Here is a 221,401-nt window from a genome sequence, read left to right as displayed (position 1 = left end):
AATGCATGTGGGTTTCTTCCTGCCTCTAATAAAAATAAAAACAAAACAAAAAAATGTGTTTGCATGTTACAATCAAATAAGCTGAGCATTGTTGGTGCTGGTGAGAGACATCCAGAAGCTGAACTTAGAAGAGGCTAATGGTTCGGGGCTGGCCAGTGACATGTCCAGACAGGAGGTCAGAGGGGGAGGAAAAATGGGGCCCAGACAACTATCCCCTCCCTCGTAGTCACGTGAGGCTGGCTATGTCTCTTAACAGAAGAAAACTTGAGTCAACTCTTGAGTTAACTCTCTCTTTCCTAGTTCCACTAACCATCCCCTCTTGCTGCCCTTCAGGGCCCTATCCTGCATCTTGGGGATACCAAGGGAGTTACTAATAACCTTTCGGTACCACAGGTCATAAGGGGTCTCATCTTCAGGTCACTTTAGCCAGAATCCCCCTTATCTCATGTTTCCTCTTAGTCATATTCCATCCACTGTCTCTCTCCCCCACCCCCACCCCCTAGCCCCACTTGGCTTTTTAGCTAGAAATTCCCACTTGTCCAAGCTGTGATTGAAGTTGAGCCCAATCTCCCTCCCTTGGTGCAAAGTTTCACCACCCCTTTATCTATGCAAGGGTCCTCAAACTTTTTACAGTGGGGGCCAGATCACGGTCCCTCAGAGAGCTGGAGGGCCGGACTATATGAACTACTAATTCCTACTGTAACACCTCGGCTGTGCTCACTACCCAAAAAACCTGGCGGGCAGGATCAGACTCCCCTGGGGGCTGCATGTAGTTTGAAGACCCCTGAATTATGGTGACAATAAAGTCTTCCTTACTGTGCTTAAAAAAAAATCCACAAGGGGTCAATCTTGAGAAATCCAAGACCATGGTTTCAAAAGAGGAAAACAACCACAGGGGGTGGTAAAGCTTCATAAAATGAGCATTGAAAATGGACACTTAGAAACATTAATGTTAAGGCCATTTACAGAAGATACAACTTAAAACAACCAGACTTACTAGTAAAACAATCTAAGGATATTTGAGAGAGGGCAATTCTGGTTTTTGCTCTACCTCTGATTCCTGCCTGACAGGATAAATCAATTAATTTCCCCATTGGAGATATGGATTTTAAATTAAAACATCATTTAAGCCCTAGCATCGGCCTATGAACTAAAGGGTCCCGGGTTTTAATTTCGGTTAAGGGCGCATGCCCAGGTTGTGGGCTCATTCCCAGTAGGGGCATGCAAGAGGCAGCTGAACAATGATTCTGTTTCATCATTGATGTTTCTATCTCTCCCTCTCCTTTCCTCTCTGAAATCAATAAAAATATAGTTTTTTAAAAATCACTTAAAATTTAAGTATCCCCAAACAAAACACTTCTTTTGAAGGTTAATTGTTGCAATCATAACTGCATCCCTCCCCTTACTGCCATTAAAGGGCCATAACTAGATGCAAGACGAATGTGGCCACTGGTGGTAATGGATTGGCACACACACATACTCAGGCCACACCATTTGTAAATGCTTTGCATTTTAAAAAGTGACTTCACAACTACAATCTAATGTGATTCTCATAATGGTGTGAGGTAGCTGCTATTATGAACTACACTTCTGTGGACCCTGAGAAAGAAGATACCTACTAAACCGAAACCGGTTTGGCTCAGTGGATAGAGCGTCAGCCTGTGGCCTAAAGGGCCCGGGTTCAATTCCAGTCAAGGGCATGTACCTTGGTTGCAGGCACATCCCCAGTAGGGGGGTGTGCAAGAGGCAGCTGATCGATGATTCTCTCTCATAGATGTTTCTAGCTCTCTATCCCTCTCTCTTCCTCTCTGTAAAAAACAAACAAACAAACAAACAAAACACAATAAAATATATAATAATAATAAAAAAGAATATACCTACTAAAAAGGGCTCCTGGTGGCTAAAATTAAAAGCAACAGTAACTCAGAGCCTAGCAGCCATTTCTACAAAAGGGCCTCTTATGGAAACTGCAATTCAGGGAGAAGCCTGTACTGAATTGCCTGCCTGCACTGTTCCTGGCCTTTCAGCCAACCCTTATATATACCCTAGAGGCGCCGTGTATGAAATCGCGCAGCCCCACCCACCTGCCCGCTGCACTCACAGCCGTGCCTGCCTCCCTGCACGGCCCGCTCTCCGGCCTTGCTGTGATCAGAGACTGTGGGCCACGGGGGAGGGCCCAAGAGGTGCACCTCATGGTGACTGGTCGTTTGGTCATTTCAGTCATGATGCCTCTTGGCCTTTTATTACTATGATAATATTTTTTAATCTTCACCCAAGGATATGTTTTTATGGATTTTTTTTTTTTTTTTTTTTGAGAGAGAGAGAGAGGGGTAAGGAGAAAGAGAGAGAGAAACATTGATAGGAGAGAAACATTTATCTATTGCCTCCCATACCCTGACCAGGGATTAAACCCAAAACCTAAGCATATGCCCTGAGCAGGAATCAAATCAGCAAACTTTTTTAGGCATATGTGACCATGTTCTAACCAACTGAACCATCTGGCCAGAGCATGAGCCAGCCATTATAAAGGAGTTCCTGGAATCCTATTTCAACCAATGGGATTGAGGCTTTCCCCATCCAATCAGAGCTGCACAGCTATATCCCATCAACATTTCCACCAACCAATCAGGGCAGCTCCATTCTGACTAATTAGGATGGTGCCTTTGGACCAGGGGTCCTCAAACTTTTTAAAGTGGGGGCCAGATCACAGTCCCTCAGAGAGCTGGAGGGCCGGACTATATGAACTACTAATTCCTACTGTAACACCTCGGCTGTGCTCACTGCCCAAAAAACCTGGCGGGCAGGATCAGACTCCTCTGCGGGCCGCATGTAGCCTGCGGGCCATAGTTTGAAGACCCCTGCTTTGGACCAATCAAACTGTGAGGATTTGGAACCCTCATTTGCATGAGGACAGACCAATCGGGGATCAGAGGAGAGGTCTTCTGTCTATGTAAGTCAGCTCCCTTCTGACACTGAACATGCATCTAAGACATGCAGCTCCTGTCAGAATCCGAAACACCAAAGATATCTCACCAGAGAGAGCAGACCAGCACAGCTGGCGGGGCCTGGCCCCAGGGCTGCCTCACAGCCATGCTGTGTCACAGTTGAGCTGTTCCACAGCTGTGATGTATCACAATTGAGCTGTTTTGCACTGAATAAAGTTTCCTCTGTACCACACCCCAAGTTGGGGATTCCTGTTGGTGTTGAATTGGCATCCACAACCACCTCTTGATACCTACCTCACAGGTGAGAAAAGTAAAGCCCAGAACACCTTCGCCTGAGCTTTGGGCAGTTGGTAGGTAATTCTCGAAATCCAGAGGTCAGTAGGCAGTGCCATCTGGGCCTCTTCTCAGAGGGGTAGTCCACAGCATGTCTGTTCCTGTCAGCCGTCAACACCGACCCTTTTGGTTGCAGACTCAGCCCAGTCTAATTGATAGGCCAGGGGGCCCAGGCTGCTTCCAGACTGAATTCTTTCACACACCTGTGTAAGCAGAGCAGACAACTGCCACCAGGTGGCGCCACATTGCCACCGGGACTTGAATGGATTGAATTTACATCTCCTATCCCCATAGCTGAGCAAGCTAACGCCAGGAATTTTAACTCTAGAGTAACACTATCCCACCACAGTTGACTATTTGGCGCCCCACTTATCAGTCTATAGTGGAATTTTACCGTTTTCACTGGCCAATTCCATAAACTTTACAGGGCTTTTTTTATTTATTTAATTTTTTAAAATTTTTATTGAGCTTTTACAGAGCACAGTCCAGAGCTTTTATCTCCTTCCCGCTAGGCACTCGGCCGCCACTCCTCTCCGGCTCCGTCCTCTCCCCACGTGCGCACCGTGTCTCCATACATTAGGCTTTTACAGCTCCTCTGATTTTCCTTCTGGTTTTCTCTTTTTAGTTGTAGAATTTCCAGTCAGTCAACTTTCCTGTAGTTCTGGATGATGTTCACTTTATATTTTAGTTGTATTTTTTGAAATTGTTGTGTGAGGCTGCAGTTAGGCACTTACCTATGCCGCCATCTTGGTTTCCTCCGCCAGAAGATACAAATTTTTATTATTAACTAGCTTCATATATATATATATATATATATATATATATATATATATATATATATATATATATTCATTGATTTTGAGAGAGAGAAGAAGGGAGAGGGTTAGAGAGAAAAAAATCACATCAATCAGGTGCCTCCTGCACACCCACTACTGGGAATCCAGCCTGTAATCCAGGCATGTGCCCTGACCGAGAATCCAGCATGTGACCTCTCGGTTCCTGGGCCCACTCTCAACCACTGAGCAGCACAGCTGGGCTTCACTAGCTTTCTTTCTCCATTATTAGGCCATACCCAGACTTTTGGTTCTCTTGCCACCACTTAATCTCTTTTTTTGTTAGTTTGCCACTAGGTGAATTTTTGCTGTTAGTAAGATTATTCTCTCTTCCACAGGAGGCCTACACACAGCTTTGGGGTTGCTGGCATGGTAAGACTCCAATCCGTCTGGGGATCCAGGAACATCGGAACAAGCACAGGGAAGATCAGTTCTCAGGGAGATGAAAACACCCTGCTTGAGAGCCTGCAACTTTCTTTTTTCTTTTTTAAATATATTTTTATTGACTCCAGAGAGGAATGGAAAAGGAGAGAGAGAGAGAGAGAGAGAGAAAGAGAGAGAGAGAGAGAGAGAGAAACATCAATGACGAGAGAGTCATTGATGGGCTGCCTCCTGCAAGCTCCATGCTGGGGATCAAGCCCACCACCTGGGCATGTGCCCAGACTGGGACTTAAACTGTGACCTCCTCGTTCATAGATCAATGCTGAGCAAGGTCTGCAACTTTCTGTGTGGAAGCTGGGATGGCGCTCCTGGGAAGAAAGGACTAGACATCCTTTTCCGGGGAGTGGGGCCAGAGGAATAGTCAGCCCCGGGGCAGAAGCAGCAGAAAGCTGTATGGGGGCCTCTGGTCTGCCACGCAGAGTGCACTTTTGGAAACAGAAAGGAGGTTTGTCCTCTCCCAGAGATTGCATTGTCCCCAAGCCGGAGCCCTTCATGTCCCTACAGGGCTAGGGGGACCGTTGCTCCCTGTGTGACGAGTTTAGTGTTCCCGCCTGAGCTTATGATTTGACAGCAGTTCATGGTGTCTGCTTTCTCCCCCAATCTCTTGCAGTCTCTAGTGACTCCTGAGAAGTCCCAGCATGTCTGCGGGTACTCAACACCAATCAATATGGGTGGGCAGTGGAAAATAGCCTTTGCCAGCACTCCAATTACGGTAAAGAGTGGAGAATATAAATGAAACTTAGGTTAAGACTTAAGGCAATAAGTGAGACAAGGTTGAGGAAACCTAAATCCCAACCAGAACACCTCAGCCACTGGGTGATCCCCTTAAGCCCTTACCACATTTACTTCAAAAGGTAAGGAAAGCAAGAATAGTTGCAGGGTAAGCCAAAGTATACACCTGTGGGATGGGGAGTGGGTTTGGTTGTCTACCTGAACTCACTAGAATTTTCCTGGACCATCAGTCATCATCTGGAGATCATTCTGTGTTTGGTTTCTGCCCCTTGCCTCAGTGCATGATAACAGCAACCTAACCCGTGACTTTTAAATGCCCCGTAAATTGGATAACTGTGCATCTTTAAAAAAAAAAAAAAAAGTTTTTATTGCCCAGCCGGCATGGTTATGGAGTTGAGCGTCAACCTATGAACCAGGAGGTCATGGTTTGATTCCCAGTCAGGGCACATGCCCGGGTTGTGAGCTTAATCTCCAATAGGGGGTGTGCAGGACGCAGCCGATCAATGATTCTCTCTCGCTGTTGATGTTTTTCTCTCTCTACCTTTCACTTCTTCTCTGAAGTCAATAAAAATATATCAAAACTAAAAATTGTTTTTATTTATTTTAAAGGGAGAGAGATAGAGACATAGGAACATCCCTCTCTCTTCTACTCTCCTTAAAAATCAATGGAAAATATCCCCGGGTGAGGATTAGCAAAACAAACAAGCAAAAGAACAATTTAAAAAAGAAGAAGAAAAGAGGTTGGTGAAGGGAGATAGCCAAGTTTACTATATCTACTGTGGAAGCCTGAGGGAGTAATTCTATACAGGGTCTCTTCACAGAGGTTGCTGATTATCCACTGATATTCTTCATTCTTAAATAATCAATAATAGAACTCCTCGGTGCAAGATGGGCTCATGGTCACCCAGCTTCCCTTGTAACTGGGTGTGGTCATGTGACTGAATTCCAACCAATAGGATATGAGCAAAGTGGTTATACCACTTCCAGGCCATGCCCTTAAAAGGAATGAGTGTTCCCTTCCCTTCCCTTTCCCCTTTCTCACTGGCCAGGATATAAACAGGATGGCAGGAGCTGGAACAGCCACCTTGGAACCCAGAGATGGAAGCCACATGTTGAGAATGACAGACACATTACCAGCTCTGGACTGCTTACCTTTGGACTGCTGTGTAAGAGCGAACCAAACTTCTGTTTTGTTTAAGTCACAGTATTTCAGGCCTTCTGACCACCTGGACTATCTACTTCAAGGAATATGGCTTCAAGCCATACCTACACCCAGGAACCTATACTTCCTTGTTGTTTGTACTTGTGTTTCCTTATTTCAAATTTTATGTTTTCCTTTTCAAAAATTAAACTATTCGCTAGTGCTATGTCTAACTTTTCTTTTTCAAAGAACCAGCTTATAGATTTACTTATTTTAGTGTACTTAGAGTTTTAAGATTATTTTTGCTGCTTTCATCCTTGAATAAATCTCTGGCCATTTATGGAATTATTGGGTCACATCCTTTCCTCTGCAACATTCTTTCTACATTGTTCCATTGTCTTATGCCATCTAAAACTGCTGAAAAGAAGTCTGAGGCCAGTCTCATCTCATTCCCCTGGTAGATTATCTGCTTCCTCTGTCTGGATGTTGGTCGTAAGGTGCTTTAGTTATCTCTAAGACTTAGGAACTTTACAAGACTTATTCTGGTCTCAATGGTTTCTTTGTTCAGTTTACCTGGAATAGAGTAAATTCTATTCATTTGCCAAATTGAGTCTTTTTATTTCAGAAAGTGCTTTTTCTTTTATGTGTTTGACTACTTTTCCATTCTATTTGTTTCCTCTACATCAGGGACTCCACCTGTCTTTTGGATCAACAGAAATGTCTTACAGATTTACCGTTATCCTTCCAGCAACGCCACCTCCTTGTCCTTCTTTACTGGGTTCTATGTCCTGGTCCCAAGCCTGTTATCTGTGTCACTGATTCTGTTTTCTGTCATGTCCACTCTACCTCTTGTGGATTCTAATGTGACTATTTAATCGGTTTTTCTTCTGTTTCTTTCTGTATATTCCCTTTTTATCTGATTTTGATATCTCTGATTTTCTATTGTTTCATAAGGCCTCATGTTGTATTTAATTTCCTTGAGGGCACAGAAAAGATGCTTTTCAAAGACTTTGTTATACTTCTTGAAATCATTTTTCTTCTGAAATGTATTCTTTATAAGTATTTTCCTGCTGATATTCTTTGGGACCCCATCGTAGCACCCTACTAAGAAATCTTGATGATTTTCATGAAAGAAAAGCAATATCTGAATCCACCAGCCCTTTACATATAACTTCTATTTCACAGGAAATATAGTTGCTAAAGAATCAAGATAAATACCACCAGGAAGTAGCCAGACAAATCCAGAAGGTGGGTCGTTCTCTAGGACAACAGACTCAATTGCTTCCACTAGTAAGGGTCCTAAAAAGGGACTGTACTAGATCACAATTAACAGAGGGTCCTCCATTGGATACTGATTTGGATAAAGCAAGTATAAGAATAATTGGAGTTAATTTGACAAATTTTATATGGCCTGGAAATCACATGAGATGAAAATACACCAAAATACAAATGTAGAAAGTGTTGACTGAAAAAAACAGATTGTCAAACTTTTTTAAGAGTATGATCTCATTTTGGTACATACACGTAGGCAGTTATTACAGTCATGCTTTCTGGGAGGTAGGAATATGATGTTTGTTTTTTGAACTTGGCTGTATTTTCTAATGTTCTACAAAGCACATGTTCTGCTTATGTAACAAAGTTATGTAAATAGTGACACAGATTTAAATAGGACAGCTTTACCATGAAGATCATAAAACTTAAGTTTCAGGGTCCCATATTCACATGGCTCCTTTCCAAGGGCCAATTTTTTGTCCTATGTCGTGGGATTTTTAAATTTTGATTTTTTTTTTTTATGTTCCACCATTTGTTATTGTGGTAAAATACACATCATGTAAAGTATACTATTTTAATCATTTTTAGGTTTACACTTCAGTGGCATTACATACTAGTACATTCACATTGTTGTGCAAACATCATTACCACCCATTTCCAGGACTTGGCCATCTTTCCAAACTGAAACTCTGTACCCATTAAACAACTCTGAGAACTCCCCTCCCTCCAGTCTTTTATTTGTATTATCTTTTTTTAAATACTCACCTGAGGATATCTTTTTATTGATTTTTAGAGAGAGAGGAAGTGAGAGAGAGAGAGAAACATTGGTTGGTTGCCTCCAATACGCACCCCAACTAGGGAGTAAACCCACAACCTAGATATGTGTCCTGACCAGGAAGCAAACTTGCAACCTTTTGTTGTATGGGACAACACTTCAACCAACTGACCCACCAGGGCCAGTCTTTTCATTTTTAATAGTATCCAAAATTGCATAAGCTTTAAACACAAAACCTAGGTCTAGTCCCAACTGACAAACAGATATTCTGGTCATTCCTGAGCAATTGAAATGATACCTGAGACTGCCCAAGTGACTTTAGCTTCAAACCAAAATATAGTCACCAAAGTGCTCATCACCAAAATGTGTAAAAAGCAAGAGTTGTGGTAGCAACAATATCACAGAATACACAGGAAGAGGAAAGCAATGAGTTTCTCATATTGGAAAATATAGTTATACAACTTTCTCCAGAAGCTATCTCAGTCATTCTTAAGGTCCTAATTTCTCATAAATTAACCATAATTTCTTCATTGTTTGGAATTATTGATAAATAATGCCATCATTTCCTGTAAAATTGGTCCAGAAGAGTAGATAGTAGTTTTATGTAGTTGTATCAGCTGGTTTGAAGTCTGGTTCAATATCACAGAAAATCCCAATTTATCTCATTCAGACTAGTATCATAGTTTTATGATCATCAAAGAACTGGAGCCCTTGTTTGAAGTCTGGTTCAATATCACAGAAAATCCTAATTTATCTCATTCAGACTAGTATCATAGTTTTATGATCATCAAAGAACTGGCTACTTCCTGGTACCCTCCTTAGCATGCTGCTTCATGACCCAAAGGGCTGCTCAAGCTCCAGCCCTCAAGTGTGCATTCCAGCCAAAAGGAAAAGACAAGGCGTGAATAAGATCACGTCCCCTTCCTACAATGATTCCTTACATAAACTGCACCTGACACTGGAGCTTGGATCTCTTTTGCCAGAACATAGTCATATGGTCTTACCTCGCTGGAAGAGAGACCCGGAATAATGGCCTTTATTCTAAAAAAGTTGTGCACATCTGCCCGGCTAGCTCAGTCGGTAGAGCATGGGACTCTTAAAAAAATTGTGCACAGTCAGAAATTCTATTAGTAAAGGAATGGAGACAATGAAATTAAGTATTTTTCAAATGTTTTCTTTTTAAAAGATACAGTGCCAGTTTTTGAGGTTTGGTGGAGTAGGTAGAAGGGGCAGACACCTTAAAGCACTGTTTTTATCACTGCTTAGTATTTTGTTTAGAGTGAAGAGCCCACCTCCCCACCTTAGCTTTCTAGACTTGGTGCTAAATAAAGCCTTCCTCCACACACTGCAAAGCGGGTTTGATAGGATTGTATGGAAAAGAAAGAGAGGCATTTCCCCAATGGCAGAGGACTTTTGAATGTTCAATGGCCACATACGTCTAAATCACATATCTGCGCCAATAAGCTTTACTTTTGTGGGAAAGCTTTAACTGTGAAAAGCATCCTATCAGTGTGTTAACTGCCATCACTTTTTGTACTGTGTGTTTCTAGGGAAATGTAAACCACAGGACGTAGTCTCTGCCCCATCCTTAGTGAACATTACCATGGAGGACATTTCCCCACATGGTCAACAAAAGAAAGTGAGGAACAGGTGCAGAAGTGGCTTTACCCACCAAGGAGCTAGTACAGGTGCTTGAGCAGGAGCACAATAGAAATGACTGCCCTAGCCCGTTTGGCTCAGTGGATAAAGCATCAGCCTGCAGACTGAAGGGTTCTGGGTTTGATTCTGGTCAAGGGCACATGCTTGGGTTGTGGGCATGATCCCCAGGAGGAGATGTGCAGGAGGCAGCCAATCAATGATTCTCTCTCATCATTGATGTTTTTATCTCTCCCTTCCTTTCTGAAATCAATAAAAATATTTTTTTTTAAAAAAAGAAATGACCAAGTGAGGGGCTGATAGAATCAGATGGCTTAATAATGAAATACAAAATAAATCTTAAAGCTTGTACATTGCATCTATTGGTTGTCAAATTGCTTTTCTGAATTGATCACATTTGACCTTGATGGTCAATGCATTATTTAATACATCCTGAAATTTTGTCCAAATTGGAGTACCATTTCTCCCTGGGATAGACTTGAATAGTGAGTGGTCGGTCAGCTTGCTTCTTCGCCCCTGATCTAGCCACCCCAGGACTTGGGCCCTTTCTTCCTCTGGCCCAGGACTGAGGAACACTCACTCTGAGAAGGGGAATGGCTTCTTGATCCCGCAGAGCTGCTCATCGGGGTTCTAGTCCTCCCAGCTGGCACCCTCACAGAGCCAGCCTCTGGGTAAGAAACCAATGACTTCTGCTCCTTCAGTTTGACCTCCTGAGGGACCTAGGCCTGCAGAAGTAACCAGCCAGCCTTAGCAGAGCACAGAGCACAACTCCCTCCATAACCAGCAAAGGCTTCTGCAGATACACCAGGCATGTGGGGCCCACGGCATGTAAAGCATGGGAAGGCTGGGTTTTACAGAAACGGCCCTTGACACACTTTGGCAGGTGGGTTGCATTAAGAGTGAGGGAGGACTGAAAGGCAGGGAAAGTATTTTCCTCTGAGCAGTGGAAGGAGCTTTTTAACTTCAGCCTAGCTCACTTCCTTCTCAGCTCCCCACTACCTCCCTCACTTCCGCCTGGCTCACTTCCTTCTCAGCTCCTCACTTACTCCCTCACTTCCGCCTGGTTCACTTCCTTCTCAGCTCCCCACTTCCTCCCTCACTTCCGCCTGGTTCACTTCCTTCTCAGCTCCCCACTACCTCCCTCACTTCCACCTGGCTCACTTCCTTCTCAGCTCCCCACTTCCTCCCTCACTTCCACCTGGCTCACTTCCTTCTCAGCTCACTTCCTCCCTCACTTTCACTTGGCCCACTTCCTTCTCAGCTCCTCACTACCTCCCTCACTTCCACCTGGCTCACTTCCTTCTCAGCTCACTGCCTCCCTCACTTCCACCTGGCTCACTTCCTTCTCAGCTCACTGCCTCCTTCACTTCCACCTGGCTCACTTCCTTCTCAGCAAACTCTGGGGAAGCCATGTCCTCAGGTTCCGAGAAGGGCTGGAGAATGTCAGGGCATAAACCAGCCAGCAAAGCACTCTGGAGGAAGAGGGCGGCTCCTCCCCATTTCCCCTTCCTGCAGGCTTGCCCTGGTTTTTCATGACGTCATCCATTCATCATTGTGAGCTGAGTGGCGGTCCCAGGCCTTGGCCTGCTGCCCAAGGCCAGAAGGGCAGAGAGAGGTCCCAGGACAAATGTGCAGCAAGCCCCTGAGCATGTGCAGAAATGTTGTCATCAGTTCCACCTAGAAAGACGTGGTGGAAATCAAAAGCAGTAAAAGTCACAAGATCCTATCCAACTTTCTCTTCCCTCAACGCCTGGGAAGAATTCAGGGGCCTCTCGCCTGTGGATGGAGAACCAACCCCTGGAGTGGGCCTGGGTGTGGAGGAGGGACTGCTCTGCCAGATGGTTCACTCTCCAGAATTCAACCTGTTTCCTGACTCCGTGGTGTTTGAAAGCAACTTTGTGCAGGTACTCCGGAGTCACTCAGAGGGCACTCCTCCGTCCTCCTAACCTGTTCCCGAGCGGTGGCCAGGAGGGTCTGTCGCAGGAACTGGAGTGGAGTGAGAGCTGGGGCAAGGAGCGGTCAGTGGGCCTGGAATACAAGGCCACGCCCACTTGACCCTGACTTTGCAGAGCCCCAGACAGGGCTTCTCCTGCAGTCAGTTGTCATCCCGGGGGTGAGAGGCAGGCGTTCTGTGCGCTGAGTGGAGGATCTGGTATCTGAACCCCCCAATTTACTTCCTCCTCCAGGAAGCTCAAAGCAGATGATCAAACAGGCAGAGAAACAAGACGCCCTTTGAGGGTATGGAACAGAAATGCTGATTGAGGAGAGAACCAAAGCTGGGCCCCAGAGAGACCTGGGCTCAGAGTGCAGTCCAGGAGGCATTACTGTGCCAATGACCTGCAACCCTGAATCCCAGGGTCCTCTAATGTCAAAGGGGTCCAGGAGGCCCAGGCCTCGGTACAAGGAGCACTCGGTGCATTTCTGTTTCCGGCCTGGGCTCTGCTCTCAGCGCCTGGGAATTACCAGGAACTTACAGAGCAGGGAAGGTGCCGGGGACTCCAGGGCCCCTCAAAGAAGGGCCAAAGGATGTTTTCCAAGGAAAAGCCAGGAAACAGCCTAGGGAGGATTCACAGAAATGTGGCACATGCCAGGGAACTCCTCCTGGGTTATAGTTCTTGTGGGCAGATGCTAACAGTAGGTAGTGTAAGTACAATTACAGTTGTGTATCCAATACAGGTTTAAAACAGTGGTTCCCACCTAGCGATGATTTGCCTTCTAACACCAGGGGACGTTTGGCTGCGTCTGGGGACATTTTTGGTTATCACTACTTGGGCAGGAGTGGGGGGCTGTGCACCTGGCATCTAGTAAGTGGAGGCTGAGGAGGCTGCTAACACCCGCAGTCCACAGGGCAGCCCCTCCCCCAGGCAGGGAATTCCCCTGCCTGCAATGTGAGTGTTGCCCAAGTTGAGAAACTCTCAGCTGAAACGTGCTGCTCCTTCTGCCAAACCTCAGGCTGTGCCCATGGGGCTGCTTTGCAGGTCAAAAAGGACGGGAACTGGATCGACATCTACAAAGCCTCCTACACCATGGCCCTCGGGGTGACCTCCTCCGTGCCCTGCCTGCCCCTTCCCAACATCCTCCTCATGGCCCGCGTCAAATGGCACCGGGGGCAGAGCCAGACCTGGAACAGACCTTCTACAGCCCCAAACATCATCCTGAAGAGGTAAGCAGCGCCCATGGGAGGGAGGGACAAGCGGGGGCAAGGGGTGGACTCAGAGCAAAGGCTGCTTTGACACTAAACTCAAGGGGGGAGAAAGCAGAGACGCCAGCAGCAGCGACATTAATTTTTTCGGACAGCAGCGACCTAAGACGGTGGGTGCACTACCAGCATCTTGGTCCGATGGGCTAGCAGGGGTCTTCAAACTACGGCCCGCGGGCCACATGCGGCCCGCAGAGGAGTCTGATCCGGCCCGCCAGGTTTTTTGGGCAGTGAGCGCAGCCGAGGTGTTACAGTAGGAATTAGTAGTTCATATAGTCCGGCCCCTCCAGCTCTCTGAGGGACCGTGATCTGGCCCCCACTTTAAAAAGTTTGAGGACCCCTGGAGGGAGACATTGTGTGAAGAGGAATGAGGGGCCAATCTACATGCTCACGTTCCTCCTCACTGCACTCACCCCACAGAATTCTTAGGCAATCTCTCTGCCAAGGGGCAGGAAAGCAGGGAGATCCGGCTGATGGAGCACAGGTTGGGAGCTGCAGGTTCTCGTCCTTGGCATGCAATTAAAGAGACTCATACACTGTTTGAATCATAAGTTACTTGATGCATCTTCGTTTTCCTTCCAGTAAAATGAATGGAACTAAGGGTCATGAGAACTGTAATATATACTCACATCATGCTTGTCTAGGATGAAACAGCCCTGTAAAAATTTTTTTAAAAATTGATTTCAGAGAGAGGAAGGGAGAGAGAGAAACAACAATGATGAGTGAATCATTGATCAGCTCCTCCTGCTGGCCCCACACCAGGGATCAAGCCAGCAACCCAGGCATGTGCCCTGAGCAAGAATCGATGCTCAACCCCTGAGCCACACCGGCTTGGAAGAAACAGTCCTTTTTAATGTTTGACCCTCTTCAAGTAATCTGTAGGATATTCAAGAATTTCTAGCCCTAGCCAGTTTGGCTCAGTGCAGTGGTCGGCAAACTGTGGCTCACGAGCTACATGTGAGCCCCTTGAGTGTGGCTCTTCCACAAAATACCACAGCCTGGATGAGTCTATTTTGAAGAAGTGGCGTTAGAAGAAGTTTTAAGTTTAAAAAATTTGGCTCTCAAAAGAAATTTCAATCATTGTACTGTTGATATTTGGCTCTGTTGACTAACAAGTTTGCTGACCACTGGCTCAGTGGATAGAGCATCAGCCTGTGGACCAAAGGGTCCTGAGTTCGATTCCAGTCAAGGGCATGTACCTTGGTTGCAGGCTCCTTCCCAGTCTGGGCAGGAGGTAACCAATCCATGTGTTTCTCTCACATTGATATTTTTTTCTGTCTTTCCCTCTCCTTTCCACTCTCTCTAAAAATCAAAGAAAAAAATATCTACAAGTGAGGGTTAACAATAACAACGGAAGAGTCTCTAAATACTCTCAGAAATCCAGATAAATCCTTCATTTCTCCATGTTGCCTCAGTGATAAACACCTCCATTATGTTTTAGTGTTCCTATAGCAAGCACAGCCCCGCCCTGTCTGACCACTATTCAACCCACAGCCAGCTCCCAGAACCTTAGTACCTTTGGGAAGGGTAATTGAGACAATAGGGTCAATGACTGGATAAGCTACTCAACTCTGTGGCAGAGGAGAGTAGCTCCCTTTGTGTGGTCAAGAAGGAAATGAAAAACCCTGTGACCCAGTTACTCCAGGGCTGTCTCTCTCAAGCAGGTTCCTGGGCACCAGCATGAAAATCATGGCAGGATGGGTGGAGGTTAAGATGCAGATTCCAGCCGAAACCGGTTTGGCTCAGTGGATAGAGCGTCAGCCTGCAGACTGAAAGATCCCAGGTTCGATTCCGGTCAAGGGCATGTACCTTGGTTGCAGGCACATCCTCAGTGGGGGGTGTGCAGGAGGCAGCTGATGATGATTCTTTCTCATCGAGTTTCTAACTTTCTATCCCTCTCTCTTCCTCTCTGTAAAATATCAATAAAATATATATTTTAAAAATGCAGATTCCAAGGACACACCCAGACCTACTGAATCTGAGGGGTATCTTTAGGTGTCTGCATGTTAAACAAGCTCTCGAGGTGAACATGACCTCCCCAAAGTTTGACCCCTATTCCCACCCCAAAAGCCTGAGTCCTGAAGGAGATACTCCTCATTTAAAAAAAAAAAAAAAATGTTTGTTTATTTCAGAGAGGAAGAGAGAGGGAGAGGTAGAAACATTAATGATGAGAGAGAATCATTGATTGGCTGTCTCCTGCGTGCCCTCCCCCCCCTAATTGGGGATCGAGCTCACAACCCAGGCATGTGCCCCAACTAGGAATCGAGCTGTGACCTCCGGGTTCATTTAGGTTGATGTTCAGCCACTGAGCCACACCAGCCCAGTGACACCCCTCATTTTAATAAAGACAGGGTTGGATCAAAAGCAATAGGGTTGTCAATGTGTGTCTTCCTTCCTGCCTTCAGGATACTCCCATTGAAGTTCGTGGAGCTACAAGTCTGTGACCAGCTTCAACGCATCCTGAGGTTGAGGACAGTCACAGAGAAGATCTACTATCTAAGACTCCACTCTGACCATCCTGAGACTGTCTTCCACTTCTGGATCCGACTAGTTCAGATTCTGCAGAAGGGCCTGTCCATCACCACCAAAGACCCTAGGATTCTTATCACTCATTGTCTGGTGCCCAAGAGCAGCAGTCTCTCAGGAGACTCCAAGGTCAGTGGGCACCATTGCCACCTCCAGCCAAGGCCAGAGCTGAGGGGTAGAGCTTAGGTGAGCTGGGATGTGAGTAAACATCCTGTGAAGGCAATACCTGCCTTTATTGAGGTATAATGTAAGATTTACCCATTGTAAGTGTACAGTTCAACACTTTCAATTAGTGCATAGGATTGTGCAACCATCACCACAACCCAGTTTTAAAATATTTCCATCACCATAAAAAATTCCCTTGTGCCCATTTAAAGTCACTCTCTGTTCCTATTTCCTGTCCTAGGCAAACATTGATCTGTTTTGAGTCTATAAATTTGTATTTGTTAGACATTTCATATAAACAAAACCCTACAACAGTCTTTTGTGTCTGGCTTCTTTCACTCAGCATAATTTTTTCAGGTTCATCCACATAAGAATCACAGGTGATGAGTAATTCATTTCTTTTTTAAATAAATTGATCTTTGAGAGAAGAAGGGAGGGAGAAAGAGAGAAAAAGAGAGAGGGAGAGAGCACATCGATGTGAGAGACATCAATTTATTGTGTGCCGGGAATCGAATCCACCACTTTTTATTGTACAAGACTCCAACCAACTGAGCCACACAGCCAGAACTAATCCGTTCTTTCCAATTGCTGAATAGTATTCCATTGCATAGATTTGCCACATTTTGTTTATCCATTCACCAGGTGATGGATGTTTGGATTGTTTCCAGTTTGAGGCTGTTATGAATAATGTTACTATGAACATTTATGTACAAGTTTCTCTATAGACATAGTTTTCATTTGTTATGGTTCAACTCCAAGGGATGAAATTGCTGGGTCATATGTTAACTTTACCTTTAAAAAATAAAAATAAAAAAACTCTGGCAAACTGTTTTCCAGAGTGGCTGTACCATTTTATATTCCTACCAGCAATGCACGAGGGTTTCAGTTTCTCCAAATTCTCACCAACACTAGTATTTTGTCTGTCTTTTTTGCTAAAGCCATTCTACGGATATGTAATGGTTTCACTTTGGATTTCCTCGATGGTTGATGATGTTGAGTAACTTTTCGTGGGCTTCTTAGTTACTTGGTGAAATGTCTATTCAAATTTTCTTTTTTAAGTCTCATTTATTACTGAACCAACCTACTACTGAAGAAAAAAATCAACAGAGAAATATCATTGTTCCAATAAATTCCCAATTAAAATGTCCAACTGTCCAGACAGTATCTATCTGTTCAGTTATTTAAAGGTGCAGGTAACCTGGATGCCACATAAATATGTGAGCCAGCTCTCATGTGCGATTTCTTATAGACCCAGTTTGATTTTTCTCCAATGTCTCCTCTTGGAGTTGTACCTGACTTTATTACCAGTTTTCATCCAAACACATTGGGAAATGGGCTGACTCTGCTGGTTTCTTGGCCAGGAACCTCTCGATCCTGAAAGTCCTGTGAGAAGACATGGCGAAGGAGAATCAACGGAACCCACCAGGATGGCGGAGGAGGAGCTCAAGGCTTCTTTGGTGAAATGTCTATTCAAGTCTTTTGTTGAAAACCCTGTTTCCAAATTAAGTTTTATCTTCTTGAATTGTTATAATTTTTGTATATTCTGAATATACATCCTTTATTTGATATATGGTTTGCAAATATTTTCTCCCAGTGTGTGAATTGTCTTTTTTTCTTTCTTTTTTTCTTTTTTAATCCTCACTCAAGGATATTTTTCCATCAATTTTAGAGAGAGTGGAAGAGAGAGGGAAAGATATAGTATTTTTGTGGTTTGCTATGATTATATATATATATATATATATATATATATATATATCATCTGCAAATAGATAATTTTACTTCATTTCCAATTCATACGCATTTGTTCTTTTATTACTTATGGCCTTAGCTAAAACTTTCAGTATAGTGTTTAGTAGAAATAGCAAAAGCAAACATATTTATGCCCAATCCTAGGGGGGAAACATTCAGTCTTTCATTAAGTTTGATGCTAACTGTGGGATCTTTGTAGATGCCCTTTATCAGGTTGAGGGAATTCCCTTTTATTCCTTGTTTATTGAGAGTTTTTATCATAAATGGTATTAAATTTTTTCAAATGTCTTTTTCTGCATCTATTGAGATAGTCATGTGGTTTTCCCTTTATTCTATTAGAATAGTGGATTATATTCATTGATTTTTAAGTGTTAAATCAACTTGGTGTTCCTGCAGTAAATTCTACTTAGTCATGGTGTGTATGTATACTCCCTTTTATATGTTCCATGATTCGTTTTGCTAGCATTTTGTTAAGGATTTTGCATCTACATTCATTAGAAATATTGGTCTATAGCTTTCTTGTGATATCCTGGCTTTGATATTAGGATAATACTAGCCTCATTGAATGATTTGGGAAGTGTTTCCTCCTCTTCTATTTTCAGAGCTTATGAAGACTTGGTATTATTAGTCCTTTAAGTATTTAATAAAATTCACCAGTGAAGCTATGAGGGCCTTTTGGCTCCAGGCCTTAGAGTGTGATGTAAGACTGACTTGAGCTACAACATAAACTCCATGAATGCAGGGATTTTTATCTGTCTTCTTCACGGCTTTATCCCCGGTGCCTGGCACCTAGCTGGCACTCAGTGAAGAATGAATGAATGACTGTGAGCAGCTTGTACTTCTGGAACACCATTGGTATCGCAGCAACAGAAAAGAAGGCAATTTTAGTCAGTTGTAAAAATGCAGCTCAATCTCTGACTTTTCTTAGAGAAGTGGGTTTTTAAAACATTCATTAAATCCCTGTAATGAATACTTTATTCCTCTACATTTAAATATAAGGCCAAGTAGCATAAGCTTTATTAAAGCTTATCTGAATAGGCTATTGATAACATTAAGGTATATTAATGAGAATAGGTGATCTACTAAATTAAGTCCAAAGTATTCAATGACAATATTAGCCTTTGTACACCAAAGGATCTTTATAACAATACAGGGGGTGTAAGCAGATATGGCCTCTGAATTGCCTCTTTGAACCCCTGGCATGACCACCCAATCGGTTAGGACCGTTTGAGTTCTAACACTTTCGGGTTTGGATCATGATATTAGGAAAATACCATGATATTAGGAAAATACAGACTCTCAGGTCATAACCATCTGGCTTTGCTTCCTCGCCCCCCCTCCCTCATCCAGTTAGTAGAGAAGAAACCTCAAGCCTCCCAGCCCAGCGAGAGCCTCATGAAGCTGATGGCCAAGGCGGAGAGTGAGGCCCTCTCTCAGATTTTTGCTGACTTGCACCAGCACAACCGGTTCAGGTACATGACTTAAATCAGGCTGGCTGGACATCCCTTCCTGCAGCCCAGATGGCCTGGGCTCTGAGGCCCAAAAACCAAGCAACTTGGTTAATGAGCTCAGGGAGGGGCATGAAATACAGCCACTCAGGACCCAGTGTTGTCCCTACCATATTCTCTTTCTCCACGTGGCACAGTAGGCTTGACTCCAGAGGAGGAATCTTATAAAAAAATGAAAAGTGCCCTAGCCAGGCAGTTCATTTGGTTGGAGTGTCATCCCGCACATCAAAAGGTTGCAGGTTTGATCCCTAGTCAGGGTGCATACAAGAGGCAACTGATGAATATTCCTCTCTTTCTCTCCCCGCTCCTTCCCCTCTCTCTAAAAATCAATAAACATATCCCCAGGTGAGGATTAAAAAAGAAAAGAACAGTAACTTTCCAAGAATAAGAATAAGTTAGTAACACCTGTAAAAAATAAAAAAATAAATAAATAAAACCTAATTTCTAATCCAGTTCCTAGTCCTACAGAGAAATTAAACAAAACATCGTTTAAAACACTGTCTGCTCCTTGGGTTCCTTGACCTTCTCACCTGGCCTCCGATTGGACTTTACGAATCTTCTAGGGCCACTTTTTCAATGTATAGTCTGTCCTGGAAAGCTCCATTGTACAGGCCTATTTTTTCCATGCTTGAGGAAATGTCCATGGATGTATAAATGATATAAGGTTTGAGTCTTAAGACTGGATGGTATGAGAGAGACAGGAGTTGAGCATACTTACTCCACTGGGCACTACAAGCAGAGATCAAAGATTAAGTGGGATCTAGGGCCCTAGTGAACTTGATTTGTGGTGGGTTGTTTTTTTTTTTTTTTTTAAAAAAAGAGAGGACAGAAATAAATTGTAACAATCACCAGAAGAGAAAAACAAAGTTATCGAAGAAGAGATTTTTGTCACAACAGGGACCAACAGTTCAGATACAGAATAACAAAAAGAGTTTTCTTTCAGAGTGTCCTTAGTAAACTGAAAACTAACAGAGCCGGAGAAGATAATCTCTCAGTGGGTAAGAGCTCACACAGGGCTGGGCCCAAGTCACTGCTCTGACCGTGAGCCCGTGGGCATACTGCTTAACTCTCCGGGGCCAGTTTTCTGACCTGCACGATGGAAATTATGATAGTTCCAACCGCATCCAGATATTGTCAGGATCAAGTGATGCCCAAAGCACCAAGTGCTTGACACACTCCTCAGCAGATTTGCAGGCAGATTTAAATAAACTTTCAACAAATATTACATTGTATTATTAAGGCTGCCTTGGGCTAGAAGTAGAAAAATATTAACACAAAGAAAAATTGTTAGTTGCCCACTGATAAAGAATTTCTACTGGATCACCACTCAGCATATCATATAGAAATCTATAATTAAGAAATTTCTGGATCAAGTGTCATCTAAATAAATTAAAAAAAATTTTTTTTTTAATTTCTGAATAAGATGTCATACTGCTGAGCTAGGGAGTGCCTGACTCTAATAGAACAAGATACATTAATGTAACTTTTTGTCTCAAAATGTTTTTTAAAAATTAAATTTTAAAATTACTACTTGAAGGACGGCTTTTGTTTATATTCATAGGCCACACTTCAGTCACATGACCACACTCAGCTGCAAGGGAGGATGGGGAATGCATTCTCTATTCTGCCTGTACCCAATACAGAATTAGATGCTTGCCCCCCGGGGAGAAGGGAAGAAGAAATCCTGGAGGCCTATTGGCAATCTCTAGCACAGAGAGCTTTGAGTATTTCCAGAAGGCCAGAGGAGATTAAAACCTTGATTTGGGCACTAGCCAGATAACGGTGGAAAACGTTGTACAGGTCAAGGGAACCAATGAGCGTAAGACTGACACTTCATCCTGAGGAAGAAGACTGATGAGTTTAGAGGAAGGGAAGGAAGCCCAGTGTGGGAAGAGGAGAGGCAGTAGAAGGACATTAGTAAAAGCGGGCAGGGACCAGACCAGGCAGGACCTGGGAAGCCATGCAAATGAATTTAGACTTTGAGAGTAAGGAGAGCCTTAGCACCATTTTTAACTGGGAGGTAACATGACCCAATTTACATGTTGAAAGGTCATGCTGGCTGTTGCAGTGACAGCTGATATGAAGAGAGGGAGAATAGGTGTAGAGAGAGACCAGCCAGGAAGCTATGGCAACCCAGTCTGGGCGGTCATGTAAAAACAGATCAAAGGGGTGTGAGAAGCAGGGGGAGGTTAATTTTTGCTCTGCTGTTATCTCAGTAATGGCTTTATACAGTCGTTTAGTTTCTTCTCCTTAATTCCCCAGAAGGAAGCCCTGGGGGATGACTTTTCTCCTCCAGGCAGACTCTCTAGTCTGGTTGCAATTATATCAGTTTTTATATGTTGGCAACAATATGCAGCTCACAGCAAATGAAATAAATGGCCGAGACACAGCACCCAACAGATGGGGCCACACCCACTCCTCCTCAGCCAAATCAGCAGCATGGGCCTGCTCCACACCCACCCCACCCCATCCCAGCCCACCTCCCCTTCCCTAGTTTTCCTTCTGGTATTTTAATATGTGTCACACTCACACAACAGAGCGACAGCTTAGATTTGCCTCTAAAGCTTTTGCATCAGGAAAAATATAACCAGAAACAAGATTTAAAGTGAGAATTTCATCTCTGTTTTTTCCCCTTCTGCCCTTCATTTCCTTGATCCTGAAATGGCTGGAGTTCCAGGAGAAGCAAAAAGACCAAGACAAAAAAGGACAGCTCAGGTAAACAGAGGGTACAGGGCACCGTGTCTCAGAAAACCTTTTGCTCTGCAGATGCAGAAATGAAATCGTCTCCGATCCCAGTCCCAACGTTTCTCAATGTCAGGATGTCCTTTCATTCCTAAATTTGAGTTCCTCTAGACCAGTGGCCGGCAAACTCATTAGTCAACAGAGCCAAATATCAACAGTGCAACAATTGAAATTTCTTTTGAGAGCCAAATTTTTAAAATTTCTTCTAACGCCACTTCTTCAAAATAGACCCGCCCAGGCCGTGGCATTTTGTGGAAGAGCCACACTCAAGGGGCCAAAGAGCCGCATGTGGCTTGCGAGCCATGGTTTGCCGACCATGGCTCTAGACTCTTTGGCCACCAGCCAACTTGGCACCAAATTCTACCAATTTCTTTCCTTGAAATGTTTACCATACTGACAGATCCTCCGTTTGTCCACCTTATCACCTCTTGCTTGAACTATGACAGCAATGCCCTAGTTCATTCATCCATTTGCTCATTCAGAAACATGCTGTGATTATTTGATAAGTGCCAAACACTGCTGACGGCTGTGGAGTCCCAGTGGAGAAAGACGCAGTAACCCCTTCCAGGGCTTTATACTTGGGTGGGGTCAGGCGGGTAAATCCCCAAATTACAAAACCTCTTCTCCCAGGCAGCACTCAGAGCTCATGCCTGGGGTGCCCCAGGGGCACACAGGCAGGGTGCCTCACTCCTCCCAGGAAGCTGTCCCAGAGGCCTGGGGTCTGAGCCAAGTCACAGAGGATGAGGACAAGTAGGCTGGCCAAAGCATTAGAGTCAGGACATTCTGGGAAGAGACACAGTCAGTGTGACTGGAATAGCAGTTGATTCCCTGTTTATTTCCAGGTTCTGATTTACCCCAAATCCACTCATTAAAATATATATATTTCAGAGAGGAAGAGAAAGGGAGACAGATATAGAAACATCAATGATGAGCCCTAGCCGGTTTGGCTCAGTGGATAAAGCGTCAGACCTGGGGTCCCAGGTTCAATTCCAATCAGGGGCATAAGCCTGCTTGAGGGCTCAGCCCCAATAGGGGGCGTGCAGGAGGCAGCCGATCAATGATTCTCTTGTCATTGATGTTTCTATCTCTCTTTTCCTCTCTGAATCAATAAAAATATATTTTTAAAGAAAGAAACATCAATGATGAGAGAGAATCATTGATCAGCTGCCTCCTGCACACTCCACAAAGGGGATCGAGCCCACAACCCGGGCATGTACTCTGACCGGAAATCGAACTATGACCTCCTGATTCCTAGGTTGATGCTCAACCACTGGGCCGTGCCAGCTGGGCAAATGCACTCATTTTGGCGTGCATGACTCTTCATTAACTTCCCCTGTCTTACCCATCTTACCGGTCACTTTCTCCTCCTCAATTAGGTTTCTCTGCCTCATCTCCTTCTCCAGCCCAAATTTCCCACTCTAGCCACACTTGGGCTGTCCTTGTACACGCCTTAGACATCCTCCCTCCCCCCTCTCCCTGATGCTGCACTCTAAATCCTACCTATTCTTCCAGGGACACCTCACCTCACAACACCTCTCTGCCCAGACAAAACTTTCCCCGGTCATAACCTCTGTCACATTATTCCCTAGTTGTTCCATAGGTTTCAATCTTGTTTCTTCAACCAATACTACAGTTTCTTCCATGCCTCTGAATTATCCACAGTGGCAAGCACCAGGCCGGGAACACAAGAGGAGCTCAGTAAATACCCGTGCACCACACCAGTGATAAATTATTCCTCCACGTTGGCTCAGGAAGCAGCCAGAATTTCATGTTATATTTAGAAATTTTAGAAGAGTGTGTAGATCCCACGGGAGCTCTGCCAACTTTCATTCAAGCCAGGGATTACACACTCCACTGTCCTCAGATGGTATAAGCGGGTGAAGAGTCCACATGTCATGGAGCTAAGAAATGGTTGGCTTTCCTCTCAGCTCTATTATAAGTAAAACAGCAGCTGGGCTGACACATGGTTTCAGCATCGAGCAGACAATAGGGAGTGTCAGGGTCAGTGGCAATGAGAAAGTAGAGGTTCAATTACGGTTTCCATTCATTGTTTCCATGCTAGAACACAGGCCTGGTGTTGCTAGATACTCTGGTTTTTCAAGAGCCAAAAAATCTGGATTTTTATGTGTCATATTCCCCACCCATAAAAAAATATTAAAGCACAGTACAGGCCAACACTTAGTGGGCATACAAAACATATCTACAGGCCGCATCCAGCCTGGAGGCCGCCAGTTCCCAGCCCCCATTCTAAATGGTGAGTGGAGCTGATGCTGGCCCACACTGTTTGCAAGTCTGTGAGTGCCTTCTCATGTTTTGTGACTATAATAAAATGGTGATTCATTTCTGTTTTTGCACATACATCTGATCACACATGCACATTCACGCATGCACGCATGCACACACACCGTACCCTTTGAGGCTAAGGCTGAGAAAACAGAAATAGACAATATTTAAAATATATTCTAGGACTTCAAAGAATAGCTGGAATTTCAGAGTCATAGGCTATCTGGTGTCACAGGAACTGCCACTCCTGAGATGTCCCTGGGCTGATTTCAAATAATCATCCTGGGTCGCTCTCGGGACCCTTCTCTTTCCTTAGAGCTGAAGAAACTCGTTTTCTCTTTGGACCAAGTAGGGTACCCTCTCAGTCAGAAGGACAGTCACACCCCAGCCTCTTGGAACTTTGGGAGGCAGAAAGGGAGGGAGGGGAGAAAGGAGGGAGGAAGGGAGAGAGAGAGAGAGAGAGAGAGAGAGAGAGAGAGAGAGAGAGAGAGAGAGAGAGAGAGAGAAAACTACATTATGAAAAACCAGTATCTGGGTTGCTACACCTTTCAACTCTGCATCAACAGGTGGTGTGACCTATTGAAGTGCTTCCCAAACCTGAATGCGCAGACTGGGGTCTTGTTAAAATGCAGAATCTGATTCAGCTGCTCTGGGTGAACCTGAAACTGTGCATTTCTTCATCTCTTTACATTTTTTATTACATTTTGCATTCGACACCAATTTGTATTAGTTTCAGGTGCATAGCACAGCAAATAGAGACATTCATATATAGGTTACAGAGTGTTCCCTTGGAACTGCGTTTCTAACGTGATCCCTGGTGATGCCAAAGCTGCTGGGCTGTGAGCCATCCTTTGAGAGGAGCTGAGGCCAAGCAGACCGAGAACAGAATCTGGTTTAAGGCCATCTGGGTTCAAGCCCATTGCTAGTGCAGCTTGCTGGATCTCCTGGGCAAATTCACTCAGTTCACCGCCCAGCCACCTTGGTTGCTCCCTTTCACTGGCATTGCCTTGTTCCCACGATAGAGTGTTAAAATCATGGGCTCCAGAGCCAGGCTGGCTGGCTTTGAATCCTGGCTCTGCCTCACTATGTGACCCTAGGTAAGTAACTTAACCTTGCTGGGCCTCAGATTCCGCATGTGGCAGTGCTGACCTCTTGGGGTCTTTGTGAGGATTAAATGAGTAGTAATGCACATAATTGTTTGGAATAGTACCTGACCCATAATAAACACCCCACGGATGTTGGCCGTACTCTGTGAGCATGCTCTGTGAATTAAAGTGCAAACCAATGCCTCCTCTTTCTGACCTAGAGCAAGATAATTCCAGTGAAGACAGCATCCCGTGCACCCGCGACCTCAGCTGGAGGGATTCCCTCACTTGCGGAGAGTGGGAAAGAGAGAACCCCTCTGGGCCGCAGCCCCTCTCGCTCCTCAGCACGTTGGCAGCCTCCACGAGGCCACAGCTGGCCCTGTTCTTAGGTATGGTCATGGCATTCCTCTGGCTGCCTCCAGGGGGCAGACCTGGAGTTTGGCCTCAGGCAGGGGTTTAGATTCTAGGATCCTGAGGGTACTTCCTGGAGGCTGTGGGGTGAGAGCTGGGGGTGCCAGCCACAAGCACTGCAGCATTTTCTCCTGCCCTGTTCTCCTTTACCTCCACCTGGGCTGAGGGAAACCCTGAGTGTGGCACCTTGGGAGCCCCCAGAGGCCTTTGTGAGGTCCTACAAAGTGGCTCTGAGGGGATGGAGACTAGGATGGCACTGTTGTCACTAGAGCTGCTTTCTCTCTGCGGGTGGAGACACGAGGGCTGCCATAGCAATTCCGTGGGCTCTTCCTTTGAGGAGGTGAGAAGCTGGCTCTCCCTGTTCCTTTTCAGAACTCTTGGGGGAGCCCCTACTATCTGCTGCAGAAAGTGAGAAGGAGCTTGGCCAGGAAGGGTAGAAAGTGGGGCAACTTCCCTGGGCCCAGCCCTTATCTTTCCTTGCTTCAAGGCTCATCCATCCATATATTCATTTAATACACATTCATTAACTACTTTCTATGTGCCTCTGTCTAACCCAGTGGTTCCCAACCTTTTTTGGCCATGCCTCATCTAAACATCTCTAAAATCCTGATGCCCCCTGCCCCTGTGACATGTAATTCCCATTATTCAAAAAGTGAACTCCTATTCATGTGGAGGAAGCCTAAAAGGCCATTAACTTGGTCTAAACAAGCTCCCAAAGAACATTGCATCCATGAAAGAAAAAAATAAAAGAATGAAAGGACAGTTGAAGTACTGAGAAAGAAATCTCTAAGAAATTGTTAAAAAAAAAAAAAAGTAATTCTATCTAATAAAGAGGGAATATGCTAATTGATTCTCATGCCATCACAAAGATTGCAGCACCCACAGCCAATAAGGAGGGGGTATGCTAATTGATTGCCACACCCTCAAAGATGGTAATGCCCAGTCCCCTCAGCGAGACTGCCTCCAGAGTCCTTGAGTCTCCAAGTCCCCTCAGTTCCCCAAGGTGCCCAGGACTGGCCTGAGGTGCAGGCAAGCCTTGGCTGGTGGCTGCCCAGCTGCTCAGGGCTGCCTGAGGTTCAGGTAACTAGGGGGAATTTTCATGCACTGGGCCTCTAGTAATAATATGAAGTGATATTAAAAAATAGCAAATAAAGTTTCAAAACATAGAAAACTGAAACGCATAAATATGTCACAATATGTATTTCTATACTGTATCTGAGGCCCTTAGAACCATAAGAAATGCAAAAAATTCACTGTTAACTCCTTCTCAAAATGCCTCCCTTAAAAGTCAAATTGCCCCCCTGTGGGGCATGTGCCCCACGTTGGGAACCACTGGTGTAAATGGAGATAGGTAGAGTGGTTTCTGTTTTCTAAAGTCAAATATTATTAATAAGCCACTGACTCTTATAAAGTACCTGTTATTAATAGTTGACAATTTAAAAAATTAACACAACTATCTATGTGCCCACAGAAGAGCTTTTTAGGGGAGTTAGGTCTTATTGAATTTGTTCTCTCTTAAATTAACAGGAAATTCTATTTGAGCCACCCTTTCACACTGGGGAGAATGGACGCATCCCTCACCAACACCACTCTGCAGCATTCAACTTTCTGAGGGACTCTGTCTGGATGGAGAGAAGGAGAAAGCTGCAACCAAGGAAAAACTAGCGTCATCTCATGCTGATAGCAGAGCCTTTCCTTGGAGACTCATTTGGGGGCAAGGCTTCCAGATGAAAAGCATTATCCAGCACATAACTCTGTGACCTCCTCACCTCCTTTCCGCAGCTAGGCAGGCACAGGAAGCCATGCTCTCGGAAGGGCCAGGACTGAGAGAAAGAGAAATGGAAGGAAAGGGAGGCAAGATCAGAGGAGAGGTGGAAGAGAACAAAATGGAGGTGAAGAGAAAGGTGGGGGAGAGGAGGAGAGGTGGAAAGAAAAGAAAACAGGAGAGACTTGGGAGAAAAGCTGAAGAACAAGAGAAGAAATATACCTCTGAGAGATGCCTCACCAAGCTTCTATTTATCTAATGTAAAACTTGAAAGCAAGGACATATACCCAAAAAAGGTGTTTTCTTCTCTGCTTAAGCTACTCTGGACGAGTAAAAGGGGGCAGATATAAATTCTAGCCAAGGGCCTCTCCATTTCCCTGTTGGCCAGTTTTTCTTTTTCTCTTTTTATGTTTCTTCATTTCCAAAAGTTGGGGTGGTTTTCCCCATCGCCATTTATCTCTCCCTGCCCCCACCCCCTTACCCTCTACCACCTCCTCCATCCCCTCAGGTTTTCTTGCTAGTCCCGCTCTTCTGATTTAAGTTTGGGACCTTCTTTCTTAGCCCATCCCTAACTTGGACTTGCTAGCCTGGCCCTGTTGTTCCAAATGGGGGCTTGGATGTGAGACTACACACGATTCCTGCAGGAGGTGGTCAGGCGAGGTGTATGAGATAGAGGGGATTTCTCTTTTGTGTTCAAACTTGCTAACTTTGCTAATGCTCAGCCCTACACTCGCTCGATTTATTTAGTATATGACACCCCCTTGAAATGTCAACACACCTTGTTAGTGCTTATTAGATGATCGATTCCAAAAAGAGGACATACCGGCCCCAAGCACAGGTCAAGTCAGGGGTTCATCCATTATAGACTGAGAGAATTATTAATGAGTGTCTGTCAGATGGCCATGGACCAGCCTCTTTCTAAAACGTGCAGTATTTCACCTTCAATAAAAACCTGACTATGAGTATTTCAGAAAGGCTGCCCACCCTTCCAATTGCAAAGTGTTTTGGGAGATCTTGCTTTGAATCAAGATTTCCTAGGAGGGTCTTTTTCTTCACTGAAGTGGTTTTCAGACTGAAATTGTTGGAGGGCTACAAAGTAAGCTCCTGGATGAAAGCTTCAAGGAAGCGTCAGGTTCTAATTCTTAGTGATTTCGTCAGCCACACAGGTGATCCTTCCCGTGATCACTGTTCTTTGAACTGCTGCCCAATGGTCACATCCTCCACCCTCCTCAGCCACTGACTCCCCTGATTTTACCCTCGAGTTTGTCAACAATCCACTAATCCCATTCTTCAGCTTTACGACCTCCTATCTTTCCCCAAGTCCAATATCCTTCCACCCTGCCAACCCTGCAATCTAGTGCTCCTTCTGGGTTTTCACTGTCCCTCATTTTCCTCATGCTCCAGGAGACCCCATCATGGAGGTAGTGCTAAAGGGAAAGAAGTGGGGGTTGTTCAATACAGTTAGAGATTGATACTTCTGGCATAAGAAATGTTCAAACCTGTAAACAATTTTTATGAATTTATTTGAGCCACTGATAACAAATTGCCAGGAAACAAAATCTAAATGGATCGAGAAAATGCTCTGGAGAATGGCAGTTTTGTAGCTTATTTATTCTATTAAATATATTTTATTGATTTCAGAGAAGAGGAAAGAGGGAGAAAGAGATGGAAACATCAATGATGGGAGAGAATCGTTGATCAACTGTCTCCTGCACGCCCCACACTGGGGATTGAGCCCATAACCTGGGCATGTGCCCTTGACTGGAATCAAACCCAAGACCCTTCAGTCTGCTGGCCAATACTCTTGAGTCAAATCAGCTAGGGCTGTAGCTTATTTTATACATGAGAATAAAAGGAGGAGATGAAAGGAGGATTACATGAAATTCCTTGGTGGTAGATTAGGGGAGTGGGAGAGAATAAAACTGGGGAATCTCTGAGATTGGCTAAAAAGCAAGGAGAAAAACATACAATTTTACATTGGTGCGTTCAGGATAGTTAATAATTAAATTTACAGCACACAGAGATGATATGAGGGGAACAAGAAAACAATGAGGAGTTCTGTGGTCTCGGGCTCTGGTACCCACATTTGTGCATTGAGGGGGTCTGGAAAAGATTACTTGGACATTTCAGAGGTATGTGATGTTCTATGCAAAAAGACAATAGAGACCCTGGCCTGGTAGCACAGTTGGTAAGAGCATCATCGGATACATGAAGGTTTCTGGTTTGATCCCTGCTCAGGGTACATACAAGAATCACCCAGTAAATACATAAATAAGTGGAAAAACAAATCGATGTTTCTCCCTCTTTCTCCCTTCCTCTCTCTCTGAAAACAAACAAACAAAAATTTTTAAGGCAATAGGCTCAGTTAAGGTAGATTGACCATTGTTGCCAGGCAGAGTGGCTCAGTGGTTGAGCATTGACCTATGAACCAGGAGGTCAGGGTTCTATATATAACCCACCAAGGCACACGCAGGGGTTGCGGGCTCCATCCCCAATAGGGGGCATGGAGGCAGCGGATCAATTCATCATTGCTATATCTCTCTCCCTCTCCCTTCCTCTCTGAAATCAATAAAAATATTTTAAAAAATAAAAAAGATGGACCTTTGTCAAGGAAGCTATCACCCACCATGACCCGCTTTTAGGTTTTTTTTTAATATATATTTTATTGATTTTTCACAGAGAGGAAGAGAGAGGGACAGAGAGCTAGAAACATCGATGAGAGAGAATCATCAATCAGCTGCCTCTTGCACACCCCCTTACTGGGGATGTGCCCGCAACCAAGGTACATGTCCTTGACCGGAATTGAACCCGGGACCCCCAGTCCCCAAGCCAACGCTCTATCCACTGAGCCAAACCGGTCCCAGCTGCTTTTAGATTTTTTTTAATGTTCAGACTATCCCTTGTGGTTGCTTTTGGCCTCTGAGTCTGTAAGGCCCGCTATGGAGGCCTTCCCAGAGCTGCTCAGGTTCAGCATGTGACCCCTTTTTCATTCACAACCCAGTGGGATTCATTCACCCCCAGGTGCTCGGGACAGAGGATAACCAGCTGGCTAACCCAAGAGCCCGGCCGAGATCCGGTCAGGCGCAGTGAGCAGGACGCGGAGGCCGGCGGCCGCGCCCACACGTCGCCCGGAGCAGGGGCTGGGGCCGGTCGTCCCCGCAGGGCTCGGGACCAGTGCTGGCCGGGAATTCGGTCCACGCAGCTAGGCGCGCTGGCGGGGACGTGGCGCTTTCCAGCCAATCCCGGCTACTCTATGGTGGGGCCAATGCCTACCCGAGGAAGCCCTGCGTCAGCTGCGGGCTTGTTGTTGATTGGTCGGGAGGCCGCTGCCCAGGCGGCAGGGGCGGGGCGAGGGGCCGCTTCCGGTTAGGCGGTGCTGGCGCGCGCGAGCTGAGCCGGTGGGTGAGTGGCGGCTGCAGCAACCTCGGGCTCTGGTGCGAGGAGGAAAGGTGAGTCCCGGGGAGCGCCCCCCTTTCTCAGCGGCCTCGTGCTTCTTCGCTTTCTTCTTGTTCTCAGGCTTCGCTCCCGGCGCCGCAGGGCTCTCCCTCGCCCCTGGCCTGTGTTTCTGCCAGTTGGGGGCGGTGGGGCCTGAGCCGGCGCGGACCCCGTGGCCCTGGGCGCGGAGGCCGCCGCTCCCCTCCAGCGCGCTCTGGAACCCGGGGCTTTCCCGGCGAACTGCGGCTCGCTGCCCTAGGGCCTGGGGGGTGCTGCTTTGTGCCTGGCTTGCCACGTCCTCGTCCCCGTCCTCTGGGGCCCGCGGCTCCCCGAGCCCTCGGACTAGAGGGCCACTCTGGTTGGTCTGAAGGTCAGAGGGCAGCCGGGCAGTGCCATGGCCACCGCTCCCTGCCACCTTCCCCTGCAGCCCGCTGGTGCCTGCCAACCTCTCCCCAAGGCCACATCCCGAGCGTGCGGCGCAGCTGCCAGGAAAGTCGTGTTCGCTGACTTGGAAGGTGTAGAAACAAGTGGGGAGAAGAAAGCATGAAGACAGTATGTGATTTAAAAAACAAAACAAAAGAGAGTCCTGAAGTTTTAAAGAAAAGCCGATTGTTTCGAACTCCCATGTTTAGCTGCATACTTCGATCAGCCACGGAGAAAGAAGGGGTTTTGAAAGCTTTAATTTTTTTTTAAATATATTTCTTTATTGATTTCAGAGAGGAAGGAGAGAGAGAGAGAGAGAGAGAGAGAGAGAGAGAGAGAGAGAGAGAGAGAGAGAGAGAGAAACATCAATGATGAGAGAGAATCATTGATGGGCTGTCTCCTGCTCACACACACACACCCCCCACCACCACCACCCCACTGAGGATCAAGCCGGAAACCTAGGCATGTGCCCTTGGCTGGAATCGAACCTGGGACTCTTGAGTCCTCAGGCTGACGCTCTATCCACTGAGCCAAACCGGTTAGGGCAGTTTGCAGTTTTGAAAGCTTGGGTCTCTTGATAAAACTTGTGGGTTTTCTGTCTCAATTCCTACGTGTCTTAAACTGGCAGGATAGTGTCTTTGAGAATTGAATTTCATTTACTCCCTGGCATGGACCATACAGTCAACTTTAATAAATCGTTAATAAGGTTGCTGGGAGGTAGAAAACTGTCATCTCTGATAAATTAGTCTTTGTTGTAGGATGATACTTGACCTGGGATGAAACTTGACATAAGACAAATACATGTTAGACCTCATTCAGTAGATTTTGTTAATTAAACACCGAACGGTGCCATCACTGAAGAGTTTGTGTAGTACTGTAGAGTGTGCACATGCCAGGGGCCATTTTGACATATGTGCACCCCTTCTATAATTTTTATAACGCTGAGTACCCCTCGTACTCATGAGAACGTAGAATTAGGCGCAGCTAAGCACGGTGCAGTGCATATCCCCACCAAACTCCGGTGCAACGCGTAACCCCCTAGGAGTACGCATACCACACTTTGGGAAACACTAATTTATAACATCATTGACGAGCCATACAAAACTATCAGCTTAAAAATTAGCCTGCTCTATTTGGTCAAATATTTAGTTAGCTCACCTCTAATGCCGTGCCAGGGCCAGACCAAATGATTTCCCACCCCTCGTCCGAATAGATAACCTGTATATTGCATTTGTGTGTAGAGAGGATGTTTGCTTAGGCATAATCTGAGTTTTGCAGTGACTCAGGGGTCTTCAGCAGGGTCCTTTTGAAAATCACGACTGATAGAACCATGAATTGACACAGATGAACTGAGTGTGTCTGACTGGATGGTACTCATAGACAACTTTGAAATAAATTCATCGTCACTCTCGATATGATGTTTGCTTCCATTCATCCAGTGATGTGTCAAAAGATACTTATTGGTGGTATTTTACATACATTGCACTGATTGTACAATAATCAGTACATTGATATTAACAGGTTTTTCTATACCATGGGTCTGCCAGGAATGTTGGAATGACAGAGGGGTAGCCAAGAGATAGCCATTGGAAATGCTTGCTAGGCCATAACATCCTAGATCCTCTATGGACTCTTAAACATAGCTGTTGCTGATGATGTAATTTATGTATTACAGTGCAGGCCAGCTCTTTGCCTGTTGCTGGCTGATGGCCACATCCGGTAAGGGGAATTGGGGGTTGGGGAGCATCAACAAGGAGGAACAGCATTGCTGCCGAGTAGCTACTGTCCAACTAATCCAGTAAAATGTATTTGTATAAAAGGTACAGATATTATAGTAGAGATTGTAAAAGGATCTTAATTTTTATTAGCTGAGCTCCCTGCCTTCCAAGAAGGTAGAATCTGTAGGGGAGTTAAAGAGACGCTTAAAGTAGCCGCTGGTCACTGTGGTACATGCAAGTTTTGTAAAAGTTCTTAGGACTTGGTACTGATCACTTCCAGTTGGAGTGATAATATGAGATAGGTCTTTTTAATCTAAGACTAAAAATTGTTTATAGCCGAAAGGGGTTTGGCTCAGTGGATAGAGCGTCGGCCTGCGTTCGATTCCGGTCAAGGGCATGTACCTTGGTTGTGGGCACATCCTCAGTAGGGGGTGTGCAAGAGGCAGCTGATCGATGATTCTCTCTCATTGATGTTTCTAACTCTCCCTCTCTCTTCCTCTCTATAAAAAAAATCAATAAAATATATTTAAAAATTATTTATAGACGTTTGGCACTGAAGGGAGGTTGAACTATAATATAAACTACCAAAATCTTAAGGACTTTATTCATGCTACACATGCATGCAAAATTACAAGTAGAAACCAAGGCTCTTGGCCCTACACTTTGCATAGCTGTCCTATGGGAATTAATGATGTATTGAAGTTTTATCATCCAAAAGGAAACTATTTCCCCACAGAATTTCTAGAGCTTTTGTTATTAAAGAAATTTTTTAATTCTGTAGCCAGAAAAATTTAGTTTGTACTTAGTTGCTTTAGTTATAGAACTGTTGAAGCCTGATAATAATATTTTGTCATTCTCTAAAGCTTTTCTTCCACAGCCAAGTTTGCACTTTTATGTACTTAACTGTCTTATAAATGTACTAGTAGCCTTGCGCACAAATCTGTGTGCCAGTAGCTCTCTGCCGCCCTCCTGTAGCTCTCTGCCCACTGCCCTCCCTCATAGCTTGCTGCCCTGCCCCCTCCTGTAGCTCCCCCCTCTCCCCCTCCCATAGCTTGCTGTCCCGCCCACTTGTAGTTCGCTGCCCCACCCTCCTGCAGATCTGTGATCCCGTTACATGGTTGGTCACTACACTTCACAGCGTAACGGATAATTAACATATTTATCTTATTATATAGGATGCCCTCACACAAATAATTAATTAGAATATACTAATGAACCAATGTAAGTTTGTTCTATCAAGGGAGAAACATTGAATAAATGGTTTGTCATTATCATTATCAAATCATGAAGGATAACATTACTACTTTAATGTGGTAATTCATTGGTGGTACTTGTCCCAAAGTTTATAAATAATGTCAGGTTGGTTGGAGCATCATCCTGTACACTGAAAAGTCTCAGGTTTGATTTCCAGTCAGGGCACATACCCAGGTTGTGGGTTCGATTTTCAGTTGTGGACCCATGTAGGAGGTAACTGTTAGATGTTTCTCTCTCTCTCCCTCTCCCTTCCTCTCTAAAATTAAAAAAAAAAAAGAAGAAGAAGAAGAAGAAGAAGAAGATAACCAAATAGCTTTAATTTCTAGATTTCATAACCTGAGCCTTAGTATAGTTAGCAAATTGCTATCAGGATGTTCTTTTCTCCCTCCCTTCTCCCAACCTCCAATCCACAATTGAAGTAGACACGTAAGCAGTGAGATTCTGCTTTTCCTGCATTATAGAGGAATGCAGTTTTTCCCTGAATATCCAGCTCAGAGAACTGGAATTTTATCACCACACCCATTTCTCCCACTTGTTAACATTGAGCAATGGGTCTTTGGTCAACCAGAATAACTGTGCGATCACTCAGTGCTAATGTTCTTGAGAAACTGAATTTAATCCAGGGATCTAAATTTCCCTGAAACAATTTAAGTGTTCTATGACCAACAGATTTTTACAAAAAGTGACTTAGAAGAAGGAGAAATTACAAGATTTTAGAACTTTTAAGGAAATTTTTGAATGGATAAAGTAAACTGATTCGTAAGGTTCATTGTTGTTATTGAAAGAAAATCAAGCTTATGTCATTAATCTTATAAATTTACTGGAACAATTCATGAAAATAACTTTCAGAAGAAAATTATTGGTGGCATACTGTAAAAGGATGACAGTTATATATTTTCTAGCCCTTTTGTTTGTGTCTTATCACAGCATTATCCAGTAGAAATCCTATCTAATAAAGAGTAATATGCAAATTGACTGTCACTCCAATGCACAAGATAGCTACCCCCATGTGGTCAAAGATCCTGCCTCCATGTTGACATAAGATGGCTGCCACAAGGTGGCCAGCAGGGGCAGGCAGTTGGGAGGTACCAGGCCTGCAAGGGAGGGCAGTTCGGGGCAATCAAGCCTATAGGGAAGGGCAGTTGGGGGGGGGGGGGGGCGCGACGACCCAGGCCTGCAGGAGAGGGCAGTTAGGTGTGACCAGGCCTGCAAGGGAGGGCAGTTGGACATCCTTTGATGGGTCCCAGATTGGAGAGGGTACAGGCTGGACTGAGGGACACCCCCGCCCCATGCACAAATTTTGTATAATATAAACCACATGTTTAGTTTTAAATTTTTATGTGAAAATTTAAAACATGAGATTAATTTAATAAATAAATACAAAATAACATTTATTAAAAAATAAAGTACAGTATAACACTTATACCACATCTTAAATCACACTAGCCATGTTTTTTATATATTTTTATTGACTTCAGAGAGGAGGGAGAGGGATAGAGAGATAGAAACATCAATGATGAAAGAGAATCATTGATCAGTTATCTTCTACACCTCCACCCCCCAACCAGGGACTGAGTCTGAAGCCTGGACATATGCCATAACTTCCTGGTTCCCATAGTTGGACCCTCAACCATGGAGCCACACTGGCTGGACTGCACTAGCTACATTTTAAATGCTTAGTAGCCACATATGGCTAGAAGCTACTGTTCTGGGCAGTGCAAGCCTAGAATTTTTTTTTAATTTTTTTTTTTTTTTTTTTTTAGTATTTTATTGATTTTTTTACAGAGAGGAAGGGAGAGGTATAGAGAGCTAGAAACATCGATGAGAGAGAAACATTGACCAGCCACTTCCCGCACACCCCCCACCGGGGATATGCCCGCAACCAAGGTACATGCCCTTGACCGGAATCGAACCTGGGACCTTTCAGTCCGCAGACCGATGCTCTATCGACTGACCCAAACCGGTTTCGGCGAATTTTTTTTTTTTTTTAAGAGAAAATATTAAACTTTACCCTTGGTGAGGGAGGAACAGAATTTTAGAGAGAACAACATAAGTCATTTGAGAAATGGGAGATGGGAAGATGCATTTTTCACAATCATTGAATTACCTACTAGATCATGTGGTAAAAGCTTATAAAGCAAGGCCTTCATTTATGTATGTCATGTTTTCCTAATATCCTGCTATCCATTGATGTGTAGCTGTGATGATGGGAGAAGGAGCTTTCTATCATTTGGTTTCAGTTTGGTTGAAAAGAGAAAGATGCTTCAGAAATAACTGTAGTTCTTCAGATGCCTGTGTGAAAAGTGATTTTGTACTCTTCTTACATCTTCCCACAAAAATATCTTGTCTTGGGAGATATACTTTGTCTCTGCTTGAACATTTTTATATGTATACTAGAGGGCAGTGCATGAAAATTCATGCATTGGAAGTGGGGGGGTTCCCCTCAGCCTGGCCTGCCCTCTCTCACAGTCTGGGAGTTCTCAGGGGTGGGAGACAACCTGGCTATCAGGGGAAGGTGACGCCCCATCACACCTCTGCTGCTTCCACTGCTGGCAGTACAAGCCTCGGCCAGCCCTGGTTACCTGAGCCTTGGGCAGCTCTCAGCGGCTGGGCAGCCACCATCGAGGCCTTCTTGCACCTGGGGCTGGCCCTGCGGGGCTGGGAGGTTGAAGGGACTAAGGAAACTCTGGAGACAGGTGTGTGGAGTGGCCAGGCTTGCCTGGGGGTGGGCCAGGCCTTGCCACACCTACCACCCCAGCGGGGGCTAAGGAGACTGAGCACACCATCTTGTGGCTGAGTGCTGCCATCTTTGAGGGTATGGCAGTCAATTAGCATATTCCCTCCTTATTGGCTGTGGGCGCTTCCATCTTTGCGATGGCATGAGGGTCAATTAGCATATTCACTCTTTATTAAGATAGGGTATATTTAGATATATCTAGCACAGGGTTTTGTGGTGGTGTTTTGTTTTTTTAGTGTCTATAATCATAAAACAAGGGGCCTTTTGTTGAAGTTTCTAATAAGTAGCCAAAACCAGTTTGGCTCAGTGGATGGAGCTTCAGTCTGCAGACTGGGGGGGGGGAGGGGGGTGTCCCGGGTTCAATTCGGTCAAGGGCATGTGCATTGGTTGCGGGCACATCCTCGGTGGGGAGGCAGCTGGTCAATGTTTCTCTCTCATCGACGTTTCTAGCTCTCTGTCCCTCTCCCTTCCTCTCTGTGGAAAATCAATAAAGTATACTTTAAAAAAATAAAGTTTCTAATAAGTAGGAGTTGGTATATTTATATGTGGGCACAAAGAGTGGGGATTATATGTGTGTATATATGTAAATTATATATAATGTATATAATTATTATATGTAAGATGTATATATATATTAAGTGTATGTTTTTCATTGCCTGCAGGAAAGATGAAGATAGGGTCATGGGCTTTGTCAATCAAATGGTCCTTGATGACCCTTGTAGGCAATTTTATCAATGGTAGGTGACAGATTTCAGGGTGACAGTAGGTGGTGAGGAAGCAGAGACAGCAACATAGACTACTCCTAGAGACGTGATAAAGGAAAGGGAAGAGCAAGCAGGGTCTGGAAAGGAATGATTTTGGATTGTGGAGACCTGAGAAGTATTGATTGATTGGAGGAGCCTATAGAAGGGTGGGATTGAAAGTTTAAGAGAGAGGGCAAGGAAAGAGATGGATAAAGGATAAAACCAGGTCACTTAGCTTTTACTCTGGAATTCTTCTCTTATCCTGTATCAAGATGTTAAGCCTCAAATTTAAATGTAGCCTCCCCTCTAAATCACAGTGCATCAATCTGTTACATTTCTGTATGTCATGTATATCAAAATTTTGTACAGTATCTTTTTCCAGGCCTTGATAATAGTGGGCTGAAGCGCTTACTCATAATGCAACATTTGGAGCTTGCAAGAGTTGTTATAGTATTTTATTTTGGGGATATAATTAATCATTTATAAGATGTTCCTAAAAGTTAAGTCCCTTTATTAATAGGTATAAGGAAAACCCTCTGTTGCAATGACTTGATTTTACTTCATTCTGTAAACCTGTAATATTATAGATATTGTTTGGATATATCACAAAATAGCAACAACATATGTATAATTTTTTACTTGTCTCTAAAGAGGTTTATTTTTCTAAGGAATTATAGTAGTTTAAGATGGAAGTTTTATTTTGCCCTTAAATAAAGACATACTTAATGTTTAAGAGAGTCATTAAATCTCTTAATTTCCTCTTAATTGTTCTACTGATTTGATTGATCAGTTGAATTATTGAAGGTAGGCTGGAGTGTTATTATGAAGGAGTGTGTTTTACTTTAAAAATAGGGTTTTTGTCTTAAGAATAGGTAGATATTTCCTTCAGCTTGCTTTCTATAATCTGGAAAAATGGCTTGAAAATGTTTGCTTGCTACCTAATATTGAAGAGTTTTTATTATATTCTTTAAAAAGTAATACACATAAAAAGGTAATATACATTGAGTGGCCAGATTATTATGATCTCTGAACGTATAATAATCTGGCCACTTAGTGTATGTATGTGTGTGTGTGTGTGTGTGTGTGTGTGTGAATTCATGCACGGGTGGGGGCCAGCCAGCCTGGTCAGGGGGAGGGGACATGGGCGGTTGGCTGGCTGGCCTGCTGGTTGAACTCCTGGTCAAGGGGACAATTTGCAAATTAGCCTTTTATTATATAGGATATACACTGAGTGGCCAGATTATTATGTGGTCAGAGATCATAATAATCTGGCCACTCATTGTATATGAGTGTGTGCTCATTTGGAAAAAATAAACAACACAACAGAATACAGTATTAAAGTTCACTCCAGCCCTGGCCGAGTAGCTCAGTTGGTTAGAGCATCGATCTTGTATGTCAAGGTTGGGGGTTTGATCTTCGGTAGGGCACATACAAGAATCAACCAATGAATGCATAAATAAGTGGAACAGCAAATTGATATTTCTCTCTTCTTCTTTCCTCCCCCCCCCCCTCTCTCTAAAAATCAATTAAAAATAAAAAAGCCTTACAACCTCACCCCATCTCTTCTCCCTTGAGTGTAGGGGATATCATTGTTTACAGATAGATTATTCTTCCACACCATTTTTTGTGCATATATGTTATATTTTTTACAAAATACTAGAGACCCAATGCATGAAATTCGTGCAAGAGTAGGTCCTCGCAGCCCCGGCTACCTTGTGGCCCTGAGGGGACCGCGCCCCCCCCCCCCCCCCCCCCCCCGTCATTCTTCTGTCTGGTCTAATTAGCATATTAGGTCTTCATTATATAGGATAAATAACCTGGTGAGGTTGTTTGGTTTTGCTTTTTATATAAATGAGACCTTAACATTGTTTTGTAACTCATGTTTGTTATTGTTGCTGCTGTTTATTTAACAGGTCTTGGTGAGTTCTCAAATTCAGTGCTGATCTACCTCATTTTTTTAACCACTGTGTAGTGTCCCATAATATAGATATTAGTTTCAGGTGTACAGCATAATGATTAGACATTATTATAACTTATGAAGTAAACCCCCCCCCCCTCCGTCTAGTCTAGTACACACTAGACACCATACATAGTTATGACAGTATTATTGACTATATTCCCTATGGTATACTTTACATCCCATGACTATTTTGTAACTGCCAGTTTGCAACTGCCAGTTTGCACTTTTTATCATTATAAACTATCATTGAACACCTGTGTACCAGTATGTTTATATACAAATTTGGATGTTTTGATCAGATAGCATGAAACAAAATGTTGATAAAATTTTTCAAGCTTATCTCACTTTTAACATTGGTGGGAACAGCTTAGGAAAACTACCACCTTCTTCCCCTATCTCAGGGGTCACCGGTCTTGCTTTCACATTACTTTCAGTTTTATCAGTCTTAATATTCATTTTGAGAATGGTACTTGGGAAATGACTGCCTCTCATTATTTCCTTCTCTACATTTCTTTTTGTCTTATTAGCAATGTCTTATTTGCTTTCCTTTCACTTTTAAGGAATTTTTATATAATGTACTCATCATTAACTGTGCTTAGCATTTTTTGGTTTATTAAATCCAAAGCAAATAAATCTATAAATCCAAGTTAATACAATGTAACTACCTTTAGCTACTATTTGGGGGTCATAAGAAAAATGGAGGAGAACCAAGATGGCAGTGTAGGTACACACCAATACTTGCCACCTCTAAACTACATCAAAATTACAACTAAAATGCAGAACCACCTGAAATCTGGCTGAGTAGAAGTCCTACAACTAGAGGAGTAAAGAAAAAAGCACACTGCCCAGCCAACTTGGCTCTGTGGTTGAACATTGACCTATGAACCAGGAGGTCACAGTTGTATTCCCAGTCAGGGCACATGCCCGGGTTGTGGGCTTGATCCCCAGTAGGGGGTGTACAGGAAGCAGCTGATGATTCTCTCTCATCGTTGATGTTTCTCTCTCTTCCTCTCTGAAATCAATAAAAAAATGTTGGCATGCTTAAAGTTATCCCAGAAGCTCCTTACACTATCTTCATATTTTTTTTCCTTTTTGCTGTTTTGATTGGTTATTTTTTTCTTCTTTATATTCCAAACCATTGATTTGATTCTCAGAATCCTCTACTCTACTGCTGAATCCCTCTAAATCATTCTTTTTTTTTTTTAATATACTTTATTGATTTCTTAGAGGAAGAGGGAGGGATAGAGTGTTAGAAACATCGAGGAGATAGAATCATCTGTCAGCTGCCTCTTACACACCCCCTACTGGGGATGTGCCTGCAACCAAGGTGCATGCCCTTGACTGGAATTGAACCTGGGACCTTTCAGTCCGCAGGCCGATGCTCTATCCACTGAGCCAAACCGGTTTCGGCTAAATCATTCTTTATTTCACTTAAAGTATGCTAATTTCTGACTGGTCCTTCTTCATTTCTTTGAAATTCAAATATCCTTGAAATTCTCACTTGAAGCTCAACCACCGAGCCACACCAGCCAAGCCTGTTGTCATTTGTTTATTTGTTTTAATTTTTATTGTTGAAATTATTACATGTTTTCCCTTTTTTCTCCCATGGACCTAGACCCCCTTGGCGGCAGGGGGGAGGGAGGGCGATCTTGCTAGCGGTTTTCAACCTGTGGTCGCCACCCACAGGTTGAGAACTGCTGCTGCTGTAGAGCCTAAGACCATCAGAAAACACAGATATTTACATTATGATTCATTAACAGTAGCAAAATTACAGTTATGAAGTAGCAACGAAAATAATTTTATGGGTGGGGTCACCACAACATGAAGAACTGTATTAAAGAGTCGCGGCATTAGAAAGGTTGAGAACCACTGTTCTAGAGGTGTTAGTAACCAAGGTGTTGGCTCTAGGGGAGGATCCTTCCTTTCCTCTTTCTAGCTTCTAGTTTCTTGACTTGTAGATGCATCACTCCAATCTGTGTCTCTTTTTATAACATGGTATTCTCTTTGTGTATCTTTGTTAGATCAATCATTGGATTAGAGCCCATCCTAATCCAATATGACCTCATCTTAACTTGATTACATCTGCAAAGATCCTATTTCCAAATAAGGTCACATTTGTATGTACCAGGGATTAGGACTTCAGCATATTTTAGGGAAATGCAATTCACCACAATAAGCCTCATGCTTAATAATCACCTATCCATCTAGGAAGGGAGCCATTGGCCATAAAGGGAAATGAGTAAGACATAATGTGAAATTGCAAAAATTTATTCTCATTGCAGGAGAAAAGCATTCAGAATTTGTGTTCTGATGAAGATTTAGTTAAAATAGGAAAGCCTGGGAAAATCTCCCCCTTGATTTTTAATTTTACAGTTTTTTTCTCAAATTTTACAGTTTAAAATCTCTGGACAGTTGTGTGGGGTATCTATAGAGTGTGCCAAACAGGTTTCCTGAAGTTTCTCTGCAATTTTTTGGTCACATTTTTCAATAAGGTGTTCAGCCTGGTGCTTTTGGTATCACCCGTGACTGAAGAGATTTTGATGGTATGGAGAAGGGCCTTGGAATTGGTAACTTTGAACAGTATTTCAGGTGGTCCTTATGCCTGGGAACTTTTGGGAACGCAATATATACGGTGATAAAGCAGTTATTCATCACTGTACCATCTGAATGGTTTGATCTTTGAAGGGGATTTAAGATTAAGTCTGGATATGGGAGATGGCTTGGTGCTATAGGCCAAGGACACTGCAAATATTTCATTGGCTCCTTATCTGATGATGATCAGAATCATCTGAAAAATCTTTAAAACTACAATGCCTGGATTCAATTTCAGAGGTTCTAATTCAATAGGGAAAATTTTTTCAAAACTCTCTAGGTGATTCTAATAACCAGCCTGGTTTGAAGACCAGACCATTAATATAATACAAAAAGTAAAGTATTGGAGTCATTATGTCTAAATTTAAATCTTGGTTCTTTCACTTTTAAATTTTATGAACTTGGGCAAAATGATTAATGTTCTTTGGTGTTTTTAATTTTTACTTAGTTTTTTTTTTAATTGATTTAAATTTTTATTTTTTAATGTGTTTTATTAATTTTAGAGAGAGACAGAAACATCAGTGATGAGAGAGAATCATCGATCAGCTGCCTCCTGATTGATGCCACCCACTAGAGAACGAGCCACACTGACCAGGGCACTTGGGTGTTTTTTAAAGGGAGACTACTTACAAGGTATAATTCCTTGTAAGTCTACAAATTAGATGAAGGAAATTGGTGAAAATTTCTCATCCTAAAACAGGAAAGTCTAATATTCTATTGTACTTATTTTATGGATAAATGGTAATATTTGAGGTTATAGCAAATCAGTAATAACTAGGTGTGAGCTTTTTAATTAAGCATACCACCTTTTGCCCTAACCGGTTTGGCTCAGTGGATGAAGCATCGACCTGCAGACTCAAGGGTCCCAGGTTCGATTCCGGTCAAGGGCATGTACTTTGGATGCGGGCACATCCCCAGTAGGAGGTGTGCAGGAGGCAGCTGTTTCTCCCATCGATATTTCTAACTCTATCCCTCTCCCTTCCTATCTATAAAAAATCAATAATATATATATATTTGTTAAAAAGGCATACCACCTCTTGAATTAACCACCTTTCTTTCTCTTTAAGATCTGATTACCATGGACCTGCGACAGTTTCTTATGTGCCTGTTCCTGTGCACAGTCTTTGCCTTGAGCAAACCCACAGAAAAGAAGGATCGTGTGCATCATGAACCTCAGCTCAGCGACAAGGTTCACAATGATGCTCAGAGTTTTGATTATGACCATGATGCCTTCTTGGGTGCTGAAGAAGCAAAGACCTTTGATCAGCTGACACCAGAAGAGAGCAAGGAAAGACTTGGGTAAGGTGTCAGTCCTCAGGGGGCTGGTTTGGATATTGACATTTCTTTATAAATCAATTCATTCTTTTTTTCTCACTGACTCATTCACCCAGTAAAGCTTTGTTGAACTACATTTTATGAAAGCTAATCACAGACTTGCTACCACTAAAATGTAATTAACATTTGCTCTTATACATTTCTCCATTGAATAGCTATTTTTACCTCATCTGTAAAACAAAGGCATTTTTGCGTAAAAGTACCAAATATTAAAGGGCTCAGCTTGATCCCAAAGGAACATTACCTGATAGGGAGAGAAGTGGGTGGCTTCTCATCCTTACCTTTTTTAATTTTTTTTTTTTAAATATATTTTATTGATTTTGTACAGAGAGGAAGGGAGAGAGATAGAGAGTTAGAAACATCGATGAGAGAGAGTCATCGATCAGCCGCCTCTTGCACACCCCCCACTGGGGACACGCCCGCAACCAAGGCACATGCCCTTGACCGGAATCGAACCCGGGACCCTTCTGTCCCCAAGCCGACGCTCTATCCACTGAGCCAAACCGGTTTTGGCACCTTTTTTAATTTTTAAAACCTTTCCTGACCTATTGCACAAGCCAAGTGTTTTGAGTGGCTAATAAAATGCAAATTAAACCTCTGGACTAATTGCTCTAAAATTTATTATTTCCTAGAGTGTCCCTTGCCCTCTTTGTTTTCAATCTCAGATATTAGCTTAATTAAAAACAAAAACTTTTTAGAAGATTGTAAAGGTAATGGTCTTAATGTCAGATATGGTTGCTGTTTCAGTAACAGCGGGCCATGGCTCTCTCAGCCAGTGTCTTTGTACTTAAACCCTTGATTTTGGTAGAGTCCCAGTGGATTATTTCTAACTGAGGATCTGAGAATGTCTTTTGGCTCTTCCAAAGCCTTACTTTTTAATGAAATGCAGGTTAATTTAATGAGCATTTGCTCCTTAATGATCATAGTGGTGTTACTTTCTGAATTACATTCAAGAGATTTGTTGGAAAGTTGTACCACATAGAAACTTCCAAAAATAGTTTGTTGTCATGGCTAGTGCCATGATTAGGAGACATTATATGGTTTGTTTTGAGTGATACTTCAGGATAAACTTATTTTATTCTTTCTACAATATTTCTTTTTATTGAGAGAGAGAGAGAGAGAGAGAGAGAAGCATCAATGAAAGAGAAACATCATCATCTGCCTCCTGCACACCCCCTACAGGGGATGGAGCCTGCAACCCCAGGCATGTGCCCTAACTGGGAACCATGACTTCTTGGTTCCTGAGTCACACTAGCTGGGCTACAATATTTTATTCTTTTTTTCCCCTCTCTTTTTCAACAATATTTTATTCTTAAACACTAAGAGAAAGCAAAAGATTGTTCTATGTAGAATGAGAAACTGTCCTAAAACACTTGAAAGTAGATAAAGAACACAAATAATATTAAAGAGTCAGTTTCCTATTGGGTTGCTTTTCTAGCTTTGAGAGACCATGGTCACTTTTAATTTTCATCTTATAAATGTGCTAACATTTCCGGCTGAAAATAGAGCTGCATGAGGGAATTCTCATTCTTCATGTCTTGCCTACTAATGTGCATGCCCAACCCACATTTCGTCTGCACATATTTCTCTGCAGAATTACTCTTAAATAATGAAAGGCCCTTCGGTTAGTGTCAGTCAGGCTCTATGAAGGGAGTAGAATAGCTCTATTAGCAGCTTTCAGTAGAGAGAACAATTTTTTTTTGTCATCAGTGAATATCATAAGTGCAACACATGAGCAGACTCCATTTTTGTTTGAATAAGATCATACTTTTTATGGAATGTATAAATGAGTCAAGTACTGTTTGCTTTTCCCAAATTTTGGAAATAATGACAAATATCCCCAGTTCATAAGGTAACATACTATTAGAAGCAATAATTCCTGGTGAGCTTTTTTTATTTTTTAACTTATTCACTGTGGCATTTCTAAACATTGTTTTGGTAGGTGACTATACACCAGACGTTGGAAACAACAGATTCCCCTCTTCCATCTATTATAGAAGGCAAGTAATTATTAGGAGACAAGATTATTGTTCATACCTGTAGTTATAAAAATTCACTTTTTTTTTTTTAATCCTCACCTGAGGATATGGTTTTATTAATTTTTTAAGATTGTTTTTATCTTTTTCTTTCTTTTTTTTTTTTTTTTTTCCCTTTTAGCGAGAGAGTGAAACATCAATAGGTTGCTCCTATACATGCCCCAAAGGGGGATCATATCTGCAACCTACGTATGTGCCGATTGGGAATTGAACCCCAACCTTTTAGTTTTGGGAACAATGCTCTAACCAACTGAGCCACCTGGCCAGGGCAAAAGTCACAACTACTATTTGTAGTTAATCTTCACCTGAGAGATTTTTTCCCGTTGGACTTTTTTTTTTTTTTTTTTTTTGAGAGTGGAAGGGAGTTATGGGGGAGGGGGAAAGAGAGAAAAACATCGATGTGAGAGAGTCACATCAATTGGTTGCCTCTTGCACTCGGGGGATCAAACCCACAACCCTTCCTTCAGTTTGAGGGCTGATGCTCTAACCACTAAGAAAAACCGGCCCTGTCAAAACCGGTTTGGCTCAGTGGATAGACTCAAGGATCCCAGGTTCAATTCCGATCAAGGGCATGTACCTTGGTTGTGGGCACATCCCCAGTAGAGGGTGTGCAGGAGGCAGCTGATCGATGTTTCTCTCTCATTGATGTTTCTAACTATTTATTCCTCTCTGTAAAAAATTAATAAAATATATTAAAGAAAGAAAAAGAAAAACCGGCCAGGGCTTCACTACTATTTTTAAATCTTTAGTAGTAATAGCTACTAAAGAATTTTAAAACAAAGTTTTAAATTCCTTTTTTTATTAAGAATGCTGACAAATAGTACACTTTTTCTGTATGTGTTATATTTTCAACCTCACTCCCCCACCCCAAGAAGTCTAAATTTTCATTTAAGTGTCCTTCAGATGAAGATTTATTTGTTTTGTGTGTGTATTTTAAACATTTTATTTTACTTTTAAGATTTTTATTTTTTAATATATTTTATTGATTTCAGAGAGAGAGGGAGGGAGAGATAGAAACATCAATTTTGAAAGAGAATTATTGATTGGCTGCCTCCTGCACACCTCACACTGAGGATTGAGCCTATAACCCAAGCATGTGCCCTGACTGGGAATTGAATAGTGACCTCCTGATTCATAGGTCAACGAAGAACTTCCTGGTTCATAGGTCAATGAAGAACCACTGAGCCACCATGGCCCAACTATTGTTAATACTTCTATAGCCTCTTGGAACAGTAGACTGAAGCCAATAAAATTAGCTGGCCCAAATGGGTCAAGGATGGAGCTGGGGAGCTTGACATTTATTCATTTATTTGTTTGTTTGTTTGTTCGTTCATTCATTCATTCATTCATTCCATCATCACCTACCCCCTTCAGAAAACGTTTGTCAACTACTGTATTAAACACTGGGGTAGTTCTGTTGAAATAACTAGAATGACATTCAGCCAACTTCAATGAGAAAAGCCCATCTTGAATAGTTACATATTTTTTAAATCTTAGTGGTTCTTCTTTTTAGGCCTACTTATTATAACTTATAATGGCTTAAAATCTTTTGGGAGCCCTGGCTGGAGTTTCTTAGTGATTCGAGTATTAGCCCATGCACTGAAGGGTCTCAGGTTCAATTTCTGGTCAAGAGTACATATCTGGGTTGCAGATTTGATCCCAGGCCCAAGTGGGGGCAAGTGCAGGAGGCAACCAATCAATGTCTCTCTCCTCCTTCCTCCCTCTCTCCCACTCTAAAAATCAGTGGGCCCTAGCTGGTTTGGCTCAGTGGATAGAGCAGCGACCTGTGAACTGAAGGGTCCCAGGTTTGATTCCAGTCAAGGGCACATGCCTGGATTACCCACTCGATCCCCAGTAGGGGGTGTGCAGGAGGCAGCCAATCAGTGATTCTCTCTCATCATTGATGTTCCTGTCTCTCCTCCCTTCCTCTCTGAAATAAATAAAAATGTGTTTAAAAAAGAAAAATCGATGGAGCCCAGCTGGCATGGCTCAGTGGCTGGGCTTCCCAAGCAGGGCACAGGCCGGATTGCAGGCTCAATCCCCAGAGTGGGGTATGCAGGAGGCAGACAATGATTCTCTCTCATTGATGTTTCTGTTGCTCCCTTCCTCTCTGAAATCAACTTAAAAATTTTTTTATAAATAAAAATCAATGGAAAAATATGCTCAGGTGAGGATTAATAAAACAAAAATAAATTTCTTTTGGGAATAGAAGGGGCAACGTTGCAAATAATTTTTTTTGTCCTATGCCCATGTAGATAAAGGAAAGTATTTAAGAGATGGCTTCTTACTGCTTTACCTTTTGCTGATTTAACATTTTAAATTAGGGGTGTCGAACTCAATCAGAGAAGGGGCCAAAATCTAAAATCCAGCCTAAATCGCAGGCCGAATGGTTTACTGAACAGTCATAAACTGACAATGTCATAAACTGACAGCGGAGTGCAGTGATGACAGCGCGGTGCGGGCCACATTGCAAGGCCTGGCGGGCTGGATTTGGCCCGCGGGCCTTGTGTTTGACACATGTGTTTTAAATCAAAAGCTACAAGATTACACATTCTATGAAGGAAAATGCTTATTAATTATAGGATGTAAGTTATGCCTGACACCATATCAGTATCAGTATGAGTCTTCTCAGTGACACTCATACTTTGATTCTAATCACTTTCCAGTGTATTCATGAAATGGGAAAAGACATTATTTGCTACCAAGTGACAGTCTTTTTCAATCCTGCATTTAATAGAGCATAAGAATATGCCATGGTTTCAAATCTGTTAAGAGTTTTGATTTAAAGTTCCTATTCTAGCCCTGGCCAGTGTGGCTCAGTTGGTTGGAGCATTGACTTGTACAACAAAAAGGTTATGGGTTCAATTCCAATCAGGGCATATATCCAGGTTGCAGATTCAAACTCCAGTCAGAGTGTATATGGAAGGCAACTGGTTGATGTTTCTCACTTTCTCCCTCTCCTTTCCTCTCTTTCTGAAATCAGTAAGAACATATAATCAGGTGAGGATTAAAAACAAAAAGTGTAAAGTTCCTTTTCCAAACTGGACCACTTACTTGTGTGACTTTACATGTTATTTTAGCTTCTATGAATAGTTGCTTGTATCTTTAAACTGAAGTTTTCATATGCACATGTTTTGAAATCCTTAAGATAACAGATCTAGTGAGAAGAAGTTCAGGAAGGGCAAAGTATATTGATTTTTTTTTAAATAAATCTTTAGTGCTCAGATTTTTACAATTGTTTCTCCTTTTCCCCCTCATAGCTCCCTTCCACCGTATATTGATTTTTGAGCTTTGTAATTTTGCTTTATCATGTGCATGCTAACCCTCTCAGCTTATTAACATTCTCATAATCATATGCATTCTTTCCACGTTATTCCTTGTGTTATCTGTTTTTGTGGTTATATATAGAAATCCAGCATGACATCTACATATATAAAGAGGTAATGTGCACATTAGGCTGGGACTCCGTAACGGGTCACGACCAGACAGGAGGAGGTTGCACACGCAGGTGAGGCCCAGAGCGGAGACAGAGGCAGGGGGGCCTGCCCAAGCAGGCCTGGTAGCTCGGGCAGCCCTGGAGCAGACACCGGTAGGGGGACCAGGGGATCCTGCGAGCCAGGCAAGGGTCCCAACCCCCCCATGGGGTGCCTCCTCACATGGCAGGAGGCGGGATGCCTCCTCGCATAATTTCAATTGTGTGCTGGGCCTTTAGCAGCATATAATAAGCTGCTGGCCATTTTTTAGAATAAGCTTGCTTCTGTCTTTGTGTACCTGTTTTTTGTTTTTTTCAATAATTTGTAAAATATATATTTTTATTTATTTCAGAAAAGACTGGAGAGGGAGAAAGATAGAAACATCAGTGATGACAGAATAATTCATCAGCTGCCTCCTGCATGGCCCCACATTGGGGATTGGGCACACAACCCAGGCATGTGCCCTAACCGGCAATCAAACCATGACCTCCCGGTTCATAGGTTGACACTCAACCACTGAGCCATGCCAGACGGGATTAAACAATTTTGATTGAGGTATAAGTGATCTCAGAACTATTCTTGATAGCATTAATTTTTTAACAAGTGTTTTTTTTTAAGGAGCTGAATGTTTTTGTTTTGTTTTTTTAAGTATATTTTATTGATCTTTTACAGAGAGTAAGGGAGAGGGAGATGGAGAGAGAGTTAGAAACATCGATGAGAGAGAAACATTGAGCAGTTGCCTCCTGCACACCTCCTACTGGGGATGTGCCTGAAACCAAGGTACATGCCCTTGACCAGAATCGAACCTGGGACCCTTCAGTCCATAGGCTGACACCCACCCACTGAGCCAAACCAGTTTTGGCAGGAGTCGAATGTTTTAAAGCCTGGTTTAAAGTTTTGAAGTTTTAGAAAACCATGCCAAGAAATTGTTGTGATTATATACCAAGAAATTGTGATTCTCCTAAAAGCAATAAAAAATATTTGCATGTTGCTTGATACAAAGAGTAAAGATGGTAATGGATATTCACTCCTGAATCCTGACCATCATCTGAGACCTATCTCTAGAGAGAGAGATGAGGTTTGCTTTTGGATCCAAGCGAACCAGCCATGGACTGTACTTGGCTTTATCCAGGTGGCTCATTACAAACCAGTAATGGGTCACTTAAAAGAAAGATTTCAGTTGCCTATTGGCAGTTTTGAGGACAATTTTTATTTCCATGCTTTAATCTTGGGCACCAACATCTGTTGTCACAGCACACATCTGGCTAAGTAAACCCAGAGCCTTGTGTCCTTTTAACCTCTTGCTGGATTTCTCTACGTTTTCTACAGAAAGATTGTAAGTAAAATAGATGGCGACAAGGACGGGTTTGTCACTGTGGATGAGCTCAAAGACTGGATTAAGTTTGCACAAAAGCGCTGGATTTACGAGGATGTAGAGCGACAGTGGAAGGGGCATGACCTCAATGAGGACGGCCTCGTTTCCTGGGAGGAATATAAAAATGCCACCTACGGCTACGTCTTAGGTAGGTCCCTGCCACCTGGGGGAAAAGCTTGTGGAACTGGCACCTTGAAACGTAACTGTTTTGTCTTGTAGAATGATTGTAGATAAAATAGACGTGGATAAAGATGGGTTTGTGACGGAGGGGGAGCTGAAATCCTGGATTAAGCATGCCCAGAAGAAATACATATATGACAATGTTGAAAACCAATGGCAGGAGTTTGATTTGAGTCAAGACGGCTTAATCTCCTGGGATGAGTACAGGAACGTGACTTATGGCACTTACCTGGGTAAGGGGCAAGATGTCAGCCTGGCAGAACCCATGGTCTTGAGTCAAAAAAAACAAATGGGTCACGCAGTGCAGGGAAGGGAGGAACTGTTTACCTTCACTAGCTCACTGCTGAGCTGATTTCCCTTTATTTTATTAATTTTAAATTTGTATACTGTGTGTTTTTTAAAATTTGTTTAATTTTGGTTTTTGAAGGTCTGGAGTCTTCTACATCTTTAGCATTTTATTTATTTACTTATTTTTAAATTTTTTTTTACAGAAAGGAAGGGAGAGGGAGAGAGAGTTAGAAACATCAATGAGAGAGAAACATCGATCAGCTGCCTCCTGCACTCTCCTACTGGGGATGTGCCTGCAACCAAGGTACATGCCCTTGACCGGAATCGAACCTGGGGACCTTTCAGTCTGCAGGCCGGTGCTCTGTCCACGGAGCCTAACCGGTTTGGGCTATCTTTAGCTTTTTAGATATACATGTACCGTGTTTTCTTTCTGTCATCCCTCAAAGAAACCATGTTAGATCTTGTTTAAAAGGCTGCATTGTTCCAACAATAAAAAAAAAAAAAAAAAGGCTTTGATATTTCTCTTCACATGGTCACATTAAGGTGTTGGACCTGAAACTCAAACCAAATTAGATTCCTTTATAACTGGTGAAAATAGGAGGAAAATGAGTCTTTCCTTAATAAGATCAACCACAGCTTTCCTTGATAAAATTCAACTATTTCAGTATGCCTGCTTACTGAAGTTTAGAAATAAAAAATTCCCATTTGTTTTCTCTGGCACATGAGTTTATCAGCCTGCTTTGCAAATGCTTCAAGGCAAATAAATGATTTTGATTGCTTTCTGATGATTTGGTAGCTTGTGTGCTTGTCCACCTGTTAGTAACTTTCTTATAATTAATACACTTTCCTGCTACTGAATGCTAGGTGGCGATCTTACTGAGTTGATGAGGGTGTTTCTGTTACTGAGATTCCCCTATTGTACATGGTTACAATTGAGACAGGAATGTATAAATATTCCTTCTTGCATTTTTATCTCAAAAACTAGACACATTTCTGCATTGAAGCAGGTGTTTTCCACCTCTGACATTGAGTGTTTAACGGTCTGTTTCCCCCGCTAGATAGCCAGCTGTCCGTGTTAATTACCGGACCTGCATGCATTTCTAGTGAAGAGATTTTTATTTCTGTGTTGGCTTGTTCTCATTCCTGAGACTAAAGTGGCAGTCTCTTTCCAAGCTTGACACTTCGCCAAGAACCAAACATAGACTTCACCCAATTAAGAACACGTGTATTAAAAAGTCAGGGCAGATGGAGAGGCATTCGTGCTTCTTTCTTTCTGGCTGGCACCCAACATGCTCCTGGTTTATTTGGAATTAATTATAAATACAAAACAAAGGGCAGGCTGTTGGTGATCTAAACAGAATGGTGTGTTAATAAATCTCAGCTCAGACCTAGGCACTCAGTGGCTGCCCAGAATTATCTTAAACTCTTTGTATGATTATGTGCATAAAAATCTGTTGAGAGCTCTGTTAGCTCACAGGGCAAATGATTCGATGTAATGGGCATTTCTCCTGACTGAGGCTGCATAAGCTGAAGCACTGGCTGGAGAAGCAATGTCTTTATAAGGCATCTTTTCCAGGAGGCAAGCGGGTGGGCAGTACCCAGGGGATAATGAGTTGTCTTACAGAAGTGCTGAGGAGTGTTTCGTCAGTATGTTCTTGATTTCGTTTAGAGTTTGGGTAAAATCATCTTAGCTTTTAATTAAAAACTGTCTAAATGAATCTTCTTTCCACCAAAGGACCAGGAACACTATCTCTGCCACAAGTATAATAAAATATGAAAAACAAAGATCCGCCATGCCTATAACAAAATTAGATCAAGAGCCTACCCAAAGCTGTGAGCAGGCTGGTACTTAGGACAGATACAGCACCCCGAGTGTGGTACTTAGGCACAGGAGTTTAGTCTTTGGAGAAGAAAAAAAAAAAAAAAAAACAACGTCAAAAAACAGGAAGTTTATGTCTTCCTTTTTCATACTTATGTATGTGCACATTTACAGCCTTCTTGATTACAATCACCATGTTTTTTTACCCTATGGAGAAGGACTCTAGCTGAGAATCTAGTCTTAATGTATAAGTTGTCTTGTTTATGCTACGTAGTTGATAGTAAAACATTACTAAATGTTTAGTATATGAGAAAAGTAATATTTTTCTTTAAGCCTATTCATAGCTTTGAATATACACATATATGGTCCCCAAAATCTCACGATTCAATAAACTCTTACTGAGTTTTGACACTCAACAAAGAATAAAGCTTCAAGCTGCTCTCTCAAAATAGAGCAATAGTCTTTTTTTTTTTTTTTTTTTTAACATTTCTTAAAGTATAGATAGGTTAAACTACAGTGTTAAAAGTTAGCAGTGTGATATTAAAGGGGCCCCATGTGTCTTTTTATAAAACTAGTACCATATCTTTTTTATTTGGTCAGTATGTTACAGGAATAATCATTCCTCACATTTTAATGTAGTATCTTACTTTCAAAGAGGTGATGTTCTATTGCTTGAATCCAAGTGGCCTATAATGGGAAAGAAGACCTTTGATATCTAGCTTCTTAGTGGGGGCCTGCCTACTGTTTAATAAAAATAGCAATAGCTAACATTTATTGGAGGCCAACTATCTGCCAGGCATCTATATTTATTTGCTCATTTAAACTTCAATAGTCCTATGGGGCTGGAACCATTATCATCTTCATTTTACAGATGAGTAGATTGAAGCACAGTTAGGTTACTTGCCCAAGGTCACACAGCTGGGAAGTGTGGATTCAAGTTTGGATCCAAACCCAGACTGTATGACTTTAGAATCATCACTGCACCTCAGACATAACTAGAAAACTCAAGTCCCCAAACAGCCTCAACCCCCAATAACTGAAGAATTATGTAGTGGGTTATGTAGCCCAGGAGCCAGGGCTCCATGTTGAATGGCAAATATTTGATTTGGACCTGACTCTGATTACCAAAACTGAATGAATGTCTCTCCTGCTGCAATTGATCTGTGTAATCAAGAGGTATTTCTTCATTATTTGGTCTATCTTTCTTGGAAATTGATTTCCTAGCCCACACATTTTCACACTTTTTGGAAGTCTTTTAAGATTTAACCTAAATTTTTGTTTTTTAGATGACCCAGACCCTGATGATGGATTTAACTATAAACAGATGATGGTTAGAGATGAACGGAGGTTTAAAATGGCAGACAAGGATGGAGACCTCATTGCCACAAAGGAGGAATTCACAGCTTTCCTGCACCCTGAAGAGTATGATTACATGAAAGATATAGTAGTACAGGTGGGTGACAGCAAAGATTCTCAATAGAAATGTGGTTTCTGTTTGCTACTTACAAGTCTTTCCCCTTTCCTCTGTGTTTAGAAGAATGACTTGCTATACAAGTGTTGGCCAGCTTGAGTCCAGGCTCTGTCACTGTTTTTCTAAGATCAAGTCATTTTCTTAAGTGCCTTAGCCTTTCTCTTTAGTATGACAGTATTTATCATCAGATAATGTATTTTGCCATTTCATTGTTGGTTTTATAAGCATGAGAAAAAATCCTATATTTTAAAATATCCCATAACCAGTAATCAGGTTCTGAGTAATAACAATATTGAATAGTTCTCACTGAAAGCAGTTACCAGTAAAACATAGGTTGTAGCTATAGATATACTCAATGATCACATCTCCTGTTAGTATGACTTCTGTATGACTAGGACCAACAGATCATCATGGGCTTGGTGGATAGTTCATTATTAAGCAATGCCAGTGTTCCTTCAAGAAGACTCATAGTTCTTTAGGTTGAAACATAAAACATTGATAATATTTTATCATTTTCCTATGAGAAAAACAGCAATTTTATATGGTTTAGCCAAATTCATACATTTACATATAAGCATAAACATACATGTATGTGTGTGTGTGTTTATGGATGATGAATAATTGCCTAAACAAATTGACTCTTATACTACTTTAATAGTCTTTTCCTAATCTCTCCTATCTAGGAAACAATGGAGGATATAGATAAGAATGCTGATGGTTTCATTGATCTAGAAGAATATATTGGTAAGTTTCTCTTAAGAAGCTTTGGAAGATATATGTTCACCCATAGAGACAATTTACCCCATTGGTCAACTTTTAGCACATTAAGCCAGACCAGTGGGAGGAATAGGGGTATGGTAAAGTATTTGTAACAGTACTGTCCATTCAAAATGTAAATGTGAGCCACATACGTAATTTTAGCTTTTTCATAGCCATATGAAAAGAGCCCTGGCCCCTTGAGCTCACTTGGTTGAGCAATGTCCCATGCACTGAGAGGCTGCTGGTTCAATTCCCGGTGAGGGCACATGCCCTTGTTGCGGACTCATCCCCAGTCAGGCGAGCAGGATGCAGCCAATAAATGTTTTTCTCATATCAATGTTCTTCTTTCCTTCCCTGCCCCTCCCGCGTCCCCCTCACACACACACACACACACACACACACACACACACCCACACACACACACACCTCTCAAATCAGTAAAAAAAGCCGTGGCTCATTTGGCTCAGTGGATAGAGCATTGGCCTGTGGACTGAAGTGTCCCAGGTTCGATATGGTCAAGGGTATATACCAGGTTGCAGGCTCGGTCCTGGGATGGAGGGAGGCGGGGGCGCATATGCAGGAGGCAGCCGGCCAGTCAGTGATTCTCTCTCATCATTGATGTTTCTATTTCTCCCTCCTTTCCATTCTGAAATCAGTAAAAGTATATTTTAAGAAACAAAAGCATATTTAAAAAAAATAAACATAAAATTAATTTCAATAATATTTTATGTAACCAAATATTATAATCTCAATATTATAAACTATTGAGGGTTTTTGTTTTTCATACTAAGTCTTTAAAAGTGTATTTCACACAGCACATCTCAGTTAGGACCAGCCACATTTCAAGTCCTCGATAGTCACATGTAGCCAGTGGCTACCATACAGGCCAGCACTGAGATAGTAATCCCGGATGCCCTGTCTAAGTGACACTGAAGAGTTGAGGGAACCTAGATTGGCATAAGGAAACCCAAGAGAAGAAGATAGGAAATAGAATAAAAGAGAGGTGGATGAATAAGGGGCCAGGATTCCTGGTTTCTCTTTAGAGCCTTTTGTTTTCACTGTTCAATTCAGATTTTCCATTTAGGTTCTCTTTTTAATCCTCACTCGATATTTTTCCATTGGTTTCTTAGAGTAGAAGAGAGAGGGAAAGACAGAGAGAAATATCAATGTGAGAAAAACACATTGATTGGTTGCCTCCTGCATGCTCCCTGATGGGCCTGGACTGGGAGGATCCTGTAACCGAAGTACATGCCCTTGACCAGAATTGAACCTGGCACCATTCAATCCACATGCCAACTTTCTATCTATTGAGCCAAACCAGCTAGGGCTATTTGTGCCCTTTTTTTAAAAATACATGTTTTTATTGCTTTCAGAGAGGAAGGGAAAAGAGTAAGAGAGAGAGAGAGAGAAAGAGAGAGAGAGAGAGAGAAACATCAGCACAGTGGAAATAAATGCCTCTGTGCATTTACTGAGCTCATTTCCCCACTGGGGAATTGAGCCCACAACCCAGGCATGCGCCTTGACCGGGAATGGAACCATGACCTAGTTCATAGATCAGTGCTCAACTACTGAGCCATACGACTAGGCCAGTGGTCGGCAAACTGCGGCTCGTGAGCCACATGGGCTCTTTGGCCCCTTGAGTGTGGCTCTTCCACAAAATACCACGTGCGGGCGTGCACGTACAGTGCAATTGAAACTTCATGGCACATGCGCAGAAGTCGTTTTTCAGCTCTCAAAAGAAATTTCAGTCGTTGTACTGTTGATATTTGGCTCTGCTAACTAATGAGTTTGCCAACCACTGGGCTAGGCAATGTTTTTTTGTTTATTTTGTTTTTAAGATAAGGACTCTCTTTGCTTTCATATCACTTAATAATTGGAAATATTCTTGTTGCAAAGTCACTTAAGATTCAGGAAAATACCTTGTTTTCTGAGTTCTCTAAAATACTGCTGTTAGCTTCCACATTAGCATGGAGCAGTTGTGGGAAAAAGGCAAACCCATCTTTTCTATGTATGTCTGTGCACATAGGTGACATGTACAGCCATGATGGAAATGCTGATGAACCAGAATGGGTGAAGACAGAGAGAGAACAATTTGTTGAGTTTCGAGATAAGAACCGAGATGGAAAGATGGACAAGGAAGAGACCAAAGACTGGATTCTCCCTTCAGATTATGATCATGCAGAAGCAGAAGCCAGGCACCTAGTCTATGAGTCAGACCAAAATAAGGTAAGTCTGGCCAGGCCCCAACAATCTAGCAGTGATGGAAGTCTATTTATAGGGGATTGACTAAAAAATCCCGATTAAGGTACATAAAGCATTTGCAGTCTTAATTAATCTGAGTTGGTAATTAAAAGCTTACAGGGCAGCACTAGCTATCTGATCTCATTTTAGAAATCCCTTTGCCCAGTGTACATAGCATTGGAGGCGTTTAGCTTCAGAAGAGAACCTCTGTGTATAGCCTCTGCCAGCTGTATCATCTGTTCTCTGTGGGTCCCCAGGAATCTTTCCTTTTCACTTTGTTCTTTTACCAGTTACAGATTCATTTTGCCTACTCAAAGCTGGTTATTTCCTTCTTAAATCAAAGATGCTTTTTAGAATTAAGTCCTTAGTAGTAAGTTGTAAGTAAACTTTTTCTGGAGCCTGTTAATATTGTCCTTAATTATCTGAGGTATTTGGTTCATTAAAAGAGTGGTGCTACTTATCTAAATTTAGGGATTTTTAGTATCTGAACATTCTTTTTATCTAGGCTAATCTTCAGTTTCAAAAGCAGTTTCTTGTCATGAAGCATTTTTAAGGGTCAGTCTGTTTTGAGGTCTTACTTAGTCACTTCAGTAGCCAGGTGCTGTGACCTGTGAGGTTTTTAAGAAAAAGGAACTCATGCAATCATCCCTTGGGAATGTGACCTAGATAATTTTTTAGATGGTATCTGAGCCTTCATTTGGGGTTGTGTCTGGAATCTGATTGGTAGCTGGAACATAATGGAGGTGCGGACTGCTTGAAGTATTTCACCCAGTTCTTTACTGTCTACCCTTATCTAGGAGGTGTCCACTTTTTGCTCCAAAGGGGGACATTCTCTCCTAAAGAAACCTGTATCTCTAGCGTTGAGTTATTGAGCTATATTATTTCTAGCCTTCCACTTTTAACTTTCTTGATAAGAAAGAGGTATTGTTCGTGTGTGTGTGTGTGTGTGTGTGTGTGTGTGTACACAGGTCGGGGTGAAGGGTATAGTTCACATATCATTCACTGGGAATTAGAATCTTAAATCTTGCCAAACCACTATTGATTCTTCTAGAGTAGTGTTTCTAAATTTAGGATGGGAAATATATCTGCCTCAATTCACTGTTCTCTGATTTCAGGATGGCAAGCTCACCAAGGAGGAGATTGTTGACAAGTACGATTTGTTTGTGGGCAGCCAGGCCACAGATTTTGGTGAAGCCTTAGTCCGGCACGATGAGTTCTGAGCTGCAGGCAGAGGAACCCACGTTTCTTCAAAAAATAATTTATTTTTACAGCTTCTGGTTTCACATGAAATTGTTTGCGCTACTGAGACTGTTATTACAAACTTTTTAAGACATGAGAAAACATAACGAAAACCATCCCGTCCCCATTCCTTCTCCTCTCTAAGGGACAGGAGGAAAACTGTGCTTCTGAGGAACAACTAATTAGTACACTTGTGTTTGTAGATTTACACTTTGTATTATGTATAACATGGTGTTTTATTTTTGTATTTGTTCCTTGATTGGGAGTATGATATGCAGGATTAAGATCCTCAACTCATAGGCAAAAATTAGCCCTTCACTCTTTCTCAACTCTTACCATGTAATTTTTATAATTCTGACTTAACTAATTTTTTAAGCCTGAGATCATTAAGAAATGTTTGGAAGAGAGGAAAAAGAAAAAATATACCCCACTCTTTATATCTGGAAAGATGATAATCTTCCCTATTGGAAGGTATATTTCATCAATAGAAGGGGCCATATGTTTTATTCAGTTGCTACAGGTCCAGCAACTGATTGTGGCATTATCTGGGCAAGGACAGATCCCTGTGCTGTAAGAAAACTTGGCTCAACTTGATTTTATTCATCCTTTTTTTTTTTTTTCTCCTTTCCTGTATGACTAGCTGTTTGCTAATTTTGTCAAGCACAGGTGTGGTAGGAAGAGTTAGGGCCAGTGTCCTGAAAATCAAGTACGAATGTGATCTTTTTGCAGAGCTATAAATAGGAACAACTGGAAAACTAAAGGACAAATACAAGTGTTTTCAGGGCACACGATTTCGTCTGGGAGTGCATCTGTCGAAGAGCTCAAGACTGTCTTGCCTATTGCATCACTGTAAGTGCCCCATTTGGCTCCTATTTCCCCAGATGTTCCCAGGAGTTAATTTTGCTTTCACTGCAGTTAAATGTGCTGCTTTCCAATCATGTCATTGAAAGTGCCTTTAACAAGAGAAAAGATCACTGAATGAGGACTTTCTTCAGAAACCCTAAGATAAAGAGAAGATTGTTTGGGCCACCTTATATGAAAGCTTAGAGCCCCCCAATGTAGTGGGGATTTTTTTCTTCTTCTTCTCTTTCAGACAGTGGTTAAATAGCAGTATTAGTGTTGCAGTGTTTTTATTTTGTGGGCCGGTTTCTAAAAACCACATGCTGCTGAATTTACCAGAGATCCTCATACCTCAGAATGCTAACCACTTACCACCAGGCCGTGTCTGTGTCAACTAGAGAGCTTGAGTCAGACTCGAAGCTGAGAGGCCTGCAGAGAGGGCTCTTGGGTTTGAGGACCGTTGCTTACCCTTCCTGCCTCTCACCAATCACTCCCTATTCCCCCACCACCCGCTGCCAAACGAAAAGCTTATCTTGGATCAACAGATTGCCATTCCTTATCAGAGAGACCTTGTAGAAAGAGCTGAAGAAGCTGGCCCTGTTCCCCACTCACTCTGCCCTGTTTTACATAACACAAACTGTCCTTTTGGTCCCTTCTAGCAGGTGGACCTCTTGAGAGAATTTATTGTATTCCAAGTTGTTAGCCCTCAGGTTACTAAGATAAATATATATATCTAACCTTTATTATTTCATATATCTTTCTGGATAATATTTGGGTGGTGCTGGGTGATTATTATAACCTGAACTTAGGTGTATCCTTTGGTCTTCCATGATCATGTTGAGGTGGGCTACTTGGCCTGGTGAAAAGCCAGATATCCTGTAACTTCACCCCAGCCTTTGCATTGAGCTCTTGAGAGTAGATATACTCTTTTAAGTTTAATCCCCATATAAGGGGCATGGAAATTCTCTGCCTTCCAGATCCCCCATTTTTCTTGTTAAGACCAGAGATAACTAATAGTGCCACCAATCCTGGCTTCGTTAGAGCACACCAGGACTGGCAGGAGAGCCTCGCAGCTCACAGGGCAGAGAACTCGGGCCTATGTTACAGTCACACAGAAAGCAAACCTTCAGCTGCTGAGACAGCAACTGCTGGCTGCTCAGCAGCAAGCATTGTACTCAAATCTCGAATGATCCCCTTGGATTGTTTTTTGTTTGTTTGTTTGTTTAAATCAAGCCTGGGGCTGGTGGACAGTCGCTGCACACCCATATTGTATGTCCTGTGAGTGCTAGCTCTCTTGAATTTGAATGTTGGTTATTTTTTATAGAGTGTAAACCAAGTTTTATATTCTATAATGCAAACAGGTACCTATCTGTTTCTAAATAAAACTGTTTACATTCGTTGTGGAGTATGTGTCGCCTTTATTCACTTAAAAAATAGAATGCTTGCTCAGAATTGTGAGTACTCTAAAATGTCAGAGAAGGAGCTCTCCTGGAAGGTTTATGTACCCTCCTCAACCAAAGAAGTCACTGACTTCTTCCCAATTGGCTACTCTTTCCTTCTGTTCCTGAAATCTGGTGTCCTTGCTGCAGTTGTAATCCTCTCTTCCCTTTGGCTGTATAACTGCTCATTGCCTATGTATCTGACTCCAAACAAGCCACACCTGAATACACACATTTATCTTGATTTTTATTTCAAAAAGAATCTTTTTTCAAAAAGGAAGTATAAAATATAAGGTAAAACAGTTTTTTGAACATTTTGGTGTGGTTTATAAATGATACCAAGATGTGCAATTTTATTTTGAGAACATAAAGTGAATTAAACTGTTAACTTTAGTAAAATACACCTCTTAAGATAAATATATATGTTTAGCCAAATAAGTGGGGAGAGGGAAAGGAAACACGAGTAAGCCATGCTAGCATATACCATGTAACAAAGAAATTTGTTCAGCCGAAACCGGTTTGGCTCAGTGGATAGAGCATCGGACTGCGGATTGAAACGTCCCGGGTTCGATTCCGGTCAAGGGCATGTGCCTTGGTTGTGGGCATGTCCCCAGTGGGGGATGTGCAAGAGGCAGCTGGTCGATGTTTCTCTCTCATCAACGTTTCTAACTCTCTATCCCTCTCAATTCCTTTCTATTTAAAATCAATAAAAAATATATTTAGAAAAAAAATTTTTGTTCAAACTCATATTTGGGACCTACTAAAGGTTTTATTTGTCTTTTAAGCCTCTCTTATTTCTAAGGTGTTTTCTCAGAATGTATCGTCTCAGAACAGAACCCCAGGAGGGAAATAATGTTACTGAAAAGGGAGATAATTTATAGATGCCTTGTAGTATTTAGAGATGAGTCTGCAAGTGCTGTGAATCTTGCCACTTAGTAGAAACATGATTGCTGCAAAGGCCTTTGATGTGTTCTGAGATGGACCCAGCTGGAACAGTTGCTTTGTAGGTAAGAAGGGAAATAATAGGAAAATGGAAAATCGATCCCCCAAAATGGTCACCACTCCCCTTCCCATCTGTTTCCAGCAAGGTTAGTAGTTTGGGTTTTAGCAGAGAAAGTAGAAATTCCCTTAAATGTAAAATCCTAATTGCTGCAAATAGTCCAATATGGCGCCCTAGCTGGGGCCCACTTGGCTAGGAGAGAGAGTGGAAACTTCTGTTTTCTGGGAGCCGGACATGTCAGACTCATCTGTCATGGACTTCCTACACACCATCTCCATCATGCAAGCCCGGAACTGGAGAGAGAGGGCAGAATTGGAGATAGCCCCCTTGGCAGACCAGCACAGAGGAGATAACATCAGGAACTATGGGAAGAAATTTCTCTTAAATCCCCAAATAATGCCTTGAATAATGTCTAATGCCCAGGATCTCCTCTGGTGGCTTTGAGTATATCTTCCCAGACCTGAGACTGCTTAGACTCCAGTCCAAGACTTCTTGCTGCTTGTCTACATAATCCTACACATTCTGGCTAACTCACTGTTGGGAAAAAAAAAAAAAAAAAAAAAAAAAAAACTAGCCTGCCTCCTGGGAGCACTGTCAGAAGCAGCCCTAGAGCAGGTCCACCCACCCACCCTCCCCCACTCCTACAAGGTCCTTCCGATGGGGAAAGGATTGCCAATTGTCCCCATCCAGATTTCACATTCGTTTTGAATCCATCTCAGGAATTGAAGAAATAAAATAACTTAATTCTCAAGACAGGAACTCTCCTAGATTTGTCTTAATTTTTTATTGTTGCTTTTTTTTTTTTTTTTTTTTTTTTTTAAGCTTAGATTTAGGAATTGAGGGATAGGCCACCTGGGACCTTCAGCTGATAAGCTGCTTTAGATTTTTATGCACATGATTTCTGTGCTCCCCACATGCTCCTGCGGGCTAGAAGTTGGACAAGAAAGGATTAAGAATTCAATTGGACGGACTAGAATGTAAGGGAACTATCAGTTTTCCAATAAAACAGAAAACCTTTTCACGTATCCTGTCCTTTGGAGCAACTCAATTCTTACGGCTCAGGTTCTGTCTTCCCAGGGTCCTATGATACTGTCTCCATGACCACACCTTCCCTGTGCTCACAACGGCCTTCCTAGGCCACTGAGGGTGTCTGTGGCTTCCCTTGTTCACCTCTGAGTGCAGTCGAAGGTACTCCGACTTAAAAGTCGTTGGTGACAAGAACCAGGTCCTATGCACTAGGGTCTCCCAGGAATGTAAATGAGGAGCTTTACCTGCTTATTCATGAAGCAGTAGATGATGGGGTTGTAGACGCATGCACTCTTGGAGAAGAAGGCAGGGATGGTGACAAGCCGCAAGTCTAGCCCGTGGTTACGGTTGTTGACCATGTACATGGCCAGCGCAGCATAGGGCACATAACAGAGACAAAAGGACCCCACCATCACCACCACCATGCGGCTCACCTCCCGCTCAGCCTTCTGGGTGGAAGCCGACTCCTGCTGCTGGGCTGCAACCTGGGGGGAGCACAGAGAACACCACACCCTCAACCCCCAGGTCTTCGGAAGGTTTTGTTTTCTACCAGGGGCGGCACCTGCTCCAATGGCCTCTCTTCTGCCCGTTTCTGGCCTAGTCCCCATGGCGCTCCTGATCCTTGAGGAAGGAGGAAGGAGGCTCTGTAACACTGGGAGGGTCACATGCATGTCCTGACACCTATATTTGAGCAGAGGTGACTCCACCTTAGTCTCCATTCCTTTTCATCATTCTGCCTCTCCCCACTTCCTTCTTTGCTTTTATTTTATTATTATTTTTTCAATTCTCACCCGAGGATATTTTTCCATTGATTTTTAGAGAGAGGGAGAGACAGAAATATCGATGTGAGAGAAACACATCGATTGGTTGCCTCCTGCATGAGCCCCAACCAGGGCCTGGTCTGGGGAGGAGCCTGCAACTGAGGTTCGTGTCCTTGACCAGAATTGAACCCAGGACCCTTCAGTCTGCAGGCCAATGCTCTAACCACGGAGCAAAACTGGCTAGGGATTTTTTTTTCTCCTTTTAGAAATCCCTTCTACCTGGCTATGGCATTTCCAGATATGTTCTAGAACACTCCCCCACTCTTCCCTCTCACCTGGAGCCCCCTGACCCTCACAAAAGCCACTCACAGCTCTAAGGGCCCCCAGCAACTGAGCGTAGGAGAAGCAGATGAGGGAGAGAGGCACGATGAAGCAGAAGATGAAGAGGAACCAGGTGTAGTACTCGCTGCGGTATTTGGTGCCCACGGTGTACCAGTCGGGGCCACAGGAACACTGCAGGCCCTCGGGGATGAACCTGTAGGGATCACACACTCACCCACTGGCCAGCACTGGCTCCCTGCGGGGGCCGCCACAAGAACATGGAGTGGGAGCCGAGATTCCTGGAGTGGGTGCTCCATGTAGAACCCAGAGGATGCCCAGTGCCTGGGCAGGAAGGGTCTTCTGCCCTCACCAGCGAAGGACATAGCAATTTGAACTGAAGAGTAAACTTTAGGACTTATCTCCCACAGCCCTTCCTTTCACCTGCTCCACCAGTTCTTTAAAAATTAGAGATAAAAAAGGCTTATACACAACTCTTTCCACCCACACCAGCCTCAGCTCCTAGCTATGTCAGCATCACTGCCCCGGCTCTCACCGGCTCCAGCCGAAGAAAGGTGGGATGGAGACGCCAATGCCAATGGTCCAGGTGGCCAGGACCACCATCAGGGCGTGCCTGGAGCTGAAGCGGAAGCTGCCGAAGGGCTTACAGACGACAATGTAGCGTTCAAAGGCCAGGAAGGCCAGCGACCAGCCCGTGACCAGACCTGTAGTAAGACACGAAAGTAATGGGGCGGACAGCCCACCCAGCCTGGCAGGTGGAGGGGATTACAGAGTGGGGCAAGCGCGGGGAGACAGGGTTGGACTAAGGGTTGGGGTAGAATTTGGGATGCAGTGGGTCAGATTTCTAGTCTAGGCTTTGTATTCCAATATGCAGAAGAGCACCAGACTCCCCTAGATGCCTCTTTTGGGATGCACTCTGGGTGGGCGGGCCGGTCCCTGGTTCCAATCCAAGCTCGGTGTCCTCTGCCTCCCCCATCCCCCTTCCCCTGCAGTACCTGCTGTAGAGCCCAGGAAGGCCTCCAGAGCACAAACATGGCGGCCGAAGACGAAGTATCCCTGGCAGCTGGCAATGAAGACGGTGAAGACGGAGAAGATGCAGAAGAGGAAGCCGCCCAGGGACACGTTGACCAGAATATAGTTGAGGGGCTGCCTCAGCTTCTTGTAGCGCAGGGTGGCCACCAGCACCGTGGCATTGAGTGGGGTCCCTGCGAAGAACACAAAGCCCATGAAAGCTGCCTGGAGGTGGAAGGCCCAGACCGGGGCGATGTGGTACTGAGGCCCGTCCCACGGTCCCACCGGGGAGATGTTCTTGAACAGATAAAACTCCTCCTCCCCTGACATTTTGCTTATGGATGTCCCCCACCCCCTCTCACTCCTCTTATAAATTATCCTTCCCACAACTCGCCAAAGAACCCATCCGTCAAAGCCACTCGTGGGTTCCCTGAATGGTCAGTGCTGATCCTAAGCCTCCTAAGGACCAAGTTTGGGATTAGAGACCCCCCAAACCCCCACCTAAGCCTCCTTTGGCAGCCCCAAAGCCGATTGTGTATCCTTCAGAGGATAAAAGATTGGGCTCAAAGAATCTGGACATGCAATCCTGGGGACTGGGATGAACAAGAGTCAGCTCACGGAGCCTAGGAGATGCTGGCCCATATTTAGTAAAGATGCTTACGTCACTTTTTAAAAATATATTTTTTATTGATTTTTAGAGAGAGAGGGGAAGGGGAAGAGAGAGAATTATTTATGGGAGAGTGAAACATCCATTGGCTGCCTCCTGCACGCTCTCCACTGGCAATTGAGCCTGAAACCCTGGCAACCTTTCGGTGCCCAGGACAATGCCCAATCAACTGAGCCCACTGGCCAGGGCTTCCACCACTCTTTCATTTTCCCTTTGACTGGCCCTCTCAAGGGCACCCACTTGGTTTAGCTTCTGGCACCACCCCGTCCTTTTAGGTGTCTGCATCCCATCTGCCCCTTGATGGAAGTTGCCCCTAAGTCTCCCTCTCCAGAGACCTGGGGCTCTGGACCAGCCTGGATCCAGCCTCGGCTGCAGGGAGGGACGGGGAATGGGGAATGTCCTGGGAGCACCTTAGTGCACAGCCTTCGTGGAAGGGTACCGTCGAAAGCATCCGCTGCCTCTGTTTCTCCACATTGAGTCTGCCGGGAGAGTCTACCTTTCCTGATCAGACCCCCACCCCTTACCCCCCACCCCCCCAACAGCCAGGCTGAAGTTGGTTGGAGCACTGTCCCTCTCATATCACGTTTATGCCTGTCTCTGCCCTTAGCCCAGCAGTGCCCAAGCTGCCACAGTCTTTACTCCCGTCTGCTCACCCACGTCCCGCCCAGCCTTCCCAGCCTATCTGGTCAAGACCCCTCTGTGAAGCCCACCCCAGGATGCCAGTGTGCTACGCTCCACCTCCACTTACACTCGACACGACACTTCAGCCCTGATGGCGGCATCCTCTTCCCCACCTCAGCAAGCGATAGATGCATGGATAAAAGTGACACACGTTGCATCTAGGTAAGTTAAAAGTGAGAGGATAGTCCGTAATGGCAGAGCAGGAGATCTTTGATGAATCCCCCAAGGGCAAGAATTATAAACTCTGGACAAAACAAACAAAACAACGACTTGAAAGCACTGCAAAGTGCCCAAAGCAGCAGAAACCGAAAAGACACCACACGTGAATGAAAGGAGCCAACTGCATTGAAATGGGTTTTTCCCAGGGCACTCCTCTGTCTAAAGGACAAGGGACAGCCTTTGTTGGCTTGAAGAGTCCAAGGACAGAGTCTGGGGCTCCAGAGCCACAGAAAGTGGGAGGTGGGCTTCCTGCACGGAAGGAGCCACAGAGAGGGAAGCCTTCAAATCCACATACTAACTCCCCTCAAACCCCTAGGCCAGTGGTAGGCAAACTCATTAGTCATCAGAGCCAAATGTCAACAGTACAACGACTGAAATTTCTTTTGAGAGCCAAATTTTTTAAACTTAAACTTCTTCTAACGCCACTTCTTCAAAATAGACTCGCCCAGGCCATGGTATTTTGTGCAAGAGCCACACTCAAGGGGCCAAAGAGCCACATGTGGCTCTCAAGCCGCAGTTTGCCAACCACTTACTGCTGAGCTCTTCATGGAGCATCTCCAAGGACCCCAGCAAAAGGGAGAGCTGGGTGAAAACTGAGCAGAGATTTGAGCTTGAGCTTGACTCCCGCCAAGCTAAAGCAGCTGGACCAACACCAGCCTTTCCATCCGAAACTCCCACGGTGCCACACCTTACGACTAAAATCCATGTCCCTGGAATGCTGAGCTGGAAAAGCTAGCTGGAGACTTGTCAGCCGCTTCTGAAAGACTGACATTTCTCCACACACTCCCCTCAGACACTCCCCGCAGGTGGGGCTCTGCCAGAGACCCAGCTAAGTAAGGGCCTGGGGACTGCAAAGTCCCTCCACTAGATTGTCTGAGTCAGCACAGCCCTTCCCCTGGCAGGCCTTTGGGACCTGGGCCAGACAGAGGCCAGCCCTTACGGCAGGGTTTGGACAGGACACATGGCCCTGGCTGAGTGCAGTGAGTCAGCCTCAGCGGTCTATCTGCTGGGCTCTGCGGAGCTGCCCGCCTCTGCAAACGGTTCTGACAGGAGCCTGCCAGGGCAGCCCCTGGGCTTAGGTTCTGCCCAAAGTGATGTGGTGGGAAGACCCAGGCCTTCTTACCCCCAGTCCAGGGCCTGTGGCTGCGCTTTGGCCTCCCCCTGTTCCGTCACCTTCCAGACAGTCCCTTCTCACCCTGTTCCACGCACTTCAGAGTGAGGACAGGCCCTGGCAGGGTGGCCCAGTTGGTTAGAGTGTCAACCCAATACACCATCTCTGAATGGGTTCCATCTCTGGCCTGGGCACATACAAGAAGCAACCAATGAATGCATAACTAAGTGGGACTACAGATCTCTCTCTCTCTCTCTCTCTCTCTCTCTCTCTCTCTCTCTCTCTCTCTCTGTCTCATTAATATAAATAGAGGTAAAGTGTCCAAGTTAAGGGCAACTTAGCCCCAGCTAAGAGGGGCAGATAAGCAGAGTCTCACTAGCACCTAAGCAAGGGACAAAAAATCTCCAGAGTCATTGAAGTCATGGAGTAGGGGAGGGAAGCATGGGGTAAAAAAGGAGGATAGTGATATAAAAGCAGGACACATTTTAAGTTTATTTAAAATACATAGTGTCCTTTTCAGATTTAAAGTCACATTGTTAAGTTAGGAACATTAAAACACACTAATGCTTCACAGAAGGTCATATGAAGTATGGCTAGACCAGGGTTCCCAACCACAGCCTTGCTGGGTCAGACAGCTCTTTGTCGCGGGGCTGTCTGCTCACTGCAGGATGTTTCACAGCCTCCCTGGCCTCCACCCATTCCATCTGACAGTAACCAAACATGTCTCCAGACACAGAAGTCCTCTGAGAGGCAAAATCACTCCTGCTCCCTCCCTGCTGGCTGAGGACCACTGGTTTACAAATGCCCAGAACTGAATGGAAAAGTCGTTTTTCCCTTCATTTTGTAAGAAAGAAAGGAAGGAAGGAAGGAAGGAAGGAAGGGAGGAAGGAAGGAAGGAAGGGAGGGAGGGAGGGAGAGAGAGAGAGAGAGAGAGAGAGAGAGAGAGAGAGAGAGAGAGAGAGAGAGAGAGAAAAGAAAAGAAAAGAAAAGAAAAGAAAAGAAAGGAAAGGAAAGGAAAGGAAAGGAAAGGAAAGGAAAGAAAGAAAGAACGAACGAACGAACGAACGAACGAAAGAACGAAAGAAAGAAAGAAAGAAAGAAAGAAAGAAAGAAAGAAAGAAAGAAAGAAAGAAAGGAAAGTCCTAGAAAAAGAGCTTATTTTCTGAAGAGTTTCAGAGTTCTCTCTATTTTTTAGGAGCTTACTATTCCAGGAATAGTTTATTTCCAGTAATAGTTTAAGAGAGGTTGCAGGAATATAGGGGACACAACAGGAAATCATGCATCCAACATCAGAGCAAAAGAAGAGGAACAACGATGGAGAGTTGAAGAGAAGGGAATGAAACTGAAAGTGACCACCCTGGGAGGCCCCTGCGGATGGACCACATTAGTGCTTCCCAGCAGCTGCTCATTTCCATAATGCAGTGTCCAAAAAGGAAACGCAAACCAACTGTTCTTGGGAGCATGACAGACCATACGCCCCCTCGGGGACTTCACAAAGGAGACGCTGGCGTGATAAAATAAGCCGTGTCCTCAACAGCTTTTCTGAGGAGACACACCAGTTCCACAGGATCGGGTCAGCTACTGACTGTCACCCTCCATGTGGACACAAAGCACCGTGTGGAAGTGGACAGAAGCCGGGACCGTTGGGATGGGGCCCACATGAGCGCTGCCGGGCTGCCCTGATCCAGGGGACATGTCAGCTCTCTGAAATGCATTTCTCCCCATTCTCCCTATTGCCTCTCGCTGCTTAGCTTTGTAATAATTTAATTTCTGTCCTGAGTGAATTATATATATGTCCAGAGCTCAAAATTCAACAAGTACAAAGGAATATACGGTGAACAATAAGTTTATTTCCCAGCCACCCAGTTCCCCTCTCCAGAGGCAACTAGTGTCTACGTTTTGCTGTGTTTCCTTTTTTAGTTATTGATTTGAGAAAGAGAAAGAGAGAGAAGAAGGGAGGGAGAGAGAAACATTGATTTGTTGTTTCACTTATATATGCATTCATTGGTTGCTTCTTGTATGTGCCCTGACCAGAGATCGAACCTACAACCTAGGTGTATTGGGATGACACTTTAACCAACTGAGTTACTCTGCCAGAGCACTTTTGGCTGTGCTTTTTTTTTCTTATTGATTTTTTACAGAGAAGAAGGGAGAGGGAGAGAGAGTTAGAAACATCAATAACAGAGAAACATCAATCAGCTGCCTCCTGCACACCCTCCATTGGGGATGTGCCCACAACCAAGGTACATGCCCTTGACCAGAATCGAACCTGGGACCCTTCAGTCCGCAGGCAGACACTCTATCCACTGAGCTAAACCGGTTAGGGCTTGGCTGTGTTTTTTTTGTTTGTTTTTGTTTTTGTTTTTTAAATGTTTTATTTATTTCAGAGAGAGGAAAGGAAAGGAAGAGAGAGAGACATCAATGATGAGACAGAATCATTGATCAGATGCCTCCTTCAGGCCCCCTACTGTGAATTGAGTATGTGCCCTGATCAAGAATCAAACCATGGCCCTAACAGGTTTGGCTCAGTGGATAGTGTGTCAGCCTGTGGACTGAGGGATCCCAGGTTTGATTTTGGTCAAGGGCATGTACCTTGGTTGCAGGCACATCCCCAGTGGGGAGTGTGCAGGATGCAGCTGATTGATGTTTCTCATCAATATTTCTGACTCTCTATCCCTCTCCCTTCCTCTCTGTAAAAAATCAATAAAATATATATATTTTAAAAAGAATCAAACCATGACCTCCTGAATCATAGGTTGACACTCAACCATTAAGCCACACTGGCTGGGCTTTGCTGTGTGTTTGATGTATGTATTACATGCTGTTGAGTGGCTCCAACTTCTGGAGACCATATGAATGAGCAATGTCCACAATGCCCTGTCCGCAACAGCCCTGTCCACTCCTGCAGACTCATGCCTGTGGCTTCTTTGATAAAGTCGGTCCATCTTGTGTTTGATCTTCCTCTTTCCTGCTGGGTCCTACCAGTATCGTCTTTCCCAAAGAACATGATGTACCGTAAGTGGGACAGCTTTCGTTTTCTCATGTTTGCCTCCAGTGATGCTTCAGGCTGAATTTGCTCTAGACTAACACTTTCTGCAGGTGGGGAGTCTTTATTCTGCCAAGAGCCATGTGGATATTTATAACATCACTCACAGGCCCTACAAAATTACCAACTTAAAAATTAGCCTGTGATATTTGGTCAAACATTTAATTAACGCTAATGCCCTGGCAGGGCCAGACCAAATGACATCTCAGCCTTTGCATGTCCAATGGCTGGACATTCCCCAGCCCTGGTCTAGGGTATCTATGGAGCTCTCCTCCAATCCCATACTTCTTTCTTCTTTTCTTTTATTTATTTATTGTATTTAGTACGGTGATGGATTTTTAAAAAAATATATTTTATTGATTTTACACAGAGAGGAATTGAGAGGGATAGAGAGTTAGAAACGTCAATGAGAGAGAAACATCGACCAGCTGCCTCTTGCACACCCCACACTGGGGATGCACCCGCAACCAAGGTACGTGCCCTTGACTGAAACCCGGGACCTTTCAGTCCACAGGCCGATGCTCTATCCACTGAGCCAAACCGGTTTCGGCTTCTTTCTTCTTTTCTTTTATTTATTTATTGTATTTAATACGGTGATGGATTTAAAAATATATATATATTTTATTGATTTTACACAGAGAGGAACTGAGAGGGATAGAGAGTTAGAAACGTCAATGAGAAACATCGACCAGCTGCCTCTTGCACACCCCGCAGTGGGGATGCACCCGCAACCAAGGTACATGCCCTTGACTGGAATCGAACCCGGGACCTTTCAGTCCACAGGCTGACGCTCTATCCACTGAGCCAAACCCGTTTCAGCTTCTTTTTTCTTTTAATTTATCTTTATTGTTGAAAGTATCACAGATGTCCCCTTTCATCCCCCTATTGACTCCCTCCACTCCATTCCTCTCCCTTCCCCAGGCCTTTCTCCAATCCCATGTGTCAAATGAATCCATTTTTTCCCCATCAGCTATCTTTACTATCCAGCTTTTACATCGATACATAGTAACTGGAATAAGAGGGTGCAGATGATCTTAGCCTGTCTCCAATGACACATCTTTGCTCTGATGACCTTTCTTCCATTCCTAATTCTTCCGTTGCTGCCCTTCTGAGTCTCTGGCCTTCTCTTTGTCTCCTGGCTGCAGCCTCCATTTGAGCTGATGACTGAATGAAGGTAAGCAAAATCTTTAACAATTTCAGTCTCTTCATTGTCTTTGCTAAAGTGCTCCCAGTGGCTTGAGATGATGTGCTGTGACAATGTTGCCTGTTAACCTCTGACCCATAGGGCTCTCCATATAAATGATGAGATAAGAAAAGGGTTGGCATACTCTTATGAAAATGGGGAACCATCCAAGGGTTTGCCTGACGAAGAGCTACCCTATAGATGGGAGGAAAATCTCAGAAGTAGATTCTCTCCAGAGAATTCCATCTGTGGCTTTTTATTTATTTTTATTTTTTATTTTTAAGTATATTTTATTGATTTTTTACAGAGAGGAAGGGAGAGGGATAGAGAAAAACACCAATGAGAGAGAAGCATTGATCAGCTGCCTCTTGCACACCTCCTACTGGGGATGTGCCTACAACCAAGGTACATGCCCTTGACCGGAATTGAACCTGGGACCTTTCAGTCCGCAGGCTGATGCTCTATTCACTGCACCAAATCAGTTTTGGTCATTTGTGGCTTTTTAAATGCAGAGAGAAGTCATTTGGGCCTGAAGTCCCACTGCCCCTAGAGCAAGGCCCCCGTCATTTTAACCTGGAGAGAGAGCATATGGTTGATGGTAAGGGATTTCCACCAGGGCAGCATCTCTCTCCCCAGAAGCCCACACCCGAAAGTGCTCACGTGTGTGCGTGTATGTGTGCATGTGTGTGCGTGTGCGTGTGCGTGTGCGTGTGCGTGTGTGTGTGTGTGTGTGTGTGTGGTGACGGTGGTTGTAGAGGGCCGCCTGAGAAGACACATGGACATTCTTTAAATTGTCAGCTGAGCCCGAGGCACTGGCAGAGTACCTGTGTCCAGGTGTCAGCAGGGGCGGGTCTAGATATGTAAATCCAGTAATGCTAGGGCCTAGTTAAGAATGCAAATAAGCTCCTTTGACCCTATAAATAAACCTGCTGCGTGGCTTGGGGGGTCGCTTGCTGCCTCTCTATCAGAGAGGATGGCGCCCACCTAACGCCCAGCTTGGTGAATCTATTTCTGCCTCTTAGTCTCTTTCTTAATCCCAGCTCCTCCACTCAGGAACCTGACTGTTCCTTTTCCGTGATGGAGATGGATGCGGAAAACAGAAACAGCACCCCCACAGGTGTTGGGAGGGTTATGGCTGACACCATGACAGAGGAATGATTACCGGTATTTAGTGGGCAGAACCTTGCTCCAGACAGGCCACACAAAGAAGGATGCTGCCTCGGATTCCAGCAGCACCCCCAGAGGGAAGCACTGGCCGGGGCCCAGCCCTGGCCTCAGCCCCGAAACATCCCCGGTGAAATCCCCCTCGGAGCCCTTGCCGGGAGCCACCTCACTCCCTGGCACCCCCCCAGGACGAACAATGCGGGGAATGTCTGCTGAGGTAATGGAACAAGCCTTGGGTGTGCTTTTATTTATAAGCCACTTTAAGGCTGGGGAACGGCTACCCAAAAAAGACTCTGGCTTTCGCCTGGATGAGCCGTTGCCTTTTTCTCTGGCCGTGATTAGTCAGCAGAGCCAACTAACTGTCTGGCCCAGACACTCCTGGGGGGAGATAATGAAATTTTACCCCCTGGGTACAAGGAATGTTGGCCAATCCATCCTCTAACACGGGGCCACTCCTCCTGCTTATCTGCTTATCCACCAGAGGGACTGGTTCATAGGGAGCCTGCTTAGATGGGATGGCGAGAGGGAGGTTTCTTCTGCTTCAAGCCAAGGGACGAGTGTTCACCGGAAGATCTGTTGTACTAGAGATTTTTTTTAAAAATATATTTTATTGATTTTTTTACAGAGAGGAAGAGAGAGGGATAGAGAGTTAGAAACATCGATGAGAGAGGATCATCAATCAGCTGCCTCTTGCACAACCCCATGGGGATGTGCTCGTAACCAAGGTTCATTCCCTTGACCGGAATCGAACCCGGGATCTTTCAGTTCGCAGACCGACGCTCTATCCACTGAGCCAAACGGGTTTCGTGCAAACTCCTGACTTTTACTCATTCGTGCATTTCAGACATTTGCTAAGTGGTGTCTACCACAGGTGTGCCGTGAGGTTAAGTGCTTGCACAAGGCTAAGCACACAGAAATGCCTGGAAATCGTTTGTATTGTTAGCACAACTGCCAAGTGCTACACACGGGGCAGGACCCACAGGCCAGCGGGACAGGTCTCTGCCCCCTGAACGCCCAGCCTCAGGGAGGACATTTCTTCTGGCAGCGGGCAAGGGTCCCTGGGGTGTGATGGGTGCAGGCTTCCACAAGGCCCCACGGGAAGGCTGACCTCCCACTCACTCTTTTTTTTTTTTTTAATTATATTTTATTGATTTTTTACAGAGAGGAAGGGAGAGAGATAGAGAGCCAGAAACATCGATGAGAGAGAATCATCGATCAGCTGCCTCCTGCACACTCCCTACTGGGGATGTCCTCACAGCCAAGGTACATGCCCTTGACCAGAATCGAACCTGGGACCTTTTGGTCCGCAGACCGACGCTCTATCCACTGAGCCAAACCAGTTTCGGCTCCCACTCACTCTTGTTTGGGAAACTCTCAGCCCAAAGATCCCCCACCCAGGCCTCCTGAGCCTGTCAGCAGGGCTTCCCTGCAGCCTCCGTGGGCGGGATGGGCCGCGGAAAGAGGGAGGGTATTTGCCGGATGTACGTATGTCCATCCTTGGCTTTCTAGGATGAACTGAGTTTAAAACAGGCTTCCATTCAAAGAAGCGTGCCTCTTCTAAGCTAACTTTAGGCAAGTTTTCTTCTTACAACGGGGATGACACCAGCCTCAGCAGGGTGTTGGGAGATTGAGTGGGATCTGTAAAGCACGGAGCTCACTGCCCAGCCTGAGCATGAAGCTTTCCTATTGTGTACTCCCCCGGCCTCGTGATGCCATCATCATAACCCGTTCCTTTGTCTAGATCTTTACAGTTTGCAGATCCTCAAAACCTTCCGTAAGGCAGACAGGGCAGGTGTTACTTCCCCAGTGGACAGATGAAGAAACTGAATAACTCAGCAAATTCCCACAATGAAGGTGACCTGGGGCAGTGGTCGGCAAACTGCGGCTCGCAAGCCACATGAGGCTCACAAACAGAGGTTTGCCGCTCTGTTGACTAATGAGTTTGCTGACCACTCACCTGGACTCTCCATTCCAATAATTATAGGCTGTTGCTGTTCCTTGTGATTAAGCCCCTATCCCAGTGGGCCGGCAAACTCATTAGTCAACAAAGCGACAAACCCGTGGCTCATAAGCCGCATGTGGCTCGTGAGTCGCAGTTTGCCGACCACTGACCTGGGGCCGCCTCCTGCACCCACACCCAGGAGGCTCTTAGGTTTGGAGGCCTGATCCTGAGGTAAGAAAGAAGCCTGGTTCATCATCGATGCCAAACAGGCTCCCTGAGCCCTGGGTTTCCAGGAGAGTGGAGGCTGCTGGAGGCTGGCTTCTTCCCCCCACTTCCCCAGCAGCACCCCAGGAGCTCCACGTGGGAGGCCTGGGGAGACATCACAGGTAAGAGGGGTTCTGCCTAGAGTCCCAGGTTTCTGTGTAGCCCTGAAGTGCGACCGGGAGGAGCAGGAGAGAGCGAGGCCTGGGGTGTGCGGCCAGCCTGGGCTGGGAGCCAGCCTGGAAAAGAGAAGCCACCTCTGGAAACCACAAACTATGGCTGAAGCTGATGTGGCATGAGAGGCACATCTGGCAGCAGGCAGTTATAACAGGCTCGTTGGTCTAGGGGTATGATTCTCGCTTAGGGTGCGAGAGGTCCCGGGTTCAAATCCCGGACGAGCCCTGCTTTTTCCTGGACTTATTTTTCTTCTGCCCTCCCCACCCCTACCACACATACCTACTGCTTGCCCTTTCTGGAGTAGAAGCACACATGTAGCCTAGGTCCCCGTGTAAAACCCAAGCTATGAAAGGCCCAGGATTCAAAGACCAAAAGCTAAGATTCAAAACTGAGTCTTACACTCCTCTGGATAAGCAAGAAGAAAAGAGAATCCAGAAAGTTGAAAATAGTGTAAGGAGCCTCTGGGACAACTTCAAGCATACCAACATCAGAATTATGGGGGTGCCAGAAGAAGATAGAGTGCAAGATGCTGAAAACCTATTTGAAGAAATAAAGTCAGAAAACTCCCCCACCTGGTGAAACAAATAGACTTACAAGGACAGGTAGCGCACAAACCCCAAACAAGAGGAATCTAAAGAGGACCACACCAAGACACATCATAATTAAAATACCAAAGGCAAAAGACAAAGAGAGAATCTTACAAGCAGCAAGAGAAAAGCAGTTGGTTACCTATAAGGGAGCACCTATATGACTGTCAGCTGATTTCTCAACAGAAACTATGCAGGCCAGACAGGAGTGGCAAGAAATATTCAAAGTGATGAACAGTGAGAACCTACAGGTAAGATTACTCTACCCAGCAAAGCTATCACTCAGAATTGAAGGGGAGATAAAGAGCTTCACAGATAAGAAGCTAAAGGAGTTCATTACCACCAAACCAGTATTATATGAAATGCTGAAAAGTATTCTTTAAGAAAAGGAAGAAGAGAAAAGATAAAAATTATGATCAACAAATACATATATATCAACAAGTGAATCTAAAAATCAAGTGAATTAGCCGAAACCAGTTTGGCTCAGTGGTAGAGCGTCGGTCTGCGGATTGAAGGGTCCCAGGTTCGATTCTGGTCAGGGGCATATACACTGGTTGCGGGCACATCCCCGGTGGGGGATGTGCAGGAGGCAGCTGGTCAATGTTTCTCTCTCATCGACGTTTCTAGCTCTCTATCTCTCTCCCTTCCTCTCTGTAAAAAATCAATAAAATATATTTATAAAAATCAAGTGAATTAAAAATCAGAGGAACAGAATAAACTGGTGAATATAATAGAATCAGGGGCAAAGAAAGGGAGTGGATTGATAATTATCAGGGGGAAAAGGGGTGTGGGGGTGCAGGAAGAGACTGGATTAAAATCATACACCTATGGATGAGGACAATGGGGGGCGGGGAGGTAAGGGCAGAGGGTGGGGCAGAGCTATGGGTGGAAGGGAGCTATGTGGGGGGGAAAGGAGAAACAATTGTAATAATCTTAGCAATAAAGATTTATTTAAAAAAACAACTGAATCTCAGTTTTCCTCTCAGTAATACGGGAACAGTAATACTTATTTCTCAGAGAAAGTATGTGAAAGCTTCTTACACTTTACAGACATACAGATTCTTAGGATTAATAATAACATAGAAAATCCAAAGTGGAACTTGTGGCAGACTGAATTAATATGGCTATCTCCTCACCCAGCACCAAACACACACAAAAATTTGCATAAAATAGAATTTTAAAATTAAAATATGGACAATTACAAAAATTTAGTTAAAAAAACAAACAAACAAGTAATAGACTTAAGGAAGGAAGACAAAACCAAATAAAAGAGAAGAGGCTGTCACAGTGGCCATGGTGGATTTCAGACAGATATATGCCCAGGGACCTGAAGCTGCATTTTAATGCTTGTGGTTATAGACATATACAGCTTCAGCCCACCGTAGATAAGGCGCTGGGGATGGATCCACCAAAGCTCAGAACATCAAAGATCTACCTTCTCCATGGAAATAAAAACTAAAAACTACACACACACACACACACACACACACACACACACACACAAAAAAAAAAAAAAAAAAAAAAAGTTCAAAGAAGCAGAGAAAAGGAAAAGAGACCCTGAGATATTTAAGTCCTAAGTCTGAGCAAATGCTTGTATTGCATCCGGTTTACATTATCTGCTGATTCTCAAGCAGAGAAGTTAAACAGAAATCTTGTTTTGGACCCTTGAAATCCCTAGGAATACCTCACAGCCCCACAGAAGCAAGAAAGAGCTCTGCAAGAATGTTTTCAGAGACCAGAACATATGGGATTCTCTCTCTCTCTCTCTCTCTCTCTCTCTCTCTCTCTCTCTCTCACACACACACACACACACACACACACACACCTCTACCTGCTGTAGAAGAGCTCACAATAAAATATTATAAACTAGACAAGGAAGTAATCAACCATAAGAGAGAGTCAGCAGACACAACAAACAGGAGAATTAACACTCTTAGAACTGTGCTTACTAGAAAAACACTATAAAATAAGTATGCTTAAAAGCACTAAAAATTACACATAAGAAAATAAAGCACAACAAAAATATTGTAATATGAAAAAAGCAGCTTCTTGAGAGGGAAAGATAAAACATTAAGAAATGAAAGGCATATCGTTGAAATTAAAGGCTCAATGATGTAGTAAATAGTAGACTAGAACCAGTTGAAAAGAGAATTAGTGAATTGGAAGGTAGAGCTGATGAAATCATTCACAATTTGGAGGGAAGGTGATGCGATAGAAAATATGAAAGAATAATTAAAAGACATGAGGGAAAAACTGAGATATATATTTATATACATGGCATATCACAACCATATCTATCTATATAAAAGCCTAATATGCACAAAGTGTCTCCTTACAAGTTTGATCGCTCGCTATGACCTGCACTGAACACCAGGGAGTGGCATGGAACAAAGGGAGGCCCTGGCTGGCAGCCAGCAGCCACTAGGGACCCTACCTGTGCACAAATTTTGTGCACTAGGCCTGTAGTATAAAATAGGGGTTCCTGAAAGGGACAGAAAGAATGGGGGGAATGCAATATCCCGAAAGATAATGGTTAATAATTTTCCAGCCCTGGTTGGTTTGGCTCAGTGGATAGAGCATTGGCCTGTGGACTGAGGGGACCCAGGTTCTATTCTGGTCAAAGGCATGTACCTTGGTTGCGGGCACATCCCCATCAGGGAGTGTGCAGGAGGCAGCTGATTAATGTTTCTCTCTCATCAATGTTTCTGGCTCTCTATCCCTGTCCCTTCCTCTCTGTCAAAAAAATCAATTAAAATATATTATAATAAAATAAAAATAAAAAAGAATTTCCAAATGGAAGAAAAGCACAGGTCTCATGTTGAAGAGTCCTGAGCTTATAAACACATTGTGGCAAAACTGCAGAATACTGAGAAAAAGGAAAGAAAAGAAACCTTAAAAGTAACAAGAAAATAAAAGGCCTGTTTGCCTAGAAAGATATTAGTTATATTGGCAGACAAAATATTAGCAACAAAATATTATAGAAAAAAATAAAATTTCTTCAAAAGATCAAGAAAAACCTGACAACCTCAAATTCTAAGCCCACTAAGTTTGCACTTACATGGTGTGAAGTACGGAAGTTTGAAGACAGTGGCTGAGAATGTTTACCACTTGAAAACTTTCACTGAAATGCCAGCAAAGGATACACTTTACAAGAAGGAAGGAGTGGAGTGCAAGAAGGAATGGTGAGCAGAGAAATTTATGTTAGTGAATCTAATCAAGCACTGGAAGCCACTGTTAAGAGTGTAAATTGGTCAAACAGCTTTTTTTTTTTTTAAAATATATATTTTATTGATTTTTTACAGAGAAGAAGGGAGAGAGATAAAGAGCTAGAAATGTCGATGAGAGAGAAACATCGACCAGCTGCCTCTTGCACACCCCCCACCAGGGATGTGCCCGCAACCAATGTACATGCCCTTGACCGGAATCGAACCCTGGACCTTTCAGTCCGCAGACCGACGCTCTACCACTGAGCCAAACCGGTTTCGGCTCAAACAGCTTTTTAGAGTGCTTTAGCAACAACTAGTAACGCTTAGCTCACGAAGTTAAGCGCATATTCTATGACCTAGAAATTCTACGCCTAGGTACCTACCTTAGAGAAGTGCTTACATATATGCCAAGGAGGCATGCGTAGCACTGTTCATGGCAGCAATGTTTATAACCCAGGAAACTGGAAACATTCTAAAAGCCCCTGAGCAGAAAGATGAATACAGGTAAGTAAAGTGTGGTACCAGTATATTCAAACAATGAAATAGTATTCAGAAGTTAAAATTCATGAATAAATGTGAAACATTTTTGAGGAAAAAGAAGTTTGCAGAATACTATATGGTGTATCATACCATTTAGATAGATTTTAAACGCAAGTCAATATTCTGTAGTGTTTGTGAATACATACATAGAGAATCAAACTGTAAAACTATCACTAGAAGGGCCATCTCTGAATCAAATATGGCAAGAAATGAACAGAAATTGGATTTCAGTGGATAGTTACTGTTATTCTCTGTATTTTTCTGCATGTTTAAAAGATTTACATTTCCCCCTTATAATGAATGGATCTATGCATTTAGAAATAAGGGTAACAGGGGATAAATGGCCGAATCAATCCAGAGAGGATGAGCTTTGGGATGGATTAGGAGGGAGGCTGAGCCCTGAGTCCAGGGATTACAAGGATTAATTTAGATCATCTCCCTCAGCTGATCACCGGGCACCCCCACCTCTGCTGGCACTTGGGAGCTGCATCCTTGGGCCCTGGTCCACTCCCCCCCCCCCCATAACTGCTAAGCCCTTTCCTCCTGCCCCCTAATCTCCACCCCTGCCCCAACCCCGTGCCAGGATTTGCCCATGTTTGGGTCCTGAGAATAGATTGGTTCTGATCTCCCTGAATGCCCTCCTAATCAAGGGTGAAAGCTGACCTGCCGCCCAAGAGCCAGGGAGAAACTAGTCTTAATACCCAGGGTCAGAGCTCCGAGGAGCGCTTGGACCCCTGGGTGTCCTAGTTGACACTGTCCTCCCTTGACCTTCCCTCCATCGGCCAAAAGGTCAGCAGCGAACATCAGCTGCTCACTGACCCCACTGGCTGAGCCAGAAGGAGGAGCTGCACTGACAGACCACACAGCCACCGGGCTCCCAGCATTAGGCTGTCAGTCACAGAGCTCTATGCCGCCCACCCTCCCCACGCCATCCCCTTCCTCCATCCCTGACAATTGTCCTGCCCCCGGAGTCTGGGCAGGTCTGAGATCTGCAGCAGACCCTCCGGAAGGGTCTGGGTGAGCTTGATCACAGCCTTTCCCCAACGGGGTCACCTTGACCACAGGATATAGAGTGGAATCCTGACCTCTGGGGAGCAAATGAAACCTCCATCATCTCAGAGCACTTGGCTAGGGGGATGAGAGAGAGAGGGAAGGGGAGCGGAGGGAAAGGGGAGGGGAAGGGGAGGGGAGGGGAGGGGAGGGGAGGGGAGGGGAGGGGAGGGGAAGAAAAAGGGAAGGGAAGGGAAGAAAAGGGAAGGGGAGGGAAGAAAAGGGGAGGGGAGGGGAGGGGAGGGGAGGGGAGGGGAGGGGAGGGGAGGGGAGGGGAGGGGAGGGGAGGGGAGGGGAGGGGAAGAAAAGGAAGGGAGTAGGACTCTTATAGGGCAACATTATCATTATTGAGCAACGTTTAACTCCCTGCCCTAACCGGTTTGGCTCAGTGGATAGAGCTTCAGCTTGGGGACTCAAGGGTTCCACCTTCAATTTCCGTCAGGGGCATGTACCTTGGTTGCAGGCACATCCCCAGTAGGGAGTGTGTAAGAGGCAGCTGATCCGATGTTTGTTTCTCATCAATGTTTCTCTCTATTCCTCTCTCCTTCCTCTGTAAAAAATCAATAAAATATATTTAAATAAAATAACACATTTAAAAACAAACAAACAAAAACACTTAACTCCCTAAGGATGAAATCACACTATGAAGTCTTAGGGATCTCCAGTGCTTTTCTGGATGCGCTGGGCGCTCTGTTCCTGAGTGTGCGCCGCTCTGTCCCCTGAGACCCAGGGAGAGGCGGGAGCTGCCTGGGCGCCTGGGAGACAGACAGGCCTGGGATGAATAACGGCGTCGCTGAAACAAGCCCTTTGGGCTCCCACATCGCCTACCAGAGGGAAAGCCGGCTGTTCCCACTCCAGACGGCTACAGGGCGTGGGGCGCGGGGGCTCGGGGCCCACGGGTTTGGGGGAAGGTGGGGAGGCGGGCGGGGGAGAGAGGAGGTCTTCGGGCAGCGCGGGATGGGGACACGGAGCGGCCCCTGGCTGGATTGGAGGGGGCTCCGGGAAGGCAGAGCCAGGGCCTGGCTTCCTTCCTCCACGCAGCTCCGGGGCGCGAGGAGCCATGCGGGGGGCGGGGGCGGCCCTGCGCGCAGGAGAGAGGTCTGCGCGCTGGAGGGGCAGCAGGGAGGGTCGGTCCATCCCCGTCCTTTCCTCCCTGTCACTGAGCGCACCCAGAGGGCCGGGCCCCTAGGGCGCAGAGGGGTCCCCGGGCGCAGCTGACTCGGTCAGGACCCGCGCCCCCCAAAGCGCCGGGGGGCCCCTCGGGGCGCAGCCTCACGCCCCATTAGCTGCGGCCGCCCGCCCTCCCCGGCGCGGCCAGAGCGTCTCGGGGACCAGCTCCCCCGCCTCCCCGTGGCCCCGCGTCACCCCTGGTCCCAGCCGCGGTGCACGGAGGGCTTCCCGGCGGCGGCGGCGGCGGCGGGGCGGTGTCAGGTGCGGGCCAGGCCCCGCCCCTCCCAGCGCCCCGCCCCCTCCCTGAGCCAGGCCCCGCCCCCTCTCCGCGCCCGGCCGCGGGTCCGGCCTCGCTGCTGCGGCGTCTGCTCCGGGGACGGCGGCGGCGGAGCAGCCATGGAGGCGGCTGCCGGGGCCGGCGCGGGCGCCGCGAGCTGGAGCTGCCCGGGCCCAGGTCAGAGCCGCCCCTCCCTCACTCTCCACCGCCTTCCCACTCTGCCCCCTGCGGACCCAGGTCCTCCCTCTCCCCGTCCCTCCGAAGTCTTCCTCCTCCATCCCACCCCACCCCGCCCCACCCCACCTGGCGCGGTCTCCATCTTCCCGGGCTGGCCCTTCCGTCCTCCATCCCACCCCACCGCCCCGCCTGCCCCGGCCCCCTCCCCGCTCCCTCTCCGTCTCCCAGGGCAGCCGCTGGTGCTTCCAGCCCTGGGGGCTCCCCACCCTGCACCCCTATGGCCCGGAGGCTCAGGAGCGCGGAGGGGGCAGGTCAGGTCCCGCGGAAGAAAGGGGGGCGGCGGGGGGCAGCTCTATCCTAGACCCCTTCCCACAGCCCCGCCCCCCGCCCCTGCCTCCCTGCACGCACCATCCCTGTCTGCACCATCCCTCCCATCCTTGCCTCTCTCTCTCCTCCAGTCCCCTTTGGGCTAGAGAGACACACACCCTTCACGTCTGTGCCAGGGAGAGGAGGCAGACTGGGGGTGCTGGGGGGGAGGGGGGTGCAGGGCGGGGTCCCCGCTGGCGCAGCTGGAGGGGCTGCTGAGGCCGAGTAGACCGAGCCCTTCCTCCAGAATTCAAAGCCCAGGCTCCGGAGGGCTGGAGGCACGTCCCAATCTGGGCCCTGCACCCCAGCCCGCAGCCGCCCCGGCATCAGACAGCCCCCCTCTGTCCCCGCCGCAGGTTCCACGGTGACCACTGTGGGCGCCTACGAGGCGTCTGAGGGATGTGAGAGGAAGAAAGGCCAGCGCTGGGGCTCCCTGGAGCGGCGGGGGCTGCAGGCTATGGAGGGTGAGTTTTCCCAGAAAGCTTCTTCCTTCCTCCCTCTGACCCCAAAGGAGTCAGGCCAGAGCTCGTTCCTCGGTTCCCCTTAGCCCCCTCCTGCCCTCCTCGGGGCTCTGCTCGGAGGGAGGTGCCAGGTGCATGCCTGTGGGCCCCAGTCCCCACTTCACCAGGCTGTGCCTCCCGAGGGAGCTGCCTGACGGGCGGACAGGCCTCCGCTGGGCAGAGCTTTGCTGCAGGGGGGTTGTGCTTGCTGCCTCTCAGCCCAGATCCCAAGCTGTCGCTCATTTTGAAAAGCTGGGAAGGGAGCGTGTGGATTATTTTTCTTGTGCCATCACCACGAACGTCACATGCCAGCCTGGTGGCTGTGGTTCTCCAGGCTCGCTCGCTGCCGGAGAGAGACCGCCTGGGAGGGGCAGGTCGGGGGACCAGCCTCCTAACACCCCAACACCGGGCCCCTGAAGGGGTGCCGGTCCCTTTTCCAGGACCTTCTGTGCACACTCAGTGCGGGCAGCCCTGCTTCCCCAGGGGGGACCGATGACTCAGGGGACCCCAGGTGGCCCTTAGGCTGCTGATATTGGAGAAAATAAGATCAGGGATTCAGATTTTAAAACAGAACAAACCATCACAATCGGGATAAGATTTCTGCTATTTAGAGGAGCTGCATTGCAGCAAAAGGAGAGGTGCTCACCAACCAGAGGCTGGGGCACAAGCACACCCCAGTTTCCAATGCGAGGAAGGCTTTCTCTTACGCTCCACACCCTGAAAAACAGAGCTGTGGTCACCGGGGGAGGAGGGGCCGCCTGACACCCAGGAAACGGAGCAGAAGGACCCCCACCCCACCCCGCAAACACTCCGCAGGGGAGAGGAGGGTGGACCTGGTAGAAGATTTCAAGAAGAGCACATTTGAAAGGGCCCCCATGCTTGTCCAGTAAAACGTTCAGAATCGCTTCATTGAAGCGGTTTCTTTCTCTGCCTGCTGACTGACAATGCCTTTTTATTATGGAAAGGCTAATTTCTCACCAGCCACCAGGATAATGTCTAACTTTCTACAACCCCCCAAACCGTAACCCTTGCCCTGTTTGGCCTGATATGCCCAGGGTCTGAATCCTTTCTTGACTACTTGTCCCATTACCCAGGGACCAGGACCGGGAGACCTGGGTATCCTTATGCAAGCGTCACGTGGCTGAGCCAGCAGGCTGCTCAGTCAGTCCAAAGGCAGTAACGGGAGGCCCCAAGTGCAATAGGGCCTGGAAGGGGAATGGGCTACCTCCAAATGTGACCCTCACAACTGAAGACCCATGAGTGCAGGTCCTGCCCAGGGGGTCCTGGGGGGACACCAGGTGGCAGTATTATAACATCTCTGCCCTGAGCCAGTGAGCTTGAGCGCCCGCCCTAAAGGACCCTTGAGAGGAAGCTGTCTCTGACTCCCGGGCGGGATGGTGTCTTCCCCAGGGGAAGTGTTACTCCCAGCGCTCTATGAGGAGGAAGAGGAGGAGGAGGAAGAAGAGGTGGAAGAGGTGGAAGAAGAGGAAGAGCAAGTGCAGAAAGGTGGCGGCATCGGCTCCCTGTCGTTGGGCAAGCACCGGGGCCTGAGCCTCACGGAGACGGAGCTTGAGGAGCTGAGGGCTCAGGTGCTGCAGCTGGTGGCAGAGCTGGAAGAGACCCGGGAGCTGGCAGGGCAGCACGAGGACGACTCCCTGGAGCTGCAGGGTGAGTGTCTGACCGAGGGCCTGGCCCACAGGCTCTGTGCTCACTGGATCCCAGGCCGATGCTGGATCCCAGGCCCGATGCTGGATCCCAGGCCTGATGCTGGATTCCAGTCCGATGCTGGATCCCAGTCCGATGCTGGATCCCAGTCCGATGCTGGATCCCAGGCCTGATGCTGGATCCCAGTCTGATGCTGGATCCCAGTCCGATGCTGGCCCTTATCTCATTGCAGGGCTCCTGGAGGATGAACGGCTGGCCAGTGCCCAGCAGGCAGAGGTGTTCACCAAGCAGATCCAGCAGCTCCAAGGTAATTCTCAGAACTCAGGCTGGAGAGGTGCAGGTCTTCCAGCGACTTGTGTCCGGAGGGTTTGGTCGAAGCATAGCAGACAAACATAACCTAATTCAGCACTTATTCCTTTTTCCCCCCCTCTACTAATCTCATCCTTTCTTCTCATCTCTTCATTTCCGTCACCCAATTTTCTTTCCTTTCTCTATTTTTTTAATTTTAAAAATTGATTTCGGAGAGGAAGGGAGGAGGAGAGATGGAAACATCAATGATGAGAGAGGATCATCGATTGGCTGCCTCCTGCACGTCCTTTACTGGGGACTGAGTCTGTATCGCAGACATGTGCCCTGACCGGGAATTGAACCAGTGACCTCCTGGTTCCTGGTTCGATGCTCAACCACTGAGCCACACCCAGCTGGGCAATTTTCTTTCTTTTTGTATCTCTGCCTGGTACTTCTGTCTTCCTTTTCTCGCCCTCCCATTTCACCCTTTCTTTCTGTGGTTAACTCTTCCCTTTTCCTCTTCTTCAGCCCCCTCCCTTCACACCTTCATCTCTTTTCCCTGGTCCTCCTGGTCAGTGCCAGGGGTAGGCGATCAGGACTGAATTCCGAACCAGATTGCTTTTTCCTGGCCCTCAAAGGGCACCCTGGGGAAAGCAGTGAGCCAGAGAGATGTGACCGGAGGGGACTCTATACATAATCTCTTTCTTTTAAGTGAAGCGGATGAGAAGGATGAGAACGCTTCTTTTGCTCCCTAGGACCAAGCTGTGGCCCCAAAATCCCTTTCTTCTAACACCCACATTCCCTTCGTCTCTGGGAAGCAGCGAGGCAGGCGTCCCGCATTCCACTGTACCACCAAACAAAGAGGCAGCTTTTGTTATCCTGCGAGCTTCCGGAAGGTGTAGGGGAGCTGCCCTAGAAAACAGCAGGAGCTCTCCCAGGAGAAGGGAGATCAAGCCAAAAGAGGAGTATAAATGGAGGAAAAAGGACGTCCAGGAAGCAGGCCTGGAGAGGACAAAGAAAAGGTGGAAGAGGGGGAGGAAAGAAGACGTAACAAAGGTGGATGCGGGAGAAGTGGACAGTTGACGGGGGAGGAGAGAAATGGAGATGTGTTGCACAGGCAAAGAGTGTGAGCAGTGGTCTCAGAGCACCTAGATTCTAGGGCTCAGCTCTGCCACGAAACAAGCTTGGTGTTCTGGGGCAAGTCACTTTTTAAAAAATATATATATTTTTTATTGAATTTTTACAGAGAGGAAGGGTGAGGGATAGAGAGTTAGAAACATCAATGAGAGAGAATCATCGATCAGCTGCCTCCTGCACACCCCCTACTGGGGATGTGCCTGCAACCAAGGCACATGCCCTTGATTGGAATCGAACCTGGTACCTTTCAGTCCGCAGGATGACGCTCTAGCCACTGAGCCATACTGGTTAGGGTGGGCAAGTCATTTTATCTTTCTGACACTTGGCTCTTTATTTGTAAAAAGGAGCTAATTTATTTGTTTACCAACCATTTATGGACTTGGAGGACCAGCTATGAACAGGACAGAGTAGATCGTTGCCCTAATGCAGAGTGCATTCTGTAAGGAGAGGCAGAAAATAAACAGCACATGTTCAAGTGGCAGTATGCTGTGAATACAGTGTACCAATATGGTAGAGATGGGGTGAAAAGGGAGTTTGTTTTCGATAGGGTAGTTAGAAAAATCCTCTTTGGGAAGGTGACATTTGTATTAAGACCTGAATAATGGGAAGGATCTGAGGGAAAAGCAGTTGGGCAGAAGGAATAGCAACTGCAGAAGCTTAGAACGAGCTTCATGTGTTTGGAAGACAGTACAAAGGCTATTGTGGCTGTAACAGGGCGCGTGGAGGACCCTGGCAGGAGAGTTCTGAGAGGCAGGCAGAGGCCAGCTTACAAAGGGCCTTGTAGGCCAGCTGAGAGGTTTGGTATAACCTCTAAGTATAACAGAAAGGTGTGGGAGGCTCTTAGCCAGGCTGGGGTGACATTTTTAAAAAAGCACTTTAGCCCTGGCTGGTGTGGTTCAGTTGTTTGTGCATTGTCCCGGTGCACCTAAAGGTTGCAGGTTTGATGCCTGGTCAGGGCACATGCCCAGGTTGCCGTTTGAATCCTTTGTTGGGGTGTGTGGGAGAGGTAACCAATTGATGTTTTTCTTTCATATTGATCTTTTTCTCTCCTCCTCTCCTTTCCTCTCTCTCTCAAAATCAATAAAAGATAAAATAAATAAATAATTACCTTTAAAAAAAAAAAAGAGAACACTTTGGCAACTGTGTGGAAATTGGATGGAGGGAACAGAGTCAAAACAGTGAGTCTGGTCAGCAAGTTATTGCAATAGTCCAGTCAGGAGGTGGCGATTCCTGCGATTGAGTAATAGAAATGAAGATGACTCACAATAGATTTTGAAGGTCAAGCCCTCAGGGTCTGTGGTGAGTTGGAAGGGGAATAAGAGATGGCTGTCTCAAACTGGTTGGTTGGTGGTGTCATTTATTGGGAGGGGAGGATGCAGGGATTGTTAGGGGAGCATTTAAGACATGTTTTCTACATGTTGAGTTTGAAATGGGTAATGGCATCCAGGTAAATATGTTGAATTGGATATGTGAACCTAGAGCCAGGAGAGAAATCAGAGATATAAATTTGGGAGTCACAGATGACATTCAAATCTATGGCAGAGCACCAAGAAATCCCCTGGAGATCTTGGAAGAGAAGAAAAAGGGCCCAGTCCCAGGGTTAGTTACTCCAGTATTTAAAGGTCCAGTATAGAAGGAGAAATGAACAAGAAGAGATGGAGGAACCACTGGAGCTTTTCATAACCTAGAAGCCAAGAGCAGAAAGTGCTTCAGAGGGAGATAACAACGGTGTCAAAAAGTTGCTTAGCCAAGTCAGATGGCCATTTGGTTTGGCCAGATGGAGGGCTCTGAGATAGTTTAGCGAAGATGGAACCTGATTGGGTTGGGACTGAAGAGGGAAGGGGGGTTGAGTGCAGATAATTCCAGCAGTCCTATTTTGAAGAGAGGCAGAGAAATAAAGGAATGAGAAATAAAATCAAGGGAGAGTGTTTGGGGATTTTTTTAAATTTTTATTTCTTAGCTAGGGCACACGAGGTCATGTTTTTATGATGAAGGAAATGATCCAGCACAGCACGAAAAGGCCTTTGCTTAGGTAAGGGACATTCCTTTCAAATAAGGAAGTCAGAATCTCCGTAGAGTGGCGGGTAGGCAACAAGGTGGGAAAATGAAGTTCTAGAGCAGTTTTGCTCAGCGGGGCTGTTTCTGGTGTTAGAGCTCGTCCGAGGGGTGTGGGGGAGAGTGGAGGGTGGGGTGGGGAGACCCGGGGGAGCCAGGGGCTGGAGGTCTGGTGCAGGCGCCCTGGTCTCCGCCAGCGGGAACCAACAGACCACCGTCCCTGCGCACGCGCGCTGCCCGTTTCCGCCGGGAGGGGGCGCGCGCGGGCTCAGAGGTAGCTGGTGTTGGGAGGCCGTTCGGCCGCCACAGCCCCTCGGGGGCCGGGACCGGCCGGAGTCGGGAGGCCCCCCAGAGAGACCGCTTAAAGGGGGGCCGGCGAGATGGAGGCCATAACTAGTAAGTGACAACCGACATCTCTATCCGGCTGCCGGGACTCCCGGGCCCTTGGCCTCGACCCCAAAAGCCCCGGCCCCAATGCCGGCCTTCCAACCGCTGTGGCCTCCCACTGCGGCCTGGGCCGCCCCAGCCCCAGCCCCAGCCAGGCCGCCCCGCCCCGCGCTGGAGAAGTCCCGCCCTCCGGCCCGCAAGCCCCGCCCCTCGGGCTGCAGCGGTCCTGCCCCGGTGTCCCTAAGCAAGAGCTTTTTTAGGCCTGGGGAGACCTTCCTCGGTTCCTCCTGGCCTTGAGCATGTCATTCTGGTGGGGCTACACTCCAGAAGAGAACCTAAGGGAGATTTGAACCCAAGCCTCCAGGGCACAGTAGGGAAGTGGAGGTTGGTCAGTTCTCCCAGGCCGTAGGGCCTTTCTCCTAATGGCCAGTTGACATGTATGTCTCCCCCACTAGAGTCTAAGCTTCTGGGTAAGCGCCTCCCTCGGGCCTGCAAGCCCCGCCCCTGAGCTTTTAGCAGTGGACTGAGCAGGGACTCGGTTCCTTTGAAATTGGAAGGAAGCCAGGGAATCTCAGTGGAGAGCTGCTTGGGTGTGGCGCAGAGGTGATGCCCAATTCATACTTGAATAGACCAGGAAGAGGAGACAGCTGGGGCCATCCTAGGGAAGGAAGGACTGGCAAAAGATGTGCCTGGAGCTGCGTGTGCGTGCTTGGGAGGGTCAGAATAGGGCAGGAGACGGTTCCTCCTGCCCCTGAGACGCCCTGCCCGTTCAGCATTTATATCTGCAGTATGTCTCCCACTTTTCTTCTCCTAGTACTCAGTAAACATTTGTTCAGTAGATGATCCTCTTGCCTCATTTGTGCACAAATACAGCAAATACTTATTAGGCTGCATTACGCCAGGTGCTATGACAAATCCTGGAGCTATAATGATGAGCCCAACAGACATGTTCCCTACCTTCATGAAGCTTATAGTCAAGGAAGTAGGAGAGCAAGGTTTTACGCACACACGCACACACACACACTGCAAAACTTCAAGGTGCTTTGAGAGCATCTAGTAGAGGACTTGCTTAGTTTTTTTGAGGAGGTGGGGGAGAGGCTAGGGAAAATTGAAATCTGAATGGTGAATAGAATGAGCAGAGGACAGGGCAAGGGATACGGACGGTGTAACCTGCAGTGTTTGTGGGAAGGTCCTGACCCTCCCAACCCAATCCTCATTAATTCCATAATCCTGGCTCCCAAAATGTTTTGTTGGTGTCAGTGCTTTTTACTCTCTCTCCACATTCAGGTTCTCCGAATCCCAGATTATCCATGTCCAAAAGCCCTGAGATGTTCCCCAGATACTGAGAGCTCTGACACGTTTCTTTTGTAAATTAAAAGCTGTTATAAAATAGAGGCCTGTTGTGAAAATTCACACGGCACCAGCTTATACAATGTGGAGAGTGAAAGTTCCCATCAGGTGCTATCTCATCCTTCAGAACGGACTGCTCTCTGTGGCTGGCCCTCAGATCTTTCCGACCTCTTCCTATGTCTTTGTATATTTGCATTCTATATTGTACATTAATTGTTTTTTGCTAAAATAAGATAGTACAGTATGTCTTATGGCTGATTTTTCTTTCTAGTTAGTATGTATGAAAACCTTTTCATGCTTCTTTTTTTTATTTTTATAAATCTGCCATTTTCTTTTTAATGGCTGTGATGTTCTATTTAACCATCTCTAAATTGAGCAATCTCTTATCAATCGACATGTAGGTTATTTTCCCATGTTCGGTTGCCATGTGATGAACCTGCATTAGAATTTCAGCTGTGAACTCTAAATAGATATTATTTTAGGGCCAGTACTCACCACAGGCAGTTCATGGGCATTCTGAAGCTCTAATTTCTACGCTCCCAGACTGAAGACATGAGAATAGTCTGTGTAAAAAAACTTTTAGCCAGGGAATTTTATATGTGTGTATGCGTGTGTGTGTGTGTGTGTGTGTATTTCAGAGAGGAAGGGGAGGGAGGGAGGGAGAGAGAGAAACATCAGCACAGTGGAAATAAATGCCTCTGTGCATTTACTGAGCCCGTTTCCCCACTGGGGAATTGAGCCCACAACCCAGGCATGTGCCCTGACTGTTAATGGAACTGTGACCTCCTGGTTCATAGGTCAGTGTTCAACCACTGAGCCACACTGGCTGGGCTAGCCAGGGAGTTTTTAAAAAGACTCAGGACATAAGAAAAATATTTTAAGTTAGATTTGGCCTTTAATTCTTAGGCAATTCCTTAGAAACACTAATAATACTTTCTTTTTTTTTTCATCCTTACCCAAGGAGTGAGGATATTTTTTTCTATTGAGTTTTAGAGAGACTGGAAGGGAGAGGGGAGGAGGAGGAGAAGGAGAAAGAGAGAAACAATGATAGGAGAGACACACATCAATTAGTTTTGCTCCCAATGACTGTTGTAGGGATCGTACATGCCCTTGACTACGGCGCTCTGGTGCACAGGCCAATGTTCTAACCACTTAGAACACTGGCCAGGGCACTAATAACACCTTCCGTTTTCAATAGTCTTAAGTTGTTGCTTTTGATGCCACTCCTCAAAAATCTACTTTTCCACTACCTTACTGCATAGATTCACTCTCTGCTCCCTTCTTCGGTATTCTCTTTATTTCATACCAGCTGAAACTGTACCTCTCTGATGGGGTAGACAATAGGTTGTCAGGGGTTTCCAGATAAGAAATTGCCTCCCTTTACCTTTGTGCCCCTAGAACATGGTAGATTTATTCACTTACCCTCTTGACTATCCTAACCTTCGGCCTTTGCAGGTGAGTTGCGGAATCTACGGGAGGAGATTTCCATGCTAGAGCGTGAGAAAGAATGTGAACTTAAGGAAATAGAACGGGAGTTGCATTTGGCCCAGGCGGAGATCCGGAATCTGCGACAAGCCGCAGATGATTCTGCGACTGAACATGAGAGTGACATAGCGTCCCTGCAGGGGGACATCTGCCGGATGCAAAGTGAACTTGATGACTTGGAGCGCATTCGGAACGAGTATGAGGTGGAGATCAACTCCCTCCGTGCGGAAATGGAAATGAGGACCTCGGACTCATCCAACAGTTACACTCCCTCAGATTTCTCTGAGCTGCAAGGTATGAGAGTGCAAGCCCTTCCCCTGGTCTGTCCGTCAAGTCAAGCAGAGGGAGATAGTGTGCCAGAAGATGGTGGAAGGTGGTCTTAGATAATGAATTGGGAACCTCTAGAAAAAAAAAAAAAAAAAACCCTCCAGGTTGAATTCAAGACTATAAGGGAGAAAAACTTACCCAGAGTCACACAACCAGTCCATCGTGGAGAGAGATGACCCCGGAGAACTCTGAGGTGGGAGCCCCGGGGCCGCCACCCTGGGAGACGCTTCCTGCGGCTGCGGCGTCGAGCGCTCTGCCTGGACTGCACGCCCCGCCCCCAGACCCTGGGGTGCTGATTGTTAGGCTCCGTTAGCCCTCCCCAAAGGAGAAGCTTTGGGGACAAAAAATGAGAGCACAAGACAGCTGGAGAGGAAGGGAGGTTATTTCTAAAAATACACGAGGCACTCAAAAGCTCAGAGTTTTCAAAGGTTTCAGACAGTGAGTCTCCCAGCTAGTTGCTAGGATGCATGACATCAGAGAGTTTGCTTTTATTCTGAGGCTGGATTGATGATCTGGGTATAAGGGAGGCCTTATATTAGGCCAGGTCAGGCAGAGGCAAATCAACAAGGAATCAAAGAAGTACCAGGTTTCCCGGCTGTGACAAGCCTCTCGGAAGAGCCTTTGGGTTGGTGATGCCAGGAGAGGCAGGCAGCCCAGCGGGAAGGCTGGGGCTGGACTTACCCAGACTTCAGTTCAGCATCTCAGCTCCACTGAGCAACAGAGTGAACTCAGTCTCACAATTATCTCCCTGAACCTCTGTTTCCATACCTATAAAAACTGGTTAATAAAAAGAGGAACTATTCAATCATGAGATCCTGAAACAGGAAAAGGACTTGAGGGAAAATGTAGATAAATATGAATAAAGTATAGAGTTTAGTTAATATACCAACCTTGGTTTCTTAGTCATGACAAATGGACCCATTGTCAGATATGAACAGTAGGGAAACTAGATGAGAACTCTTCCAGGGAATTCTGCATTCTTTGCAACTTTTCTATAAATCTAAAACTATCCTAAAATTAAAGATTTATTTAGAAAAGAAAATATACAGGGCTTTTCTGGGGATTAAATGAAATGCCTAGCTTGTTGAAAGCACTCACACTCTAAAACCAAAGCTGAAACCATCAAGTCTATTGTTTAACACGTGGTTGATTTTCATTAAATATTAGTTTCCTTCCTCCTTCCTTCTGTGGTAATCTGCAATATTTCAAGGATTTTGCTACATAGATCAGGACTTCTGATTGGAATAAACATTAGAAGTAAATTTCAGCCAAAACCGGTTTGGCTTAGTGGTAGAGCATCGGCCTGTGGACTGAAAGGTCCCAGGTTCGATTCCGGTCAAGGGCATGTACATTGGTTGCAGGCACATCCCCGGTAGGGGGTATGCAAGAGGCAGCTGGTTGATGTTTCTCTCTCATCTACATTTCTAGCTCTCTATCTTTCTCCATTCCTCTCTGTAAAAAAATCAATAAAATATATTTAAAAAAAAAAAAAGAAGAAGAAGTAAATTTCAGGGTGTTGAAGCTGATGATAGTTAAGAGACTTCTTTTTTAAAAAAAAATTTTTTTTTTTATTGATTTCAGAGAGGAAGGGAGAGATAGAGAGAAATAGAAATCGAAACATCGATGATGAGAGAGAATCATTGATTGGCTGCCTCCTGCACGCCCCCTACTGAGGATCGACCCCGGCATGTGCCCTTGACCGGAATCGAATCCAGGACCCCTCAGTCCTCGGGCCAACGCTCTTATCTACTGAGCCAAACCAGCTAGGGCTTAAGACACTTCTTTAAATATCAGTAGAAAATAATATTCTAAGAGAAATTTTTTTTTTTTTTTTTTTTTTTTTTTTAGTCCTCACCTGAGGATATCTTCCCATTGATTTTTAGAGAGCATGTAAGGGAAAGGGAAAGGGAAAGAGAGAAATGTCGATGTGAGAGAAACATCAATTGGTTGCCTCCTGCAAATCTGGGAAGATGAGAAGAAGGGCAGCTCTTGAAAGCGCATGAAGAGCCTTTGCAGGGTGGAATTTTCTGGGCCCTGTGCTCGAAGCCTCTGCATGTGGTATCTCTTCTGTCTCCAGAAAAAGAGGAGCCAATCAGCCTTCTGCTACCAGGTTTCCAGGCAGGAAAATGGGCTGGTCGTCAGTGCTTCCTCCCGAGGGCCTCACTTCTCTCTCATCTTGTCCTCTGCAGAGGAGTTGCAACAACTGCGGGAACGCTACCGCTTCCTGAATGAGGAGTACCGGGTCCTGCAGGAGAGCAACAGCAGCCTCACAGCGCAGCTTGCAGATCTGGAGAGTGAGAGGTACAGCCAGGAGGCCAGCGGCACCCTGTAGGACCGAGCAGACTGCTGCTAAAGGCAGATGCCAGGCTCACGCACGTCCCTCTCCTCCGGGAGACCTGGTCTTTCCCGAGGTGGCCAGAGGATATGGACACCGCCTGGGAGAGGCATGGGGACCCGACGCAGTGTCTAGGACTAGAGTTGATTGACTTCAGAAGTTTCGTTTTCTTCTATTCTGGGCATTAGGGGTTTGTTTGCTGGGCCCTAGAGTAGCTCAGAAGTGGTTCCTTTGTTGTCCACATGGACTTGATTCAGTCTGATGTCCTCTGTCTTGGAGCTGACTTGACATCAGAGCCAGCCTCAGGCCCAACTGGACTGGCACGCTTAGGGTCTCCCAGAGCCAAACAGTGCCTTGCAGATTGAGGTGCTGGGGGCATTGTGCCCTTCTGAGCGTTTTTTTTTTGTTTGTTTGTTTTTTCTTTTAATATATTTTATTGATTTTCTTTACAGAGAAGAAGGGAGAGAGATAGCGAGTCAGAAACATCGATGAGAGAGAAGCATCAATCAGCTGCCTCCTGCATACCCCCTACTGTGGATGTGCCTGCAACCAAGGTACATGCCCTTAACCGGAATCTAACCTGGGACCTTTCAGTCTGCAGGCTGATGCTCTATCCACTGAGCCAAACCGGTTTCGGCCTGAGCGTGTTTTTTTTTTTTTTTTTTGAGAGATAAATCACAATAAGAGGCTCCTTACCAGTTTTGCCTAAAACAAATACATCAGGAACAAGCACAATTGCCAGGTGATTCTAGTCAGAATTCTCTCCCAAACATGGCTCTGGGGTTCTGGATTGCAGGACACGAAGAGCAACAGGGAAGTGGCTGGACAACCAAACGCTAAAGAGTTTGATGTCAACAGAATGTCAGACTGTAGAAATGGATTTCCTAGAACCTCATCCGGAAACTCATTCGTTGCGACAGAAGCTGATGGGAGCTGAGGAACAGATATGTGACATGCAGAGCAAGGTAGGGCAGTGCAGGCCCTTTCTGTAGTCCCTCTTGTACCTTCTCCTGCCTGTGTGAGAAACATCTCCTTAGACACAGGACGAAGCTGACGGAGGAGGGTGCACCATGGCAGGGGAGGGTACTCTGGGGTCTTGCTCGTTTGCCTGAAGTAAATATACTTCCAGGTCTGCCCTAGGAGTGCACTTGTAGTAAGCCACCCTCCTGTTTCGTTTCTCACAGTGTAAGGACTTGTGCTGTGAGTTGCAAGAGCTGCATCATCATCGCCAGACCAGCGAGGAGGAGCAGAGGCGGCTGCAGAGGGAGCTCAAGTGCGCACAGAATGAGGTGCTTCGGTGTCAGACTTCCCAGCACGCCGTCCAGGTAAACATTGCCAGGAAGGGAGTTTGGGGAGGGCAGAGGGCCTCCATGGAGTCGCCGCTTCCTTCCATGGGGAATGAACGCAGAGTAAGGCTATGCTCTGCTGACTCCTGCCCTGCCACCAGGAGCAGAGTCTACCCGAGACCGACTGGAGAAGTCGCCTAGCCTTGCATTCTAGAAATGGCAGCCATTCCCGAGGGTCTACCTCAGAGAAGAAACCGGACAGGAGACCTGCGGGGGCTCCTCGGGATGACCGCGCCGGGAAAAGCGCCGGCTGGTCTGGGGAGGGGCCTGCTGCTTCTTGAGAATAACAGTTCCACCCGCTCCTTCCCACCACAGAACGAGGAGCTGAAGACCAGACTCTGTGCCCTGCAGCACAAGTACGATGTTAGCCAGGATGAGCAGACTGAGCTCTTGAAGGTGCAACTCCAACTTCAGTCTGAGCTCCGGCAGCTCAAACACACGAAACCCACAGTCCTAGAAACCCAAAGTGAGAAGGTAACAGCAGCCAGAGGTGAGGGGCAGTGTCGGTGCTGAGAGGTTTTGGGGAAGGCGGATACGAGTAGGGAGTTAAAATAACTCCAGCCGCCACCTGGGCAGCATCGCAGGTGAACTCGGCCGCCCCCAGTACCGTGTTGGATGAGAGGACAACCAGTGAGTGGAGGGTAGGGAGGACTCTGGGAGTGACTCGGGCAGAAGAGTGAGTGGGTTGAGGGTCCCGGAGGTACTGCCCAAAGGCCCCTCCTCCGTAGGAGTTACTGTGCCGGCTGCATAAGCTGCAGCTCCAGTACGAGAACCTCTCGTGTGAGAAGGATAAGCTGCTAGATGTGCAGCAGCGGCTGCGGGAGGACCTGCGGTACCAGGAGGCCGAGGTGCAGCGCCTCAGAGACATCGAGTGCTATTTCCAAGAGAGCAATGAGAAGGTAAAAGAAGCTCCAGGTGAGGGAGCAGGTGGCCAGGCCGGGCCGCTGAGCGATGACCGGTGCCGAGGAGGAGCAGGGACGGCAGGAGGGCTATGGAGGAGCTGTTGGTGAGGGAGGTAAAGCATCACTTAGTAGAAAAGTGCTCTCAGAGCACCACGGTGCTCTCAGCTTCCTTTTATTTTGAATCAGGAAATCAGCCTATAAAAATGAACCCCTTTACTTTCACCACGCCCCAAATGGAAGCCCAGGGTCTCTGTGTAGGGCCTCTTAGGGGCTTGTCCATCTCAGAAGCCTCAGTGGGATGAGACTGGGACTGGAGAGGACAGGTAGTCCTCCCCTCGTCACTGCCTGAGAGGAGAGAGGGCAGCACTGCCCTGGGTGATGGCGGGCCGCCTCCCTGCCTCAGAACGCAGCGATGCAGTGCCAGCTTCAGACAGTGAAGCAGCAGTACCAGCACAGCCAGGAGGAGCTGCAGCGGAAGAAGCACATGTACGATCGGCTGGAGCAGGACTTCATGCTCTGCCAGCACGAGCTGACACAGCTCAGGATCGCCCAGTGCATCCCAGACGACAAGCTGGAATGTGCCAATAAGGTAATGGTGAGGAGAGGTGGGAGCCCCCGGGCGCTCCCTCTGGAGAACGGAGGTGAGGGCCAAGAGGGAGCCATCCTGCCCCCCAGGGGCGCGGGCTCTCAAGCCTTCACAGCTGAGGACGGCGAGGCAGGGAGTAGAGGCAGAGCCCCGGGCTGTTAACTTTTAAAACAGTTTTCCTTGACCTGAGCCGGAGCTTAGTAGGATCAGTCTATCTGGATCCAGTCTGAACACTGGAATGCTGGCACATAATTCCATGTGGAGTGATATCTTGTTATTTATGGAGAACACACACATAGGCCCGTATATGTCACTTTTATTGTTAGAACCAGAAAGAGAGGGTCTGATTCGCTGAGGCAGATTGCAAGTGCTCTTGTCAGAGGGCCTGGTCTTGTGCCAGAACACCAATTGGGTATTCAAAGGGCCGAGGCTTCAGAGTAGTTAAGTCCTCTAAACTTGACTCTTCCTCTCTTTGCATTGAACAGAATACTACTCTTACGCACTTCCTTTCAGTAACAAATCCTGTAGTGATACATAAAGCCTTCCTTACTCATTCTCTCCTTTTAGCATAGTGTGTAAAATGCAAGTCATTACCAGTTAGCCTGTGCTGGGCGCTTTCAGGGTCGCTGATAGGAAATGGAAGGGTGTTGAAGCATGATAGAGAACAGGCCCAAGAGTCTCAAAAAGTAGTGGAACAAGTCACATTCGGCCAAAATGCTCATTGGCTCCTGCCACCACCAACAGCAGGCTGTGTCCCCAGGGGGAGGCCTTCAGGGGACACAGGATTGGGGTGGTTATTTGAGTCATCCCAACAGTCCGCCTGCCTTTCGACCCCCAGGCTCCTGCTCCCTCTTTCCCGTTCCCACTGAACTTAGGAGGAAGGGCAGCCGTGTCACCGCCCCGATGGCAGAGGAGCAGCGTGCTGGCATACGGGCCCGCTTTTCCCCTGGCTATAAAACAGCATTGAGATGAGTCCCATATTAGAAGATTTAGATTTCTGGAATCATAGGATGATTTAGTTTTCTTAACCCAAATTCAGCAATTGCACATGCTTTTCTAAAGATTTTAAAAGGTGATTACAAAAACAAAAATGGGGGAGGGGGGATTAGGGAGAAATTAATTATTTATTGGTAAGAAGCATACTTAGGAATAAAAACAGATTTAGGATAAAGGAGTAATAGGGAGTAGAATTCCCAGCAGGGTGAGAAATGGCATATACCAAAGGAAAGGGCCGGGGGAAAGGAAGGCGGCGGGGAAATGCAAAGGGAGGGATACCCACGCAGAATGCTCTCGGAAGGGGCTAATAGAAACACTTAAAGCACAGCCACACGGCCGTCCCTAGCAGCCTGCTGGCGCTCCCCACTCGGCATCTGAAACGGCGCAGTGTGGCTTGGGATGATCAGTTCAGGGAGGGCGATCCTGGTGAATCGCAAAAGGCGGGAGGACACAGAAATGCTCTGCTGGCCACACAGGCGGAGCACTGACTTACAGAGTAACACCCCCCCCCCCCCCCGCCCGCCCACCCGCCCGCCCGCCCGCCTGCCCACAGTGTGATGCACTGCTGTCCAGACTGACAGAATTGCAGGAAAAGTACAAGGCCAGCCAGAAGGAGATGGGGCAGCTGCAAATGGAGCAGTGCGAACTCCTGGAGGACCAGAGGAGGCTGCAGGAGGAGCAGGGCCAGCTGCAAGAAGAACTGCACAGGCTCACGTTCCCGACACCCAAATGTGGCCTCCTGCAGAAGGTAAAGGCAGCCAGCGAATGGCTGCTGACTGTGGAGGAGTGGCTTGGAGAAGCTTCTCAGGTGTGACTATACTTGAGAAAAAGAAAACGTGGAGATTAAGATTTTTCTTTCTTTAACCAACCACTCCTTACTTTCTCACCAAAAAATTTCAAACCAAAAAATTTAATATAGCTGATTAGGGTTTTACTTTTTGTTTTTAATTTTCACCTGAAGATATGGAGAGAGAGAGAGAGAGAGAGAGAGAGAGAGAGAGAGAGACCGACCCATTGGCTGCCTCCTATATGCACCCAAAATGAGGATTAACCCACAAGCTGGGTATGTGTCCTGACCGAGAATCAAACCTGCCACTTTCCAGTGTAAGGGATGATGCGCCAACCAACTGAGCCACACCGGCCAGGGCTTGGGTTTTATATCTTAAAATACATCTACGCTCTGGGATCTGTCCTGCATTTTATATTTAGATATTTAATCTATCTGGAGAGAATATACTTGAAAGTACTTTGTGAACTCCAAATACATCCAAACACAAGAGATCAGTTCTACTCAACTGGCACATCTCCACAGGACTGCCCATCCCAGACGGACTGCAGAGCCAATCCAGGGATTCCTGAGGGGGGAAGGGTCTCCAGCAGGAAGGAGGCAGAGGCTTTCCCTGTGACCACTACAGTCCCTGCCCCTTCCTTCCACTCTACCTCGCAGAGTTACGAGCTACTTGCAAAGTTACAAGACCTGTATGAACTACAGCTGCTCTACCAAGGCATGCAGGAAGAGCAGAAACAACTGATACGCAATCAAGAAAACGTATTAAAAGAACAATCAGAGCTGCACAAATTGCTGCATGTTTACAAAGAGTCTCATTTCCAGGATGTGTTGGAGAATCCAGAATGTCCCAAATCACATAAGTCCTCAAAACATGTCCACGACAAGGTAACCATAGCAAGAGGCAGGGAGGCGGTTCTGGGGACAGCAGGGGAAGGGGCCGCACAGGAGTGTTAGGATGAGCCTGGAGCCCTGACCTGCCCCCGCCATGACGGCCATGGGCTGGCCCCTGGAGACGAGGCGTCAGATACGGCCTGAGGACCCCCAGGTGAATGCCCAGCCGCAGACCGGGGAGCATTTAGAACCGGGACGACCCGGAAGTCTGTAATTGCCTGATGATTTGTCTCAATCCCTTTAGCATCTCGTTTTCCAGATGTATAAAACCATTTTAGTGTTTGGATTGCTTGGGACTGACTAAAGGTGTCATCCTTTTCTCATGAAATGGTTGATAATTGATAAGACCTATAACCTTTTGGTGTTCTACATAAGGCCAGTACGGGGCCATTCCTCTCCAAAGGCAGCGTCCTAGCATGAAGAGTTCTTGATACTGACTATACTGCTTTCATCGCAACATTGACAAGAATAGCAGCCAAGCCAGGGGGATTAGACACCAGCAAAGGGCCACGCCTCTGATGGCTCACTGGGGGAGATCTCCATTTAAGTCTTTCAGGGTTGGGGGTGAATTGGCCTGAGGGCTCAGTGAGAGCAAGGAAGAGCAGGTAGACTCAGTTGGGGCAAAATGAATGAATTCGGATGTTGGCCAGACAAGGAGACCCAGGGGATAGCAGGAGTCCAAACTGAGATTTGGTCAGATTTCGGGGGCATCAGATTTCAGCCTAGATAGCACAGGGACGAGGGACCAGGCATGGAATGTTTCCTGGATCGATCAGACCTTGTCCTGGGCATCCATAGCCAAGAAGCCAGACCCAGAGGGTCTGGGAAACATCCCCAGAGTCCAGATTCGGAATTGGGGCAGGAGGTCAGGGACTCGCAGTGAGACCTTGACTCCCTCCGCTGAGGAACGCTCGTATTCCGGGCCAAGGCTGGGTTCAGAGCTGGAGGCAGGGATGACGGCAGGCCTGACTGAGGAGGGGCAGGCGTTCTCGAGACCCACTCAGCTCCGCTCCAAGGAGAGAGGGCTGAGTGCAGAAACAACAGAATCGGGAACGCGGAAACATTGGAGTATCCTCCCTGGGGAGATTTTCCCCAGGAGCAAGGAACTGACCAGCGCCAGTACCCGTAGGCTAGGCTGATGGCCTAGGCTGTCCTGGGACTGGAGTGAGGGTGTGCAGTCCTCTAAGGTGTGCTCAGACCTCTGCGCCAGGAGGGGCGCAGCTCGGACTGCCGTGTCAGTAACGACGCTGTCTCCCACCCGCTCCCGGCAGTCCAAGACGATCGCCTCCCACATGCAGACCCTGCAGGACCTGTACGAGACCAGCAAGACCGAGCAGGAGCTACAGCAGCAGGAGCACGGCCGGCTCCTGGAGGAGCGGAAGAGGCTGCAGGCTGACTTGCAGCTCTGCCTGGAGGAAATGCAGCTGCTCCAAGCCCGGGCCCCTTCCATAAAAACAAGCTTTGAGTCCTACAGGAAGAGTTACGACAGCAGCGTTGACTGCAGCGAGAGCCTCGGGAGCACCCAGACCAGCGAGGAGAACTTACTCAAGAGCTACGACAGCTGCTCCAGCATCACAGAGACCTGTCTGAAGAGTTACAGCACCACCTGCAGCAGCAGCGTCATCACCATTCAGAACAGCGGCAGTTGCTCTGACACCTGTCTCAGGAGCTATCCCAGCAGCCCCGAGGAGGAGCCTGCTGAGCCTGAAGACGTAGAGGTAAAAGTAGCCAGCTCACACACAGACAGGGAGAGAAGGTTCTGGTCTCCCTGAGGAAGGGCCTCGCAGAGTGGGGCAGAGGGCAGGTGCTCCCCAGGGTGCCGTCACTCCTCCCCGCCCTCCACAGAGCTTCGACGAAACAGTTGCCGAGGTGCTGGTCAAGCTGCAGGGAGTGCAGGCCATGTACCAGGTCAGCCAGGAGGAGCACGTCCGGCTGCAGGAGCGGATGGGGACGCTCCTGGACCAGCAGAAGGAGCTGAAGGAAGAGCTGGATGCCTGTGAAAAGGTGTTCAGGGAGTGCTGCGAGTGCCGAGAGAAGCTTGCAGCCTCCTCCATCTGTGACAAGAATGAGGTAACTGCTCTCAGGGAGGCAGGGTTCTTGAAGGAGTCCTTAGAGCCGAGGAGGTCGGAGCCATTTCGGAGAGGCTGAGGAGAGAGGGTCGGGCTCGCTGCGGCTCTGTATTGTTGCCACCTTCCTGGTCAGACAGACACAACGGGCACTGAGGCCCAGGAGGCCGGCAGCCTGGACGTTTCTCAGGTGCCCACCGTGCTGGACTTACGGATCTTCAAGACTGAGTTCTTTTCCCTCTGCCACTGCTGTTCTCTTGTCTGCACTATCCTCCAGAGCACTTCTGGCCAGTTGTATTTTTCACCTGCCAACTTTCTTTAGTTAGTTTGCATGTGTTTGTCTTGTCTCTTCAACTAGATGGTTGAAGGACAGGGCCCCGCCTCCTCCTGGATCTGTCGTAATGCCAGATCCCTGGCCATGGGACAGAAAGCGTTGTCTCTGAGCAAGAGCAGCACAGTCCAGCAGGGTCCCCTGTGTGCAGGGGAGAGGGTCAGAGAGCAGACCCGTGGGCCTAGGTTGGCTAGTGTAGATGCCTACCACGGAGACCCTGATGTGCTGCCGGAAGTCAGGGAAGCCAGACCAGAGGTTAGGGAGCAGGGTTGGGAATTGCTGCTCTTTCCATGGCGAAGTGCAGGTGCCCAGGCGCACTGTCCGGTGTCCAACACAGTTCCTTTGGTGAAGACAGTTTGGGTGAAGTAGGAGTTCCCAGCAAAAGTCATGATGGAATGAAGTCCTAGGAGTTATTCTTCAGACAGGTCACCGTAAAAATACCATGTAAGCCATCGTTTGGTCATTTTAGATGTAAACCACCAGGTGCCTCAAGTGAGGGAAGAGTTCTTTGTAAAACTGCTTTAGAGGCTCATTTCCCACAGTTTGAGGTTTTCTCTCGGTTTTCATAACCTGTCCAGCGTCATTAAGTGGGGCTGAGACGTGAACCCAGGCAGCCTGGTCCCAGAGTCCACACTCTCAGTCATTACGTTCTGCTGCCGGCCCCCACGTGCTCCAGCGGGGACATTTCCGAGGCAGCGACCCCAGGCAGGGCCAGGTGGGCTGCGCAGGCCAGGCTGTGGGTAACGGGCTCCACTACCCACAGATCAAAGAGCTGCAGGCCAAGCTGCGGGAGCTGCAGCTGCAGTACCAGGCCAGCATGGACGAGCAGGGCCGGCTTTTGGCAGAGCAGGAGCATTTGGAGGGGCAGCTGCAGTGCTGCCAGGAAGAGCTTCGCCAGCTCAAAGAGAAGAGGTCCTGTGCTACCGACGGAAAGAATTCCAATAACAACGTGAATAAGAATGCCAACGGGCTTAAAGATAAAAAGGTGTCCAAGGCAAGCCTGGGGAGTAGTGAGAGCAAGCAGGTGAGTAGTAACCCATATCGCCAGAGGCAGAAAGGTAGCTAAGATCCTGGGAAGAAAGATCATCTCCCACCATCCTGACCAAGGGAAGTATTTGTAGAGAAGTTTCTGGGGTCTCTAAGGTATTTAGAGCAGATCTTTTCCTGGGAAGTGAAGGGGAGAGTAGAGCTCAGACCACTCATGTGGCCCCAAAGGACCACAGCTGCCTCAGTTAACCCAGCCCAACTTCCTGGGCCTCTGTGCTTTTTGGGTCACATGCTCAAGAGAAGGACCAAATGGATGAGAAGAGAGGAATTTATTCAAAATAGTTACAAACACATACGTGGAAGAGGTGTGGGCAAAGCAGGAGTCACTGCAGGCGTAGGAAGAGCAGGCGAGGTGAGAGCTCAAGAACCTTTAGCTCTCAGCTGTCTAATGGCTGAGGGCCAGATAGGCGGACCGACCGGTCTAGAGAGGCTGGGGTGACTGCCCTCCACGCCGGGAGCAGTCCCAGATCACAGTGCTGCCCACGCTCCGTGAGGACATGGGACGATGTGTTCTTGAGACAGTTCACCATTGTGCCCAGGGTAGGGATCTTGGCAGGTAACAGAGTCCCCCGTCCTGCCCCACCTCCGCCCGCAGAATGTGGACATAGTGCAGTACTACGAGGCCAATCCCGATCCACCAAACGAGGAGAAGAAAATGGAGGAGGAAAATAGGGAGGAACCTGAAGAGGAACCAAAGGAGGAGGCCAAGGATGAACCAGTTCCTGAGCCCCCTGCTCCCATAGAAACGAAGCCCACAGAAGATGCAAAGGAGGTATGTGAAGAGTCCCAAGACCAGGAGGGTAAAGATGAGGGCAACAGCCCTCGTCTTGAAACAGCTGAGGAAAACCCCCTCAAAATTTCTGAGAGAAGAAAGGTAACCACAGCCAAAGGCTGGATCGTGTGGGAAATGGGTCCTTGGGCTCAGATGCCCCTGTGTCCAGGGTGATCCAGCCGAGGATGGACTTCTACTGGAGTAGAGGCGGGAAAAGTGGAGATGGAGATGGGACTGGAGAGAGTGGTCTCTCTGTGGGAAATGGCAGATTAAACCAATTTGCCGTGGAACTGTATGGCAAAGGCCACCTTTGCTGGGGACCAGGGTGGGGTTACTGGTTCCCAGAAACGGTGGCCTTTGCCATACAGTTCCACAGCGAATTGGAGTTCCCCCTCTTCCTGTATGTGGTAGCGTGTTACTTATGTCAGGAGGGTGCCCCCCTGCCTTAGTGCATTAGTGCACTAGGGACGCTGACAGAACAAGGCCTCCTGCCAGCAGGACCAGGCATTCAGTCCCCATTTCCCATGGTGCCCTTTAAGTTTGACCTTTGCTGTTGCCGTTAGGAGAGGGTGGAGGGCTGGGGTCACCCACGGGGCTCTGTGTATTACAGGGCATGCGGATGGGGGCCTGGATTGATCAGAAGTGACAGAATATTTTATTCTGGAGACCAAACAGTTCCCTAACCCTTTAGTTGCTGGATCTTAAGAGGTTGGAGTGGGAGTATCCTGAGTCATTTACCAACAAAATATAAAAGTATTTCTGTATGTTAATAACTAGTTCATCTGTACAGGTATGTACCAGCTGAGCTCCTGCCCTGGCTGAGGCCAACTGGGGGCTCTGGCTCCCTAAAGAGATTGAGTACTTCCTGAATGAGTCCGGGTTCTTTCTGTCCCTCTACAGAGGGGGAGAAAGTAAGTCTCTTGTGGTGGGGTGCCCAGTCCACTACAAGGCTCTCTGGGATGTCCTGGCAGGCCCGCCTGCAGCACGGCTGAGGCCCCAGCATGCAGGCCTTGTTACGGGGCAGCCCATCGCTTAGGGTGGGGAGTGGGAGAACCGCAGCCTCTATCCCGGTGTTGGTGTCTAATTTCTTTGAATTCATGGCATTCCACCAGGTGCTGGTTTAGAGCCTCAGAGATTTCCTGGCCTTGGGTGCCATATTGCTCAATGCCAGACCTGATACTTTCTAAGTCAAGCACTTCCTGTGGAGGTGGCCCTTCGGCCCAGGAGGTCCTGTCTCCTTTGCTGGCAGCTCTGCTGGCAGGTGTGTGATCGCCCGCAAGCACAGTTTGTCTCTGGAAGATTGCTGCAGGCAAAGAACTGGCGCTTCTCCATTGTTGACTTGTTTTAATGCATTTTGTCTCACAACCACAGCCTTACACTCCTAGGGACCAGAGCCCAGAACACTCAGAGAGTTGGTGGGAAACAGCCAGAACAAGGGGCTGACAAAGGGACAGGTGACCTGGCAAGAGACGGGCTCTTTCTAGGGTGGCAAAGCATACATCCTTCTCATCCGAAGAGCCCGGCTTCCTCCTTGGCGCTCGCTTTTCCACAGTTACTGACCCTCAGGCAAGGTCTGGGCAGAGCACCCACTTGACCGGTTTGAGGGGAAATGAAGCCGGAAAGCTGGACTCACCACCTGGTTGACGCCTATCCGTGTTGAACCTTCTGGAGGCTGCCAGTGGGGAGAACCAGGCCCGGTAGCAGAGAAGAAACCCTGCTGCTCTCGCTGACCAGTTACTTAATCTCTCGACCTCTCTTTTCCCTTTGTTTTCTCATCTTCATTATCTGTTAAATTCATGTGTTTATGTCCTTTTATGCCACCTTTCTTTCACCTCCTGTCTCTCCTTGCCGCTTCTTTCTCATTTGATATGTTGCAGCCATCCCCTGCCCCCCACCCCCCCATCTTCTCCTTGCCTCTTGTAGGCCTGGTGATCATATCGGCTTTGCTCTGGTGCTGGTGGGCCGAGACGTCGTCCTAACGCAGGTACTGGTATTGTGTCTTCCGAGGGACCGAGGGAGGGTGCCCTGGCCTCCCCTCTTCCTTTTCTCTCAGCTGCTTGCTTCTTGCTTTTGGAAATCTGTGACTTCTTGGAGCATGTCTTTATAACACATAGGGACTTGGAATGCCCACTCTGGACATGGTTGGAGCTTCAGTCTTCTGGCTGGGAAAAGTTGTGATGATCCCAGCACTTTTGCTGCTTCCAAAGCTGCCCAACTACTTCTGATGAGCTGTCTGTCTGTCTGTCTGTCTGTAAGGCTGGCCTGGTGCTCTTTGTGTAGCCCCAGAGCCAAGCACTCACTGTTGTAACTGCCCAGGCTGGCAAAATGAGGCCTCACCACCGCCCCTGTTGGGTGAGAGAGGAGGTCTAAAGAGCTGTGACTCCCATAGGGTCATGGGTATGAGAGTAGCCTCATTTCGTCCTTCAACCCTGGTAAAAATGGGACTGAAACCCCTACCATATTATATACTTTCTACGGAGAAGTTCTCTGATTTGGGGCTTTTGATCTTCAGAAAAGTCAGAACAGGAATGCCAGGGATTTTTTCCTAGTTCTCTCTTTGGGGGCCAATTCTCAGCTGGGCTTCCTGGAGAGAATGTGGAGCTATATTGGTGAAAAGTTTCCACCAACCGGAGATGCCAGTGTCTCAGGGAACCAAGGCTGGTATATTCTGGGCACCTTTCAGTTGGCCAGTCCATGCAATCTGGTACCAACAGGGTACCAAATTCAGGGGGCAGGATGTGGCCTTGTGGCTCAAGGTAAAACCCTAGGGTTCCCCCTGCCTTCGAGAACCATAAACTCTTCTCTCAGCCTGTTTTAGCTCCTTATTGTGCTCCCCCTGCCCTCTCTCACCCTCCTTCTCACTTCCCAGTTAGCGGAATATAGTTGGTTTAATGCATAGGTTCAGAGTGGCAGCTAAAGCATTTGCTGATAGCTTTTATCACCATTTCCCTTTTTCTCTTTCCTCCCCACCCTTTCACTTTCCCCCCTCTTTAGCTCTTCTCCTTTTAGGCATTACACTTACATCCCATAGACAGTCTTCAGCTCCTTTAATGATGGGTCTCTCCCTGTACCCGGTCCGTCCCTATCTGCCCCTTCTTCTAAGTCCCTATGGGATGAGGCCCAGATTATTCAGCTATAACCTTTCTCCAGCTCAAACGCAGCCTGCCCAAGCAGAGGGAGAGGAAGGAACTCCTGGTTTAGGGTCCTCTCAGGGGAGCTGGGTATGCCCAGAGCCTGCTGCACCAACTGTGCAGCTCCCCAACCAGGAAGTGAGGTAGCATAGGTAGAAACTGCCTGACAAGGTGGTCAGAGAACTTGGCTGCGTCTGTCTCTGCTTCTTACAGCTTGGTCCTAGGGGGCAAAATGCATAATCTGAATGTCTGTTTCTTCAAATGTAAGCAAAAGATAAAACCTCTGCCTTCCCCACTGAGGATCAGATGAGTTCATATATGTAAAAGCACTTTATAAATGATAAAACACCACATAAATAAAAAGAACAGACACTTATATAATGTGTACTCTGTGCCATGGCTGTCCTAATCACTTTATCTATAGTTACTCATTTCAATCTTACAACAACCCTATTATTAATTTGGTATGTGATAAAACTAAGGCACAGAGAGGCTTAGTAATAGAGCCAGGAAACTGTGAATCAGATTCCAAGGACTTAACATTATCAACAGCTAAAATTCCAATCCTATTTCCCTATCTCCTCATTTTCAGCCATTTTCCTTGGTTGCTTCCAGGTAATTGGGAAGATACCATACTTCTCTTTATGCAGCCCCCGATCACATTGTTAATCTGTTTCGTGTATTATAAAACCCCTTTGCATGTTGCATCTGCTAAGTGACCCCACCCCATTCTCTACCTGCAGTTGCTTTTGTGGATTCAAGACAGAAATTTTCATTTATCCCCATTAGAGATAATCCACTGATCTAACCTGTGAGATCTAACCTGTTTTCTTTTTCATCTCAACTCTCGTTTCAAAATATTTCCTTTCCCTACCAGCTTGTCATCCTCAGGGGTGACGAGCCCTCCCTCATATCTCATCCACGTCACAGGTGAGGGCCGAGCCTCTCGGATGTCATCTCGCCAGGCTTCTATCCAGCTCATTGGCCACATGACAAATGGTCACGCAACAAACCGTGCTCTCATCCTACTCCTTCCCTCATATTCTCTCCGAAGATATCATGGAAAACCTTGTCAGGCACCTTGATTAAATCCAAAACTTGATTTTCTTGATCTGTGAATTTATTTTATTTTTAAAATTGGATTTATTGGGGTGACGTTGGCTAATAAAATTACACAGGCTTCAGGGGTACGATTCGTCTCTGGATCTGTGAATTTAGTCTGAAACCCAGTCTGAAAGGAAAGCCTGACATGACTTACCTCTTTGTGATACTCGAACAGCCTGGAATCCTGCCTGTGCCTGGTGTAAAGGACGCCGGTTCACATGCATGGGTTCAGCACTTTCCACCCTTAGAACCCCAGACTGGCATGTGTAGCAATCAATACACATTAGGATATGAGCAGCTGAGCATGCCAGTATTTTTCCTAGCTCGCTTTTCAGTTATTTCCTTATATGAATTACTCTGTATACCCAACTCCAACATTGTTTTGCTTCTCACTTCATATCTTATGTTCTTTTTAGTAACTGTTTTTTACAAGTGTAGGAGGTTTTCTTTGCTCTTTATAGATGGCTTAAAATCCTCCTTTTTTGGGTTCGTTATTCTCTGAGCAAATGCATTCTTAGCATTGATGGGCTTTATTCGCCCTTTCCTAAAACTGTGTTTCTGTTATGCCGTAGCTTACGACTTAAAACTCAAATTCTGTCTTTCAAGTAATACAGCAAAAAGGTAATGAAATTAGGAACTACTTCCTCAAGTATGTATTTTCTTGTTCAGGATGTCATGTTCCCTGAATGAATCAGCAGGATTTGCTGTAGTCAGCAGGGTCTGGCAGCCTCCCAGAGCCAGTGACCGGCTTCCTTGAATTTCCTTGAGCCACCATCATTCTCCACAAAGGTTTCTGGCTGCCCAGGACCTCAGATTTGCCTGCATTCCATGGTGTACTTTCTTTATTTCCTCTCAGTCTTAATATCCTCTTGTCTCTGAGTTCATTTTCCAGGAATTAATGAGGTGCAGCTGCTTTTCTTAAAGGCCCTCATGTACCCTCATATTTTTGCCATGGTAGCCAACCTTTCCCATTACAACCATTTGGATACTCTGAAGTCTGGCTCCTGAACTTGCTTCCTCACCCAGGAACTGATATTCTCACCCCATGGGGCGTGCAAACAGGCAGGCACCTCAGGTGGGGCACATAAGATCATTCCAGGTATCTAGTGGTGCCAGGACTCAGGCCATATTGTGTCCAGCAGTTATCCAGGAGGTAAGAAGGAGTGGGCCATGATGGTCCCTGGATGTCTCCAGCACCAGTAGGCAGGGGATGTCTGGCTTGGGGACGGGTTCAGAAGGCTGGGCACTCACCATTTGCCTTTGGTCCCCACAGAACATGTTTGGGATGTGGAAGCCTGTGGTGTTCTTGGCTCTTGCAGCTGTGGCTCTGTATCTGTTACCCAACATGCGACACCGGGAGACAGAGTACTGCCTCATGGAGTGATGGCAGACCTGACCCGGGCCAGCCGCGGGGGCAGATCCCCAATGGCTACTACCCTCAGCGTTGGGCAGGACACACTGTGCCGGAGCCCCATCCATCCACATGTCCCAGTGTCCCCCTGTTCTTAGCCTCAGTCACCCAGGCTGGAAAGGCTTGTGGGGAGCTGCTGGCGCCCATCTCCTGCCTTGTGTAAGATCCTGGGTTCCTTGTAATTAAATGTCAACCTAACTACATGAGATTGTGTGGCTTCTGATTTGTTAAATACCTCACAACACAACCAGAGCTGAACCGTTTCCCTTAAACTGGGCACCTCACATAAGGGTCTGACTCCTAAATATGATTTCTCACCCAAGAAATGACCCCAGAAATGAAGCTGGCTCCTGTGCTGCCAGCCAAATCACAGATGGATTGGTCTGTACCTATTAACACTCTCAGGGAGCTCATCTGAGCACAGAGAAATGGAATGAACTGGGTACTTTGTGTGAGGGGGGCCTTCTAGCCATTGGAGAAGAATGCCCTAGATCTGCGTGGGAGCCTTCGTGGCTCAGTCCTATGACTTCTCAAGGGGTTTGCACCTGGCAGTAAACAGGCCACACACACACACACACACACACACACACACACACACACACACAGTGAGAAAAGCTTTACTGAAAGGTTTAATGACGGGACAATGTACAGAAGGCAAAGTTGAAAACCAGTAAGGAGTAGTGAAGTCCCCAGATACCAGCAACAGTGGAAAGTGGCTGCCATTCCAGGCCTGCAAAGGGGCCCCAGACCCGTGGAGGCCACAGGGAGATGTGGTCCTTGTCAGAGCCACAAATAAAGGGGGCCGTTTATGTATCCCCACCTTCTTCCCACCCCAGGTTTCTGTTGGTACCTCTCATTGGCTGAGCCCTACTGGGAGCCAGAGAGCAGATGTGCCCATGTGATGTCATCTTTGTAGGTCAGCCTCCTAGAGTTCAAAACGGGGCAAAGGATTGAGAATGTGTCTGAGTGAGGACAAGCAGAACATGAGGATAATTTATTATGAGTGTCCTTGTTTAAGGTTAATCCCTGTGGAATGCTTTGTGATTGGTTGTTCTCATCATGAAGTTTCCATGTGAAAACCCTCAAAGTATGTTCATAAGACCCCCATGACCACTGGTTCCCTGAGACCCCTCCTCTCTACTTTCTTCCCACCTGATGCCAGAAGAGACATTCACCCAAATATCCAAAGCAACCTATAAAGCATGTCTGGTGGTGGACACTGCTAAGCACTGAGTGAATTCAGCAGCAAAGCCACTTAGATTTTAAAATTGTGTGCAGCCCAGAGGAGTGACGAGGCTGAACTGGGTGGGAGTCCATCCCAGCAGCCCTGGGGCCAGTGCTGAAAACGAGACCAGCCTTTTATTTATTTTTTTATTTTTATTTTTTAAATACATTTTATTGATTTTTCCACAGAGAGGAAGGGAGAGGTATAGAGAGTTAGAAACATGGATGAAAATCATCGATCAGCTGCCTCTTGCACACCCCCTACTGGGGATGTGCCCACAACCAAGGTACATGCCCTTGACTGGAATCGAACCTGGGACCTTTCAGTCTGCAAGCCAATGCTCTATCCACTGAGCCAAACCGGTTTCGGTAAGACCAGCCTTTTAAGCAGAGCTGCACCTGGGCAGATTGACGGCAGTGCCACACGTCCCCTTTGCCTCCTTCTACATGACTTCAAAGATAGTACTGAGTTAGGGTGGCCTGGCTTCTAGCTACTCAGAGTGTGGCCCACAGGTCAGCATTGTGAGCTTGTTGGAAAGGCAGCCTCTCAGGCCCCCTTCAGACTTGCAGCAGAGAACCTGCATGTAAACAAGATCCCCAGTTGGTCAGTAGGTCCAAGAAAATTTCAGAAGCACTGCCCTCCGTTATATTAGACTGTGTGTCCTCAGTTGGAACCTAATTGAAATTCCTTCATAACTCACAGGTGCCATTGGTCCCAGGCTCCTGGTGGTTTAGTGTAGTGAAACCCTGCTATTTATCGACTTTAGCCACCAGTTGGCTAGAGAACATGCATGGCGGAAAGGACTAGAAGGTTACCTACCACTGTGGATCACTGATTTAACTTGGAATTAATCAGAAGTCAAGATGGAGGTCATGGTCTGGTAGGCAATTGGCCTCAGGACTTTATTGGTCCTTCCCAGGCCCGAATCTAGAGCCTGGGCAATGACAGGAAAATGATCCTGCTTTTCCCCAGCCTTTTTGCTTAGAATACAGAGCTCTTCCTTTAGGACACTTGCCCATTGGCTCATTTTATTTTAAAATATATTTTTATTGATTTCAGAGAGGAAGGAAGAGGGAGAAAGGAATAGAAACAACAATGATGATAGAGAATAATTGACTAGCTGCCTCCTGCATGCCCCCCACTGGGGATCGAGCATGTGCCCTGACCAGAAATCAAACCATGACATCCTGGTTCATAGGTCAACGCTCAACCTTGAGCCACAATGGTCAGGCCCATTGGCTCATCTTAGAAAGCCATTCTCTTCAGCCTTTTGAGCTCTGACTCCTGGTCTTATTGATATACTTCACCAGAGTAAAGAGGCCTCTCTGTGTTGAATGTATTAGTCACTTGAACTAGCTTTAAGTCTACAGGGTGTCTCTTAGAAGCCAGGGGAACATGTACCCAGGCTGAGGTACAGATAGAACCAAGGACTCATCCCACCTTCAAGGACCTTCAATCCCCCCCCCCCACCTCCCCCCTAGCCCTCTGCATAACTGCTTCCTCTCTGCTCTCTCCCTGCACAACACCCCCCTCTGCTTTCCTTTCCTGGGTCACGTGGTACAGTATACCATCTACTACTGTCAAGGATCAGCTGCTATTAAGGGTCAGGGTGGGTAATTCCAAAGATCAGAAGTGCTCTGGTTCTGATGCTGGCAGGTGGAGTGTTAGGATGTAGAGAAGGGAAGAAGGAAGCATGGTGGAGATCCTGGCTGTGGACTCTACCGGGGATAGAGACAGAGCTGGGAGGAAGACCTAGCTCCCCAGAACCCATAGGCTTTCCAAGATACCAGCACAGGAAGCAGACTAACTTATTTCTTGATCACCTACTAGCTGCCAGGCACCATGCTCATCATTTTACGTTGCCTCCTTTCATCTTCACACATAAAAAATCCCCGTGAGACCGCTATTAACTCTATTCTATTTTTTAAAAATATTTTTATTGATTTCATAAAGGAAGAGGGAGAGAGAGAGAGAGAAGCATCAGTGATGAGAGAGAATCATGGATCGGCTGCCTCCTAAACGACCCCACACTTGGGATCAAGTCTGCAACCTAGGCCGTGCCCTGACAGGGAACCGAAACATGACCTCCTGCCTCATAGGTCAACATTCAAACACTGAGCTATGCCAGCTGGGCCATTAACTCCATTTTAGAGGTGAGAAAACAGGCCCAAAAAAGTGACATCACCTGCCCAAGATTACAGAGCCTATAGCTCTTTCCATCTTTTTTAAAAAATATATTTTATTGATATTTTTACAGAGAGGAAGAGAGGGATAGAGAGCTAGAAACATCGATGAGAGAGAAACATTGATTAGCCGCCTCCTACACACTTCTCACTGGAGATGTGCCCATAACCAAGATGCATGCCCTAGACCGGAATCGAACCTGGGACCTTTTAGTTTGCAGGACTACACTCTTTCCACTGAGCCAAACCAGTTAGGGCAGCTCTTTCCATCTTACCACACTGTCGCTGGCACCTGGGTCAGGGCCACAATCAGTATCAAAGGGCCTGCTGTGAGCCTGGCCAGCCTATTATTTCACCAGTGACTGTGAAAATGTCCCTGGCTCCAGAAAAACATGGCGCATTGGGCCTGCTCATTCAGACTGCGCAGACCCAGTTAAATACGGCCACTGTCCGCGGCGGAGGAGCAGCGTCCCTTGATGCGAGAACCGGGGCCCGGTGGAAAGCCAGGCAACCTGCTCCCCAGAGACAGGTCAGCAGGTGGTGAGTCAGGGGGTATAAACGGCCTGTGGCCCAGCCACCACCGCCCCGAATACCCAGCTGATGAAACCCCCTGTAAGCCCCTCTGTGAGCCCCGCCTGGCCCAGGCAGGGACACACGCTGGCCCTCAGGGAGGCCACTCCACTTGGCAGCCCCAGGACCAGCATTGTGCACGGTCTGTTCCAGCCTCATGGCCGGGCCTGGGGCCTGGGCTCATGGGCTATATTGAGGGCTGAGTCACCGGCCTGCCCCTGGGTCAGGCTGCTGTGACTTGACTGGCTGGCTGGGGCCTGAGTCAGGCCCCGATTTATCCTGGAGAGCAACCGGCTCCGGTTTCAGGGGGGTAAGGAGGGTTCCGGGAACCATCCTTGGCACCAGGCTCCTTGCTCTGTTGGACCACTCACTCCTCTGGGGTCTCACAAGGACTTCTCTGGGGGGGGGGGGGGGGGGGAGAGAGAAGCAGGAGAGACACTTCTTTCTCCCCTCGGCGGCTTCCCTCTGAACATGCCACCCTAACAGAGGCCCTCCACCGACTGAGGGGCCTCAGGTAACGCCCACAAAACAGGTCCCTGAGCCGCTAGCATGTGTGCAGGGGCTGTTGGCTCCAAGCAAACCCACTTTACCCTGTTCTCTCCTCCCAGCTGCTCAGAGAGATGCACCCATCCTTTCTCAGATCCGTTCCCCAGTTTCTTCCTCAAGGCTTCAGAGACAACATCACTGAGCCCTCAGCCGGCACCTCGGTGGGGTGTCAGAAGTGTCTTTACACACACACACACACACACACACTCAGTCCCTTGTGAGACCTAGCTATGTGTCATGTGTCCCCGGAGCTGGGCATCTCTCCACGGGAAAACTCAGCCTCTCAAGCAGACAGACAGCTCTGATGCTCGGTGGCTGGTTTGGCCATGGGACAAAGGTGGTATGGGGTATGACAGTGCTGGGGATAGGGAGGGGGTGCCCATAGGAGAGCGGAATTCCTGAGCGCCTCGTCACAGGCAGCCGACAGAACATGAGCCTGAGCCTCTCCGAGCTATTTATACCTCGCCTGTCACTATCAGGGCCCCACAGCTCCCCCCTCCCAAGCCCCACAGGGCAGGCCACTTCTCCACTCCCCCCCCTCCCTCCCTAATGAGAAGGAAAGCAATCATTCATGGACCCCATTCTCAATAAGCACTGCCCCCCAAACCCCTGCACGTCTTCTGAGCTCCTTAACCAACGCGGATTGCCCTCATTCTGTCCTTCAGAGGGAAGACAGCCTTCAAAGCTTCCCATATCCCCTTCCTTTTCACGAGTCTGGGGGGAGAAGAGGAATGAAATAGACTGATTCACTTATAAGGTCCCAGAACCTTCCCAAATTTCAGTCATCACATAGCTTGAGCTGGAGGCTGTCTGACCCAAACATATTTGGTCTTGAAGAATAAGCAAGCTGAGGAAGTCTGGGCCCAAGGGGGTACCTGTATGTTATAGCATGATGGATATGGAATATGTATCCTCTTCACATTTTTTATTTATCAATTCACTTTTAGAGAGAGAGGAAGGGAGAGAGAAACGCTGATTTTTGTTGTTCTTGGAATAATAAATTGGTTGATGCTTGCATGTGCCCTGACCACGACCAATCCACAGGCTTGGTGTATCAGGATGCTCTCTAGCCAACTGGGCTACCTGGCCAGGGAGGGCCACATGTGCTCTTTTATGTAAGTCTGCTCCTCTGTTTCAGTGCCTCGGTTTCCTTGCGGTCACCATTCCCTAGCCTCCAGCCGCCCTCTGCTTACCCTGGGCCCAGTCGTGCCCGGCTTCCTGGCCGGCTTCCTGGGGCTCTCCCTGCCCACCGGCCTCTGTCACGTTTCCCTTGGCTGCTCCGGGCGGTGCTCTCCCTGCTTCCGTCTGGCCAACCCGCCCTTTCACTGAAAGCTCTGCCCTGTAGCCCAAATGGGCACACTGCCCAGGGGGCTCCCTACCGTGTCTCTCCATCCCTCTCATCACCTTGGCTGAGTCAGGCTTGGGGGGAGGGGGAGGGGGGGAACACGGAAGAAGCACATTGTGACTCACTGGGTTCTCTTTTCCTGAGCTCAGCTTCATTCTGAGGGGATGAGGCCAAACGGGCTGGTGACAGGGACACTGAGTCACAGGGGCAGCCCCCCTCTTTCTCCTGGGACCCCGGACTTGGCCTTCCAAGGAGGCTTTTCCAACCTGTAAAGTGGAGCACCCCCAAAGCCGTCTCCCCAATTGCCTCGCAGTGTCCCCACTTCCTCTCAGCCTCTCTCTGCCCAGCACACACGGTTCCCTTCCCCGGCCCTGTCCGCAGGTGGACAATGCCCTGGGCTGGGAGCCAGGGCTCCCTGTCAGCGGCCCTGCCGCCGCCAACTCACCCACAAAAGTCTGTCCACCCAACACGAGTGTGTTCTGCACCAACCACCGGCCTCAGTTTCCCCATTTAGTCCCGGGGCCGCGGAGGGGGGCATATTTCACCTCTGATTGACAATCCTTACTTTTGGGGTGTTGAGTGCCCACCCCCCCCTACATTCCAGCGCAGGGCCCCGGGACCAGCCCCCCTCCCCCTTTGGCAGGGGGCGGGAGGCCCCTCGGGCTGCTGGGCCGGTGGGGGAGGGGAGGGGAGGAGGCGGGGCGGGCGGCCGTGCAGCCCCCACCCGCGGGCCGGGCGGCATTCCTGGGAGGCCGGCGCTCTGACGTGGACCCGGGGGCCGCGAGCGCGGCGGGGGGAGCGCGGCCCGGGGGCTTCTTAAACCCCCCGCCCCGGCCCGGCCGGCACTTCCCGAGCAGCACCGCTCCGCCCCCAGGAGAAAGCCAGAGGAGCGGCCCGGAGCCCAGAGCCGCGAGCCTGCCGATCCCGCCAGCCAGGGCGCCAGACCAGCGGAGAGCCGCGCGGCGCCGACCTGCGAGTCCCGCTGCGCCCCGACAGCGCCCCGACAGCACGCCGACAGCGCCCTACAGCGCCCCGACAGCGCCCCGCGTCCACCCCGACAGCACCCCGACAGCACCAGCCCCAGCCGCAGCCCCGCCGGCCGCCGGCATGATGAACAACAGCGGCTACTCCGAGGCCCCGGGCCTCGGCCTGGGCGACGAGGCGGACGACATGCCGTCCACGGAGAAGGACCTGGCGGAGGACGCGCCCTGGAAGAAGATCCAGCAGAACACCTTCACCCGCTGGTGCAACGAGCACCTCAAGTGCGTGGGCAAGCGCGTGACCGACCTGCAGCGCGACCTGAGCGACGGGCTGCGCCTCATCGCGCTGCTCGAGGTGCTCAGCCAGAAGCGCATGTACCGCAAGTACCACCCGCGCCCCAACTTCCGCCAGATGAAGCTGGAGAACGTGTCCGTGGCCCTCGAGTTCCTCGAGCGGGAGCACATCAAGCTCGTGTCCATCGGTCAGTGTGGGTGGCGAGCGGGGAGCGCTGGGGACAGGGGGCGCAGGTGCCGGCGGGCACGGGGAGCGGAGGGGCGGAGGGCGGGCCCCTGGCACCCCTTCGCGCCCCTCTCTGCACATGGGGAGGGCGATGCTGGAGTTATGGGGGTCCTACGGGCTCTCAGGACCCGCGGCTACTCATCGCCCCTCTCTGCTATGGGGCAGCCTCAGCCACGCTTAGGGGGACAGGGCCAGAGCCCGCTATGATCACTGGGGGCATCCCCTCCCCCCCAAACAAAGCAGCGGCTGCCCGGCCCCCGGCAGCTCCCCGGGAGGAGCAGGCCGAGGGCACGTCCTGAGCTCTGCGGGTCCCGGTTCCGAGGCGAAGGGAGGACCGGGCCCGTGTGTGCCCGGCGGCTGGTTCAGGCCCAGGAGCCGCCGGCAGGGCCCGGCCGCAGGAACCTAAAAAGGCGCTGAGCGAGCGCGGAACTCCCCCCGCCCGCCCCGCGGCCCAGCCCGCTGGGGAGGGGGCTCGCAGGTCCGCGCCGCCGCCCGGCCCCGGCCCCTGCCCACCGCCGAGGCCGGGATTGGCTGCCGCTAACGGTCTGCGCCCCGGGGAGGGAGGGGAAGGCCTCTAGAAGGAAGTCAGGGAGTGTAACCAGATTTGGAAGGTGTGTCTGCGCGGGGTGGGGGCGGGGAGACACTCTGAGCCTGGGAGCCCGAGGCCAAGGTTGGATCCTGCGTGACCCGAGGCTGCCCCTCCCCTCGCAGCCCTGCACTCTTCCTGCCGCCGGGGCCTGAGGGAGACCCGCATTCTGGGGTGTCTCCTAAGAGTCGTGCTGTGATTCACAGGAACGCGTCCCTGGGGCTTCCACTCCGGGCCCCAGGAGCCGATTCTCCCTGGGGGTCAGGTGCCTGCCCGGCCAGGCCGCCGAAGACTGCTCAGATAACGGAGTGTCTGTCCACCCCCACTCCCCTGGGGGCACCTATAGGCCTCCTGAATTAGCAGCTGAGGTCAATCCGGGGCCCTTTGCCCTGTCCAGTCCCCTCTCCAGGCCTTACCTCCTCCTGCCCCAACACTGCCCCCCTACCCCACCCGCTCTGGCCTGGAAATAGCCCTGCCTCCGTGACACAGCAGATGTCTCTGAGCTTTCCAGAAGGACAAGCCTGAGGACAGGGTGGGGGAGGGGCCCGGTGTGTGTGAGAGGAAAGGGGGGGGGGGTATCAGAGAGGAGTCAGCCTGGGGCCGGACGAGCCCCCAGTGCTCTGGGATTTGACAGATGAGCTGCCCCAGGTGGGGTCTCCAGGGAAGAGCCTGGCGCCTTAGCATGACTTTATAGGAAACTGCAGCCCTCCCCTCCTCTCCTCTCCCCTCCCAGCAGCAGGCCGGGCCCCACTCCAGGCCTCATCCTTCCGGAGAGCACCTCTCCCCTCCCCCATGGCGGTGCCTGCTCAGCCCCTCGCCCCACCGAGGAGGGGCCGGCTCAGGGCGGAGGGGGAAGAAGCAAACACTGGTTTCGGGGCGGGAGGCGAGCGCCTTGGTTCCCACTGAGAGGAAGGGAGCCGTTCCCCTTCGAGCCAAGTGGCTCACTCGCGCTGATGAGATAAGCTGTCAGCAATTCAGCTGCTGGGCCTGCGGCTGAGCGTGGAGGGGAGGGGGCGCGGGCGGCAAGGGCTGCCCAGACCTGAATGCAAAGAGGCTCCCGCCAGGGGCCAGGGGCGGCGTCCTGCTCCCTCTGCTCCCTCTGCTCCCTCTGCTCCCTTTCATGGTGGGAAGGAGCTGGCCTGGGGGCCTCCGTTGGGCACTGTCTCAAAACTGAACCGGATCAGCCTCTGGGCACCTGGGAGGAGGGTCAAAGAGACTCCCCACTTCCCCTTTCTAAGAGCTGGGTGGGAGCTGAAAAGCCCACCTGAAGGAGGGGTTATTGAGTCAGGACTGAAAGAGATGTGTGCCCATCTTACCCACTCCCTCTCCCCCTCCCCCCGCCTCTGCCCCACCACCCCCCTCAGCCCCTCGGAACAAAGAGACCTATGAGGCAGCTCTGTCCTGCAGCTGTTCCCCAGTTGCTATTCCTTCTCCCTCCGCCAACAGCCACGGGAGGGGCTGGAGGGGACAGCAGCTGTCCCGGCACCTCCCTCGACCGGCCCTCTCTCCTCCCCCTCCGTTTGGGGCCTGGGGTGGTTTCGGGGACTGGCTGTGGGGTTCCTCCTACCCCTTTGGGGTGTCCGTAGGCAAGCATAGAAGTGGTGGCTCCGTGGGGTGCAAGGGAGGAAGCCTGGCTCGAGCTGAGCCCCCCTCCTGCCTGGCCTCTGAGGAGGAGCGGGAAAGGAGGGTCATTTTTCCCCGAGAAGGACCCACCCCCCTCCTGCAAGGCTCAGTGGACCACTTGCTGTCTGGCCCGCCGCCAGTTGCTGGGGAGAAACCTCTTCCTGCAGCAAATATGAATGATCTTCCCCCAACATACCCCCACCCCCATCCACCCCCTCCTCGTCCCTCTCCGTTCCCCCTGCAGCCTCCAGGCCTCCCTCCCAGGGATCTGGCTCCAGTCCGCCAGAAGCACTCTGTAAGCACCAACTTTGGAGGCTGCCGGGCCAGTGAGAGGCCATGGGGCACTGGCTGTCAAGACCCTGGCGGTGCCTGGGCCTGTGTGTAGAGAAGGGAGTGCACTGAGCACCAGGAGGCCGGGAGGGAGTGTGTCATGGAATCTGAGGGCTGCCAGGCCATTGTGCTGCAGTGGAGCCAGGGGGAGCGGAGCGGGCGGCTGCTGCTGGGGAAGGAAGGATGAATCAGGGAAAGGGTGGGGGAGCCAGGGGGCCAGAGCCCTTGCCAGGAGGACAGAGAGGCAGAGATTCTTCCTCTGGGGGCAGGTGGGGTGGGCTGGGGTGGGGGTCCTGGGACTCCCCAGGCCCTTGATCTCTTAATTAAAGCTGCCCCCCCCCCCCCAAATCTAGAAAGGGGCAGGAAAAGATGTACAAGAGACGCCTCAGCCCCACCCGTCCCCACCTCTCAGGGCCACGCCAGTAAACAAGGCTGAGTGTCCTGCCCTCTCAGTGCTCTTCAGGCTGGGATCATCTTTTACAATTAAGCTGGTTTCCAAAGACCTATCCTCCAGTCCACACCCTCCTCACCCACCCCCCTCCTGGATATTCTTCTGGCTGGTAAAAGGGAGCTAGGCCTCCCAAATCTTGGGGAACCAGTTCTGATCCATCTCACTCCTCAAAGGAGGGGCTGGTGGGGAGTGTCAGCTTCTCAGACCTGCTTCCACATCGGGGGCACTTCCCCCGGCTCTTGTGAAGTCCTACTGGCCCCAGCGTTTGATCACACGATTTCAAGCCTTACCAGGGTCTGCACTGTACCCCTTCCCTCCTCCCAGAACGTTGTTCCAAAAGCCTTTTTACAGTCTTCAGAGGACAGTTTGGTTGGAACCAAGTGGATCCTACTTTCCAACTTCAGTTTTTCAATATTCATTCATTCATCCAGCATGTATTGACACCCTACTATGTATGAGACCCTGAGTATAGAGAGAGAAAATGCAGTGTCCAGAGTGAAAGACGCCAGGCAGAAAAAGAGTGCACCCTGTGTGATTCCATTTGTGTGATACTCTAGGACACATATGTCAAACACAAGGCCCGCGGGCCAAATCCAGCCTGCCAGGCCTTGCAATGTGGCCCGCACCGCGCTGTCATCACTGCACTCCGCTGTCAGTTTATGACAGTGTCAGTTTATGACTGTTCAGTAAACCATTCGGCCCGCGATTTAGGCTGGATTTTAGATTTTGGCCCCTTCTCTGATTGAGTTCGACACCCCTACTCTAGGAAATGCAAACTAGTCTGTAGCCACCGAGGGCAGATTGGCTGTTGCCTGGGAAAGGGGGGGAACAAGGAGGGGCCGGAGGAGGGGTCACAAAGAAAGCTCTGGGGAGGTGTGTCCATCACGGGTATGTACATATTGTCCAAGCTTATCCAGCTGTACTCTCTAATGTGTGCAACGTGTGGTAAGTCAAGCATACCTCTAAAAATGGTCTAAAACATGAAACAAAACAAAACAGTGTCTGCCCCACAAAGACTTACATGCCAGATCATTGCATGGATATCTGCCGCCTGATATGAGACCCATGCAGGTGACAGAGGCGAGATTACCTGCTGTGGGGACACCTTGGGGAGCAGCCTCATTTTGAAGGGAAGGGGGGGGCAGTAAAGGGTAAAGGGGTGGGCTTCTGGAGGGTGAGAATTCGGCAGGAGGCAGGGCACTGGGGGGGCAGAGGGGTCTGGGCAGTGGAGGGCAGAGCCCTCCTGAGCCAAACCTGTCCCCTCGGCTCTGCAGACAGCAAGGCCATCGTGGATGGGAACCTGAAGCTGATCCTGGGGCTGATCTGGACGCTGATCCTGCACTACTCCATCTCCATGCCCATGTGGGAGGATGAGGATGACGAAGATGCCCGGAAGCAGACCCCCAAACAGCGTTTGCTCGGCTGGATCCAGAACAAGGTGCCTCAGCTGCCCATCACCAACTTCAATCGCGACTGGCAGGACGGCAAAGCCCTGGGCGCCCTGGTGGACAACTGTGCCCCCGGTGAGTGGGCCCCGTGGCACGCACGGGTCCCTTAGCCTGGGAGGAGAGCTGGGGGCGCCGGTGGTACTGAGGCCCGGGTGGTCAGGGCGGGGGATCAGGACCCCTGTGGGGCTTGCCCCTTCTCTGGCTGAGACTCTGCTGGAGTCGGGCCTTTCCGGACGGGTACGCCAGATTCTGCAGTGGCAGGAAAAGGCTTAAAGCCCTCCTTTTATAGACAAGGACACGGAGGTCCAGAGAGGGCAGTGACTTGTCCAGGATCACACAGCTTGTCTGTGGCAGAACTGATCTAGCGCCTATAGAGCCTGGGCGTCCTACTTGCCATATGGGCCATTTCTGCCGAGCCGAGACTTGTAGCAAGAAGCCCAGGAGTTCATCCCAGCAAAGGCTCTTCTTCAGGACATCCTGGCACAGCTTGGAGGAGGGGCTGAAGCTGGAGGGGCCAGTGACCCAGCCCTGGCCTGGTCAGGGGGCGCAGCCAGGGCCCGTGAGGAGACTGAGGCACCGCGGCTGGAGCCCTGCAGTGCAGCTCCGTCTCTGAGCTCCTCCCCGGAGAAGATAGGTCTTCTCCCTGAGGAGGCCGCGGTCTCCTGGGGGACGTCTCCCCCGGCTTGGGGTCATCCGGGGAGCAGGGGGTGGGAGGCTGGGCCACCGGCAGCCTGGGAGCCATTCCCAGCTGCTGAGCCATTGCCCACAGTTGGTGCGGCTGCCAGCAGTGAGCTCAACTGTTCCGGCCAGGCACGGATTCCAGCCTCTGAGCGGGCCCCTCCCCGCCAGGGAGCATCCCTCCCCTCCTCTAGGTCCAGCCTAGGCCAGCACCCCCTAACCCCTGTGTCCCCTCACGGGACTGGCAGGGCTGGCAGGACGGCAAAGGGGTGATCTGGGGCTGCCTCAGCATTTCTTTTGTTAGAAAAGCTGGGTTCTGGGTGAACACAGAAGAGCACTCACCCTCTCCCAGCCGGCTCTCCCATGCCTCAGTTTCCCCAAGTGTAAGGTGACCAGATCGTCCAGGTGTTGGCGGGACAGTCCTGATTTCTAACAATTTTTCCCGCGTCCTGCAGCATTTTAAAAAAGTCCCGATTTTTGGAAAGAATCTTTTTTTTTTTTTTAATATATTTTATTGATTTTCACAGAGAGGAAGAGAGAGGGATAGAGAGTTAGAAACATCGATGAGAGAGAATCATTGATCAGCTGCCTCTTGCACACCCCCTACTGGGGATGTGCCCGCAACCAAGGTACATGCCCTTGCCCGGAATCGAACCTGGGACCTTTCAGTCCGCAGGCCGACGCTCTATCCACTGAGCCAAACCGGTCCCGGCTGGAAAGAATCTTTCCAATGTTTCCAACCTTTCCAAAAATCGGGACTTTTTTAAAACGCCGTGGGACTTGGGAAAAATTGTTAGAAATCAGGACTGTCCCGCCAACACCTGGACGATCTGGTCACCTTACCCAAGTGAGCAGTTAGGTAGGAGAGGAGAGAGTCTTACGCCTTCAGGCTGACGTGGGAAGTGCATGGAGACCTAGGCCTCAGGGCAGCTATGAGGGGACCGTTGAGGGCAGGGGTCAGGGGCGCATGTGGGACAGGGACTCTGACCTCCGCTGTCCACCCCGAGGCAGAATGAGGGGGAGGGGCCTGGGCGCGGTGCCCTCACAGGGGCTTGGTGTTCAGGGTCTGCACTGGAGCCTGGGCAGGCAGGAGGCTGGCTGGCTGGCAGGGCTGGTGCCAGGCTGCATCAGCCAGGGCAGAAAGGCCCCATTGTTGGTGCGAGGAGAGACGGCCTGCCTCTACACAGCGATGGGCACCCCAGCCGACGGGCCCTGACGTGGGGTCAGCAGGAACCTGACTGGCGGGAGCGGGTGTGAATCTACAGCCTGTGAGGGTGTTGATGAGCACCTGTTGTGCCTCTGGCTGACCGCGTCCCCTTCGTCACTGTCGCTCTCCACCATCTCCGCAGGCCTGTGTCCCGACTGGGCGGCCTGGGACCCCAACCAGCCGGTGCAGAACGCCCGGGAGGCCATGCAGCAGGCGGACGACTGGCTCGGGGTGCCCCAGGTGCGCTCGCGGTTTGGGTCTGGGAGGCGGAGGGGACAGGGTGCAGGCTGGCTGTGCGGGGAGAGCTGGCCAGGATGGGGGTGAGAGCCAGGCTGCCAGGTAAGGAGGGCACCCTGTAACCCCTTCCTTCCCGTGGCAGGTGATCGCCCCCGAGGAGATTGTGGACCCCAACGTGGACGAGCATTCTGTCATGACCTACCTGTCCCAGTTCCCCAAGGCCAAGCTCAAACCTGGCGCCCCCGTGCGCTCCAAGCAGCTGTACCCCAAGAAGGCCATCGCCTACGGGCCTGGTAGGTGTTGAGCCCCCCGCAGCCCTCCCCGGTCAGCCGGGTGCCTGCTAGGGAGGCTCTCCCTGAGAAACCCGCCTCTGCCTTCCCCCCTCAGGCATCGAGCCCCAGGGCAACACGGTGCTGCAGCCCGCCCACTTCACGGTGCAGACGGTGGACGCCGGCCTGGGCGAGGTGCTGGTCTACATTGAGGATCCCGAGGGCCACACGGAGGAGGTATGGACAGGCCACGGGGAGGAAGGGGCTAGTGCGACATTGGGGCCAGAGCCCACAGGCCAGCGGCGGGAACGGCCTGGAGGTGGCTGCCAGGTGACTGCCAACCTGTTCCCTCCCCCATAGGCCAAGGTGGTTCCCAACAATGACAAGGACCGCACCTATGCCGTCTCCTATGTGCCCAAGGTCGCCGGGTTGCACAAGGTACCTCCCTCCCTCTGGCCCTCCCCTCGCTCCGCATTCCATCCCTATCCTGGGCTCTGGCTCAGTGGACCCCCCTCTCAGCTCACAGCCCACCCAAAGGCACAGCCGCCCTCCTCCCGCCCTCCGTGGCTCTGCTTTTCCCCTTCACCCCCTCTCAGATCTGCTCTTCCCTAGAAGCTAACCTTTGACCCCTGACCCCTAGGTGACCGTGCTCTTCGCTGGCCAGAATATTGAGCACAGCCCCTTTGAGGTGAATGTGGGCATGGCCTTGGGGGACGCCAACAAGGTGTCAGCCCGGGGCCCTGGCCTGGAGCCTGTGGGCAATGTAGCCAACAAACCCACCTACTTTGACATCTACACCGCGGGTAAGGACCGGCCTCGAGGGGGGGTGGGGCGGGTGTTAGGAGGGACCCTGACGGTGGGTGTGGGTGAGGGACTGGGCCAGGGTGCCAGCGGGAGGTAGATGGTCTCGGGGGAGGGGCCTCAGGTTCCGTGTGTGTGCTCCGTGTGGGGCTGACCGCCTTTGTCCGTGGCAGGGGCCGGCACCGGCGATGTCGCCGTGGTGATCGTGGACCCGCAGGGCCGGCGAGACACGGTGGAGGTGGCCCTGGAGGACAAGGGCGACAGCACGTTCCGCTGCACGTACAGGCCCGTGATGGAGGGGCCCCACATGGTGCACGTGGCCTTCGCCGGCGCCCCCATCACCCGCAGTCCCTTCCCCGTCCACTTGGCAGAAGGTACGGGCCCTTCCCCCGCCCCACCGTCACCTCACGGAGGCCAGGAGGAGTGTCGCCAAGCTCTCCGTCCGTCTGAGGATTTATGGGAAACGGAGCGCTCAATGCAGGGGTGGGTGGGGAGCCGGCTGAAGGCTTCAGAGGGCAGGAGGAGCAGCCAGGGGCCAGGCCTCGGAGAGATGGCACCCTGATCACCTCTCCAATCGCCATCCCCGAGGAGGGTCAGGAGACCACGGCGAAAAATTAAGGGGGAAGCAACAGGGTCTACATAGGGGCAAATGTACACCAGGCACTAGGTGGCGACTCCCCTCTTGGCTCTCTCCCTTGCCACCGCTCACCCCCCGCCGTGCCCATTTTCTACCAGGCCCTGAGAGTGGCGCTGTGCTAGTGCTCCGGCGGAGGCGGGGCCAGGCCTGGCCACAGCTGACTGGCCTTGTCTGTGCCATGTGGCATGGCCAGGTGATATGGAACCTTCCCTCCCGTGGCATTCTGGACAGGCCCCAGGTTCCACGCTATTTATTGCCTGTGTTCTGTGGCAGATCTCGTGTCTTTGCCACTTGCCCGATGATTTCTGTGATGGGACCACTCTCGTCACAGGTTCCACGCCATTTTATGTGTTCCGTGGCGGGATCACCATTCTTGAGCTTCCGTGTTCAGTAGCAAGGCCTGGCTCATTGCCGCTGCGTGCTCTGTGGCAGGCTGATTCCCATGCCCTGCTGTGAGCTGTGGCAGGCTTCCCGTTCTGTGGGACGAATTATCTCTGTTCCGTGGTGTTGCTGGGTGTTCTGTGGTGTGACTTTGTTTCTAAAGCTGCTCTGGTGGCTCTCGGTGGATGGCCTTGGAGTAGGTGGAAGGCCCTTCCCCATCTCTCTCTGCCCCACTCTCTGCCCAGGCTCTGCCATGCCTTTGTCCCCAGCAGCACTGACTGCGAGCCAGCAGGAACGGTTTCTTATAATGGGCCTGCGGCTGCTCCTGGCCCAGTGGGGCTCCCAGCAGCCCCAGTTGTGTTGGGGACACCAGGGGGCACTGGGGAAGGTTTGTGAGGGCGTCAGGAGGACTGTAAAGTGAGGGGGGAGTGGTGAGGGGCTGAGTCTCTGTCCAGGACCCCTCAGCACCCCAACCTCCCCACTCCTTCTCCCTAGCTTGTAACCCCAATGCCTGCCGTGCCTCTGGGCGGGGTCTGCAGCCCAAGGGCGTGCGTGTGAAGGAGGTGGCTGACTTCAAGGTGTTCACCAAGGGCGCCGGCAGTGGAGAGCTCAAAGTCACCGTCAAGGGGCCAAGTGAGTGCCAGGGCCCAGGGCTGGAGGCGTGGGGGTGACGGGGCTGGAGGCGTGGGGGTGATGGGGCTGGAGACGTGGGGGTGACGGGGCTGGAGGCGTGGGGGTAACGGGGCTGGAGGCGTGGGGGTGACAGGGCTGGAGGCATGGGGGTGACAGGGCTGGAGGTGGTGGGGTTGGGGGGGCAGGGAGGAATGTGGCCAGTGGCTCTTACTCCCGGAGAGCTTTGAGAGTCAGTACCACACCCCCTGGAGAGACCCTGACCTGAGACACTGGGAGACCTGAAGCACACGGCTCCTCTCTGCCTCAGTTTCCCAGTCTGCCAGCTGGGAATGGTCCTCTCCGCGGTAGATGCCACTGTGGGCCGTGGTACACAGGGATGACATGTGGTTCCTGGCCGACACGGGTACAATGCCCTCCAGCTGGGCCTGGGTCCCAAGGGCTCCTCCAGGGGGTTGAGGGACTGGAAGGCACACACCACCGATTCCCGCTCTCCTCCTGACCGCAGAGGGCACCGAGGAGCCCGTGAAGGTGCGGGAGGCCGGCGATGGCGTGTTCGAGTGCGAGTACTACCCCGTGGTGCCTGGGAAGTACGTGGTGACCATCACGTGGGGCGGCTACGCCATTCCCCGCAGGTAAGCACCGCGCACCCCTGCCTTCCTGTCTGCGTCCTCGCAGATGGAGGAGGGAGGGAAGGGGTTCCTGCCTGGGGCTCTGAGGGGCAGAGGAGGGGGAGCTCTCCAGACACTTCCCCGTATTGACACGGCTCCCCCTTCGCCCAGCCCCTTTGAGGTGCAGGTGAGCCCGGAGGCAGGAGCGCAGAAGGTGCGGGCCTGGGGGCCCGGTTTGGAAACTGGCCAAGTGGGCAAGTCAGCGGACTTTGTGGTGGAAGCCATTGGCACGGAGGTGGGGACATTGGGTAAGTGACTGGCGGCAGAGGGGAATGCTGGGGACACTTGGGGATGGGTGGGACCAGAGGCAGGCGCGCTGGGGAGTGTTGGGATGAGGTAAGGAGGTGGACATGGGGACAGCTGGCGAGGGGTTGCTGAGGGGATGGCAGGGTGTCCACGCTGCCTCCAGTGCCCTCTGACACTCCCCACCTCGCTCGCACCCAGGCTTCTCCATTGAGGGACCCTCGCAGGCCAAAATCGAATGTGACGACAAGGGCGATGGCTCCTGTGACGTGCGGTACTGGCCCACGGAGCCCGGGGAGTACGCTGTGCACGTCATCTGTGATGACGAGGACATCCGAGACTCGCCCTTCATCGCCCACATCCAGCCAGCGCCCCCTGACTGCTTCCCAGACAAGGTTTGGTCTCACCCGTCCGGGATGGGGTGATCGGGGTCCCCTGCCCCCATTCCCCAACCCAACCCTCTTCTCCTCCCGGCCTAGGTGAAGGCCTTTGGCCCCGGCCTGGAGCCCACTGGCTGCATCGTGGACAAGCCCGCAGAGTTCACCATCGATGCCCGCGCAGCTGGCAAGGGCGACCTGAAACTCTATGCCCAGGTGGGTCATCGCCCATTCTCACTGCCCTCACTCTCTGGACAGGGACCCTGGGAGGGCGGGGGCAGGTGAGAGGCAGAGGCATCCAGGAATCACAAGACTGATTCTTCCTGGTGCATTAGAACGATGAAAAATAAAATTTTTAAAAAGATATTTTATTGATTTTTTTTACCGAGAGGAGGGGAGAGGGATAGTTAGAAACATTGATGAGAAAGAATCATCTGTCAGCTGCCTCTTGCACACCCCCTACTGGGGATGTGCCCACAACCAAGGTACATGCCCTTGACCGGAATCAAACCTGGGACCCTTCAGTCTGCAGGCCAATGCTTTATCCACTGAGCCAAACCGGTTTCGGCAACAATGAAAACTTTTAAATGTTGTCTTTTCTATTGATAATCTTTCAAAACATACTTCATAAAAAAAACACATTTTTATACCAATAATTTGCAATTGAAAGGTGATTTAATAGAGCAAGGCATTACTTTCCCAAGTGCATTGACCCCTAGAGGTTAAGGAACATATTCTTGGGTCCAGGAGGAGGATTCTTCTTTAAAAGGTTCATTATTGAATTTTTGGGACATTGATTTAGCCCAGGCTCTCCCCTGCCAATACATTGCAGAGATGTAGGCTGGGCCACCAGGCCACATGGGTGGCCACAAGCCTGTCTCCTGCGTGCACTCTGGCCCCAGAGCATGTGGTGCTAAGTCCTGTGGCCTGAGGACGGTGCTGGGGAAGGAGCCTGTGAGTGTGTTCGCTGTGGGCCAGGAGGACCGCCTGCAGCCAGCAGAGGGCGGCGGCGCTCTGAGGAGGCCCGGGCCCTCTCAACCTTGCTTGGTGATGCCCACAGGACGCGGACGGCTGCCCCATTGACATCAAGGTCATCCCCAATGGCGATGGCACCTTCCGCTGCTCCTATGTGCCCACCAAGCCCATGAAGCACACCATCATCGTCTCCTGGGGAGGCGTCAGCGTGCCCAAGAGCCCCTTCCGGGTACGTCATCGTCCCGCCCTGCCTGCTGCCAGGGCCCCCGAGGGGAGCCCTGCAAAGATGCATTCTGTCCCTGGGCCCTTGTCACTGCCCACCCCCTGCCCCGCCTCCAGTCCCCCTCAAAGACGCTGAGAGGCTGGGGAAAGGGATGGGCCTCGAGGAAGGGCACCGAGCTGAGCTCTCACCCCTCCCTCCAGGTGAATGTGGGGGAGGGCAGCCACCCTGAGCGGGTGAAGGTGTACGGCCCCGGCGTGGAGAAGACGGGTCTCAAGGCCAACGAGCCCACCTACTTCACCGTGGACTGCAGCGAGGCGGGGCAAGGTTCGCCCGGACTGGGAGTGGGCGTGGGGGCGGGCCCGGAAGGGTCTGGGCTGGCAGGGCTAGGGCTCTGGCTGGAGCCCTGGGGGGCCTGTGACGTGGGAAGGTTGTTGAGTGCCTCTCTCGGCCGTGTGCCTGCCTTCCCTCAGGCGACGTGAGCATCGGCATCAAGTGCGCCCCCGGCGTGGTGGGCCCCGCAGAGGCTGACATCGACTTCGACATCATCAAGAACGATAACGACACCTTCACGGTCAAGTACACGCCCCCGGGGGCTGGCCGGTACACCATCATGGTGCTGTTTGCCAACCAGGTACACCGCCCTCGGCCTTTGGCAGGCATCCGCGGCCTGTACCCTGCCCCCAGGTCTCAGCTGGCAGCTTGGGGTGCTGTTGTTGGGGGGATTGTGGGGGGGCAACTCCACAGTCATTGGTTGAGCTTGCCTGTGTATGGGCAGCGTGCCTCAGAGGAGACACAGGGGCCGTGTCAGAGGCTGCTGTTGCCCGTCCTGACCAAGCCTTTCCTTCACCCAGGAGATCCCCGCCAGCCCCTTCCACATCAAGGTGGATCCATCCCATGATGCCAGCAAGGTCAAGGCGGAGGGCCCTGGGCTGAACCGCACCGGTGGGTGTCCGGGCAGGGACCGGGGAAGGCTGGCCGGGGTTGGGTCAAGGGTCCTCCAGGCCCTCACCGCCGTCTTGGGGTGGGCCCTCCAGGTGTGGAAGTTGGGAAGCCCACGCACTTCACGGTGCTGACCAAGGGAGCCGGCAAGGCCAAGCTGGACGTGCACTTTGCTGGGGCCGCCAAGGGTGAGGCCGTGCGGGACTTTGAAATCATTGACAACCATGACTACTCCTACACCGTCAAGTACACGGCCATCCAGCAGGTATGCCCCGCCCTCTCCCATGCCCTGCCCCTCCTGGCTGATGTGGACCTGGGTTCCCCTCCTCTAAACGAATAGGGCCGGTTCTGGATCTCGGCCCCTTTCCTGCTTCCCATCCTTTGTCGCTATGGATCTCTGCACCTCAAGTCCACATCTGCCAAAGGCATGCTGCCAGGCTATGTCTAAGCCACCCAGTTCTGACCCCCTGTTGTACCCAACAGGGCAACATGGCAGTGACAGTGACCTATGGAGGGGACCCTGTCCCCAAGAGCCCCTTTGTGGTGAATGTGGCGCCCCCACTGGACCTAAGCAAAGTCAAAGTTCAAGGCCTCAACAGCAGTAAGTGGGGAGAGAGATGCCCTGGGAGTGAGGGGTAAAGGGCTGGAGGATGGGAGGAGGTGCTGGAGTTTCTGCTTACGGCGACCCTTGCCCTCTGTGCAGAGGTGGCTGTTGGGCAAGAACAGGCGTTCTCCGTGAACACGCGAGGGGCTGGCGGCCAGGGCCAGCTGGACGTAAAGATGACCTCACCCTCCCGACGACCCATCCCCTGCAAGCTGGAGCCCGGGGGTGGGGCTGAAGCCCAGGCTGTGCGCTACATGCCCCCCGAGGAGGGGCCCTACAAGGTGGACATCACCTATGACGGCCACCCCGTGCCTGGCAGCCCCTTTGCTGTGGAGGGGGTCTTGCCCCCTGACCCCTCCAAGGTAAGGAGATAGAGGCCGATTGGAACTGGGAGTTGGGAGCTTGTAGGGAAGACAGACGAATCAGAGGAGCAGAAGCTGGAGGGTCTTATGTCTTGGAGTGGAGGACCCAAGTCAAGGTCATCTCCCACCCCAGGACCTGTCTTTGAGAGAGCTAAGTTATTAGGAGCCTGGCCTTGGGTCAGACCTGGGCTTGAGTTCCAGATCCACTAACTGGGACAAATGATTTCATCTCTCTGCCTGTTTCCTTGCCTGCAAGTCTTATAAGGACTCAGTCTGTAGTGGCTGCTGTAGTTGAAGGTGGGTGGGAGCCGTGAGTTGGAGGCACGGGAGAGCCAGGGAACCCACATGCTTGCTCCTCTCCCTAGGTTTGTGCTTATGGCCCTGGTCTCAAGGGCGGGCTGGTGGGCACCCCAGCGCCATTCTCCATCGACACCAAGGGGGCTGGCACCGGTGGCCTGGGGCTGACCGTGGAGGGCCCCTGCGAGGCCAAGATCGAGTGCCAGGACAACGGCGATGGCTCCTGTGCCGTCAGCTACCTGCCCACGGAGCCGGGCGAGTATACCATCAACATCCTGTTTGCCGAAGCCCACATCCCCGGTTCGCCCTTCAAGGCCACCATCCAGCCGGTGTTCGACCCGAGCAAGGTGCGGGCCAGCGGGCCCGGCCTGGAGCGTGGCAAGGCCGGCGAGGCGGCCACCTTCACTGTGGACTGCTCCGAGGCGGGCGAGGCCGAGCTGACCATTGAGATCTTGTCGGACGCTGGCGTCAAGGCCGAGGTGCTGATCCACAACAATGCCGACGGCACCTACCACATCACCTACAGCCCTGCCTTCCCGGGCACCTACACCATCACCATCAAGTATGGCGGGCACCCCGTCCCCAAGTTCCCCACCCGCGTCCACGTGCAGCCCGCCGTGGACACCAGTGGAGTCAAGGTCTCGGGGCCTGGAGTGGAGCCGCATGGTGAGTGAGACAAGGAGCCAGGAGCTGGTTAAGCCTCTGGTCAGAGAGCCGGGGGAGTCAGGGAAGCAGGGCCGAGGGCTTCAGGGGCCGATGTGGGCTGAAGGGAGGGCTTTGGGTAGACCGGAGTCCTTAGGCCTCAGACACCCCAGAGAAGGAGCCAAGGGCAAGGGCAGGGCAGGGAGCTTTGCCTCTGCTCTTGTGACAAGATTGCATCTGCCTGTGGGCATTTTTCTGGGGAGATCCTCAACTTTCGTCAGCTTACGGGACCCTGATCTGAGAAGGCTAAGCACAAAAGGATGCTTTGGGGCAGAGATGACCAGAGTCAGGAGCTGGTTCAGTGAATGTGTTATCACCTGCTGGGGGCTAACCCTCGGGCTAGGTGTGAGGGTCGGGGTGCAGAGGGATATAAGACAGAGACCTGTTCTTGAGGGGCCCGCAGCCCTGGAGATGGTGGTGGTGGTGGTGGTGGTGGTGGTGACTGATGTGAACAGAATGTCACTGCATGGGGACAGGAGTGGAGGCAGGGGCGATGGGAGGCAGGGCCTGGAGCTCACAGGGCCAGAGGGTTGCTGAGCTCCAGCGGGGAAGGAGCAGTCTGGAGTGGAGGAGGGGTGGGGGTTAGCTGCTATGTGAAGGCTGCCCCCAACTCACCCTGAGCTCTCTCTCCTGGGATCAGGTGTCCTGCGTGAGGTGACCACTGAGTTCACTGTGGACGCAAGATCCCTAACTGCCACGGGTGGGAGCCACGTGACGGCTCGAGTGCTCAACCCCTCGGGGGCTAAGACGGACACCTACGTGACGGACAATGGGGATGGCACCTACCGTGTGCAGTACACGGCCTACGAAGAGGGTGAGAGGCCGGGCCCGTGGGGGTGGCGGGGAGCGGACCCAGCATGCTCCTGGCGGGGCGGGTGGGGCCGCACCCCCTGACCCCCTCCGCGTGGCCCTTGCAGGTGTGCACTTGGTGGAGGTGCTGTACGATGAGGTGGCCGTGCCCAAGAGCCCCTTCCGCGTGGGCGTGACCGAGGGCTGCGACCCAACCCGGGTCCGGGCGTACGGACCAGGCTTGGAGGGCGGCTTGGTCAACAAAGCCAATCTCTTCACTGTGGAAACCAGGTATCCTCCCCACTCCTAACTGTGACCCGGGTGCTGTGGCTGCCCCGATCCTAGCCACTTGTCCCCCTCTTTGCCCTCACCCCCCCATGGAGGGTGACCCAGGAACAAACCTCCCCCAGTGTCCGGGTCAGCTGGGCCCCGCGGCCTGCTCTCCTGGCCCCCCACCCCCCGCCCCCGCCACCGGCTCCTCCACCCCCACTCGCTGGTTCTGGTGGAGCTGACGGGGGTGTCACCTCGCAGGGGAGCCGGCACGGGTGGCCTAGGCCTCGCCATCGAGGGCCCCTCCGAGGCCAAGATGTCCTGCAAGGACAACAAGGACGGGAGCTGCACGGTGGAGTACATCCCCTTCACGCCCGGAGACTACGACGTCAACATCACCTTCGGGGGCCGGCCCATCCCCGGTGCGCGGCCAGGGCGAAGACGGGCGGTGCTCTGGAGGGAGGGAGGCCCGCGCCCTGGGTGGGAACTGGCAGAGGCAACCCCAGAGCAGGATGGCCATGAGCCCGGCACCCGTGGACCGGGCAGGCTCGGCGCTGAGGCCATCACCCCGAGGCGGGGCGGTGGGTGCTGCTGGTGAAACCACCCCTTCGGTTCATTCCCAGGCGCCCCTGGCATCCCGGCCCTTTGCCCGGAGCACCAGGCCTCCTGGGTTCGGTCCCTTAGACACAGTCCGGGCCACCCTCACAGGCTTAGTTCGGACGGCCTGTGTCCGCCCCCTCTGTCTGTCTGTGAAGCCGAGAGTCCCTGTCGTCCTGCGGGCCTGGCTGCTCGAGGGGGTCATGGCGTCAGTGATTGCAGAACGTGGGTGTGCTGAAACTGGACACATTTCCCCCTTATCTAATTTCACAGTAAAAACAAACAAACAAAAAAAAAGGAATGTCTTTTTAAAACATTCCATTTTTAACATTGTATTGATTTAGGAAGGTCTTCTTTCAGGCCTGTGGCCCAAGGGAGTGAGGTTTGTCCATCCTCAGTCTGTAGTCCAGCTTATTTATCCTGGTTTACATTTTTTAAAAATATATATATATTATTGATTTTTTTTACAGAGAGGAAGAGAGAGAGATAGAGAGTTAGAAACATCGATGAGAGAGAATCATTGATCAGCTGCCTCTTGCACACCCCCTACCGGGGATGTGCCCGCAACCAATGTACATGCCCCTGACCGGAATCGAACCTGGGACCTTTCAGTCCACAGGCTGACGCTCTATCCACTGAGCCAAACCGGTTTTGGCGTGTTTAAGCAAGTTCCGAAGTGTTGAAGCTTTGGCACACATGGCTCTGGCTCCCACACCCCCCCCCCCCCCCCCCAGTTCTTCAGTGTAAGAGGCCCTGCCGGCAGGTGGGCAGGGGCTGACGGCCTTCTCCTTGCAGGAAGCCCGTTCCGGGTGCCAGTGAAGGATGTGGTGGACCCTGGGAAGGTGAAGTGCTCGGGGCCAGGACTCGGGGCTGGTGTCAGGGCCCGGGTACCCCAGACCTTCACGGTGGACTGCAGCCAAGCCGGCCGAGCCCCCCTGCAGGTGGCCGTGCTGGGCCCCACAGGTACGGAATGTCTAGGAGGGTGGGGGGGGGACAGGGTGCCAGAGGCTCTGCTGACCCTGCTCCCCGTGCCCAGGCGTGGCTGAGCCTGTGGAGGTGCGTGACAACGGAGATGGTACCCACACCGTCCACTACACCCCTGCCACCGACGGGCCGTACACGGTAGCCGTCAAGTATGCTGACCAGGAGGTCCCACGCAGGTAAGGACCAATTTCCGGCTCCCATGCTGCACTGAGCTCTGGGCAGCTCCTGCCAAGGCCACACCCGCAGGCCGCTGCTGGGCCCTGGGGGTGTCCCTTCCACCGGTCCCAGCCCCACCCCACTCTTCCTCAGGGCTCCCTCCCTGTCTTCCCCACCCTGCGGGCAGCACAGCCTCAGGGGCCCCTCCTTGGGCTCTTTCCCACCACCCAGCCACAGAAGGAGCACCTTGGAGAAAGGTGGGAGGCAGGAGAGGGCAGCCTCTGTACCTTCCTCTTTTTTATTTTTATTTTTTAATATATTTTATTGACTTTTTATTGATTTTTTACAGACAGGATGAGAGAGGGATAGAGAGTTAGAAACATCGATGAGAGAGAAACATCGATATGCTGCCTCTTGCACCACCCCTACTGGGGATGTGCCCGCAACCAAGGTACATGCCCTTGACCGGAATCGAACCCGGGACCTTTCAGTCTGCAGGCCAACACTCTATCCACTGAGCCAAACTGGTCTTGGCTGTACCTCCCTCTTTAAACAAACCACAGCATCTTCCCAGATGGAGAAGTGCTCCGGCTCTGTCAAGGGCATCCCCCAGCGACTCTCCCACAAGACTCAGGATGCAGTCTAGCTCCTGAGAACTGGCCCCCTCCTCCCTGCCTCAGGAAGTCATCCCTCCGGCCCATGTCTGTGGGGAGGACTCCTGCCCTCTGGCCCCCGGCCAACTGTGCATCTCTTCTGCCCCTCAAGCCCCTTCAAGATCAAGGTGCTCCCAGCCCATGATGCCAGCAAGGTGCGGGCCAGCGGCCCCGGCCTCAACGCCTCCGGCATCCCTGCCAGCCTGCCTGTGGAGTTCACCATCGATGCCAGGGATGCGGGGGAGGGCTTGCTCACTGTCCAGATTCTGGTGAGTGCACGCCTCGCCCACCTCCCAGGTCGGGCTCCGGCACAGGCAGGCCTTAACCTCTGCTTCTCCCCAGGACCCCGAGGGCAAGCCCAAGAAGGCCAACATCCGGGACAACGGGGACGGCACCTACACCGTGTCCTACCTGCCCGACATGAGTGGCCGGTACACCATCACCATCAAGTACGGCGGCGACGAGATCCCCTACTCTCCCTTCCGCATCCACGCCCTCCCCACTGGGGATGCCAGCAAGTGCCTCGTCACCGGTGAGCACCCACCTGCTTCCTCCGCCTCTGCTCCCCGTTCAGCCCCCCTCCCAGGTCTTCCAAGTCTCTGGCCCAGCCCCCTGGGGGCTGTTGGTCCAAGACCCCGCCCCTTCCACACCTTCTCCCCCGCCCCCCCTCCTGAGTGCTGCACGGCCTCACACTCTTCTCTCTTTCCAGTGTCCATCGGAGGCCATGGCCTGGGTGAGTGCTCCGTCTCTTCTCCTCCTGCTGTGGGCTGAGGGGGTGGGGGCGGCTGGGAACGGAGGGAGGGCTGGACGCATTCCCCACGGACCCCTGACAGGGCTCTTCCGTGTGGCAGGTGCCTGCCTGGGTCCCCGCATTCAGATCGGGGAGGAGACGGTCATCACCGTGGACGCCAAGGCAGCGGGCAAGGGGAAGGTGACCTGCACGGTGTCCACGCCGGACGGGGCGGAGCTCGACGTGGACGTGGTGGAGAACCACGACGGCACTTTCGATATCTACTACACGGCCCCTGAGCCGGGCAAATACGTCATCACCATCCGCTTCGGAGGCGAGCACATCCCCAACAGCCCCTTCCACGTGCTGGTAAGGCCCCTGCTGCAGCAGGCCAGGTGCTGGGCGGCGGGCTGGGCCCTCGAACAATAGCAGGGAGTCTCAGAACCTGTCCCCGCGCCTGAAGGATTCTGGGCCCGAGTGCTCCAGAGTCAAGCCTTTGGTGTCCCTGCAGGCCCCCCCCCCCCCCCAACTCGGGAGGTGAACACAGCCCTCCCTGGGGCCCCTCTGGCATTGGTCAGTTCTCCCTGGAGGAACTTGCCATGTTCCCCTCTGACCCTTGGGCGCACTGTCCCCATACCTCTCCCCACGGTGGCCCTACAGGATGAGGAAGCCCTCCAGAGGGTAAAGCACCCTACATATCCATCCCGCCTCACGGGCAGCCCAGGATTGCAGGCCCCAGGGCCATTATTCTCTGAGTCAGCTCCCGGTCAGTCCAGCTGGGAGGCTGGCCCGCCGCATCCTGAGCTCTCTGTACCTTGCCTCCCAGGCGTGTGACCCCATGCCCCACGTGGAGGAGCCCTCCGACATGCCGCAGCTGCGCCAGCCTAGCGCCTACCCCGCACGCTGGGTACTGCTGCCTCCCACTCCTCTGCCTTCATTTCTTCCTTCTGTTCCTCAGCAGCAAGGGCTGGGCATGGTTTGGGGCCATTTGGGGAGCAGGTGCAGGGGGTCAGTCTGGGCAGAGGGTTCCCTGAGCTGGGCACGGCACCTCTTCTCTTGCAGCTGATGCACCTCTCCTGCCACTCTGGTTCCACCATTAACCATCTCGTTCTTGCCTCACGTTCTCTGACGTCAGTCATGGCTCAGGCCAAGCTCCTAGGCCTCCTCAGCCAATGACTGCTCCCTCTCCCCTGCCGTAGGCCACCGAGGAGCCAGTGGTGCCCGTGGAGCCATTGGAGTCCATGCTGAGGCCCTTCAACCTGGTCATCCCCTTCACCGTGCAGAAAGGGGAGCTCACAGGTACGGTCCTGGGGTCTGGAGGCACAACGGCTCAGGGGCTGGACACCTTTGTCCAGACCCAGACCCTTGTCTTAAGAGATGAAAACTGGGGCCCGGGGGGCGGGGGGAGGGAGGGAGAGTGAGCTCCCAAGGTCGTGTAGCAAATTGAGCAGAGCTGAAACTCAAATTGAAGGCTTCTGCCTCCCAGTTCAGGGTCCATCCCACTGCTCCAGGCTGGTGCCTAACCTCCAGGGCAGAAGCACAGCCACACAGGAACAGGGACAGCAGGGGGCGGTGGTGGGAGAGGCTGAGGTCCGCTGTGTAACGGGGTCTGCCTGGCAGGGGAGGTGCGGATGCCCTCTGGGAAGACTGCCCGGCCCAACATCACCGACAACAAGGACGGTACCATCACGGTGAGGTACGCGCCCACGGAGAAAGGCCTGCACCAGATGGGGATCAAGTACGACGGCAACCACATCCCCGGTGAGTCCGGCTGGGCTGGACTGGGAGCTCACAGTGGCATCATTCTTGCGTGCCTTCTTTCAACAAACATTTATTAAGTGCCTACTGCATGCAGATACCCTGGGAGGCCCTGGGGAGGCTGACAGCCTGTTGAGAGGCAGACTTGCATCAGTGGCAAAGATGCTCAGTAGGGAGGCTGCTGGCTGGTGCTGGGGCCTGAGGCGGGCTCAGGCAGCCACCGTCCTCGCTACTAACGCAGCCCCCTCCTCTGTCCATCCCAGGGAGCCCCCTGCAGTTCTACGTGGATGCCATCAATAGCCGCCATGTCAGTGCCTATGGGCCTGGCCTGAGCCATGGCATGGTCAACAAGCCGGCCACCTTCACCATCGTCACCAAAGATGCTGGGGAAGGTGAGGGGAGCTGCAGGCCGGGGGCTGGCGGGGGGGGAGAGGAGGGAGCCAGCCAGGTGCAGGGGTGAGGGCAGGACCTCTGATCTCAGCCCCGCCTTCGCCTCCAGGGGGTCTGTCCCTGGCCGTGGAGGGCCCGTCCAAGGCGGAGATCACCTGCAAGGACAACAAGGACGGCACCTGCACCGTGTCCTACCTCCCCACGGCGCCGGGGGACTACAGCATCATCGTGCGCTTCGACGACAAGCACATCCCGGGGAGCCCCTTCACAGCCAAGATCACAGGTGGGGCGTGCGGGCACAGCTGCCTGACACACACCGGACACGCACCAGACACACACCGGAGACATGCAGCTCAGCGTGTTCCGGCACGGGGGCTGGAGGGTAGGGCCCTTCAAGGTGGAAGGGGTCACTTTTGGACAAATACAAGGAACTCTATTCTCTACAGCAAGTAAAAAACAGCCAGCCACCCCCGTGCTTTAAAACACATTTGGCCTTTGCAGTAATGGTTTGAGGTTAGGGTATGGATCATCCCTCCTGATAGATGAGGAAATCAGGAAGCCCAGAGAGGCTAAGCAACTTGATCAGAGCCACAGAGAGAGCAAAGGGTTGGTGTTGTCTGGTCCAGTGTAGGAAACCGCGTGAGTCGGGATAAAGATGCACAAATGAGGGATTTAACCCATTCAGGGCTGTTCGGATGCAGGCCCTGTCCATAGTCTTTGGCTGCTCATGTCTGAATGAAGACTGAGCTCGTCCAGGCCGTGGGCGTCTCCGCATGTGAGGAGTCCCCAGCCTGTGGAGTCCGTGGGGTGTGCCGGGAGGTCTCCTGAGCCCCAGGAGGGCAGGGCCTGTCTGGAGTCACCACTGCCTGACACCCCAACTCCACCGCCAGGCGATGACTCCATGAGGACGTCCCAGCTAAACGTGGGCACCTCCACGGACGTGTCTCTGAAGATCACCGAGAGCGACCTGAGCCAGCTGACCGCCAGCATCCGTGCCCCCTCGGGCAACGAGGAGCCCTGCTTGCTGAAGCGCCTGCCCAACCGGCACATCGGTGAGCGTGCGGCCACGGGAGAGGCTCCGGCGGAGGAAGGCCTGAGTGGGGCCAGGCCCAGGGCTCCATGTCTGACCCGACCCCCACCTCTCCACAGGCATCTCCTTCACCCCCAAGGAGGTCGGGGAGCACGTGGTGAGCGTGCGCAAGAGCGGCAAGCACGTCACCAACAGCCCCTTCAAGATCCTGGTGGGGCCGTCCGAGATCGGGGACGCCAGCAAGGTGCGGGTCTGGGGCAAGGGCCTCTCCGAGGGACACACCTTCCAGGTGGCAGAGTTCATCGTGGACACGCGCAATGCAGGTGCTTCTGGCCCTGGAGCCTTGTCCTTCTTTCCTGCCCCGCGTCCCCTGGCCACCCCCTCCTCCCTGAGCTTCCTGGCCCAGGCGCTGTTGGGATCCATGTTCTGGGACCTAATTAGGGGAGAGTGAATGTCCCCATGTCAGGCCTCTCATGTTTGAGAGGCAGCTCAGCTGTCAGGAGGAGTTTGTCTCCCCCTAGCTTACTGGAACCCAAGCGGCCTCCCTTAGGGAATTTCCCAGACTCTCTGGGTCAGTGCCTGGCTCCCCCTCCCCCACCGGACCATCTTTCCTTAGTGGTTACTACCCACCTCGGGTGCCCATCCCAGACGGAGCCTGCAGCTGGGAGAGGGGAGAGCAGAGCAGCAGTGCGTGGCAGGCCCTGAGGGAGGCGTGCCTCGTCTCCCACCAGGCTATGGGGGCCTGGGGCTGAGCATTGAAGGCCCCAGCAAGGTGGACATCAACTGTGAGGACATGGAGGACGGCACATGCAAAGTCACCTACTGCCCCACGGAGCCTGGCACCTACATCATCAACATCAAGTTCGCAGACAAGCACGTGCCTGGTGAGGCTCTGGGCTGCAGCGGGGGGCGCGAGGCCAGGGGGCCCATGGCGGCTGGTCTGAGCCGCCTGCCCGTCTCCCCCACAGGAAGCCCCTTCACAGTGAAGGTCACCGGGGAGGGCCGCATGAAGGAGAGCATCACCCGGCGCAGGCAGGCACCTTCCATCGCCAGCATCGGCAGCACCTGTGACCTCAACCTCAAGATCCCAGGTGAGTCGAAACCGGTTTGGCTCGGTGGCTAGAGCGTCAGTCTGCGGACAGAAAAGGTCCCAGGTTCGATTCCGGTCAAGGGCATGTACCTGGGTTGCAGGCACATCCCCAGTAGGGGGTGTGCAAGAGGCAACTGATCGATATTTGTCTCTCATCGATGTTTCTAGCTCTCTATCCCTCTCTCTTCCTCTCTGTAAAAAAGATCCCAAGTGAGCCAGGAAGGGCCTGGGCAGGGCCGGGTGGGGTAAAGTGGTGGGGTAAAGCGGTGGGGAGGGCCTTTGGGCCTAGAGCCTGCCCCGAGGGCTCTTTGTCCCGCTTGCTCATTTTCACACCCCTCCCCCTCCCCAATATGTCCCACAGGGAACTGGTTCCAGATGGTGTCTGCCCAGGAGCGCCTGACACGCACCTTCACGCGCAGCAGCCACACGTACACCCGCACGGAGCGCACGGAGATCAGCAAGACGCGGGGTGGGGAGACCAAGCGCGAGGTGCGGGTGGAAGAATCCACCCAAGTCGGCGGAGACCCCTTCCCCGCCGTCTTCGGGGACTTCCTGGGCCGGGAGCGCCTGGGCTCCTTCGGCAGCATCACCAGGCAGCAGGAGGGTGAGCGGCCGGGAGGCCGGGCCTTGTGTCCCTTGGGACCCGAGGGGTGTGGCCAGCCAGCCAGCAGGGGGCTGGTCTGCGGGGAGGAGGGGTTTTACTGAGGAGGGAGGGCAGATCCAGGGCCAGGAGCAGCCCCTGTATCACTGGCAACCCTCCCTCCCGCCCCCCTGCAGGTGAGGCCAGCTCCCAGGACATGACTGCCCAGGTGACCAGCCCGTCGGGGAAGATCGAAGCCGCGGAGATCGTCGAGGGGGAGGACAGCGCGTACAGTGTGCGCTTCGTGCCCCAGGAGATGGGGCCCCACACGGTCACGGTCAAGTACCGCGGCCAGCACGTGCCCGGCAGCCCCTTCCAGTTCACGGTGGGGCCCCTGGGTGAAGGGGGTGCCCACAAGGTGCGAGCCGGAGGCACTGGGCTGGAGCGAGGCGTGGCCAGCGTGCCAGGTGAGGGGCGGGCGGCCAGGAGGGGGGAGGGGGCGGGCAGCCCGCAGGATGGGCGATGGCGCTAAAGGGCCGCTCCTGTCCTGCTCCCGTCTCCAGCGGAGTTCAGCATCTGGACCCGAGAAGCGGGCGCCGGGGGCCTGTCCATTGCGGTGGAAGGTCCCAGCAAGGCCGAGATTGCCTTTGAGGACCGCAAAGATGGCTCCTGCGGAGTCTCCTACGTCGTCCAGGAACCAGGTGGGTGGGGGCTGGGCCTGCCTGACCTCTCAGGAGGATGGTTGGGGCTACAGAACTGGCTCTTTCCCTGCACCCCTGGCTCCTCCTCCACCACCACCCCCAACCTCCCTCCACCCCACACCCCTGGGAATGCGTGTCTGTCTCCAGAGCTGGGCCCTGACCCAAAAGCCTGTCCTGGGATCAGGGTGGGGTGGCTCCTCCTCTGTTGCCGATTCTGGGGCCTGTGCTGACCGGCTTCCCCTCCCCAGGTGACTATGAGGTCTCCATCAAGTTCAACGATGAGCACATCCCAGACAGCCCCTTCGTGGTGCCCGTGGCCTCCCTGTCGGATGACGCTCGGCGCCTCACTGTCACCAGCCTCCAGGTGTGTGTCCGGGGGGAGGCCCCTCTGCCACCTGGGAGACGGGCAGGAGTCCAGTATGGCAGGCCCGCATGGCCAGGGCTTTGGCAGCATAGCACTGACCTTGGCTGAGCCAGTCAGAAAGACGTCCCCTCTCTCCAGGGTCTGTAGAGTAGGGGTCCCAGGCCCTCTTCTCGTTGCCGGGAAGGGTACTCCTTTTGGCTTCAGGTGCCCCTGTGCCTCTCCTCAGGGCTCCCTCTAGGACTGGCCTCCCTGTCCCACGGCTCATCTTCACCTCTCAACTGGCCCACCTCCTCGGGGCGGGACCTCGGGCTAGTCCAGGCCACTCTGTTTTATCATCTGAGCTACTGGGTGCTCGCAGTCCGCACAGCACTGGCTTCTGTGCCATCAGCCCACGTTAGAGGCCAGGACAGGGCACATCACCTCTCCTCCTCCACTGTGCCCAGCCTGGCCAGGTGGCCCCCGCTCCTAGCGGGCGGATCTGAGGACATAGATGCCCCTGCCTCCCATCTCCGTCTGTGGAGAGCCTCCCATCCGGACTAGGGCATAGTGAGAGCGGTGCCAGGCTGCGGAGGAGCACTCCAGGTGCTCCCAGGAGTCTGAGCATCCTCTGTGGCCTCTGCAGGAGACGGGGCTCAAGGTGAACCAGCCGGCGTCCTTTGCGGTGCAGCTGAATGGTGCGCGGGGCGTGATCGACGCCAAGGTGCACACGCCCTCGGGGGCGGTGGAGGAGTGCTACGTCTCTGAGCTGGACAGCGGTGAGCTGGCCCTGCCCTTGCCACTCCTGCCAGGCTAGGCCCTTCTGGGAAGGAGAAGGAAAGGACAAACACTCACCCACTAATCCTCTGCCCCACAGACAAGCACACCATCCGCTTCATCCCCCATGAGAACGGTGTCCACTCCATTGATGTCAAGTTCAACGGTGCACACATCCCCGGCAGTCCCTTCAAGATCCGTGTTGGGGAGCAGAGCCAGGCAGGGGACCCAGGCTTGGTGTCAGCCTATGGGCCTGGGCTCGAAGGAGGCACTACAGGTGAGTCCCTGGGGCTGGGTGGAAGGGTGAATATTGGGGTGCTCAGCCTCTAGTCCCGTATTGCCCTGCCCTGACACGGGGGCAGTGCTCATGAGGTCTGCTCTGGGGAGCCTGGGGTGGGGCCCAGCCCAGCTCTGGGCCCCAGGGCCTCCTGCTTACAGCCTCACTTACCCCGGCCTCCAGGCGTTTCATCGGAGTTCATTGTCAACACCATGAATGCGGGCTCGGGTGCTTTGTCCGTCACCATTGACGGCCCCTCCAAGGTGCAGCTGGACTGTCGGGAGTGTCCTGAGGGCCACGTGGTCACTTACACTCCCATGGCGCCTGGCAACTACCTCATCGCCATCAAATATGGTGGTCCCCAGCACATCGTGGGCAGCCCCTTTAAGGCCAAAGTCACAGGTGAGTGCTCTGGGCAGGATAGGGGAGGTCCCTCCAGCCCAAACTGCAGCCCAGCCCACCCTGGATGGCCATTCACATCAGGGTCATCAAGTGCCCCAAACAGCATGATAAGGTTCCAGGTCTAAGAGAGGCTTGGTTTTACACACCATTCTCCATATTCTCCATGTGGAGTCCTATAAGATCTTTGTTAAAAATCAAATGCTTCCTCTTTATTGCTGCCCATCACTGGTTTAATCTCTTTCCTGGGTGGCTTCCCCACACATTAACTTTCTTCCCTCCTGGCTTCAAAAAACATAAGAGCCCAGCCAGTGTGGCTCAGTGGTTGAGTGCCCACCTATGAACCAGGAGGTCATGGTTTGATTCCGGGTCAGGGCACATGTCTGGGTTGCAAACTAGATCCCCAGTAGGGGGCGTGCAGGAGGCAGCAGATCAATGATTCTCTCTCATCATTGATGTTTCTGTCTCTCTGAAATCCATAAAAACATATATTAAAAAATAAAAATAAAAAACATAGAGCTCAGCAAATATTTAGCAAGCTCTCCTTTTGGAAGCTTTTTAGAGCAAGACTCTTACCCTGTGACTTGAGTCCCCAGACAAAGCCTAGAAGGGCAAGGCATGGAGCCATCAGAGGCCCAGACCTCGGGGTACCCCTGCCATGGCAACCATAACGCAGCTCCCCTGTAATGGGCTGTGGCTTCTGGGGAAGGGGTGTGGCCGTGACCCTGAGTCCCACTGGCGGTCAGTGCGGCCAAGGGCCTGCTTTTCTCCAGGCTCTGACCCTCTCACACTACCCCGCTCTGCCCTCAGGCCCCCGGCTGTCTGGAGGCCACAGCCTTCACGAAACATCCACGGTTCTGGTGGAGACGGTGACCAAGTCGTCCTCCAGCCGGGGCTCCAGCTACAGCTCCATCCCCAAGTTCTCCTCGGACGCCAGCAAGGTGGTGACCCGGGGCCCTGGGCTGTCCCAGGCCTTTGTGGGCCAGAAGAACTCCTTCACCGTGGACTGCAGCAAAGCAGGCATGCTGAGGGGGCACGGGGGCCTGCCGGCGCGGGCGACGGGCAGGAATGGGGGGGAGCGGGGCTGCTGTGGACAAGGGTCCCCGGGTGACCCCGCCCTTCCCGCCTCCCTCTCCAGGCACCAACATGATGATGGTGGGCGTGCACGGGCCCAAGACGCCCTGTGAGGAGGTCTACGTGAAGCACATGGGCAACCGGGTGTACAACGTCACCTACACCGTCAAGGAGAAAGGGGACTACATCCTCATTGTCAAGTGGGGCGACGAGAGTGTCCCCGGGAGCCCCTTCAAAGTCAACGTGCCCTGAATCACCGACGTGCCTCCCCCAGCCTGCGCCCTCACCTCTCAGCCCTCACCTCTGGCCAGACACACACACACACACACACACACACACACACACACACAGGGGTCACACCCAGATGCACACGTGCACAATCAGACACCACCCACGCCTCCCCCGAGGTGTGGAACGAACGGCACTGCCTCTCCAGCCCGCCGAGCCCCCGGGGCTTGGAGGCCTTGTCTGTCTCAGGACAGTATCCCTCCCCTTGAATGTGACACGAGGGCGGACTGGGGGTTCAGAGAAGCCCCGAGTTTTCTGGTGGGGCTGAGGCCAGTGAGGGAGTACCTGTTTGGGGGTGTCTGCGTGTGTGAGAGAGGGCACCCTCAAATCTCACCGCTGGCCAGGCCTCCTTGCACGGAGGAGTGCAGCTGGCCCCTGGCGTTGAGGACTCGGAAAAGAAGCACAATCTTCGGAGAAAAAGGACCCAGAACCAGCGGCAGCGTTGGCACGGGGCCTGGCTTAGGGCGACGTGTGTCCCAGCCAGGCCTCCTGGGGGACATTTCTCTCTCTCTCTCTCTCTTCTCTCTCTCTTTTTTTTTTTTAATGATTGCACAGCTCTGCCCCATGGGGGGCCTTTTTTACGCACTGCGAGGCCCAGCTTTCTGGGGGACCTTTGCACATGTCATGTGGCTCAGCTGGGAGCTGCGTAAGTGGAAAACTCCAAATAAAGTGCGGCCTATCGCAGAGTCTCGGCTGTGTGTTCCTTGTGCGAGTGCTCCCCATGCTGGCCGCCTTCTGGCCCCCTCACACTGAATCAGGCCCCAGGGAGGCAGAGGCCAGCTGGCTGTCCCCTGGAGGCCTGACCCGGGCCGAGGGGAAGGGCCTGGGGCAGGGGCCACCCTGCTGGGCCATCAATCTGGTGAAGCCTGGAATGTTGGCAGAATGTTTGCAGAAAGAACCAGGGACGGGGGAGGGGGTATTAAGGATGTGGGATCGGTCCTCGGATTCCTGCAGAGCTGGTGGGTGGGAGGGAGGTGGACACTGTTCTAGAAGACAGTCCTGGGAACCCTGGGAGGCCAACTGCTATTCACCCCGATCTCATGGATGTTCTCCAAATTAGGACCATAAAATGTGAGCACTGCCTCAAACAGGAATGCTCCTCATCCAGCAGGCAGGCAGCACCAGAGGCAAAGCCCATAACCTTTACACCAGCCAGGTCCTCCCTCCTGAACCAGCCTCTTAGCTCCCCTGACCCCTCAGCCTTTCACTAGCCTCCATGGCCCACCAGCCTCCCCCTAGTCTCTCTGGACCACTAGCCTCTCCCTGTTCTCCCTGACCCCCCCAGCCTCTCCCTGTTCTCCTTGACCCCCCAGCTTCTCCCTGGCCCCCCAGCCTCTCCCTGTTCTCCTTGACCCCCCAGCCTCTCCCGGGCCCCCCAGCCTCTCCCTGTTCTCCCTGAACCCCCAGCCTCTCCCTGGCCCCCCAGCCTCTCCCTGTTCTCCTTGACCCCCCAGCCTCTCCCTGGCCCCCCAGCCTCTCCCTGTTCTCCCTGACCCCCCAGCCTCTCCCTGACCCCCCAGCCTCTCCATGTTCTCCATGACCCCCCCAGCCTCTCCCTGTTCTCCCTGACCCCCCCAGCCTCTCCCTATTCTCCTTGACCCCCCAGCCTCTCCCTGGCCCACCAGCCTCTCCCTGGCCTCCCTGACCCCCCAGCCTCTCCCTGGCCTCCCTGACCCCCCAGCCTCTCCCTGTTCTCCCTGACCCCCGAGCCTCTCCCTGGCCTCCCTGACCCCCCAGCCTCTCCCTGTTCTCCCTGGCCCCCCAGCCTCTCCCTGGCCTCCCTGACCCCCTAGCCTCTCCCTGTTCTCCCTGACCCCCCAGCCTCTCCCTGGCCTCCCTGACCCCCCAGCCTCTCCCTGTTCTCCCTGGCCCCCCAGCCTCTCCCTGGCCTCCCTGACCCCCTAGCCTCTCCCTGTTCTCCCTGACCCCCCAGCCTCTCCCTGGCCTCCCTGACCCCCCAGCCTCTCCCTGTTCTCCCTGGCCCCCCAGCCTCTCCCTGGCCCCCCAGCCTCTCCCTGGCCCCCCAGCCTTTCCCTGACCCTCGAGCCTCTCCCTGGCCTCTCTGGCCCACCAGCCTCTTTGGTAGTGTCCCTGATGCATCAGCCTCTATGGCCCCTACCAGCTGCCTCCAACCGGCTCTCCACATTGCAGCCAGAGGGGTCGCATCAAAGGGATTATGCTCCCTCCAATTCAGGGCCCTTCTGTGACTCCCTCCTCCTCCAGGCTAATGTCTATTCTTCCAAACAAGGCCTCCAGGTTCAGGTCCAGCTTCCCTGCTCATTCTTTCCAGAAGCCCCTGAGGCAGGCATAGTGCTCATTCCCTGCACCGGCCAGCTCCAACCCCTCTCCACAGCCTCTGGCTCCCCAGGCCCCGTGCCGTGCCGTGCCGGAGTTCGGGCCTCTCCACCTCCTCATTTTCCTACCCAACAGGGAGCTTCTCTGGACCAGCTCCCACTCCCACACTCCCTGGCACATGCTCTAGTCTAGCTGCATTACTGTCTGATCTGTGACCATGTATCCACCTTCCCCACCCCACTGAGCTCCCTGGCCCCCGCAGACTGACACAGACAGATGTGATGAATGAATAAATGAACAAGCAACTGAGTAGCTGGGATGGGGAGGTGGGGGCAAAGAAGCACTTCACTTGATAGATTCCCCAGTTCTTAGAACCACTCCTGGACATGCTGGTGGGTCAACGCCACCCCTCCTCACCTTGCTGCTCAGTTGCCTGCCTCCATGCTCCTCTTTAAGTGTCTTCTCTTCCTTCGCCCTCCCTCATTCACTCTGACCTCTTTCTGTGTGTCTGCCCCCTGCTGGGACATTTCCCCCTCTCCCCTCAATCCTGAGCGAGCTCCTTGAAGACAGAAATCGTATCTTATCAATCTTGTGTTCTCGGCCTCTTTGTGGCCACATTTGATAAATTGCCAGCTGAATGAAGGATGTGAGATGAATGTGACCAGCCCAGATCCGTACTTTATCTGATAGATCCACTGAGGTGGGGTCTGCTCTCTGAAGAATCCACACACTCCTGGCCATTAAGGGCCAGTCCTGTGCCAGGTCCTGAGCCAGATGTTCCCACACACACTGCGTCTCACCCTTTGCTTGCCCTCTGCCTCACCCACAGGTGTGAGAGTTTTCCTGCAGGCGTTGCTGTCCTCTCGCGTACTGATGGGTTTGCAGACATCCAGCCCCGCTGCTTTCTCTGAGCCACAGGATGGCCCTGGGTGCTGAGCACTTACGGGCTCCATCTCGATCCTAACAGCCTATGAGGTGGGCATGCTGTTATCTGAAGAAACCAAGGACCTGAGAATGGTGGTTATGAACCCAAAGTTATACCTCCAGCTAGCAGGGCAGAGATTCAAACCAGGTGTGCCCAAACCCCGAGCCTCTTACACAAATAACCAGCAGACCGGCCCATCTGGATGTTAAGTGCTCTAAATGTCCAAACACCATGTCCAAACACTAGGGTGCCTGTTTGTTAAAAGAGCGGAAGAAAAAACTGGCCGGGTGGCTCAGTTGGTTGGAGCATCATCCCGTACACCAAAAAGTTGTGGGTTCGATTCCTGGATAGGGTGCATTTAGAAGGCAACCAACTGAAGTTTTTCTTTCACATCAATGCTTCTCTCTCTGTCCCCTTCTTCTCTCTGAAAAATCAATGAAAAAAACACACACATATCCCCAGATGAGAATTACTAAAAAAAAAAAAAAAAGGGGGGGGGGGAAAGAGAGGACCTCTCCAGCATGTTCATCTCACAAAGTTCACTCAGGAATAGTATTCTTTTTAAAAAAAAAAAAAAAATATATATATATATATATATATATATATATATATATATATATATATATATATATTTTTTTTTTTTAATTGATTTTAAAGAGGAAGGAAGAGGGAAAGATAGAAATATCAATGATGAGAGCGAATCATTGATCAACTGCCTCCTGAAGCATATGCCCTTGACAGGAATCGAACCCGGGACCTTCCAGTCCTCAGGCTGACACGCTACCCACTGAGCCAAACCAGCTAGGGCATCGGGAATATTATTCTTATACAGCTGCACAGGCCAGAAGCCTGGAAATCCCCTGGGTTTCTCACTCCCCAAACGTATCCAATCCAAAACCCATTTTTGTCCATTCTAACTTGAAGTATCTCAATTCCATCTGCTTCTCCTCATTCCCTATGATCACTACCTGAGTTCTGTCCACCATCAGCTCTTTCCACATGGTTTCTGCTCCTTCAATCTTGTCTCCACACAGCACTGTCACATGGCTATCTCTAAAACATAAATCTGGTAATATCATTTTCTCACTTGAAAACCTTCTGAGGTTTCAGGATAACTTTGTCCGATTCTTTTCTTTTTTTAAAATATTTTTTTTATTGTTTCAGAGAGGAAAGGAGGGAAAGAGAGAGATAGAAACATAAATGATGAGAGGGTATCATTGATTGGCTGCCTACTGTACGCGCCCCATCTGGGGACTGAACCTGCAACCTGGGCATGTGCCCTTGACCAAAATTGAACTCGGGACCCTTGAGTCCGCAGGCCGAAGCTCTATACACTGAGCCAATCCGGCTAGGACTTGTCCAGATTTTTTGTCTTTTATTGGAGGCACTAAGCCTTTGCAAAGCTGTTCCTCTTTCCTAGAATGCCCTCTTGTAATAATTTCTATCCCTTTCATCCTAATGGCAACCTTTTGAGCCTTCCCACCCTCCCCCCCATGGGTTAGTTACCTCTGTTATTTCCCGTACTTCTCACATGTTAGCAATGAACACACTGCTTTGCAAGCACCTGTTCACTAGACTGCACCTCACTACCGTGTTTTCCCGAAAATAAGACATCCTCCGAAAATAAGACCTACTTACAGGTTTTCTTCTGAGTGAAATAAAAGGCATTTCCCCGAAAATAAGGCCCCCTAGGCTAAACATGAGAGATTTGGTCCACTGATTCTGAAAGAAATGGAGTCACAAGAAATTCACCAGGAAATTCAGGAATTGGATTGTTATGATGATGTTCCAGAAAATGATGACATGATTGTCATTGAATAAATGAGTAAATTCTTGATACTATAGGATTCACAGTATGTCTGGTTTGTGTTGACAACTACTGTACTACCATATCGTATACAGGTAATAAATTTCCTTTATTTTCATTTAACAATAAATGTGTACCGTATTCTTCTTCATGGAAAAATAAGTCATCCCCTGAAAATAAGACCTAGCGCATCTTTGGGAGCAAAAATTAATATAAGACACTGTCTTATTTTCGGGGAAACAGGGTAGACAGTAACATCATTAACTTGTTCACCCTTTTGTGAATGAAACAATCTGTGCTCATTGTTAACTATGTGCCCTGTATACACGATGGAGACCCAGACCTTGCCTTGGAGAACAGGAAATGCTTCCTCGGAGTCTTAAATGCAACAGGCTCCACACTTTTGTCCAACGAACAATCGAACGTCCTTTGACAATCCCTGATGCCGCGCGGACTTCTGGGAACTGTAGTTTCGGATTCGAGCCCCGCTCCCTGGCGCAGCCTTCAGACTTCCGGCTGTTTGCCGTAGATGCGCATGCCCCGGGAGGCGGGGCGGTGGCACTGCGCATGCCCACAGGGTGCGACCCAGAGGGCGGTGCGTCGCGGAGGCGGGGCATCGGGGACTGGGCTTTCGCGGCCGGACTGTCTGTCTGTCTACCGGAATGGCGGGCCGGGGGAAGCTGATTGCGGTGATCGGAGACGAGGACACGGTGACCGGCTTCCTGCTGGGCGGCATCGGGGAGCTGAACAAGAACCGCCACCCCAACTTCCTGGTGGTGGAGAAGGACACCACCGTCAATGAGATCGAAGACACTTTCCGGTGCGGTAGCCAGCGGGGCCTGAAAGGGAACCTCTGCTGCCCGGGGCGGGGGCGGGGCGGCCCGGGACCCGGCGGCGCGGGGCTGCCAGACCCTGGCCCACGTTTAGGCCTCGAGGGTCAGCGATATCGGCCCGCCGACCCTTCCGGAGTGGAGGCCTCCGCTCCCCAAATTCCCTTTGGAGGTTGGGGGCGGGGGGGGGGCGCTATGTCGGGTTCATGAGTTGCCACCTCACATGACCGTGTGTCAGGAAAGGAGGGGAACCCAGCTCGTGACAGACGCCGCCCCCTCGGTCCCACCTCCCCCGCCAAGGTGGTGCTTCTGGCCGGTTCCCCCGAAGAGCAGGCTCTGGACATGGCGAGCTCTCGGCTCTTTGGCGAGCTGACCCCTAAGGAACCACACCCCCGGTGAACACCTGGGCAGCCTTGGGCTCGGGCGTTCTTGTATTTTCATCTCCCTGCAAGGTCGAGGGTATCATTCCCACTTAGGGGCGAGAAAACGGAGGCCCAGAGATGACAAGGCACATGCGAAAGTCACATACATGGTTTGGAAGAGACAGAGTAGACATCTGAACCCAGCCCAAACCTCTCTGCCTCTTAAGCCAGGTCCACAGTCTGGTTGTGCAGTCCTCCCCCGTCTGTCTTGGAATTTCCCATTGTCTTGAGCGCAGTGGGCAGAATATTAAATACTGTGACCTCCCCTCTGTAGGTGTGTCCCTAAATTCAGGCAGTGTCCTGGGGACTAGAACTGAGGAGTCCCCTGTTCTTCCCTTCACCCCTTCTCTGGCCCCTGGTTCCCAAGTCCCAGGAGCAGAGCTCTCTCACTGTTTTGCCCTAAACAGCCCAGTCCTGAGCTGCCAGTTGAGACTAGTTCCTGTTGCCTGGGGTATGACAGGCCCCGGTCAGGGAGGCTGATCTCTCAGCTGGTAAAGTGACCCAAGTGTCCTGGGAGGACAAATTTACCTCAAGAGCTTGACATTTTTCAACCAAAAGGGACCTCAGAGATCAAGTGTAATTTACCCTAGGGTCTGGCACATAGTAGGTGCTTACTCAGTAATTTTAAATTTTTCTTTATTATATATATATATATATATATATATATATATATATATATATTTTTTTTTTTTTTTTTTTTTTTTTTTTTTGCACACACACACTTATATTTATTGGTATCAGAGAGGGAGAAACAGAGAGACATAGAAACATCAATGATGAGAGAGAATCATTCATCAGCTGCCTCTTGCACAACCCCCACTGGGGACCAAGCCTGCAACCCTGGGCATGTGCCCAGACTGGGAATCAGTGATGCTCAACCACTGAGCAACACCGGCCAGGCTATTTTATTTTATTTTTTAATATTTTTACTGCTTTAGAGACAGGAAGAGAGTTGGAGAGAGAGAAACATCCATGAAAGAGAAATGTCCATTGCACTCCCCTACTGGAGATCAAGCCTGCAATCCAAGCATGTGCCCAACTGGGAACATGTGTGATCTCTTGGTGCATGGAACAACGCTCAGTCCACTGAGCCACACCACTTGCTGTAAACAGTTTTTTTTTAATTACGTATCAATGTTAAATTTATTGGGGTAACATTGATTAATAACATCATAAAAACTTCAGGTGTACAACTTTATAATACAAGTAAAAAGCTTTCATGGAGAAATGAATGAACAGGTGATCACAAGAAAGGAAGGTCCCAGTGTCAGCTCCCTCTGTGTGGAATGTGTGACTCCTTCCTTACTCATTTTCCTCTTACTCTGTTGTGTTCTTGGCTCATGCCAGACTTCCCCAGTGATCCATCCCGCCCTCATCAGCCTTGAGTGGTCTTATCAATCCCCTTTTTAAAAGTTTGTTTTCTTTTGAAAAGTTAATTGTCCATGAGGTTTGCAAATTGATACTGAAAAGATTTACACATTAAGAAATCTCATTCTCATCCCTGTCCTTTTCTACCTTATTACCACTTCCCTCCACCCCTGTGCATACCCACTGAGCTTCTTTCCACTTTTTCTTTATGCAAGCACAAAGGGACAGACATGTCTGTCATCCCGGCTGAGCTGTCTCACACGAAGGCAGCATATGGGATACACGGCACCGTTCTGCATGGCCAGTGCACTTGGGAACCTTCTAAGCCGGGAGGTAGAAGCCAGCTCGGACCACCTTGACCCCCAGTTTCGAATGAAATTGGTTCTGGAGAGGATGGAGAGTTTAGTGTAGCAACCTTTACCCTTGTCTTCGGTGCTCTCTGGAAGAAACCCATGCCCCATTGCAGCCTAGCCCACCAACTCGGAGTGGGCCGCCCCGGACTCCCTTCTCATCTCTCCCAACAGGCAGTTTCTAAACCGGGATGACATCGGCATCATCCTCATCAACCAGTACATCGCAGAGATGGTGCGGCACGCGCTTGACGCCCACCAGCGCTCCATTCCGGCTGTTCTTGAGATTCCGTCCAAGGAGCACCCCTATGATGCTGCCAAGGACTCCATCCTACGAAGGGCCAAGGGCATGTTCACGGCCGAAGACCTGCGCTAAGGGACTCCCTCGCCCCTGCTACCTCTCCCAGACTTGCCGTCAGCCCCTCTCTAAGTTTTGAGCCTCTAATTTCCAATACCCTGCCCCTTCCCACTCCATTGAGAGGCTAGATGAGGTGCTCCCGCGCTGTTGGGGCTCTGTCAGTAACATTAAGGCCGGTTAGGGAACAGGAAACCTGATAGTCTCCTCTCTCCGTTACCTCTCCCCTGTGCTGTTACAGAGTGTGGTTGTTGATGTTAAATTAAAATAATGTTCTTCTCTCCAAACCGTGTCTGGATGCCAGAAAGGATACACATGGGATGATGCTGTTGGAGGGATTAGATGGGCAGGGCTGGAAAAGTTCTGCCATGGAGGCAGAGAGAAGCTGGATAAGGACGATGGTGCCAGGCGGCCATAACTCAAGGACTGGTCCTCTGAATCAGAGACGACCAGCTCTGGCAGGTAGGATGGGAGGAGACGAGCCCAGACCCCTGGCTCCCCAACTTTCGTCTGTACTGGCCGGGGGGACCTGACCCAAGGGATGGAAGCAGAAAGCTCAGGTAACTGGAAGCCTGTGATGCTAGTCCGTGCCTGGGTCCTGCAAAAAGTTTGGGGATCAAGGCTCTTAGCCAGTGGGCCTGGCCCGAGGCAGCCCCCGGAGCAAGGCCTGCTGAGGGCACGGCACGTAGAACCCTGCCTGTGTGAGGTGAGGCTCGGTTGCCTGGTGACTCCCTGGGCAGCCACCTGCTGTCCAAAGGCCTCTGCCTGCTGTGCTCTCCCCTCAGCTGCACTCACCCTGGGACCTCTCCTCTGGCCACCATGGCGCGGGAACTCAACATAGATTCTGTGCGGCAGAACTTCTGGAAGGAGCGACATCTGAGGGACCAGAAGTTGCGATGTGATTGGTACCTCAAGTATGCGGCGAAGGTGAAGGCCAAGCAGAAGGCTATGGCTGAAACCCGTCTCCCTCTCAAACTGCCCGCCCTATACCCCAAACCCCCACTCTCACCCCCACCTCCCCCCAAAGCAGCCCCTTCCGAGGTCCCCAGCCCTGCCGCGGAGGCTCCTATGCAGTCAGAAATGTACCCGGTCCTGCCTGCCGTCCGGGCCCTGCTGTACGAAGGTATCTCCCACGACTCCCAGGGGCGCTACTGCTATCTCAACACCCGGAAGCTGGACGTGCCAGAGAAGCGCTACCTCTTCCCCGTCACCACCAACTTCACCTACGGCTGGCAGCTGGGTGAGCCCCCACCTCCTGGAAACTACCTCACACACAGGCACCTGTCCACGCCAGGCAGCATGCTGGGCACTAGGCACATGGACGCTCCTTTCTGGGGCGTCCGTAAGAGCCGGAAAAGGAGCAGGAGCTGGTCCTGGGTGGGGTCAGGAAGGGGTGGGGTGTGTGCTGCTTTAGGTGGGATTGTGCGAAAGTGCCTGACTGGACACCTAAATGACAAAGAGGAGGAGTTGGGGATTTATTCCAAGTGTGAGGTGAAGTCAGTGGAGGGTTTGAAGCAGGTAAGTGCACTGATTTATTTAAAAACCACTCTTACCTGTATGGAATGGCGTTTCCAGGGGAAAGCGTAGATCGGCAGGTAAGTTAGGCAGCTACTTTGAGCTTGCCTGGCAAGAGATGAGGATAGCGTGGGCCAGGGCAATCAGCAGAGCTGAAATAGATTCAGTTTTGGAGGAAGAATGCATGGAATTTCCTGATGGACTAGATGAGAGAGAAGAATGCACGGATGACACCCAGGTGTTTCGCTGAGCCGCTGTGACAGGGAAGCTAGGAGCGGAGCCGCACCGGAGGGTGTGAAGACAGGTCAGCGCTGGCCACGTGCTGGGGTCAGTGAGGCTGTGTGTGGGAGCTGTCCTCTGGAGCGAGGTGAGAGCTGAAGATGCAAACTTGGGGTCATCAGAAAACAGGTGCTCTTTACAACCCTAAGGTTGGGTGAGCTCGCCAGGGAACTCCAGATTCTGGGGTCTGACAGGAGGAGAGGCACAGAGCGGGAGGGAGATGGTGTTGGTGTCTCTCGCCACTGAGTCCACTTTTTCTTGGAGGCTGAGTCACGGTCATGGCGGGGGGGGAGCGGAGGCAGTGAGGTAGTTTGAGATGAAGAGTGAAGGTGTGGGAAGGGAACATGCCAGGGGGTGGTGCAGGATTGCTGGGTGATGCTGTGTCCCTTTGCTCTCTGCGGTCATGAGTTTCACATGAACGACTCAGTTACGTGTCTCCAGCTGCTCCAGTGCCTGGGCGGAACGGGGTGGTTGGTTGGGAATACACACTGCTTAAAGTTTGCCTAAAAAGCCTCCCCTCTCTCCCCAGGCCTCTAAAAAGGAAGTAAAGGGAGCAGTATCCAACTAAAGCAGGAGGGAGAGAAAAGCCCCAGCTGTCCTAGAAAAGTCTAGCTTTGTCCCTTTGTGAGCAGGGCAGGGTCCTGCCACCCTTTTCCTGGAGGATCCTGAGGCTGGGGGCAGTGATAGTACACAGCGGAATGGCATTCTGCCATCACTGCTGCTCCGGGCACCATCCACTCCATTTCCACATAGCCCCCATGCCTCAGAAGAACTATTTATTTATATATTTTTATTTATTTCAGAGAGGAAAGTGGGGGAGAGAGAGAGAAACATCAATGATGAGAGAGACTCATTGATTGGCTGCCTCCTGCACACCTCCCACAGAGACTGAGCATGCAACCCAGGCATGTGCCCTTGACTGGAATTGAACTTGGGATCCTTTGGTGCATAGGCCGACACTTGATCCTCTGAGTCAAACTGGCTAGGGCAGAAGCACTTTTTATTTAGTCACGCTTCCAAAGAGGATACAGTAAGGTCAGATTCCTAAGGCTGGGTAGGCAGAGCTACCATGTTCCGCGAGTTCCTTCCCAGAAACCCATTCCTGGCCTCTGACGTCTTTTCCCAGGCCCCACAGGGAAGAGGGAGCTGGCCTCCACCAAGATGTGCCGCATTGACACGTTCTTCCGCAAGAACGGGGCCTTCGCACCGCTTGACCCCCGAGACCTGGTCCTCTGACCTGCGCCCCGCAGTGTGCTTAGGGGTTGGAAGAAGGAAATGCGCCACCTGGTGGTGTGTGTGTGTCTGGCTCTCCCAGGCTCCGAGGCTGCTGCATTCTGGGCCTTTTTGAGCTACCTCTGATCTGCAGGTTGCCCTCTTGTTTCTCCTTAGCCTCCACCTCTGTCATCGCCCCTGTGAAGATTCAGCAGCGGTTAGAGGGGCTGAGCGCTACTCCGGGCGGGCGCAGGCTCCTCAGCGCCAGGGGGGAGGGTAGCTGCTGGAAGTTCTGGGTGTTCCTGGGGATAGAGTGGCCTGTTATCCCACCTCACCCCACAAGCCTCTTCCCTCCCGCCCCCTTCCCCCCTCACCTGGCTCCGAGGGCCCGCAGGCGCCCGGTCCTCTTCTGTGCACCTGTTCCAGCTGCTCCCGCAGGGCACGCCGCTGCCCCTTGTCCTCCTGGTGGTGCTGAGTGCTGAGCGCCCTTGCATCCCAGCCCACGGCTCCATGGAGCCAGCAGGGCCGGCACCAGGACACCCCCCGCCCCGCCCCCATAAACTGCCCCATCCCCATCCCCCAGCTGTGTGGGTGTCAGCTCCAGTGCACATCGAAGGAACCCAGGTGGGCCCCACCCTCTATCCTGTCTTCTCCCCGGGGTCTTGCCTGTGTGGGAGCTGAGCTGGACTGGGTGGGAACCCCGAGCGGGGGAGGGGTGTGCACCCGGCAGTGGTGGTTCCTGGCGATGCGGAGGCGGTCCAGGACCTGGGATGGGGGGGAGGCAGGGGGAGATGGAGAGCCGTCACATCAGCGGCGGTGGCCGCCTTCTGTGTCCAGGACGTACCCAGAGCCGCTGCTGCTCAGGGTCCCGCTGCAGCCGGTGCCTGGCCGCTCTGTGCAGCGCCGGCAGCCGCACCGTGCTCCCGCCCGCCCAAGCCTTTCCCTGCCCTGGGTTCGAGGCCGCAGCAGCGCTTCTCCGCCCCTCGAGGTTGCCCAGGGCACCTCGCCTCGCCCGCTGGCTGTTCTGCTGGGCAGGGACCCCCCTGCAGGCCGTGCCGATTGCGCACCAGCCCTGGGTACCCCTGGAGGCGGAGGGGCGCTCCTGCCGCTCAGAGCCGCAGAGCTCCGGGCTCCTACGGCCACGCTCTCCCAGGGCCACCGCAGACCCCAGTATCTGGCCGCTGGTTGGTCTTGTCCTGCTGTCAGCTTGGTGCTCCTTCCCCGGGGCCTGGGCTCTCCCCTCCCCCAGGCTGCGGCACCTGTCCCCCCAGAGACCTGCAGGCCTCCCTCGGAATTCCTGGAAATTCTTCCTCCTGGGCTGTGGGCTCCTCGCCCTGGGGCCTCCCCCTCCAGAAGCCCGAAGACTTCCCTTCCCCAGGCTGAGGGGCTCCTTTCCCGGGCACTCTGACCTGTTCCCCTTTTTCTCTTGAAGAGCATCTTCCTTCTCACCCTGAGGGTCCCCACTCCAGACACACAGGGATCTCTTATTTCAGAGCCTGAGTGGCCTCCCCACTCTGACTTACCCCATTTGCCTTCTCCCTCTGACTCTGAGGAACTTCCTTGTGGTCCTCAAGGAGAGCTTCCCTTCCCTGACCCTGAGGGTCCCCTCTCTCTGACTCTGAGGAATCTCAGTCCCCAGCAGTTTCTGAAGTTCTGCTCTGTCCTGGTCCAAGCCTCGGCCCAGCCCCTCAGGGGATCCTGGAGGTGTGGCGGGCACTGGGAGAGCAGGCCTGGGGCCTGGAGGCTTCCTGAGCCGCCTTTCTCCCTGCAGGCTTCCCGGTGATGGTGGGAGGGGACCTGGGTCATGGGCTCTGCCTGGCCCCTCTCTCCCTCCTGGACCAGATTCCTGGAAGGGAGAGCACTCTGTCCCAGGCTGTGCCAGGGCCGCTCCCCCCAGGGGGCCTGGAGATCCCAGTGGCTGCTCTGGTGGCCTCCCTTCCACGATGGCCCTTGCCTGGTCCCTGCATTTGCAATCCCCAGGTTATGCAGCGTAAAAGGTGCTTCAGCTATAGCGAGTGGCCCCGCCTCATCCCAGCAGCCTCTCCCATGGCAGACCCCCCCCCCCCCCCTGCTGTCCCCAATCTGAGAGGGCCTTTGCCCAGGGCCCTTTGACCCCTTCACCTTGAACCCTGAGTTTCCTGGTTCCCCAAAGCTGCTGCTGGTGGTGGGGCCCAGCTCTTGTTCGCAGCCTGCGAGAGAAAGATTGGTGTAAGGAGCCTCTGCACACGCCCCAGCCCCTCACACACACCCCACCCGGACTGGAACCAAGAAGCCTAGGGAGTCCCCGCAGATAAGGGAGGGGCCCAGATGGCTGGTGTTTGACCTTCAGAGCAGTCACAGCTCATTGTTCTACCTGTATTTACACAGCCTAAAACATGCCTGCTTGTCAGGTTTTCCCGCCCATAGCCGACCCCATCTTCCTTCTCTTCCCCTCCAAGCCTGACCATCTCCCTGGAAGCTGCACACACCCCCTCCCCCTCCCCCTCCACCACCACGGGATGCCTTGGAGCAGGAAGACCTCGCTAGGACACCCCTACTTTCCCCTACTTTGTCCTGATGGGCCCATTTAGGCCCATTAAAAAAACAAAACAAAAAACTGCATGTGCCCCTTTTAGCTCTTTCTTGGTTTCTGACAGCAAAATCAAACACAATTCAAGAATTGAAATCTTAGGCCAGAGCCGAGCCTCAACACTGCAAGTCTTCATGATTAACAAAAGGAATCTAAAAAGGGAGATGAGACATCGCTGCTCCCTTGCAGCTGTGGAGGGAGGCGAGTCGCTCAGCATCCTTAGAACTAGTCAAAAGAACTTGATTTCCTAAGGTCTTCAGTGAGAGCCTTCTCAAGGACAGCCCATCTTTATGCAGTGCGGATGCGGGGATACTCATCACAGTGCCCGGAAGAGAGTGCTCTCGATCTGTGACAACAAACCTGTCCTTTGAAGAGTTTCTGAGCCAAGGGGTCCGATTAGACTCCCAAGCCTGCAGGAACTATTGCATAAACCATGAAAGTAACCTCCAGCACTCTTCCTCTGTAATGTGCTTGTAAAAATTTATCAATTAGAAAATAGTCATTGGCACGTTCCTCCTCTCTCACACGTATGAAGGAACAATTAAAAGCTGCCCTGGCCGGTTTAGTTTAGCTGGTTGATCATTGCTCCATGTACTGAGAGGTCACTAGTTCAAATCCCAGTCAGGGCACATGCCCAGGTTGTGGGCTCCATCCACAGTAGGGGGTGTGAAGGAGGCAGCCTATCAATATCTCTCTCTCTCTCTCTCTCTCTCTCTCTCTCCCCCTCTCCTTCTCTCTCTCCTTCTCCCTCTCCCTTCTCCCTCTCTCTAAAATCAATAAAAGCATATTTAAAAACACTTATAGCTTTGCTGGGCTTATTATTTAACAAATCCTTTGAGTGTCTGTTTTGTTTAAATGAACAGATCCAGGGCTCACAGCATCTGTCTCACTGGATTCTAATCCCCTGTTCATGGTCACACTCTCTCACTAGGCTTTGCTCCCCTCAGAGAAAGGACCAAGTGATGGGGCAAGACTTTCTTGTTCTTGGCATATCCCCAGTGTCTGGCATAAGGGTGGCCGACAGGCTGTTCCATTCCCTCCTCCCCGAGCAGCCATGACAGACACTCCCCACCTCTCCCCTGAGCACCAATGCAGTTTCAGTACCCACCTGGACACAGTGCCTGAGACAGCTGCTACAACCCGAGGGGAATCAGCACATAAAATAACACCTACCTGTCGTTCTTGGATGCCCCGACCCCCAACTAAGAGCTTGAGATGAGGAATGAGTGAGGAGTGGACTGCCTCTCCCCGGTGTGGCCCGGCCACCCCAGCCCAGGGGCCCCTGGATGCCAACCCCTCCACAACACACCAGTGTGGGCTCTGCAGGCAGCCAGGGCCTCCCACCGTGGGTCTGCGGCTCTCTGGCTTCCCCAGGTCTGGTCTGCAGCGGCCCCCTGAGGTGTGCAAACGCTCCTCAGCTGCACCTCCCGCATGTGGGCTCTGGACGGGGAGGGGCAGCCTGCCTGCCAGTCTCCCCACCCCCAGCAGCTGCTGAGCCTTCCCACCCCACCCGTCACACAATGCAGCGACCTGCCCAGCCTGTACCACCGCTGGATCCTGGGAGCTGGGCCTGGGGGCTATTCTCTCCGGGGGCTGTGGGCAACCATATGGGTGTGACTGAGTGAGAGCCCGAGGAGGACCATGTGTGTGAGACGGTGCCGGGCAGGGCTGTGGAAGGAGGAAGGGCCGGTGTTCGGTCATGTACCAAGGACATGTACCTTGGTTGCGGGCACATCCCCAGTGATTGATGTTTCTCTCTCATCGATGTTTCTAACTCTCTCTCCCTTTCCTTTCCTCTCTGTAAAAAATCAATAAAAAATATATTTAAAAAAAAAAAATGCCCCCGAGATGCCTCCTCCTGGTGTCCATGCCCTTGGATGACGCCCCCGCTGCCCCTCCTGGTGAAGGAGCCTGGAAAGGGGTCCCTCCTGCCCAGGGCGCCCTCAGGTGAGCCTGCAGTCCTGGCGGCAGGTCGGCTGGACAGGTCATGTGACACTCCCTCCTAGGAGGCCTTGGCCCAGAGCCGCTGCCAGCCTGCCCTGGGTGCCTGGGCAGTTGGTGGCGGGGCTGGCCTGGAGACAGCCCTCCTTCCTGTCACCACAGCGCCCTCCTTCCCAGAGGGAGGGCTGCGGAGGGGCTGCTCCGTGTGCCCCTCAGGGCTCGCCCCCTGCTCTCCTCCCGCGCTGCAGCCATGTCTAAGGCTTCGCCACGCCATGGGTTGTCCAAGATGGTTGTGGCTGAGGGATGGTAACAGCTGACACGGACAAGCAGGCCCCGAGCTCCAGGCCCAGCGCTGCACCCTCCTCAGGGATGAGCTGCCGGTCCTCCCAGGGTCCTCGGAGAAAGATGCTATCTTCCTCGTGGTGCAGCTGAGAGATTAGAGGCTGCAGTCCACACCCACCGGGTCAGAACAGGGATCTGAACCGGATCCAAAGCCACGCTCCTCCCGCTCCCCTCACCAGTAGGGTTGCCCCCAGGTCACAGTGACCGCCCCCCCCCCCCAAGCCCTGCTCATCACACTCATCAGCTGCTCTGAGTCCCACCCGCCCCACCACGGGACTCGCTGCGCTGGCTCCTTGCACGCTGGGCCGGGTCCCGCAGACCGCAGAACCGGGCCCGGGGAGACCAGAAGAGGCCCAGCCCTGTCCCAATCAGCAGCCCCAAGTCCCACAGGAGCTGCAAAAAGATGGGGTGCCAGAATGTGAAAGGGTACTCCCCCTGCCCTCTGCCACACCCCCAGTCAGCCCCTACCTGCTCCTGGGCCCACTGGCGCCATTCCACCTGCAGCAGCACAGTGGGAAGGTCATGTGACCTGGGAGGCAAGTTGGGTCAGGCCCCACAGAGGCCCTGTCCCCTCGGAAGCAGTGCCCTGCCCCCCTCACCTGCCCCAGTGCAGCCCAGAGCTGGCCCAGGCTGCAGGGCATCGGAACAGGTGCTGGGACAGAGCCCAGACCTGCTTGAGGCTGCAAGGGAGCCCTCGGCCCCCAAGTGTGGCTGCCGGTGCCATGGAGTAGGGGTCTGAGCAGATGCCCCCTCCCCCTCTCGCAGTGCTACTGGGGACTGGAGCTGAGCCAGGAGCTGAGCCAGGAGCTGAACCAGGAGCCAGAGCCCCCGAGCTCAATGCAGGGCCCTGGTATCTGAGCCGCGGCCTGGGCCCCACCAGGCCTCCTGGAGCTCCGGCCTGCCTCGGAGAAGGTTTCCTGGTTGTGGAGGTGGCCCACGGTGTAGGGTAAGGAGTGCGGTCCTTCCGGAGACAGGTGTGTGCATGTGCTTGTTTGCATCCCAAATGAGTACCTGTTTTACATCCACATGCTTCCATGTACATATGAAGCATTTCATAGGCACCTAACATGTTCACACACGGGCAGCAGCCGCCAACAGCCAGGACACACACGTCCCATACTTGTGACCCTTCCTCGCAGCAACTTGCTGGCGTAGGTGCTATCATCCTCATCCCCATTTTACAGGGCAGAACGCTGGGCCCCAGAAGTAGCCGCCCAAACCAGCAGGTGGCGCTGTCTCCCTCACCCGGAGATGGTGGCAGAGATAAACGGGCTCCGGGCAAACATGGCCCTGAGGGTGAGCCAGCACAGGCAGGACAAGGGGACAGGCAGGACAAGGGGACAGGCAGGACAATGGCGGGGGCTTCCCTAGCGCTGGCTCCAAGCTGTCCCCATGCAGAGCGCTGTTCATGGGTCTTTCTGCTTGTTCCCTGCAATAGGGCAGATGAGGACACAGCCTGCATCAGCTATAACTAGGGGAGGGAACGAAGACGCAAGATGCTGTCCTCTTCGCCGTCTTGGCTGCGGCTCTAACCCCTCCCCGAGGGAAGGCAGCCCAGGGGGCAGCCTCGGCAGAAGCAGCTGAGCAAGCAGACAGGTGCTCCCCATCCAGCCCAACATGCGCCCCTCCTCCTGTCGAAATGCTAGGGACCCAGCAATGAGAGCAGGTCCCCTTGGATACGTTAGCCAAGGTCCCGAACACGCCGAGGTCTCACAGCCAGGAGGAGGTAAAGAGGACTCAGGATAGAGTTCACTTTAAAAAGACATTTCCCTTTCTTTCCCCTACAAGGATGTCTTCAGAAATTGCACGTGTGTCCCCTGCCCACAGTCCCGTCAGGGTGGGGGTGGCTGTGGATGCACGCTTGTGTGTGTGTGTGTGTGGGGGGGGTGTCTGTGCACTTGTATCTGTGTCTGTGTCTGTGTTTCATCGCGGTCCTGGTCCCCCCTCTAGGCACAGGGTCCCTCCCTCACCAGCTCTCAGAGTGGCCAGGAGGCCCCTGAGCACTTGGTGTCCCCAAACCAAGAGAAAGCAGGATGCCACGGGGGACTGAGCGTCTTTTCCACGCACTTCACCCCTGCAGGTGTCACATGGATCCACAGAGGGTGCCCCATCGGGGCCACAGGCCATGCCTGCTACCTGTAAGCTCAGGCTGGGACCACGAGTGCTGGCTCCGCCTGCCCACAGCAGGGCAGCACCAGGGAGCGGCTGGCGTGGGCAGCCCAGGGATGCAGGCACCGGAGTGAGCAAGGCCCAGAGCTGATTCCCTCAGCTCCACCCCTCTGGCTCTGGGGACACCGACTTCTGGCCCCCAGGCCCCAAGCAGCCCATGTGGCCACCCCAGCGCCGGGAGGAAGCACACACACACAGACACACAAACACACAGACACACAAACACACACACACACAAACAGACAGATATACAAACACACACATACACACACACACAAACAGACAGATATACAAACACACACATACACACACATACACACAAACACAGACAGACACACAAACACACACATACACACAAACACACACAGAGAGACACACAAACACACACATACACACACATACAAACAGACAGACACTCAAACACACACATACACACAAACACACAGACACACAAACACAAGGCAGCCTTAGGGCAGGCCCCGCATTTACTGCTTCTGACTCAACAGGGCTGGGCTTTCTGGGACGTGGGCCCGGCTCCCGGGCCAGGCAGGGCGCTCCGGCTGAAGCTCGGGCCGGGGCGGGAGCCGCTCTCCAAGGAGAGACTTCGGTCGGATGCGTCCCGGCCGGTGTCATCCCGGGTCGAGCGCCCCCCGGGCCGCCTGGCCGGGGCTGAGTGGGTCTCGGGGCGGCCGGTCCCCCGTGAGCAGGACGGGGGGGCAGGCCTGGGGCGGGATGCAGTGGGCGTCGTGCTCCAGCAGGCCGGCGGGGCACCGGCAGCCGGGCACGCAGGGCCGCACGCAGGCGGCGGAGAGCTCCGCCAGGGGGACGTGCTGGTTGAAGCAGGTGCGGGGGCAGGGCGGGCCGCACTCGTCGAACACGAAGCCGCGGTCCAGGGGGCAGCCCACCCCTGCGGGCAGAGGGGAAGGCGGGGCTCCGTCACCCCCTCACCCGGGCAGCCCTCCCGCACCTCCCCCTCCTCCCGGTCTGGCCCCTGTACCCCCCTCCCCAGCACCCCACCCCATGGGGCGCTGCTGGCTCACCGCAGAGCGTCGGGCCCCGCCAGGCCGGCGTGGCCCCCGCCTGGCGACAGCGGCTGGCATAGGCCTCCAGGGCATCGCAGAGGCAGGCGTCGGCCGCGGAGCCGGGCCCGCAGGCGCACAGGTCGTAGACGCAGGCGGCGAAGAAGGGCTCGGGCGGCACCACGGCGTGGCAGCGGCCGAACGGGGCGGACTTCAGCACCGCGCACCGGGCGTTGGCCTCCCGCCGGGCCCGGTAGCCTGCCGCCCGGCACGGGTGCCCCTCCCGGCCCTTGGCGCAGGGCCGCCCGGGCCCCGGCCCCTCGGGGACCTGGGTGGGGAAAGCGGCCCTGGCGTGACAGCATCCTGGGCAGCTGGCCTCGGCCTGCCGTTCTCCAAAGCACTTTCCGCCCGATATTTTGTTTTAGCTTCGAAAACCTCCTCATTAGAACAGCAAAGGAAGCAGCGTGAGTGACTTTTCTTTGGTCCCCATCGTGGGGACGAACCCAGGCCCAGAGCAGGCAAGTAACTTGTTCAAGGTCACACAGCCCATGAGTAGCAAAGCTGGGCTTCTTGGGGAGTCAGATGATGCGGCCTTCCTGCCTCCTCCAGCTCCACGACAGGCAGGTAGCTCCCAAGCCGGCCTCACAGTCCCAAAGCCTGCTCCCATCTCCACACCAGAGGGCTGCTCTGAGACTCATGCTCACCTGTGCCGCCTCCAGCCCGGCCCCCGCCCCCCTCCCCCTGCCCCAGGCTCCTGGGCCCCTCACCTGCCAGCTGTTCCCAAAGGCAGCCTCCGTGGGCAGGAGCAGCCCCTCGGGGCCCTGCAGATCGTCCTGGGCAAAGCCATTGAAGTTCCCGCAGAGCCCACAGGTCTGGCCCCGGTAGGAGCCGGGCACGCTCACCTCCACCTGGGACCGCCCGTCCCACAGCACCTGCGCGGAGAGGCTGGGACTGTGGAGGGGGGAAAACAAGCCCGAGATCCACCCTGGCGCCCACACTGCGTCAGCACGCCCCCTGCTGTGGGAGGGAGGCTCTGCATGGGGGAGACGCCCCGGCCCTGGTCCCTCAGGCACAGACTGCGGGACTGACAGCCAGCACAGCTCCGGGAAGGGACCTGCGGCGTCAGCATCCCTGATCTGGGCCCCAGGTGAAATGCAGCCTCTTCCAGAGACACACTACCTCCCGGGTGCGGCGCAATTCCCGTTTGTATCGCAAGCGCAGACTAGCCCTAGTCTAGGAGTTTACAAATGGTGCTTCTTGCTGGATGCGGGGGAGTGCCCTGCTCTTTGGCACGGGAGTTGGAAGGAATCCTCAAACACTGAGGTCCTAGGAGTCCTTCCCCGGTTTTACCGATGAGGAAACCGGCCCAGAGAGGACGGGGCAGGCCGGGGCCCGGTGTGCTGATGGCTGAGCCCAGGTTAGAAACCAGAACTCCTGTCATTGCACCCAGAGGTCTCTGACCCCGATCCCTCTTCTCCCCTCAGCATCCAGCAGGACTCTCACCTCAGTAAGGCCCAGAAACTAGTTGGTAACCCCCACGCCCTCCAGACACAGAAGCCTGAGCGGCCCCGGGCCCTGCCATCCCCCAAACCCTCCCCCCTCCCGGGGCGCGGCCCCCAAACCCTCCCGGGGCGCGGCCGCACCTGCAGCCCCGGCTTGGTGTGCAGGATCACCGTGCCTCCCCGCAGCTCAGCGTACAGCAGCGGCTCCTGCAGGAAGGGCAGGGCCACGGGGCGCCCGTCCACCTGCAGGAGGAGGAGGAGGAGGAGGAGGGCGGGAGGAGGCCGTTGGGACGGAGGAGTGGACGGCGCGGGGGGGACCGCCCTCCCCGGCCCTCCCTCAGCGGCCTCACCGTGACCGCGCCGCCCGGCAGCAGCCGCACGGCCACCTCTCCTCCCAGCAGCACCGCCACCTCCTGGGTCCAGGCCACGCCGCTGCGGCCCCGGTCACTGTTGGTCACGTGCACACTGGGTGCGAGAGGCCGGGTGCAGGGTCAGCGGGGGCGGGTGTGGGGGGCGGGGGGCGGGCGGAGGGGGCTGCGCACCTGAAGTCGCCCCCGCGGCAGTGCCGGGCCAGCACGTAGCGGCAGCCGCCCTGGAAGTGCAGCAGGCGGCCGTCGAAGGTGCGGTAGTGCGGGTCTCCGAAGGCCATGCAGGAAGCCGGCCGCGGCAGGCAGCGGGGGCAGCAGCTGCCGGGGTTCAGGGCGGGAGCCTCGTCCTGGCCTCCGCCCGGGACAGTCAGACACCGGGCCCGGCGGAGCCCCGCGCGGAGCCCCTGAGGACCCGAGCGGGCTCCAGGCGCCGCCTCGTGGTCGCTCCAGGAACTGCAGGACCCCGCGCCGCGCCTCCTCCGGGGCCCCCTGCCCGCAGCTCCAGTGCCATGGCCCAGCCAGGTGCCTCCTCCCCTGCCCGTTGCACCGGGATGGCGGTGACACATGCACACTCACCCCACCACGTGCACACTCACCCCACCACGTGCACACTCACCCCATCACATGCACACTCACCCCCCCTCACCTCGCCCCCCCCCCCCCAGACCGGCACTCACGGGGCCGCAGGAGAGCCGCGGGCAGCGCTGACTCTGGCAGCGCACGGTGCCGGCCACGCAGGAGCAGCTGGTGCAGGGGTCCACGGCCCAGCTGTCCCCGGAGGCCACCTGGCGGCCCTGGTGCTCACATGGCTGGGCGGGACCTGAGGGATCTTGGGGATGGGGTGGGGTCAGGGGTCAGCTGCCCCTCCGTCACACCGGGTCTCGGCGCTGCTCCCTCCAGCACCCTGGCCCGCACCTTGGCATCGTTCACAGCACCTGCCGGCGTCTTGAGTCTTCACCCAGCCAAGTGGGCAGGAGAGGGCCTGGCACTCCTCACGGCGGCACTCCACCCGGCCCCGCTGAGGACAGAGGCCAGTGCTCTAGGGACTCTCGGGGGACCCTGAGGTCCCTGGTCACACTTCTGGGGCCATCTGGCTCCGTTCTGCGGCAGCGGCCCCTTCTCCCCGGAGCTGCTCCAGAACAACCACTTCCTGTTCAAGAGGGGCCTGACGGACGTCCAGCCCTCAGCTCCGTGCCCTGCACAGGGCTGCCTCTGCCCCCTCTCACCCACAGGGGCGCCCTTCCCTAATTACCTCAAAGACACCCTCCTCCCCCACCCCGATATGCATGGCCCAGCGTCCTGAGGCCCCCCTCTTCTGTAAGGCCCTGCGCCCCCACTCCTCAGCCCCAGCTCACATGGCAGGTACAAGTGATGCAGGCGTTGCTGGAGTCCCGCCAGCTCTCTCCATCCGCCACTCTCCGGCCCTCGGCCTCCACCACACATTCTGATGAGAAAGGAGGCTGGAGGAGCACCGTCCTTCCGGCTGCCTCCTTCCTCCCTGGAGCTCACCCCCAAGGCCCGCAGCAGGGGGTGCCCACCGCCCACTTAGCACCCTGCAGGTGTTGGTTTCTTCAGCCACATGCAGGGTGGGGAGGGGAGTGTCAAGGAGAAGGCCCTGCACGGGGCTTGAGGCGTGGATAGGGTTCTGGAAGCCTGAAGAGCCACAGGCCGCAGCCCTCCTCGGGCTCCGGATACCCTCGCAGGGGCCTGTGGTACTGAGCCCACTGGCAGGCCTCAGGCCAGCCCTGAGAATCCAGGCTTCAGTCTCCGCCTCCCGCTGCCTCACGGGTCTCTCCTCCACCCCCATGACAAGCCCTCCGTTTCTACCAAAGACCGAGCCAGCATTTACCCCGGCACTCGGGGCAGCAGCCCCCGGCGGGGCTGTGGCGCTCGGAGGGGGGACAGCTGAGCTCAGGACAGGCCTGGTGGACGCAGAGCCAGGTCAGGTCCTGGGAAAGGGCATGAGAAGGCCACGGGTAGAGAACGGCAGGGAGGGAGCAGGCTCCGTGGGATGTGACGTTCGGGAAGCGAAGGCGAACACCGGTGAGTGGGAATCCCCGAGCTTCTGCGGGAGATTCGGCCACAGCCCACGGGGGAGGCTCTGGAGCCCGGGAATCCCCAGGGCCGGAGGGCTCACCTGGCACCGGCAGGTGTAGCAGGGGTCCAGCGGGGCCAGCTCCCACCCCAGCAGGCCCTCCGTGCAGTTGCTCAGGGCCTCTGTGTAGACAAGAACGCAGAGTGAGGGTTACAATGGGGGTGGGAGCAAGGGATGTCAGCCCGGATGATCGCACTGACCCATCTGTCCTCAGACCCTTATCCCCAGCACCTGGACTCCAGGAAAAATACATCCTTTCCTGCTGGCTCAGCAGAGAAAAGTTGGGACTTTTCGAGAGGAACTTTGCTAGGCTATGGGGGGAGGGGGCTAGGGGGAGAGAAGGTGGGCAGCTGGAAACAGACCAAGTGTGGCTTCTTTAGCCCGAGGTCCCTCAGGGCCACACGCCATGCTGCCTGCTCCCCGTCCCGCTCCCTTCACACTGCCCGTCTGGCTAAAACAGCATGAGAAAGCACAGAGAGCCAGGTACCCCCGGTTCCAACCCTCAGAGCCTGTGCCACTGCAGGCAGGTCAATCAACCTCTCGGGACCTCAGTTTCTTCATCTGTAAAAGGGGAATAATATTGATACCTACTTCACTGGTAACGGTGAAAACTGAACGAGATACTGCTAATTAAAATCGCCAAGCATTGCATGGCATGCAGTGGGTGCTTAATAAGTGTTACGTCCTTTTTCTCTTTCCTGAGGCACAAGGGCTGACAAGAATGGCTCTCCCCATCTCTGTAGCTGGGCCACTCACTGGCCCTCCTGCCCTGACGTCACTGCCCTCAAAAGCCAGCAGCTGGCACAACTGCCCGCCCCCCACAGCACCAACCGCTGGGAAAAATGAGTCAAGGGGTCCCTGCCAGCTTCCCCGGTTCCCCTTGGGGTGGTGCAAGCCTCCCCGCCAGGGCAAGGGCTTCTAGCACAGTCCTCTGGACTCGGGAAAGGTGTGGGGCTGGGACTGGGGCAGAGCGCTGGCTGGCACTTCAGTGTCCGTCAGGGGGTGGCAGCCCGCCCTCTCTTATCTGCCCTCTATCGGTGACTCACTGGCACAGGTGGGGCAGCAGTGCTGAGGCCCCGGGGGCAGGAGCTGGCTGGCGGGGCAGCCCACCAGGCTGGGGCACTGCCGTCGGTGACAGCGGAGCCCGGGAGGCCCCTCAGGCTGTAGCTGCAACAGGAACGTGTGAGCAAAGGCTGGGCCCCAGACCAGGGAGCAGAGCCTCCTCTTCCCCGGAAGCCCAGACCCCTCCATGTGCCTGAAGCACCTCCTCAGCAGCCCCCAGGACTGGCTCCTCACCCCTCATCCCCAGCCATGATTTCCCTTTCCCTTTCCAGTCACTGGGCCTGCACCTTCTGTGACCTTTGACCCTCTTTCCAACCCCACTGCCTCATCTCTGCACCTACGATGTCACTGCCTGCTCCCCATGAATGGAGAGTCTCAGTGGCCCCAACCACTTCCCAGGTGTCTCCTCGCCCATCCTATTCACACCCGCTCTGCACTCACCCACTCTACACTCCTGCCAGGAGGGCCTGTCCCTGCCTCCCCACACCCAGCACCGGTGCCATGGTGCCTCAGCTAACCACAAACTTCTGGGCCCTGCTGGCTCTTCACCCCAAGCCCTGCCTCGCCTCCTGGCCACTGGGACACTCTCCTGTCTCTGATCCTCGCAGTGCCTGCTGCCTGCAGTGCCCAGGCTGCCCCCATGGTGCCCCGCCCCTCAGCATGGCCCTCACCCACCTCACAGACGCACACTTCACAGGGGTCTGCCCCAGGCTGGAAGCTGTCCCCTGGCTCGTACTCCCGGCCCGCATGCTCACAGTCTTGGGGGTGGGGTAAGAGCAGAACAGGCCCAGGGAGCCTTCAGCTGGCAGCAATGCCAGGAGTGGTGGGGTCCTCTGTCCCCCAGGGGCCCCAGCCCCCAGGATTTGGGTGTGTACAAAAATGGAAGCCACTTCCGGAAAGGCTGGTCTCTGCCGCCCCACCCAGTGCCAAGGCAGGGAGACGCTGACCAGGCACTGCCTCCCTGCCACCCACCCCACCCGGGCTCCCAGTACCAGAGCATCGAGGGCAGCAGTCCCCGGGCCCCTGGCGGGGACGGGCACAGGAGCTGACGCACTGGACTGGGGCGCAGGTGACCACGCCCTCGTGGCACAGGCAGGAGGAGCAGGGGCTGTCCGGAGGCTCCCAGCTGCTGCCTTCAGGGTGCTCCTCCCCGTGGGCCCGGCAGCCTGTCCCGGGGGCAGGGGTGTCTCTGAGTCTGGGTTCTGTATGCCCCCGACCGTTCACCGTGGGTGGTCAGCAGGGCCTGGGGTCTGCAGGGGGGAGGTGGGGAGGGGGCCTGGCAGAACTGCTGTCTGCGGTGGAGGGAAGATGCTGGGCCGGGCTCAGGACTCCTGGGCTCTCAGCCCTGGCACGTCTGCTTGCTGAACCGAAGGCCAGGCAGCAGGCACTGCCTGTTGTAGCCCAGCATCAGCACCAGCACCGGGCATGCAGCAGGCATCTAATACATGCATGCAGCATGAATGAAAGCCTCCATCGCTAACCATGTTACCAAGGTAACTCAGCCGCTCCAAGCCTTAGACTGCAGAGCTGCTCATTGGGATTTCCTCCGTGCTGCCCGCCCCCAGGGAGATGCTGCTATGGCTCTGGAATCTATGCCGGGCAGAGGGCAGGCCAGAAAGGCTCCTGTTCAGACAGCCTAGAAGCAAAGGTGGTCTCTGCCACCCACCAGTTACATTACCGCTCTGCACCTCTGCTCTCCCATCTGTGAAACAGGAGTAATGAGCGTAGGGCCTCCCTGCTAAGATCTCTGTGGATTAAAGTGCTGAGCTCCTGGTGTCGGCTCAGTAACTGTGATCATGATGGTTAGGAAGGGGCAGCTTTGAGGGGGCTCTGATAGGCCTCTGGAGGGGGAGATGGTCTGGGCAGGCCAGGGCAGGGGAGAGGGACAGGGGTGAAGACTCAAGGGCTGAGGCCTGGATGGGCAGGGAGGTGGGAAGCCAGGAGGGGACCTTGAGGGAAGGAGGTGGGGCAGATGGAGGCACCCTGGGCCCACGGGCGGGCACACCTCTGCAGCGAGGGCAGCAGCTCCCTGACTCTGTGACCTGGAGCGGGCAGGCCAGGGGCGGGCACCGCAGCCGCACACAGCGGACGTGGCCGGCCTGCAGGAGATGCGGGTCAGGGACTTCTCCCGGGCTGGGTGCCCTGAGGCAGTGTGCCCCCTCGGTCCCCCTCTTCCCCCGGCCCCCCCCCATCATACCTGACAGCGACACCGCTCGCAGCTGCCTGTGGGCCCCTCAAACTCCTCCCCTTCCTGGCGCCCCTGGCCCTGAGAGAAGCACCCTGTGGGCGACATGCTTCCTGGTGTGACGCTGTGCCTCCTCGCCCGGTCCTGCCTCCTGCCCGGAGGAGGGCAGGGAGCAGGGCAGGGAGGGGCCTGGGCCTGGGGGTGGGGGGCAGCTCACCGTGGCACACGGGGCAGGAGCAGGGGCCTGGAGAGGGGTGAGGGCAGAGAGCTGGCGGGCATGGCTTCTTCTGGCAGCGCATGGAACCTTCCTGGGGGGAGAGATCGATCACACTGCCACTTCCTGTCCCCACGTCATCACACCCTCAACCCCGGCTACACTCTGCCCCAATATGGGCCCCTACGAGCCTGCCAGGCCCAACCCCTGGCGTGGCCCGGAGGCCTGACCCCAGGCTGTCCCCTTGTCTCAGCAGCGGTGCCCGGCAGACGGGGTGGGAGAAACAACCGGGCCAGACGGGAGGGTCAGCGGCGACGGTTCCCGGTCCCCGGGGCCAGCTCACCTGGCAGGTGCAGAGGGAGCAGGTGGGGTCCAGCGGGTCCGGAAGGGTCTCCCCCAGGGCAGCAGTGACCCCGTGATAGAGGCATCCTGGCAGAGCGGGGAAGGCAGGGGCAGAGCTGCTGCCAGCAGAACCGTCTCCTGCCTCACACTCACACTCACATGCTCTCTCTCACACACACACGTACTCTCACACATGTACACACACATACACTCACACAATACACTTACACACATACTCATATACTCTCACACACTCACATACATGCTTACACACATACACTCACACTCATACTTCCACACACACACACACACTCTCTCACATAGACACACACACACACACACACACACACGTGCACACACAGCCGGCCTAGGGACCTCTCACAGCTTGGGGGTCTGAGCGGGAGAGGGTGGCTGGGAAGGGGCTGGAAGGGGTGAGCGTTGCGTGTGGGAGGAGGGAGGCAGTGGGCTTGGCGGTGGGTCACAGCGGGAGGCGGTGGGGCCTGGCGGTGGGTCACAGCGGGAGGCGGTGGGGCCTGGCGGTGGGTCACAGCGGGAGGCGGTGGGGCCTGGCGGTGGGCCACAGACGCTGGGAGTGTCCTGTCGTTGTGGGCAGCGCGGGGAAAGGACGGGAGGACGGGCACGCCCAAGAGGAAGGTGAGCGATGGGCGGGCTCCCGAGGCTCCGGGCAGAGGGAGCCGCTGAGCAGTTGAGTCTGGGATGTGCTGTTTTAGGAAGGCAGCGAGGCGGTGTAAGAGCAGGGAGGTGTGGAAGCAGGGACCCGCTGTGCGGTGCGCCCAGCACCAGTGAGCGGGGACAGCAGGCACCGAGGATGCGGACAGGGTGAGGCGTGATGGAAACGCAGGCTGAGGGTCTCGGTGGCTGTCTCGGGGCTCGGGGCTGCGGGAGACCAGGAGGGCGGCGGAAGGGCAGGTGTTGCCCTACCCTGGCAGGAGGGGCAGCAGTGCCCGGAGGGGACGAGCGGGTGGCTGCAGCCCGGAGGTGTGCAGGGTCTGCGGCCGCAGGTCACAGTGCCTTCCAGGCAGGTGCACAGGCTGCAGGGCTCCCGGGGATCTGCAAACTCCTGGCCACTCAGGTAGGACTCCCCGAGGTACTCACAGCCTAGGAGAGGGGACAGGGAGCGGCGGGCTGGGTCGGGAGGGGGTGAGAGGACAGGGTCACCAGCTAGGAGCTTGCCCCTGGCTTGAGTCCGAGGCCTGAGGCATGGCCATGGTGGGGAGGAGGCCTCACCCAGGCCAATGGACGAAGGAGTGGAGAGCTGGGGGAGCGTCGGACTGGCCAAAGGGCAGACTTTCTCCCGTTCGCCTGCAGAAAGATCTCCCTGTCCGATCTATAGGGCAAACCCACACAGAATCTGTGCCTGGGGCTGGATACCCAGCAGGCCACTGCCCGGCCAGACCTTAGAGCTGGGAGATGCTTGAGATGCCTTAGGCAGCTGGACCCAAGGCATCCCCTTCCCAATGCTCTTTCAAGCCCTCTGGTCAAGCAAGGAGGGTCCGGGGGTCCGGGGGTGGGGGCAGCTTGCCCTCAGCACTGGCACGTCCTGACCTTTTTGAAAAAGAAAGCACTTTGGCGATAATGACCTGTCCGTGTGAGCTCAGCTGTAACCAATGTACCACCCTGGTGGGGGCCCAGATAATGAGGCGGGCTGTCCGGGGGGGGGCAGAGAGGAAGTGGGGCAGGGGATATATGGGAAGGATCTGCACCTTCCTCTTAATTTTGCTGTGAACCTAAATTTTTTCTTTAAAATAAAAAGTCCGTCAAAATGAGGAAAAGGGGGTGAGTCTCAGGCTCAAAGCCTTAGAAGGCCAAAGTATCTGAGTTGAATTTAATATTTGATTTTTAATTGCATTCACGTTAATGGCAATGTTCTACTCCTTGCAAATCTAGTTTTCCATTTACAGTAGGATATAAAGGTTCCTTTCTAAATAAATTTCAATTTCAATTTTCAATTTGAAGGAAAATACGAAATAAAGAAAGTTACAGGTGGTGGAGGGTATGTAGAAACAACTGCGGAGATAATAAACAAGAGTAACCGAAGACTGGGGAGCCGGTCTTGTTCAGCTTTCTTTTTTCACAGGAGTTGAGATTAGGCCCAGAGTCACACTTAAAAATGGTTAAGATGGCAAAAACCGGTTTGGAACAGTGGATAGAGCGTTGGCCTGCGGACTGAAAGGTCCCGGGTTCGATTCCAGCCAAGGGCATGTACCTTGGTTGCGGACACATCCCCAGTGGGGGGTGTGCAAGAGGCAGCTGATCGATGTTTCTAACTTTCTATCCCTCTCTCTTCATCTCTTAAAAAATCAATAAAATATATATATTTTAAAAAAATGGTTAAGATGGCCAATTTTAGGTTATGTGGGTTTTTTTTTTTAAACATTGGGGGGGAAATTAGGCTCAGAGAGGTTATGTAACATGTCCAAGGTCACACAGCCCAATAGCATCAGAGGCAGGAGAAAATCCAGGCTTTAGTCCAGGGCTTTTTTTTTCTTATAAGAATGGGGCCCTCTCTAGGGCAGGAAAGATGACTCCGACCCAGCCCTCCCGCCTCCGCCACCCCCATGCCCCCTGCCCTCACCGTCGCAGGCAGGGCAGCAGTCACCCCTGGCAGGGAACGCACACTGGGCGGGGGCGCAGGCCCTGGGCTCGCAGCTGACGCTGCCCTCCAGGCAGAGGCAGACGTGGCACGGGACGGTGGGCAAAGGGAAGCGCTCCCCGCTGGCAAACTCCTTTCCCTCGTACAGGCAGCCTGGGGGCAGGGACAGGCCGGGGCTGGGGGCGGTGGTGGCTGCCCGCCAGGCCCAGCACCTCCCAGCACAGCCTCCCCAAACTCTGAGAGGGGCGGGCCGGGCCAGGAGGAGGGGAGCTCGGGGTGGAGAAAGGCAGACGGAGGAGGAGTGAGAGGGTGGCCCCAGGGGGAGGCTGCGTCCCAGGCTGGAGGAAGCGGGTGGCGGGGCTGCGGGGCCGGGCGTTACCGTCACAGGAGGGGCAGCAGGGCCCCCGGCGGGGGTGGGCGCAGGGGGCGGGCGGGCAGGGCAGCCGCTGGCAGGACACGGCGCCGTCCAGGCAGAGGCAGCGGCGGCAGGGGTCCCCCGGCGGGAAGAAGTGCTCCTGGTGGCCCCCGGGCCCCGGGCAGCTGGAGGAGGAGGCTGAGGCCAGACGGCCTGCATCACGGGGCGCCCAGGGAGAGGCGGCAGCGCACCCCCAGCCCCGGGGGGGGGGGGAGCGCCCCGGGTGCAGCCCTTACCTGGGCACTGCGGGCAGCACTCCCGGGGCAGCAGGACGGGCTCCGCACAGGGCGGCGGCGGGCAGCGGCGAGCCAGGCACTGCACGCTGCCGCTCTGCGCGGACAGAGGGACCCGGCGGCAGGGTGAGTGCTGGAGGCACAGTGACCTCACCCCTCCCCAGCCCACCTGGAGTGCCCCCGCCTCCCCAGCCCCACCCCTGCTCCCCCGACTCCTCTCAGCCAGGGGGCGGGCTCACCAGACAGTGGCACAGGCGGCAGGGGTCCGAGGGGTGGGGGAAGTCTGCTCCGTGGGGGTACTCTTTCCCTCCAAAGGCACAGCCTGGGGGAGGGGCAGCTGTAGGCCTGGGGAGGCCCTACTTGCCCAGGTCATGCCCTCCCCCCCCCCCCCAGCCAAATGCCCACGGAAGGGGCCGAACGCTCCCGGGAGACTCCCTTCCTGCCGCCTCACCATCGCAGTTACTGCGGCAGCAGGGCCCGGGCAGCGGGTGGGCGCAGGGGGGCTGGGGGCAGGCCCGGGGCTGGCAGCGGGCGTGGCCTTCCTGGCACCAGCACTCCTGGCAGGGGTCCCGGGGGTGGGAGAAGCGCTGGCCGTGCACGAACACCTGATTCTCCAGGATGCAGTCTGGGCGGGGAGGGATGGGGCGAAGACTGGAGGTGCAGGAGCAGCAGACAGCTCCTCTCCCCTGGGGCACTTGGGAGCCGTCCCCACAGAGGGAGAGGAGGGGGCTGTGATGCAGGCAAGGGTGTCTCTCTGAGGGCACGCGTGTGTGTACTAGCATGTGTGTTGTGTGTGCGTGCACACACACACGTGTGTGCAGTCCTTGCACCTGCAGGCACCTGTGTGTGCCTTGAGGGTGAGAAGCAGAAGGGCTCCTGAGTGACACATGCTCTAGCACACGCTCCATGGGCCAGGGCAGGGCACACTGCTCTCCGGCAGCCAGGCTCCCTCATGGCACATCCAGACGTGTGCATGAGCGTGGTATGTGACACAGGCATGTGTGCATGATTGTGGTGTGTGACACAGGTATGTGCACATGAACATGGTGTGTGACACAGGCATGTATGTGTGCATGAGCGCAGTGTGTGACACAGACACATGTGCATGAGCGTGGTGTGCGACACAGACAGGTGTGCATGATTGTGGTGTGTGACACAGGCATGTGTGCATGATTGTGGTGTGTGACACAGACACGTGTGCATGAACGTGGTGTGTGACACAGACAGGTGTACATGAGCGTGGTGTGTGACACAGGTATGTGCACATGAGCGTGGGGTGTGACACAGGTATGTGTGCATGAGCGTGGTGTGTGACACACACGTGTGCATGAACGTGGTGTGTGACACAGGCAGGCAGACAGATACACTGAGCGGCGCGGGGCGGGAAGAGGAGACGCAGGCTGGGGAAGAAGGGCGATGTGGGGACATGAAGGAGAAGCAAGTCTGCCTCCCACCCACGCCCTGTGTGCTCCCCGCTTTGCCAGGCGGAACACTGAGAAGCCGCAGCTTCCCAAGGGATCTGCTGTGCTGTTGGCAGGTGTGTGTGTGTGTGTGTGTGTGTGTGTGTGTGTGATGGACACTCAGGCCTGGGTCCCCCGAGCCAGACAGGCACAGCGAGCGCGTACCTGGGCAGCTGGGGCAGCACTGGCCTGGTCCGCTCCGGGGCCTGGCGCATGTGGTGGGTGGACAGTCCACCGAGGAGCACCTCACGGTGCCGTCCTGGGAGGAGGGAGAGGGTGGTGGGGGTCAGCCCCGGGCGGGGCTCAGGGGGCAGCAGCAAGCCGGGGGGTACCTCGCAGCGGCAGGCGTGGCAGGGGCGGTCTGTGTCCGTGAAGTTCTGCCCGTTGGCATACACGTGGCCGTGGTAGGTGCAGCTCTCACAGCTGGGGCAGCAGGCGCCTGGGCGGGCAGAGTGGTCAGAGCCCAGCTGACCACGGCGGGCGGGCAAAGCAGGGGGTGGAAGGCAGATCAGCGCGGGGCACTCACCAGGGGTCTGGGTGGGGTGCTGGCAGGGGGCCGGGGGGCAGAGCACAGCCCCGCACACGGGCACCCCGTCTTGACAGGAGCAGGCTGTGCAGGGCTCACCGTCAGGCTCCCACTGGACGCCATCGGCAAACTCCTCTCCGCCAAGCACGCAGGCTGGAGCAAGGGGGCTGTCACCATGGCAACCTGGACACCTCCACCCAGCCCTCCCCTTCCCAGGCCCCCCTCTTTACGGCCCCCACAGCAGCCTCTGCTTATACGCTGGGCGGGTTGGTGGGCTTAGCAATGCCCCCTCCACCTCCAGCCCCTTTGCAGCTGCCCCCCCCAACCCCTCCCCACACACCTGAGCACAGCTGGGGAACAGAGTCTGACTGGGTGCAAGGGGCGACGGGGCACTCCTGCTCCTCACAAGACACCTCGCCGGCCTGGGAGGGAGGGACCCGGGTGAGGGCCTCAGGAGGAGGCAGACCTGGGGCGGGAGGCAGGGGCTGCCTACCTGGCAGGAGCAGCGCAGGCAGCGGCCGCCCTCCTGGAGCCGGAAGGTGTCCTGGCTCTGGTAGTAGTGTCCCTGGTACTCACAGCCTGGACAGGAGGGTGGGGGCGGGGGACAGGGCTGGAGGCTGACGGGGAAGCCTGACATCTTCCTCCTGACATCTACCTCCCACCCTGATGAGGACACCCACCTTCCGGGGTCCCTGCCAGCCCCCGGCCCCCGGGAGCCAGGGCCCCACCACAGTGCCCGTGGGCCACGAGAAGGTAAGAACTAGTCCCTCTTGGTGGGGAAAGGAGCTTAGTTTTTGTTTTGTTTTGTTTTAATATATTTTATTGATTTTTTACAGAGAGGAAGGGAGAGGGATAGAGAGCTAGAAACATCGATGAGAGAGAAACATCGACCAGCTGCCTCTTGCACACCCCCAACTGGGGATGTGGCCGCAACCAAGGTACATGCCCTTGACCGGAATCGAACCTGGGACCATTCAGTCCGCAGGCCGACGCTCTATCCACTGAGCCAAACCGGTTTTGGCAGGACCTTAGTTTCATAAAGGATTTCCTCTGGACTTGAATTCAAGGGGGCTTCTGTAGCCCACGGCGGCATCCGCACCCACACGCCAAGGACTCTCTCTGGCCAGTGCCCGCCCCTCACCCAGTGCCTGGGGCCCCCCACTCACCGGCACAGACGGGGCAGCACTGCCCGGGGAGCCTGCCTGGGTGTCTGCAGGGCGCGGCTGGGCAGGGCAGAGGCTCGCACTGGACAGTCCCGTTCTGACAACAGGGCCTGGTCAGCATCGGGGAGGCGGGCCCGGGAGCCAGGCCCTCCCTGCGGGGCGGCCACACTCACAGCGCAGCGGCAGCGCGAGCAGGGGTCCCCGGAGCCCACCGGCTCCCCGCTGCGGTACTCCCGCCCGTTCAGGAAGCAGCCTGTGGGGGAGAGGGTGCCTTAGACCCTCCTCAGGGGTCCCCCCCACCGCTGCCCCAAGTCCTGGCCTTCGTGGGAGGTGGAGCCTGGCTGTCAATCAGGTCTGGAGCCCCTCCAGGCTTCACCCCCTGACTCACCATCGCACACGGGGCAGCAGGTGCCCGGGAGGGGCCGGGCGGGGTACGGGCACAGGCTGGAGCATTCTCGCTGGCGGCACTGGATGTGGCCCTCCTGGTGGGGGCAGGGGTGAGGCCATCGGAGCTCAGCCATGTGGTGGAAACAGCACTCGCATCCCAACTACCCACTCACTAGACATCGTGCTGAGTGGAATTGTGTCCCCCACAGACACACATTCACCTACTGAATGTGACCTGATTTGGAAATAGGGCCGTGGTGGAGGTAAAGAGTGGGGCGGCTCCCAATCCAGGGCCTGGTGTCCTTGTACAAAGGGGAAATTTGGATACACACACATACACACACAGTCCAACTTCCAGCTTCCAGAATCACAAGACAACACAATTCTGTTGGTTAAGCCACTCCATTTGTGGTTCTTTGTAATGACAGCTCTAGGAAACTAATATCGATGTGTAACCTATCTTGCTATTTAAGTCCTCTGTGACTCAGTTTTTTCATCTGAAAAAAAAGAGAGACACTTTGGCTGGTTTCTTAATGGTTAGAGCATCTTCCCTCAGACTGAAGGGCTCCGGGTTTGACTCCTGGTCAAGGGCATGTACCTTGATTGCAGATCCATACTCGGGGTACGTGTGGGAGGTGACCAATTAATGTCTCTCTCTCTCTCTCTCTCTCTCTCTCTCTCTCTCTCTCTCTCTCTCACATTGATGTTTCTCTCTCCCCCCCCCTTCCCTCCACTCTTTCTAAAATATAATCAATTGAAAAAATATCCTTGGGTGAGAATATAAAATAAAAAGAGAGAGATAACAATATTCCCCTCCTCATTGCCCTGTAATGGGCATGAGGTGAGGTGTTGGTGTGGCATCAACCTCTGGAAGCTGGCAGTTACAAAACAGCAGCTTCTGCTACTCCCCCTGGACCATCCCTGGAGTTCACGCCCACATAGACCATCCCTGAAGTCCATGCTCACATAGGCCATCCCTGGAGTTCACACCCACATAGACCATCCCTGGAGTCCATGCTCACATGGGCCATCCCTGGAGTCCATGCTCACATAGACCATCCCTGGAGTTCACACCCACATAGACCATCCCTGGAGTCCATGCTCACATAGGCCATCCCTGGAGTTCACACCTACATAGACCATTCCTGGAGTCCATGCCCACATAGGCCATTCCTGGAGTCCATGCCCACATAGGCCATCCCTGGAGTTCACACCCACATAGACCATTCCTGGAGTCCATGCCCACATAGGCCATCCCTGGAGTTCACACCCACATAGACCATCTCTGGAGTTCACGCCCACATAGGCCATCCCTGGAGTTCACGCTCACATAGGCCATCCCTGGAGTCCATCCTCACATAGATCATCCCTGGAGTTCACACCCACATAGACCATCCCTGGAGTCCATGCCCACATAGGCCATTCCTGGAGTCCATGCCCACATAGGCCATCCCTGGAGTCCATGCCCACATAGACCATCCCTGGAGTCCACGCCCACATAGACTATCCTTAGAGTTCACGCCCACATAGACCATCCCTGGAGTCCACGCCCACATAGACTATCCTTAGAGTTCACGCCCACATAGACCATCCCTGGAGTTCATGCCCACATAGACTATCCTTAGAGTTCACACCCACATAGACCATCCTTGGAGTCCATGCTCACATAGGCCATCCCTGGAGTCCATGCCCACACCTGGACTCACTGCCTCTAGCACCATTAGTGTCTGGGCAGCTAGTGACCCTTCTCACAGGTGTGTGCGGGGCCAGAACAGGGAGGGGAAGCACTTGGTCGTAGAGGGGTCCATGGCCTTCACAATGGATCCCTTAGTCCTCGGCAGGCTGTTGCTCTGTGGCTGGCTGCAGGCCCCATGAAACAGACTTCCTCAGCAGGCACCTGCCTGAAGGTCTCCGGTCCCCACCTTCCTCCCCCAGGTTCTGCCCAGATCTTCCCTACATCTGGTGTCTTATCTGGTTGGGCTGCTGGAAGTCCAAGGTCAAGGTACCAGCAGTTGGCGAGAACCTGCTTTCTGGTTCATAGATGGCTGTTTTCCTGTCCTCACCTTGCAGCAGGGGGTGCGGAAGCCCTAAGGGTGTGATCTCTTTCCCTTAGGATCTAAGCACCTCCCAGAGGCCCCGCCTCCTAATACCATCACCTCAGAGGTTAGGATTTCAGCATATAATGGGGGGTGAGGGGAGGGTGTCTCAGTCATTCAGTCCATACCCCCTGGAGAGTCTTTCCCCATTTCTCCTGCTTAAATCTACTCACCCTTTAAGACCCAGTGAACACCACCCCTCCATGAGGATTTTCTAGAGCTGTGCTGTCCCATGGAAACATAACACATGTCACACATGTCACTTTAAACTCTCTAGTTGTCACATTTCAAAAAAAAAAAAATAGAAACAGGTCGAACTAAATTTTAATGTTCCACTCAACTCTAATATATCCCAAATGTTGTTTCAACATGTAATCAGCACAGCGTATAACGAGATAGCTTACATTCCTTCCTCTCTGTCTACATCTTTAAACTGGTGTGTATTCTGAATGAAAGCCCATCTCAGATCTGACAGCCACATTTCAAGGGCTCCGTGGCCCCATGCAGTTGTGGCAACTGATGAGACCTCGAAGTTCCAGACATCTCAAATCTATCTGCGTCTCTCCCTCCCTGGCTTGTACCACCTGCCACATCCTGCCCTGCCAGCTCCTGAGTTCAGTTCACAAACCCATGCTGTACACTGCTCTGCTCAGAGCCGGGCATGCAGACGGGCACTCTCCACCCCTGGCCCCACACAGTGCCTTTGGGATGTGCGCAGTGGAATGAAGGAATGAATATGCTGGGCCTCGGGGAGCGGAGGGGTGGGGAAACCCGGGAGCAGTCGGGCTTACCAGGCACTGGCAGATCCGGCAGGGGTCCCCAGGTACAGTCCATTCTTGGCCATGCTCCCGGCGAGAGCCACCTTCTGTGCAGCCCGGGGCTGTGGGAAGATGGGCAGAGAGGAGGCCCAATGGGAGCCAGCCTGGACTCCAGTTTCAGTCTGCCACCACCCTCTTCTGAGCCCTCTTGGTGGCTGCCAGCGTCCCAACTGGGTAAGGCCACGCTCCTAGCCTGCCTTCCATGCTTTCCAAGACCCAGCGGGGCCACACACACTCCCCCCCCCGCCCCCCACCTCTCCGTGGAAGGTTTGTCTGCACCTTCCCACCTAACATCCACCACATTCACTCTTGAGTGTCTGTCCCAAGCCTCTGCTCTAGCTGTCCTCTCCTCCTGGGATGACCCCTGCTTATTCCACCCTTCACCTAGCCAACTGGTCTTTCTCCTTCAGGTTCACTCAGGACGCCTGCCCTCCTGTGCCCACGCTGGGCCAGGTCTTCTCCCTCTGAGTTTCCATGGTACCTGAGCCTGCTTCCTCATCTGCTTTGGAGACAGTATTGGTGTGTGACTCAGTGTCACCCTCTAGTGGTCAGCCTCAAGGGCCCATCCGGTCTTAGGTGCACACAGTAGATAATAGTCGATATTATTAAGGTAGTATATAATTACCCACTCCTCACAGATGGGGAACTGAGGCACAGAGCAGCTCACTCAGAGGCCACAACCACCACGTGGCAAGGACAGAATCTGAGCTCAGGACCCGCTCCAGAGGGGGCGTGGCCAGGCATCACTCTCCCACTGACCGGACCACCAGGTCCGAGCCAGCAGGGTGGGCTCTGAGTGGAGAAATGATGTGACAGCCCTGCCTGGAGCCGCCCAGGGAGGAGCCAGGGCTCACCTTGGCAGGCCGGGCAGCAGTGGCCAGGCCTCAGGACTGGCTCAGGGCAGGGGCTGGCCAGGCACTTCATGGGCACACACTGAACCAGGCTCCTCTGTAATGCACCAACAGCTGTCAAGCCTCTGGATCTGGCTCCCAGAGGGAGCATGGCAGGCAGGTGTGGGCACCCTTGGGAGGTGGGCATAGGTCAGGCAGAGAGTGAAGGGCCCCGGAATACATGTGAGGCTGAGCACAGGGGGCCTCCTGGAGGAGCAGGGGGCCTCCCCGGAGGAGCAGGGGCCTCCCCGGAGGAGCAGGGCCTGGGCAGAGGGTGCAGGGACTCACCAGGCAGGAGCACTGGAGACAAGGGTTGGAGCTAGACAGGAAGCTGGCTCCCTCCTCGTAAAGCTGCCCCTCGTACTCACAGCCTGGGGGAGGGGGGTGCCAGGATGACAGGCTGGTCAGGTGAGAGCGTGGTGGGTGGGAAGGCATGACCCCAAATAGGTACCGGACCCTCGGGGGCTGAGGGGTGGAGGGGCAGGCAGGGTGGGGAGGTCACCTGGCCGGCAGACGGGGCAGCACTCTCCTGGTGGGGTGTAGCTCTCCAGGCAGTTGAGCTCTGGGCACGAGGGCCCCTGGCACCGCACGGTCCCTGCCTGCGGGGCAGACACTGAGCCCTCCCTCCCTCTCCACCGCAGGTTACTGGGAGTTACTCCGCCGGCCTGGCAGGCCTAGCGGGCTCCGGGCCTCGATGCCTGGGTGGCAGCAGCAGCCCATCAGGCCCCAGGTTGGGCGTGGCGCTGCCAAGCCTGGGGGTTACCAGCAGAGCAGCAGGGACCTGGGTGATGGGTGGGGCCGGGCTCTGATTCCTTACCTGGCAGGAGCAGGTGACACAGGGCTCAGGTTGCCATGTCTCCCCAGCCCTGGTACCGCCAGGGCAGCCTACAAAACCAAGGCAGACCCCCAAGTAAGAGACCCAGAGACTGGCAGAAGCAACCCATGATAAGGGAGTACCATTCAGGAGGTGGATGGCAGAGATGTTGGTATTTACTACCACTGTCCAGGAGATGGCAGTAAAGTGTCTGGCTCTAACATAGTAGATTTTCAGTATTTACAGCGGATGAAAGTGTTGAGGAAGGGGTGCCTTTTAAAAAATGCATGTTTGTTTGTTTGTCAGAGAGAGAGAGAAGGAAGGAGACAGAGAGGGAGAGACATTGATCAGTTGTATGCACTACAACTGGGAATCAAACCCAAAATCTAGCATGTGCCTTGACACGGAAATCGAACTAGCGACCTTTTGGTGCATGGGACCACGCTCAACCAACTAAGCCACACTGGCCAGGGCAGCGTGCCTTTTAAAAACATATGTAGCCGAAACTGGTTTGGCTCAGTGGATAGAGCGTCGGTCTGTGGACTGAAAGGTCCCAAGTTCGATTCCGGTCAAGGACATGTACGTTGGTTGCGGGCACATCCCTAGTAGGGGGTGTGCAAGAGGTAGCTAATAGATTATTCTCTCTCATCGATGTTTCTAACTCTCTATCCCTCTCTCTTCCTCTCTGTAAAAAATCAATAAAATATATTTTTAAAATAACATAATATATATATATATACACACACATATTATTGATTTCAGAGAGGAATGGAGAGGGAGAGAGAGAAACACCAATGATGAGAGAGGATCATTGATTTGCTACCTCTTGCACGCCCCCTGCTGGGGATTGAGCCCACAACCCGGGCACATGCCCTTGACTGGAATCAAACCTGCGACCCTTCAGTCTGCAGGCTAATGCTCTATCCACTGAGCCAAACCAGCTAGGGTGCCTTTTTAAAACAATTTCCACCAAAGACATAAATGGTCTAGCAGTGGCTGAGGTGCCACTTCTCCAGGCTGTGTTTTATCTGAGATCCATCAACTCCAGCGTCACTCCTCATCTCCCACCAAGACTCCGAGCCCATCTCCCCTTTCCCACTGCCAGCTGAGAATCTTCCAGGCAGAGTAGAGGATGCTCCATTAAATTTGAAATCCAGATTGTGGATTAAAAAAGAGGAGGGGGTTCGATGCAAGTAACCTCACGGGGCGATCTGATCAGGAATTCCTAATGGGCAGGTCACGGTTGGTAGTAGTGCCCAAGCCTATAACTTCTTAGTAAAAAACTTATATATATATATATATATATATATATATATTGGGGGGGTGTATCTTTGCTTTTATTGTGCAAGTAGGTTAACACATCTTTGAAATAAGCCAAAACCACCCTCAAGTGAGCACATAATCTTAACGATTTTGTAATCCAATCCCCGCCTTGCTTTCTCCAGCCTTCCTTATCTTCCCTCCTTAACTTCAAAAGCAATGAAGAAGCTGCAAGTCTGTTACGCTCCAGAACATCTGAGATCTTGCTCCTCGGCTTATGTCATCAGTTTGGCTCAAATAAACTCTTATAAAAACTATTTATGTGTTTGTATGTTTCTTGTGTTGACAAGATAAACAACTCCTACTTGTTTAGTGTAAGTGTGTTCCACATTGCATACTTGCACTCAGAAAGCATGGCTTGCTTATCTGAACTGCACATCTAACCGGGCAGCCTGCCTTTTTATTTGCTAAATCCGACAACCCGGTCTCCCCGATCATGAGCTGGCAATAAGCCCCCACAGCACTGCTTCCGCTTCCTCCCGGCTCTCTTCACCTCGCTGGCACCGCTGCCTCCTTTTCCACTGGCCCATGGGATCCAACCGCCACCAGCTCCTGCCCCTTCTTTAGAAATGCCCCTCCTTCTGCAGCCACAGCCACCCCTGACGCCGCTCGAATAGTCCCCTAACTGGTCCCTCTGCACCCAGCACAATTCCGGAGGAATTCTCCTAAAACACCTCTTTGAACATGCCACACTCTGGCTCTTCAGCTCTCCGCGGCTCCCTATTGGCCACAGAAGGAAGTTCAAACTGCATGGCTTACAGCAGTCCGTTCCACTGGCCTTCCCAAACTGATTTCCTGCATCCTCCCTGCCCTCCACCCCCCGATCTTTGTCCAGAGGGCCCTGCAGCACTGTCTCTTTCTGGCGACATCCACCTTGCCCTTGAAGATCTAGCTCAGACACCCCACTGGCACCTGGTCTGGGTAGGATTCCCCCGCCAATTACTGCCTTTCTGCACCTCCTTAATCTGTTCATTGGAGGGAGGGAAAGTGGGGAGGGGGGGAGAGAGAGAGAGAGGGAGAGAGAGTGTTGTTGTTTCACTTATTTATGTATTCATTTGATTCTTATATGTGCACTGACTGGGGATCAAACCCACAACATTGGCATATGGGGACCTCACTGGTGATCCATGAGGTCCAAAAGGTTGGCGACCACTGCTCTTACCAACTGAACTACCCAGCCAGGGTTCTCATTGGACTTTGTATCTTCTCAGTGAGACCAGAAGCTCCCCGAGGGCACTCTTAGACCCAGGCCGCAGTCAGCGTTTTGCTGACTTGCTTCAGCTCTGAACTCCTCCAGCCCCTGCCAGCTTGAGTGGGCAGGCACCCTCTGGGCATGTAGCAGGTGATGGCAGACCCTGGCCCCGGGGCCCCAGAATAAGAATGGAAGTGGGGCTGGGCTGGCAGAGGCTGACCTGGCTCACAGTGTGGGCAGCACGCTCCTGGCTCCGGACAGGGTCCCCTTGGACATGGCTTCTGGCTGCAGGTGACGGCTCCTTCCTGTGGGGAGGCAGACGGTGGTGCACAGGCGTCAGAAGCCAGGAGGGTAAGGCCTCCAGAACCGAAAGCCCCCTCCCCCCCCCTCCCCAGGCTGGGGCTGCCAGAGGAGCCAGAGGCTGAGTCTGCTCAAGGGTCATGGGCGACTCCTGGTCCAAGGGCAGAAAAGAGACATCCTACCCCCAGCCCCCTCATTCCTGATCCCAGAAATCGTCTCTCCCAGGTGCCGCCAAATTCCCAGAGTGGAGGAAGGGGACAAGGCCTTCCGCAATGACAGAGTGAGGGACAGCCAGAGAAGGTGGCTCTGGGGGCGGGTGAGGGAGAACGGGTGGGTAGGTGACAAGGGCAGATGGACGACCGGGGCAGTGAGAGTCCACAGGAGAGGGTGATGCTGGAAGCCAGGCAACATCGTTCCCTTTGCCCTCCATGCTCCTGTTTGCCACGTGCATGGGGGCTGAGCCCCAGAAAGCCAAACTACTCAGAATCAGCTGAGGGCCACCAGGGGCAAGGCTTGGGGCAGGAACAGGGAGGCAGACAGGTAACGGGGGCAGGCAGGGGCCTTCAGGGGGGCCCTGGAACTCACCAGGCAGTGGCAGGTGGTGCAGGCATCGGGGGAGAAGGTCTCCCCATGGCCATAGGCCTGACCATTGTGGCTGCAGCCTGGGTAGGAGAGAGTGCTGTCCCTCAGGCCCCGGGCCCACCTCGAGGCCCCGCGGTGGTGCAGCAGGCAGATGGGGTGGCACTCACCGTGGCACTGGGGCAGGCCAGGCTTGGGGTCACAGAGCGCGGCCCCGCCATGGCAGACGCAGGCCGTGCAGGCGTCAGGCTCCCAGCGGGCCCCCTCCGGCCAGGCCCGCCCCAGCGCCCAGCACTGGGGGGGAGCGGGGCGGCATTCGCAGGACTCCAGCTGCCTCACCCTCTCCTGCAGGTCCTGGTTCTGGAGCAAAGATTTGGGGGGGTTGGAGGTGCTGGCTCAGCTTCCCCCACAGATTTGTGGGTTGAGGCAGCGTGAGAAGGAGACGTGACAGTTTCCACATAGACACAGGTCGGTCAGCATCCAGCTCAAACCGTCACATTCTCACGACCAAGGTGGGAGTGGGGGTCTGGATAGGACCCCACGGGAGCATGGGGCCCCCAGGCTTCTCCTTTGGACAGAGGACAGCCTACCCCCCCCTCAACAATTAAAGTCCTTTATTCATTCAAAAACCCTTCCTGATGACGCCGTATGGGTGCTCTCTCATGTTTGCAAGTACATGGAGGAATATGAAAGGCTGGGTTGACAAAACAGACACCCCGGAGGGTCTTCGTTTTCATGAAAGAAATGATATTAAGAACGGTTCACATAAGAATCTCTCCATGTGCATTTAAAACAAAACTATTTTAGGGTTCCTTGGTGCGGCCGCCCCCAAGCCCAGCTCTCCTCTCCTCTCCTCCCCCTGCACAGGCTGCCCCACCCCACGCACAGAGCCCAGGCCCGCCTCCCCGGTACCTGCGCTCTGAGCTGTGCCACCTCAGCCTCCAGCCTTTCCAGCGACTCCTGCAGAGGGCGCCACTGCTCCTGGGCGGCCCCGGCGGGGTCTGAGGAGCGGGCTGGGGCCTGCTGCTGGTAGTCACGGATGTCAGCAAGCCCCAGGGACTCCCCGGGGACAGCGCCACCTGAAGGCAGAGAACCCAGGGTGGGCCTGTGGGTGAGGGGCTAGCGAGGTCCTGGGTTCTGTCTTCCCGATGATGTGCCCTCCCCTGTCCACCTGCCACCCTCATCTGTGGAAGGAGACAGGGTCCGTGAGGCTGTCCGAGTGAAAATGTGGAGGGGAGGAGGGGGCGGGAGGAAGATGGAGAGGGAGGATGGGGAGGGAGCCCTGCGGGGACGAAGGTGACCCAGACCAGCTCTCCCCAGGGACCAGCCCCAGGGATGCTGGGCCTCTGGGGGCACAGGGAGCACCTTGACCAGAGCCTCCCTGCACGTCAGGGTCATTCATTCCTCCTCACGTGGGCCGGGGACGTGGCCAGGGGAGCCCGGAGCTGAATGCCATGCCGGGAGGCCCAGAAGCTGGCACAGGCTGGGGTGCAGGAGGGGGAGACAGACTTGTGAGAGGCGGCTGCTTGAAGGTGCCCAGGCTCTGGTGCGAGCGAACCCTGCCTGTGTCTTCACCTGTCAGAAAGGAGACTGTGCCGAAACCGGTTTGGCTCAGTGGTAGAGCATCGGTCTGCGGACTGAGGGGTCCTGGGATCGATTCCAGTCAGGGGCGTGTACCTTGGTTGCAGGCACATCCCCGGTAGGGGGTGTGCAGGAGGCAGCTGGTCGATGTTTCTCTCTCATCGACGTTTCTGGCTCTCTATCTCTCTCCCTTTCTCTCTGTAAAAAATAAATAAAATATATATTAAAAGAAAGGAGACTCTGTGTGTGTGTGTGTGTGTGTGTGCGCTATAACTCCGCTCTCTGTTCCCACCTCGAAGACTGGCCACATGGGGCAGGCTGGGTTGCAGAGGGTGAGACCAGGCTGCATTCCCTGAAGGGTTTTGGGGAGCTCCTGGCAGGGCCCCCACCAGCTTGCAAGGCGCGGGGCCAAACGGAGACAGCTGTCCCCGGTTCCAGGTGACATGATGTTGAGGGAAAGGGGGACCTCTGAGTTCAGACCTAGGCTTGGACCCCCCTCCTGGGGCAGGAAAAGAAAAGCCGTGGCCGGGGGCAAGCTAACGCCACAGGCATCCTCAGACTGCCCGGTGGGCAGGGCACAGAGGGGCTGGAGGGCGGGGAGGGTCTTTCCCACAGAACAGCTCTTTCGTGGCTAGACGGGCTTCTCTCACGGACACTAGTGAGGCAGGGGACCAATGTCACCCCCTCTCCCCTCCTCCCCACTGCCATCCCCAACGGGGGCTGGAGATTCCGGTCCAAACCCCAAGTTGTCCGCTTTCTTCCACACCTGCGTGGCCTGGGCTCCTGGCGTGGTTAATGCCATCCCATCGACGCAGAAATCTGGGGCTCAGCTCCCCGCTGCTGCCCCTCCCCACACCCCATGGTCTCTGGTCCCACCCAGGCATCCCCAGCCCACTCCCCTCTCCTCTGCTCTCCTCTGTCTCTGCCAAGAAGACGGAAGACAGAGTCCTCCCTCCTCCAGCCGCTGCTCCCCTGCCCTGGCACAGCCTTTCTGAACCACACGCCCGGGGTTCCCAGCAGCAGGTCCCAATGTGCCCACCACCACCGTTTCAGCCGCCCTGCTCCCCTTCACACCCGGGGTGCTGACAGCTCAGCACGTGTGGGCACCCAAACCTCTGTGCGTGCTGCCCCCCCCCTGCGCAGGGTCACCGGAGTGGCCCTCTGCCCCGGCTCCCGTACCGGCTGCCTTCCTGACCAGCCGTGAAGGACGGCCAAGGACCAAGGACGGGGTCTCAGCATCTTCCACCCTCCCCCCCAGCTTGACTCCCATCCCGCCTGATCCTCCTCCGGACCTGCTTAAGCAGGAACAGTCAGAGGGTCAGGGAGCGGCTGGCGGTCCCCTGTGACCCCCAGGGGAGACAGGGCAGGGCCGGGCCTGGAGAGACCCACAGAAAGGGCGCCTGAGGACTGCAAAGCCCGGCTGCTCCCCACGGAGCCGTCCTCAGCTCCCCTCCCTGATCCCGCTTTTCCCGCCCGTCCCACTGGGGGAGGGCCAGGCTCAGTGATTCAGTCAGCTCCCACAGCGGCCTCTCTTTCCCTCTTTCTCAAGACAAGTAATTAACTTCAGACTCCCAGATTCCAGGGCCTCTCCCCCAGGCGGCCTGCAGGAACTCCTCCCGAGGCCCCAGCAGGAAGCCCCCTCCCTCCCCTGACCCCACACCCCGGCCTCCCAGCTCCCCCACCGCGGGCCCCTCCAGCCCAGGCAGGGCCGGGGAGAGGCAGCTGCAGCCCCAGCTCCTTCCCTTCGACCAGTCTGAGCCAGGACGGGTCCTGCCTGGCGGACCCCAAGCCCATGCCTCCCCAACTTACCTCTGCCCACCCCCTGGGCCCGCGCCAGGCTCAGGAGCTGAAGGAGGAGCAGCCGCGGGGCGGCCCCCAGCCCAGCCATGCTCGCTCTGTCTGGCTGCTGGCTGTGGTCTCGGCTCAGCAGGCACTGGGGGAGGCGGGGTGGGGACGCGCCAGGCCGCCTCCCACCCAGGCTTTGTTCAGGGAGGGCTTCTGGAGTCTGTCAGCCTGCAGGCTGGGCCTACCCCCCGCTGGGCACCTCGACCCCGGGTCCCATTCCGGGCCTGACCCAGTCCTGCTCCCAGCTGTAGCAGCCCCAGACCCACAGGGAGTGGAGAGGGACTGGGAGCGACTTCTTCCTGTGATGCCAGAGGAGACCCTGAAAGTAGACACAAATGCGTCCCTCTGGGGCCTGAGACAGCTGGCCTCCCTGCCCCCTTCCCATCCAGCTTTTTTTTTTTTTTCTTTTAAAAAAATATATTTTATTGATTTTTTACAGAGAGGAAGAGAAAGGGAGAGAGAGTTAGAAACATCGATGAGAGAGAATCATCGATCAGCTGCCTCCTGCACACCCCCTACTGGGGATGTGCCTGCAACCAAGGTACATGCCCTTGACCAGTATCGAACCCGGGACCTTTCAGTCTCCAAGCCGACGCTCTATCCACTGAGCCAAACCGGTTTCGGCCCCAGTCCAGCTTTTATCCTTTCTCGCCTGTGTACTGGAAAAGTGGACTGAGCTGGGTTCAAATCCCAGTTCGGCCAATTTCATATGCCCTTAGGCCAATGGTCAGCAAACTCATTAGTCAACGGAGCCAAATATCAACAGTACAACGATTGAAATTTCTTTTGAGAGCTGAAAACTGACTTCTGTGCATGGGCCACGAAGTTTCAATCGCACTGTACCTGCGCAACCGCACGAGGTATTTTGTGGAAGAGCCACACTCAAGAGCCCCACATGGCTTGAGAGCCTCAGTTTGCTGACCACTGCCTTAGGCAGTCCCCCTAACTTCTCTGTCCCTTTGTCTCCCTGTTTGTAGACTGGAGTTAATAATAACTACTTTATAGACTGGCAGTGCGGATTCAGTGCGATTAGTCGGGTAAAGAATTTCGGGTAGTGGTTGGCTCAGTAAATAAGTAACCATAGGTGCTACCCCCTCTGAAATCAGGGCTTCACCTCCTCCTTTCTCCACCTATTCATTCTTCCCGAGGCTCTACTCACCCCCTGTGCACCCCAGCAGGCCCAGGCTGGGTCCCCGATGCCAAGGCCTCTGTTTGCTGCCTGGTCCCAGCCCGCTTTCCAGCTCCTGAGCTCAGGCCTGGCCTGGGGGTTAGCAGTGAGCAAGGCAGGGGGCAGGGCTGGGCCATGGACTCAGCAGGCAAATGGGGCTCAGGGCGGAAGTGAGGGGAGCTGGCCACGTGGGCCCACAAGTCTGGGAAACTCCTTAGTGCAGCTGGGAAGCAGAGGGAAGGAGGGATGGGCCCCAAACTCACAGGCACAGGGACACTGAGGGTGGAGCCGTGAATCCTGCCAAAGCCGGCTGCCTGCTGCCATAAAGGCCAGCAAGTCAGAGGCCAGCCCTGCCCCGGCCCAGGCAGGGACAAAGGTCCCCCGGCCCACTCCCCATGCACCTTAAGAGAGGGCAGCTTCTCTCCCGGGAGTGTGGGCCCCTTACAGGGCCTGAGCAGTGGGCAGCGGGGGAGGGGCTGTGAGGCCCACAGGAGCAGAGGAGGGCCAGGAGCAGCTGGCGGGAAGGAACAAGGAAGTGGCAGATGCAGGTCCCTCGGGAGGCTGCGGGGAGGAGAGGCAAAGAGCTGCCAAGTCAGATCCTGGAGCAGATGCTTCCTGCTGGTGACCTCGGGCAAGTCGTTTGCCTTCAGGGTTAAATGTTCTTCGCTGTGCCCTGTCCTCTAACAGCACCCGCCTCACCGAGGTCTGTGAAGGTTAAACAAATAAACGGCCAGAAAGCGCGATCAGCACGGTGCCTGGCATGTCGGCAATAACTCTTTTTTTCTCTCTCTCTCTCAATCTATGGTTTTATTAATTTTTAGAGAGAGGGGAAGGGAGAGAAATAGAAAAATCAATGAGACAGAAACATCACCCATCGGCTGCCTCCTGCATGCACCCCTCCTGGAGATGGAGCCCCAAAACCAAGTATGTGCCCTGACAGGGGATTGAACCGGTGACCTTTTGGTTCCAGGGTCGACACTCAACTGTTGACACTCAACTGCTGAGCTGCACTAGCCAGGTGACTATAACTCTTTTTTTCTTTTTCTTTTTCTTTTTTTAAAGGTATTTATACACGTAGTCTTTTTTTTTTTAATAGATTTTCATTTTTGTGGCTGCTCTAGGGTTTACCATGACGGCTTATGTAATAATGCCTTCCTGTTCCATTCAGGTAGGCTGTCCCCAGAAAAGGGCCCCGGTGGAGAGTGTGGGCAGGAAAGCTAGCTGCCTGAGGAAGGGTGGCCTGGGGCTGTGTGTGTGTGTGTGTGTGTGTGTGTGTCTGAGCTGGCCACACGGTGGCCCCAGTGAGCAGTACAGAGGCCGAGCTCCATTGGAGCCCGTGGGGTTGCACAACCCTCAGGTCACTTCAGATCGCATGTCAGGACAGACGTCCAGGTCCGCGAAAACACATGTCTTCAGGCCTGCCCACAGCTTCTTAGGAGACCTGTGGCCAGACTCCCCTGGCAACTGCCCCTGTGGCTCCATCCTGCACCTTGAATACCTCCCAGTGCGGCCCCAGAGCGGGTCCTCTGCCCCCAGGGACCATCGGACTGTGGGAGCGGGGTTCATGGGAAATGGTGGCTATCACCTACCTTGCCTTCCGGCATCCTAAAACTCAAGGCCTGATGTGGGACCTGCTGGAGGGCAAAGGGATGAAGGGTGGACTGAGGGGGCATCTGGAGGTGAGAAAGCTTTGGGAGTGGAGGGACACTGCAGGCTTCTGCCTTTCTGGTTCGGCTAGGGCTCTGTGAGAAAGCAGAAGGTCCCTGTTAGAATCCTACTGGGAGTGCCTTCGGGAATTTTCAGGAATAAACCTGAGAGCCGCAAGCAGGTAGGACAATGTGAAGACCCAAGGTCTCCTACACACCAGGGACCAGAAAGGGCCTCACACTACTCACTCAGACATCCATGAGCACCCAGAGTAGGGCTTTTGGGGTCAGAGTTCAGCCCCCGGTTGGTGGGGCCAAAGCTGAAGCATAAAGAGTGGCACTGACCAAAACTGGTTTGGCTCAATGGATAGAGCATCTGCCTACAGACTGAAAGGTCCTGGGTTCGATTCTGGTCAAGGGCATGTACCTTGGTTGCGGGTACATCCCCAGTAGGGGGTGTGCAAGAGGCAGCTGGTCAATGATTCTCTCTCATCGATGTTTCTTATTCTCTATCCCTCTCTCTTCCTCTCTGTAAAAAAATCAATAATATATATATATATATATATATATATATATATATATATATATTAAAAGAGGGGCACTGTGTCCTTTAACCTTTACCCCAGACCCCTGCCCCCCCCATCCCAGCTGATGCCCAATAGCAGGAGTTGCTGCCTATCAAGCTGTGGTCGAAGGAGGGGTGGCAGGATGATGTCTGAGGACCTCCTGAGAGGTCTCTCCTGTCCTAGGCCTCTGGGCCAACCACCAGGGTCCTCATCCCAACCTCAGTGCTAGTTCTTGGATGCCAGAAATCCTGAGCACCCTCCTCCCCCAAGAGGTGTTCTCTGTGATATTTGGGCTCCCAACCTCTCTGTCTCTCACCCTTGGACCCACAACAGCTTTCACCAAACCCCAGCCCACCGGGGTGTGTACAGCGAACCAGAGGGGTGTTTACAGGCCAGAACCCGCGGGGTGAGGTGTGCAGGACAGAGGATGCACACACATAGGGTGCCAGGCCCCTCCTAACCCGCCAGTGGCCAGAAGAGAGCCTCTCTCTCCCTGTTGGCTGCCATCAGCCTTACCTCCCCGGGCACGCTGACAGCAATCGGATCCCCTGGCCAGGCTCTGCTCCACCCAGCAGGAGGCCTGCATGGGGAGATGGCAGCTGCTCTGCAGACGTGCACACTACACTAATGGGGAGACAGGTCTCCTGCTCCATCCCACTGAGCCTCCCTTACCCTGCAGCACCAACGCCGGATGGAAGCTTAAACCGGCGAGCCCAGCCCGTGTCCCTAAGTGGCCCGGATAGAGAAGGTGGGTCCTGGGGTTGGAGGGGCAGCCCCTGCATAACCTTCCAGGAAGAGTGGAGAGGGGGAACAAAGCCTCTTTCCTGGCAGGACAGCACAGACTCCCCAGTGCCTGCCTCCATCCTCCCTGCCCCACAGCCTCTGCTTCTCTCTCTTTTTAAAATACATTTTATTGATTTTTTACAGAGAGGAAGGGAGAGGGACAGACAGAAACATCAATGAGAGAGAAACATCGATCAGCTGCCTCCTGCACACCCCCTCCTAGGGATGTAGCTGCAACCAAGGTACATGCCCTTGACCGGAATCGAACCTGGGACCTTTCAGGCTGCAGGCTGACGCTCTATCCACTGAGCCAAACCGGTTTTGGGCAGCCTCTGCTTCTCTTGCTCTGCTTAGCTGTGTAGGGCCCTGAAGTGGGTCCTTAGGAAGAAGTCCTGAACGGTTTAGGAAGGTGGAATCCTGGGGAAAATGATCCACCGTGTTCTTAGTGCCTTTAGGAACCAGCCCCGCCCCACTCATTCTGTCATTCATCCCTTCTCAGATCCATCAATCATTCATTCATTCATTCATTCAGAAACGCCCACCCAGAAGAGAAGCTGGGACATTTGGCTGTCCTTGTGGAAAAGACTGAGGTAGCCAGGAGCCCAGGGGTCTCCCACCCCACCCACCTCCAACCCCATATCCCCATGAGATCCCTCCCTTCGCAGTGGCTCTGGTGTCTTGCCACCCTCTCCCCATCCATCCTCTGCTTTTTCCCTGCCTCACTCTGGGCTGAAGCAGCTGACTTCCTTGGCCTGCATGACCTGGGCTCCTGGGCTCTGGATTCTGGGTGGATTTGGCCCATGGAGGCCCCTGGCAAAAGATAGGAGGGTGGGAGGGTGAAGCAGACGGTGCTCCCAGCTTTGCCAGGGCCTGGAGAGTGCCCCCTTCTGAGGGCGGTAATGACTCTTGGCTGATGTTAGGCCCCCCAGGGGCCTGGAAGTTCCCGCTCTTGTAACCCTGTTCATACCTCTGCCCGTGTCCTAAACTTGTGCTGAGGACATTTAATGCCACTTGTATTCTGCCAGGACCCACTCATACACTTTAACCTGAGACCGCCCCCACTGAGGACGGGCATTTGTCTGGGTCCCTGGGGGAGCTGGGGAGCCAAAGTCCCATAGACAAGGCTGCGCCCTGAGGGCTGGGGGGGGTTTAGGAGGGGGACCAGCAGGGCAGCTGGGCATGGGCCCTGGAGGGCCAGGCGGAGGAGGTGCAAAGCAGAGAGGGTGAGAGCAATGCACCTGCCTCTTCGTGAAGGGCCTGTTCTCTCTTTTCTTCTTTTCTGGTTACTTAGAAGTTTTATTTTAGAGTCACTTAAAGTGTTCTTTAAGACATCGTATATAGTAACCGACTTCGCTTGCCTAAAAAGGAAGCTACAAACTACATTTATTAAGCTATTCCTAAAACTTCTTGACATTTAGAATTTTTGGGGTTTCCTGTGTTTGTTTGTTTGTTTTGCTAATCCTCACTTGAGAATATTTTCCCATTGATTTTTAGAATGAGGAAGAAAGGGGCAGAGACAGAGAGGGTGAAACATCGATGTGAGAGAGACACATTGATTGGTTGCCTTCTGCACGCCCCCACCAATGGGGATGGAGCCTGCAAGTGAAGGACATGCCCTTGGCGGGAATAGAACCCTTCAGTTCGAGGGCCCCCACTCTATCTACTAAGCCAAACCGGCTAGAACTTGACATTTAGAATTTGGATCTTCTGGATCACGTTTACAATTTTTATTTTATTTATTTATTTATTATTATTATTTTTTAAAATATATTTTATTGATTTCTTACAGAGAGGGAGAGGGATAGAGAGCTAGAAACATCGATGAGAGAGAAACATCGATCAGCTGCCTCCTGCACACCCCCTACTGGGGATGTGCCTGCAACCAAGGTACATGCCCTTGACCGGAATCAAACCTGGGACCTTTCAGTCCACAGGCCGACGCTCTATCTATTGAGCCAAACCAGTTTCGGCAAAAAAATTTATTTTTTTATTTAAAAAAATATATATTAAATATTTTATATATATATTTAATTGATTTTTTACAGAGAGGAAGGGAGAGAGAGAGTTAGAAACATCAATGAGTTATCCATCAGCTGCCTCTTGCACGCCCCCTACTGGAGATGTGCCCGCAACCAAGGTACAGTCCCTTGACCGGAATCAAACCTGGGACCCTTCAGTCAGCAGGTTGACGCTCTATCCACTGAGTCAAACTGGTTTCGGCTAAAATTTTTATTTTTAAAAACTTACCTGCAATAAAATTCACTCTCTTCAGTGTGCAGGTCTGAGTTTTTGCAAATGCTGAGAACGGGGAAACTACCACCACAATCAACATAGAGAACCAAGATAATCAAGGTACTCTCGTGCTGCTCTTTGTGGTAAACCCCTCCCCACACCCCAGGCCCCGGGCTGTTCTCCGATCTATGGGCCTGTCCCGAAGGGTGAGGCTGCGGGGGCCTGGCAGCCTCTCTGAGGGGCCACGGTCATTCCCTGGGCACATGGGCCGCCTTTTCCACACAGACAACACCCGGGGCCTGAGCACAAGGAAGGAGACCTCCAGCAGGCAGCCCCCCTACCCTCCTAGTGAAGGGAAAGAGTGGGGGCCTCTGAGGGCGGGGGTGCAGCTTGAGTGGGGCATAGCCCCAGGGAGCCCAGGCTGCCAGAGAGTGGGGGTCTGTGTGCCTCCCAGGGGCTCGGAGAGTACAGCTGGTCACAGTGGGGCAGCCACCCAGAACCAACAGAAGACAGGATGTGCTGTGAGGAGCAGCGACCGCTGGGTGTATATTATTATCACTGCTGCCGCGCACCCACATCCTCACTGCTGAACAGCAGCTCTGCATTGTTGACGGTACAGTATCCACCGCGCTATTTATAAATGAGGACACTGGGGTTCAGCGAGGCTGAGGGCCTCACCTTGGGTTAGACCGCCAGGCCCCGAGCACGGGGTTGTGTGACTCCAAAGTGATCGCACCTCACTCATGGTTCCCTCGGGTTCGAACACCAGTGCTTCGTGCTACCAGTCTGCTGCGAGCCCTTGGCTGAACGGCCTCCCCTTTCTGAACCTCAGCGTCTCCCTCTACAAAACGAAGGGAGCACATAGTCCGTGCGCAGCAGCCGTGAGGATCAGACGTGACCCCAGTGTTCGGTGCCTGGTGGGCTACATGCTGTAGTATCATGGGTTGAATTGTGTCCCCCGGCCCCACTGTCCGTGTGGAGGTCCTGACCGCCCTGCCCCGTGCTTCAGCACGCTACTTCGTTTGGAACGGGGTGGCTGCAGACGTAATGAGTGAAGATGACGTCATCAGGGTGGACCCCAGGCCAATGGGACTGATGTCCTTATAAAAAGAGGAAGTTTGGACACAGCGATGCGACACAGGGAAAGCCCCGTGAGAAACTGAAGACAGGGAACGGGCGATGGCTCGCTAGGCCGGGGAGCACCGCGATGGAAGCGGGCTGGCTTGTTCAGGTTCAAGGTTAGCAGGTGACTCAGCTGCTTCCTTGTAAGTGGAGATGATTCCCAGGGGCTGGCTGTGGCAATCAAATGCAATAAGGGATGAAAAGTGCTTAGCGGTGTGTAGATACGTGAAGGCTTCATGAGTGTTTTCTGGCTGTGTTTACATCGTCAGCCAGCCCAGCGTGCGGCCTGCCCCTTCCAGAGTGCCATCTCCATTTCCAAGAGGCCTTCCTTCCCCAGCAGGGCCGTGGGCCTGGAGCTGCAGCCTGGTGGTGACCCCTCCTGGCTCCTCCTCTGCAGGGGACCCCTGCCCTACGCTCTCTTCCCTGAACCCAAACCTGCACGACACAGGGCTGAGCACACTTGCTCTCTGGACAGCTGAGTTCCAGGTGGGGCCCAGACCCCTGGGCTCCCTGTCCCCTCCCCAGTCCTTCCAGGCAGGCCTGTGACCTGCTGCTACACAGCAAAGCCTTCTCAGTGAGATGGGGGCCAGTGAGAAAGCCCCGTAAACGCTTTCCTGCCTGAGCAGGTACCTCTTTCTTTTTCCTGTCTCCCCGAGCCTCCAGCCCCACGATGTTCCCGGACAGGCTGCCAGAGTGCCGGAGTGCCCCAGGAGAGGAGGAGGACAGGTTGAGAGAAGTAGGGAGACCCGGTCCTCAGACTGGCAGAATCCCTGAATCCCACAGGCCCCCCAGCACTCGCACGACCCAGTCTGCCCAGCACGGGGGCCTGAGTGGGCATCAGGAGGGTTCCAGCCGGCTCCTGGCTTGGAGACCTGGGAAACATTGAGGTTCCAGGACACTAGCCTGGTAAGAACTGCCCCCAGACGCCCCTCCATTGAGGTCTGACAATCCCTCTTCTCTGAGAGGGCCCAAGAGAGCAGAGCGGGTCCTGCCCTCTGGGCCTCCCAGGACCTGTAGCCCCCAGGGCTCTCTGCTCTCTGGGCTTTCTGCCCCAGCGGGAGAGGCTACAGGAGCAGGAGAGCAGCCTGGGGGAGGCCCCACCAGGGCCCTCAGGCCTGACCCCCACAGGGCTGGCCCTGGGGTGACTGGTTGGCAGGCACCGAACACCTGTTTCCACAGCTCTGATTGGCTACCGGCCCCCAAGGGCTCCTTCCCCTCCCTCCATCTCACACACACACACACACACACACACACTCACACTCACACACACACACCCTCACACACACACACCCACACACACTCACACACACACACACACACACACACACACTCACACACACTCACACTCACACACACACTCACACTCACACTCACACACACACACACACACTCACACTCACACACCCACACACACACACACACACACTCACACACACACACACTCACACTCACACACACACTCACACACACACACACACACACACACTCACACTCACACACACACTCACACACACACCCACACACACACACTCACACACACACCCACACACACACACTCACACACACACCCACACACACAAACACACACACACACACACTCACACACACCCACACACACACACACTCACACTCACACACACACTCACACACACACCCACACACACACACTCACACACACACCCACACACACACACTCACACACACACACACACACACACACACACACTCACACACACACACACTCACACACACACACACACTCACACACACACACACACACACACACACTCACACACACACACACACACACACTCACACACACACACACACACACACACACACACTCACACTCACACACACACTCACACTCACACTCACACACACACACACACACTCACACTCACACACCCACACACACACACACACACACACACACACACACACACACTCACACACTCACACACACTCACACACACACACACACACTCACACACACACTCACACACACACTCACACACACACTGCCCAACCCACGACCCCCCGCCCCAAGCTTAGGCGGTCAGAGAGGGGCAGCTAAGACATCCTCCTCCCACAGTGAAGTGCTGAGAAGCCACATGGGACAACGGTGACCTCCCATGGCCCCATGCCTCCGCTTCCTCCCGAGTCCCAGAGCGCCCCCTGAAGCCCCTCCATCCAAGGTGGCTCTGCCGCCTCTCCACCACTCCGAGGCCTCGATGTGAGCTGAGGAGAGCCCCTGTGCCCTTGGGATGACCCTGACCTCCTGGACAGAATGGAATCCCCCTCTTTCCCATCTCACAGTGACAACCCTCCTGTCCCCGGGGTCTGAGCTGCAGGGATTTAAGGTAGAACTGGCTGAGAAGCACTCCGGACCCTGTGGTCACTACACCCCCATCAATGATGCCTCACGCACCTGCGTGGGACGCCTCCCTCTGGGGGCGTCACCATGGGCCCTGGGCTTCAACCAGGTCTGTTTGGGACGAGAGAGGACACTGAGGTGCACAGCAGGATCTCGTGGGAACAGGGTGGCCTCGGCCCACAAACGGGCTCAGCCATTCTGACTGCAGGAGTCCCCGGAGGACGGGGGTTTCCAGGTCAGACCTCCTCCTCTTTCTTTTCCTCCTCATCCAGATGTCTTGTGTTCTACAGCGAGCCCTCCAGACAGGCAGGAAGGACAGAGGCCTGCCCCTCTCCATGACAGAGCCCAGGAATGGGGAGGGAAGTGGTTTCAGTGAAAGGCTGAGCTAAGCAGATTTGAATCAGCCAAGTGCAGCTGGTGAGTGCGGAGCGGGTGCGGGTAATGAGGATGTGAAATGGAGGACATGACAGGGGAGGATCAATAGGACCAGGGATGACTGCACTGAGAGGCGGGCAGGGGTGAGGCAGCGACGGGGAGGGAGGGTGCTGAGTTGAGCTAGAAGCAGAACCCCATGGCAAAATGAGAAGCCCCCAGCACAGTTATTTACTAGTCAAGGGGACGGATGGCGAGAAACCCAGGCAACCATGAACTCCCAGGATCTGAGAGTTTAAACGAGAAAAAGACAAAGACTGGAACTTGTGAGCAGTTCTGAGAGTGTCAGGGCCTGCTCGAGTTGTGAGTCCAAGACCCAGAGCAGACTCTATGGAAAAGGGGCAGGAGTCTGGTTGCAAAGGACCGGGGAGAGGAAAGATACCAACCAGGAAGGAAAAGGAAGTAGTATTTAACAGAGAGCCAGGGCCTGGGACCCATGAGGGTGTATGCAGCTCACTAGGCCCCGGGCCATGGGAAGTGGTGGCAGCTGCACTTTGGGAGGAGTGGGGGCTGAGATCTAGAGACCATGTGACAGGACTGGCCAAGTGGGGGACTTCCAGGTCTGCCCCAAAAAGCTCTGAGGAGGCGGCAGTTAGTAAGAAAAGGGGAGGAAGCCCAGCTGGGGTGTCCTGGGCATTGATAAGAATAAAGCTGCCACATGTGTGTGTCAGAAACAGTGCACACTTTGTAGGAGCCAGAGTGGCCGAGATGAAAGGACCTCAGAGCCTCTCACCCCTTCTGCTCGGCCTGTACAACAACCCACCAGGCACCCACCACGTTTGTTACTTGAACACTTACTGTCTATCTCACTCCATAGAATGGAAGCTCCAGAAGGGCAAGGGTTTAGACAAAATAGACTTTTATTTTTGAAATTACAACTTATTCTTTATTGACGAGAGAGAGAGAGAGAGAGAGAGAGAGAGAGAGAGAGAGAGAGAGAGAGAGAGAGAGAGAAAAGTCAATTTGTTGTTCCACATGTATTTATGCATCCATTGGTTGAGTATTGTATATATATACTAGTGGCCTGGTGCATGAAATTCATGCATGGTGGGGGGTTCCCTCAGCCCAGCCTGCACCATCTCCAATAGGGAATCAGGCAACTGCAGCATCCCAGCACTGCCTGCAGGACTGGCTTCTGGTGTTCGTTTGGTCATTTTTATTGTTTCAGACCCTAGCTCTTTATCTACATAGATATATTTTTAAATTTATTTTAGAGCAAAAGGGAGAGTGAGAGAGAAACATTAATGATGAGAGAGCACCATTGATCAGTTGCCTCCTACCTGCCCCCCACTGGGGATTGAACCCACAACTCAGGCATGTGTGCTGACCAGAAATCGAACTGTGACCTCCTGGTTCACAGGTCAGCACTCACCTTGGTTGTTTCTTGTATGTGCCCTGACCAGGGACCAAACCTGCAACCTTGGCATACCGGGATGACATTCTAACCAACTGAGCTGCCCAGCCAGGCATGTCGAGGTTCTCACTGAGCATGTGCCGAATTTAGGCCTCCCAGCCAATCTGTGGCCGTGGTGGTACCATCCTCACTTCACAGGTGGGAAATGGGGGTTCCACGAGAGTCCATGGTTTGCTCAAGGTCACGCCATCCCAGAGTGGTGGAGCCAGGGTGCGACTCAGCCCTGTTGGGCTCCAGAGTTCAGTGTCCAGCCAACAGGTTCCAAGAAAAGGGGGGTATGTGAGGAACAGGAATCCGGAGAGCCAGGCCAGAGGGGGGGGGGGGGTCTCTTAGAAAGGAGGTTTTGGGGAAAGGCAGCTGCCCAGGTCTGCACTGAAGGTCGGAGTTGGGTGGGGTGTCTTGGTGTCTTGTCTAGCTGCCTGGTGGACGTTTGTCTTCTCTCCCTAACACTCGTACTGAGCTTCTTTCAGTTCCCTTTGGGGACACAGCCTCACCCTTCACACACACACACACACACACACACACACACACACGCACACTCTAGCTTCTACCAGAACCAGGCCTCTCCCCACATGCTCAGTGTGATACCCCAGCCCAGGAAGTTGGGGCGGGGGCCATCTCACCATTGGGAGGGAGGGACCTGGACACACATCTCTGCGGAGGCTCCGGAGGCTGCGGAGGCACAGCTCCCTGTTCCCCATGTGCCCCTGGGCGGAACTGGGAGTGATCGCATGGGGGCTGGTGTGGCCTCACTTCCCCTTTCCTTGTATTTCACTATAAAACAGCATCTGGAGGCGAGGGCCCTTCGATTTTAGGAAAGTTTGAGTGATGCTTCCTCCCCTGCCCCTCTTCCCTCTGCCATGTCTCTGGCCCAGAATGGTTCTTCACTCAGGTTCCCTTAGAGCACATGTGTCAAACACAAGGCCCGCGGGCCAAATCCAGCCCGCCAGGCCTTGCAATGTGGCCCGCACCGCGCTGTCATCACTGCACTCCGCTGTCAGTTTATGACATTGTCAGTTTATGACTGTTCAGTAAACCATTCGGCCCGCGATTTAGGCTGGATTTTAGATTTTGGCCCCTTCTCTGATTGAGTTCGACACCCTTACCTTAGAGCCTCACACCGGAGCTTTGAGCTCAGGAACATCATCCCCTTCACACACAGACGGCAGGATTCACAGGACCTGCTGGAGGTCACTTAGCTTGAGCACAACAGAGCTGGATAGAAGCTCCAGTGCTGTGCCCTTCCTCTACATGTAGCCCCTTCATGATTTTTTCTTTGTTTATTTATTTTTAAACCAGCAAATTCTCTGTGTTATTAAATATATATATATTTTATTGATTTTTTACAGAGAGGGAGAGAGAGGGATAGTTAGAAACATCAATGAGAGTCATCGATCAACTGCCTCTTGCACGCCCCCTACTGGGGATGTGTCCACAACCAAGGTACATGCCCTTGACAGGAATCAAACCTGGGACCTTTCAGTCCGTAGGCCGATGCTCTATCCACTGTGCCAAACCGGTTTCCGATCTTTGTTTATTTTTAAAAAAATGTTTCTAGTGATTTCAGAGAGAGGAAGGGGGAGGGATAAAGAGATAGAAACATCAATGATGAGAGAGAATCATCCATGAGCTGCCTCCTGCACGCCCCCTACTGGGAATTGAGCCTGCAGCACAGGTATGTGCCCTGACCAGGAATGGAACCTCCTGGTTCATGGGTCAGTGCTCAACCACTGAGCCACACCAGCCCCGCCCCTTCATGGTTCTTGATGAATTTCAGAGTTTCTAAGGGTGGGGACCTCACCTGTGAGGGAGGCATTTGACAATAAAAGAAGGTTCTTTTTGACTGTTTCCCCAGCTATTTTTTTTTTAGTCCAACAAATAGTATTTTCTATGAAGCATTATTGGCCTCCAGTGGAAAAGGTTCCCATTTGGTGAGGGACCACTTTCAATTAAATACCAGTTTCGTTTTTAAAATACAAAACAATCTACAGACTCACTTTTCTCCCATCCACACTTTAAATTTGAAAAATATGATGTAGTGAAATACTCAGCAGATACAAATAGTAAAATATTTATGTATAATTGCATTTCCATTTTATATCAGGGCTACAAGGAGTGGGGAGAAAGAAGAAGAGACAGAAGAGAAGAAAAAGACAACCCATAATAAGTGCTGACACAGATCTGTGTAAAGACCAGGAACAAAGGTTTTCCTAGAGGGAAGGAGAGGGGAGGGGAAGGTCAAAGTTCTAATTCATCAACTAAAACCCTATTCCTTAAAAACACAAGCACCAAACTTTAAAGGGCAAATTGTACTTTCTGGAACTTATATGTTTTATTTGCTGTCTAAAATTTAGTTGGTTAACTTGAAATTATTTATTTATTTATTTGTTTATTTATTTATTTATTTATTTATTTTGCCCTGCGTTGTGGCTCAGTGGTTGAGCATTGACCTATGAACCAGGAGGTCTCGGTTCCATTCCCATTGGGCACATGCCCAGGTTTCCGGCTCAGTCCCTGGTGGGGGGCATGCAGGAGGCAGACGATCAATAATTCTCTCTCATCATTGATGTTTCTCTCTCTCTGAAATCAATTTAAAAAGGGGGGGGGGACGAGAAAATGTTTTTCTTTTAAAAAATATTTTTATTGAAAATTACTGTAGAAAACAATGAAAGGGGGAGTGGTTCCTAAGCTGAGCTCAGTGGGAGGCACACATTAAAACCATGAAATGAAACCAGCCAGGACGAGCTCTGGAGCTCGGAACCCGACCCAGGAGAGAACGCTCTTCAGAGAAGCCGATGTCGAAACAAAATTTGAAGCGAAGACTGTTCCCTGAGAAGGAACCGGACATGTGAAGGCTGAGGCCCATTTGTGGAACCGAAAACCGTTCAGAAGGCAGATGGACGGCCGCGGCGGCGGTGAGTGGAGAGGGGAGAGGCTGACCCTGAGGCCGGAGGGGACCGGGGGAGCTGGGCAGGCGGGGGTGGGGTCTGGGAGTTGGAAAGGGGCAGAGCAGCCGGAGGAAGGCACGGCCAGGAGGAAGGGCCGGGGTCCCGCGCCAGCTGCGGGGGCTGAGGCCACCCTTGCCAGGGGTGCGGGCGGGGGGCGAGGGCCGGGCCTCCCTCCCGCCGCTCCGCAGCCGCCCCGGCCGTGGCGCGGCCGCTGGCCGAGTCTGCAAGGATCTCGGGCTCGGAGGGCGCGGGCGGGCAGCTCCCAGGCCCACCTAGAGGGTGGGGCGGGTGGGGCGGGGCTGGGTGGCCCGACGCCGCGATTCGGGACTGACTGCCGAGGAGCCCGGTGGTCGGTCGGGGCCGCCGCGCCCCTGAGGTCTCGGGGGCTCCGCCGGCCCGATGCGCAGGCCCGGCCGCGGTGGCCGGTCGGTGCGCGGCTGCAGGGCGGCTCCGCGGGGCGGGGCGCGGAGCTCGGGGCCCAGGGCGGGGGCGGCGATGCGGAAGTGCCGGGCGGCCGGGCGGGCGGCGGGAGGCGCTCCGGGCGCAGTGGGCCCCGCCGGCCGGTGCTCGGGGCAGCCACGCGGGCGCCCCGCGGACAGGTAGGCCCTCCGCCGGGCGGGAGGGGCTGGGGCTGCGCGCGGAGGGTCCGCGTCCGGCTCGCGGGCGCTCCGGCTCGGGGGGGCGCCTAGTGCAGGGCGCGCCCCGGGAGTCCAGGGCCCTCCGAGGTGCCTCCCGGTCCCGACCGGCACAGGGCGCCCCGCCCTGCAGCCTCTGTCCCGCAGGGGCCCGGAGCCGGCGGCCGGGAGGCGGGGCGGCAGAATCGGTCTCTCCCTCCCCTCCCATTCGCTCCGCCAGGGATGGATGGGCCGGCGCCTGGCCTTGACCCTGGAGGGACGAGCCCGGATGCCCCTTTCTGTGCTCTCTCTCGGGCAGGAGGATGGGCAGGAAGGGTTTATCCTCCCGGATCTTGGGACCATGACAGGCATTCGGGCAGAGAGCGGGGAGATGGTGTCAGGTGGAGGCTGAGAGCCTCGGGCTCCGTGCTTCTTGGACTCGTGTCTTTTCGTGCTTCCCTCGAACTGACAACCCAGCGACGAGGAGCCTCAAAGCGCAGGACAGAGGCCGGTGTGGTCGCGGTGCCGGCGCGGGGCTTTCCGGACCCGGAGCCGGTGGGGATGGGGGACTTTCCTGGCCTCGTGGGCGCCCGGAGCAGCGGCCTGAGACGGCCTGTGAGCCCACCACCCCGGGCAGCCCGGGCAGCCTGGGCACCCCAAACCAGCGCGCACCCCGCACGCGGGTCTGCCTGCCTCCCCGGCCCAGAGCGGGAAGGTGACCAGGAGCCCCAGGGTTCCTCGGGCCGTGGGAAGCCCCGGGTCCTGTGGGAGGGGCAGCTGGGCCAGAGGCAGAGCCCCCAGCCTCCCCAGAACTACTGGCCCGGGGCGCTAGGGCTCCCAACAAGCCCAGGGAGGCCCTGGGAAAACACCCAGCTTAGGGGTTTCCCCCTGCGCCTCGGCCTTCCCCCACCGAGCTGCTGGGAGGAGGCTGAGGCGTCTTCTCGCTGCACCAGCCCTTCCTCTCCCTCCCCTCCCACTTGTCTCATGGTGTGGTGGTCAGCTCACCTGGAGGCTTTAGGGTCTCCCTGGTGCAGGGGCCACCCCACTCCCCCTTCTTCCTGAGCTTGCGGTGGGGTTTGCAGAGAAATGGGAATCGAACTCGGGATGTGGGGCTGAGGTGCTTTCTCCCTGAGGGGTCCCTGGTGCCCACAGTGTTCCAGGCGCCTCATGGGGTGGCTCCTGGGCCTTCAGGGCCCTGGTGTGAGTTGTGGGGCCTCCCCCACCGCAGAGGGGCTCCTGGCTGCCCGGCTGGATGCTGCACTTTTGGGGCCTCCCTTGGGTCCTGAGCAGCCCACCCCGCTGTCCGCGTTTCCATGGAAGCTGACGCAGGCACTGCCATCTTGTCCCACTTTGCAGGCAGACCCCTGGCCAGCGCTGCCCTCTGAGGGGATGTCAAGTCCTGCCCCCAGCGTTGGGATGGACTTTCTGAGGGCTGCCCCGTAGCTTCTGGGGTTCCCTGGGAAGTCTGTGTCTATCTGGGGGGGATGAGGCACAGAGATTAAAATTCAGAACTCCTGGCATCAGGATGGGCCGAATGAGAGCTGAGCATGCCTCCTGCCGCAGGAGGAAGCGCCCTTGGGAAGCTGGCACGGAGCTGGGTCCTGGTGCACCGGCTGGTCCCTTGCAAGGGTCGCCCCAGCCCTCGCAGCTGGCGCGGGGACCCCGATACTTCCTCCTAGACGTGCCTTCCCCAGGCTACTCTGCCCCTTTCCAACTCCCAAACCCCACATCTGCACAGACCCTTCCTTGGTTCTGCCGGCTTCTGCTGGACTTCCTGAAGAGACTGTGCCTCTCGGACACGAGGCCGAGATCATTCCCAAACCTTTGCACTGAACGGCCGTGCTGGGCAGGGCCAGGAGTGAGACTCACCCCAACTTCCTCCTGGCCCCTTCTGCCCTCCCAGCGGCACCAACCCGGGCACAGCTGTGGGCCTTCCAGGTGTGGGGGTCTCCAGGGAAGACCGCCTTCCCTCGGTGGCAACAGAGCCTCCCTCTGTCCACCGTCACTTAACCAGAACTGCCTGCCACCGATGGCAGCCGCTCCTCTGTTCTAGGACCAAGACCTTGGCGGGAGGCGACCCAACGCTGTGAACCACACAATGTACAATGGCCACCAGCAGACCTGGGGGTGGGGTGGGGGCTGGGGTTGGCTATGGGGTAAGAGACTGAGGATTTGGTCCCGGGGACCCGCTGAGAATTTCTCTCCACATCCACCCCCCCAGCTCCCAGTGAGTCAAGTTTCCCAGCTGCCCGGCCTGGCCACTTTCATTTCCCCTGGTGCTGGGTGGAGGCTGGTACAGAAAGGGGAACTGAGCCACCGTCTCCCGAGGCCTGGGGGCAGGGCTGGAAGCTCCCCTCCCTCCCCTGCCCAGCCTGGAGCGGGGACCTGCTCTGAGGAGAGGCCTGCAGGTGGAGACCTCTTAGCAAGAGGTGGCACTGATCAGCTACAGCCCCGAAAGGTGCTGGTCGGGGAATTTCAGAAGAAACGGAGGCTCAGTGCTCCCAGGCCAGAGGGGACGTGGAACCACAGAGAGGAGTCAGCCTCCCACCCAGGCAGGCCAGGGAGCCTCCTCGGCTTGAGCACCCCCAGGCAGCAGCCCGGCCTCGACTGGATGGCTTTAGCTGTTGGAAAATTCTTCAACCTGAGGCTGTCCTGGTGTTGACTCAAACCCTAGTCCCTCTGTGCTTGGCGCTACCTCAGATATTAAGGGTAACTCTCATCCCCACCCACAGTGTTCACTGCACCAGCCCTGATATCCCATTCCCTTCAGTAATTCCTTCCCTGATTGGCCCCTGCCTCGGACCCTTGCCTCTGTCACAACCTCCCCCCACCCCTCCCACCTCAGCCCTGCAGCCTTCCTCTGGGTTCTTGGGGTCTGTCTGGTTTCCTCACTCGCTTAGATCAGAGGGGATGGGAGGCAGAGACTGGCCTGGGGAGGTGGCACTGGCTCCCAGTGGGCAGCTGTTATACCTTACCTCTGTAGTCCCCATGGCTCTGGGCAGCACAGGTCTGGAAAGCGTTTGGTGCTTACCAATTGCTGGAAGAATGCATGGCTCAGAGGGTCTAGGAAGTTGATGGCTTTACAAGGATAGGACCTAAGTCTGGTGATGCAGGAGGTAGACTGAGTGTGCTGATGGGACTTCGCTCAGGAAGTCCATGTTGAGGAAGCTAGATCCCGGAGGGAACTGAGGGAGAAAGGAAGCTCTGGGGACTGGGTGTGGAACCCGTCCCTCCATTCTCAGGCCTACCTAGTTCTTAGGCCAGGTTTCCTAGAAGGCAGTTTGCTGGAAGCTAACTCCAGCATGTCATAATAAGTGCAAGAAGTCCTCAAAAGGTTGGTGGGCTTCTATATCCAGCAGGGCTGAAGATACGTATTATTGCCTGTTGGAGTAGCAGAAAGTATGTCCCCAAATCTGACAACCTGCATATATTACTGCTGGCTCCTGGGACAGCCAGGGCAGTTCCTCCAGCCTGATAATGCCTACTGTATACCAAGCCTTGCTTTGGATATGTAGATCTGCTTTGCTTTCGGGCAATTTGTGTTAATAAAAAGCTAGGGGTCCAGGGATTCGGGGAACTTGGTTGCTATAGCTCAGTCTCCTCTGGCTCCCCAAAATGCCTTCCAATTTTATATTTCTAGTCTCTTTACTAATTTACATGCAGCCCCTTCTCCAGATTCCCGAACCCTTTTAGATGCTGAGAAAGACCCTGGCAGCAGTTTAGTGAGGGAGGAGGGAAGGGAGGGGGCAGGGTGGGGTGGGCAGAATGCTAAGCAGGGATGTGGAATCAGCTGGAGGCTGGCTGCAGCCTGCCCCTGGGCCCTGGGGTGCGCACACAGGAGCACCAGCTTGCTCCTCCTGAAGCCTTTGTCCCTGTGTGTCCATCACTCACTGCCCACGGCTGTCTCCCGAGGGGAGGAGTGGGCCTGGCCTGGAGTGAGCCAAGGAGGGCAGCTTTCGAGATGAACAGCTCTGAGCCTCTTGCTGTGCCAGCCTCCTGGCTGCTGGGGAAGCGATGCCCTAGCTGGTAGAGGGCGTCTGGGTGGGACATCCATTACAGTGCAACCCCCTCCTTCCCTTCCCCCCGAACACAGCACAGGTGCAGGGACCCTGTGCCGGAAAGCTGATGGCTGGAAAGGGAACCGGCTTTGAGCACCTGGATGGACTGGAGAGACTCCAGCCCCCAGTGCTGGGAGGAAGAGACAGTCCTAACACCATGGCCGGGCCCCTGGAGCATCCCCCGCCCAGCCCCCTGCCAGAGGAGTGGTTAGCGTAGGGCAGACCTCTGATGCGCCCTCTGTCTTCTCCTGCAGACGCCTTTGCCATGAACCAGCCTGCCCTCGGGGTCCCGCCTCCACCCCGCCGTGTGCGGCTGAAGCCCTGGCTGGTGGCCCAGGTGAACAGTTGCCAGTACCCAGGGCTCCAATGGGTGAACGGCGAAAGGAAATTCTTCTCCATCCCCTGGCGCCATGCCACTCGGCACGGCCCCAGCCAGGACGGAGATAACACCATCTTCAAGGTGAGCCCTGGGCCTCTGAGGAAGCCCATCCCCCAGAAGAGGACCCTATCCCCACTCACACTGGCCTCTCAGCCAGCTGTCTTGCTGCAGGTGACCCGGGGCCTGGACTAAGGGGACACAGGGGACCTGATCCCCAGGGCAAGGGGGCACTGATGGGCCCCCAGAAGACCTTCCTCCTCCTCCTCCCCTTTGTCCTTGTCTCGTTCTCATTGCACATGCGTACACAGGCAGGGTGCTTGTCTGGGGTACACATACCCGGAGACAGCAGGCAGCGGTGTAATTTTAACACCCTGAGGTGACTGCTGGGCCTATGTTTTTGCTTGCCTTTTGTTTTCTGCACAAATGCATCTATGAAATGCAAATGTGGAACCAAACTATATGTTGTTTTGTAACCTGCACTTTTTCACTCAACATCAGTGGCTGCTGCAGGTTCCACTGGAGGGGTCCAGCACAGGTTAGCCACCCAGTCCCAGTTTTTGGACACTTCAGGTTGCTTTTAGTGCTTCAGCGTTGAAGACTACTTTGCCAGCTACATGCTCTAAACTCTTACCCGTTGCACATCTTAACCAGTTGGGGTTAGTTCCTAGAGTTAAACATTGCTGGGACAAAGAGAATGTTTATTTTTAAAGCTGGAAATATATTCTTTAGTTCTTGCACTTGATATTTACCTTGTCAAGGTTATTTTTTTTGAATCTCAGGCCAAGTGTATCAGCAATTCTGGGTGGAAGGCCTGGGAACATTTTTATTTTTTAAGATTTTTAAAAATTGATTTTGAGAGAGAGAGAGAGAGAGAGAGAGAGGGAGAGGGAGAGGGAGAGGGAGAGGGAGAGGGAGAGGGAGAGGGAGAGGGAGAGGGAGAGGGAGAGGGAGAGGGAGAGGGAGAGAGAAACATCGATGTGAGATGAAAACATTAGGATCAGTTGCTTCATGCATGCTCCCTACCAAGGATCCAGCCCTCAACCTGGGCCTGTGCCCTGAAGGGAAATGAGACCTTTTGGTGCAATGGGTAATGTCCAACCAACAAAGCTACATTTACTTTTCAAATCCATTTCCTATTTTTGAATAGTGTAAAATGGTTTACAGTGAAAAGTCTCCCTCCCACCCATCCCAGCCACCCACTCCCTTCCTAGAGGCAGTTAGTATCAGTTTCTTGTTTATCCTTCCTGAGATATTTTTGTGCATATACAACAACAACAACAAAATACGTCCTTATTCTTCCCCCAACTTTTGCAAAATGATAGAGGTACATGCATACTCTCCTGCACCTCATGTTTCTTGGAGATCACAACATGTCAGTACATCAAAAGCTTCCTCCTTTTCCCCCTTGCTTTCCAGTCTTCCATAGTTAATTTAACCAGTCCCCATTGATGGGCATTTAGGTTATTTTGGGTCTTTCACTTTTACAAAGTGTTGCAATGAATAACCTTGAATGTGCAGAATTTTGTGTGGACGCTTCTGTATCTGTAGGAATGGTTGGATTAAAGGGTAGAAACATTTGTAATCCTGATATCAACCAAACTGCTCTCCAGAATAATGATACCCACAATTCAGGTGTACAGAGCCTATCCAAGCACAGACACAGTCAGTTCGGAGAGCTTTACGGGCCCTAGGGTTTTCACGGCCACCCTGCGGAGTAGGCACTACAATGGGGAGACCAAAGCAAAGAAAGACAAAATGGCATGCCCCTGGCATACAATGGTGGTGGCAGTTTCTGGATCCCACACCCACACCCAGGCCCCATGCTCTCGTCCACCACGTGACACCATCCTCCCTGGAGACTGTGCGTGCCACCCTCCAGGAGCAGTGAACGTAACGCCTTTCAAAGCACCTGGCGTCCCAGCTCCCACCTTGCAGACCACAACTCCATCAGCCAGCAGGGTCAGCTTTGGTGAGAGGTGAGGCTCTCTGTCATTGCCTGTCTTCCTGCCGCAGGCCTGGGCCACGGAGACGGGGAAGTACACGGAGGGGGTGGACGAGGCCGACCCGGCCAAGTGGAAGGCCAACCTGCGCTGCGCCCTGAACAAGAGCCGTGACTTCCGCCTCATCTATGACGGGCCCCGGGACATGCCGCCTCAGCCCTACAAGATCTACGAGGTCTGCTCCAGCGGCCCCACGCCTGCAGGTATGGTGCCGGCCCCGTGCGGGCCGCCTCAGAGCCCGTGCACGAAAGCCCAGGCCTTCCATGCTGCAGGGGTCAGGCACACGCTGCTAGGTCATCACACCCAGGCCTTCCAGGAGTCACCCGGATGGGCCTTTGTGTCCTTCCTCAGCCAGCCCTTGTTCTTGGCTCTCGGTGGCCCAGGAGCTGAGTGCCATGGGGTCAGGAGGTCCCTACTGATTCCTGAAGGCTCTGCGGCCCTTCACCTCACTGGGCAGCTCTGGGCATGAGAGAAGCCACAGCAGGAGCTGCCACATGAGGCCCCGTGGCCTTCCTTCTCCTCCCCCACGGACTCCCTTCCTGTCTTGCTTTGCTCTCCCGTCTGCAGAGTCACAGCCCAGTGAGGATTACATTTGTGGTCCAGGAGAGGAGGAGGAGGAAGAGGAAGATGAAGAGGTGAGCAGGTCATTCTCCCAGGGTCTGCCTGCCCTGCCAGGGAGCGCCTGGTGGGGGCGATCTCGGTTCTCCTCTGCTCTCCTCTGCGCCCAGTCCCAGCAGCCCTGATCCTCTGGGAGCCTGCTCTTCCTGCAGCTCCACTCTGAGTTTCTCCCTGGGATCTGAGCATAGAAACAGAGTCACCACCTTAACGCCCTGGGCTTTGTTCGCTGACTGACCCTCACGCCAGGTGGCAGGTCGGGTGTGGCAGCTGCTGCGCCTGTTCAGGAGGCAGGTGGGGGAACAGGCCGAGGACTCACCGCCTGCCCGGGGCAGCAGCGCTGGGGCGGGGGGCGGGGCCTGGCCTCCGCTGAGCTGAAGCCTGGGGAGAGGCCTCTGGTTCTCCTGCGTTAGTGCCTCGGCATCAGATGGATGTAATAACGCGTTCTCCCGTGTCTCTCTGGCCTCTGCCCTCCTCCTCTGCCGTGTCTTCACCTCAGCTCCAGAGGATGTTACCGAGCCTGAGCCTCACAGGTGGGGCCGGGAGGGGTGTGGTTGGGGGCCTAGAATAAGGAGAAGGTGCAGGTACCCTCGGTACCTGGGAGGGGCTGAGGGTGGGGGGTGGTGGTGGTGGGGGTGGGGGGAAGGCCCAGGCTGGGAATAGTAGGCCTGGGAGGCAGTTCCTAGAATTGGCATTAGAGCTCTGTCCCCCCCATCCCACCCGCTGCAGAAGCAGTGCAGCCTGGCCCCTCCATGGCACCCTATTCTTTACCCAAAGAAGATGCCAAGTGGCCACCCACTCTCCAGCCGCCTGTGGTGCTGGGCCCCCCTGCTCCAGACCCCGGCCTCCTGGTCCCCGCCCCTGCCCCTGCCGACCCCACTGCCCTCGGAGAGCTCCTCCCGGAGGTCCTGCCCAGCCTGCAGCCTGGGCCCCTGGCCGCCAGCCTGCCGCCCGCAGGCGAGCAACTCCTGCCCGACCTGCTCATCAGTCCCCACATGCTGCCTCGTAAGAACCCAGGGCTGGTGGGCTGGGCTGGGCTGGTAAAGCGGTGCTGGGGGTTGGCTTGCCAAGAGGTTGGAGGATGGTGAAGAAAGAAATAAAGATGACCATGCCAGCCCTTCCTTGGGGGCTTGGGGGGAAGGGGTAAGTGCACTAGCAGCTGAGCAGAGAAAGCCAGAGAACAGCGGCAGAATGGGGGTGGGGAGGGCGGGGCTCACAGGCGGGCGGCCCCGCCCCTCTGCCCGCAGTGACGGACCTGGAGATCAAGTTCCAGTACCGGGGGCGGCCGCCCCGCGCCCTCACCATCAGCAACCCGCACGGCTGCCGGCTCTTCTACAGCCAGCTGCAGGCCACGCAGGACCAGGTGGAGCTCTTCGGCCCCGTGAGCCTGGAGCAAGTCCGCTTCCCCAGCCCCGAGGACATCCCCAGCGACAAGCAGCGCTTCTACACCAACCAGCTGCTGGACTTCCTGGACCGCGGGCTCATCCTCCAGCTGCAGGGCCAGGACCTGTACGCCATCCGCCTGTGCCAGTGCAAGGTGTTCTGGAGCGGGCCCTGCGCCTCGGCCCACGGCTCGCACCCCAACCCCATCCAGCGGGAGGTCAGGACCAAGCTTTTCAGCCTGGAGCATTTTCTCAACGGTGAGCCCCGCCCCGCCCCCCCCCCCCCCATCCCCTTCGTGTTCCTCCCAGCCTCCTCCCATCCGGGGGCGGGTTCTCGCCTCTGACTCAGGGTCTCCTTCTTACCCCAGAGCTCATCATGTTCCAGAAGGGTCAGACCAACACCCCGCCTCCATTTGAAATCTTCTTCTGCTTTGGGGAGGAGTGGCCTGACCGCAAACCCCGAGAGAAGAAGCTCATCACTGTGCAGGTATGCCATCCTCCCCAGCCCCCACCTCTGAGCTGGCCTGAATCCTGGGGAATCCTGAGACAAGCCCTCCCCACACCGTGGGGGCTCAGGGAAACCAGAGGCCATCAAGGCCCAGGGCTGCTCGAAGTAAAATCTGGTGCCCCTCCTTCCTGGTGGCTGCAGTCCACCCCCCACCCCCTGGGGGTTGCGCTGGTGCACAGCTAGGTTTGACAGCCTTGCTGGGGTCTCCCTGTTCTCTCTGCTGCCCAGGTGGTGCCCGTGGCGGCTAGATTACTGCTGGAGATGTTCTCAGGGGAGCTTTCCTGGTCAGCCGACAGCATCCGGCTGCAGATCTCAAACCCAGACCTCAAAGACCACATGGTGGAACAGTTCAAGGAGCTCCATAACATCTGGCAGTCCCAGCAGCAGCTGCAGCCTGTGGCCCAGGCCCCTCCTGCGGGCCACGAGCCCTGGCCCATGCACCCGGTTGGCATGCAATGAGGCTGCAGACAGTGACTGAGACAGGCTTCCTGGAGGCTCTGTGGACTGACCTGGAGGTGTGACAGCCCCAGTGGGCACCTGCCTGGCTGCAGGGTCCTGTCTCCGGCTCTCCTGGAGGTGGATTTGGGCCAAGAAGGAGAGGGAAGAGAGGCCTGAGTTCCAGGTTCTCCCTGTAGAAGCTGAGGGAAGCCAGAAGCCAGTTTTGCTTCGGGGCTCTGCTTCTGGACACGCCTCTCTGCTAGCTCTGGTTGCTGGCTCTGGAGGGATTCAGCCATCAACACCCGTGAGCAGAGAGGGACCTCCCCGACGGGGAGCCTAATTGTAAGAGGAAATTGCTCCAGAGTGCCCCCATTTCCTCTGACAGAAAGCCTCACGCTCTCTGCCAAGTCTCCCCTGGCAGGGCCTCCGCAGGGCATGGGCCTGACTTGGGGGTTCCCTAGTTTGAGCCCTGCTTCCTGATCTTTCTCCTCCCTGAGACAGATATGAGCACTTAGGTATTACACCAGATACTTAAGGCTGGCAGCTACCTCCTTTCTTGAGAGTCCAAGAACCTGGGGTAGAAAGTGGAATTTATGTATTTTTGGATTAATAAATGTTAAAAACAGACTCGGCTATTCTTTGCTTTTTCCAGTTCCACTTGCTTCCATGCTGTTCTGACAGATCCTCTTTCTGCTGCCAGCTGGCCCTCTTTCCCCAAGCTCCTGCCCTCTGTCTCCGGGCTGCTGACACTGGGAGGGCCTGCCTTCCAGGTGGATGAGTCAGCGGGCCTCCATAGACACTCCCTGGCTGGCCGCTGTCCAGGAGGAAGCTGCTGGCTAGGCAGGGGTGTGGATTGTTAACTGTGTGCAGAATTTAAAATCCTGCCCAGTCATTTTCCCCATAAGAAATGGTGAAAAAAAGGCTGGTAATACAACTACACACAGGACCATTACATCATCCTCATGTATATTCATACACAATTAAATATATTAGGACAATGCACGCAATTGGTAGCTCAGGTTTGAATCTGGCTCATAGATGTAATTTTCTGGCCTGAACAATTTTGTTGTTTATCTTTTTTCTGTGAAAGATTTTAAACATCTGTGAAAGTAGGGAGAATGGTATGAAATCCTCATGTAGTAGCTTCAACAATGATCGATTCATAGGCTTTCTTGCCTAAACTCCCATCCACACCTGTTGAGATTATTTTGAGGCAATTGCTACACATAACATCTGGAGTGTAAATAGAATATATTTCTAAAAGACAAGGATGTTCTAAAAAAACAAAAATATAACTGACAAAGTTAATTTCTTACCAAATAACTGTTGTTTAAAATGTAAGATTCTATTCCCTTGTAATTTGGGGAAGAAACTTCAGTGTTTGTTCTGCATTTTGCTTTTGCCTCGATGCTGCTGACTGCATCTCTGTCACATTGCTAACAATTTTGTCTCCTGTACTGGTATTTCCTGTGAATTGGTACTTTGGCCTAGATTCTGGAGACTCAACTAGACATAGATTTTTGTTCTGACTTTCTATTAGTGGGTATTTGTTTCCATCTTTAGTTATTATCATGCTACAGTTAATAGGCTTCTATATACTTACATCTTTTCATATTTTGCCAGTATATCTTTCAGACGGAGCCCCAGAAATGGAATTTCTGGGCCAAAGTGTAAATGGATATGATTTTGCCAGATATTGGCAAAATCCTGATCAATCTATCAGTGTGCCTATTTTCCCAGTCTGACCAAACAGACTCTGTTGCCTTTTTGGGTTTTTGCCAACCTGACAAGTGAGAAATAGTATCTCAGTGCCACTTCCTGATAAGAGCATGGCTGAGTTGAGCATCTATATATGGTTACATGGTCTGTACAGACTTTTGTCCCCTTTTCTCTCTCTCTCTCTCTTTAAGACCTCTATTGTTGAGAGTATTACAGATGTCCCTCTTTTTTCCTCCCATTGCCCCTTTCCACCTGATTCCTGACCCACCCCTTCACCACCCTATTGTCTGTGTCCATGGGTAATGCATATATGCATACAAGATCTTCGGTTACTCTCTTTCTGTCCCCCAACCCCCTTCTCTCTGAGATTTGTCAGTCTGTTCCATGTTTCCATGCCTCTGATCCTATTTTATTCACTAGTTTATTTTGTCCATTAGATTTCTTGTTCACTTATTTTTATTTTTTTAAATATATTTTATTGATTTTTATACAGAGAGGAAGGGAGAGAGTTAGAAACATCGATGAGAGAGAATCATCCATCAGCTGCCTCCTGCACACCACCTACTGGGGATATGCCCACAACCAAGGTACATGCCCTTGACCAGAATCAAACCCGGGACCCTTCAGTCCCCAAGCTGACGCTCTATCCATTGAGCCAAACCGTTCCCAGCTTATTTTTATTTTTAGATTCAATTGTTGACAGATATGTATTTATTGCCATTTTATTGTTTATATTTTTTATAATTTCTTCTTCCCTTTTTTTAAATTTTTTTTCTTCTTACCTTCTTAAAGAATAACCTTCAACATTTCATGTAATACTGGTTTGGTGGTGATGAACTCCTTTAGCTTTTTCTTGTCTGTGAACCTATCTGACCTTTAATTCTATACCTTAGGCTTTTTTTCAGCTCCTCTGATTTTCCTTCTGGTTTTCTTTTTCCTTCTTGTTGTAGAATTTTCAGTCAGTCGACTACCTGTAGCTCTGGGCGATGTCCACTCTACATTTTAGTTGTATTCCATTGAAATTGTTGTGTGCTGCTGCGGTTAGGTATCTACCCGAGCAGCCATCTTGGATTCTCTTGACCTTTAATTCTAAATGAGAGCTTTTCTGGGTAGATTAATCTTGATTGTAGGTCTTCACTATTCATCACTTTGAATATTTCTTTCCATTCCCTTCTGGCCTGCCAAGTTTTTGTTGAGAAATTAGCTGACAGTCACATGGGTGCTCCCTTGTAGGTAACTAACTGCTTTTCTCTCACTACTTTTAAGATTCTTTGTCTTTAACCCTTGGCATTTTAATTATGATGTGTAGTGGTGCGGGCCTCTTTGGCTCCTCTTGTTTGGGACTTTGGGCTTCCTGGACTTGTAAGTCTATTTCCTTCACCATTTGGGGGATTTTTTTTGTCATTATTCCTTCAAATATGTTTTCAAATATGTTTTCAATGTCTTGCTCGCTCTCTTCTCCTCTGGCACCCCCATAAGGTGAATGTTGGTATGTTTGAAGTTGTCCCAGAGGCTCCTTATACTATCTTCACATTTTTGAGTTTTTTTTTTCTGATTGGGTGTTTTTTACTTCCTCATATTCCAAATAATTGATTTGGTTCTCAGAATACACTACACTGTTGAATCCCTGTAAATTATTCTTTATTTCAGTTAGTGTATGCTTAATTTCTAACTGGTCCTTTTTCATGTCTTTGACATTCTAAGATCCTTGAAAATCTCACTGAGTCCCTTGATGCTCTCATTAAGATCCTTGAGTAACCTTAACCATTGTTTTGAACTGTGTCACAGTAGTTTGCTTGCTTCCATTTCTTTCATTTGTAATGTTTCTTTGTCTCCACATTTTGGCTGCTTCCCTGTATTTGTTTCTATGTATTAGGTAGAGCTGTTATGTCTCCTGGAATTGGGAGCATGGCCTTGTGTATTAGGGGTCCTGTAGGGCCCAGTGACTCAATCTCCCATCACCTGAGCTGGGCACTCTAGGTGTGCCCCTGTGTGGGCTGTGTGTACAGTCTTATAGTTGAGCCTTGATTGCTATTGGCATCACTGGGAGGAATTAAACTCCAGGCCAATTAGCTGTGAGGACTAGCTGTGTCTACAATGGAAGAGCTGTGTCTACAATGCAGGAGACACCCTATGGAGCAGAACTTACTTCAGTGGGGCTTTGGTGCGCACTGAGTCTGCTCCTTGAGTGTGTTGCTTGAAGATGCGTAGAGTGGTAATCTGGTATAATCAGTTGTAACCTGAAGCTGTCCACTGGGTGCACTGGCTCTGGGGCCTCCCAAGGGATGCAAAGTCAGCCACTGCTGGGGCCACCAAATATCTGCAGATAGCATCACAACTAATGAAATATGAATACACTATTAACTAAATTCCATTCTTTATTCTGATTTGATTAGTTTTTATCTAATATCCTTGTTCTATTCCAGGATCCCATCCAAGTTAACACATTGCATTTAGTCATTGTTTCCTTAGCCTCAAATCATCTGACAGTTTCTCAGACTTTCCTTGTTTTTGAGGATATATTTTACAATGTCCCTCATTTTGGGTTTACCTGATATGTTTATCATGGTTTTTTTTAAGAAAGACCACAGAGGTGAAGTATCACTCTCTCATGACTTTTTATTGCTGATTTCTATCTTGGTCACTTGGTAAAGCAGTGTTTGTCACGTTTCTCTTGTCCCCCTTTCGGTACTGCACATATGTACAGAGGTTTCAAAATTGTTAAACTCAAGGCTCTTTAAGAAGCTTTACCAACTAGAGAACTGTTCTTACGGTTCTTTTTTTGTCTTTAGTCTTAGTTTTCAGCCACCTTTCTCCTCACTGGCCTGTGCAGCTCTATTTCCTCTTTAGATTGAAATTAGTTGTCAACACTTCAAAATTAGATGTCACCTATCTGATTTCCAGCTTCTCTCAGAAAATTGGCAAACTTAGAAACATGGTCTCACATTCCCTAGAAGCAAGAAGCAGCTGAACTTTAGATGGGAGCGTCCCACAGTTCATGGTCCTCTCTGAGCCTGCTTCACTCTTCACTGCCTTGTCCCAAAGGCTTTGAGTTTGCAGCCCTTAATAAATGGTGGAGCAGACAGAACAGATGAGTTACAGAAGTGTAGAAGGAAGATCTGCACTAGGCGACCACTGGTGGGCTTCTTCAATACTGCAGGCATCTCGCGGTCACTGAAAATCTACTCTGGGCTCTGCTTACTTTTTGACTTCTTAAAAATTAAAAGCAAAACCAGAAACAGCACACCTGCTGCCATTTTACATAGATTTGTGTTGTAGTAGCCAGTTGTGCATGAACACTACCCAAAAGAGGTGACAGGCATTATCCATTCCAGAGGTTAAAGGCAGGACGATGCTGCTGGATTCACTGCTCCTAGCTATGCTAGAGTGCTGCTTGGGAGTGAGTGGCCTGACTGGGGATCCACAGTACACTGATGTTCGTGACCTTGGGGACGAACACATTCCTCTAATACCCAGTAGTTTCCCTGACAATGTTCATCCTTGTATCCAACTAAATAGTCCCTTTTAATTTCAGACTCCTGTCTCTAATACAGCTTTTCTTTGACATAAATAACTTTTCAGTATTCAGAGCAGAAGAGGATATTGATGGACTTTCCAATCAGAGAATTGTTCTTGCAAACAACTTTCTCATTTGCTGATAATGTATCTCAAAAAATCAGGCATTATCTTGTATCATAATATTGGATTTTTAACTTCTCTGAATTTTGGCTTTCATTTTTGTAAAATGATTCAATTAAGCCAGGGCCACACAAAGTGGACATATATGTTGCATTTATGAGGTCTTAATGCCATTCAAAAGCTCACGTTCCTTTATGTTTTATTTATCCTATACTTTCAGTATTGAACTTTCCAGAACAGGTTCATAAAAATTATCTTATTGCCCTGACTGGTTTGGCTCAGTGGATAGGGCGTTGGATTGCAAACTTAAGGGACCCAGGTTCGATATTGGTCAAGGGCACATGCCCAGGCTGTGGGCTCGGTACCCAGGAGGGGGTGTGCAGCCAATCAATGATTCTCATCATTGATGTTTCTTTCTCCCCTTCTCCCTTTTTCTCTAAAATCAATACAAATATATTTTTTTAAAAAAAATTTAAATCATTTTCTTTGTATAATCTTACTGGGAATAGCCCCAATGGATATATTTCACATAATCATGACTAAAACTTCTTGGTTAAGCCAATTGTGGAAATGAGGGAACAATTATATGGGGATTTTCTGACTTAAGTTCAGATGCAAGACTCTTGTTCTTCTTCCACTATGCAATGTTATACAGGGACACAATGTTTACATAAGGGTACCTGGTCCCAAACAGTACCTTTTGAAATTAAAAGTTATGTGGGTATCCTTGCCACACTAAAAAGTAACGACTACTTTTAAGAATTACTCTGAAACAATCTGTAAGACAGTACACACTGAGGCCTTGACCTCATTAATGAAAGTTCTCGTTTTCAAAGCTATCCCCATGGAGATGTTCTCTGCATTAACTAGGATATGCATTCTACATGCTATTTTTCAGTGGCTGGAGAGTTGCATTAAGCCTTCCATAGGTTTTCTTCAGTCCCAGACTCAACTTTCTGTCATAAAAGCTGAATTCCTTAGCCGGGACCGGCTTGGCTCAGTGGATAGAGCGTCGGCCTGCGGACTGAAAGGTCCCGGGTTCGATTCCGGTCAAGGGCATGTACCTTGGTTGCGGGCACATCCCCAGTGGGGGGTGTGCAAGAGGCAGCTGATCGATGATTCTCTCTCAATCGATGTTTCTAACTCTCTATCCCTCTCTCTTTCTCTCTGTGAAAAATCAATAAAAAAATATTAAAAAAAAAAAAAAAAAAAAAGCTGAATTCCTTAAACAGAAAAGTCAACTGCCTGTTGTAAGGAT

General features: G+C 52.2%; 9 protein-coding genes across 39 annotated transcripts; 7 read left to right on the top strand and 2 right to left on the bottom strand.

The window, feature by feature from the left end:
* Positions 1-11,786: 11,786 nt before the first annotated feature.
* Positions 11,787-27,507, top strand: GARIN1B (golgi associated RAB2 interactor 1B; the record flags this gene model as incomplete). Its single annotated transcript, XM_084897657.1, has 8 exons — positions 11,787-12,032; positions 13,107-13,291; positions 15,733-15,982; positions 17,380-17,475; positions 19,118-19,239; positions 21,953-21,990; positions 25,607-25,774; positions 27,324-27,507. The coding sequence occupies 8 exons, from the start codon at positions 11,787-11,789 to the stop codon at positions 27,335-27,337; spliced, it is 1,119 nt and encodes a 372-aa protein (XP_084753783.1). The 3' UTR covers positions 27,338-27,507.
* A 3,379-nt stretch (positions 27,508-30,886) lies between these two features.
* On the top strand, positions 30,887-59,149 carry CALU (calumenin). Of its 3 annotated transcripts, none has more exons than XM_084897659.1 (7): positions 30,887-31,010; positions 43,491-43,722; positions 50,862-51,055; positions 54,216-54,382; positions 55,084-55,144; positions 57,186-57,385; positions 58,516-59,149. In XM_084897659.1, exons 2-7 carry the CDS (start codon positions 43,502-43,504, stop codon positions 58,618-58,620), a joined length of 948 nt encoding a protein of 315 aa, XP_084753785.1. In that variant the 5' UTR covers positions 30,887-31,010; positions 43,491-43,501; the 3' UTR covers positions 58,621-59,149. The 3 variants fall into 3 exon arrangements, with proteins under 3 accessions (XP_084753785.1, XP_084753784.1, XP_084753786.1); XM_084897658.1 differs by lacking the exon at positions 50,862-51,055 and adding an exon at positions 50,597-50,790; XM_084897660.1 differs by having other exon boundaries at positions 30,954-31,010; positions 50,597-51,055.
* Positions 59,150-62,065: 2,916 nt separating this feature from the next.
* OPN1SW (opsin 1, short wave sensitive) lies at positions 62,066-65,385 on the bottom strand (the record flags this gene model as incomplete). The annotated part of the gene is made up of 5 exons (XM_084897656.1): positions 62,066-62,211; positions 63,190-63,429; positions 64,075-64,240; positions 64,580-64,748; positions 65,040-65,385. The coding sequence occupies 5 exons, from the start codon at positions 65,383-65,385 to the stop codon at positions 62,092-62,094; spliced, it is 1,041 nt and encodes a 346-aa protein (XP_084753782.1). The 3' UTR covers positions 62,066-62,091.
* A 17,006-nt stretch (positions 65,386-82,391) lies between these two features.
* On the top strand, positions 82,392-109,985 carry CCDC136 (coiled-coil domain containing 136). Of its 21 annotated transcripts, none has more exons than XM_084897614.1 (19): positions 82,392-82,513; positions 83,236-83,343; positions 84,790-85,047; positions 85,277-85,351; positions 91,717-92,040; positions 94,263-94,374; positions 95,205-95,373; positions 95,593-95,733; positions 96,070-96,228; positions 96,483-96,653; positions 97,060-97,245; positions 98,792-98,986; positions 99,686-99,913; positions 101,191-101,637; positions 101,765-101,989; positions 103,080-103,340; positions 103,959-104,135; positions 106,013-106,119; positions 109,644-109,911. In XM_084897614.1, the coding sequence occupies exons 1-18, from the start codon at positions 82,456-82,458 to the stop codon at positions 106,112-106,114; spliced, it is 3,396 nt and encodes a 1,131-aa protein (XP_084753740.1). In that variant the 5' UTR covers positions 82,392-82,455; the 3' UTR covers positions 106,115-106,119; positions 109,644-109,911. The 21 variants fall into 21 exon arrangements, with proteins under 21 accessions (XP_084753740.1, XP_084753736.1, XP_084753739.1 ...); XM_084897610.1 differs by having other exon boundaries at positions 103,959-104,237; XM_084897613.1 differs by lacking the exon at positions 106,013-106,119 and having other exon boundaries at positions 109,644-109,983.
* A 6,404-nt stretch (positions 109,986-116,389) lies between these two features.
* Positions 116,390-145,390, top strand: FLNC (filamin C). 3 transcript variants are annotated; one of them, XM_084897593.1, is made up of 48 exons: positions 116,391-117,112; positions 121,415-121,663; positions 123,616-123,713; positions 123,853-124,003; positions 124,098-124,216; positions 124,340-124,417; positions 124,620-124,782; positions 124,954-125,154; positions 126,294-126,431; positions 126,937-127,063; positions 127,211-127,347; positions 127,544-127,737; positions 127,822-127,935; positions 128,780-128,923; positions 129,118-129,241; positions 129,388-129,548; positions 129,769-129,859; positions 129,952-130,121; positions 130,340-130,457; positions 130,560-130,822; positions 131,188-131,785; positions 132,462-132,635; positions 132,739-132,901; positions 133,142-133,302; positions 134,273-134,440; positions 134,514-134,637; positions 135,383-135,539; positions 135,613-135,802; positions 135,980-136,003; positions 136,122-136,369; positions 136,827-136,907; positions 137,200-137,299; positions 137,621-137,761; positions 138,022-138,150; positions 138,258-138,431; positions 139,039-139,200; positions 139,298-139,501; positions 139,910-140,062; positions 140,147-140,269; positions 140,630-140,872; positions 141,046-141,315; positions 141,412-141,549; positions 141,798-141,913; positions 142,536-142,668; positions 142,767-142,943; positions 143,127-143,345; positions 144,153-144,362; positions 144,481-145,390. In XM_084897593.1, exons 1-48 carry the CDS (start codon positions 116,758-116,760, stop codon positions 144,666-144,668), a joined length of 8,163 nt encoding a protein of 2,720 aa, XP_084753719.1. In that variant the 5' UTR covers positions 116,391-116,757; the 3' UTR covers positions 144,669-145,390. The 3 variants fall into 3 exon arrangements, with proteins under 3 accessions (XP_084753721.1, XP_084753719.1, XP_084753720.1); XM_084897594.1 differs by lacking the exon at positions 136,827-136,907; XM_084897595.1 differs by lacking the exons at positions 135,383-135,539; positions 135,613-135,802; positions 135,980-136,003; ... (5 more) ...; positions 138,258-138,431; positions 139,039-139,200 and having other exon boundaries at positions 116,390-117,112; positions 139,374-139,501.
* Positions 145,391-150,302: 4,912 nt separating this feature from the next.
* Positions 150,303-153,343, top strand: ATP6V1F (ATPase H+ transporting V1 subunit F). The gene is made up of 2 exons (XM_084897667.1): positions 150,303-150,551; positions 152,876-153,343. Exons 1-2 carry the CDS (start codon positions 150,394-150,396, stop codon positions 153,075-153,077), a joined length of 360 nt encoding a protein of 119 aa, XP_084753793.1. The 5' UTR covers positions 150,303-150,393; the 3' UTR covers positions 153,078-153,343.
* A 111-nt stretch (positions 153,344-153,454) lies between these two features.
* On the top strand, positions 153,455-158,629 carry SPMIP1 (sperm microtubule inner protein 1). The gene is made up of 2 exons (XM_084897666.1): positions 153,455-154,296; positions 155,977-158,629. The coding sequence occupies exons 1-2, from the start codon at positions 153,876-153,878 to the stop codon at positions 156,084-156,086; spliced, it is 531 nt and encodes a 176-aa protein (XP_084753792.1). The 5' UTR covers positions 153,455-153,875; the 3' UTR covers positions 156,087-158,629.
* Positions 158,630-163,528: 4,899 nt separating this feature from the next.
* On the bottom strand, positions 163,529-190,402 carry KCP (kielin cysteine rich BMP regulator). 3 transcript variants are annotated; one of them, XM_084897596.1, is made up of 42 exons: positions 190,068-190,402; positions 187,590-187,756; positions 186,848-187,037; positions 186,684-186,760; positions 186,019-186,103; positions 183,290-183,357; positions 182,975-183,071; positions 182,761-182,843; positions 182,437-182,530; positions 181,556-181,644; positions 178,670-178,763; positions 178,455-178,534; positions 178,285-178,378; positions 177,612-177,697; positions 177,459-177,540; positions 177,119-177,271; positions 176,925-177,031; positions 176,758-176,851; positions 175,584-175,757; positions 175,372-175,454; positions 175,136-175,229; positions 174,864-175,037; positions 174,467-174,637; positions 172,813-172,989; positions 171,872-171,957; positions 171,532-171,622; positions 171,327-171,409; positions 171,135-171,228; positions 170,122-170,295; positions 169,805-169,887; positions 169,114-169,234; positions 168,110-168,189; positions 167,822-167,921; positions 167,328-167,416; positions 166,888-166,990; positions 166,650-166,801; positions 166,147-166,319; positions 165,955-166,069; positions 165,746-165,847; positions 164,870-165,034; positions 164,124-164,430; positions 163,529-163,990 (listed from the first exon to the last, which is right to left on the bottom strand). In XM_084897596.1, the coding sequence occupies exons 1-42, from the start codon at positions 190,144-190,146 to the stop codon at positions 163,713-163,715; spliced, it is 5,088 nt and encodes a 1,695-aa protein (XP_084753722.1). In that variant the 5' UTR covers positions 190,147-190,402; the 3' UTR covers positions 163,529-163,712. The 3 variants fall into 3 exon arrangements, with proteins under 3 accessions (XP_084753722.1, XP_084753723.1, XP_084753724.1); XM_084897597.1 differs by lacking the exon at positions 174,864-175,037; XM_084897598.1 differs by lacking the exons at positions 163,529-163,990; positions 164,124-164,430; positions 164,870-165,034; ... (4 more) ...; positions 166,888-166,990; positions 167,328-167,416 and having other exon boundaries at positions 167,808-168,037.
* A 14,140-nt stretch (positions 190,403-204,542) lies between these two features.
* On the top strand, positions 204,543-215,412 carry IRF5 (interferon regulatory factor 5). 5 transcript variants are annotated; one of them, XM_084897644.1, is made up of 9 exons: positions 204,543-204,758; positions 209,718-209,923; positions 211,856-212,045; positions 212,410-212,477; positions 212,957-212,990; positions 213,187-213,462; positions 213,705-214,097; positions 214,208-214,326; positions 214,576-215,412. In XM_084897644.1, exons 1-9 carry the CDS (start codon positions 204,740-204,742, stop codon positions 214,804-214,806), a joined length of 1,536 nt encoding a protein of 511 aa, XP_084753770.1. In that variant the 5' UTR covers positions 204,543-204,739; the 3' UTR covers positions 214,807-215,412. The 5 variants fall into 5 exon arrangements, with proteins under 5 accessions (XP_084753770.1, XP_084753771.1, XP_084753772.1 ...); XM_084897645.1 differs by lacking the exon at positions 204,543-204,758 and adding an exon at positions 205,275-205,390; XM_084897646.1 differs by lacking the exon at positions 204,543-204,758 and adding an exon at positions 205,455-205,960.
* Positions 215,413-221,401: the final 5,989 nt, after the last annotated feature.

Source organism: Pipistrellus hanaki (genome assembly GCF_964339955.1).
Source record: "Pipistrellus hanaki genome assembly, chromosome: 10".
Lineage (NCBI taxonomy): Eukaryota > Metazoa > Chordata > Mammalia > Chiroptera > Vespertilionidae > Pipistrellus > Pipistrellus hanaki.
Note: the sequence above shows the minus strand (reverse complement) of the source record. Positions and strands in the feature narration are given on the sequence as shown.

Excerpts from the sequence above, each read along its gene's own strand:
- CALU (XM_084897659.1), top strand. The coding sequence starts at position 43,502 with ATGGACCTGCGACAGTTTCTTATGTGCCTGTTCCTGTGCACAGTCTTT. Across the intron at positions 43,723-50,861 it reads GAGAGCAAGGAAAGACTTGG|AATGATTGTAGATAAAATAG; the intron begins GTAAGGTGTCAG and ends TTTGTCTTGTAG. Across the intron at positions 51,056-54,215 it reads GACTTATGGCACTTACCTGG|ATGACCCAGACCCTGATGAT; the intron begins GTAAGGGGCAAG and ends TTTGTTTTTTAG.
- CCDC136 (XM_084897599.1), top strand. The coding sequence starts at position 82,456 with ATGGAGGCGGCTGCCGGGGCCGGCGCGGGCGCCGCGAGCTGGAGCTGC. Across the intron at positions 83,344-84,789 it reads GGGGCTGCAGGCTATGGAGG|GGGAAGTGTTACTCCCAGCG; the intron begins GTGAGTTTTCCC and ends TGTCTTCCCCAG. Across the intron at positions 85,048-85,276 it reads CGACTCCCTGGAGCTGCAGG|GGCTCCTGGAGGATGAACGG; the intron begins GTGAGTGTCTGA and ends ATCTCATTGCAG.
- FLNC (XM_084897593.1), top strand. The coding sequence starts at position 116,758 with ATGATGAACAACAGCGGCTACTCCGAGGCCCCGGGCCTCGGCCTGGGC. Across the intron at positions 121,664-123,615 it reads GGTGGACAACTGTGCCCCCG|GCCTGTGTCCCGACTGGGCG; the intron begins GTGAGTGGGCCC and ends CCATCTCCGCAG. Across the intron at positions 132,636-132,738 it reads GTACACGGCCTACGAAGAGG|GTGTGCACTTGGTGGAGGTG; the intron begins GTGAGAGGCCGG and ends TGGCCCTTGCAG.
- ATP6V1F (XM_084897667.1), top strand. The coding sequence starts at position 150,394 with ATGGCGGGCCGGGGGAAGCTGATTGCGGTGATCGGAGACGAGGACACG. Across the intron at positions 150,552-152,875 it reads GAGATCGAAGACACTTTCCG|GCAGTTTCTAAACCGGGATG; the intron begins GTGCGGTAGCCA and ends CTCTCCCAACAG.
- SPMIP1 (XM_084897666.1), top strand. The coding sequence starts at position 153,876 with ATGGCGCGGGAACTCAACATAGATTCTGTGCGGCAGAACTTCTGGAAG. Across the intron at positions 154,297-155,976 it reads CACCTACGGCTGGCAGCTGG|GCCCCACAGGGAAGAGGGAG; the intron begins GTGAGCCCCCAC and ends GTCTTTTCCCAG.
- KCP (XM_084897596.1), bottom strand. The coding sequence starts at position 190,146 with ATGGCTGGGCTGGGGGCCGCCCCGCGGCTGCTCCTCCTTCAGCTCCTG. Across the intron at positions 178,379-178,454 it reads GCTCGCGCTGCCGCTGCGCT|AACGGGACTGTCCAGTGCGA; the intron begins GTGAGTGTGGCC and ends CCCTGTTGTCAG. Across the intron at positions 175,038-175,135 it reads GTGCTGCCCGCAGTGCCCAG|CCTCCTCCTCCAGCTGCCCG; the intron begins GTAAGGGCTGCA and ends GTCTGGCCTCAG.
- IRF5 (XM_084897644.1), top strand. Across the intron at positions 212,046-212,409 it reads CAGCGGCCCCACGCCTGCAG|AGTCACAGCCCAGTGAGGAT; the intron begins GTATGGTGCCGG and ends TCCCGTCTGCAG. Across the intron at positions 212,991-213,186 it reads ACCGAGCCTGAGCCTCACAG|AAGCAGTGCAGCCTGGCCCC; the intron begins GTGGGGCCGGGA and ends CACCCGCTGCAG.